The 288,358-nt window shown below is 38.2% G+C and overlaps 2 protein-coding genes across 12 annotated transcripts; one reads left to right on the forward strand and one right to left on the reverse strand.

Moving 5' to 3' along the window:
* Positions 1 to 30,261: 30,261 nt before the first annotated feature.
* Positions 30,262 to 231,043, reverse strand: ELAVL2 (ELAV like RNA binding protein 2). Of its 11 annotated transcripts, XM_060609663.3 has the most exons (9): positions 230,951 to 231,043; positions 196,317 to 196,471; positions 194,376 to 194,473; positions 95,313 to 95,556; positions 69,575 to 69,678; positions 44,866 to 45,019; positions 41,301 to 41,526; positions 33,345 to 33,383; positions 30,262 to 32,714 (listed from the first exon to the last, which is right to left on the reverse strand). In XM_060609663.3, the coding sequence occupies exons 3-9, from the start codon at positions 194,400 to 194,402 to the stop codon at positions 32,384 to 32,386; spliced, it is 1,125 nt and encodes a 374-aa protein (XP_060465646.1). In that variant the 5' UTR covers positions 194,403 to 194,473; positions 196,317 to 196,471; positions 230,951 to 231,043; the 3' UTR covers positions 30,262 to 32,383. The 11 variants fall into 11 exon arrangements, with proteins under 11 accessions (XP_060465646.1, XP_060465641.1, XP_060465638.1 ...); XM_060609658.1 differs by lacking the exons at positions 196,317 to 196,471; positions 230,951 to 231,043 and adding an exon at positions 98,400 to 98,490 and having other exon boundaries at positions 194,376 to 194,475; XM_060609655.3 differs by lacking the exons at positions 194,376 to 194,473; positions 196,317 to 196,471; positions 230,951 to 231,043 and adding exons at positions 98,400 to 98,490; positions 169,500 to 170,055.
* Positions 229,950 to 232,532, forward strand: LOC132663435 (U2 small nuclear ribonucleoprotein auxiliary factor 35 kDa subunit-related protein 2). Its single transcript, XM_060609654.3, has one exon. The coding sequence runs from the start codon at positions 230,216 to 230,218 to the stop codon at positions 231,656 to 231,658; it is 1,443 nt and encodes a 480-aa protein (XP_060465637.1). The 5' UTR covers positions 229,950 to 230,215; the 3' UTR covers positions 231,659 to 232,532.
* Positions 232,533 to 288,358: the final 55,826 nt, after the last annotated feature.

Consider the following 288,358-nt stretch of genomic DNA (forward strand, 5'->3'; position numbering starts at 1 on the left):
TCAGAAGCTGCCTTACTTAGCAGCTGGAATAGGTCAAGTCCCTAATGCTGGCAAACAAAAATTCCCTGCTAATGCTGACTTTGTTCAGTCTACAGACAGAAAAGACAGGAAAAAAAAAAAACATCACACCTCTGACAATGCCCCTAGGGTTGGAGGAATCTAAAGGTTGGAGGAAATGGATGTATGAACACCAACATGCTTTTCCAGAGACTGCCAAATAAACTAACACAGGGATCGGCAACCTTTCTGTAAAAGCCCAGGTAATAAGTAGTTTCAGGTTTTGCAGGCCACAGTCTCTGTTGCAACTACTCTGCTGTTCGAGTGCAAAAGCAGTAACAGACACCATGCAAATGTCCCACAAAACTACTGGTAAGTGCTGAAATTTGAATTTCCTATCATTTTCATAGGTCACAAAATCTTTGATTTTTTTCAACCATATAAAAATGTAAAGACCATTTTTAACTTGCAGGCCATATAAAAATGGGTGGGTTGTAGTTTGTGGATCCCTAACAGAATGAGACAAGTGTCACATTCAGCATCCCACCAGAGGATGCAATTTGCAGATCCTTGCTTCATTGCCTTAGTCATACTTCCCTTTTCCAAACCCAATCCTTCAAAATATGTCTCCAGTGGATCCACTGGTCTCTACCTCCTCAGTCTGCTCCCGCCTCCTGGCTCCCCGTTATTCTGCTCAAATGTCTCATACCGCCAAAGGAGCCTACGACAGCATGAAGTGATGATGGGCTTTGAGAGGAGGTGGGATCAGGTCACTCCTTGTGAAGCTCCCTCAACAGTCCCCAAGTCCTTTCAAAATTAACTCCAAACTCCTCACCAGGACCTGTGAGGCCTTGCCTCCTCTCCAGCCTCATTTGTGCTCTTCTCCATGACTTCGACCCTGTGTGATGTGTCACCCTGACTGGGCCATGGGGTGCCCAGACACCTGGCAAAACATTATTCTGCATACATTTTCGGTGAACTTAACACCAGAACCAGCAGACTATGTGAAGCAGATTGCCCTCTGTGTCAGCCAGGGTTCTCCAGAGAAAAAGAGGCAACAGGAGACTGGTGAGTAAGATTATGAAGGCTGGAGAGTCCCAGGATCTAAGTCCCAATTTAAGGGCAGGAGAAGACTGATGTCCCAGTTCAGCAATAAGGCAGAGAGTGGGAGAGGGAAAGAGACAGAGACAGAGAATTTAATCTTCATCTACCTTTTTGTTCTATTTGGGCCCTCAGCAGGTTGAATGATTCCCACACACAATGTGGGGGCAATCTGCTTTACTCAGTGCACCAATTCAAATCTCTTCTGAAAACACCCTCACAGACACACCCAGATATCTGAGCATCTCCATGGCCAGACAAATTGACAAACAAAATAAACCATCACACTCTCCTTGATGTGGGTGGGCCAAATCCAAACAAGTTGAAGGCCTAAATTAAAAAACAAACAAAAAAATGACCTTCGGGTAAGTAAGAAGAAACTCCTCCTGCCTGACTGCCTTTGAACTGGGACATCAGTTTTCTCCTGCCTTTGGACTTGAACTGAAACATCAGCTCTTCCTGGGTTTCAAGTCTGCCAGCCTTCAGACTGGAACTATACCACTGGCTCTGTGGCTTGCCGGCTCATCCTGCGTATCTTCCATAATTGCATGAGTCAATTCTTTATAAAAACAGATACGGATACACACACATACACACACCCTGGCTCTGTTTCTCTGGAGAAACCTAATGCAACCATGAATTGTTTGTACTCCTCTCACTTCCTCAAACAAAAGATGTTCTTTCTGCATTCGGGTCTTTAGGTTTCCTTTCTCTGGAATGTTCTTAATCACACTCTTGAGAACTACCTTCGGATTCAAGTCTCAGCTTAAATATCCCCAACTCTCCCAATATTCTTTGAAAATCAGCTTCCTCTCACCCTTTGGCAATGCTTTTCTATTTCAGTCTCGGTTTTTGTTCAAAATATTTATCATCAATTATGATTTTGATTATTTGCATACATACTCATTAGGGTAGGCACTGTGTGTGGGCCCTTCACTGTATCCTCAGGCCCTAGGGCACAGCCTGACATAGCGCGTATATATATATATATATATATATATATATATATATATATATATATATATATATATTTTTTTTTTTTTTTTTTTTTTTTTTTTTTTTTAATGTTTTTTACTTTTGAGAGAGATAGCATGAGCGGTGGAGAGCAGAGAGAGGGAGACACAGAATCCAAAGCAGGCTCCAGGCTCTGAGCTATCAGCAGAGCCTGACACAGGGCTCGAACTCGCGAGCTGTGAGATCATGACCTGTGAGATCATGACCCAAGCCGAAGTCAGACACTTAACCGACTGAGCCACCCTGGCGCCCCAACATAGCATATATTTTTAATAAATGTTGGCAGAATGAACAGCCCAGAATTTACAAACTCCTACTCTCTTGTTTGGGTCTTCTGTCTTCTTTATCAGAAAATAATCTCTGTATGAGCAAAAGGCTCTTGGTGATGATAAAGTTTCCTCCCATAAGGTGATGCTTGTTCACCTATACCACAGTGAAGTCCTCTGCCATCTTTACGCTGTTCTTGCTCTTTGGGCCTATCACTGAAATGGAGACTAGGACTCAAAAGGTACTATGGTCTTACTAGTTAACTGGGTATTCACGGATTCAGGTTAACAATTAAGTCACCAACACACATAATCCATGCTAGGGACTGTCTCTCCCACAGTGAGACTGTATGCACAATGTAAGGTTCTGGGTATGTCCAGTTCCCAGTAAACAGTAGGTACTTAAAGGTTTGCTGAATCAACTAATCTAGATTTCCTCATTCACCAGGTGACTTTTCCTACATCGGCAAGACCCAGAGTAACACTGGTAGATCGGTGGCAGGGGAGAAAACTAATGGGTACAAGCTTTAACAAGAGTCTTTGCTTAGAAAAGTAGAATTTGAGGGGCGCCTGGGTGGCTCAGTCAGTTAAGTGTCTGACTTCGGCTCAGGTCATGATCTCACAGCTCGTGAGTTCGAGCCCCGTGTCGGGCTCGGTGTTGACAGCTCAGAGCCTGGAGCCTGCTTCTGCTTCCGTATCTCCCTCTCTCTCTGCCCCTAACCCACTCGCATTCTGTCTCTGTCTCTCTCAAAAATAAATAAACATTAAAAAAAAATTTAGAAAAGTAGAATTTGAAAGCCTATTGGCTCAATGTCATCTTTTATGAGTAAACAGCTTTCCTCCTATTACTTATAGCCCCTTTTGGCAGGTTTCACCCAGTCCCTGCTTGCTCTCTATTCCTCACACTCCCCTGTGAGGAGAGCTTATCCTTCTATACAGTGCAGAAAGCACAGTATAAAGTAGGGCGGTTATTCACTGAGTTGTCTGTGGGTGGTTAGTGGTGAAGCTGATGAGCTCCTGGGTCCTGCCCTCATCCTCGGAGGCTCTCTCCCACTTCACAAAGTGTAACAGAAAGAACATCTTTAATTTAGGTAGTACAATCTGATCTCAGGGCATGCTACAACTTAATTGAAGATAAAATAACCTGTCAGTGCTAGTTATGTGAGTCTGTCTCCCTACGCCGGAGGGTTCCCCAATGAGACCAGACATGGTTATCTGAAGCCTGCCAGCAATCTGGGGACCCGGTGCTGGGGAATCTTCCTTTCCTAGAACTGCTCTATCACAGGGAACATCAGACCCTCAAAGATCTTCAGGCCCGCATATGCCTGGCATAGCATTCTGTTCACCGAGTTCTTTAATGCAGAACATGTGCGCAGAGTGTGAAATGTGTTCATTTCCTGTACAGCAATTTTCTGTCCAAGTAAGAATATCCCTCGTACCTGCTTTACTGAGAGAGGCTTAATCCTGTCCCTGTTCCAGTGTGGATTTCATGTTGCAAGGGGCTAAGTTTGGGAAAAACAAGGCAGTTCTTTTTACACCTGCCCAACTTTCTGTTCATACATGCAAACAGGATAATCCGTGCCCATGTCTCCCCAAGCTCCTGAAAGAGATCCTTGACTTAACAGTGACTTACACCTGAGCACTCTCCTTTGAAATTGTTTTCACAAAGCAGCACCTTGAGGTGCAAACTTCAAAAGAGCAACCAGAACAAAACTGCAGGCATTACTGTTTCCTAGCTCCAGACCTGACTAGGTAGGCTGTTTATTCTTCAGCTCCCTGATACAATGTTGGGGTGATAGGTCTGCCATATGACAGTAAAAAAAAAAAAAAAAAAACAATTATGTGGGTCATACTCTAAAGTGATTAAGTGCTGGCCGCTGAAGCCAGAGCTGCTTTTGATTCACTGGAAATACATTTTCTAGCCCTGCATTCTTACAAGGCAATGCGGCTCAGTTTGTAGTGCAGTTCTTTTCATACAATACTTCTTTATTTGATTCCAGGTACGTGTTTGTGAGATACTGCTAAAAGTCACAAAGGGAAGCAGGGCATTAATCGATTGTGCTTTTTCTAAGCTTTGGTTCCACAATATAGGGTAAAGTGCTAGAAATGAAGAAACGTCTCAATTTGCCTGAAAACCTCCAACATGGCTTTCTAATAATAAGTACAACTACCGGGTAAAAGCATTTCTCAGTATTTGATGAGTGAAGCCTCCCACGGCTGGTAAGATTAGGTTTCTAGCAGGACTTGTCCCCTGTTCCTCCTCAACTGCATGAGAGAGAAATACAGTGGTCTCTGCTTGATTCTAACTATATTCCTGAACTCACACTTTGGTTTTCTTTAGGCTAGAGCTGTTTAAAGTCGATTGCAACAGTAAAATAAATAAATAAGTAAATAAATACATACATACATAATACAGTAATACGATAATGATGTCAATGCCCTGAACATTCTTACTGAAAAACCTCTGCACCTAGCTTAGGCACCAGAACATACTACTGGTCTGTCCAAGGATGCAGGGCCACAGAAGCCATTTCATGGCTTCATGTTTCACAAGAAATGTCTATCCTAACAATCAGAACAAGTTGGCATCTTCAAAAGCGTGACTCATTAAGTGGGGGGAATAAGTTTTCTGAGAAAATAAGCATAGGAAGTACAGAGTTAAGTAAAAGTTAAATGGAATACTTTTCTGCAGAATTTCTCTGAGCCTTTAACATTCCAGCATGTATTCTGAATCTTAAACCTTTTACTACTTTTTCATAAAGTGCAACGTTTTGCAGGGTAGCATTCCATGGAATAAGCTTTTGAAGTCTTTGGAATAGGACAATTGAAAGCGTCAAATACTTTTACTACCTTTCCTATCACACATACTCTTCACTATTTCCTATTTTTCCATCATAAGGATATTTCGTATAGTGCTGTGTAAAATATAGCATATTACACTAATAGAGAAGATACAGGGCAATGAATAGGTTTCAAAATGCTCACTGGCATTATTACTCCTATTCCTTACTTGGCTGGTATCTTGGGCAATTCTGGGATGGGTCTTTCCTCCGAAGCACATGGTGATCCGAAGAAAGCATGAATGAACCAAATGAGGGGCTGCACAGAAGTGTGACTGCCACATCTGTTAGCAGTGCATTTGGTAAGCCTTCCCCTGTCACTATATATATTCAGAAATAATGACAAAGAAATGTAGTTCCTCCGGGCAAATGAAATGGAGGTGCAAATTAGAATCACACCTCCACTCTCATTTTGGTATCACTTCTTGTCTGGATAAACAACACTTACTCTCACTTTCCTACTCATGGCAAGTAGCCACTGTTAACACTAGCATTAGGGATCAGTCACAACAAATTATAGTTAAGTTTCACACAGCACTGCAGGAGGCAGCTTGGGCCCCAGGGGAGCACCGAGTTAAGTCAGGCCTGTTACCAATTTTGAGATAACTATCTTCGGGGCTGAAAAGGCCCCTGTGCCTCAGCCACATGAAGTGGTTAAAATTCTAATAGTCTAAGTGGTATCTTAATATTTCTGTGTATGGTCGTTTATTATTCTCTGCGGAGAGCAGCAGTGGGTAGCTGCTTGCAAAAAGGGTGATTTCAATCACCAATCATTTTCAAGAACACAGGAGATCAGTAGTGCTCAACTGCGAAAGCTTTATTATAATGGGAAGCTGCCTGTGTGGATTAAACCCACAAACAGATTTCACTTCAACATAACGGTGTTAGATGCTAAACTTGGGGAATGTGGGCAGTAGCTACAGATATTACGTCACACAAAAACATCCATGGGGAATAAGAGCAAAATACAGACTGTAGACTCATTACTTCCGTGAACTTGCCTTATCCAACAGGGAGAAGAAAAGGGGATTTTGTAACTTGGATTCTATAATGGAAAGTTTATTAGTTACTCATACGGGGCAAAGTCCACCTTTTCTAGTGCAGCACAGGAGTGAAACATAAAGAAAAAGCCTATAGAAAAATCCACGCAATCAACCTCTTTTAAAGAATCAGTACAGCTGATTCTTTAAGAACCTCTTTAAGAATCAGTATAGCTATGTTTAAATAGAAATAATCACTGTTAGCTGTTTTTTAAATGAAACAAATTCAGATGAACTCACTCATCATCAGATTTGCTAAGGTTTTTGGTAGATTACTTACCTAGGGCACCTCTAAGAAGTTCCTGAGTGACCCCGACTTTCCAAGGTGGAAGGGAAGAATTGAGGCTCTTTGTCTTTGTGATATGGAACCAGATGATTTTTCCCAGATCTGGGAATAGGATTCATTCTATAATTTAGTATATTAAAAAGGTGGTGAGAGGGGGGATTTTTATCTGACTTTAATCCCAAGTAAAACATGGATGGGTTTATCATGGTTGTAGATCTCTTCTCCACAAAGCTCTTGTTGATAAGTTTCAGGTATCTGCTAGCTCTTCTAGAAGTACAGGAAAATTAGGAGACTCCGCCATTTGAATATCCTCTCATTCCTAAACCTTGGGACATCCATCAGTTTAGGTGTCCTCTCTTACTGAGAAGAAATCATTTTGTGAAGCGCCTCCTTATAAACTAAGATTCACAATGATATCAGCACTAGCGCTCAATAGTGGCAGCTTGTCATGCATCAAACTCCACACTAAGTACTGGATATTCATGATCTAACTTACCCCTCACAATAAATCTGTAAGTAGGTTTTATTATGCTTAATTTACAAGGGAGGAAGTTGAGGCTCAGAGGGATTTTGAAATAGATTGCTCCGGATAACACAGCGAATAAGTGATATAGGTTCAATCCCAACTTGTTTGACTCTAATAAGCACGTGCAGATCTTCACTGAGAAACTACTAGGTGCGGTGAAAAGAAAACAGACATGACCAAATCAAGACATATGTCAATGAGCTTAAAGCTTAGAAAACCAGCATGAAAACCAGTAACCAGGATAGGCTACAACAGATTTCAGGCCAAGAAGCGAGGATGCAAAAGGTAGCTTTTGGAGTGAAGCTTGGGAAGAGGAAAAAGTTCCCTTTTCTTACTGAAATCCTGTTCTTCCTTCCAGGCTCAACAGGGTTTGATAGGTGAGACAGGGCATTTCAGATGAATAAATAGCAGGATAACACACAAAAAATGAAACTCACATGTTGGTCAAATTGCAAACTCTCCAGGTTAGTGGAGATGTAAGTACGAAGAAGGAAGTATAAAGGTAAAACCATACAGATGGGATTGGGCCAAGAGTGCTAACAAGATATGCTTTGGAATTGTACTGACCTCTTCCAGATCACTGCCAAACTCCATCAACTTTTACCCTTCCATCCACAGGCCTTTTCTCCCCCTTACACTTGGCCTCATGCAAAGGCCACCTGGTCTCCTACTCGTTTTCCAGTACTCAGGATCTCCTTGAAATACAGCTCAGGTTCTACCACTATTCCTCACCTGCAGACCTGACCTCCCACAGAGCATTCATGGTCATTCCTGACTCAGTCTCAAGCCTGTCTCCTACTCCATCTCTCCACGTACTTAACACTTGTTAAGTTCAAGTTAGGTCTCCTCCCAAAATGGCTTTAATAATACACCATTAACTCACCTCCTCCCCTAACCCTGTTTTGCCCTCTCTATTCCCCATCTCAACAAATTAACAACGAGTGTAAGACACAACCAAGTTAGAAATCTCATCATCAGTCAAAACCCCTACCGTTCCTTTGCTCTGATTTTGAATCTAATTTTTAAAAAGATTCTATGGCCACTAATTCCTAACTGGATAGGTTTTAGAATTGGATATCATCTCTCATTAGCTTTACAGCAATGGTATAGCTGATCTCCTCTCTTCATATCCTCCTCCCAGCCCCTCGTCCATATTTTTTGTAACGATCAAATTTAATCGTTATCACTCCCATTTAAAACTTTTTTTTAAGGTATCCCATTGGCCCTAGAAAAAAACCTAATCTTCTAAACATAGTATAGAAAACCTATCAAGAGCTGGCCTCTGTTCATATCGGTAAGTCTTGCCTCTCATTACTCTCTCCCTTGTCCCTATTCTGTCATTAAAATAAACTATTGGAAAGTTTTGTAACTCATGTGGGTTTTTTCCTGATCTCTAGACAGTCCAGACTCTGTACATGGCATGTCTCTCACTGCTTTCAGAGTTTCAGCTTATATGTTACTTCTGCCAGAAAGATAGATCTGTCTCTTCAAGTCTAAGTTAGGAGCTTCTCTGTTGCTACTCTACAGCACCCTGATACACTCACCCTCACCATTCTGTATTGCAATTGCCTTTTTGTCTTTCTTGCTCATTATCGTAAAAAGTTGTAGAAGATCTCATTAAACTCCTAAAATCTCACACATGAAAAAGTGAACTTTTCCATAATAAGCTAATACTACTGAATTTACTCATTTATATATGATTTATTTTTCACACTGGTTCCTCCAATTCTTTTTTTTTTTTTTTTTTTTGAGACAGAGACAGACCATGAGCAGGGGAGGGGCAGAGAGAGAGGGAGACACAGAATCCAAAGCAGACTCCAGGCTCTGAGCTGTCAGCACAGAGCCTGACTCGGGGCTCAAACTCACGGGCTGTGAGATCATGACCTGAGCTGAAGTCAGACGCTTAACTGACTAAGCCACCCAGGTGCCCCTGGTTCCTCCAATTCTAAAGAAAATACTAAGGGGAAAAAAACTATTTCCATATAATTTTCTCCACTCTCTTCCTCTTACTTCCTCTGCTTATAGAAAGCAACCCTAGCTACTGGTCCCTTTGAAAACATCACAAAAATGTCAGTAGGAGAAGGTGAGTTAACATAATACATAAATGAGACTCTAACAAGCAAGCGAGGACTCCATGTACCATTTTCCACAAGACAATATAAACTCCATTAACATCAATTAATGGTATCTGGAAGCTTATAGTTCTCTGGATTAGGAATAAGATGGGAAAAAAATATCAGTACTTTTCCCTCTCACTACTATTCCTTACATTCTTTATTTCTCATTCATTCTTCTCTGTTGACAGTGAATTCACCTAGTAAAACTGAGCTCTTGGGTACATAATTGCACTATAGGTATCTGAGGCTTCCATTTACCTCCAACAAGAAGATGTTTAAGTGGGACCCAAGTAGTTGCCCAGCTGTTTGACTCATCCAAAAAAAATTAAGTCTTAAGACCAATACAGAAATATGAATACTGCCTTTCAGTAGCAAAGAGGTCAGTACCTGTCCCTTACTACACATTCCTGATGAAAACTAAAAAGGCAAATGCTGCTTGTGTCTAACAAGGCAGTGTCTCTTTAAATTGGGCAGTAAAAGCAGAATTTTCAGATGGGCACAATTACAACCCCTTCCCATGGAAAACAGAGAGGAAATGACACAAAATAATGCAGAAATATTTGACTGGTATTCACATTCTAGCTTGTAAACAATTTCCAATTCACTTGCCTACACAGTTAGCCATCAGTCTAGATGTAAAGAATTTAAGCCCAAGAAACAGGAAGCATCAGTTCTGACACATGTGTGTTTATTTTGGTGGCTCACATCTGCAGCTTTTCCCCCTCAATGTATCCTTTCAGAGCCAAAATGGGAGAGTTACTGGGCCCACATCCATCACTGTGATTGTGATAAGCCGAACCACCCACAGCATCTTTGGAAGGAAGTTATTAGTTTTATGATGAAGAACTCCAACCCATATGGAGGCAAAGTCTAGAAGTAAAGGAAGTCTATTCAGTATGATTGACCTTATTCAGCATACCCAATGGTGTCCCAGGATTGAACTAGTCACATTCAGTTTAGAAGCAGCATATTCAAATGGATGTGTTCAGACTGATGTTCAAAGGCATCTGGTGCTCTTCTCGGAGGCCAACATCAGCAAGAGATCTTCTTGAAGTCATCTTGTGTTGATGATGAAATTACTTCCAAATAATCAGGACCTCTAATAAATAGTGAATAACACAGAAATGGAGGGCAAAATTGCCATTACCAAATCTACAAATCTAAGGGTATAAACTTCACAACATCAGCCTTGACAACTACACTGCATGAACCCGAATCCTGTGATGGAAAAATCTCCTATATATATTGAATTCCTGGGGTCTAGAACAGGGGTTGACAAAAACTATGGCCTGCTGGGCAAATCTTGCTGACCAATAAAGTTTTTGTAAATAAAGTTTTATTGAGACACAGCCATGACCACTCATTTATGTGTTATCTACCACTGCTTTTGTGCTACAATAAAAGAGTTAAGTAGCTATGGCAGAGATCATAGGGACTGCAAAGCCTAAAATATTATCTTGCTCTTTACATAAAAAGTTTGTAGATCCCTGGTCTAGAAGATGGATTATTCACCAATCCTTGCTCAACAAAACCAGTTTCTGGATCAAAATTATTTTGTCTTAATTCTATAATTCTTTACTTAAAAGACCCTAGCACTTAAGGCTTTGGGTTGGCCCAAAGACAACCCAACCCTCCACTTGGAAACACTATAGGAATGGGTCCAAATGGCAACCCTACAGATCTGAACAGATGCCTATTTTTCTTCTGCCCATGAGACAGATGGTCCTCAGAGAGGGGAGAATAATTCGTCCATGAGAGAGAATTCTCTGTGCAGCACTAATTTTGGAAATTTATCCCTGATCCATCTGGCCAAAAAGGATTCCTTAGGAGTACCTTTGCTATTTGAATTTGCTTAACATTCAGGAGGGGAATCCTAAGTACCAAGGCTAGAATATCAGGTATTTTCCCTCTAAATGTCAGTAAGGCTTTCCAAGTCTGCCCTTGTGAGGAGAAATCGCAAATACTTACAAGGACAGAAGATGATCATAAGGATGAAGAACAGCTAACCACTCAGGGGCCTCATTTCAAAGAATTCATTCACTCCTCTGATAGTAAATAACCCCTCTGGTAAGGAAAGTAACACCCAGATATTGTTGCCACATGCAGAAAGGAGAAGGAGTCATATGTATTTTCTGACCCTAGATACCATAGCGCTTCTCATTCTCATTAACCACTCTAACTCATCTTTGATATTCTGACTGTGTTTTCCTAAAGAGCATTTCTTCCTGGGTAAAAACCGTACATCTGAAAAGGTAGTTAACTCAGATGTGATGTTTTTCCCCATTTCATTCCTAATTCTGCTTCACAGTATAGAGCGTTTATTGGGTCTATTGCATCCATAAATAAGGAGGAAACAAAATTAGGAACGGTCAAAAAAGAAAAGTTAGGCAAGGGGGCATGATGGAAAGTAACTGTGGAGTTCTTTCCATTCAGTCTCTGTTGAAAGGCTTTTAAAGTCTGATGGACTTGAACTTCTACCATTCACTACCTAGGTAATCTCAGGGTCCTCACCTATGAAACAAATAATATCCTAGTTACATGAGGAGTTATCATAACTGAATAAAAATGAATGTAAGTCATTTAATAGTGCCTGGGTAGCAGTAAGTCCTTAATATGTACTTAGGTTTTTAATATGTATTTAACAATCTTTACTGAGCAAAGTTTCTGCTAAGAGGATAGTTGCTGTCAGAAACAGAAACAAAGGTGGACTAGGGGGAAAAAATCAGAAGGGAAAGGTATCTTTCTTGACTTTCTTCTAAGTCATAAAAGGAAAATTCTTGGAAGAAGAGATGTCATTAAATTCTATATCTATGATTCGTATCATTAGGAATATAATAACAACTCCTACTTTTAAAGTGCTCTTGGGCCTAAAACATCTGTGGAGTTGCTTGTGAGCCTGATAGGCCATCCAACACTGCCTCACCCCATCACAACATGAAGGGGATAGAAGATACTACCTCAAATGACTGGAAGTCTCCGTAGATGTTGCTATGCCATACAAATCAATAAAGAAATAGTTACATGCCCAGCATTATTCAGGCAGAGTGGGTTGTGAAGAAAAGAGTTCCTTCTACAAAGAAAACAGCTGTAACATTAGGAAAATAAGATCACTGACCCTGATATGGTAAAACACTTACTTTAAATTTAGTCTTACAAGATTTTAAGAACCTATTTATCTGTGTAAAAAATTGTAACACCTTTTATGTGAGATCCCAAACGCTTGTACAAAAATGTAGGAACAGAGACAACGAACTAATAATAAACCAAGGAGCGAGAGTCGATTTTCAAGAAAACTAGTCTGGGGACAAAAATGACAAAGGACTTTATAAATGAAAATCAATACCTGAATTGTATCTGGAAGCAAATGGGCAGCCAGGATGGACCACTGAACAAAGATACAATGACTTCTAGCTGCTGTTACTCTTCTAGAGCTCACCTCTGGGGCAACTCCCTGAAAGCCAAACAAGATTACCCGGCTACTCTCACCACATGCTTCTCTTTTTCCAAGCTCCACGGGTTTAGGTTACATCTGAGCTCACTTTCACCCGTGTTGCGAGCTAATTACAAAGAATCCAGAAATGTGGGAATGACCTGGGAATACTGTAGGCTGCTTTAACAAACCCTGGCACCATCTGCTGAAATATTAAGATGCTTGTTTAGAAAGCTGGCTGCCAGAGAAGGAGGTCACAGTGCTGACAGTGGGGACGCTCTCTTTAATAATTACTTTTTACCTCTCTTTCCGGCACATAAGCAGTGGGGCACTGAGCCAAAGGTGAGCAGTCCAGAGATAAAAGACCATCTTTGCTTACCTTCTTCTCCTGGTCCAGGTGCCAGCAGGAGAGAACCTAGAGAGCCTTGGTCATCAAAGGATAAGAGATATGGTCAAAATATTGTAGCATGTTTATGTATTTCAGTGAACACCAACAGTTATTTGGGAAAATATGTAAGAATGTCATTAAAATCCTTCCCTTTTTTATAATGAGTTGGCAGAGAGACATGTAAACTGTACATGTATTTATGGAAGGCATCATGTAAATATGGTTTTATCCAGGTATAATCATCCCTCTGATTCTCATGGGATTTGGGATTTCCTTTGCATGCTAGATGTTTCTCTCTCACAGGAGCAGTCAAAAACAGCCTCAGGTTTGTGGACAAAAATCAGGCCAATAGAGTTCTAAGGGGCTTAGGGAAGGGAAGAAAAGAGAAAGGAAAGGAATCATACCAGTGGACAAGAAGTGAACAATAACAGCCCTGGCACTTCATAGTCTTTCAGCAAAGAATATTCATCAGTCTTTGGGTGATAATGACGACGACAACAACAACAACAGTAACAACGACATCCAACATCTCTTGAGCACATACGATGTACTAGGGTACTAGGTACTATGCTAAGGGCTCCATCTGTTATATATTAATTCTTCTAACACTCTGAGGCAGGTACTGTTATCTCAATTTACAGGGAAAGAAAACTGATGCTTCAGGCGGTGATAACCTCACCCACGAATTCATCAGCTAGAAATGGGTAGAGCTGGCATGGAAGCCAAGCTTTCTGACTGCGTGCTGTGCTGTGCTCTAGTGCCCATGGACATGGTGTCACAGAGGTCAGTTCACATCAGCAAGTATCCTCATAAGGTATGAGTGGTAATGAGGAAGACAGACATCTTACAAGAGTTTGACTACATGCTTCAGGGAGACAGTAAGTGGAGCTGAAGTCACTAGACATGTTCAAGAATCTTCACTCTTGCAGCCGCAATTACTGGGACTCAGCTGCTGTCCGCCTATCTGCTCTCTACCAACTGGCTTCCACTCTGCAACAGGCCCAAGTCACTCACTGGCTAGACTAGACATTAGCTGTTTTTGAGTCAGGTACCAATGGTCCAATTAGCAGAGGCCAGGCACAAAAGCCTGGGCCACAAGGGCCACACACAGCCATGATTTTGCACGAGTTACCAGAGAGGCAGACAACCGTGGAAGGAGCTGGGAACATAGCAGGTCCCAGAGAGCAACTGTGCAACCCTACTTGGATCCTGACTCACATCTTTGGCATTTACGGAGTTTAGTTATACCCAAAAAGGCACACAGGATTATTTCTTGGTCTCATTAGTCTCTGTGTAGTGAATATATAGATGAAAAAGTACGTATGTGAAGATCTCCTACTAGTAAGTGCAGAGAGTATCAACAAAAACAGACTGGTAACCTGTGAAAGGTTTTTCTCTCTCTTCTCCACTTTGTGTTTGTTTCAATGTCCTGTTTGTCAGGATTAAAGGTGCATGGGTTCTGATTTCCACTTACCAGGAGGCTGGTCATTTTTCATCATTATGTAGAGGGGTGGCTCCGAGTTTAGCTCAACCATCTGTCGTCCCTCACAAGCCTGAGGGATTCACAGCAGGACCAGGAGAGTCTGCCAATCCTCTCGAGCAGGCTCTCAGGGCAGGGTCGACAAGTCACTTCCCAAGCCTGTGTTGACCAGACAGGAAGAGCACATGACTAGATAAAGCCAGACATGGAGATCTGATAGGTCATAACAAAAGCAAAGTAACCCTGCAGGAGGAAAAAACCCACCAGTGCAATATTCACTACCAAAGCCACAAGTGCTCACACTGGTCACTGCCTTCAAACTCCAAATGTCTCTCAAGCAAAGACGATAAAAATGGTCTTATGGTAAGACCTTTTTATGCAAACAAAAATTAATGAGGTGAACATTAACTAGCAACATAAGCTAAAAGATGAACAAACCTCTATAGTAAGCATAATCAATCCACTGGAAAGAATAGTTAACTTTTAAAGGGGCAGGGCATTTCAAAACTTTTTCCTAAGAAAACTAAGTTCTGAAGCCATGGATATTAAATATTATTAGAGTAGATCCCCAACTATTAACACATTTAGGATTGTAACATACTACACTGTGCTGACAACTTTTCCAAGAAAGCCTATCAGGTCTGGAGTCCACGCGAATATTTGACCAGATCTGCCTGCCATTTACCAATCTTGTTAAGTTCAACAAGCCCTTCTGCCTGGCTGAGGTTCAGATTCTTACGTATCCACCCCAATCCCACCTATAAATGAGCAACATTAGCACCTGCCTTATCTATTTCCCAAGATTATGAATACTTTTATAACTTTAAAACCTTGAGGTAGGCATACAGCATTTTCATTTTTAATAGCTGCATGGACTCATATATGTTTTACCTTAGCTTTTAAAAAAATAAGGCGCATGTTGAGGTAGGCTCCAGACTCCATGTTCAAATCCAGATTTAAACCTCAGCTCTGCATATAAATCTTGGGAATTTATTCAAGGTTGTATCTCCTCAGCTATAAGACTGGAATGCACAACAACTCATTTTATGGAATTGTGAGGGGCCTCACACAGCACTCGGCTAATGGTGGATACTTGATGAAACACTGGTTGTCTTCTAATCCCATGGCCCCTTCCAGCTAAAATTTCTCAAATTACCTGATGGCTTTGTGATACCACAATTTCCTGTAATATAGTAAGTGCATATTTATGCCATGCCCAAAATGAACACTAAACCCCGTTTTTTTCCTATTTCCCAGAAAATAACCTTCCAACTTTCAATTCTTTGTTCCAAAAGCACAAAGAATTGAAACAAAAGAAATGACAGGGAGCATGAATTTTAAAATCCTGATCCCTGTCATATAGGAAATACTACTCTTAGCAGCTACTTTATAGATCTACAATGAGTCATCTTGTATTATTACAGAAGTAAGTGGAAAACTAAGGGCAAATGAGCAAAACCCCCACATACCCAAACTTCACCTACAAATTTAAAAAAGCAAAGTTTGCGAGTATCACACCCTCAAGTAGTGAAGCAACTTTTTTCTTTCATTAGGACATACCAACAACTCAATGCCAACCAAGGAAGATCAACAATGGTTTAAATGTTGCATAAAAAGAATTCTTTAGAAAAATTTACTTTGGGGGTGTGTGTGAATTTTCCATTGCCAATGCTTTTTAAAAATTTCATGATAAGAACAAGACTATAAATTCCAGGAGTTTTCCTTTTGAGATGAATATAAACATACCTATTAAAACCCATCCAACATCAATGTCCCTGCAAATTCAGCAGTCTTACAAGGGTGGGGCTCACTACTTCCTGACCACACTGATCAACTGAGTCATTTATAAGCCTTAAAGGTACCAAGGCTCGCAATGGATAAATGCAGGAAAACACCTTGAGGCAAAGTAGGAAGCAGCCAACCCTCCATGCACAAGATCAGCCTTAAATCGATTCAAAAAGGAAAGACTGGCTGGCCATGTAGGCTGCTGAGTTCTGATCAGTGTTTGTCGTCCTCGGCAAGAGGAGCAATGAGAAATTATCAGAATTTTTAGAAGGAAGTGGAACCTTAGAAAAGCTGAGATATGTAATTTTCCCTTCTAGACAGATAAAGAGGGCAATGCTTCTGGCGAACTCATTCAGTGGCTTCCTTAAAACTGTACAAACATTATTTCCCTGTTCTGTTTATCTTTATATATGAATATACAGACAGACACACACACACACACACACACACACACACACACACACACACACACACTCCCTTCTCACAGTGACCACGGAACACTTTTCCATCAACCTCAGTCCTTCACAGGGTAACTTTACATTAAGTCGGTGTAGAGCTGTTGTGGACTCTACCTTCAGTCTTTGGTAAAAGTACCCAGAGAAATGGCTACGCAGGTTCTTAACTCCATGGAGTTCAGCCATCCAAATGCTTGGCAGCACCAGGAGCCAGCCAACCACTGTTGCAAGGTATGCAGAGACAGGACAACTCCCAATGCTTACATCCCAGACCTACTGAACCAATCTCTGGGTCCAGCAATCTTGTGTTTTAACAAGCTCTCCAGGTCCATCTTAGGAATGCTCATATTTGAGAAACACTGTCTCAGAGTACTTCCTTCTCTAACTTTAATGTGCAACCTGGTAATGCTGCAAAAAATGCAGATTATGGTTCAGTAGGTTGGAGGGCAGAGACACAGTATGTCTGCATTTCTAACAAGTTCCCAAGTGATGTCAAGTTCCCCACAGATCCATGGACCATATTTAGAATAGTGTGACATTAGAGAACAGAGTCCAATACCTTACTCTGTGTACTGTAATAATTTATTAGCAGTCTAATCTGGGAACCAAAATTACATGATGTTGAAGGGGGAAGAGTGGTAATGGTAGGTAATCAGACGCAGCCTGAGATACTGTGCATTCTAGAAGAACCCATACCTTCCATTTTTATGCACTTCAATTTAGATAGTGAGTGCTAACACAAAATGTATTTCCAAGTGTCAATTCACCTGATACTGTTCAGTTTCTAAATTATGGCCTGGTACCTGGAGGTCTGCAATTCTAATCACATAGCAAGTGCTCATCATTAGTCAAGCCAATCACTTCTCTTTTACCCAAGTTCCTCACCTGCCAAAGGAAGGCATTTATACCAACTAATCCACAGGCTTATGCACTCCTTACAGGTACAAAGCATGCATGACCAATAAGAAACATGAAAAACAGAAATACCCACAACTGCTCTGACATAATTTTCTACACACAGAAAGCAGGACAACAGTGTATGTTAACCACCAAAAGAACAAATGTTCTCTGGTCTCTGAAGGCAGAAAAATAAAGACTTTAATCCAAACTAGGTTCCATTAAAGCTTGCGAGCTTCCGGATTTGTTAGAGGTGCATGTCTCACAACAAAGGGAATAATTGGAGTTCCAGTCCCAAAACGGATTCCCCAGATCATACTTCAGTTACCAAATTCATAATTTGGGGCACCTGAGTGGCTCAGTCAGCTAAGCATCTGACTCTTGATTCTGGCTCAGGTCCTGATCTCATGGTTGAATCCCAAACAGCATGGAGCCTGCTTGGAATTCTCTCCCCCCCCCCCCCCCACTCCCTGCTCACTCGCTCTCTCTCTGAATTCTCTCTCTCCCTCTGTCTCGCCCTGCTTGCTCACTCTCTCCCTGAATTCTCTCTCTCCCTCTCTCTGTCCCTCCCTTCTCTCTCTCTCAAAATAAATACACTTAAAAATTAAAAAATACAATAGTTTATCATTTACCCATCCATTTTATTTAGCAATAATGAAAGAAGCTAAAACTTTTTTTTTTCTTCTATCCAGGGTTTGTCTCCTCAAGCCTTGGATTTTCCTATCTATAAAGGGGGTATAATATAATGAACCTTTCAGAATTATCATGGAAATTAGCAACAACTCATATGAAATGCCCAGACTCATGACTGGGTCATGGCTGACACTGAAGAGAAGAAAGCCACTATGACAAGACAGTTTTATATGCTGAGAGTCCAACAGGAGACAGAAAGAGATCTGTCCACATTCAATCTAGAACTCAATACACATGTTGGAATCTAATCTCCAGTATGATGATAATTGGAGGTGGAGTCTTCGGGAGATAATCAGATCATGAGAGTAGACTCTCAGGAATAGGATTATTGTCCTCATACAAAGAGGCCAGAGAACTGGCTTGCTCTCCCTTCACTATGTGAGATCACAAGAAGAAGCTGGCAGTCTGTGATATGAAGGAAAACCCTCACCAGAACCTAACCATGCAGGCACCCTGCTCTCAGATTTCCAGCCTCCACAATGATGAGAAATACACTTGTTGTTTATAAGCCTCCTCGTCTATGGTATTGTGTTAGAGCAGCCTAAACTAAGACACCATACTTAACGTCCTCATATTCTTGTATGACTCTCTCAGGACTTGGATTTAGTCAAGAAATGACATTAGTCAAGCTATAAACTCTAAGCAGGGAATATTCTATTACTTAAATTCAAAGAGGCCAGGTTACTCTTCTTACCATTAACACCATAATATTTCCATAAAAAGGGGAAGAGCTGTGAAATCTTGTGTTTATGAATGTATACCACGCCACCTGGGACCCCTGAGAAATACAGCCAAAGACATTTCAACTTCTCTTCACATTTCTGCCTCATTCTTACTAATACACACACTATATAGACATAGGACCATCTTATACACTGTTCAGGAGAAAAGACATTAACTTCTCATATCCCTAACATTCACATTTAGATGGCCTTTTTATCCAAGGAGAAGAGAAACAAAACGTGTAGAGCAAGTCCCTGGGAGTACAGACCTGCACTTTCTGCCGGAGCACTGTAATTCCTTTCCCATGCTTTCCCTGGAGTCATCATTTTACAATGTGGGTATTGTTTCCAACCCTGACTCGCCCTCAAAACAAGCAAGCAAACCTGAAATGTTTAAACAACACAGATATTATAAGCATTAATTTCCTGATAGAGAAAATACACTAAGGAATAAACTAGGTCTCACACTGACTCTAATTCTGAGTAGGGAACAGCTCCTCAAACTTCATTCTTCCCCTTTATCTATCCTCCAAGTATGCTGAATTGCTCATAGCGTACAAGGTGCTATGGTGGACAGAGAAGAAAAAAAACACTAAGCCAAATCACAGAAACATCCCACCCTAAGTAATTTCCCAGTCTAGAAAGTGAGTGAAAACACGAACAAACCTATCTATATATTATGGCCTTCATACATATACACCCCCTACCCCAGCTGGACTGTTTTCCAAGAGGAGATGTATCTGCAGCAGCAAACCCAAACTACCTCATGTTAGGGTAAAATCAAGTTATTTCCAACATGGCTGCCCACTATTAACCATCACAATAAACAGTGTTATTAAGACTACAGCGAGCTGTAGCCCTCACTCAACTTACTAACTGTAGTCCTTGGACAACTGACTTTACTTGTTTTTATACACACACACACACACACACACACACACACACACACACACACACTTACACTTCTTAATTTTTTAAGGCTTACTTATTTTTTGAGAGAGTGAGTGAGCAGGGGAGGGGTAAAGAGAGGGAGACAGAATCCAAAGCAGGCTCCAGGCTCTGAGTTGTCAGCACAGAGCCTGACATAGGGCTCGAACTCACGAACTGTGAGATCATGACCTGAGCTGAAGCTGGACACTTAACCGACTGAGCCACCTAGGCGCCCCAACTTCTCTGTATTTTTTAATGTTTATTTATTTTGAGAGAGAGAGAGAGAGAACAAGTGGGGGAGGCGGGGAGAGGAGAGAGAGAGAGAGAGAGAGAGAGAGAGAGAGAGAGAGAGAGAAGCCTAAACAGGTTCCACACTGTCAGTGCAGAGCCTGAATGGGGGGGGGGGGGGGGTGCAGGTAACCTCATAAACCATGAGATGGTGACCTGAGCTGAAATCAAGAGTCAGACGCTTAACCAACTGAGTCACCCAGGAACCCCGAGTTTCTTCTTTAAATCTCCTTTTATTCCTCTGATAAACAGGGATTATTAGAGAACTTCTCTTGTGATGTTAAGATTGAGATACTGCATACAAAGTGTTTAGCCTGGTGCTTGGCCCAAATACGCAGTCAAATATAAGTTTTCTAGGTGAAAAATGAGGTAGGAACAGACAACCACAGGCTTCTTGGAACCTGAAAAGAATACAGCAGAAAAGGAAGAGGAAAGAGCCAGAGTAGGAATAACTTGCATTCCTGTATCTTCTACGGCTCATTAACCATTATACCAAGATGTTTCTATCTTGGCTGAAAAACCTCCCTGCACTATGAAGCCCATATGGGTCTTGCCCTGGAGCCAAAGAACCAGAATCTAGCGGTGAGACTCAGGTATTAATGCCCCTAAACTAGTAAGCCCAAAAGTGAGTGTCCGGCACACCGGAGCTTGAGAACCACTGTGGAAGACAAAACATTTTGTAAGTGTCACAGTTTGTTTGAAACATGTTTCAGTTAAGATCTGATGCTTTACTTTGAGACTAATAATATGCCAGCTGTCTGGTCTTCAAAATCTTAGGATCACTATGCTAAATTCCATCAGGAAGTCTTCCTATGGGGGTTTTCACTGATTCACCAGCACAACCTCACCCCCACCCCCCCAACCCAGGGCTTCCATTCATTTGTGACAGAAAGGAGAGCGTTGTCCTCACTCCTCCGTCTGGGCATTCTGGCCAAGCTGTCGATCCATGTTTCCACATCCATTTTTTCTCACTTACCGGCATCTTTGTTTAGTCTTTAGTTATTCAAGATAATGCTACCACACTGCCTTCCAATGTATTCATAATCAAATATGAGTATTAATAAAATCTTTGTCCAATAAATATACTTCATTCTAATGGTTGTCGTGCCGTTATACACTGGTTAGGTTTCCAAAAGGTTTAACAACATAAGAAATGGTCTCAAGAAGTTTGTGTAAACAAGTTTGCCCCATCAATAATTCATATTACAATTAATCTTATTCAGAAGGGAAAAGAGGACAATGTCTTGTATTTTGCTGACATTTTCGTGTGTTCAATTCAAATCATGATAGTTTAGTAGGAGACTATAATAAAACTGAAAAATAAAGTCACCCAAAGAGATAAAAATTTCACGGAAAAATTTATTAAAATTAATAGATTAGGGGCACCTGGCTGACTCAGTCAGTGGAGCATGCGACTCTGGGTATCAGGGCCATAAGTTCAAGCCCCATGTTGGGCATAGAACTTATTCAAAAATAATACTAGATTAATTTTTAATTCATCAGTGTTCATACCTCTACAATTATATGACAAATTCTATTGGAGGGAGGGTGTGATTAAAGAAAAAATACTCCACTTGACCTAGTAACAGATCGAAGCTGGCTGATCAAACAGATTGCCATCTGGTCAATCAATAGCCATTTGAAAGGCTGCTCTAAAAATATCTTCATGTAAGTGTCTAAATCTCAACAAAATGTAATGATTCCTAATTAATTTATGCTAGCCAGAAGGAAACAAACTTTCACTGCATGTTTTAGATTCCCACTTACAATACAATTACCAAAACCATCCGGTATTCCCAAATTATTTCTCCAAATAAAGATGAAAAAAAAACATATCCTGGTTTCTCCTCTACCTTTCTGAGAAGCCACTGTAAACTAGTCTTGGGCACTAAAGCAATCTCTAACAGCCTTTAAAATAAAGCAGAGCCCATCAACCTGCTGTAGCTCAGTACACTAGCAGTAAAATACAGAAAATATATATTTTCTTATTTACACCAAGGTAAATGGCTACAGTAAAGTAAGCAGGTGGCTGGCTACCCACTAACTCTGAGACTACCTACTCTTCTGTAAAATGGGGACAATACAGAATCCCCAGCCTCACAAGCTATTATAGGATTCAAATGTGAAAACATATGTAAAAGCATATGGTGAATTCTAAAGCAATAGGATTATTAAATACGTACACACATATACACTCTTCTATCAAAACTATAATCAAAGGCAAAAGTGCAGACACTCTACAAACAGTGAAACCCCCAATCCCTTCTTTTGAGCCGCTGTGTTGGAAAGTGTCAGGTATCAAACTGGAGCCAAGGTTCTCTAAGAAGCCACTCTTTCCTCAAGATATAAATCAGAGGCACCAGACTGCTCTGTGAATCTCCCTCTCATACCTGCCCATGTAGATTATCCCACAAAAGCCCCAAAAAGTCAAGAGCAACAAATAAGGAGTAAAAGCAAAGGACAAATTATGGAGAAAACAGCATGATGCTGGAGAATAAACCGTCTTCAGGTTTGCATGCAGAGGATTCAGAAAGAAAGGAGTGGTATAGCTTGTTTCTCCATACAGCTGACACAGCCCCCCTGGCTTCCACATAGCAAGGTGTTTAAGTGACTCTGATCAGCACAGCACGCTGACGATCCCATTGTACATTCGATTTGGCTCAGGATCACCCAATCGAATTTGCTAACACAGTAGACTCCAGAAGAATCACCCATTAAAAACAATCCAAATACAGACTCTAAATGTGCATAAGGCCTTTTGTGATCTCCGCTGGAGCTTATAGTATCTAACAGCTGCAACTGTGACTGTTCTAGCTAATTGCTCTCAGCAACAAAAATAAACAATCGCTCCAGGAAGAAGACTGTACCCGCCAAATATTAATGAATTTTTTAACAGTCAGAAATCTCAAATCTTGGTTTAAAAGCCCTGCTACCAGTTTAAAAAAAAAAAAAAAAAAAGTCTCACAGAACAAACAGGGTTGAGGAGGCCCAGACAGAAAGTCCTTATTTTGTATTTAATCCTCCCCCGCACTCCTGCCCCCTCCCCCCCCCAAAAAAGGAAAAAGGAAAGTGCCTGGTGTCTGGAAGAATTTAAGCAATCTGAGATATTTTAACTCATGTATAACTTTTTAACATATGGGGGAAAAGAGTCGTACTGATTGGAGCTATTTTTAAAGTGCAGCTCTACCATAAAAATAGACATTTACTCATAAGGATGCTTGAATAGAGAACAAGCCCAATCTACGTCTCATTGTTAAGAAAGGGGTGAAAAAAGGCTGCTGTGCTTTCTGGAGAGCCGTTTATGGTCCGCCTGTGATGTCATGGCAGGATCCAGGTGCACTCTAACAAGCATCTTTCAGCCTCCTCAATCCTTTTAAAAGTGCCCTTCTGCCATCAGCTACTTCTCTGAGCACATGCAGTAAGAAGCTAGTGTTTACTCAGACCCTTGCAAGACAGATCACTGCAATCAGAGATGCATGGAAGAAGGAAGAAAAAAATTACTCACCGACAATTAGGTTCCTCATCATCCTCTCCTCATCCGGATTCCAGAAGGAAGCATTTCCTTTTGCTAAGGAAAGAAATGGTAAAAGCAGTTGACTTATCACTGCTCTGAGACAGCTACACGTCCTCCATCCATAAGGAGAGGTAACTACATAGTTCTCTCTCCCCATCCAGACCCTGCTGCTTAGTTGAGGCTTACAACCAAATATCCACCTTACACAGTGGCAAGCAGGCATTGAGGCATCTCTACAATCTGAGGCTTAGAGACATCACCCCAGTGTCTGGACCTCAATTTGTCTTTAGCCTGGAGGAATGGAGTTGTAATGGGAAACCATGTAGAAACCCTGAATTTTATATACCTCCCTGGAAAAATGTCAGCAACAATCGATACAATAAAAACCAGGCAATGGCCTTCATGTGCCTTGTCTTAAACCAAAATCAGAATGCATTGGTTTATGTCTGTTAAAAAAAACACTTTCTCCATATACACGTGAAGCAAAACCAAAAAAAGGAAAAACATCCTTATAAAAAAAAAATGCTATTTGAATGTTTAAAATGTTTACAAGAAACATTAGATATATAATCATGACTTTAGAAGTGTCAAAGAGGGGTGCCTGGGTGGCTCAGACAGTTAAATCTGCTTCTTGATTTTGGCTCAGGTCATGATCTCATGGTTCATGAGATCAACCCCCGCGTGGGGTTCTGCGCTGACAGAGAGGAACCTGCTTGGGATTCTTTCCTTCACTCTCTGCCCCTTTCCTGCTCTTTCTCTCTCTCTCAAAAATAAACAAACATTAAAATAAAAGTGTCAGAGAAAAAAGTGCTCAAATATCTTTTTCAGAAGACTCAGTTAATTCTGATTTGTGCTTTTTATACTTTGTAAATTTTCTACAGGGCTATATTACTGTGGACTTGAAATATTCCATAGGGATTAAAATAATACTGAATGCCTCATAATAAAATACACGTATTTACCTATGTTCAACTTCTAGATGCCATATATATCCTGCAGGACTTAAAAAACTGATTCTGAAAAAGGACACAATTTATAAAAGTTAATTTAGTGTGTTTTAGTAACTCAGTGATAGCGAAGGGCAAACATCCAAGAGTTAGAAGAGGACTGGGTTCAAGTGCCAGGTCTCCCGTTAGCAAAAGAACCTTTGAGAACCTTAACATCTCTGGGACGGACTCACACATCTGCTGAACAAGACCCCCGAAGTGTCTTCCGGCTCAAAATCTGGGGAAAAACTAGACATAAATTAAACGTTCCACCCAGAAGCACAGAACAGCTACTGGTACAGAGCAGGTGCTCAATGTATATTTAATGAAAGAATTACCAGAAGACAAGTTTAAAAAATTAAAACGGAGCATCCCAACCTGTGTGCTGCCATGTCACAAAGGGGTTACAGGTGTGTCAAGATGTGGATCTCCTCAGGACTACAACCCATAAAACAAAAATGTTTGTGAAGTGTAACTTTTTAAGCAAACTACCGTTACACCAAATAGAAGTCCTCCTTATTAGGATTAAGTTTCAGATCAACGTATAAAAAGTTCTCACAGCCCTTCATTAAGAAAGACAGCACATGTGCCTCTAACACCTGATACTCAGGCTACTTCATCCTAGAAAACATGAGTAGCAGTTTACTTGAAGAAGCTTTGAAAGGGACTTCACTCACACAACATATGGGTGTAAAACAGGTACCTCTCTAAGAGTAACTTCTGAAAACCAGAACACTTTCAACATATACCTGGGTACATATGGAGAACACACAGCAGCAACCGTTCTCAGAAGATGAAATTCTGCTAAAGAACAAGCAATACAGTAGCGACTGCAACGTGTGGCCTGACATTTATGGCAACAGCTGCTTATCCTTTCTGATAGTAACTCGGAAATTTTTGGGTGTGAAAGTCAGCATTATTTCTTGCCATTATTAAAACCTGCAACTTCCTAAAACCTATTTTTTTGAGAGAGATCTGGAACATGCCTGTAAACACGTGACAGTTTACTTTCAATGAGGTGCTCAACAGGACTTCCCAATGGGCTGCTTTTCCTTCAGCATCCAACAAATAAAAGCTCTCCGTGTTTTGGATGTCTGACCACTTGTATTTATGGGTCATAACCTTCCCTTCCCCCATCTCACCTCTGTCACTTCCCCTTTGCCCCAAGTGCAGTGCAATCCACAGAAGAAAGCCACCTTGACAACTGCACTTCATTCCAAAGGCTGGATCACTCAGAAGGTGGCTGCCAGTTTCTTCACAACTGCAAAGAAGTCCACAGTGGGGCTGGCTGCTTCTGAAATTGTCCAGGGAGGATTCTCGGAAGGAGTGCACAATGAAAATCAAAGTTAGAGATGGCATGTCTGTCCGTGATCCGTAGGTCAGAGGGTCCTTTAGAATAAAGAAACAAATCCTCCCCCATTCAAGGGACATTTAAATGATCTGCGTTTCCTTCCTGTGGCTCTTCATTGAAAGGGAAGGTGTGGCTATTAACTGAGCTTTCAAAAAAAACAGAAAGGTAAAAAGCTATCAAACTAAAACTTCATCTTGGAAAGACCTGAGGAATACTTGGGATTTTATAATGTTCCCCTCATCTTCTATGAAGGGGATTCTGGAGTGATACGGGTTAAGGAAAACAAACTACAATCCAACATTAAGAGTAAAATGGGTACTATAGTCCTAGAAATAGTATAAAAACCAAAGAAGGATCACTTTACCACCTAAAATCATGGGGTTTGAAAGCTATACACTGTGAGAAATAGACTGGGTCCAGTATTCTGGGGAGATCACTGGGGAAATTTTGTGGAGGGGTGGGGGTTGTTTTGCATACACTGAACAAAATGCTCGGAATAAATGAAGGTCTCCCTTAAAAAGAAGGCACTATCCTTCCTAGGAACTCCAAAAATCACATATTGTCTGTCATAACAAGTATTTTCAGTGTTATAATAGAAATGGGCAAAGGAATATGAACAAAGTTTTGTTGAGATAGTTTGTATTTCATTATGGACTCAGATTTCTGACTCATCTGAGATTTAACTAGTCCTGGACACAAAAAATATTTAATCAACTCATAGGCCTATACTGAATGATTTAATTACCCAGAAAATACTACCCATAGATAGAAGCTTACCCACGTCTTTGGTCAGCGTTCTCTTCTTGACTTTCCTCCCCCAATCTCTTTCAAATCCCACTTAATCCCCCAGCTGAATTGCTACTACAGTGTGGCTTCCCATTCCCACCCAACTACCCACCCAACACACACACACACACACACACACACACACACACACACACACACAGAGCACTCTTGCTCTTCTTTGTACTGTATAGCTACTTGTAGACGTGGACAAATCTTCTGGAGCACAAGACAGACTGTGTGAGAACAGAGAAGCAGACGTCATCCAAACATTTATGTCTGGCCCTCTGAGACACTGTACATGCTTGGTTGCTAGAAGGTATTTGAAAATGTTAACACCCATGTAAGTATTTCTGGGGGTTAGTATAAACTACTACATCTTAACCTACATCTTTAGGTAAACTAAAAGTAATGTTAATATTGAATCTGAGGCCCCAAGATTGTGATATGTCTTAATTCAAAGGAGAGTAACACCAGTCAGCATACTTTTAATACTCAGGGTATTTTACCATATTAATGCTTTGCACGTTGTCACCCCATATATTATATGTTTAGAGAGGTCAAGAACAACCAGCCAAATTCTTTCATCAACCCAACTCTTCAGATAAACAGTGTCTTATTGTATAAAATAACTTTTATTTTGCTTCAGAAAGGTATGGACAACTTAATGCATATGAGAGCACTTCAAGATTCACTCAATAATACTAAAGTCAGATTAAAAATCACACAAATCTGAGGAAGGAAAAGCAGAATCTAGAAGAAGGGAAAAGCTGGTTCAATTTTGCAAGTTGTAACTGGGCTTATAAAAACTACAGCAAGCTAGCTTGAGACCTGTTCTGGGCTCTCACAGCACTTATGACATTGCGGTCATGGCCTTGTGGCTTGTCTGTCCTCCCTTCCAGATGACAGTTTCCAAGAAGTTAACAGCCACATCTTGCTCATTTTTATAGACTGGGGTACAACACACAGTACACAGATAACCAATAAACCTGTGTTCAACAACCAAAAAAACTTGTTTTTTTCTATAAGCCAGAATTCTGGAGAGGTGAATTTCAGTAACCCTACATCAACTGGCTTGCCTGTATTAAAGGTGTAGATGTTTTTTAATCCTTCCAACTCAAGGGAACTGAGCCCACTTCTGGGAATTTCCAGAGAAAGAATACAAAGAATAGAGAAAAATGAACCATTTGCAGCAATGACTGAGGCTACAAATGCTCTTCAAACAATAATTATTATGATTTTAGCAATACTGTTTTCTTCTACTGTTTGAGGTTTCAATATATAGCAACAGATACAAAGGATCAAAACCAATGCCTCCTAAATATATCTTCTCCCAATAAAAGGTGTATGTATATTGTTCTGGAAGTATATTAAAATTTCAACATATTTAAGATAAATGCATTTTCTTATTTCAAGGTAACCTTTCTAAGCAGGATGTTACAAGCTTCCCCTACATTTTTGATCCTCTTAGAAAGTAAGGGTAGGACTCTTACAGGTTTATTTAAAAAAAACAACAACAAACAAACAAACCAGAAAAGTTAAACTGCTAACACTTTTCCTAAAATCAGATTAAATTAATGAAAATGGGGGTGCTGGGTGGTTCAGTCTGTTGAGCGTCTGTCCTTGACTTAGGTCATGATCTCACGGCTCGTGGGTTTGAGTCCCGCATTGGGCTCTGTGCTGACAACTCAGGGCCTGGAGCCTGCTTCTGCGTCTCCCTCTCTCTCTCTCAAAAATAAACATTAAAAAATAAAATAAAATGTAAAATGATGTTAAGATTAAAAATTTATGTTGGCAACCCTAGCACTGAATTGTAATACTCTAGACAATTTGCAAGCATAAGGTGGAAAGGATACTAAGGAAAAAACATTTCTCCTCCAGTATACCAGTAGTCTCATCAACCTCCTTTCCTGAGAATTTTTCCACTATCTGCTCAAATATAAAAGAACTGCTGACATGCAAACCAGTCAAAATACAGATAAGCATACAGGAAGAGAGGGGTGACAGGAGGATGTTCTGACATCACAAAATTAGAGTATTAAATTCATATAATAAAGAAGGGGGTATGGAGATTTGAGATTAATTGCATGTTGGAAGAAAAGGAATTGTCTTGTCACTCAGCTAATCTCTTGACTACTACATTGTGAATTCAGGACAATTACTCTTAGAATGGCTTTTTACAAAAAAAAAAAAAAAGAAAAAAACAAAACAAAACAAAACCAACCCTGACAGATACAATCAAATCTAAAAGAGCCATTTAGGATACTATTTAGTATACTTTGTAAGGCGGGGGGGGGGGGGGGGGGGGAGTACTTCATTATATCAAATTTTCTTAAGCTCTATAGAAGTAGACTGTTCACATAAAAGATCAGTAAGAAGAATTTGTTTTCCTCCACACATCTGGTAAGGATGTGTTACAAGAACTGAACATGTATGAACAACACAGGGTTGGTACAGTTCAAGATTTGGACACATGCTACACACATCAGCCTTAACCTAATGAAAACTGAGCTTCTGATTTCTGAGAAGAGTCTCTTGACAATCTGGCACTAGGGCAACAAGAATAAATCTGACACACCAGAAATTAATCCCATGGGTGAATTAAACCTTGCTGGTAGAAGCAGAATAAGTTATCTTCCTTCTCTTTGGTTTTTCTTTAGCTCACGTAAATATGTGAGGACAATTCCCATTTGTTACAAAAAAAAAAAAAAGAAAAAAAAAAGGTGGTGATTATTAAATCAGAGCAACAAAATGATGTCAGCATCCAATCCAATTACCCAAATGTTACCACTGATAGTAGCATGTATTCCTATAAAAATTACTCATTAAGTAATATTTGAAAGCTGACTATCAGAAGTGTCATTCAAAAAAATTTTTTTGCACATTCTACTTCAACTAACATGCTTTTAGAATTCTTACTTTGGATATAACACTGCTTTCAACTAAAGCTCTGAGAGAATCTCTTAACTCTAGAGAGTAAGTTTATCAGCCTGAGCACAGGAGCCCCCAAAATGTGTATAAAGACCTACTCACCACACTGTTCTTTCCCTTCAACTTTGTTTATTGATGTACTGAACATGAAAAAGTACAAAGAATCCAAACACAAAAGAAAACATGTACAGCCTCTTAAATACTCAACAGAATATATTTTCTATTCCAACAGATGTGAATTAAGTCATACTGTACAACTTCAAATAAATACCAGCCTTACATTTTATTAAGTGCTCTGATAAACACTGTAAAGTGAAGCACAATTTGCATGCCCTCTCATCAATGCCTTGGTTTGCTACAGTAGTATAGGAAAGAAGCACGTAGCTGCTGTTTTCCCGTGAGGGAAACCTTATTTTTTTTTTTTTTAAGTATATACATGTATTTTGTTTTTTAGTTTTTTTTTTTAAACGCAGAAGGTTAACTCTGACAATCTAAATGCACCTAAGGATATGAGAAAGTGCTAAGCCAATTGATTTCTGAATAGCATTGAGTGGGTCAGCATGAAAACTCGCTTATTCACTTTAGCACGCGCCTCACAGTATATGTACTGTACTATACTGAAAAATTTTATAACTACAATTTTTAAATAATAAAAAATAAAATTCAACGCAACCGCAAAGATAATGTACAACTATGTTATGCATAGCACATTGCCTGTTCTAAGGGGAAGCATGTGAGCATCTCAGTTTATACAAAAAGCAGGACGTAACTATATAGTTCTCAGTGCATCCTGATGAAGGCATTTTTGCCTTCAGCTTTTTTGAAAATTTATTATAAGCTAGATGCTAATCAGAAAATATTTTGTATTTTTTAAAATTTCTTTCATACATGGTAAAGACTTATTTTATTATTTCCCCAAATAGTGGTTTAAGCATCATACAAAGTTAAATTTCAGTAGCATACAGATATTTATGATTTTTGTATGAAAAATGTAAGGAAATTTGTTCAAAACCTATGGTTATACTCATTTTTTTTTACCACAAACATATTTATAAACGAAAATGTAGCATCACCATAAACAGCTGAAGCTAGACTATCTACAGACAAAATTAGCAACAAATCTGATGCACTGTAAATTCAAGTCCTCAGGACAACGAAAGTGATTAAGCAAGACCTCAAGTAACAATGTTAATGCCATTTACAAAGGAAAAAAACTGATACAAAAACATTCAAAACCTGAACATCACTTGGCATGTAAGGGAAAAAAAAAATCAAATTAGCTGAAAGGTTCATAAACACAAGGTCTTATTTACATTACACAAAGCTCAGGTGTTAGCCTTGAACGTAACTTTCAAAATACCTTCAAATATATCCAACTCAGATCACTTTTGCCGATTTGCTGCAGTACAAATCATGTGCAACATCTTTTTTCCTTAAGACAAAACAATTCTTCAAACAATACTGCAAGTACATCACTAAACACCATGAGCTCTATCTGAAGGGATTTCTTTAGGAAGAACAGATTTTTTTTTCCCCCATCTCTTGGTAATTTAAATTTCTTGCCTGCTCTTATATATTCTTTTGTAAATTTTTTTTATTTGTTTCAAAATCACAAATCAATGTGAGCCACCTATCACATAATAACCAGGATGATCAGACGCTCCACTGGTGATTACAAAAACGAAACCAGCAGTGTTTCCCCCATTGATTCTACTCCTTTCATACAAAGATCTCAAAAGTAGTTTTTCTACATCATAAATCTTTCTAAATTTTCCAACCACTGCAAATTTCCTGGTAAATTTTAAAAGCTCACTAGGTGTCATATGAAGAGATTTCTCAAAGTATTCAAGTCAAAATATTTGTTCCAGGACCAGTAAAAAGTTTCTCCAAATTTTCTTTTTTATAAAAATAGATGCTTTTTTTAAACCCACATCAAAGAGGCTCTTATCTCTTTGGCAAGGTACTGCTTTACGAAAAGTTCTCCAGTATTCTTACAATAAGCGTTTATAATGTAGCCCCCCCCTTCCCCAACCCAAATCATAATTACAAAATAAATACTGTTTTTAACTTCATAAATAAAAATGTAAACTTCAAAATACTTTTCTTAGACATAACAGTAATGCTTTAAATGTAAACCAAACACAAAGCTAATTAGGAAAAGAAATAAAAGGGGGAAAAAAAGACACAACCAACTGAAGAACTACAACACAAAGCCTCAATATTTACTCACAGGTTCAAGGCAGTTATGTAAAAAGAAAAGAAATGTCTTCCCTTAGCTGAAACACTTTAAAAGGTCCACCTTCTTCAAAGAAGGCAATAGAATGCAATGTGACAGGTAAAAACCCTGTACCTCTTGTCCATATTCAAACATAAAAGATATTTAAGAAGTTTTAATTCAAATACTAGCAATAAAAAATCTCACATATTTCTTAGGATGCTAAGTAGTCGTTTTATCCCCATCTCAACACTGACTTACAAAGACATTTACTAATGTATAAAGTTTCTCTTAACTTGCCTTTGTTGTATAGTTTTCATATATAAATGGACTGAGGACAAGAGCTCATTAGGCTTTGTGCGTTTTGTTTGTCTTAAAGGAGACCTGCAGTACTCTGTCTCCCAGACGGTATCCATTGAGGCTAGCTATCGCCATGGCGGCCTCATCATAGTTGGTCATAGTCACAAATCCAAAACCTTTGCATTTATTGGTGTTAAAGTCACGGATGACCTTCACGTTGGTGACCGCTCCAAAAGGCCCAAACATTTGCCACAGGATACTCTCATCTGCGTCAGGAGCCAGGTTGTACACAAAAATACACCACCCTGTTCCTGGGTGCCCAGGTATATTAATTCCAGCCAAACTGGTCATTCCATCAATGGTCATTGGAGAAAACCTACTAAACAAAACAGGAAACACACATACACACACGCGCGCGCACACACACACACGCGCACATACACACACACACACACACACACACACAAATAGAAACAGAGGTTGGTTACAGCAATGGACGTTATTTCTTTTCCCTCTCCCATCCCAAGAGTTTGAGTAAACCTCCCCCCATCAAAAGATACATACAACCACTTGATGTTTCAATCAAGGCTTGCAGTGACATGCTCTTTTGACAAGGCATTAAGTTATGAAATGGCCATTATATGCTATATTGGATAATATGACCCACAATAGCAAAGAAATATATTTAGAATATATTTAGAATATATTTAGAAGTGGCTTCATGAATTGAGCAGGATTGAGGAGGGGAAGGTACCAACACATACATAAACATGCTATAACGTCGCGATGCAATACACAACAAATAATGGGGTTTTTAAAGACCGGGAGTATCTATCCAGCAGTATAAAAATATTCCTTCAGTCAACCGTGCTTCAAAAAGCAGCTTTTCATTAGGTTGTACATGCAAAAGAAAACTGAACACAAACTTATGAAGGGGGACACTCCCAAAATCAAAGAAACTAATCAATTATGGGAAGGGATTATGAGTATCATGAACCTCTGTCATTACCTCTTTACTCCATAAGCCATATTGAGCAGATTGTCCAACCTGCAAAACACACATTTAGCAAACTTCAGTTTCTCATTTTCCCCTGGACGTTCAAAAGAGCTGGGTTTGTTATTGCCATCTTCCAAGGGGATAGCTGCATATTAATTCTATGTGAAGTCTCAAAACTTTGGGTCTCAAAACTGGAGAGAATGGGTTCCCACTGGCATTAAGACACTACTTTTCCCAATGGATAGTTTATCGCTACAGTGTTTAGTGCCACATAGAGGAAATGTTGGTGGTCATCTGAGCAAACCAGAAAGGAAATGTGGAGGCTCTGGAACAGTTAATCTTTGGGCTCTCACCTACCGCCAGGTAAATTCTAAGTGCTTCACATGCACCTACATGTATTTTACACTGCTGTTAAAAAAAAGAAACAGGCCCCAAATGGAATCGCCTGTGCTGAGCCCCATGTCAGCAAACTAAGACTTGGTATCTACTAGTAGGTTCAAGAATATGAACTTTCATCGGTCAATCTGGAATTACGTGGTCAAATCTAGTGAGGTAATCTTCTGGAAAGACCCTTCCCCCAAAGGAAGGTACCTGGCCTGAAACAATCCACTCTTTGTTAAAAACCTCTCTTTTCCTGTTCCCTTCTGCCTATAAAAGCCACCCATTTTGTATATAAAAGCCTTCCATTTTGTACATCTCCTTGGAGCTCTTTTCTGTCTGCTAGGTAAAATGCTACTTGATTCATGAATTGTTCAATAAAGCCAATTTCATCTTCACATTTACTCAGCTGAATTTTTTTAGCATTAATTTTCATAGCTCTGTTGGTCCCTGAATATACCAGGGCACACAGATTAAGTGACTTGCCCAAGACCACAGGGCTAGTAAATGGTGGCACCAATATTCTATGATTTCCCTTCAATCTCCCAATTCTGAAGGATTCTCATTTCTTACAAAGTGGTGTATTACAGGCAGAAAGAACCTTACAGACAGTATCAGCTAAGTGTGTCATTTCTCAACGTGCTCAACTAAAGACCAGAGAAAGGCAACAGACTCATTGCTCCAGCAGGCAAGAGGGCAAAGAGTTCAGACCCTGAGACTGAGGCTTATTTTGATTCTGCCACAGGAACTGTAGCCCCACTCAAGGTGTAAGAAGCCAGGTAGAAACAAACCAACCAACTTGAGCTTCCCTTAATATTTTTAAAACTCAATAGTTGGGGGTGGGTAGGTACTCTTTAAAACTCCCCATCCCTTTCCTATTTCAAAACTTAAGTTGATTTTATAATACTTGATTTTTCTTGTCAGTTTCAAACGGACCACTCTCATGTTTCAATTTCCAGAATGCATACCAATTAATTATATGTGTTCAGAGGATGTAGGCATAACTTAACTCGTTGTAGACAGAACCACCTTCAACTGCTGCAATGTTCAACAGTGTCCAAAGTAAGATCGTGAGGCAGGGGGAACAATTTTTTTTTTCCTTCTTATAACACCTATGAAAGGTTAAGTCTGAAAAATGTCTCAACATTATTGTCTAACCTGTGGCCTCAAATGAGTCTAGGGGACACATGAGAAAGCAATTCCCTTTTGTTTTATAAAAGCCAAGAAAACATCTCTTTCTGGTCTTTTAGAATTGGAAAAAGAACCTTTATACATTCCTGTTCCCAATCACCCCAGGGCATTTTGTGTGTTTTGTGAAAACAGAAAGAAATAACTGAGCTGATGTAGTGCAAAGTGTAAGGGACGAGAACAAATCACAATGACAAAAGACCCTCATCTGTGTATGTAGGTCCTGTCCCAATACCCTCTCAGGAGCAGGGACACCTTCATTCCCCACTGTGCCACTGTGCATAAACACAGGCCTGGATCGCTGCAGGTTTACAACTATCTGGTGACAAATAAAGCAATAAGGTTACCAATAATATCCTTAACTACTTAATCCAGAATGAAAACTATCAGGAGGGCTGCTTGGGGAGCCTATTTGTATATGCAAGGAAAAAGCACATGTGTGGAAAGAGTACATAGGTGGGAAGGCTTTGCTTTCTGCAGAGGTGATAGTCATGCCTTTATACTCCAAAAAGGAAAGGCCACCAACACCAGAAATAAAGATGCATACAAATTAGTATCACCAACCCTCAAGTAATATGATACAAATAATTTCATGCAATTGCTAGAATGATCAATGAAGAATGCACTTGGCAGAGGATACCTATAGAAAAGAAGAGCATATTGAAGTCTCCTTCCAAAGTGCTGAAGGGGCCAGATGCAGAGACACCTTATCGATTCAAAGTAGCGTTATGTCGTCCCTGCCAGCCCAGGTAGGGACTGTTACGCTCTGCCACTATCAGTTCAGTATACCAACCCACAACCTGAAGTCCAGAAATGTAATCTTCTAGGCAAATTTTCAGTATTTTCAAGACAGGGTAGAAACCAAAACTGCCCCAGAAGTGAATTACAGGTTTTAGAGAATCCAAGGATTCCCACGCAGGAGTTCTAGGCCTTTACACTAGGATCTCGGAGGGCTCTCTCAGTGGGCCTCATATTTGCCTCACCTGTGAAATCCTAGGACACACTGTGATCCTGACCACTTATTTCTTTACTTACACTTTCAGGAAAAATTCAGTCCTTTGGAACTTAAGCCAAGTTCTTGGTCAACCCCCGCCGGCCCCCTCCCACCATCTCCCTCCTCCATCCTCTCCCACATCCTCCTCTCCCACATCCTCCATTAACAAGGAGAGCAAAGAGGAACACGGGATCTAAGAAACAGGACATAGGCAGTGCTGAAAACTCCAGTCTGCATGCAATAGTTAGTGCCACACACCCACTATTCCTCATGGGAGTTGGGAGAAATCAGTGGGCACTTCACGTGGGCACTGTGCACCCCAAATCTTGTTTGTAGCAGTTGGGAGACTGTAAACTAGGCATCTTCTCTTGTAATTGCCTAGTTTACCGGTCAGACACATGACCACTATTTTACTCTCCAGAATTATACATCTTTGCTGGTATGTCCAGAGCCCAAGGGCAGACATCTTTTAATAGGTGCTCATTTAAAAACAGAAGCCTATTTTTAATGGAGACCTAACAAGTTAGTGGCCTCCAGAATGACCCAGATGGGTGTGAATAACGATTAACTACAGTGTGACAAGAAAATATTAAAATGCCCATTAAAAATATGCTTTTAACTTTAAAAGTATTCTTGGGGCACCTGGCTGGCTCAGTTGGAGGAACACGGGACTCTTGATCTCAGGGTCTTGTAAAGATTACTTACATAAATAAACTTAAAAACAATATCCTTCACTCAAATTTAACTGAGGCACTGCACCCAGTACTCTTGCTCAGTCCCCATACTTTCCTGAGGGAAGACTGAGTAGTCCTCAAAAGGGAGAGTGACACTCTTCCCTTGTTCTTTAGCTTGGACATAATCCACTTTACAAATAACACATTCATTAAGTGGATTTGGAGGATTAGATAGGGAAACCTAGCTTTAATTAAAATAACCCTTGAAGAAGATGTAGCTTCAGAAAGATTTCTATACAAATCCTCATCATCAGAGTGAGGATGACACCAGTAAGGGAAGCACAAGTAAACAAAAACAGGGAGAGCAGATGAGTTCTCCTACTCTTAGTACAAAGTACATTATGAGGTTACACACAAGATAATCTAACATGTCTCACTTTCATGAAATCAGACATGAAGTTCAAAATTACCAAGATAATTTTATGAATCTTGCTTTAAAGACATATTTATTATTAAAATACTGGGTAAATGAAATGTATAGTAAGTCAGCATGATAATAAGACATTTAATATATTGTTTCATCTTTATTTCCTGTGTTTGACTAGTGTTTATGAGTTAATGAATGTAATAGCAGAAGCCCATGTTCATATAATTTATAAAAACATATACTGGGGATACAGGTACAAACATTTTTCTATCAGTACAAATACAACTCATACGAGGCCATATTTTGAACAGAACCCTATATTAGATAGAGCATTCTGATTTCAAAACTAGAGGTTTATAAGTAGAGAACAGAAAGAAGACATCTGCTTAGCTTCCAAGAAAACTGGCCAACAAGACTACAGGAAGGCCTATACAAGTAAAAGGGGAAATGTGACTTTAATTAAAGTCAGAAATAAAAATATAGAGAGATTACTAGTGGTTAAGAAAGTGACACTATGAAGTCTACAAACTGGTTCTCAAAACCTCTCCAAAGCACTCGCCCAGATCTGCTCTGAAGTTAAACCACAAGATCATCAACTTATCCCCTTGTCCAATTAGATGGCATCATCTATCCTCTACAAGAAAAAAAAAATTACTCAGGAGGACTGATACCAGTTTATTCCAAAAGGAAATCATGGTAGTGCCATCAGCACTTGCCTTAAATGCAACACGAGTGCTGATTTAAATGGCTACTTTACAAATGCATAAAGGCTTATAGAAGCAGGCACACAGGCCATTAGACTAGATCACATTCAATAAAATTAAAGCTGCTCCACAAGAAGAGAGATGAAATATTTGGCTGAAAGCTTAATTTGGACATGGTGTCCCAAAAACATACTTAAGGGGCTTGAATTATACTATGTATCCAAATAAATAAGGATGGTTTTATTTTGAAGACTGTAGTCAATTAAATAAGCACTTGCTCATGTTAAAATAATTCTCTAACTATTCATATGGGTTAACTGGGTCATAAACTTCACAAGCCCACTTTTAAACTTAACCCTGGGGCGCCTGGGTGGCTCAGTCCGTTAAACATTCAACTTCAGCTCAGGTCATGATCTCATGGTTTGTGGGTTTGAGTCCCACATCGGGTTCTGTGCTGACAGCTCAGAGCCTGGAGCCCACTTCGGATTCTGTGCCTCCCTCTCTCTCTGCCCCTCCCCACTCATTCTCTGTCTCTCAAAAATAAACGTTTAAAAAAAATTTTTTTAATAAAAATAAACTTAACCTTTATTGCATGGGTTTTAATTTTCCTGACCTTAAAAGATATGGTGCATTTCATGAATATTAAAAATATCCTTGACTATTGTTATACTTATAACTTGTATTCTCCAATCTCTCTCAACTCCCAAGGTACTATGACAACATAAAAAACAGAAATTTTCTAAGTGTCTGCTGGAAGGTGATAAACTGAAGGCTAAGAGCATTAGGACACAGACGTTAGGAAGAAAATATTTCTGTAATGATCTAGAGTTGAACGAGAGAAGAACAAAATACTAGCAAAACAAGCAAGTCCTTAATTCCACGGTCTTTATGAAGAGAAGATTCAACGTTAATTCAACGGGGGGGGGGGGGGGGGGGGGAGTCAAGGTAATGACAACCAAGTTCTTAAAATACTCAAGAAAAGCAACCAAACACACATCAGGTTAAACCTGAACCCTAGGGATAGGACTCCCGATTTCTTCTAACACTCAGTCTAGACCAAATGCTTTCACTGAGCTCAAAGACTAGTTCATAACTTATTATCTAGACAGAGATTACGGGAGGAAAAGATCATAGGGCAGTAGAGACAAGAGTCAATAAAAATCTTGGACAATAAAAATCACCCTCAATTTCTAAAACCGAGTTTTCCTTATAACAGACAATTCTCATTCCCCTTTTTTCAGAATTTCTTTTTCTAGGAGTCAGGGAAAGGAAGAATTTCAAGTTGGTTAACATATGGAATAAAAAGATAAAAGCAAAGGATGGGCAGAAATATATTTAGCAAGATAATAAATCTGACCATCATAACATCCTGGAAAGCTTTACAGAACCACAAGTAAGAAGCAGAGAACATGCAGGGAGTGGGCTGGGTGGGGCTGTGAGCAGATACAGTAGTCATCAGCCTAGTCTTGGGAGTCCCCTGCATGCCTGGCCATTTCAGTAATCAGGCATTCTCCTGAAGATTCTGTCATCTCAGGCCTCTTGCCCAATCTTCCTCAGAATTCAATCTTGACTCTCAGAACAGAGTTTTAGTTAATAACTGCCATAAAACAAGTTGAGAGCTTAAATTGGAAAACACCAGAAATAACCAACAATTTAAAGTGAAAACAGCTTTCTATTAACATGAAACATTTTATTTTATTTTCACAGGGTTGAAATCAACCTGTAAGTCTCAAAGAACCTTCCTCTCTGTAAGCTCCAAACTCTTTTCTAGGCCCCAAAGAGCTCTGAAGTCAACAGGATGGGCTGTCCAGGAAACGCCTCGAAAATCCCTCAAATGTGTCTGTGCAAAATTTCCAGAAAGTATTATTCACTTTAAGATGCCACAGAGGAAACCCACAGGCAGAGCTAAAAAAAATGGTTTTATGAGATTTCTTTCTCCACAAGGGCAAGCATCCAGCTGCTTTGCGCACCTCTCCCTGAAGCCATGGCCACTATCATCCACCAAAGTCAAAGGTACCAGGTGTGCTTTCTGACAATGCTTTTTTGTCATTGAAAATGACATTGAAATGTCATTGAATGAAAAAAAGGCTCAATCGACTGGGTACCCAGGCATCCAGTTCCAAATGGAGCCTTTTGATAGTACCACCTCTACTCCCAGGGCAAAAGCTACCCTAAGTAGGAAGTGGCCATACTGTTTATGGCAAATTTCCTTCTCACACCTCAGGTGACACAAGTATTTTTTTAAAAGCAGATATCTGACCGATTTTATCTCCACTCTTTTCAGCACTCTCAATACCCCAAAGGAAAAAAACGCATGTGATTTAAGTTCAAAAACATAACTCTTCATTAAGCTACATTTGTGATCCTATTTTTAGTAATTAACTATTCTACCCCTGCAAGGAAAGAAAGAAAACTGATATGCACTTGGGATTAAAAAGAAAAAAAATTAGCATGGGGTTAGATGGAATTATGGCTGCAGTATACCATATGGCCAAAAGGATATTAAAAAAATGTTCTGGGGAAGAAAAAAAAAACTGGGTGACTTTGCTTATGAAACCAGAAGTTCTTTGTGCTGTGTTTAAAGTCTTAAAGTCACTGTTCTCACATGCAGATTAGAGATGTTTTTAAAATGACTCTTGATTTGATTGTTATCCCAAGTTTAAAATAAAACTTGAAAAACTGAAATATTTATGCTTGTCTACAAGATAGAATGCCTTCTTTGGGCTGAAGATGCAGAGTCATTCTATGGACTATACAGGGGTCTGAAAACTACCACCCACAGGCCAAATCCAGACTGCCATCTGTTTCTGTATAGCCCAGGAGTGAAAAATGCCTTTTACATTTTTAAAGAGTTGTTAAAAAAAAAAAAAAAATGTATGCAACAGAAACCATGACCCATAAAGTCTAGAGTATTTACTATGTGGTCCTTTACAGAGGAGGCTTGCCAACCCCTACAATACAAGAAATAAAATTTTAAAAGGTGAGGGGAATCCATTTGTAGAAACAATGTTTTCACATAGGTTATATATCCTTAGTGGTGTACATATTATAAAGCAAAGTAACTGAAAGAGCTTGACCTAAAAGCTGAAATACAGGAATAAAATCTTATCAAGAAAAAAACTAAAAAGAAGAAATCAGAAGTACTGGAAACAGAAACAACCCAGCATTCTGCCGGTCGGAGTTTATAGCCTTGCACTATGGATGTCTGGGGCTATATGATTTGTTGCTGTTGGAGGCTATACTGTGTACTGAAGGATGGATATTCAGCAGCATCCCTGACCTCTACCCATTAGATGCCAGTACCACACTGCACCCAAGTCATGTCCACACAAATGTCGCCAGACACCGCCAAATGTCCCGAGGGGCAAAATTACTCCCCAGTTGAGAATCACTAGTACAGCTTATCGTCCCTTTTTGTTACCACCTTTAATATTAGCATAAGACACTGCACCTCAAATAGGTTTTCTCAGTGCCCATAAGAAAAAGAAAGAAAACAACAACAACAGAACAGCAAAGCAAGAGATCCTATCAATAAAAGTACTGCACAGTGAACCTGAGAGTTCTGAGTTTAGTAGCTGGGCATAAGAACCAGACCAGACTTACCTAAAACGCTGTGCCTGCTGAGCTAGTGGTCCTGGATACCTTCTGTTTGGAGACTGGTACAGCTGGGAAAGGATGGCCTGATTGGTTTTTTGGCTTGGATTATTAGCAAACTTTACAGTGATTGGCTCTGTGGCACCAGGCGGTTTCTGGCCATTTAGGCCTTTGATAGCTTCTTCTGCCTCAATTCGCTTGTCAAATCGAATAAAACCTACACCCCTTGATATGCCTATTGGTAAATTTGGGTAAGGATTTGGGAAAGAGGGAGCAGAAGGAGAAGGGAAGAAGAGAAGAAAGGATAAATTAATTTCTCCTTAAAAACAAGTTTTCACCTACATATAACATCTGCCACAAAATAACAGGAGGAGGAGAGTTTTACCTTACCTCTGTAGCAATTCAGTCTAGAATCACAATTTTGTATTTTTTTTAATGAAGTCATCTACACAATCTGAATACCCATTATCACCTGCCTACCAATAAGCCAAGAAAAACAGCACACCAGTATGCCCATGTTCTCCCTACCTGCTGTCTTCTCTCCGCTCCCCCCCCATATGCTGATGTTCTTTAATAATGTCAACAACAACATGCTTGAGTTCCAGTTCTCTTGTGCTGTTGGATAAGCAGCTCAGAAATGAAGGGCACAGTAGCTTCCTTTCTTGTAAGAAGAACAGAACCAGGCATTTGCTAAAAATGCTACAAAGCTATGCTAAAAATATATTACAGGGGTAGAAAGATATTACATCCAACTTTTTAATAATAAAATTTTACTTAATAATATTACATAGGACACTGGCCCTTTAAGAAAGTGTCCAAAGAGGGTTTTCTCATTCCTGGAAACTTCCCCCACAGCTTTTAACTATTATAAGCTAAAAAAGGGATAAAAGAGGACCTACATTTTTAAATAAATAAAATAGAAATAAAGTCTCAAAGCTTTCTGGCTTTAGCAGTATTACTCCAATGGAAATGCCATTCTCTGTCTCATGTTCTTCCCACTCTGACAGACAAGAATAGGAAAGCAGAGCGATGGCCAAATACCTGTCCAGCTTCTGAAAAATGGCAGACAAAAACCCAACCCATTCCATTTAATTAGCTTAAATGGGCTAGCTGAGGTCAACCCATAGCCGGCCATCCGGAGATAAAACAGTACCAGGGAAATACTTTTTGGGCAAGCAAATTGGTACTAGACGTACCAGCTTGGGAAAGGTAGCTAGACGAGTCTAGAATGAGAGGTTATCGAGAAAGGTTGAGAAAATGTACTAGACGATCACGATTTACAGGAACCTTAAAAAGGAATGAAGTTCTACTTGCTTTGTAATTAATACTGTGTAAATTCAATGGCTTAGAATTATATTCTAAGTGGATAGGCATTTCTTCCATACACACTTATGTCAGCCCATACCACTTTTCCTTTCTGATTTAAGTTACATCAGTTGCACATTACCACCTGATGGCTGAATAACAAAATTGCAGGGTTTTATTTTTCATTTCAGATAAAGTGAATAATTTCACCTTGAAAGCCATAAGTATGAAGATACAATGGTGAAATGACAGCAAATATATTCTTCACTAGCGTGAAGAATTAATAACCCCCAAGAACTTAACTATTCCACGAGGAAAGCATAAGATGAGCAATGCAATAGCCTCTACACAGACTGAGTCATCTCAAGCTGAGGTCCTCAAACTTGAGCATGCACCAGAATAACCCAAAGGGCTTGATACAATGCCCATCCTCAGAGTTTTATTCATTAGGTGCTGGATGGAACCCAGAAATCTGCATTTCTAGTGAAGTTCCAGGAGGATGCTGATGCTGCAGGGGTGGGACCACACTTAAGAACCAATGACTAACCCCAGAAGGGATGAAGTAAGTCTCCTTGGGAGCCAATGTACTCAGGATGGATTTGCACTTAAGGAGATGGGCATTCTGTAACAGAAGTGAAATCTACTCTCAATTCACCAAGTCCTCATTAAGAATAATTTAAAAAGCATAAATGATATGAACAAATAAAAGGGCATTTCTATTGCTTTAAGCCAATTTATCTGGATTGCTAAACCTCGATTTCTCTTTTCCTGGTTAGCAGTCTGTGTGATACAGCACAGAATGAAAGAACATGTAAGAAAGATTATAAAACACAGTCATCATGAAAAGACCTTATTTTTACCTTCCTTCCCTAAATTTTCTTCACAAAGCACAACCTATTGGCCATTCTCCCAAGCATATGTGTATGAAGGTAGATCTCTCTCTACCCAAAACTCTAAGTGTGGTGCCTCCTACGGATGAGCCCAATTAACAGTACAGAAGAGCGTAACACGGGCTGCTTCTACTCAAACTCACATCAATTCAACGGAGCTTCACTTGAAGAAATAAAAAGTTGGCCTGATTTTTTTCTGTAGTTAATCTAGTGCTTCCTTTTTTTTTTTTTTTTTTTAAGGATTAGAACAGAAATGATATAGAAACTAAAACAACAACAGAACAGATCAATGAAACCAGGAGCTAGTTCTTTGAAAATATCAACAAAACTGATTAACCTCTAGCCAGACTCATTAAAACAAAAGAGAGGCTCCAATAAACAAAATGAGAAATGAAAGAGGAGAAATAACAGACACCACAGAAACACAAAGCATTATGAGGATGTCCACTGCTTACTTTAAAAAGACAACAGACATTGTAATACATAATGAATGTCTTCCGGTGGTATTATGACAGAGAGAGAAAAGGAGAAGGAAAACCGGAAAAGTAAAAGAGAGGAAAGAAAAGGAAGAAACATGAAGAATATTAAAGAGGAAAATCTGTCTACATTTTCCCCCAAGCCTTAATGTGACTGCTTGAGTATATGGCCTTAAGGTTAATTTTCCCCCCTCCTTATCATGTTGCTCTATTTTCAATATGTTTTTAGAAAATAAGCATTATTTTCATAATAGAAAATTACCATTTATTTTTAAAATCTGTAATCAAATCAGTATTGCTTTTCTTAAAGGCTTTGGCAAAAGAGCTCCCTTACCAACAAAAGTTTTAATACACCTATCAGTCTTCTCATCTCAGTTGGTCAAAAGATACAGCAGGCATAAAATATTTTAACATTCAAAAAGTCAACCTTTTACGCACGCCCATACAATCCAGCATGGGCCTGGAAACCGGCCTGAACAGCTAGTGCGGACATGGTGTCATCCTCCCCTAGAGAACTAGGTGCATTCTGCTGTATTAAACTATGCTTTTTACAAAAAAACAAGACAGCTTATTAGGAGGAGTACTTGATGGAGAATAGGGGCTTTTTTCACGCAGCAGCTTAGAAATGAGGATTATTATCACCTACAAATTTATTACATGCCATAAAACAGGCTTCGAACCTGCCCCTTCAGGGTGGAAATGACTCAAGCTCGCTCACTTCACTCCACAATCTATTTTTATGCATGCATATTTATGAACAATTCCAGCAGAAAATTGCATTTTCTGGTCCACATATACCTTTGATATGTTCTAGAAGCAAGACTGCTGTACGGAAAGGCAAAATATTTCACAATCTGCCACTCAGAAAGTGTCAAAGATTGTGTAGAGCAGCTGCCGACTTACCAGTGACCTGGTCAACAAGAATACGAGAAGTAATGATGCGTCCATATTGTGAAAAAAGCTGCTCCAACTCCTTCTGGGTCATTGTTTTCGGAAGTCCACTGACATACAAATTCGCATCTCTGATAGAAGCTGAACTTGGGCGAGCATAGGAAACCTGGGAAAGGAAAATGAAATTAAGCATCTACACACACTCAGTTACCTCCCTTCAGAAACTCAACGACTGCCTAAAGTTAGTCAGCAGCTTTTCCGTATGGAGCACATAACAAACACGGATGTTAAAAATAAGTCCTGCGTTAACCATTTTACTCCTTTCTGGAGAAATGATCAAGAAATAGAAAATGCCATTCCCCCAGGAGGAGAAAAGAGATCATATTTATCCCTAGGTTTGCAGGGTTTCAAAACAAACCAGTGGTGCACATAGCACAGTACTACTTAGGGTAACAGGATGTCCTCACTGGGGCCAACCCCCTAAGCTACAGATGTAGGCTCAATCGAGTAATTCAGTTTAAGAACTCTAAATTCATCCAACACATTTTTGTGACCTGTTTTTGAGCCTCTCCCATCTCTGCAGGCGATGGTACAAAGTTTCTAAAAATTTACCATATTATCACTAAGTATGCCTTTTTGATTCATTTCAAAATAGCATTTTATCATCCCTAAACTTCCGGACATTTAAGTATGTGAACAAGCTATATCTCTAGCCATTCCTTGTCTATTGTCTTCTTGTCCACAAGCCTCTGTAACATTTATTTTCTAAAAGGTCTTAAGTCCCTTTTATTGGCTTTAACTACCATTTTATGTATCCTTTCAAAAAGCTTCTAAGACATAATGTTCAAAATTCTACAAGGATAGAAGACAAAATAAGTCTGCCTGTATTTGTTGATAATCAACATTCTTCATGTAAGCTCCATGCACTAAGGAACTACCTCTCACTCTTATCACTGTTATCCTCAGCATCTTGGCATATGATAGATGCTAGAACATTTGCTGAGTAAAACCAATCTAATAACCAGTGATCCTGTGGGCCCAGAGCAAGCTTCCTAGACCACAAGATTTAACGGACAGTTCATGCAGTCATCGAGAGCTTGCCCAAAACATAATCGACAGCTCTTTGCCTACACCTATCTCTGCCAATTTTCAGACAGCTCTGGATCTCATATGCTATTCCTGACCACATTCCCTCTGGTTTAATTCTAAGCTTTTCTGGACTACCTAACTACAAGGTCACAATATAGCCTCCATCTTCCAGACCATTCATAAAAATGGCCAATGGGTCTAACTCATATTGATTTGCTCAGGTACTGTAACATGGTAACTTCTGCTTGCTACTTTCATCTGTAAGTATCCACCTTTAAACTAGTCCACTGCTCATTTCAAAAACAAAATTAAACAAAAAAAAAAAGGTCTTCAATTTCAACAAGCTCTTGGTATTTTCAAATATATTCTCCATGGTTTAAATTATGCCCACAGTGTCATCACCATTTCCTTTTCGGCTTTTCACAAAAAAAGTAAGCCAGATTTATATTACTTTATAAAAAGGTCTTGCTATCTTTCATCCCTGCCCCACTAGTGTTAACATTTAATACTCTTATCTTTTATTCAACAAGTTTGCTCATTAACAAGTGAAAACACACCTCTTGGTCCACAGGCTATACTTGAAGTTGCATGAACACTGTCCTATACTACAGACACAAGGAATTTGGAAGAGTGGTGGAGCGCCGAGAGATAATTATGCACGTGCACTTTTTCTCTATGCCTCACCACTTAAGAATGAAGATTGAGGAACTTAAATGTAAGTGAAAAATATGAAGGAAAATTCCAAGTGATCAACAAAATAATTCAAGTGGAACCTAGTCTTGGGATTGCTATAAACTGAAGGAGAAAAAAAAGGAAAAAAAAAAAAAAAGCAAATGAATTACAGATACCCTCAGTAATATGAAAACAATGAATATCCCACTTCTTTTCTAAAGCCCAATTCTCAATTAACAGCTACAAATCCCACCACTTAAACTCTTGCTTTCGGAGACTGAGAACTCTCAGCAAGGCAGCTGTAGTCTGCTCGGGATCATGTGACTAAAGCATTCCCTTTAGGAAGAGCCACTTCCCACGGGCAACAGAGTAAGCATATGTACATTCTCTCTCCCAGGGACTGATGAAGGAGGCCATGGAGGCAGACAGCCACTCCAGGAGCTCAAGCAAGGCATGAGGCAGTATAATGGTAGTTTTAGGTGATGGCTTTCCAACCAGTGTGCCTGGGCTCGAAACTACATTCAATTCATTAAGGCTCTGTGAACTCGTGCAAATTTAAGTCTATTACCACGTGACCGTACCTCCATTGTATGATTAGGAATCTTAATAATTTCTAATGTACACAGAATTCTTCGCACAGAACCTAAAAACCTAGGTGACTATAAACATTATTTACCTCTACATGCATCTGAGAAAGACACAGACCATTAAAACTGAGAGTAACCTGAGTCCATTACTGTGTTCCAGAATAATTTACTCAGGCAGTGACATTTACTGCTCTGTGCATTTCAGAGGAGTGTGGGTGGAGTGTTTTAAAAGTTATCCTAAAATATATTTAGGAAAACGGGTTTATATTTAGTGCTTATATAAAAGCTTTGAAAACATACTTGGGTCAGTTATGTTATCTGCTTTTGTTTTTCTTCAATGTCCAGTCTCAAGTTCACACTGCTGCTTTAATTTCTAGCCTGTATTGACTAGATTTTATTTTCTGTATTCTTGATGCTCTAGCATCTGGGGCCTGGATCCTGAAGACTGCCCCTCCCAGAGATAACTACTTCTTGGAGACAGTAAATGACTCTCCTGTGAGCCTGCCTTTGGTATATAAACAAACCAATCCCACACCTTTTCTCATGTATCAAATTCTCACACACCAAGCCTATATTCCCCACCCTAAATCACCCCAGGGCTGGGTGTCTGACAACTAGAAACTCCCCACCCCCAATCTAGAGCCCTCCAAAATTATTCAAGCTATCCAATGCTAAACTCAGCATACCTATCCCGCCTCACCCTTTCCTTCCCACTGGGAATTTCAATAAAGGCTCTGGACCATACTCTGCCTTCATCTCTCTGCCTCCTGATCATCCTTGGTGCTTCCCCATGTGGCCCTACATGTCATGGAAAACAGGGCTGTTTCCTTTTGTTTTAAGTTTGAGAGAAGGGGGGGGGGGGGGAGGGAGGGAGGGGGGAGGGAGAACACGCAAGCGAGCGCAAGCAGGTGAGGGGAAGAGAGAGAGGTAGACAAAGAATCCCAAGCAGGCTCTGTGCTGTCAGACCAGTGCCTGAGGCAGGGCTTGATTTCACAAACCCCAAGATCATGACCTGAGCCAGTCAGATGCTTAACTGAACCAACCAGGCCCCTGTTTCTAAAGGTCTGTAACTATAAACTGCTTCCTTCTAACAATAATTTCCATGTCAGCATATCCTACCATACCTGATTAAAACGAATCCAAGGTACATTTTTAGAACACAGCCACATTAAAAGGACTCCTAGAAGCAACAGTAAATCTCCTCAAAAGAGTATTTTTTTTAGTAACTTTCTCAAAAAACTGGTTCCAGTCCCAGGACAGAGTGGAACTATCCATATAAACTCATGGTAGTAACAAATATTTCCATTTAACTTCTACTTAGGGACTTAGGAGACTTTACCACATGCAAAATAGAGTGTTTTGTCTGTGGTAGGTAGGGCACACATTAGTATTTTATAGCTGGGCAAATAGTATAGACAAGGTAAGTAACATACCACTGGATCCAAACTCTGAACACGGGATCCTTGTATCCTCGTCCAATTTTCTTTCTACAATTTACTACAGTAACTTTTGTTCTTAAAGTTTGGAGGAATTAAATCAATCTGGGTTGTTTCTCACACTAACACACACAGTGAAACTGAGCTAAGGCAGCAGAAAACAGGATGCCACCAGATATTAAAGTTATATCAAAGTTATTTTATCTTCCATTAATATGTTCTCTAAAAAGTAACTTCTAGCAAGAAAGAATGAGTGGCCACAGATTGAGACTCACTGGAGAAACTTCACATGATACTTAGGATTTTTACGTTTATTACTTTCTGAGAATGTGATTAAATGAGCAATGTATCCCCCCTCTACCCCTCATGAACTTCCAAGAAATAAAAATGTAATGAAGGGCAACCATCCTTCACCCAGACCAATGTGTCATGTCTTGCCCCTACACCTGTTTCTTAGGATTTGCAGGTCCTTCTCCTGCTCTATCAAGGATGTCACTGTCAGTAACATCCTCCCTTCCAAGAAAAGCAAAATATTTCTTCTTCTATCTCAAAGGATTATAAACAGAATGTACTTAGATCAAAGTGGGAAGAAGACTCCCCCAGTAGGATAAATTTTGTACCTGGTAATTATCAGCAACCTTCTCCATTCTGATTTTTCTGGATGTGGAGGCTGTACTGGTGCCTTGAATAATGCTCACCTACAGGAACTCTTGGTCTATCATAAGCCTCAAAGTATTAAGTCTATTTTTATGGTCCTTCAAGGTTAATACCCCTTGGAGAAGACCCAAGAAATGGCTTTGTTTTATGGCAAATTATGTATTAGAAATACTTCAATACAATAGCCCTGCAGCATATGATCCACTGGAGTCAAAATAGATTCTTCTGTCACCAACTGCAAGCTCTTCTCCAATCTACATTCACTGGATTAACAGAATGGGTTCGGATTTTAAATTTTCACTGCCATTTAAACAGGTGAATATTTAATGCCTGAGGAGCAAGGTTATGAAATGTCAAAACTACTAAGTGAAGGATCTAATTTAAGAGGCAGCCAGAGAGTCTGCAATTTAAATATTTAAAGATGATACAGAGAGTACAACACTGAACACCAATCTACTCCAAAGATAGCAATTTAAAACTCAGGTTTATTCTGGAATTTCTCACAACCCTACAAGTGATATAATAAACAAAGACAAGCAATACTGAGATTACTTGAGGGAAAGCAAGGAAAGCAGTTAGAAGTACCAGGCAAATAAATTCTCTAGCCAATGGCTTCTCAAATTGTTCTTCGTAAATGAGATCACACCGGACAAAATAGAGATAAAAATAGATTTATCAAAGTAATTAGGTCTTGAAAATGGAATAGTTTGAAACACAATATATTCCTTGTAATTAAAAACTCATTTATTCATCAGCAACTAAAACTAATTATACATTAAACATTCAAGGACAAGTAACACATATACTAAGAATAGGCTATCAAAACACAAGTTAATCAAAACACACAGAATTAAAAGGAATGAAGATATCTATGGATAAGAATTAGCACTTCATTACATGTACATAGTAGAGTTTAAAATCCCACTACATCACGTTCAATAGTAAGTCCATCAAAATGCCTTTGCCCAAAAAACACAACTGCTCTCATTTCTCTTGGACTCATCAACAAAAGATCAGTGACAGTGGACATTAATACCAACAGATTAAAGAGATAAGGTCTATAAATGAACAAAGCAATTCCTTCTTTATTAAGCTAAGGACATTTGAAAAATCTCCCACTGGCAAGATCAGCATTGAACAACTTCTATCATTTGTCAATTACTGACCCAGGACTATCAACATTAAACCTGAAAATTAGATGCTTGCCACTTCAGACTTTTTTGAAAAGCTCTATTCATTCTCTTCAGCTGGGAGGAATAGGTAAGATCATGGTTGTGCCTATTTAAAATGAGAATTAATTGCTGTTCATATCAAAAAGCTGAGTCTTGATAGGGCTGTCTGAAAAGTGACACTATCACTAAATAAAAGCTCTGGCTCTGGTAGGCAGTAGCAAAGGTCCTGTGACAGCATTAAGGCTTTACAGACAGGTGGTTACACCAGAGCCTCCAAAGAGCTGAGAAGTACACGGAAGAATGTGATCTCCAATCACAATTCAGGCCAGAGACCTCAAAATGCATCCAAAAGGAGGAACTATACTTTTATCTGCTTCTAAATGCAAAACCCCACCAGGAACAAGTCTCAAAAACACATCAAGGCATATACATATCACAGTCTAAGTTTTTTAAGGGCCAGCATGTTTCACAAAGGGTGGCAAATGAGTAAACCCGAGAGAACAAAGCATACAGAAATAAGTCCATAAGAGATTAAAGATTAGCTGTAGAAAAGGTGTTAGAGTTCAAAGCAACAATCACCCCTAGCAGGAAGGCTTTAAAAAGGGGTATTATAGATTAGGGGAGTTACCTTTAATAGGTATTCCAAAACATGGAATTTAGAAAACTCCATTGGTGGAAAATACAAATGAAACCTCTGCTTTAAGTCTCATAAAGATTGTTTTAATTCAAGCAACACCAGGAAACACATTTGATTGTGTTACTCTCAGCTTCAAATCCCTCAGGGACTCCTTAATGCTTTAAGATTAATTTCAAATTTCTTAGTCCTTTACGCTCAGGGCACTGACTCCCTTTCTATATAAACACACACAACCTTCAGTAGTTTTCCAAACCTTCCTCTCTCTTACTTCCCAGTGTGAGTATAACCTGCACCTCCCACTCAACTAAATGTGAGTCACTTCAGACTCTACAATGGCATCACGAGTGCCTAACATCCACTCTCATCCACCTTCAATTGTCTGAGTTAGTACCTTTACCAGTACCCACATGCCTGGTTTCTCATCCACACTGAAGAAACCAAGATAAACTCATCTCTTATCCTCTCTTACAACTGCCTTACGTCCTTGAAATAAGAAACCTTGTCTTTATCCTATTTTGCACACGCTGGTACCTGCCACACATTACCGTAATGAAGAGGATTTATAATCACAAAGTGGAGAAACCTCACTTTGGAAATCTTATGTAAAAAGTTAAGGGCCATAATCTACTTCGTAAATAAAGCAAAAATCATACATGATGGCACTCTGTTCATAGACTAGACTGTAGATGCCATTAAACATGTCAAGAATGAAGTGTCATTTCACAAACTGGGGATTCAAATCTCCAGAGGCAATAAAATCTTTGATAGAATAATATGTTGCTGGGGGGAAAGGTCTTAATATTGGAACAAAAAGGAAACAGATCATTTGGCCCAATTTCTTTTTATTTAGGAAGGAGGGAGACTGAGGCACACAAAAATGAAGTGATTTGTCCAAAGATGCAGAGCAAAAGAGTGTAGGATTCACAGGCCTTGACCCTTCATCAAGAGATTTTCCAATACACCATTGCCTGAGACACAATCTGAAATCATACAGGTTTCTAGCAAAATAACAATTATTGGGAGGATGATGAGACATATACAAGGAAAAAGATATATGCAAGAAGGTAAGAACTTTAGCTCAGCAAAATGGTTTATTCTATACACGTAAGAAAATCCGAAATACATCAAAATGGGTCTAGTCCATACGACACTTACTATATTTCTTCTACTAGTATAATGCCTGAGAACTATTTAGGAGATGTCTGACAAAAAGCTAAGGGGAGAGAGGTGGGGAGAGGGGAGGACAGTTGAAGAGGAAAAAAAAAAAAAAAATCAAACTAAGAATCTTGAAACTATTGCTTTATACCAAGTAAGTTAAAACTTACCTAGAAGAGAATATTTTAGGTATTAAACATGCATTTAAAAAACATTATGTATTATTTAACAGAAAGGGAAAATAGCAACTGGGTGTATTATACTAGAGACTACCCAGCTTTACATCATTTCCAAGTTTTAATGCAACATTAAATAAAATTCAAAGCAGTTGACTCTTATACCCAACTTAAAATTGAAAAAAGAATAATGTCCTAAGAGTTTAAGTGATCACATACGACATTATTAAAAACAATAGAAAAAAAGCACACTAGTTCTAAGTATCCTACTAAGCAACTAATCATAAACTGGACACTTGAAAAATTAGATTTCCTTTTACATACATCTTAAACTCAGCATCTGAAAACTACACTGAGCATAGTCTATTAAATACTACCCACATCTGTCTCATCCAACATTTATCAATTAAATGAGGGTCCAAACAGACTGTCCTGACAGACATCTTTATATTTTATTGAAGTACAGTTTTATTAAAGTATCAAAGTATTTACTAAACCATCAAAGTTTTTAGCAGATCACATCTGCCCGTCTATTGTCGCTTCTGCCTGGCTACAGAACCCCGTTGGTTCAACAAGGACTCTCACGCTGGTAAAGGTAAATAGGGAACCCATGGTAAAGCATTCCTGAAATGCAACTTAAGCCAACAACGTCTTTCAAATTCCTAAGGATCTGTGCATGTAAAGAATCTAACAAAAAAAAAAAAAAAAAAAGAAAGAAAAAAGAAAACAAACAGAGTAAGTGGTAAATGTGGCATCCAGAGGGGGTTGAGGATTAAACTGGATCTGCAAGTGCAGTGGTGGTCAATCAGTCATCCCAAGGTCTAAGCAAGAATCTGCCAATCAAACTGTTCCATATTCCATTCCATACCTTCACTTAGCCCGTTAAAATTTTAGCAAGTGATTACCCTAAAGTGGCTTGGAAAAAAAAAGAAAATAAAAGAGATGGGAGTTTCAGCTATAACCACCAGAGTTCATTCCTAACCTCTCTGCACTGGGAAGTTTTCAAGAGTGGCTAGGAAAAGCGGACTCCCTTATTTTCAACATTAAAAAATGAGAAATGAGCCTGTATTTATTTGGCCACATATCTTTAGAAGTATTAAGTAAGGGGTACCTGGCTGGCTCAGTTGGTAGAGCATGGGACCCTTGATCTCAGGGTCACGAGGTTCAAGCCCCACACTGAGCATGGGGCTTGCTTAAAACAAAAAGAAGAATTAAGTAATATAAATAGGCTAGAATTAAGGCAAACAGGAATCAGTGTATTACTATGTCAAAAAAAACTTAAAAGGCAAAAAAAGAATGTATTATCACTGGTGAAGTTCTGGCCGCAACAGGGCATACTATGAACTAGTGGCCAGAAACTGATACTCGTACCGGAGCCCTCCAAAGTTATGAAGCACTGAAAACACAGGGCTTGGACGTGCACAGAGCCAAGTTCAGGTCTTGGCTCTGGTGCCTTACCAGTTATATAACTAGGGAATAATTTCCTTACGTTCTCTGAAGCCTCTATTTGTTCGTTTACAATCTGATGTAAATGAAAGTCCTCACCTCACAGGGACCTTACAAGGATTAAATGGAAAAATAAAACTATTAGCACAAAGCTGGAGAACCATAATAATGTTTCAATCATACCTTAATGATTTCATACATAATGATTGCTCCAAACACTTACTAAGCACTTACCATGTGCCAGACACTGTTCTTGGTATGTTACATACCTTAATATTCAATTGATCCTAATATCAGGGTTATAAATTGGGTGTTATCACTAGCATCCCTAATTTATGTAAGAAAAAACTCAAATTATCACTATTATCTCTGAGATCAGATAAGAGGACACAGAGGAGGCATTTGATACAAGATGTATGTACTTTAACAGAAAAACAGTTCAAAGATTAAGTCTTTTTCCAAATCCATCGCAGTTATTATCAAAATTAATCCTCACTAATTATTACAATATTACAATACAATCTTCCATGTATTTTGTAAGACAATAGCAGATAAGTGTATGGGAGAACCCAAGCCCTCGTTGAAGCCTAAGGAAAAGGCTGTTTGTTGTATAGAAGGTCAACATCCAGCAGCTTTAAATGAGCTGATAGAAAAGACCAACTTGATTTTAATATTCTTTCCCCAAAGTACTGCATATTAAATACTCCCACTTCCTTATTCTCTCTCATAAATATCTGTTAGAGCCTAAAATGAGATGCAAAATGAGAAACAGAATCATCTCCGTTTTGGGGAGACAGTGGCAGAAATCATAAATGGGCTTTGGGGAATAGTGCCTATTTCAGATGAGGGGCGCATGTATGCACCTGAATGTGGGATGGGTTACAAAACACCATTCAACCAGTGCCTAATGACTCAATGTGATTTCACACCAGGAAAAAATACCAAGAAGGCTATGCTAGCAGAGTACTGTGAAAGTTTTTCACTTTGGACACTCACGAAATATACTAGGAGGATGTTAGACATAAAGAATAAGGAAAATATCAGTACTCAGTACTCAATATTCGGATGGGTGTAGGGCCTGTTCAACACTGCCAGAGCAGCAGACTACCTCAAAGCCACCTCCCAGGGTAACAGCACTGCAATTCACTTACAAAGCTTTTATATTATTAGGCTGTACGTTTCCTAGAGGGTTGAAACTAATTCTTATATGTATTCCTATCTTACACCCCCACCCACAAGTGGGTGCTCCGATTCTTACAGACTGAAAATACTCCATGGCCTCCTGCAGAGGCTATTTCTGAAGTATTTTTCAGGCAAGCTGATTAGAAGGTGTGATGCTTGTCCAAACAATCTGGCTTTTTGTGCTTCACTGGAAACAACAGAAGTTAAACTAGCTTACAGAAAAATAGATGTACTCATTCAGTTCTTAGAAAACCATTCTTCAGTAGTAGCTTCTTAAGGGTTCTTTCAAGTTTCTGAAATTTGATCAGATGCAATCTCTAACAAAGCTACACTATCAAGTTCCCTGTTAACAATTTTACGTGTAAATATAAACTTAAAATGTAATTCATGTAGTATTTGACCAACTAGTAGATCTAAAGCACTGGCAGCAGATTAAAATGCTGAGTTAGAAAAAGTTAAACCTAAAGAAGGTCACCACAGTACCTGGTAGAAGTAAAATGGAGCTGTTTAACAATAAAAGCTAATTAACACTGGTTGGTAATGTGTAGAAAAAGAAGGTTCTCAACAAGCCAATTTTGGTGGGTTACATACCCTAGAGTTTTTGCATACTTCATCTAAGGTTTGAAATGGAAAACATAAACACACACACATCCCACTATTTCCTATCTCTGAGCATACAGAGCACATCCCCATTATCTCTTATAAGCACTACATAAAAACTTCCTCATTCAGAAATTTTAATTTTTTTTTAATCTTTATTTATTTTTGAGAGAGAGAGAGTGAGACAGCATGAGCAGGGGAGGGCCAGAGAGAGGGAGACAGAATCTGAAGCAGGCTCTAGGTTCTGAGCTGTCAGCACAGAGCCTGACACAGGGCTCGAACCATAAACTGTGAGAACATGACCTGAGCCGAAGTCGAATGCCTAACCGACTAAGCCATCCAGGAGCCCCCTCATTCAGAAACTTTAAATAAAAGCTTATATATTTTGTGAAGTGCTCTAAAGACAAAGATGCCTGCCCTCTGAGAGCAGACCACCAAAGAGAAGAAATGGTAATGTACAGAGAAAAATAAATGCTTTAAAAAAATGTTTTTAATGTTTAGTTTTAAGAGACAGAGCACAAGCGTGGGAGGGGGAGAGACAGGGAGACACAGAATTGGAAGCAGGCACCAGGCTCTGAGCTGGCAGCACAGAGCCCGACATGGAGCTTGAACTCATGAACTGTGAGATCATGACCTGAGCCAAAGTCGGACACTTACCATACTTAGCCACCCAGGCACCCCAAAAAATAAACACTTTTATGGCCAAATAAAAGTTGGTAAGTAATGACAGTGGTATAAGGCAGTACAGGCAGAGAATGAACCAAGGCAGGAGATAAGAATTTGGCATGCATATTCAAGGAGGAGGAGCCCAGGTGAGCCAGAATAAAATCTCTGTAGAACAAAGACAATGCCGTAGTAGGAAGCTGGGGCAGATTCTGGAGCCCTTAAATGTCATAGTGAGGCTTTTAGAACCAAGGGAGTGACAGTCTACAAAAACGTATGTGTGTAGGTCAAATACATATACAATGTGGAGATAATTTTCCCATAAGCTAGGTGAACAGAATAGTCAAAATCAGCGTGGCAATTTAAAAGGCTATTTTAAATACCATCTACAATAAGTTTCCTTTTGTTCTGTAACTAGAAGAAAAACTGCTTCGCCACAATGTTGGTTCAGATATCCAAGTCTTCTTTGACCTACTTATATATACAGTAATGAAAATATAATGATCCTATTTCTGTGTGTACACTAAATACTCCACAGAGAAATTTCATCTTGGTACCATTTTTAAACATCTTAAATGAGTCTCATAGGTTACCATGAATCTTTGCAGAACAGGGCAGATATATGAATGTGAACAAATGCCCAAAATTCATCCCCATAGTTCCTTTTATGAATTAGGTCTTCCCTAAAAAAGAATAAATGTAAACTATGGGGCTAGGTTTAATCAAATTTGCCTACCAATCATTTTCATAGAAGGTTAATACTTGATTGAATAAATACACTTTATAGTTTCCAGATACAAGTTTCTTCCAAAAAGTACATGTCACATAAAGGCCTCTGTGCCTTTGGATGAGACATTCCTTCACGTGTAATACGTGTCTTCTTTCTCTACGTGATAAACCCTATCTTGTAAAACTCTATCACTTCTGAAACCACTGCAGGGGCCTCTCGACAGCCAGTGACATATCCATTTCCACTGTACTCTGCATTCACTTATCATACATCAAAAAAATGGTCATATAAAGTCAGTGCTGTCTCTTTCTACTATACAATGGCATCAGGGACAAGACTATATCTTGTCATGTTTTAGCACGGCTCCAACATTTAGCAAAGTGGACCTATATGTGCTAGACATTCAAAATGCTTACGGAATTAAGTACTTACAGATATTCCCTATCCAAGACTGTATAACCATGATTGTATCGTCCTTAAAAAACAATTTGCAATTAAACATTTTTTAATATTAAATTTCACAGCTTTGACCTTGGGGGGCAGAGGAAAAAACACGTTATGATAGAAATTAATAACTTATATTTAGTAATTGTTTTTCATGTTTATTTATTTTGAGAGAGAAAGAGCACAAGCAGGGGAGGGGCAGACAGAGAGGGAGAGAGAAAATCCCAAGCAGGCTCCATGCTGTCAGTGCAGAGCCCAACACGGGGCTCAATCTTGTAAACCATGACAGCATGACCTAAGCCCATGCCTAACTGACTGAGCCACCCAGACACCCCAATAACCTTTAAAGCATATGCCCCTCCATACAAACTTGGAAACTAACCACTGGACTTGCTAGGATTTCATATAATGTAAAAGGCCCTAATGGGACAAGACTATTGAAGATGAAATAATCACTCTTACTAAAACTTTAACGTACTTAAAAAATTATTCCTCAAACATCCAAGGGAAAATTTCTAACAGTCTTCCTTCAAACACCTGTTGTAAATGTAAAAATAGTCTGTACCCATATCTCTTACAACTAAAACACAACAGTCAATATTTAATGTTTTCAGGCCTGATTTAATCCGATTGTCAGGAATCTACTGTGTGCGTGTGCATGTATATATGTACACACGCATATGCACAAAAAGTTAGGAAACCACCTCACTTTCCTTCAGTGAGAGCCTGTCTTTGCTGAGCCTTAATGAGTATAAACTATACACCATTAAAAAAAAAAAAAGGCAATACCAAACATTTTGGATTGCCTATGGCATTTCTCTCTCAAATAGACTAGAAAGAAATTGTGTGAGAGACACATGTATGACATATAAGAAAAAGAAAGAGAGATAATAGGAATGTTATTATAAACCCTCCCCAAGGCCAAAGAAAGTCTTACCTATATATTTTTTGTGGACCTGACATAAATTATACAACTATAAAAAATTTATTCAATAGATAATTCAAAAGGAATAACCCTTGAAATATTACTGAATGTTTTATAACTTCAAACCTACCAAGATATTTTTCTCTCAACATGATTAGACATTAGAGAATAATCACAGGGAAAGCTTTTTAAATGAACTGATTTGCAGGACTAATAGTCTCATTCAAAGACAATCCCTCATTCTCCAAATATCTATTAGACACCTGAGCTGTATATCCCCCAAACAGCTTTAACAAAAAGTAATTACTACATTCCTAAAGCCTTTTGTATGCCAGTTGTGAAGGCCTTACAAGAAAGAGGGTTTTTAAGGAACACACCAACAACCTTAACTGTACACAATGAACAGACCATATCACTGCCATTCATAGACTCCTCCGGAAATTTAAACAGGAGCAGTAAGAGGGGATAACCGCCTTTACCTCTGTTGCAGGACAAAGCATTCTCCTGCTTCAGATGTGCAGAAGCACCTCACTTTACCTTGAGAATCCAGTCCTGCGGTATTTAATTACACTGTCGGGAGCACCGAATAGTCTGGCACAGTGCCCTTTCCCTGGGTCTTGCTGATTGATAGCATCAATAACATTCACTGGCTGTAATTAAACCGCCAAATAGTACCCCCTTTGCCACTTGGTAGATCAATGTTCTTTAATACTCAAAGAACAAAGTACAAAGGTGAGAGGGGTGTTCTTAGCCTTCACCTTCACAGTTCATTTGACTTTGTGCACCAGAGCGGTCTGCAGACAACGCATATTTCACAATTCCCCCAAGACACTGGTTAATGAAGGAGAACACTATGGAAAACGCTGTAAGTTGGTGACAATTACTTATTAACCCATTTTTGCAAATCTGAGAACAGAGACATTCTAAGCCTTTTGGTGACAGTATGCACCGCTTTCACATAGCTTCGGAACAAAATTCAGTTTATAGGTCAAAAGGCTTCCAAATTAAGGTGGCATACAGTAAATAGTTTTTTTTTTCTTTAAATATTTATAACATGCTATGTGGGCAAGTTCTTGTGATAGTAACACAAATTCCCATTTATTAAAACCCGGACTAGAAAAGTTCAAACATCCAGATACTGTGGAGGGGTGGAAGAGGGGTGTGGTTGGGAGTCTATAAATAGGAGACAAATTTTTATTGCATTCTAAAAGCAACTTCCATATTCTAAGGATTCACAACCATCCTGAACCATATAATTGAACTCCCAATCTCTATACTAATATGAAATACCCATTTTAAATGAATGGGCCCCAGAAGAACGATACTGCAAATTCCCTATGCTCAGAATCAAATATTAAATGACATTTATGTACTTGTAATACTAAAAGTATTTAATGGCACTGAAATGTCCTGAAAATGACTACTGTGAGTGCGTGTGAATGTGTGTGTGTGTGTGTGTGTGTGTGTGTGTGTGTGTGTGAGAGAGAGAGAGAGAGAGAGAGAGAGAGAGAGAGAATGAATATTATTCAGGTAAGTCCAGCATTATATTCATTAAAAGTACATCTGTTAACCACAAGCATTCCAGATACTTTATGACAGAACCTACAAATGAAAATTTCATTAACATGTAGGTTCATTTTGAAACAAGCACCACAGACCTATCCAAGTACAAATCATTAAGGTCCACCAAACAATGGTTCTCAGGTCAGACCACCATCTATTAAGAATCACCTGTGGTAGCTGGTTAAAATACATTTTTTGGTCTCTCCCTGCAGATATCAGATTCAGTAAGTTTTGGGGTCCAGAACTATGCATTTTATCAACCACCCCACCTTAGTGATTCTGATGAACATTTTAATGCTTTGGCAGTCCCTTATGTAGACAGACTTTAAATAGGTAATCCTCAAACTCTGGAGACATACTTGGATTCCTAGAAAGCTCATAAAAATTACAGATGTCAAGCTCTCTTCCTGGTCACCCACCAATGCTGGTTTCCAAATGAGTAAGAATGAGTAGCTTGAAAATAAGGTATATATGAATAGAAATAACCAATAAATACAAAAATGTAAAGGTAAAACAAAGCCCATAAAAATTCATCCAAAGGTATTTCCAAATATCAGCCTGGCTGGATGGGGCTCAGCTGGATTAGGGAGCTCATCAGCCTGAATGGTCTGTGGAAAACATTTAATTCTATGAAGTAAGAGCCACTCTCAAGGACTCCAGAATCTTTCTAAGAATATGAACAGGGTCGTTTGTGTGAAGGAAGTGGGAACAGTCGAATTTCTAAACAGTCATTTAACAAAATTGTAAAAATGAAAGCTTTTTCTGAATGATCAGTTTCCAGGACCATGCAGGTGCTGCCTTTCCTGCTGCTTGCCTGAGGGTCAGTGAGGGTCACTTCAAGACTCATTAGCAACCTCAGAACCTACGCAGGAAGGATTACACTTCCCAATTCCTGTGGGAGGAGGTAACCTTATACTAATGACCAGAAAACAGAGCACATTAGCATGATTTATTGATTTTTTTTTTCCACCATCCGCTTCTCTATAACACAAGGTAACTACAGTTTTAAATATCCAACAAAATCAAACTAACAAACTAAAACAGTGGGACTACTTACTTTGGAGTAAAAGCAGCTTTTTCATTCCTCCCCAACTAGATTTCTAAAATACCACTTTAATAGAGCAGGACATAAATCCAGGACTTGTGGCTCTTAAACCTTGATGCAGCATTCAAGGAGTTGTTCTCATTCGGGGTGGGGGGGCACACAACTAGCAGACCGCTTGTACAGTTTTCAAAATAGAGCCCTCTCTCTCTTGCTTAATCACAAGTAGTACGTCAAGAAACTTCCAAAGTAAAACCCCCACAAGTCTGATGTCGTACTCAGGGCTTAGAACTGATGCTAAGGGCAACGACAGGAAAATCAGTCAGAGATGGGAGTAAAAGAAAATGGACCACACGTGCTTTTGTAAAGAGTCCACACAAACTTAAAGAATAACAAATGTACTTTCTGTAGCTTTTAAACTAGCATTCTAAGACTCACAAGAACTTACCAGAAAAAGATTCCTGTATGGGTCATCTCCTACAGAATAGAGATCCAGAGCGTTACTGTAATAGTAATTCTTTTACTCTCCAGTTACCATCAAAATATTTAAACCTATGTGATCCTGCCCATCTTCTAGACAGGACCTCCAGACACTAGTTTTATTCTCAAAGTGGGTGTCTGGCTATCTCCAGCATTCATCCTGACAGACAGCAGTTTTCTGGCCACTAGGAACAGCTCCAATTTCTCACATCTAACAGAGATCTGAGCCAGAAAGTCTCAAGACAGTAAAGGACCCAAATTAAGGTTCCCAAGACAATATTCCATTTGTAGTGGTATCTATAACCTGGTTCTAAATGAAACACCTAAATGTCAAAAATATGAGGTGAAAAGAAAACAAGAAAAGCCACCAGCATCAGCCAACGTGTCCCTTGTGGTACTGTTAGCTACAAGGTGTTTGAACAAGTCCCTTAACCTGAGCTGCATCTCATTGGTCAGAGGGAGTATTTGCCTACAGGAATATTGCTTTTGCCTAAGTCCAGTCAAGTAACAGGATAAAAGTCCTATGCAACTACTATAAAAAGTAGATAGAGCAAGGAATTGAGGGACCCTTTTTCAGAAGTTAGCATATCAGTCTGTGCTGACAGCTCAGAGCCTGGAGCCTGCTTCAGATTCTGTGTCTCCCTCTCTCTCTGCTCCTCCCCGACTCACACTCTGTCTCTCTCTCAAAAATAAATAAACATTAAAAAAAAACAAAATAAAAAAAAAAGAAGTTACCGTATCTGTCTTAACCTCTCAAGCTAGCTTGGTAGAACAGGCAGAAGCCACCAACCTACCTAGTACTACTCCCAAGTCACAAATAAAAAGCGACAAAAGCCCTACCCTACCCTTTAAAAGCAGTAGAAAAGATAAGCAGACAAGTGTTAACAGTGCTTTGCAGAAATGCCTTTGCTGATGCACATTTATGAAACAGGCAGAAAAGGTAGAAGCTTGAATAAAAGGATCTATAAACTCCCTCCTAAGAAAGTGGGGTTCAGTCAACTGCCCAGACACTCCCCACCATCCCATCTGTGGTTCACAAGCAAGTAAGGGCAGGAAGCAAGCTGAGACAGTGCTACCAGGAACCCTCCTCCTCACCCATCACTCTGTGCAGGCTCAGCCTTTGTGCCAGCAATTGTCCAAAAATGTCTACGGAAGAGCAGTTCAGTTACTGCCCTCTGGGAATTTCCAACTGTCTCATTCCCACTTTGGAGGGAGCCTTGAAGGAGCAGGAGTGACACAAATAAGCCTGAGTTGGGACAATGAAGTTTTGGACTATCCTAGGCCACCTACCCACACTCTTGAGGCTACCCAAGATAAGTAACAACCTATAGTGGGTTTTTTTTGTGTGTAAATAAATAAATTCACAGCTCACAATGGAATATTCTGCAAACACATGACAGGCATTATACAAATAATACCTTATTAAAAAATCTTAGTCATTTCAAATAAGGGCTGTGTATACTCAGCTCAATATAAGAATTTTATTTAAATGTATTGAAGAGTTTCTGATGATCAGATGTAGCAATATACTATTAAAACTCGGCACACGGCTCTAGAAATTTCCAGACCATGGGTTAAAAATGAAGTTACAATACATTCAGTCTTTATTTTAAAAAAGGCAAATAAATCATTTACTCAGCTTCCATTTTTGCTTCCACTCCTGCGATGTACTTTTTCCACTTTTTTTGTCCCTCCACAAACTAAAGTCTGACCAGCCAAATAATAATTTAAGTTAACATCTCCAAAGTTGTCAGTTAATCTGAGGCCTGTCCTTCAGACTATTACTAGCAAATTTTCCAAATCTAGTCAAGGTAAAAAGATAAATGATGATCTATATGCAGCAGCGTTGAAATCAGGGATACTTTGGGGTGCGTGGTGGCTCAGTTGGTTAAACGTCCGACTTCGGCTTGGATCATGATCTTGCAGCCTGTGAGTTCGAGCCCCCCATCAGGCCCTGTGCTGACAGCTCAGAGCCTGGAGCCTGCTTCGGATTCTGTGTCTCCCTCCCCCCCCTCTTTGCCCCTCCCCTGCTTGTTTTCTCTGTCTCTCTGTCTGTCTCTCTCTCTCTCTCTCTCCTCTCAAAAAAATAAACATAAAAAAAGAAAGAAGGGATACCTTATAGTAGATGCTTTTACAAGTTTGTAAAGCCCACCCTTCTCCTACAAACATCTACACTTTGTACCTACACAGAAAACAAAATCAACTATGTAAGCTGAAAGAATACTAGCATAGCCTGAGATGCTCAGAGATGTGGAGTCTGTACTAGAGAGACCTTCCCTTCATAACAAATACTTAAGTCCAATCCATTGCTGCTCTGCTCAAAACACTTTGGTGGTTCTCCCTCACCTACACTATAAAACCCTGGCATGGCACACCTGCCTTTAATAATCCCCAAATGCTCTCTGCTCCTTTAGGCATTCCTCCCCCTGCTCACTGCTCTCCCTAATTCTAAGTGGTTCCCCTAACAGCTGCTTTCAAACTTCCCTACAAAAGCATGAACTCTCAGCATTACTGCCATTTGAAACCCACTGGTCTCAAATACCCCAGAATGATGCTGTTGATCTTTTAGCGGAGCACCTACCAGGTGGCAAGCCTAATGTCACTTCTGTTTCCACATCCATGTCCTTTCCTTCTCTAAAGTGTGGAGCTGATTTACACATTTCCTAACGGGCAGAAGGAACGGGCATTCCTTCCTAACTGCATGAAGGAATGGGTTATAATGATAAGAATCAATCCCCTCCCCAATAATTCTGGAACAAAAAGAGGGCTAGGTGATGTGGAGAATTGTTTCCCCACACAAATTTTACTGTGGCTGCAAAAATTTTCAACAACCACAAAGAGAAAGTATTAACATGTTGTCTCTTCAGGATGGGGTGCTGCATTTCACCACTAACTAAATCATTCCATGATAACCATGAGTTGACCAAAAATCTATTAAGTAGCTACACCTTTTTGTAATATGCAATTTGGTAGACTATGGAAAGTTAAAAAAAAAGGGGGGGGGCAGATAATAAACATTCTCAAGATGAATTAGTTTTACAGATAAAATGGAAACCTGAATGATTACTGTCCAAGATCACACAGCCAGTTAAATCATGTTATCAATGTCCTGAGAGAGTAAACTTTCAGAAGTGTGGTTTGTAAGTTTTTCCATATGCACTTAAATGGTGGTTTGGTTATCTTAATATGAGAAATTTCACATTAATGAGGTCAATTAATAACTTTTAAGCAAAGGTGAAATTTAGGCTGGCCTATGTCTGAACGATGAATCAAAAACAAATTTAGGCAGTTTTTTTCACGCTAGTAGTATTTCAAACAGAGATCCCCCACCCCCACCCCAGTGGGGCAGAGAAGGCATGGATTTGTAGGAGTATCTATCAATAATAACAAAAGACTTCTATTCCTTGAGGTTAACAGCTCCCACTTTCAGAGAAACCTAGGGACTAACAAAGCTTCCTACACCCCTTGTAGGAGGGGAAAAGCTAGGAGTGACACTGAGGGGCAGGACCTCCATCACCTATTCACAGTACTTGCTGGGGGTGGAAAGCATGCAAGATCTTTTGGAAATGAAGGATTTTACTCTGCTAATATGAATTTAAGTCTGATACCATTAACCTGGGCAAAAAATACATTTTCTCTGGGTAGGGGGAGAGGGCATGAGGACTGGCTTGAACCCATAAATGTTTCATACGCCAACTTAGATTTTATCAATACTAGAGACTCCCTAAAACCAAAATGAGTAGAAAACATGAAGACTGAACACACTAGTCACAACCACTGAGAACCCAAATGATCCACAGAACAAAAGGTGCCCATGGGGACCAGGACCAGAGGGCTCTTGATGAGATCCTCCCCCCAGCATACAATTTTTGACACTGTCATGAGGAGATTCCCGTCCCCCAGGGCTCAATTGTGCGTATACTACCTTTTCATTACTTTCCCTAAGATCAGAAGTTAAAAACATCTGGTCATCTTCACACTTCATTAACCATCCCAATATCAGGGACAACATGGACAGGCTTTATCATAACTGCCTCTGTGCAGCTCAGAGATGGTATGACATCACCAGTAAGGTAAGCTGCCAAAACCTCGAACCAACCAAGGAAAAAAGTGACCCTTAGGAGAAGAGAATAACCACTTTGAAACTTTAACCTATGAATGCTGCTATTTTTAATAAAAATCTTTTTTTTTTTTTAAATTTTTCATTAACGTTTATTTATTTTTGAGACAGAGAGATAGAGCATGAGCAGGGAAGGGGCAGAGAGAGAGGGAGACACAGAATCTGAAACAGGCTCCAGGCTCTGAGCTGTCAGCACAGAGCCCGACGTGGGGCTCGAACCCACGGACCGTGAGATCATGACCTGAGCCGAAGTCGGACGCTCAACCGACCAAGCCACCCAGGCGCCCCAATAAAAATCTTTCTAACATAAGGTGAAGATATTAAGTTTTTCTAATTTCTAAGCCACACTTTTTAAGAAGTGAAGATGGTATGAACCACTTTTTACTCTGAATGTTCAGCTATCATTCAGCATGCTCAGGAGAATTATCCACAAGACGATTTTCAAGATAAAAGATGAAAAGAAACTGAACTTAGCATGCAAAAATACCAATATTTAGAGAACCCACCTATTCAGAAAAGGTACATTTTGGTGGCTCCTAAGTGTTAGGCCTTAGACTTGCTGTCACAAATTACCTGGAAAACATATTAAAAAGCAGATCCCTGCATCTCACCTCTGGACACTGATCCAGAAATTTGAGGTGGGCCCCAGAATATGTATTTCTAACCACTTTTCCTTGTGATTCTGATGCAAACAAGTTCCGGAACAACTGCTTTAGGATTTCACAGTGCCTGAGGTGCTTCACTCACTGCAAAAATACTGAATATTTGTCATGTATTCAACACACCATCCGTCTATTGTACAAAACCTTACTCGGCTAATGCTATTAGGGAGCCCCAGGAGAAACTACTAAATGAACCACCTTCCACGGCACTTGATTTCAGTTTCAATATTCCAATTACTAGGAATTCTACCAAATGCATACTAAATACTAGGTATCTTGGAAGACTTAACTTGAGGAGCACACAAACATTTGTACACTTGCATATGACGTATTTATTAGTCTACTGCAGCCATCTGAAGGGAGTTTTGCCACATTAAATATAAGAGTTTTGTCTTCAAAAGCCCTGTCTTAGCTAAACTCTATGAGCACTAAAGGTCTCAACTCTTTTTATTGGAGGCATGCCCAGGTAGGCAGAGGCGGAACGAGGAACTTCAGATGGGCTCCAATAGACAGGGAGGCTGCTATTCAATTAAGGTAAGTGGGAAAGGGTATGCCAGGAAGCAAGGCCTACAGGAGCATACGTGCAGAGCCTGAGACGATGATCACGTGCCAGAGAAGAGCCAGTCTGACTACTGTGGAAGGCAGTAACAACAATGGTCAACTCCAAAGTCAAATCAAATGATAAGGTAAAAGATTAGGGAGATACAAGAGAAGTTTGAGAAGTAACATGAAGAAAGTGCTGTTTTTTTTTGTTTTTTTTTTTTTTTAAGTTTAGTCCAATAACCACCACCAGGATAGACCGGAAGAAGGGTAAAAAGGCCAATTTATGGAATGGTATCTCAGGGAATGGAAAGGTATATACATGCAGCTTCTAAAAGGTACTTAAAACAGCAAACATGTGAGAAGAAAAAAAAAAACTGGCTCAAGATCTTGTGTAAGAACACAAAACATGTCTAATTGAAAATAAGACAAAAAACACACAAAGAACAGACAAAAATGGTGCTCTGTAGTTCTGGAAAATGGTCTGCTTTGCCTCTCAGAGAAATCTGGGCCAAACTGAGGATACCAGCTGTTATCTGATATTTTTACAGGAACCGAATGGGGTTGGGGGAAAAAGGAGCCTGCTGCTTCCCCACCGCTCCCACCCCCATTTCAGAAAATCAGAAGAGAAGTAGCAGATGTCACAGTTTAAAACCCACAAGGCATTACTGTCCTTTCTTCTGCATATTCTGCCTGGGCAGCTGGGCCCTGAAGAGAAAGCTGGGCAATGGGCAGTGAGGAAGCAGCCATCATCAATGGTCTCCTTGCAAGCCACAGAAACTCATTCTCAGACAACTCTTCCCTTGCATCTCTGCCTTCCTGTGGACATTACTGCAGAAGAACTTACAGCTAAAGAACTGACTCACTAAAATAAGGATGGTTATTTCTGGAATGGAGAAAAGGGTATGTTCAGGAACGAGCCACCCCAACCATCCCTTCCAATTTCTTCGTAACCACAACTCAGGACCTCAACACTAAGATAAATTAGCAGCAATTCTGGAAATCAATTTAAAATGGGGAGGCCTTCAAAAATCCACAGAACAGAGAACACACAAAACAATCTGAAAATAACTGGATATCAGATTTTTTTTTTAACAGCATTTGATTATTACCTAATAGTAATAATGTGGGGCACCTGGGTGGCTCAGTCAGTTAAACAGCCACCTCTTGATTTCAGCTTAGGTCATAAACTCACGGTTCATGGATTCAAGCTGGGCTCTGCACTGACAGGGAGGAGTCTGCTTGGGATTCTCCACACCCCCCTTGCTTTTCCCCCATGCTCACAGTCTCTCAAAAATAAAATAATAAAAAAAAATTTTTTAAAAGAGAAACATGTAGAATTCTTGGACATCTTACATCCAAGTATATTTGGGAGCTACCCCATACAGTTCCCTTTAGATAAGACAGAGCTGGGAGGCATTCTTCCTACAGGCCAATAAAGAATGAGATGTCAAAACTACCCAGAGCTAATGAATTACTTTAGTTAACAATTCTGAGAGAAGCAACTTTTAAGCACAAAGATGACACTGCATTTCCAGATTTCTGAAAAAATGAGCAGAATCTAGACAAGTCTGTAAGCAAGATGGATGCCACAGTCAGCCTTGACTAACTTACCCTCACCACTCAGGCTATCGTCTGAGCTGACTTCTTAAATCAAGGGTGGGAAATAGGTTCCAACTTGAGTCAATTGACAGAGGTTGTCTGGAACACTATTTTGAAAAATATTTGGGAGCCACATCTAGACTGAGTGGAGAAAGACTGCCATGATTGATTGGCAATGTCTGCACTGGGCAGGAGAGGGGAAATTGATGGCACATGCAATAAGCGTTTGCCAGAAGCAACATCCCTTTTATTCTGTAAAGGAAAAGAAATCTATACTGCAAACTGGATTAAATTCTTATCTAGATACAATCTACACTGGCATTTCGAAAATTCACAAAAGTGGGAAAATATCCACAAATTATTTATCATTTGTCTTGAAAAGAAAAATGTAACAGGAAAAATAACCTGTGTGGCAAGTAAGCTCATCTAGTCAGTCTCCTCAAAGTCAGAGCAGAGTCAAACTATAGCCCAAGGACTACACCCAGCCTGCCAGCTGTTTTTTATGACCATGAGCTAAGAATGATTTTTATATGTTTCAATGACTGGGACAAAAGAAAAAGACTATTTTGTGACACATGAACAGTACATGAAATTCAAGTTTCAGCTTCCACAAATAAAATTTTATAAGATCACAGTCACATCTGTTCGTTCACATTGTTATTGGCTATGGCTGCTCTCACACAAGGGCAGAGTTGAGAAGTTGTGACAAAGACTATATGACCCACAAAGCCACATAGTGACAAAGACATTGTGACAAAGACTATATGACCCACAAAGTAACATAGTTACTACCTGGCCCTTTAGAGAACAACTCTGCCAACCCCTGAGCTCAAAGAGCTGGTCTAAGGTTTCCCCAAGTTATATGGCAAGTAATTCACTATAAAGGAAGGAGACTTAATTCAGCAGGCTTCACAAAGTACTTAGCTAAGCAAGTTGCTGCTGCCGCCTTGTTAATAAGGAGTGATTACATGAAGTCCTCGTGAACAGGTTCCCCCGTCATGCAACAAACAAAAAATTCTGCTATGCCTCCCAGAGAAATGTCTATGTGGGCACAAAATGAATAAAGGAAAGAACTACATGAAGATTTCAATTGTTTTTAATCTCTGTTCTGCAGGTAGGTATGAAGAAAACTGAAACATACTTTTATTGTTTTGGTTTGAAGTCTCAATCCATTCAGGGTGTTGATAGCTTTCTCTGCATCCTTAGGGTCAATGTAGTTCACAAAGCCATATCCCAAGCTCTGCCCTAATGAAAGGGAAGGAGAAAAAGGCATACATTAGTTCTACACCACTGATGCCAGCGATCCACTCTCATTTTGGCATATGGTCTTGTCATTAACACCAGCACATTTTCTCAATAGTAAAAAGAAGTCTACGTTAATTCTTCTAGAAATATACACGTGTTTTTTTTCATCCCCTGTCTACTACATTTGCAAGTTTAAACATCAGTTAGAACTCAGCAAGCTGTGCATTTAAAGTGCACACGCGCACGCACACACACCTCCAAAGCATTCCATCAAACGTGTCCTGCCTGAGCCAGAGCACCCAGCAGCAAATGCAACGTTCAGCTTCAGAAACTGTGGGTGCAAGTCTCTGCCGAGCTGCTGAGTGGGCTTCACGGGCATGACTTATTCAGTTTCGTTTTCTTTACCCAAAAAATGGGAAGGCGTCACGCATCAACCAAGAATCTGTCAGTGTTCTGTACTTTGTACCCTGGCAAATTTATAGCCTTTACCAAATACAATTATTTCCATTTAAAAGGTGAAGAATCGTGTGTGCACATGGACATTTATTTTATAGGAGGGCCTCTTCAAATAAACGGAATCTAATTTTCTAAAAAAGATCTGATGACCTAGATAAGGAATACAGGGAAATCTGAAGATTTACACTGAGAACATCCAAGCCAGTAAGAACAATGAAAACATGTAGGAAGGGAAGAAAGTATAAACAAAAATAATAAAACACAGTTACTCAAGTAAGAGCTGCTTAAAAATCTTGTTTTTCCCTATCATCTGAGCTCTCTAACTCCTGGCTCAATAATGTCCTAACTCAAAAAAAAAAAAAAAAAAAAAAAAAAAAAAAGGAAGGTATTCAAGAGGCTGAAATCAATGGAATGCACAGGTAAGTAAAGCCAATCTGAAAGGTCTCAATTTTTCAACTACGGGAAAGTTTCACAGTTTCAAAAAAAATGCTACAGTAGAGTAGGTAACAACAGTGGACATAAGAAAGGTTTAGTCTATTAAAAGTTAAACCAAACGAATTGAGGGTTTCCAGGAAGATGTTTGGTAAAGCTCCAAATACTTTTTATTAAGTATCGCTTCTGTATGAATTTCACAGCAAACTAAGGGATCTTCGTCCTTGATGGGGCACTTTAGGCACATGTGGTTATGAATACAGGTATTTAGGACAGCCACTCCGGTTATCCAAATGTGGTTCCCTAGAACTATATTAAAAAGAGAGAGAACACTAAATACAGTACCTAAGAACTATGAAAACTTGTAATTATATTTTGGGACCACTATCAGATTTTGGGTGTTGTACAATACCCACAACTAATATGTCCGTTTACCTCAATAAAAAAAAAAATTGGGGTAATCATTGCTAAAGTATCCCTCTAATCAAATTGCATTTTTTTCCTGTTTTTAAAAAAAGAGGGTGAAGGGGGTTCCTGGGGGGCTCAGTCAGTTAAGTGTCCAACTCTTGATTTCAGCTCAGGTCATGATCTCAGTTTCCTGAGTTTGAGCCCTGCATTGGGCTCTACACAGCGCAGAACTTGCTTGAGATTCTCACTCTGTCTGCCCCTCCCCTGCTCACACTCTCTTGGTCATTCTCAAAAATAAATAATAAATTAAAAACTTAAAAAAAAAAAAAAAAGGTGAGGGATGAGCTAAAACTAATTCATTATTTTTTTTCTCACAATAATCACAGAAGTTTTGTTTTACTCACAGGTCTATTTTTAAAAAGTTCCATGTGAAGCCACTGTATTTTAAGCACTCAGCCTTTTACTAATTTGACATTTACCATGTGTCTATAGCATGCATAGTGCCCTCTTAGAAAATGTGCTGCAGCTCTATTGTCAAATGGGATGAACATGAAAGCTGCTCAAGGAAGCAGTTAAGATGGAAAGAACATGGGCTTTGGAAACAGACACACAGGAGTTCTAAGCTTGCCTCTGCTGTTTATTAGCTATGTGACTTTGAAGAAGGCTACTTAACTTCTCTGAGCCATTACTTCCTAAATTCTAAAATGAGGATAGTAATTTCTATCCAACAAGGCCGTTGAGGCAGTGATGAAAACGTTCGCTACTGTTGGAAGTAGATCATTTTAGTCAAAAGATAAAGTAAGGAAAAATAACATGTATCTACTACATGTTAAGGAGTTTCCACGTATTCTTTCAAAATTAAATCAAGAAGATGCTACAAATATAATGGGGAAAAGAAAGGCAAGCCAAACATTGTGCAGTTTTGTCACATTGCTATTCTATAACTAAACAGGTCAAATAATCAATTATACCAACGTTAAGAGTCTATTTCTCCTATCTCCTGACACTATCCTCACACCTGCATTTAAATAGCCTCTAATCAAAGTGCTTTTTCAACCCTGGTTGCACACTGAAATCATCTACAAAGCTTTGCAGCGGGGTGGGGAAGCAAACAGATGCCTAAATCCTATTCCCAAAGATTTTTACTTTATTAGTCTATTATGAAGCATTGGTAACAGGCTTAAAAAACCCTGGCGATTCTAACAAGCAGCCAAGTTTGAGAATCACAGTTTTAATGTGAGAGATAATCGGGGGCTACAAATCTGGCATCTGGGAAGCCCTGAGAGCAGCCACGTGCTGAGGGGTCGGGGCATGGAAGAAACTTTGCGGGAGGACTGTTTTTACAGATCTGTTTTCAGGTAGAAGTGTTTCAGATGTCTTCCCTCTAAAACCTTCATTTTATCCAACACTTCAGAGAAACTGTTTCTTGGCCTGTGGGGTCACTCTCAGGCACAGCAGTACCTGCTGGAGGTGGGTCACCGGGGAAGGTAAGCCTGCCCTGCCAGTCCCTGCTTAGCTGTCTCCCAGGCTGGTTACTCCTAAGCACAAGGTAGGCACTCCCAATGTTTGCTAAATGAATGAGTGAGAAACACAGTGGTGTTACGTATTTAACCAAAGCTATTATCATCAACATCACATCAGATGGTCCATCCACTAAATGGGTCTTTGACCTGACCCCACACAGCAATCATGGCTAGCTGTAATGAGTCAGCCAAGTTTCTAGTACCTGTGAATTGACTACACTCAGAAAATATTTATCCCTAAATGACCTCTCCTCCACAAACAAAGTTTCTAATTTGCTCAGTGGCATTATCAGGAAGAGCACCACCCATCAATTAGAATATGTTTGAAGTAAGCAAAATTTTACTTTTATTCTAAGGAAGATAATATGAAAGGAGAGATTTGCTGCAAAAAGGCTGCATTTCTAAATCCACTATAGTAGCTGAATTAGCATGTTGGCAGTGAAGTACAAGAGAGTTAGGAACTTCAGAGATTTTCATTTTAAAATATGTTAGTCAAGTCAGCAAATATTTATTGAATGCTTATAATAATTTAAAGCTTTCAAAGATGATACCAACATAGGCAAGACTCCCTCCAGTCTCATCTTTCAGCTATGTGGTATTTTACTATTTAATTTTAGCCTCACATTTATCATATGAGATACTCATTTTCCTCTCCTGTGAAGGAGACAGGAGGATATTTGAAGCTAGGCAAGGTCAATCAGCTTCCTCAAATCAAAAAAGCAGGTAGGAAGTAAGGGTCAGGACTTGATTCCAGGACTCTCAAATGCTATGCTCTTCTCAGCTCAATTCACAGCTGGTTAATATATGAACCCAGACCACCTTCAATATGCATGAAGGGTAATGTTACCAGGCATTTTCTAACAGGGCTCTACCACAAAAACTGTTCTGAGACAGTTGCTCACTGTCTCAAATTCCTATACTTTATGTGCAAATATCTGTTTCTGTATATATGAATTTCAATGCTATTATTCATTCCTATGACAAAGTAAATTGCCTCTTATTTATATAGTGACTACTTTACTTCAGGTTATCCTAAGTGAGTGCTGATTTCTATAAAGTAAAAGCAACACTGAGTCAAAATCAAGAAAAATTATTTAGCCTGGATCCACTTTTTCCACTCTTGTATTCATCAGCTAGTAACTAACAGTCATAAACCACCAGGGAAGGCATGGAAACCAAGCATCATTTATCCAGATCATCCAAATCTGGTTTTCAAATCATTCTGAATTTAGAATGTGCATATTGATAAACCCAAAACCAAGAATCATTTTCTTTAAAAATAAAAATTATAAAGCTCTACATTTAAATTCCAAGTATAAAAGCAACCCAGCGTGATTAGAACTGAACACAATGACAAAGCTAAGGCTCTCCCAAAAAATCCTTCAAGACAAATAAATCCTGTCTTTCAAGGCTAAAAAACTTCTGGTAACTGGATATAAAGAATAACGTCAAAGCACTTGTCCCCAGCTATCTATACAAGCTACCTGTGGTCCCAAGGCTATTAGGGATTTTGGAACCATTAATCCAAGCCTTAGTCCTAACAGGGAAGAGAATGATTCTAGAATTTCATTACAGAGGAAGTCATGCGAACAGTTATATGGCCTAAGACCTCCATGCATGTACTGAAAACTCTGGGTCAATACCACACTTCAGTCCATGCATTCTATACACTGTGTGTGCGAATGCCTTTTGTTTTGCATCCTCCTTTTTAACCTAACATACATGCCACAGAAGATCCCTTCTTCACAAGAGACAGAAAAATCACTTGTAAACTGCTCCCGGCATAAGGAGAACAGTTATAAACAGGCTCCTTAGAACCACAGTCAAGTGGTCTATAGCACAGAGCTGAAGCACTCCACAGGCCTCTGAATGGGACCGAGGCCCATCAAGAGCCACACGGGGATCAGAACAGGAAGAGGAAAACAGGAAGAGTCCTTTTAGTAACAAAATGCTGGTGGGAAACACAGTAAACTCCAATTTATCCCAAACTGTGCGTAATTCAAAGCAGCAGCCATTCCCTTGCCACCTACATTGCTTTTAATAGCACACTTTAATTAAAAATTTAATTGCATATTTTAATTAAAAATACACAATCTTCTGGACCCATTTAATTCAAAGGTCACTTTACTTAGTCTTTTCTATTTCAAATTACTACCAATGTGCAGAATATCAAATTACCCCCTCAGGTTTAAAGGTAAAGGTAATAGACCTCCATAATTCTTGATTATAAAACCTGGTACATTAATTTTATCCAACCAGTATTAAGTGAGACCCTTCTCAACATGGAACTGTGGAAAGTAAAATTCTGCATTAAAATAAGTCATCCTACACATTTCTCACCAACATTTAGAATTCATTTGTTCAACAATTATAGAAAGTCTACTTTTTGCTAGTCCCCAGGGACAAAAAGTTCCTCTTTATAAAACCTACATCCTGCTAGGAGACAAAAGAACAAGCTCTACAGTGTATTAGAAGAAAATAAGGGCTAAGGAGAAAAAAAGGAGAGAGGAGAGTGTGGGGAAGAGGGTCAGGGACGCTATGTAAATAGAATGGTCTCAGAGTGGGCCTCACCCTGAAGGTAACATCTGATCCAAGACCCAAAGGAAGTAATTCATAGTCTAACAGGAAAGCTGTGTAAATAGACCAGTTTGAGTGTAAGTTCTACCATAGGGGTATCGCATCCTGCCAGTTCTACCAGCTAAATCTGCCCCTCCTTCCCCCTCCTCTGATTAACACAGGTCCTTGTGTACTATTCTAACCCAGATTACTGCTACAATACTATAAGCAACCACCCTTTCCCTACATTCCTGTCAATTCCCAAACCAGTTGTCCTCCACCATGATGCTGTCCAGATAATCTTTTTTTTTTTTTTTTTTTAAGTTTACTTATTTTGAGAGAGAGCAAGCAAGCAGAGGAGGGACAGAGAAAGGGAGAGAGAGAGAATCCCAAGCAGGCTCTGCACTGTTAATGCAGAGCCTGACGCAGGGCTCGAACCCATGAACCATGAGATCATGGCCTGAGCCAAAGTCAGGAGTTGGACCCTTAACCAACTGAACCACCCACGCGCCCCCAGATGGATCTTCCTCAAAGACAAATCCAATTATGCTCTGGCTTCCAAGGTCATCATCGGCTTCTTGCGAACTTCTACTACTTCACACATACCCTAAAATGGACATTCAGTTCCCTGCGCACATCTCTAACTGGCCAACTCCCACATATCCTTTGAGACTTTCTCTAAGACCCTTTCCCTGACACAACTTGCCCCACTCCCAATACACTGTTCAATCCTCCTCAGTCCTTCCACAGCCCTTATATTATATACCCTTATCTTAGCACACATGGGTAGTGAGTCAATTTGGATTCCTCCCCACCCGAACCCCCACTGAACTGTTGAGCAAGGGCAAGCCACACATAGTTCCTGACACAGAAAAACCTAGCACAGATTATTAATTACATATTCACTGAACAAATGAACGAGCTAATGAACAAAGAAACAGCTGTGTGCCTTTCACGAACTTAGGTTTAGAGGAGAGATGCCCTGCTGCCCATGTCCCTACATTGTTCCAGATGGATTACAGAACAAAGGTGCTCAAATGTTACAGTGTTCTGTCCTTACAAGGGAGCGATGCGAGATATTTTTTTAAATAGTTCAAATAAGATTTCTCATGAAAAATTTCTACAAATACCTTTTAAATGAAATCTCAGTTTTAAAAAATAATGTCACCTACAGTAATTTGATAGATTTACATAAATCTGTTTCACAAATCTGTAAGTATGAATTATGGGATGTCAGCATATAATTTTGTTGAAAGTGCTTTTTCACTAATATAATTAAGTCTGCCGAGACTATTCATGTACAAGTCAAATAAAATGCAGAGTGAATTCTGTAAAAACCTGGTAGTTGAATCAACAATAAAAGGTGACTACACTGATTGATTTGTATCTATTATTTCATTTAGAGCAGTAGCAATGTTTTATGAAATAAAAAAGGACAAAAGCAGCATGAATCTTTTCTAAACCTCACAGTTAGCAGAAACAGGTCACTATGGTCCTCTCTGACAAGCAAGACTATTTACAATCTAAGGTTAAATAATGCAATAGTTTAAAAAAAAAAAAAAAAAAAAGCAAATTTTAAAGATTCATTCTCCAAACACAGCCCCTATATAAAACTTCACCCTTTAATTTAAAAAAAAAAAAAAAAAAAAAAAAAGCAAATAATTTGAATTAGGAAAACAAGTTAATTCCGGGAGAGGGAGGAGGTGCAGGGGCGGGGAGGGCGGGGAAGGATTTTTTTTTTTTTTTTTTTTTTTTAAAGACCCACCTACCCCTCCCTCCCCCAAACACACAATCAAGTTGCCAATGTGTTGTGTTTCTTCAGATGGACTTTCTGTTCTTGGGCATTGGTTATGTGTGTCTGTTCAGACAGGCTGTGCACTGCGACTCTGGCACCAAAGCAAGCAGCACCAGACTTTACAAAGGAGCTTTCTTAATATCTCAGATCTGATATGTAACAAAACCATGAGGACACCACACACATCAGGGTAAAGGTTTGAGAGGATCTTAGGAGAACGGAGGGATGCAACCCTTTCTAGTCACGTTTTTGCTCCAAATTTTAATTCCTGACTTGGCCCGAGTCTCCTCAGATACAGCATGCCAGATGCAGCAAGACCTTTCATTTAAACACTCAACTAACTCAGGTCAAATTAAACAGGTCCTCCTCACTGCCCTCTAATGAGGAAGATCAAATTGTGAGGCAGAGGACTAGTGAGATCCTATTACTACAGAACACACGCCAGCCTCCCTGAAAGCTCAGAGCATTTTTACCAGCTTCCCAAAGGACATTACCAGGGATTAGCACAAGGAAGGAGAATTCAACCTAGAAAGCTCACATAATACAGAAAACAGATGGCTCATTCGGAGACTTATCTTCCACCCAAATGCTAATAAAGCTGGCCTAAGACTAAAATGCCCCAATATTTTAAAATGGTTTTCTGGACTTCACAGATATGTTGAGATAATACAGAAGAGTTTAAATTGTAACTTTTCTGCTGAAATCCAAGTTGTAAATAGTGATCATTTGGTAAATATTACCTAAGCAGCCTAATTCTAGAGGGAGCTGTTAACATCCCTAGCACCAAGGCATCTTCCTTTCAAGTTACTTTTAATGGCCATATCTGTCCTCTGATTATGCAACTGGTAGAGCTCTATTTTCCTATGGTTCCAATCCCAGTAATTATGAATCTGCTGGCAATGCAGCGTGACCTTGCTTAAGTTGGTGAAACCGTGGATTCTTAATACATCACAATTTCAGACAACGTTAAGAACTCCCACACGATTCAGTCTTAGGCTATCGAGAACAGCAACAGCATATTAAATTCTTGAGTACTGCACATGGGTACTAAGATGTCTTTCGTCCAAGACCAGGAAAATTAAGGAAATGTGATCTTTATCCAAAGTGGGGAAAAGAAACTAATTGCTCTAGCATATACAACTTAGGATAAGATTTTACACTGGATGTTCCCCAACCAGAGACAGAGTGAGATATTGTAGCATCTCAACACCACAATTAAAACAAAAGCCAGTTCTCATCACTTACTGACAGCAATTAGTTGCTGTCAAAGAAAAATCAGCAGTCCTAGCGGCCCCTGGCCCCATGATGAGAACAAAAATGGAAGAAAAAAAAAAAAAAACAACCCTCTGAGCTAAGGCAAAAACTATTTTCAGTTTAAGATCTAGGTCTGCTGCCATATTCTCATTACTTTGTTAATTATAATTAACTCTGTACACATTTCTTGTAATTAATTTTGTACACACACAGAGGCCTGTGTTATTTGCTTTATCTTGTGCTTTCTTAAAAGGCAATGGCATTATCCAAGCAAATATCATCTGAGATGAGGGCAAAAGAACTACACATCACAAAATATTGCTGGGGCAAAGAGAGAAACCAGTTAACAACAGCAGTAGTAAAAAGGGCATCTGCTATTGCTTGCACTACCAGCTGGTGTCAATCTACACACGTGCATACACACATACACACACACTGGTAAGCAGTCCATCAAAAAGCAGTACAGCTTCTTAATCTGTTTGTCTCTCTGTGTAAGACATTATTTTTTATTCTGATATTGCAAGGAAAAAATTTAAAGGTCCTAAAGCACTACAATTAACTCAGTGCCCTTTCTGGAACTGTGTCAAAGAATCTTGCAAATCACTATGGTGAGCTCCTGTTTTGTCCGGAACAAGGGGAAACATCAGTCTACAAATTCCACCACGTCCTCCTGATTAAAAAAGAAATCTTATTAGAGAAATATTTTCTTCTTGAACACACAATAATTTGTAAAATAAATAAATAAATATAAATAATAAATAAAATAAAATCTCTCATCCACAGTTAAAGGTTCACCAACCCAACCCTTCCCATTCGAAAAGCTCAGTTAAGTCTATGGGAAAGTCTGCTCCTACTTCTCCATACTTGCTTTTATCTAAGCTTTCTAGAAGCAAATAGTACCACTGCCTAATTATAAACTGCCATCAACTTATTAGCCTTATACATATTCATATTTAATTCTCACAATAAAGCTCTGTACAGATACATCCGTACCAATTTTATGATTATAAATTTGGAGGCCCAGAGATGCATATTAACTTGCTCAAAGGCACACAGCTAGCTGGTTGTTCAAAGCCAGTATTGACCTTTCTAAAGTCGGTCTTTCCAGCATACACTTAACCGCCTTTGGCCAAGTTTGGGAATAATACTGAGGCAGAGTGCTTTGCATCCAAAGTTCACAAGTTTTCAACTAGGATATTCATAATCTCCAAATACACCTGCAATTTTTTTTTCTTGTTCTTTGTCATGTAATCGATTGACTAGAATTTCACCATTCTTTCTTAATCCATCAAGATTAAAAAGAAAAAAGAAAAAAGAAACCCTTAGAAAAAAAGAAAAAGAAAAAAAAAGGAATGGCATCCTGCAGGTGCACAAACCATTTAAATCCTCAAAACAAATCCATCATTACAAAACAGATTAGAGATATCCACATTATAAAAAGATTCATTTAAAACAGGACTTGATTTGCATACTCTTTTTCCAGAAACTCAGAAAGCAATTCTTATGGCTAAAGCCAAACATGTTTGCTACTGCCAAAATTGTCTCCCACACAAGACACTTCTCTCGTCAGCAGATTGCATTAAAATGCTTTTATACGCACAGTGTGGTTTCCTAGCTAAAGAAAAGCAGGTGGGATCAATGCCACATGCTCTCTGCCCTCTTAAGATCTTTGCTCAAAAATTTAAAGCAAGACAGTAAATAAGGGAGATGCAGGCACCTAGTGAACATGAACACCTAATGGTTAATCACGGAGTTTCAGGCTCAACAAGGACAAACTTGCAAAAGATATATTTAGTTGACTGAAACACAGAAGAAGCTAGGAGTTTCTTGACAGAGAAATTAAGGAAATAGGCATATGGAGAAGAGCTAATGTGTAGAGAACAGAGGAGATGGTTGATCCAATGGCACAATGACTGAACAGCACGTGGGGTATGTAGAGGTAAGGAAGCCGACTGAGAGCAGGCCTGCCCCACACGAACGTCAGTAGTGGTCATACTGCAGCACCCACCAAGCAAGGAGGGACAATGAAGAAAGAGGAGAGAGAAACTGAGAAATGTAGGGAGGTTAACTCTGGGAGCCTGAAACAATCAGGACATACAGATCTAGGATCAAGACCACCGAGGAAGAAGTTTTTGACAGTCCAGAAAAGGGACGTGACCCAAATCCCTTTCAGTCAAATCCCCAGAGATCTCTAAAAAAACAAAAGTTACAGGATAAAAACCCACAACCTCTTTCAAAAGGTCCTAAAACTGCCCCAGTCTGAATCAGCTAACCTCTCATCTATTCCTTATTTTCCTATTCCACAAACCTTTTGCTCATGCTACCATTTTCTGAGCCTCTGCACCTCTACTCCTACCGTAGAGGGCAAAGCATGATCAACCCTTGAGGTGACTGGGTGGCTCAGTCGGTTAAGTGGCCAACTTCAGCTCAGGTCATATCTCACAGTTCATGAGTTCGAGCCCCACATCAGGCCCTGCTGCCATCAGCGCAGAGTCTTCTTCATTTCAGATCCTCTGCCCCCCTTTCTCTCTGCCTCTCCCCTGCTTTTGTGCACTCTCTCTCAAAAATAAATAAATATTATGAAGGAGGATGAGGAGGAGGAGGAGGAGCATGATTAACCCATTCCAAGTCTCCTATCCTGAAAATTGAACTTTTGGACAAATTACTCTCTTCTTTCAGTGGGCATTCCATAATAAGGGCCAGAAATGGAATCAAAGGCAACTCCTCCTACCCAACAGCTCAGTACTTCTATGGCATAACTTCTCACCTTCATAAGAGTAACAAGAGACCAGGAACCTCCTGAACCTTAATACTCAGCGCTTAACACAGACTACCAACCCAACAGCCTCTCCAATATATTCGTTCACTATGCACCTAATAGATACAGAAAACCCCACCCACCAGAGAGCAAAACCAAACATGACTACCCAGGCAACTCTTAATAATTTTCTAAGACCTCTTTTACACAGCTGTAAAATATATATACCTGAATTCCACTCCCCCCAGTTTAGCTGCTCTTATGAGTGGACAGAAAGTGTTACTAATTACCATAAATGAACACAAAAGTGTTAAACCTTATTTTGAAATTTTGTGCAGCTATCACAAGGTTATACATGACTTCTGAATGCATACACGCACATACCTAAGTCCTACACGTATAAACGGTAAAACAGAAAAAAAGAGAAAGGGGATAAGGCTAGATCATTTAGAAGGGGACCCTGGATAGCATCACATCAATGGGGGGGGGGGGGGGGGAGAGTTTCAAATAAAGTAAAAACACGGATCATTTCACCTTATCTATATCATTGATCAAGTATCCACAATATATGTAACAAGGCTTTCACTCAGGGGCAACTCTCCACTTTACTTCATTTTATTTCAAAAACAAGGACCATAATTAAATTAGAGATATTTTTAGCAAAGACAAAGGAAGTAAAATTCCAAAGGACATCCATTGTCCCCAACTGACACAAAGATTTAGGTATAAATAACATGTGATTTTCTTTCTCTTTGTACAGCACATTTTGTTTAGTTTATATTTAATAAAGGCAGGTTTTCAAGAAGATATGAGGAACATGTTTTTGTTTTTCCCTCTCCCTCTCAATTTAAAATAGTCACATAAAAGCACTAATTTTTATACTTAGGAACCCCCAAACAGACCAATTGTGTTTGGTCAGGTTCAGATATAAATGCTGACTATAAAGAAAACTTATTTAAATACTGCAGACACAGCTTCAAGGACCTCAAGAAAGCCCTCTCTGAAGCAGGAAGGAGAAAAGAATCCCAATACAACATAATCTGTAGAGGAAGCCAGCAGTACGATGTCAAAGTTTAAAGGCTACAGATCAGATGGGAACGATGGCTACAAATTAAGTCAATGAGGTACCAGACAAAAATATCCATTTTGTTTTTGCTAAGGGACAGCTACGAAACAGCAACCCACTCTGAGACTGTAGGGCAATTTGCCTGCCAATTAACAGATGGCTTCTAAAAAGAAATACAAATGGTCTGGCTCCCATGATTGCCACATTCATATCACACATAGCATCTCTGACAAAATAACCTAGTTTAAAAGTTGAAAAGAGGAACTATTGTAATCCTCCAAATTTAAAAGTCACATGAACACTTTACACGGCAAATGCTTAAAAGATTTTGTTTAGACAATGCCTCATTAGCACACAAAAGTGATGTGGTACTGTCCACATCAGCATCACAGTAAATGCACCACAATACTGACCTGGAGAAGCACAGAGGCTTCTTTCTCACCACTGACTAGAAAGTGCATTGAAAATGAAATATCCAAGTCATATACTCCACAACTTAATATATCTGACCATTGCTGCTAACTCTGGATACAATTTCCCCAAGAAACAGGAAAAATCTAAACATGAAAATAATCTTCTTAGCTCACTGTCGTTTTATTGTCTCAAGTACCCATGAACCTGTAAGCAGGATGGTGGGGAAAAGAATTTTAGGGTACTTGGCTGGCCCGGTCGAAGGGCACGTGACTCTTGATCTCAGGGTCATGAGTTCAAGTCCCACGTTGAGCGCAGAGATTACTAAAAAAAAATTAAAGAAATAAAAAGCACCTAAACTAATTCATTTTAAGGACTTTTAAAATGATGCTTTCTTTCATCTGCTATTACAGAAGTTACTTGAATACATATCTGAAGTTTGTTCACATATCGGAGGCTCATTCTTGGGGAAAATGCTGTGTTTTTATGGCACCAGATTAAATATTAAGCACCATCTGATGTGGGAAGCAACTTCTACAGACAGAACTTATAGGCTATTTGGGTCACATCATACAGCAATTCTGTAAACACATTTCAAGAGAAGGGCAAAGACAAGTGGCAAAAGTTTTCTCATTCAGAAAAATTCATCTTTTTGCCAGAAAGTGTCTCCTAAAGAAAAAGGGGGCTAGGAGCGTAAGGCCTCCCTGCTAACTAAACCCTAAGATGTAGATGTGTTAAATGATACCTCATCCATGAATAAAGCTGGGCTAAAGGGACTCTAATGTTCACCCCCTGTGATTCTACCATCCACCTTGCCCTTGTCAAGTTAAGTTACACAAATATATTCATACCAGAACATTCCAGTCAGTCATGTTAAAGAGCCTCCTACACTGTAAAGTGCTATACAAAACGCCAGGTATTCAATTATAAGTACACCACTCAAATGAAGATTTCACTAAACACTAGTCTTTCAGCTCATTCCAATATTCAATAGCCTTTAGTGTTAAGGAGTTTTCTTAGGTGGTTGCTGACAATTTCTTCCTTGCTATTTATAAAAAAAAGGAGGCGATTAAATAGTTATATATCATAAACTAATCTCCTTTATTTCAGTAAAACTTGAAAAATCTTATGCATTGTGCCAGATCACTTACTCAGTAGTCAAACCCTATTCCCAAACAAATCCATAAATTAAGGGCTTATACTAGTTGTCCTCATGAGCACCAACATTATTAAGGTATTCCACTTATATCTAGATTACCAATGTTACCATCCTCAAGCCAGAATATTTCCTAGCAAGAAAACACAGGGACACATGTGTGGTTCAGTCACTTAAGTGTCTGACTTCAGCTCAGGTCATGATCTTGCAGTTCACAAGTTCAAGTCCTGGGTCAGGCTCTGTGCTGACAGCTCAGAGCCTGAAGCACGTTTCAGATTCAGTGTCTCCCTCTCTCTGCCCCTCCCCCGCTCACATTCTGTCTCCCTTTCAAAACTAAATAAACATTAAAAAAAATACACACACACACACACACACACACACTGATACGAATCTCTTTAACCCAAAACCTTCTATACTGTATCTGGGTTCTTGATCTCTGCTCTTCTCTAAAAGAATTACATCTGAGACTAAAAGGAAGTAGAACTTATACAGTGTTTAATAAACTCTATCTTCTACACACAGTTGTAAGTTATAAAGGTGTAAAAACTACAGATACCTCTGAGATCAGCTGAGATTCAGATAAAGTTTGACTCTAAACAGCATTCTTCTGAAGAAAGAGAGAGGGACACATTTTCGTAAGCCTCCAGAATATGAAAGATTAAACATACTATTAAAAATTTCAATTATGCTATTCCATGCTACTTGCACATCTTCATTTTTAGCCCTTGCACTCTTAAAACATGGAAATTAACCCAGAATTTCTTTTCCTTCCCAGCAATTCTCAAGGCTTTTGATTGAATATCCAGAAACAAAAACTAAAGGTTAATCACAGTGATAACTACATTAGCTATCAAATCTTATCACATGATTGCCCTCCAATTTAAAATCTTACATTACAGTCAGACATAATGACTTCCCAGTCTTGCCTCTTGCCCCAAGACCTTGGATTCCATTATTCCTCACAGAGCTAACCTGTCCCTTTGCTTCCATTCTGTCATTTTCATCTATGTTAAAACAGGTAAAGCAAAATTCCAAAGGAAACACAAAGTGACCAGGAGCTACATGAGACTATTACCGTCCCCAAAGCAACTGTTTTCTCTGAATGTAGAATCTACAGGCTAATGAAGGTGTAATTCAAAGGCTTTCCATATCATTTCCTAAAACCTAATGATACCCTGGCCACGCCATCCCCCTCCCGAACTCCATGCCATGTTTCCACTTAAAGCTACTTGAACAGATATCCCATTGTAATCCTTTAAGCTTACATAAATATCTTAACAGGTTGCAGGGTGAGAACATAAAACCACTGGATATTCTTTCAAACAATTACAGTTAACAATTCTGCATCAGTGACTAGTGAAAAAATAAAAGTAATATAAAAAAGAAAAAGATAAAAACAGTTATTTGATCTTTTCAAAAACTGAAGACTGCCCCCAAACCACTGATACTGATGATATGTCCCACAGACTCCCTGGGAGAACTGATTTAACACTCTATAACCAGCCTACTCAATACATTTTAAAGTAGATGAAAAGCAAACTATTAATTCTTTTCAGATGTATGAAAAAAGCTCTCAGGGACCAGTACCAGGGTTAGGAAAAAGGATTCAGAAAACAGTGCCTTGGAGGCCACTGTGTTATTGACCTGGTGGCTCCTTAAGACTGGATTTAAAGCATCAAAATGTGGGGAAATAAAATTGTTCCCTCAGGCTCCAGTGACCTTGAATACAATGAAATGACTCAGGTTTGCCGGTTTACATGCTGCTGTGCCTCCTTTAAACCTTACTTTAAAAGGAGAATTTGACTTTCTCAGGATAAAGCCCAAAGGTCAAACAGGTTGTGGAGAGTCAAGGACATCACCGCAACTAGTCTACAAAGTAAAAAAAAAAATAAATAAAGAGATCTATCACCTCAAATGCAAAAATGCAAATTTCTGTTGAGCTGGACAGGAGGTTGGGGGTGGATTACAGGACTTGTGAGCCATATACACTCCCCCTTCAAAACCAAAGCATTATGTAGAAAACAGAGTTCCAACAAAAAGTACAATGATGAGAAAAGAACTCATTAAGAGCTAAAAATAAACTCTAATTCACAATATGCATACGGATTTAACAAAAAAAGGAAAACACGATGTAAAATTGCATCTGCTAAGTTAACTGTGCCCTCGTGGAAATCGCCACCCCCCTTACACAAACTGAAATCTGTAAAGTCTGTGGCGACTGAATAAAAGCAAGGCTTTAAATGTTTTCAATGAATATTCCAACAAAGAGAAAACAAAGAGATAGCAATTTTTTGTCTTAAAGTCCTCTGATCTGCTAACACTATAGGAACACTGGGCTTCTTAACATTCAAACATACAGGTCTCTGCATTTCCCTACCTGAACGTCTTATTTTATGAAATCAGAGTATTTGGTAATAGTGTTTACAACTAATAGTAAAGGGGTACTAATTTTAGGGAAGAAGATGTCCATAAAAGTGAAAATAAGGCTCAGTTACTTTTTATCTAACCAGTACCTCATGACTCAATTTAACAACTTGCTGACCTTCCACGCCAGTAATAGACCACTGGGGAAGCTCAGCGAGAGTACCTTCATATTTTAAGTTAAGCTCATTCATTCTGAATAACACGCACACAATACCACACAGAGCAATAACTCCACACTCCATCACTCTAGTTCATGGAGATTGATGTAGTACCATGAATCATCTTTCTGGGCTCCCAAGTCTTGCCTTGAACTTCCTTTTCCCACTTTGTCCCACCCCTAGAAAATCAATTATCTTGTTCAAATCACCTAGAAAGTGAAGAACAAGACATTAGCTTTGGATTCTTCTTCCCATGTGATGTCTGAGAAATCATAAGACTTCTAAGGCAATAGATCTCTCTGAAGATTTTTTTCAAAAATTGTTTTACCTAAGGAAAAAGAGTCTGCAACTGTCATATAAGTGAATGTGTATTAACTGGTAAGAAGGAGACAAGAGAAAGAGCATGCCCGTATGCTACCCACTCTATAAGAAACTCAACTTGAGGCAAATGGCTCACATAAGGCTACATTATGTGGCTAGACTAGTAAGTGGCTAGACTAGGATATGGACTCAGTGTACCGTGGTCTTTCTAAACTAACACTCCTAAAATAGCCTCATTAGGCCAACTGCCTAGCTGGGGAGTAGCAGGCATTTTGTTTCAATGTTAATCCTGAGAACTTGATCCCAAGCTAAGCAAATAACAACCCTAGTGTACATAGGGGTTTGGTAAATCCTATTACCACTGCATTCAAGTCCATTTCACAAGGAAAGATACAAAGGAAGGCAATGAACACAGTTCAAATTGAATACTTCCATCTTGCATCCCCACGTGCCCCACCCCCCTTGTGAAGGAGGTATACAGCATAAGAATCTTTGCTCTTATTTGGAACAATGTAGAATGATTGCCCCTCAATGAACTAAATATGATATACAACATAAGGTTGAGTAGTTGGATCACAAAAAGATCGTTTTAACTGAGATCTGTTTCTTCACAATACTTGGAAGAGCTGCCAATGCTGCTTTACAGCTTTAAAGCTCCTCAGAATACAGTTGATGACAGAAACCATCACCAATAAAAGGACATTCAAGGGTGTCAAAATATTGACACTGTAAAACTTTAAAAAGCGAAACCACGTTTTAAGGAGTAAAACATGCTAACTAAAGCCACTGCATCAAATCAAACGACACTCACAAGTAAAATGCCAGGAAATATTTTTTAAAGCTGACCTTTTTAGTTGAAAAGGCAAGCGATGAGGGTTTCCACAGCTCTCAAAATTCAGTAGTAGCAATGCACTCCACTGAGTCAATTAACTTAGAACAAGCTCAGAAGAAGTTGGCGAATTGTAAAGCACAGTTTTAGTTTCAATGACCAACTATTCTGTTCAGGAAACATTTAAAAAGAAATGTTCCAACAGGTGCAAAATAAAAATGCTTTGCTCTATTCATAATTTAGAAAGTTAAAAAAAGGCTATTACAAAGGTAGTGCAATAGATAAGATGATAGTGAAGTAAGAACCATCAAAAGAAACAGGTTTATTTTGTAGTATATCATAAAGGGAGTCAATTTCACACCGGAGGATAGACAGGATTTTAACATTGTATGGATTACAAAAGGAAGAAGAAATCCTGTATCAGAATTTAAAAACAGCTCTTCTCCCATTGCCTTCGCCATTTTCTTTCTCATCTATATTATCTGTCCATCATTAGGACAGCCACTAAATAATAAATTGAAAGTGATTTCTACTCTATGCTACCAATCCCAATGCAGAAGTAAACAAAAACAAACAAAAAGTGTGAAAAGATTTGCAACAGCAAATAGCACACAAGCATGCACACTTCGCTGAATTTGAAGGGGAGAACTCTTTTTATTTAAAAAAAAAATTTTTTTTTTAATGTTTTCTTTATTTTTGAGACAGAGAGAGACAGAGCATGAGCAGGGGAGGGGCAGAGAGAGAGGGAGACACAGAATCCGAAGCAGGCTCCAGGCTCTGAGCTGTCAGCACAGAGCCCAACACGGGGCTCAAACTCAGGAACTGTGAGATCATGACCTGAGCCGAAGTCAGAGGCTTAACCGACTGAGCCACCCAGGCGCCCCCAAGGGGAGAACTCTTTACAGAAGAACTTCAACCACATTATCTATTAATTTGAATGCATTAACAATGTTTGTGTTTTGTATCAAATTAATAAAGGAATCAAGTCAAAGGCACTAAACACGTGCTCTTAATCTACTGACTAGACAAATATCATGATTCTAGAAGCCCCAATGAGGATATGGGTCAAGAAGGCATGGAATCGAAACTCCTAAGCCTCATTTGCACAACAGATTCAACCTCATTCTCCCAGTAAATATTCTTAAAAAGCTTTTGAAAAATGTGTAATCAGCTCTAGGGAGTTGCAATACTTTTCTTCATTTTCTTCTAATGGAATAAAACAAAGTGACATAAATATCAACATCAAGAAAATCAGAGAAACTGAAATCTCAATGACTGAGAAGTTAATCAGCAATGATTTTGTTTCAAACTCTTCTATATCCTCACAACAGTTATCTTTTCTTCCCAACAACTAGCCATTTCAGGTTGCACTACCATGGGACATCCCAAGAGCCTTTTCTGTTTAGGTTTGTTAACCAAGAGTTAATTTACTGTATGATAAGAGGGTCCTAGACGGTATCACCCCAAATACACTAGTTTTGCCTAAGGAGTATTCCAAACAGAAGACAATTAAGAACCAACAGACACAGAAAAGAGTTCTCTACCCTATTCTTTTCTGCCTAAAAAGCAAATCACAAATATCCCTTGGGCAGAGGTCCCCCTCCTCTGTGCCAGAAAGAGCAGAGAAACTTTCACCACCAGAGACGGAGAGTTGGCACCAAAATGAACAAACAAACCTTGCTAAAATATAAAATGGCTCAATACCTTCTGTTAGTTTCCCCCTTGTAAATTCCTGGTCACTTCCTCACAATTTATCATGCCTCAGAACCCAAACCCCCTTTCCTTTGTTAAAATGGTATATAAGCCTTGAGTCTAACCACTTATTTTTCTTTTTTTGTGAATTCCAGTGCACATATAATGCTAATAAAAATTGTGTGCCTCTTCTGTTAAATCTCTCCCCCTCCCTGTTTCATTGAGATATAACTGACATAAAACACTGTATAATCTATCCTTTGTTAGGTTCAATCCCTGGGGGCCTGTGAATGTAACTAAGAGAACTAAGAAAAAGTTTCTCTTCCCTGATAATGGTAAAGAACCATATTTAATTTCCTAAATTTGATAAATTTTTAATTTCATCATCCTGAAATTCATCATCTACATTAATCAATGCTGACACAGAAATATGTTCTATAAAACACCTCCAGTTCAAGGTTTGAGTGGAAAAAAATGAACATAGAAGAATTTTAAAGTCTTTCCCCCAAAACTTTAAAAAAGCTTCTATGGTAATAACATCAAATTTTTAAATGACTGATTAGCCATGACCATTGGAAAAGACAAAGGTGCAATTAAAAAATTAGGTTTAAATATATATTGATAAATATACATAAAGTTTCTTCAGCACCACCAAAAACAACAACAAAATCACTTTATACAAATTTAGTCACTAAAATCTAAGAATAGCTATATTCAAACGTATTGCATTCCATAGTTAATACTTTAGGGACCACCAAAGCATCTACCTTGTAGAGCCAAGTTGTCTTGTTTTGTGAAGACCTGAGCACACAACAGCCTTTCTGCTAAATCTCTAATTAAACAGTACCCAGAGTCTGCAAAGTGAGGTGTTTATTAAGCTACCACCAGCCAGCCACCCACTCTGCCCTCTTCAACTATTTGTCTGAAAGAATCAGAATTCTTAATCTCTTGATACTACTGACACTGAACAACTAACCTTAGGATTGTAACTGACACACACAACCACCTTTTCAAATTAATGTTCAGCAAAACAGCCTGAGGCTCACTCATTCTGATTGACTTCATCACAGTAGTAAGTGCTATTAAATTTGAAGGCATGCATTAGAAAAATAAAATACCATTTATCTGTTTCAATTCTGAGAAGCTAAGATTGTATTTGTTTATGGGGAAAAAAAAAAAAAAAAGGAGGGGAGGGGCTCCTAGGTAGCTCAGTCGGTTAAGCATTGGACTCGATTTCAGCTCATGTCACGATCTCACAGTTCTTGAGTTTGAGCCCCGCTTCCAGGGGATTCTCCCCTGGATTTCTCTGCCTCTCCCCTGCTCGTACTCTCTCAAAATAAATAAATTAAAAAAATAAAATAAGGGGCGCCTGGGTGGCTCAGTTGGTTAAGCGTCCGACTTCAGCTCAGGTCATGATCTCATGGTCCATGAGTTCGAGCTCCGTGTGGGGCTCTGTGCTGACAGCTCAGAGCCTGGAGCCTGCTTCAGATTCTGTGTCTCCCTCTCTCTCTGCCCCTCCCCCATTCATGCTCTGTCTCTCGCTGTCTCAAAAATAAATAAACATTAAAAGAAAAAAATTTTTAAATAAAATAAATAAAATAAAAACTGTCAGTTATTTGATAAACAACAAACAAATAAAAAGAGAAGGGAAGAATACAATGGCATTACAATGAAATTTGAAAAGCACATTATTTTGATAACAAAAACCACAATCAAAACTAACTTCAACGTTCTCAGGAAGCAACAGACATAACTCAAATCTGGCTAAGAACCTTCGTGTTAAAAAAAAGATTTTACCACACAGGCCCTAAGGCAAAACAAGGTGGGAGGAGTCTGTGTTTCCACAGATGGCACTGCCTATTGAGAGGTAATCAATAGTGGCAAAGTCCCTCTTGGGTCACCTATAGTTTGTATATGTTTCTTTGGGCCTTTTTTTTTTTTTTTAATGTCTATTTATTTATTTATTTGAGGGAGAGAGAGAGCACGTACGCATGAGAGAGAGAGAGAGAGAGAGAGAGAGAGAGAGAGAGAGAGAGAGAGAGGAGGAGGGAGGAGTGGGAGAGGGACAGCGAGAGAAGGAGACATAGAATCTGAAGCAGGCTCCAAGAACCGTGAGATCATGATCTGAGCCAAAGTGGGATGCTTAACTGACTGTGCCACCCAGGTGCCCCCCTTCAGCTCTTTGTTTTTCCTTTTTGAACGAAAGATTCTAGTTCACAGCTGATGGGGTCGCCACAGGACCCACCTCAAACAATTCCTAGAATAAGAGTGAAGCCATCACACCAAGACAAAAAGGAGTACCACTCATGACCTGAGGTCTTCAACTAACTTCCCTTGCTCTTCTATTAGAAGAAAGGAAAAGTAACAATGACAGAACAAGCTCTCTTGGAATTCTGAAAAATAATTACACATGTACACACACCCTTTCAGGGACAGGTCAGGTGTTCAGTAAAGACACAGCCTAGTGACTTTGACATCTCTAGTACTGAATACTAGGAGTTAACGCATCAGAAACCAATGCTGGGGAGGGGGCAGCGCCTGAAACTTAGTTTACCACAGAATTAGGCACTGTGGTTGTAACAACTCTCCCATCTCTAGCCAGAGTTCAGATAAACCTGGTTAATTCTGGTTCTATCTCCCTGAAAAATGTTCAGGAAAAGAAGTGAGTAACTCCCAGGTAAATGGAACATTCTAGGCCCTACACCTCAAAGATTCTGATTCAGTAGGTCTGGGCATGGTCCAGGAAGCTGCGTTTCTAGTAGTCATCCCAACGGATTCCAATGCAAGTACTCTACTGACTACTTTAAAAGGGTGATTCCCAAAAGTGCTTGCTTGCCCGTCAAAATCACCTGGGGAGATTTCTGACAACAGATTCCCAAGGTCTCCAGAATCTCTATTTTTAAACACTCCCTCACAGGAGGATGTGCAGCCAGATTTAGGAATCACTGGGCTATAATATCCAAATACAAAACTACAGATTACGAAGTTTCTAGAGAAGCATGGACGTTCTTCATTTTATGTATCCCTCAGTCCTTTACTCTCAAAAATCTCTCCTTCCCCTTCTGAAGATGACACATACACCAGAAGATGCCCCTTGGTGAATTTATACAAGTTAGGGGTCTCACTATAAATTCATCAGTTAGTCCTGAAGTTCATTTTTCATGAGTTCTGGCCTCCAACAAAAGGCGAGGAGGAAATATCCCAGGAAAAAACAGAAAACCAGAATTCTGGTCCCTACTCTACTGCTTAATAGCCATGTGGTTTTGGACTAATTAGTCATTTAAACAAACCTGGGCTTCAGCTCACCTGTTATGTGAGGGAGCTGCCTAAGGTCACCTCAAGGACTTTTCTGATTCTAACATTCTATTACTGATTCCTTGCATCCTAAAATCTATTTCACTCCTCTAGAATGCAGCATCAGCAGGTGTCAAGGACTCTGAAGCGCATAAACTCAAAAGAGATGGACCGACATCAGCTAAACTGTACAAGCAGCAGTGGCTTCTCATGACGAATGCCTAGAGACAGGAAATGGGATGAAGCATAAAGCTGGGCACAAAACCAAAGAAAGGGTCTGAAAAACAACATAATAAATAGAATGTAGGCCAAAAAGAAGATTACTATATTTACTACTGAAGAGGTTTCTCAATGTATTGCTCTAATCCTCATCCTATCAAAATAGTGACATTAATTTGCCAACACCAAAACAATCTAAAAATTATACACTCTTTTTTAGGACTTAGGAAAGAGACACACACTTTCCTACTAGACTTTTTTTTTTTTTTTACCTGAGATACAGTTTCCTAAATTTGGCATTATTTAAATAAGGGAAGATTTAAGAAAAATGACAAAGAGCAACTTAGATGTTTTTCCCAAAGAGTTATCTCATAGTTTTCTTACAACCCAAACGATTAATGCCGGCCTCTTACAAAAACAGAATACAAAGAGCTGGCCTGGCAGCTCCCGGGGAGGTAGGATAAATTGGATAATTAGACCCAGGAACTCAAATTTAACCCTAAAAATGTGTACTGAGAAACTACAAAAATTGGCTAATGCTGAACACCACAGGGCAGAGTCCAAATCCTCACACATTCTTTCAATCTTTCTAGATGTATTAATAGTAGCTTCTTAGAAATATAGGCCCACTTTGTAAAGTACAACCATTCAAAATCCAGTTTTAGAAACCTACCATTTACTGGACTATTTTGTTCTATACAAATATTTACTAAGACACTCAGAATTAAAAACAACGTATCTGAGGTAATCTATGCTTGCAGCTAAATGAGTCAGACCCTTCCAAACACTGTTTTAACCCATACTAAGAAGATGTCAGTGGGCTAAGTCAAAACACGGCCACTAGAAGAGTTCCTTTGTGTTCTTACTTGCCTACTCAACTTTTTAATCCATTATACAGCTCATTACCATAGATGTTCATATTTGAAACCTGCACATATTTTACTGTTACCAACAGGTTACAGAGAAGTTTCAGATTGTCTGATAATTAAATGAAAGCTTTTATACGCTCAATGTAAATCTAGTATTAAGCAGATATCCCCTAAAACAAGTTCTGTGGTCAAATAAGGCCAGAAAACTAGTTTCTTTACTGCAGGATCTTAATATGTGGTTTGTAATATGCTGATGATCTGCAGTTTGGCTCTTAAATAGGAAACTATCAAGGGAAGCATTTCTCAAACTTGTCTGTCAATGGAACATTCGTTTTAAAGAACAAGTACGGCTGTGTCTCATGAAATGAAGTTTAGAAAACATCTTTTGACCCTCATGCTCACTATGGATTTTCCTGGGTACTCCATTTGCTTACCAGAGGTTTTAAACAGAAATTTTACCATGGTGGAAAACTTAATTGGCCCCATCTTACTGAAAAGACAGGAGGGTGTTGGTGAGGGGTCAAGGAAATGGACAGCAAATACTAATGCACTTTGCCAGTATCTACCCATGTACTTCAGATCACCACGCACTACGGCTCTACCACCACTATTTATCACACTAAAGACAGGAAGGCAAAGGGTATAAAAACACACAATTCCAATTTATCCACCTGCACCATAAAACAGTTCTCGTAAAGGACTTCAGAAAGAATAACACAATTCAAGACTGACCAGAGATGAGAGATAAAAATCTTTGAGATGTTTTCTGTAGTAGATGCCTAATACAAACGACGTAGGATTTGTTTCATACTTTCATATACTCTCAGTATCATAACAAAAAATGCAACTTTTATATACCTAGTTCATGGGTTTTTTGTTGTTGTTTTGTTTTTTAACGGTAGGGATGGCTACTAAGCAATCAAACCAGAAATCACATCCTTGATGTCATGGCCTTTATGCCATTTAACACATAGTCATTTATGTCAAAGAGGTTGCAAAACTCACATATAAAGATACTGTTTTGCTAAAAAAGGTAGTAATAAAGGCCAAGAGCATGACTTTAGTCATGTAACTGACTAAAGTTCAGACTCCCGGTCCAACTCTTCACACTGCCTGTAGGTATTCTTTACCCATTTCAAATATTTAGTTTTATAGTAGGAGTTACAAGCCATGTAAAGCAATTTCATATACACCATCACCCAATTTTAACATGAGCATGAGAAAGTTAGCCTTTGTATACTTCACACATTTTCCATGTTTGAAAACAACTCCTGCCGGAAGCATTAACTCTTGTATCCCAAGAACATGTTCCTCATTTAGGTTTTGGCTTCTTCTAAGAATTTAGTTGAATCTTACAAAATTCTAAGGATATTTTCCACTACCTAATATTCAAAATGTAGTATCAAAGGCCAAATTACCCATCCTTTCGTTTTTATCTTTAGGATAAAAGAAACACTCTTACACCACCTTTTCCTTTACTTATCAAGGAACAAAACATTAGATCCTACTGCACTCAAATTATATCAGTACAAATATTTATACATTGACAATGTGAACACTACCATCTACTCTGTCATATATATTATAAGCAGGACTATACAGACTTAAGGGAAAAGACATTTTAAGAGGTTTCTTCCTTCTTCCAAACAGAGTATTCTTCTTAGAACTCATTGTTAAAATGCTAAATCATATAAGCTCAGGAACTAAAACTAAAGGTCAACATGACACTTTCTGTCCCATACACACATTCTTAAAACAGTTTTCAAAGATGTTATTATACAGTTCAGGGTATATGAAAGTCTAGTTATAACATATACTGCCCATAAAAAATATTTTATGCTTTAAAAGGAAAACTCTAAAACCAAAGTTTCATGCTGCTGATGTAGTCAGTAACAGAGTATCTAGACGTGTAGAACTGCATCACTGAATGACCTACTAGAAGAAAACCCATTATTTTCTCACACCTTGAAACATAATCCTTTAAAGGTGAGTAACCTATACAAAATTGCATACCTGTTATTTTGTCTCTTACAAGTTTACAGGACTCTATCTCACCGATGCTCCCAAAGAGACTCTTTAGTTCCTCCTGTGTCATGTTCTGAGGAAGGTAGTTGACTATTAAGTTGGTCTTGCTGTCCTCTGTGTTCCCAGAGTCAACCGGTGAGGAGCAGTTGTTGTTTATGGTGGTTGGACCATTGGCTGTGTTATTGCAAGTTGGCCCATTAGACAGTTGTGTTTCCATGGCAGCAATTACCTGCTAAAAACAGAGAAAATAAGAAATGTCAGAATTCATATTTCATAAACTATTAGAGATTCCAACCAAGAATGTAAATATGTGTCACTAAATGCAAGTCGTTCTGCTGAAATTACAACAAAGCTTCAACAAAAAGTGCAACGCCTACACTAATTTCTACTTCATATATTAAGCTAGTCAATTTAAGTTCACAATTATACTTTCACATACATATTCCATACATGCACATAAAAGCACAATTTAAATGTTAAACATTCTCTAGAACCACATTCTGGGTCTACTCATATACCCTTACTCACCTGCAATGTCCACATACTCGAGAAAATTTAGTACCAAAGGGCATGGAATTAAACCCTGACTATATAATACATACTACAAGACAGAAGTGTTTAACATGCTATCAGAAAAACAAACCAAAAAATGGTCTTCCTAACTTTGAAGAGATTTTCAAGTTAGCCTAAGAGTTTCAATATTCTAAAACTGACAGACATCCATTAACTTAAAATCAAGGAGTAAGAGTATTTTAAAAAAATATAAATTTGTCAACATGTACTGTTTTGGTTACATATTGAAAATGTTTTTGATTGACAATATCTTATACCTCTTCTCTTGGTAAGAACTAAGAAAAATATCTGATGTTAAGTGTTAGGGCATGAAAAGGATTTGTAGGATAACTTGGAAAAGAAGCTCGGCATACTTAGTGTACCTTGTAGAATCTAACAAGCCATTCTTGTCAACCTTGGCAGCTAAAGATCACCAACAAGGCAACTGATCTACAGCATCAAAATAAAATCCCCAAACAATGCAGTATGGCATTCTGCCTCGACTGTGACTTTAAAAGGGAAAAAAACCAAAAACCTATCCAGTCCACCAAAACAACAATATAAAGATTTCAACTTTTGCAAACAGACCAGCCCAAGGAATTTTCATTTGAGCACATAAGCCTGTTGAAATGCAGGTAATAAAGTATCTATAAACTCCAAATACCGGATAAGTAGCAGATTTGGGGGAAATGGCCTCAAACTGTTCAGGCTACTCTAAAAATCTACTCATTAATAAGAAAATCTGGATCTAGTTTCCTAAAAATCAATGCTATGCTCTTTAAGCAAAAGAGTCACAAACCACGGCCCCAAATTTTCTAAAACCATCTTCCAATAGCTATCTACTTTGGACAGCCAAGATTGGGGGAAATCCAAAAATCAAAGCATCACTAAAAGAATTATCCTTTATATTTCATCCAATGCATCTCTCATCTCCACAAAGAACAACTTCTCAAAACTGACAATTCTGAATTGATGGAATGCTAGTTTTAGGGAACTTCTTTACATATAAAAGGCAAAGAATTTAAGGCAAAATTTTTTAAAAAGCAAAGTAGAGGGAAAGAGTGTTACAAGAGAAAAAAGTTTTTTTGTTTTTTTGTTTTTTTTTTTTCTTAAAAAGCATATTGTCTAAGAAAAATAAAAGGGCGCAACAGTGGATAAGCATACAGGAAGAAATCTCTACTGCCAAGAGATGTTTATAAAAGAAGGCAGCATAGGACAGATTGAGATTGGTCAACTGACCAGATTAAGACTGGTCAGACTGGACAAGAATCAGTGCTATCATGATAAAAAATCGGAGACAAAATCCAGGCCACCTATGAAATATCAAACAAACTAACTCTCTATGACTTCATTTCCTTTTCAAAGAAATGGGTTTTTCTACAAGTTGCATGCTACCTCTCTTGGTTAAGTGTTCTCAGGGAATACTTAAAGGAGTAAGGGAAAATAAATCTTTGGAAATCTGTAAGAAAAAAAAAATCTGAAAAAAAGATATGCATTTTATTATAATTAACAAATTTATCTGAAACTGAGAAAGGAGTTTCCAAATTTCTTAACAAAGCATAACTGTTCCAGTCTGCAGAATATTAGCTGTGGGTCACTTTCCACAGCACAACTCTTGTGGAATTTACCTTTGCCCAGCATTTATGAAGACAAAAGAGTCTCAAGATTAGAGTGGCCAAAGCCAATTAAAACAAATCATTATTCAAAAGTTAGGGTATGTGTAGAAACTATGTGAACCCCAAATATGAGATTTGGACTTAACTCATTGGGATGGCATTTGAAATATAAAGTGTTCATTGACTGAAATTAGCAGGATTTAGCAAGGACAACAAACACTCCTCACTTAATTGCACATTTATTTCCATGTTCAGGTGGCAAGAATGAGCTCCTAAGCCAACATTCAAGTGAACAGCTGCAGTAGGCTGTGTGTGCTGAAAATTACAGCATCTCTCAGCTATAGGACCATCTGCTCAGAATAAAATGATACTAATGTGCTATATTTTACAAATAATGCATATTCCATTGATAGGCTCAACACAACTGTTCACAGAATGCAAACTCTTTCAACAGTTACTGGGCAAATAATTTTCAGCCAGATTTACAATTTCAACAATTTTTTTTGAGCATCAGGAATTGTAAATAACTTCAAAATTTAGTAACCAAAAAAATACATAGTAAACAGAATGTAAAGAATTACGGTAACTTAGTATTCAGACCATACCAAAACTTTTTTGTTTTGTTTTTTTTTTTAAAAAAGCTTGTCACTCTTTTCTTTGAGTCTGCACTAAATCCTAATTTTGATTATAAAAAGTTACATACAAAAGCATGGTTCTGATGCTACATATACCACTGTGGTTAAAATTGCAATGTGCTTTAAATCCTAATGATGGCCATACCGCAATAGGTTAAATGTAAGAATAATTAGTATGCCAAATGAAAAGTTCAAGTGTTTGGTATGGCCTCAGCACTCCTGCAACATGCTAAAAAAAGTAGCCTACAGAATTTAAGAAAAATCCCACAGACCCCAGTCCAAGGCTCTGCTGCCCACGAACCACTTCTAAGCAGAGAAGCCACATCACACAGTCTGACTGCCATGTTAGTTTGGAGTTGCCGTCTGCAATATGGACACAAAAAGTACCGTATGTTAGATGAGCAAGATAATGCAACAAATCAGTTTGTACAAAATTTACAGTGATTGTATTGATATTCCCAGCACGTCCATGCAGTGTGGCTTAATTGAATTTGAGGCAATTCCAATCTAATCTTTCCAAATTCATTTTAACATGTAGTTTTCTTGCACAAATTAAGCATTTTTAATTAAGAGGCTGATTTTCAAACAGCATTAACTAGTTACCTTGACATCTATCCTCAAGAACTACCTTAAACCACATCTCAAAAAAAAATTTTAGATAAAATGAAGCAAAACACTGCATGCTGTCCTGTCTTTTAAGGATGTGGGAGAAGGAAGGAAATGTGAATGAAATTTATAGTGAGAAAAGGCTGTCATGCAATTCGTAAGTGAATGCTTTGACTAAAAGTGCTTTTTCCCCAAAATATCAGAGAGGCATTAAAGGAAGCTATATTTGCCCACACTGTTACATTATACTATAAATGATCCTTAATCCTGGGACTCAAAATTAAAAGTGAATTGAAACCCTGTGAGGTTATTCTGCCACTATAGTCCAACTGATCTCTAACAGTTTCACTGAGAATTGTTCACATATACTAAAAGGCAGTAAACCAGCATCTTTCAATTGAAATAATTGGACCAATAAATAGGATTGTTTGGAGTAATGCTTATACAGGATGTCAGCTTTGTCCCTGAACGAAATCAAGTGAATATTTTTTAATATGTAAATTGTAAACGCAGCACGATTTGAAATTAGTGCTGCTATGAGGCCTCCAATAGTTAATGAGCCATTTACCACTTATTACAACTTGCCCAAATACTAAACAGAACCACAATATTGGCACAAAAGCCAAAGTTTACATTTTAGCCATATATGCAGATCCTTTAAATGGTCAACAGAATATTCAGAAAAACTCAAGTCTCTGAAAATATACAATGAGTAACAAGGAGGGCCAAAAACATATTTTACTTGGGTATCTATGATTATAAAAATTTCATCCATAGAGTTAAACCTGGCTGTAAAGTGATTTACTCTTGATGCGAGTGATGACATTAATTAACATGTAACAATGGATTCCATTTTCTGGCATCTACGAAAACAGTTTAACATGCACTTTACAGGATGCCATGAAAATGTTTTACACTTCTTCCCTTCTCCCACTGTTACCAGGGAATTCAGTTGGATTCTATGTTTTTTATTTAAAAGAAAAAAAACCTACTTATAGTTGAACTAATCTGTGAAAAAATAAAGTGCTTTTTATACCCATGAAATATTTTGACAAGAACCTAATTGTAGTTAGCCCACATGGTAGAAGTAGGACCACACCCAAAAGGTTCAACCAGGCTTAAATTTATGTCCTGAATACCCTTGGGGATTAATATCTCAACACTCTTCACTACATAAAACCATAGATTCACATTTAATGGCCTCAGTCCCTTCTATTCCATAGGAGGCGACGTTAATAAGCTAAGCTATTGACACCCCTCTTTCTGAAAGCCCCAGGGATGTGAACAATCACTTTATTGCACCAACTAGCTAGGAAGGCTGTGTATGGAAAATGATTCTACTGCACTTTTACATTTCAAGCACCCCAGACAGTTTCTCTGCTTGAGGCAGACACATACCTTTATGGGAAGTTATAAATAAGTTGCTCACATGGCCCTTACCTTTATGCTGGCCAACAATTCAGTTACTAAAAATGTAAAGCTACTTCCCCTTCACTTAAGGACAGGCGATTCTGCTCTACTCAATCTACCACAGACAACCGGCCTGCACTATTTATAGATTCTATTGGCTCTGAAACCCTTTGGAAAGGGGGGGGGGGGGGGGGGGAGCCACATTCCAGTATCACAAAACCATTCATTTTAAAGCTTAAAAAATACTGTTTCAATATATGTTCACATCTTAATTTAGACATCAATTGTGCCAGTTAAGACTGCTTTTTCTCCTGTTATTCTCCATGTAATAATTTATGAAAAGGCACCTTAGCAAAGATCAATCTAGAATATTCTAAACTTTTCCCTGGGCTCCAAGAGATAGAGGAGGTGTTAGTTTGGTGGAAGCATGATTTTACTGGGGGGTGGGGTGGGGGGGCGGGAGGGGGCAAAGAAGGACAACCTCTGTCTTTGCATTCACTGTTATTTCCAAAACTCCATAAAGACTTTAATTGATTTTTTCCCCCCTTTTTACTTAAATTGCCTTGTGTGTACTTTCATTTCTAAAGTTTCTTACACTAATGGATTTTAGGAAACCAATATTATCGCTCCATTTCTCCTATCTGGGAACAACAGTTTTCTGGTCACGTGAGAGAAAAGAAAAACTCCCTATTTTCCAAACTTCCTAATACAAAGTTCTGAAAACTAAGGTTCATCAGTTTCTTTCCTATTTTCAACCTCTTGCAGACAGCCACCAAACAAGATAGACTTAATCAAAAACATCCTAAATATATTTTGAGAATTCTTCATTAAGTACAATGTCTGCAAAGGAAAAAAAGGGTTTCTAAGACCTAGATCCCAACTGATTTGGGGACCAGACCTCAGGTTAAAGTCATAGCAGGACCACTGAAAGACCACTGCACATCCCCTGGTGAGGCCTGTCCAACTGCCTAGACTCCTCCACTGTCATGGATTTCTGTCCACCTCTGGGCCCTCATGTTTCATCTGAACCACTGAATTACAACCTTCCCAAAGGTCCCTCATGAGGCTAATCCACACTAACACTACTACTTCCTAATGGATTTTCCTAAACCCTCAATAGCTCCCTGCTGTCTATCAAAGTAAGTACAAACTACTTGTGGTATAAACAGTATAAGCATCTGGGACCTTCTACAACTGCTTTTACCAGCCAATGTATTCAAGCACCTAAGTATCTGAACCACTCCTTGTCCCTCAAACAGTCGCAGTACATGCAAAGCCATACATTCTCTGGCTTTGCTCATGCAACTCAATCTGTCTAAAAGGCCCCCAGCCATACCCACCACACATCCATATCACTGGTTGTAAGCATTTGAAAATATACCTAAAGATAAGAACAGTTTTGTTTTTTTTTTTTAAGCTGAGCATGAAAGGGCAATGACCTCCCTTAAAGGCATGCAAACTTAGCTTTTTTTCTCTCTCTCACCTCAAGTATTTCAAACCAGAGATAATTATGAAAGCATATTTTCAATTTTTGGCGCACTCCATCAGCCACCCTTACCCACTACAATCCAAATTCTTATTAAACGGCATAAAAAGAGAAACTACCTTGATCAGTTGTGTACTTTTATTTCAAGAGTCTATCGTGCCAAACTGCCAACTACAAAAAAGCTCGAAGCCAAGACAAAAACATGGAATAAATGTGATCCAAGCCTCTGGCCAACAGGATTACAGAGATGTGGCGTCTGGAATCTGGGTCTAACTTGAGGAAAATGGCAGAAGCAGAGGTAGATGTGAGGAAAAATAAACAGACCTTCTAACACAAAGGTGCTTTAAAAAGCATCAAAACTAAGTTATGGATCTCAAATGGTTTTAATTTGATACAGACTAGAAAAGTTTAAGCAAATATAAAAGGCAACATCTCTAAAAAGAATCATGGCCAAGGTCAAGGGCAAGCATTTCTCTCACACCTTGAAAGATCCAGCTTGGATAAAGTGACTTTGGTCTGGACACTTATTTGCAAACTAGCAGGTTCTCAGTATCTCCAGTAGCATAGCACCAGGGGAGAAATCAGGGTAGTGCAAAGCCTTTCCTCTGACCACAAACCTCTCTGAAGACCAAGTTACAAGGTAAGCAGAAGGCACTGGTCTCTAAAGTTTAAGAAAAGAAACTACCAAAATAAAAACAGAAACCTTGGCCCCAAAGCATTTTCTTTTGGGGAACTCCAGGCAGGGAGCTAAAGCACTCAAAATAGTGGAGTAATGAGAACTTACAGATAAGCGTGGGTAAGCGACTGATGGGGCCATCTACCTAGCAGATATATGCCCACATAATAATTTTCATCTTTACCACTAAAATGGCATTTTCAGGATATATTCCAGCTTCAGGATATATTCCAGCATTTCAGGATATATTTATGCCAAGGGAAGAACTCAACCAAGCATTAAGATCATGGGGCTGATGTGTCAACTACAGGAATGAGCCATTAGTTTGTTTTCTTTAAACCTCTTTACTTTCCTTTGTGGTTCCTAAAATAATACAGGTTTGTGGTTTCAAACTTCATGTGATTTCCTCAATCCTAAAATCTGTCAATTCCCCACCCCACCCCCATACCTGTTAGCTGCCTCATAGGCTCTACGGATTCCTCAGCCTTGTCAGGCTCAGATTTTTGGCTTTTGGGCTAACAAGGGTCCAAGAGCTGCCAGAGACAATACACTGAACAGCTGCAGGAGTCACAGGGAGAATGTTCTTTGGCAATGAACACCAACATTTCTCTGTCTCTTGGCCCTTTATGGCTCCTACAGACAACAGAGTGTTTCCGACGCCACTCTTTCTGAGGTTTTGTGGTTCTAGAGCTGGCAGGACTAAAACCTTTGAGGTTAGAAAGGAAAGCTAATGAATGTAGGAGTCCCAAGTCCTTCCCTTCATTCTACGTCCATTTCAGGTATCCATGCTGGGCAACAGAAAAGTAAAGCTCTGGTGAAAAAGATTTGCTTAAGATTCACACACTGTTCGTTCGTTCATTCATTCATTCATTCATTCAAACATTTGTACACAAGTCCCATGACCTAACGACTGTCCTAGGTACTTGAGATACAGTAATGAAGATGAATCCTGGAGTGTACATTTGCAATAGGAGGTGTGTGCAGCAGACTGAAAATGAACATATAAAAGACAATAGAACAGCTATAAGGAAGTGAGGAATGGAATAAAAAAAAAAAAAAGGTAGAGCCAAGTAGGGATTGAGAATGAAGAGAGGGGTAGTTTCCAGCATTAAACAGTAGGCATCCTTGAGAAGGTGAACTCTGACCAAGGTCTGGAAGAGATATGAATTAGCCACTGTGCTGGGCAGAATAATGGCCCACTTTGGCTGTCCACATCCTAATCCCTAAAATCGGTGAAGGTTATGTTTACATGACAAGGGGGATTTAAATTGCAGATAGAATTAAGACTGCTAATCAAATGACTCTGAGTTGGGGAGATTATCCTAGATTACCCACGTAGGGCCAGTGTAAGCAGAAGAGTTGTTATAAATGGAAGAGGAAGGCTGGAGGGTCAGTGTCAGAGTAATGCAGCATGAAAAAGACTCAAAGGGCTTTGAAGATGGGAGAGAGCCACCAACGTAAGAGTACGGGCAGCCTCCAAAAGCTGGAAAAGGCAAGGAAAGAGATTCTCCCCTGGAGACTCCAAAAGAAACGTAGCACTGCCAACACCTTACTCATAGCCCAGTGAGACCCACTTTGGGGGAACTCTGACCTTCAGAACCAGAATAGAACAAATTTGCATTGTTTTAAGAAGCAAATTCATGATTATTTGTTAGAAATGTAATAGTAAACAAATAAATCCCCGTGGGGATGTCCAGAGAAGCACTCCAGGCAGAGACCAGCTAGGCTGTAGCTAAATGTAGTAAGAGGGATAGGAATCAATGAGGCAGTAGGGCCAGACCATAGAAGCCTTTGGAGGTATAGGGAAAAAGAAAGGTTTCTTTGACCCTCTTAGGGCCCCTGACTGGGTTTGAAAATTAGACTAGCAAAGACAGAGTAACAGGAGAAAAACATACAAATTTTATTGGACTTTTTACATGTACGTGGGAGCCTTTGCAAGAAAATAAAGACTGAAAGAAGTGACTAGAGCAGGAAGCTTTTATACCTTTTAGACAAAGAGTACTTTTGTGAAGACCTGACAAGGCAAAGGGGTTGGGGCTAGGGGTATTAAGTGATGAAGTAACTAGGAAGACGAGGGTTAGTTGAACAAGGTTTGTCTGTACTATTTCTCAGCCCCCAATTCCCAGTCTCTGGTGCTTGGTGCTAAGAATTTCTTCCTTCCCAGTACTATGAGGATACCTTTCACAGAAGAGTTTTATGACCTCTTTCAGGGAGGAAGGGGCAGTGGTGGGCAGGGTGACCTTTCTGCTTCTGTGTTCTCAAACTCCTGCAACTTCAGATACTCAATATGCCAAGGTTCCCTATTTTTAGGGAGTGTGTCCTGAACTCCATCAGAGACCACTATAAGAAGATTTTGAGAACAACAGCATGTGGCTCTTATAAAAACAAATCACGTATGATTGTCTAGGAGGACTCAGCCACTTTGGAAGCAGGAAGACCTATCAAGAAACAACTCCCGTTAACCCTGGTATAGAATGACAGTGACTCAGGGTGCCTGGGTGGCTCAGTCGGTTAAGCATCTGACTCTTGATTTTAGCTCAGATCATGGTTTGTGGACTACAGCTCTGCATCCGGCTCTGTGAAGGCAGCACAGCCCTCTCTCAAAATAAATAAAACATTAAAAAAAAACCAAAAAGAACCCACCCAGAATGGCAGTGACTCCAACCAAGGTGATACTAGAGGATATATGGTAGGTATATGGTATAGGAGGATATACCCAGAAGGAAATTGTTACTAATGTGTTACTTTAATTACATTATTAAACTGTTTAAATCCATGATCAAGGAACTGGTTTGATTCTAGATGCTCACAGGCTCACCAACCACCAATGCGTTTATTAAGATGTGGGCACTAAGAATACAAGATGACTAAGCAACAGAAGGGCTTTCTATAGAAAGGGCAGGGGTGGGGTGAGGGGGAGTCTCCTTAAGGACATCCAACACATGAAAACTGAGTTTACAAATATTAAATCAAGAGTTATTCATTCTATATATGGATTCACTGCAGAAGAGTTCAGTGATTAATTTAGTGTGTTAAACTAAGGAACTAAAAAATGGGAGTCACTTGTGCTATGCTCCACATAGCAAACCAAACCAAACCAAAACTTAGTTCCTAATCTGATGCAGTTTCAACCTCTCCCAGAAATGTAACCTTAAACCAGTAAATGTGGAATTGTCCGTTCGGCACTAGTGAGGTAATCCACCAAAGAGACCCCTTTTAACCCCCAAAGAAGGATGAGGTAACCCACGCTTTTCCTTGTCCCTGTCACTTTCTGCTTATAAAAGACTCCCACTTTGTTCAGCTCTTTGGAGCTCCTTTCTGCCTGCTAGATGGGATGCTGCCCAATTCAGAAATAGCTGAATAAAGCCAGTAAGATCTTTGAAGTTTATTCAGCCGAATTTTTTGTTTGTTTTGATTTGGTGGCAGTACAAGATGTGTAAGCGAACTTCTGATGACACGCAGGGACTACGAGGAACACAGGAGTAGCACCGGCAAACCCCTGAGTTCTAGGTCTTTCTCACCATTCCTAAAGGCCATGGGTAAGTTCCTCTTAGTTCTGAACATCACTCCCTGCGGCAAGCTCCCAAACTAACTGGCTTTTCAGTTGGGGGCAGGTCGGCTTGTACCAGCAGATGGTTCCACCAGGAACCCAAGCCCCTTCCACTGGTTCAGTCCACAATTTCCCCTTTTGGGAACCCAGTCCAGTACACATTCTCATTTTTAACGTCTGCTGGTTTAGTCTGTTCCCCAGTTGCAGGTTGGGAACTGCTGCTGGTATACTGCAGCTGTCTCTTGGCCAATGGGCAAGAACATCCCTTGGCTACTGCCAGTGTGTTAAGGTGAACCTTTGTCCTGTTTGTATAGATAAAGGCTACTGCTAATAGGAATCTCGGGGGTTGGGGGGGGAGACCACAAAAATTGGTGTATACAGGTGAAGCACTTGAAAGCCATTAAGAGCCCTCACTACCTAACTTGAAGACTCCTATCTTATGTTAAGCTGGTTACATAAATGTTTGGATTAACGGTAGGTCACCTGCTAACCTCAAGAAAATTTCCATGTAATGAGGTACACTGTAAGACATCACAAAATTCCCAACCCAGCAGCACATCCCTTTCAGCTATTAGTTTGGCTCTAAGAGATCTAAAGGCTTAGATAAAAACAAAATTTAAATCAAATTTAAAAAACTAAATCATAAAGAGATCTTTACATTCTAAAAAGTGAATCAAGACACATTCTAGCATACCTACTTATTTTAAGTTCTAAGAACTATTGTCCCAGAAGCTGTAAAGACCTACAAAAATGAGAAAATCTTACTAAAAATAACCTAGAATTAGGGAACCTCATTGTGTGTTATCCAGAGAACTTAGCCTGATAACCATCAAGTTAGGGGCCCCTAAATACCACAGAGCAGAAATATGGGCTGCACATACTCCATCTGAGGCAGATATGGCTGGGCAGAAATGTGGTTTGCACTCCACTGTGGCAAAGGGTCCTACCAAACTGCTGTCAGTCCCAGCAGGGAAACTCCAGTGGTCATTATGAAAAATGTTCCCATTAGTAAAATCACTTAAGAGGTGCACTTAAAAGTAAGGGCTCCCAGATTAAGCAAACAGAATGAGATACCTATTTTAACTCCTATGCAGAAGCCTCCAAAGGTTTCAAGATTCCAAAATAGCTTCCTTGAAAGATTCATTGTAAAATGCTAATGACAAATTAAAGACACAATAGGTATCTATCTAAAACACAAGACCACAAGATGAATGCCAACTCCTACTGCTCCCCTCTATCCTTCCTAATGCAAGTACTCATTCCAGTAATCCTGTCTCAACTGTCTTTCTACCTCTAAAAAGGTTACAAGACCCTAAAATAAAACAAACAAAACTCTGCCAAGTTAATGGACAAACTTCAGGAAGGTTATTTTTATCAAACAACAACCACAAAAGAGGAAAAAGTCAATTAAAACTTGGACAAAATGAGAAATTCTTTCACAGGTTTTCCCAGCAAATATTAGTAAAACGTTTTAGCAATCTGAGCAAGTAATCTCAATTTATCTTACCTACCAGAACAACTTAGATCCAACTTCTTTCATAACTACTGAATTTTGGACTATTACATCTGATTCACAGCAGTAATTTTAAAATAGAAGCTATATGGGTGGCCCAGTCAGTTAAGCATCCAACTTTCACTTAGGTCATGATCTCACAGCTCGTGAGTTCAAGCCCCACATGGGACTCTGTGCTGACAGCTCAGAGCCTGGAGCCTGCTTCGGATTCTGTGTCTCCATCTCTCTTTGCCCCTCCCCTGCTCATGCTCACACTCGCGTGCGCGCGCGCTCTCTCTCTCTCAAAAATAAATAAACATTAAAAAAATTAAAAAAAAAAAAGCTATATGGTCTCTGTTTGCATCTGTCTATATATGTGTCTACACCTTATACACGTGGTATTTTCTACCTCCAGATGATAGTGCCAAAAATTAATTTGTAAAAGAACTCTATTTAACTGACAAAGAAAACTAAGCGCTTATATGAATTAAAGCATTCTTAAAATTCTCATAAATATAACAAGAAACTGACTCAATTATTTTTCAGGTTCATGGATCTAGGAAAATATTCAGTATTAAAGCTAATTTTAAGTTTCTTTAAAATAAACACATCTTTAGAGTTATCAACACTGAATATAACAGAGACATACAACTTTTATTCTACCTGGATTTATTTGTCAAATAAGTTCATTGTTTTCTCGGTTTTAAAACCTATCAGCAAGAGAAATAACTTGGTATGATGAAATCTTCATAAGTAACCTAAACATAATTATTGACAACAAATAAATTAAATAGATGTAAGCAAGATAAACGTTCTTAGGTAAATTGTTTAATAGTCTCCCCAAATCTTCTTGGTAACCTGAAATCTTACAGTTTTGCTAAACTAAATTAAGTGATGAGTGGTTAATATCTAAATCATTTGCAAATATGATACAACACAAGAACATTAATTACTAAAAATAGGCTTATCCACTTTTGGCTTCCTTTACAGAGGAACTCAAGATATTTTGGGTCTATTAGTAAACACGTTTTGTGCCATGCTGAGAAATTTACTATGAGAAACATATGTTTCCAAAAATTATAAAAAGTATTTATAAGTTTGCCAACCCACAGAATTCTAATGCTAAAAGACAATTCACAGTTGTGTACTTCTTTATTTTTACTAGAAATTAAGGCTTTTAAACAGTAAGAATTCTAACATATGTAAGTAAATCTACCAGAAATAATAAGGAAAACAACTATGTATTCAAGGAAAACAGGATACGGGTTTTGTTTGTTTGGGTTAGAAAAGGCATGAGGTTTGAAAATGGGTTTCTGTGAAGGGAAAATGAGACAAATTTGTCCCAAAGTAAAACTGGTTACTTAAAAATGGAATAAGGCAAAATAAAGGACAAATTAAATAGAAAGTCAGGAAGAGAAAAAGTGAATCCTATCTTGTTTGGATCAGTTGATTAAAATTAAATGAATTTATTATAAAGGTTATAAAATTAAGCTTTAAAACAAGTAGTGTACTTATACAAAACTAAAACTTATTTTCCTTCAACTGCTAAAAACACAGTTTTCTTGGACTACTGGTCTGCTCCTGATAAGAAATTTTGATAACGTTTTTCTTTACCTTTTAAGCAGACTGCCTGAAAAACAAAAATTTCATGTCTTGTCACAGTAATTTTCTGTTTCAATGTCGTTTTTATCAGGTCCTTGATTATTTCTGAAAAGTCAGTCCTCCTTATTAAACGAGACCTAAGGTTTTTTTACAATCATTTAACTTTCTGTATTTGCACTCAAAGTCTTTAATCACCACTATGGTTAAATGGTTAAGTATTGTTTCAAAGTGACCTATGATCCTACGTGACCAAATGTTTTAAAACCTTTTTGATATTTTTGATAAACTTCACAAAATCAAATTCTAAATGAAGTCTTTTTGACCTCAAACTAACTTGGGATTTTTCAGAGGATCCCTGGAACATCTCAAAAGATATGGCTTCTGTCCTTATAAAAAGAGAGATGTTAAACTAATTAGACTTACATGATAAAATTACATGGGAAGCATTGTCAAGAATACAAAGCCTTTTTATGTTGTATTTGTATAGACAGGATGTTAGGACTCCCGAAATCATACGAAACTCCAAGAAATCTGATATATCTTAGTATAATGTTATCAGTCATAATTCCAGTTATTATTGGGGCACCTGGGTAGCTCAGTCAGTTGAGCATCTGACTTTTGATTTAAGCTCAGGTCGTGATCCTAGGGTTGTGGGAACAAGACTCCATCGGGCTCTGCGCTAAGCATGGAGCCTGCTTAAGATGTTCTCTTTCTCCCCCCGCCCCCACTCGTGCTCTCTAAAATAAAACAATTAAATAATTCCAGGTATTATCTTAAATGTTGTATATCACAAAAATAACCAAATTTCCTTGTCAATTCCATCATGATGGAATACTCAGATCTATAAAACATGAAATCATTTTTAAGACTTTTGTCATTTGCAGAGGTACTGTTTTACTCTGATGCTTCTGCAAAAGAATTCCTGTAAAGTGCTTCATCTTCAAGGAGATTCATGGAAAGCACTTTGACAAGTACAAGTTTCTGTTAACTTTAAGATCATAAAACTTAACTGGGTAAAAATCACCAGAACTAATGGGAAAACTGGATTCAAGCAGAACAAGTATTAATGAAAGGTGACTCTAATTTTTATGATTTTTGTCTCAAAATATTGTTGGTTCCTTATTATTTTGATTTTGTAGATTTAAGGAAAACTTATTTTCTTAATCTATGACTTACAGCAATTTGGTAAAGCATACCTTTGTAAACAAAGAGAAAACATTTATTTTTTTCTCCCTACCTAATCTCTCCAAAATTCAGAAACTCTGGAGTATCCTTTTCATGGCAGTATAGAGATTTACATGATTTCAGTAAGAATCTGTTCCTCCTTGCACCTGAACACAAATGGAAACACTAACCAAATTACCAAAGCAATGGGTGGAATGGTATTACAGGTAAAATGTGATGAGACAAAGAGTCCTTAGAATGGCTTCTTGGTCTCAGGTTTTTCAGAATCTAATAGAAGATTGCTTAAAAGTTCCAGCAAAGGAGTCTTAAAAAGAGTTCATATGGTCAACCACTCTCCTTGCTGCACTTATGTCAGGCCAAGTTAAATACAAATAATGAGCTTTACTGTAATAATCTCTGCCGGGGCAGAGGGGATAGGGGTAACTATAGAGAGAAAAATTGTTTACACCTCTGTTGATATTAAATTCTAATCCCATTATTGTCTTTGAGACTATAAACATGTAGAACGGACTAGATCCTAAATTCTAGTTTCCTCAAATATTTGGCTATGACTCTCCAAACCAATGTTTCAAGTCGCCCCTCCACTCTTTCTGATTTGGAATCACTAAGAACAAAGACCATCCCTAAAATCCCCTTAGAAAGAAAGTATACCAGGTCCTCCTTACTAGCCAGATAGCAGCCAAACTTCAGGGACTGAAACCTCAGGCGCATATTTCACAGCTAAAGGCGGCTTTACCTGACATCTGTGGTCCTGTACAAACACTGGAGACCTTCAAATCAAATTGCCAAGGAAGAAAAGTAGCTGACATCAATGTAGACTGCTTCCTCCCAAGACAATGAATCAAGACTTCATACTTTAACTCAACATGAAACCCTTTCGTCTTCTCTTTTCTTTACCCTGGCATTGGGCTGGAAAGAGAACACCATCATCTCTACTACCAGGCCACTGCTAAGGGGGTTAAACTTTCAGACTGCTGGATTTATCAAGAAAGACTCCAATCTGTTCTAAGGACACCCCCCCCCCCCCCCCCCCCCCGCCCAAGGCCATTTCCCAGAACCTTGGGTCCAGCTCTGCATGAAGAAAGGGCCATAAAGGCAAGGCTAACCAGAATAAAACCACCTGTGTGGTCCAGACTCTACAGGTCTCCATGGTTGTTACTTTTCCTGTCCTAGGCCACAGACTCAAATGGGAATTACCAAGAGGCATTCATGATTCAGAATTAGCTTCCTTTGGCAGATCAATGCTCCAATGGCTAGAGATAAATGTAAATGAGGCTATGGTCAGTACCTCCTCCTTAACTCTTTAAAGTATTGCAGAATCTGCTGCTAAAACAACAGGTGCCCAGCAAAAATCCTTAGACTTTCTGGCCAAAGTTGTTCTTGATAATTAAGACAGCCCTTAATTATCTTTGAGCTCAGCAAGGAGATATCTGTGCTATAGCTAAAACCACCTACTAATCTTGGATTAACACTTCTTGGGAAGTTGAAACTCAGTGACATAAGATTATATGAGCCCCATGACTTAGAAAAATGAACCCTTTGATCCCTTCTTTGACTTACTTGATTTTGATTGCTTTGGGTCTTAGAGACCATTGCTTCAAAGTACACTCCGAACATGGGAATTTTTCTGCTTATAATAATCATAGTAGTCTCCCTAGCATGCTATATTCTCTGAAAAGCTATAAATGCCTGTCCACAGCTGCTAAGCACCAAGAGAATGATCTCCCTAAGAAAGGACCATTAAAAAAAGTAAACAAGAGAATGACCAACTTAAAAGTTGTGAACCTGAAGTAATGGTTTGTAACATTATAGCTAGCGATTAAAAGCAAAAATCATCATGGCCATGAATACCACACAGATGTTCAACAAAAAGTTCAAGAACTTCAGAGTAGTAGCTGAGAGTGGTGGTAATCATTTAATTTTCTTTCTTTTTTTTTTTTTTGAGAGAGAGCGTATGCACCAGCAGGGGAAAGGAGCAGAGATGGAGAGAGAGAGGGAATCTCAAAGAGGCTTCACGCTCAGCTTCAAGCCCAACTCAGGGCTCGATCCCACAACCCTAGTATCATGACCTTAGTCTAAATCTGAGTTAGGATGCTCAACTGACTGAGGCATCCAGTCACCCCGCCTTGAATTTGTATTACACTTTTCCTTTCATCACATGAGAGTGTGATCAAAAGGGGCGGGGGGGGGGGGGGGGGGGAGGGTGGCATTGTTAAAAGAGAGAAAAAAACAGGTCCAAAATAGTGTCACTTGTGCTAAGTCCCGTATCAGAAAACCAAGACTTAATACCGAACCTAATTACAACTTCAACCTCTCCCAGGAATGTAACCTTAAACTTGTAAATCTGCAATTTCCTGGTCAGCACTAGTGAGGTAATCCACCTAATCTACCCCTTCTGTCCCCCAGAGAAATATGAGGAAATCCACTCTTTCCCTATTCCTGTCCCCTTCTGCCTATAAAAGTCTCCCATTTTATCCAGTTCTTCAGAGCTCCTTTCTGTCTCCTAGATGGGATACTGCCCAATTCAGGAATCACTGAATAAAGCCAATAAGGTCTTTAAAGTTTACTCAGTTTTGGTTTTTTTGCAAACAGCAAATGTAAAAATTTTTTAAATCAGAGAAACTTAAAAGACACAACTACTGAACACAGTACATCAGGAATTGATTCATAACCCTTGAGAGCCCCCCTTAAAGATGTCAGAATTCAAACTAATATCTCAACATTCCTCCCAAAAGTTTAAAAACAAAACAGATGACAGTAATGAGAGTAAGTTACACTTTGTGCAATGGAAATAGGCTTTACAATACATATTCTTCAAAAGAGCCATTTATTCACCTCCAGAACAGTGCAAGTTAAGCCAGGGGTTAACTCAATCCTGGTTATAGGCTGGAAAACACTACCTTCCAGTGATGAATCATTCCAACCTCATTCTTTCATCCTAACCTCAGTGGGCCTAATTAATTTCCATGCCATTATTTGGCTATAGAACCTAAAAAGAGATATGAGCATAATAAGAATAAAATCAACTACTCCCACAGTTTTGTAGCAGGGTTCTTGTTTGGTATAGGCAGATAAATTTGAATTGCTAAATTAAGACAGTTAACATAGTAATCAACATAGAAATTGGATTAACTTCACATTCTTCCACTAAAGTCACTGGCTAAAGGGAACCCCTCAGGGTAGTAACAAATTGTGAAAGGCTGATTGGAAATCCTCAAATTAATCCCAGTAGTTGAGGGTTTTCATTAGGTAGGTTAAAAAACACAGCTCTTCTGTAGGATACAGACACTAAAACACAGTCATATTCAAACTCCAAAAGAGAAACTATGCCTAGTCTTAAGTGGAACGAAGACAAGGAAGGTTTATGGTCACAAATATTTTTAACTCACAAGTGTTATAAAGGGCCACAATACTCCATCTGGCCACTAAGGTTAACATTTTACTCTTCACTGCCATTTAACAAGACTTATGACAGAAAGCCAGAAACTGTAGTTAGTATTTAATCCCTACTGGCTTATACCAAAATAAAGGCATCTAAAATGTCAACAAAACAAGGTACATTTCCCTAATAATGTTGGGAGGCTACAAATGTTTCTGTTGGACTTCAGAAAAACTGAAAATAAAGAGCAGCTATCCTCGGACATAGAAATCTTGTAATTCATTACTGCACTGTGCAGAGTAGAACAAGGGTTCTCAACCTGCCCCCTGTAGGACAAAGGACGGTGGGAGCATAAACCTTGATCAATACAAAGGGCCAGCTTCCTTCCTCTCTGAAATGGAGATCATCTCACTGGTACTCGCCTATAAAATATTTTTCTTTTAAACTGATGTTTAAAGTACTGACATTCCCAAGAGATATATACTTTTGATTTAGAAACATGACTATGAATTATTTAGTATGGAAAGTTGAAGCATCTTAAAAAACAAGATTCACACTAAGAAAGATACTTTATTTCCTTTGGTCCACCTCTTCCCCCTCCTCCCTGAAAGACAGCTTTCTTTAAAAGCTACATCCCAGCTGGAAAAGGAAAAAAACAAAAAACAACAACAAAAAAAAAACAGCACTTAGGTACATCTGTGGCTTCTTACAGTAATTAAACTCCTAGTTATTTATTACATTTCAAGAGGAGATTTTCGGGGTGGGAGGCTGCTAGGGTAAGAACTGACATTCAGTTAAAGTGTTATTTTTACTCCTAGTGATTCCAACTAAGAGGTGGGGGTGCTCAGGGAAAGGATCACAAAGAAATTTCTGGTTAATCTCCTGCCCAAGAATGTGTGTAAGAGCTAATACTTGAGAAGAGAACACAAAGTTAATACTATACACTACAGATCAGTTAAGGCCTTCCTTAACCTCAGACCCAGTCTGTGTATTATATCCAAAACAGGCACATACGCCCAATCCCAGATCTCAGATACCTCTCCAACAGGGAAAGGAGTCAAAGTGTTTACCTTACCTATCAGTGGCTGTCACTTCAGCTTTGGTCAGATTTCCCTTTTGCAAGTTATTTTAAGGTCACTAAAGTAATGCACATTAAAAAAAAAATTTTTTTTTTAATGTTTATTTTAAAGAGAGAAAGAGACGTAGAGACAGAGCATGAGCAGGGGGTAAGGAAAAGAGAATGAGGGGCAGAAAAGAGAGTGAGACACAGAATCCAAAGCAGGCTCCAGGCTCTGAGCTCTCAGCACAGAGCCTGACAGGAGGCTCCAACTCACGGACACAAGATCATGACCTGAACCAAAGTCAGATGCTTAACCAACTGAGCCACCTAAGCGCTCCAAGTAAAGCACATTTTAAATAAATGCTTAAGGATTTCTAAAAGTACACTGGTGCAAGTCCCCTGGTTGTATAAATGAACAATGAGGCAAGTGTGTGAGCACATACGTGCATATAGAACCTATTTATGTATGTACATATATATTTCCAAGAGTTAATGAGAAGCAGTATAGATCTCCGATAGGTTGAAGTATTGAAAGGGGGTACATATGAAATCACAGGCTACATTTTAACATAGAAAAATTCTTAAGACTCAAACCACAAAGACATCTAGCCTTTAAATTATTTAAACTCTAGTAAGGGGATGGGGTAAATGGGTCTGTTTTCTTTAAAAGCTTTAATTATATACATATTATTTAGTCACACAAACTCCAAGGTGCCAAGTGAATACCAATTATCGTTATTGTTAGACAAAGGAAAATACCTCTATGAAATTGTTACAATAGAGAATTGCCTATCTGTCTTTTCGGTTAAAGGTTAGGCTATAAACCATGTCTAAAAAGGCAACAAAAGGGTACACAGTTTTGTTGGGAGCTTCTTCACATGAAAAGAGAACACTGTGGACAGAAAAGTGCAATATGCAGACTTTGCCCAATCATGACTGTCCGCGCCTATGCAAGGCCTCGGAAGCAGATGCTGTGTTAAACTACATTTAGCACAGTCACAAATGGTGACTAAGGAGGAGAAGAATTTTTACTTGACATGCTGCAATTTTTAACCCCAGACCTCTAAAGACTACATTTACATATACGAGCGCCAATAGCCTAAGTGTTGCACATCAGAATTAGAGCTTGGTCTATTTTAATTTACCTTACTTTAAAAAGTACACACACACACACACACACACACACACACACACACACACACACACAGGAGTGCAAATGCCTTTCATCCTCCCCAATTCAGTCTTCTCATGCTCAGCTGCTCGGTCTCTTGGAATTTTAATATTTAAAATTAGAAACTGCTACCTCACTGTTCCTTTGGCTAAGAACTCTAAGGATGACACAAGCATCTTCCACTTTTATTCAGATTTATTATTTACAACACAAGAGAGAATGGGCATGCCGAAGCCTCAGCCATGAATGTACTCCAGAATCTAGATTGATAATGCACACACTCAGATGTATCACATGGTGCCAGTTTCTACAACTCACAGATCAAAGAAATGATCCATACACATCCACACACAACTGTTTAGTCTCCTACCTTCTTTCTCCCAACATGATTTTCGAAATGACCTGAATTTGGACATTCTTTTTCTAAGTTGGCCCTAACTTCAATTTTAAGACAATGTTTAGTTTAAAAACTAATAATAAAATTAAGTAAGGCATCCTCCTAAACTCTTCACAGGATTTAGTTATATCTTTTGCTACAGGAAAGAGGTTCAGATTATCTGACTGCCTCCTATAGTAGTTTAGTGAATCCTACTACCGACAGAAGGTAGGAAAAAGTAGGCAAGGAAAAGAGAGCATTTATTCCTTATTCCAGACAAGGCCTCAAGCTAGCTATATTACAAACAAAATCCCATTTAATCCTCTTGTGCACTATGAGCTCTACACATTATCTTTAACATACAAATGAGGATTTAAAAACTTCAGGAGAACATACAGCTACTGAGAAGAGAAACTGGGATTTGAAAGCAGTGCTGAGACTCCAGCTGAACACTCCTAACGGATGTCTCTGCTTCCAGGCTTACCCCTCCTCCAGTCCAACCACCATTCCACAGCTACAGTGGTCTACCTAAAACGGTCAGCATCCCATGACCATTTATTTTTTCCAGGCCTTCAGTGACTCCCTGCTGCCTACAAAGCAACATCTCAGCTCTGCAGTGGCACGCCCAACCTGACCCTGACCTGGTTCCCACCTAGCTCTGCCCAGCACGCCCACCACTCCATGTCACACACGTGAGGCTCTAGGAAACTCCCAGCAGTCTCTCCCATGCCCAGGCTGCTTCCCACAGCCTCACTTCACTGCCTTTCCTCTCCTAGTAATAGAAACATCCTCAGCACGCGAAAAGGAGGCACAACATCTCCAGGAAGCTTCTATAAACCACAGAGTTGGGTCAAATACTCCTGTGTGTGTGCCTATCAGCCCATATACTCACCTTTACCTGCTCAGCAATAAATGTAAACAGAGATCTCTAAAGAGAGCATCAGTGCTACCAAGTGCCATTAAAGATGGTGAGAGAAAAAAAAAAAAAAAAAATCCCACTAATTCACGTGGCTTTACATTGCCTGCCAAGCAGGAAACCTTCCAAGATAACTCTATATATCTTGAGAAGCCAAAGTCACCTCAGGCTGTTAATAAAGGGGAAGGTCGACTTGGAGCAGGCTGTCATGGCCCACCACCAATACACACATCCCTTTCCAGATACACCTAACTCTTGCTTATAAGCTAAAGCTTCGAGTTGAATCTGCATTTTTTTTTTTTAATTCCTAGGTACAAGCTTTTGTTAAAACAACCTAAGCCTCAGGGAGGAAGTGAGAGAGGGAAAGACAGATATTGTCACCACATCACAGTTCAAAATAAGCAAACCTCACCACCATTGTGAAAAACCAAGACCACACCAGAAGTTAATACTCCTCCTCCCAGGGTAGCCAAGGTCTGGTGTATAGAATAACATTAAGAGAAGCAGACAAAAAGCGACCACCCAGGGCCAGAAAAGCAACATCCCTGGATTTACAGGACATGACAAGCACAGTGTACAGATGCACTAGAACAAGGTGCACAAAGCCTCCTCATATTCCACCCCTCATGGAGCTTCTCCAAAACACACCTGCACCCAGAGGAGTCAAAGGTTTGCAAGCCAGTCTTTAAGGATCCACAGCCAGCAATAATAATCTCTTTGGATGACCTATACTAAATACTGTGCTATCTAAGAAAAAGATAGAAGGCAAAGTCATTGCCATGGAAACTAGCACCTGTAACTTAAACATCTGAACTGAGACACGTATTTGAGAAAAATGAACCATTTTGCTTACCAGTGTTTAAAATGCTAGAGAATAACAAGAGATTGCGCAGTTTTCCGGTTTAAACATTAAACTGGGGGCGCCTGGGTGGCGCAGTCGGTTAAGCGTCCGACTTCAGCCAGGTCACGATCTCGCGGTCCGTGAGTTCAAGCCCCGCGTCAGGCTCTGGGCTGATGGCTCGGAGCCTGGAGCCTGTTTCCGATTCTGTGTCTCCCTCTGTCTCTGCCCCTCCCCCGTTCATGCTCTGTCTCTCTCTGTCCCAAAAATAAATAAAAAACGTTGAAAAAAAAATTAAAAAAAATAAAATAAAATAAAAAAATAAACATTAAACTGGACTTCTGCCTCAATATGAAAATTTGAAATTAACAAAGTTTTTCTGATTTAGGACTGCTAAGAGCTTCATCACATTCATCTCTTGCCGTAACGTTTTCCCATGTAAACAACACATTTCTTTAACCTCCTCAGCCCAGGAGCCTTTACATGTAAATTGCTTGGCAGTAAATATGCAGTACTTTACTGTTCACAAGACTTTCAGAAAGTACCCGCTATGTAACAGGCAATATGCTAGTCCAGTGCAGTTAGTTCTACAACCTCTTTTCAGATCAGCCTAAAAGGAAAGAAACGTTTTACCATCATTTACTACTTTAATCTCAGATGAACTTGGGGGGGGGGGGGGGGGGAGACGGTGAGGGAATCCTCAGGCTATTTTTGAGGTCATGAACCCTAATTTTTTTACTCTTTTTCTGAAGGAAAAAAAAAGGCAGAGATCTACAAAAGCACATTCTTTCTTAGACACATTTTAAAAGACTTCATTAACTTGATTTTGATTGTCAATCTCTGGTTCAAGTACAATGGTTTAGAAATATGATTTTACTATACACCCATACCCCACCCAAGCATGCTTTTTAAAGCCATCTTAGATTGGGCTAAAGCCCAGGATTCACAACAAACGCCTGGGGACTACAGGCCTTGGAACAGAGTTGAGTAACCAGAATACTGTTTTTCATTTTCTATTTCAAGAACATGGAAAGCAAGAAGCAGTAAGGGAATCAAGGTAGAAGCAGAAGTAGTAAATTAAAACTGGAGAAAACTTCCACTGCATAAGAACACTCATGAGAACAAATTTCACTGCCATCAGATCAAGAAAGAACAACTGCTATGCATCACTGGCCAAGATACGGTGGTATGTGGCCAAAGTAACTTATTGGCCTAAACTGAAAATGACCCATATCTTGACTTACTAATACTAAAGACAGTTGGCTTCCTATATTAAGAACTGACCAAAATGCAAGCAAACGAATTCTCTTATTTTATCTTCAAGGCTGCCTGCCTACACATTAATCAAGACCTACTCAACATTGTCAACAGAAACAACAGCAGCCAGCTTACCATTTTTGACATCCTTCATGTATAAAGCTCATCATATACCTAATGACATGGTGAACAGAACCCAACAATGCCTCTGACCAGCAGGAAGTAAAGCTGGACCAAGGAAGAGTGGTAGGGTGTAAGGACAGAGGGTGTCACAAGTCTTCCTGATTCAACTATTATGCATTTAAATCTGATGCCCACAGTTAATAAAACCAAAAATAAAGCTCAAAGACCACAATGGACTTTGTTTAAATAATACATGCTACAGTGGAAAAGGGGTTACAAAATCCCACTTGAAAGGAAGAATAAGGAAACGTAACAAAAAAAAATAGTCATGTGCAACCACATAAGATGATGTACTGCCTCTTGGAGGAAAGCCAAGAGATAGAGGGGACAAGCTGAAAGTCAGTGAATGCTCAAGATCTCCAGGCCAGAGTCAAAACTGGAAGCCAGAGGGCAGATTTAGTCTGCAAACAAGTGTAATTTGGTTTAACCAATGTATTTTTAATTAGCACTGCCCAACATTTAAAACCACCAATTTGCCAAATGTGTGTGTATGTGTGTGTAAATAAACGTATATACATGTACATATATGTACTGTGTACATATGTATATATTTATGTGTATATACATATATGCATACACACACACACACAAAATTCCTACCTTCTCTTAAAAGGAGAAAGATTGGCAACAGAGGCCCCATTCCCACAGACCTATTAGCCAACAAGCTGCCCTTTAAAAAAATTTTTTTTAACATTTAGTTATTATTCAGAAACAGAGAAACAGAGCATAAGCATGAGGGGCAGAGAGACGAGGAGACACAGAATCTGAAGCAGGCTCCAGGCTCTGAGCTGTCAGCACAGAGCCCAATGTGGGGCTCGAACCCACAAACCGCAAGATCATGCCCTGAGCCGAAGTCAGACGCTTAACCAAATGAGCCACCCAGGCGCCCCAACAAGCTGCCCTTTAAATGAAGTATGTTCTCTGCAGTTCTCCCAACACCAGCTTTACTCCTTTGCCTGGTTTCTGAAAGGGCTGGATCTCAAGTAAAACAACATCATAGCTTGAAAGTCAAACATGCCAAAGGGTGTACAGCTTTTCTACCATGGTGGTAGAGAAGACCAGAGTATTGGCACGTAAGTGGGAAAATAGAAACAAGATCCCTAATACAAAATGCTTGCCACCTTCACTGTAGATATGGCACAGAGGGGGTGAATTACTATTAACTGCTTTTGGCAAGTCATTTTACCTAAACTCAGGATTTTCCATTTCAGACCTAATTGTCTATGAAATTTTCAAAGGAATAAGCATATCAAAGAATAAAGCAAAAAAGCATCATTTCGGTGTTACTACACATCCCAATATGACCACCACATAACTTTCAAAGCACTCTAAGATGAGATCCATTTTGGCATGTTACACTACTCTAAACTGGGACTAACTAGAAAGCCATCGTGTCCAAAAGAAAAAAAGAAAAGAGAGAAGAAAAAAAAGAAAAAGAAGAAGAAAAGGAAGGAAGGAAGGAAGGAAGGAAGGAAGGAAGGAAAGTATATCCTTTTCCTTCTGGGAGGTGAGGAGAAAGTTAATTCAGACCTAAATAAATATTTTAATACCAGAAAGAAGGGAAAAGGCACACATTGAGTGTTTTATATTCGGGGGTAGGGGGAGGCAAACCCATGAAAAGATAAAAATCACTTTCATTATATCAGAAGCCCTTGAATTAATATAAACAAATGTGAAGGTCAAACTGCCTAAAAACTGTCAATAACATACCACAAATTACATTTCCAAGGCAGAACAGAGTAAGCAGGGACAAAAGTAGAAAGAAAAGAGTCTTACTTAAAACTCTTCCTGCTGCCCTCAGCTTACCCAAATAGACTTATGAAAACCTGCCTCAAAACCAAAAGAGTGGGCAGGTCCTGGGACAAAGGAGATCCCTGGGCCTGCAGGAAGTCTTCGAAAACAAGCGAAGAAAGCAAAACCCTTCCTGAAGACTGGCCAATTTACTACAGGGTGAAAATGCAAATTGGGAGGTGGTTGATGGGAAGAACCACTAGAGGGTGGGCCTGAAGCAGCTATTTTGTTTCTGATCTAACTTTTCAAAGTACTGCAAAACTGTCCCTAGGTCCATTTGGCAATATCAGAACAATTACAATTTGGTTAAAATCCTGGGGTAATTAACTCACCATTCTTTCCAACTCTCTAGAAAGAGGTCTAAACAAAGAGCAAGGGACACCATCCCCCAATGACAGAATAATGGTCACCCAAGAATCTCAACTAAGAAATCTTCCAGCATTGTAAGTTTCAGTAATTGAGGCAAAGATCAGGAGAAAACTATACTTTTCACCTCCTCTTGTTAACTGAAAACCACAGCTAAAAATAAAAAGCCAGAGGAACTCCAAAATTGAGGGTTTTATATGGCATATTAAATTATTCTCTATCAATTGCAAATCTTTAAGGTTGCAGAGTATTACTTTAATGCTATTGATTCCCTGCCTCCCCACCCCCCCAAGAATCCATGGTAATCTTCCTTGGGGGAGGGGGGGGGGGGATCTTCATGAACTTCCAATCTAAACTCTATTAAGAGAGAAAGAGGTAGTAGTTCCTAAATGTGCACAGCATTCTGCCTATTCTGCAAAACCTCACATATAATTTAGGTCAATTCTTTCTTATTCCAGGGCTGTATTACCAAACATGAACTGGGAACAGACCAGTATGTGACATTAAACAGCAGTACTGCATTAAAATAATCCTTTTACATGTTTATTAATCTAGTGTAGGAGTTTCCAAAACAAAGTGGTCCAACAATAGAGACCTTACTAAAGGGAATCTGAAATTCTCATTTTATTTAATTTTAAACATTGACAAGTATTTAGTTCTCCCTTTGACACCTGATTGTTACTGACCCTCATGCTATGTTTTCAGCCTAAATAAACTTAGGAAAATGGCTTTCCACATACTAAATACCTCCTATTTTACAACAATTTATAACCACTGAGTATTATGGGTCTTTGTATGAATCACTTTCTCACGGTATTTTTTTGGTCAATTTACAATGACCTTGTAAGAGTTAATTCTAAAATATATGAATATCAGATAAGAGGTATGGTATACATCTTAGCTCATATCATTCATTATGGTGGCCCACACCAAGATTCTTACTATATTCTTAATTAAGGGCTCTGGTTACAAAAATAAGTGCAGTGGATCAGTCTACATTCAAATCAAAATCATCATGTATAATATACAGTAGCTTTCAAGTATAGCTACTATCTCCCATATACAAAATATAAGCACGAAATGCATCCATTTGTATTAAAAAGAAGGCTTCAGTTCAATTCTTCAGAAGAGTTAAGAGACGGCCAGGTACAGCAAGGTCAAGAAAAGACAAATCTTAGTACTATATCGCATGTGGGGGAGATGTGGATTTTATGCTTTCACATCAACCAAAGTTAGGGCTGGGAAATGATCTCAGAGGAAACCATCCCCGTCCCAGGTGCCAGTCAAATAAGACAACTAAGGAGGATATGGAAACAGGAAAATAAAAGTAAAAGCCTAAGGGCGCCTGGGTGGCTCAGTCGGTTGAGCGGACATCCGACTTCGGTTCAGGTCATGATCTTGCAGTTCGTGAGTTCAAGCCCCACATCGAGCTCTGTGCTGACAGCTTGGAGCCTGGAACCTGCTTCGGATTCTGTGTCTCCCTCTCTCTCTGCTCCTTCCCCGCTCATGCTGTCTCTCAAAAATGAATAAACGTTAATTTTTTTATTTTTAAAGTAAAAGCCTACATGAAATAAAGAAGCTGGCAGCCAGTCCTAATTGTATTTCTTAGTAGTTCTGTTGATCTTCAACATATTTTAACCTCAGTAACTTCCTTTATCTATGAAGTATAGATTTTTCCCACTCTGCTTATTGTGCAGGACTATTACATGAAATAAGTTAACTATGTAAAAGAATGGCTTATGAAAATAAGACACTAACCATCTCGAGAACAGTTTTCGGCTCCCACTTTCTCCCTCCTAACAGTACATTTCTACTTTATGCTAAGGTCAAGTCCCACAATCATGGGACCTTGGAAAATTCAAATTAACAAAGATAAACATACACTCCTGCATATGGACCAGGCTGGCTATGCTTTCCTCAGTCACAAAAAAAAAAAAAAAAAAAAAAAAAAAAAAAGTCATTTTCTACTTTAAACTTACCTATAACAAGGTCTCATACACTAAGTTCCAAGTACCAAATATTTAAACCACCACAGCAGATGGTATAGACTATTTGAGTAGCTTTTATAACATAAAATGTTTAAGCAGATACTGATTCAAAACACTTTCAGGCTTAAAACAAACCACTTTATTGCTAAATAGCTGACAGTGATGTTCAGGTGCCAACTGAAGAACCACTATAATAAACTGTGATTCTTAAAACCACGATTTAAGAACACTATAGATACCCTGTGAGAATTCACAAAGTACACAGTAGGTATCTGCCTGCAGCCTGGCACAGGATTTAAACAAGGTCCTAACATGATCAACAAATGGACCAGCTCTTTGAAAGCGCTAGATGCATGAACTAAAATTAAGCCTGAAGACGATTAGTATGTACCAGACCAAGAAACCACTTTACAGAGCCAATACCTCCTGGCATAGTCTGCTCATGAAGTAATCCTACATGAATTTACTAATAAACTAGTCACAAGCCTACCAAAAAGACTTGGGTACAAGGGAAAGGCATAGCTGAAGATAGAAACCCAAAACTTCAAAGGTGAAGGTGGCATGCAGGCGACTAGGAGAAGGACAAGGAAGAAAGGCAGGAAGGAGGCCAAATGTCTTTGATAGTCTTGTACATATCTTATCAGCCTTTTATTTTCCTCCTAGCTTCTCATCTCAGCCCCTCATCCCCTCTTCCATTTGAGAGCTCAGCTGGGTCCTGAAATATGCCAAGATGCTAAATATTTGGCCAGAGAGAGAGAGAGAGAGCGAGCGCGCGCGCCCATTTCATTTTCTATGCATCCAACAAACTCATACCTCAAAAGGGCAGGGAGTATCTGGAATTTTGTTCCTCTGCTTGTGAAAGGTACTCTCTGGAGCATGGAATCATCCTCCTCCTAGATGATCCATTTGGGTAGAATTATCCATACCTCAACTGTTAACCTTTACTGTTCAAAAAAAATTAGCCAAAGTGAACATAAATGCTCAAAGCACCAAGGACGGAAGACAGTAAGGTCTCAGTTTACAATGCAGAGCTACTTACATGGAGTGACTACAAGCAAAACCAATTAAGTTAAACTGCAGAAACACACATAACTTCAGACAGCATGGCATGCTGTACAATTCTGGACACTACAAAGGGGCCATGCATGAACCTGAAAACAAGGAGATTCGTTACTGAAAAAAAAGCATCAGGGATCCTTTGAGATGGAGCTTTCAAAAGAGGCTTAAGTCACAACAACTAAAAGGACAGAGAAAAAAATAGATGTGTCTCAAATATCAACACATTTGAAGGACAAAGACATTCACATTCATTCTAATATGCAAATCCTATAACATTCAGGGCACTGTGCTGGATACTCAAGATGACTCAGATAAGGAGTTCCCATTTAGTGTCTAGCAAAGAACAGAACGCATGCAGAACCACAGCACAGGACACAATCTGCTAAGTGTTAGAAAGAGGGATTATATCCGGATGAGAGGGAAAAAAAAAAAATCACAAAGGTTCAGGGAACAGAGAAAGGACATATGCACTAGAGGCCATCCATTATCCTATGTTCAAACAGGGGATAAGCCATGCATGGATTCAAACACTTAATAAATAAATGCCCGCCATGAGTAGCCCACAAAATACACACTCAGGGAGGGGAACTTAATGGAAGAAAGACATTACATAAGCAAAAGAACAAAACTATTATTTAAAAGTGCAATGCATGACATGAAAAGAAATAAGAATCTACGTGTATAAAATAGGCAAGATGATCAGAAAAGTCCTCTCTAGAGAATGACATTGAAATTGAGACCTAAAGATAAGGAACACATTTAGTATATGTAATACGTCGTCTTTCAAGGGAGGGGATGTTGCCATGCAACGTGCAACGTATAAAATAGGCAAGATGATCAGAAAAGTCCTCTCTAGAGAATGACATTGAAATTGAGACCTAAAGATAAGGAACACATTTAGTATATGTAATACGTCGTCTTTCAAGGGAGGGGATGTTGCCATGCAACGTGCCAGGGCTTGGATGGTGAGTAAGATACAACCAGTCCCCCGAGGAGTCTCATCCTAGGGTAGTAGTCATATGGAGAATGTGGAAGGCCAGTCAGTAGAATTTTACCATTATGGAACCTTAAGAACCTAGAGAGATCCTGAAACCCATCCAGCTCAACCATGCCTTTTTTCAAATAAAGGAAATGAAAGGCCAGAGATTGGCTCAGGGTCAATTAACTAGGTAGGGGCAGCAGTGGGGTGCCAACCTATCAATTCTCATTACTCCCCACTGCCCATTAGCTTTTTAATCAGAAAATTCATTTGGAAAACTGGAACTCAACAGATTATAAATGTATAAGGAACAAAACATCTGTAGGAAAAATAAGCAAACTCGGGCCTAAGTGCCAACCAGTTCACTAGACTTTGTAGAATAATCTTCTCTGGTTCAGGCAGTATAAAAAAATGTAGTGAGTTTTTTCTAAAGTGAAATATATTCAATTTCTCTTCTAAAATTATGTGCATCTAACTTCTGGGTGTCTGAGCATCCAGGAAATGATATTTGATAATGGAGATTCTGTCAGATTTTCTTAAATGACTTTCCTTGGTAAAACGGAGTTGGCAAACCTATCAACTCTCCCCGCCTGCCCCTCCCCCCTCCCCACACACACTTTTATATTTTATTGTACTTGCCTGAGAAATACAAACATTAAGGTATAAGTGCTGGGGTGCCTGGGTTGCTCAGTTGGCTAAGCATCCGGCTCTTGGTTTCAGCTCAGGTCATGATCTCGCGATTTCATGCACTGGAGCCCCGTATCAGGCTCTGCACTGGCAGCCCAGAGCTTGCTTGGATTCTCTCTCTCCCTCTCTGCCCTTCCCCTATTCATGCTATCTTTCTCAAAATAAATAAACTTAAAAAAAAAAAACTTTTTAAAGGAACTGTTACAGAGAGAGGGAGGGGAATGGGGGTAGGGGAACTTAAGAATGAGTTCACAGCAGTAAGATTCCTCAGAGCAAAAAAAAAAATAACTCCAGTACTTATCAAGGAAGACATGAAGACAAATAGTCACAGATTCACACAAATCAGTATTATTCAACAGCAAAATAGAGCCTATGCAAAGACCAAACTATATTACACACTGAGAATTTTGATGAATTCAATGTTGTGTCCTGCTGGACAAAAAAAGGACTCACAATGTTGTAAGTTATTATAGCTGCCCCAAGATATTAAATGTAGTCAAAAAGAAAATATTAATTTTTAATCACGTATTTTCCAAATCCTACATTATAATTTTTTACAGACAATGTGGAAAGAAATGTAACAAGGAAAATGCCCTTTAGGTTGGAGCCACTATAACTCAACCCTCGCTGTCTCGCATCTGGTTAACCCAAAACTCCTACTACATACACTACTTTACTAATTGTCTGCAGCACAGAAACCCAAACTTACTCTGCCAATTAGCAGCTGCTCAAGGTCAACCTGTAAACAGGTACTTACTTCTAAAGCCTACCATCAGATTTAGCCTGAAAGGGCACACAGTGGGAAAAACAGAGAATCAGTTTATGGAACTGGGTAGAGTTGACCAGACACTAGCTCTGACTTGAAGACTTAGCTCAATTTTTTCACTTAATTTATAGTTCCAAAGAACAAACAGTGACCTAAGTAATAATTCCAGACCTTTGTGTCCTGAAGGTCACCAGATGAAGTCACCCTGAAGGGGAATTCTCCCAGAATGCTGATTGATCTACTGGAAAAAGCAGACTGGCTCATCTTCACTGATGCTACACTCTATTTTGGACACTGTCTCAAGCTAGCTGAACTTGGGAGATTTTTAAGTCTTTCCAAGGACATCAGAAACATTTGTGTCTGTACCAGAGCATTTATCTCTGTTACTGAAGGAAAAAGTCACCTTCCAGAAAAATTGCCGTGAAAGCCCACATCATGTGCATTACAAAGAAAAAAAAAAAAGTAACATAGAAAAGGAAAAGTAGTTTAAAAACACAATTCTATTATATACCAGGAATGTCAAGGTGAACTTTAAGAAAATTAAAACCCTGATACCTAATTTTACCAAAATCATGTAAGCAATAAAGATCTAATTTATACTGAGACACACTATATAGTTCAAACTATTTCAGACAAGGAATTCAGAAGAATGCTTATTTCATACCAAGATTTGTAAGACATGAATGATTTAGAAATATACATGGACCTGAGCTACTAAAATGATAACAACCTCAAGGTGATTACTGACATATCAGAACAATAACAACAGGAGTTTTGACGGACAGAAAAGTTCAATATAAACCCATCTTTTAAAAATAGAAAGACAGTTATCCCTTTCAACTGATGTTGATCTGCCCTTTATCACTGGAGATAGAATATATCACTCAAAAAGTCACCTTGAAGCTAGAAAGACGCTTGGGGGAGGGGGGATTAAACTTTAGGTAAGGATAGGGCTAGCAGCTTAAGTCAAAAAACCAAGACATAAGTGTTCAAAAAAAGGCTATTAGCAGGAAACCTGCAGTGGCTTCAGCATATAGTCTTCAGTGCCAAGAAAAAAAAAGGATGAAAGAAAAGAAAGATTAAGAAATCTAAGCCACTGAAATTTTAAAATGACACCCACAGACCCAGTTTACTTTTCTACTCAAATTTTTTCAACTCAGGATGTTGTACACCTGAAACTAATGTAACATTGTATGTCAACTATACTTCAATAATAAAAATTCTTTAATAATATGTAAAATGAGGGACAGGAGGAAAAAAAATAAATTTCATCTTCTCTCACAGTTGGAAATCAACAGATTTGCTCCAAAGTTTCAAGGAATAAAGATAGAAATTACAGTCATCTTAATCATAATCACAACAGAAATATAAGCTTTTCATAGTAAAGAAACACAAAAACACACATCACACACACACACAAAGAAAGTTAGGGGAAAAAAACAAATAATAAAAGATTTAAAAGTAGCAACAACATCAAAAAAGCATCACATTAAATATAGGACAAAACTAAAACCTAAATCTGTTATGTAAAGAAATTCAAATGGAGTGAACTCATCTATAAGGAGAAAAGAATCTGCTTAACTTACAAATAAAACCCAGCAATATGCTACATACTAGAGACATTTATAAATATATGTCAAATTTATAAAAATTTATGTTGAATTTATAAAAATTTATTTTATAAATCTGTTACAAAAGTACTTTATAAAATATATGTCTAAATATCCCAAAAAGTTTGTAAATTTTTTTTAAAAGACAGGAAAGGGGCACCTGGGTGGCTCAGTGGGTTGAGCGTCTGACTTCGGCTCAGGTCATGATCTCACAGTTCATGAGTTTGAGTCCTGGTCGGCCACTCTGTGCTGACAGCTCAGAGCCTGGAGCCTGCTTCGGATTCTGTGTCTCACTTTCTCTCTGCCCCTCTCCTGTTTGTTCTCTCTGGCTCTCTCTCAAACATAAACATTTTTAAAAAATAGATAAATAAAAAATAAAAAAGATGGAGAAAAAAGCATACCAGGAACACATAAACAACACTAACAAATTAGACACTGGATCTTAATTCAGACAGTATCAAATTGCAAACTTTGGGATAAGCTTTAAGGCATTAAATGTGATTTTTTAAAAGACTACAAAATGAGGAAGTGTCTCATCAATAATAAAAATTAAATTATAAAGTCTGTGTGGTAGTAAGAATTTTAAGATGTCCCCCAATATTCCTGTCTCTCAATATCCATCCATGCCTTTTTAAATTCCTCCCATTGAAGCTGGGCAGGGGGATGGGGGGGTGGGGGGGTGGGAATGATGCTACCTATTTTTCCTTGGAAGTTTTTCATGTCTAATCTATTTTAAAATGTTACATCATTAACCTATAAACAAATTTTAATGAGAAAGAAAAGTTCAAACACAGGAAAAAGACAATATATAAATGGCAAATATGATGGGGCGCCTGGGTGGCGCAGTCGGTTAAGCGTCCGACTTCAGCCAGGTCACGATCTCGCGGTCCGTGAGTTCGAGCCCCGCGTCAGGCTCTGGGCTGATGGCTCGGAGCCTGTTTCCGATTCTGTGTCTCCCTCTCTCTCTGCCCCTCCCCCGTTCATGCTCTGTCTCTCTCTGTCCCAAAAATAAATAAAAAACGAAAAAAAAAAAAATGGCAAATATGAGAAAGAATATGGGCATTTGGAAAAGGAAAAAAGCACTGTTGGATGGATGAAAAAGATAATAGCTATTAGTTTAATTTAGGGTGTGCCAGGCAGTGTGCTAAACTGCTTAAGAGGCAGTAACCTCATGTGATCCTACCAACAAGTAAATGGGTCATTTTAGCCCTATTTTAATAGCAGATGAAGAAATGAGCTTAAAAAAGATTAACTTGCCCAGAACTACAAAACTTGCAAATCCAGGTCTATCAGACTGTAAAGCACATGCTCTTTGCACCACATCAATAAAGCAGTTAAAATAACCAATGCCTGGCTTCACCACAGACCAATTAAGTAAGAATCTCTTATAAGGGCCCAGACACTGGTATTCTTTTAAAGCACCCCATTTGATGCTAATGTGCAGCCAAGATTGAGAGCCTTGCAAGGCAAAGACCTTCATAATACAAGTGGAATATCAGCTGGGTCATACAGAACAAGCAGGAGTCAAATCATCAAAGATGGAAAAGGCATCCAGCTTCTAGAGGGAAATGACAATGAAATTCAGAGGCAGAGCCAGGCAAGAAGATGGCCAGGGAAAAATCTCACCAGAGCAGTGACTAAAAAGGCAAAGAAAAGTCGAGTGGAATCTTTTTGCTGAGAGCACAAAGTATAGGCCAGGAAATTTGTACTATAAAGATTGCAGATAAGAAGGGGGAGGGGCAGAAAATGATTTTTATAAGTTACCTGACAAAAGGGATATGCATTTTAAGAAGAAAGAAATAACAGTCAATGGGCAGAGATTCAAATTAAAGAAAAGGACAGATAAAGAGCAGGGCCTGCTGAGCCATCAGATGTAGTGTAGTGGTTACAAACATAAACCCTGCGGTGCCCCCCTTGCCAGCACCCCCCCATTCTAAGACTTGATTTCCTCATTTAGAGAATGGGGAAAATAGGGGCATCTGCGTGGCTCAGTTGTTTAAGTGTGGCACTCTTGATTTTGGCTCAGGTCATGATCCCAAGGTTGTGGGATTGAGCTCTGCCTTGGACTCTGCACAGAGCATGGAGCCTGCTTAAGATTCTCTCTCCCACTTCCCCTCTCTCCCCCAGCTTGTGCATGATCTAAAATAAAAAAAAAAAATTATAATGGAGAAAATAATCACATCATCTTGCTCACTCACTGGAAGGAATGAGAGAGAATCCAAATAAAACAAAATCAGAGCTTCTATATTTTAATAGAACGCAATATAAGGAAAATAGAGCCCCAATTTTTCCCTCATCAATACAGCTGTAGATGGTCTTGACAGTTTTAAAGACACCGCAAATGTAGAGTGGAACCTTGACCTGCCTACTCAGTTTCTATTTTCAATTACTCTCCAAATCTGTCCAGTCTAGTACCCAGAGACTAGATGCAGCCATGAAAAAAACGGATATTCTTCCTAAATGGGAAGATGGAATGTACCCTCCCATCCCAGAAGTGATTGTCATTTCACAAATGGTTGGTAAAAATTTATATTAGGGGACATATTCAATTTATATTTTATATATAAATTCATATACAAAATTATATTAAATGATACGGTCAACTTTCTTGGGGCCAAATATTATGTAGGAAACAACTCCAGTAATAGGATTAAACTTTCAATTATTAGTCAAAATAACCCACACAACTTAAAATCTGACATCTGCCAAGTGATAAAGCTTTGCAGTCTGTACGAGTTCCTATTTAACTTTCATTTTCCCATACTTTATTTTGCCATAAGATGATTTCTTTTAAATTTTTTTTAATGTTTATTTTTGAGAGAGACAGAGAGAGAGAGAGAAAGAGAGAGAGACAGAGAGAGAGAGAGAGAGAGAGAGAGAGAGAGAAAGAGAGACAGGATGAGTGAGGGAGGGGCAGAGAGAGAGGGAGACACAGAATCTGAAGCAGGCTCCAGGCTCTGAGCTGTCAGCACAGAGCCCAGCACGGGGCTGGAACACACAAGCCATGAGATCATGACCTGAGCCAGTATCAGACACTTAACTGACTGAGCCACCCAGGAACCCCATTTTTCTTTTTAAGATAAATTCGGGGAGGGCGGGCGCCTGGGTGGCTCAGTCAGTTAAGCAACTGACTTCAGCTCAGGTCATGGTCTTGCAGTTCGTGGGTTCAAGCCCGACATCAGGCTCGCTGCTATCAGCCTGTCAGCACAGAGCCTGAAGCCTGCTTCAGATTCTGTCTCCCTCGCTCTCTCAGCCTCTCCCCTGCTCGTGCTCTGTCTCTCAAAAAAATTAAAAAATAAAAAATAAATTTTTTTCATGTTTATTTTTGAGAGAAAGAGTGTGAGCAGGAAAGAGGCAGAGAGAGGAAAACACAGAATCCAAAGCAGGCTCCAGGCTCTGAGCACAGAGCCCAATGTGGGTCTCGAACCCAAGAACGTGAGATCATGACCTGAGCCAAAGTCAGATGTTTAACCGACTGAACCACCCAGGATCCCAGCCTGAAGATGATTTCCCACACACTTAGTAGGTAATCCTTTAACTAAGGAATCTTTAAACTCACTCTTTGAATGGCAAGAAACTGCTTCCTGAATAATTTGCTACATTGTATAAGCTATCACTCCAGTCATTATGATGGAAACCTGAGTCTCTCCTTCTCCAAGAAAATAAACATTCTCAAAAAGAAGGGAAATAGGGAGTCAACATAGGAAAAAAGCACAGCTGTAAAGAGAGTCAACTTCTCACATCTTTCAAGCCTTTTATTAAGTATACCTTACAAAACAGAAAAAGATACTCCAAGTTGTTTCTGAAAGAACACAGTGTTCTTTTAACCCTCTCTTGACTATACAGAGGTAGGGCCCTCAAAGCTAAGGGGGAGTGGTGGGGAAGGAATATTCCTAGAGTAAGGCAATAACATTAATTTCTAATTCCTAAAACCAACTTTCAAAGGAAAAACTGTTATAATGCTTGGATAGCCCATTAAGACACACATAAAACAGCAATTGCTGGTGAGGAGGGAAAAAAGCCTTTTCAGCAAATGAGAAATTTCTCCTAAATCATTCTTTGGCTGGAGAACCTCTCTAAAAGAAGTGAAGGGTCCTACATCTGTCCTCTTGCTTTGTACTGGAAACAAACTAGATCTAACCATTATAATGAATACCAGGAAGAGATCAGAGAGGGACTCCTGAAATTGACAAACTTCTGTGTAAAAAGGACAGGAGAAGGCACAAAAATATACTGAACTACTCTTGCTTGGATGAAAGGACAGTGGATATTTTCACCAAACCACTGGAATCCACATTCTCAGAGATGCACACTTCCCCTTTCCCATTCTGTACTTGCACAGGTAAAGCAAAAATACCATTTTGGCTTTGGAATGGACTTTCTACCTAGGATAAATTAGAGGCGTATCGGCTGTACTGGGAGTTCACTCTGCAACAAAATGAGGGCAACTCTAAAAAACCTGACTGAAGGAAAGATTATATACATTTCAGACTCTATCCCATCCTCACAACTCTGTCTCAAATACCTATCTCAGCCTAAAGAAAGCTAAAAATCTCGCCGTGTTCCCTCAAAGAGGAAAGTCAAAAGGTCTGAACATCTGATGATTACCCAGAAGAGACAGCAAAGCAACAGTTTAGCTAGATTGGGGCCAGTAACTATAAACTGGCTTGGCTAGCCACTGTAGCTAAGGGCTACAGCCCTTTATCCCAGAGCTTTGATTTTACATTTTCTGTATTAGGGTTCCACTCCTAATTTTGTCTTTAAGTTTGAGAATCAGAGACTCATTAAGAAGTTGTGACTTGCAGGGATACCTGGGTGGCTCGGTCTCCTGAGTGTCTAACTCTTCATTTGAGCTCAAGTCATGATCTTGGGGTTGGGAGATTAAGAGCCCTGCATCGGGCCCCGTGCTGAACATGGAGCCTGCTTAAGATTCTGTCTCCCTCTGCCCCTTTCCCCCACTCCCGTGTGCACACGCGCTCTATTTTAAATTAAATAAATAAAATAAATAAACAGTTGTGACCTGTAGACATGTGCTCTGGGTAAGTACACAAAGCAAAAGAAACAAAAAATACCACAAACCTCACATTTCTTAGCATTTCCAACACAACACAGGTTCCATGATGAACACTTGACCTCTTGTTGTTCTCCAAGTAAAGTGGGACCACAGGGTCTCAGAGCTGCACAGACACTACAGCAGACATTCAGGGAAAACACTGCCAAGACCCTCTTGACATCCTGGCAAAAGCACCGTGTCTTCTAAATATATGTTCTGTATAAGTGGTTTTTAAAGCATAAGCACAGTACCTTTAAAAGCAGTTTGTAACAAAAGGTCAAACTATAAAATTGAAGAGAAGAAATCAACTGTATATCAATTGTGAAAACCCAACCTGAAAAGGCAAGAGTTGGTCAGAAGCTGTGGTACAGAGTCACAGGGGGGAAAAAAAAATCACATTGGAAATGCCCAATCACTGGGGTAGAACAAGGAGCCTTTGACCAGTTGTAAAAACCAGACAGCATTTTTCTTCTGCACTGAAGAAAGCAAAAATATATATCAGAAGTGCAGGGAAAGACTAATTTCTCTTTATCCCTGGAAGAATTAAATACCTTTGCCCCTGCTGTGGGCTGGATAGGTCACCTAAAATCCATAGGTTAGGTTCAAGTCCTATCCCCCAATGTGACTTTATTTGGCGACAGGTCCTTTAAGGAGGTAATTAAGTTTAATGGGGTCAAACAAGTAGGTCCCTAATCTAATAGGACTGGTACGCAATATGAGGAGGAAGGTTCACCAGGAGCATACACACCTAAATGTCCTCAGATGGTGACAAGGCAGCTACAAGCTGGAAAGAGGCCTTACCAGAAGCCAACCTTGCCAGCACCTTGATTGTGGACTGGTAGCCGACCCACCCCCCCCAACTGTGAGAAAACACACTTCTTTAATGTAAGCAACCTAGTCTGCAGTATTGCTATGATAACCCAAGGAGACTCATACAGCCTCTAAACCAATTCCCTCAATTATCATCTCCTTCTTGACACTGCCATCCAGCCTTCGGAAACCTCTGGGATCCGAACCTTGGGTGATACATCCACTGAACTATATACACATCCTTTCTTTTGAATCTACAACCATTAATTTTTCCTTCACTATCACCAACACCCACCTTTTCATCTTCCAATTCCCATGACACAAGGACAAGCGTTTAGCACCATATACATTACCTCCTGTCTCCCGGCCCTGACCCACAGCTCTATCACTTCTACTTCGTTCCAATCTGGCTAGCTTCAACTTCCCAGGAGGATCTCGTTCAATCACTGGCTCAAACACCACCAACTGCATAATGCAGACCTACATTCAAGGACCTTTTCCATTTTTTTAATAACTTACCACGTGTCCTTCCAACTTCTCAGGCAAAAACTCTACAACACAAGATCAAAATGAACTATAACCATCCCATGAATCTCTCTTGCATTTTCCCATTTCCTTGTTTTTATTCTCACTGTTGCAACAACTTAGAATGTCCTCTCTGCTCTATTTCTTCTTTCTAAATGATGGCTCGAAGAGAGAAGTTACTGAAGAACACTATATAATCACAAGGGGCCATGCAAAACTTGAACCTCCAAATGCTGCTCTGCTGTACGATTTATTTTATTCAAATAAGCTTTTGGCCCCACCAAGGCATCATGCTAGGTTCTTACCTGACAGCTGAAAGATGGTACCATCTACTAAAAGAGAAATAGGAAATAGAAAGTCACAAATTCCATAACATGTCCAGACTATTTCTGGCTTGAGAGAAGGGAGGAGAAAATCCATGAGGTTTCAACTGGCTCTAGAAAACAGGCACATGAAAACAGACTATGTACTCTTAGGGTCAATGATGTTTAACTTCCACAACACAGGAAAATCTCAACTCTGCATAAATAGGAAATGGGGGAGATCATACATAAATGAAATGCAGAAAGTTTTCAGAGACCCTCACCTCCCCCTAGATCTTACCCTAAGCATTGTATAAGGTCTAGAGAGACAATAAGGTACCAAAAGGCCTGACTGCTCAGAGGTCAACCACTTCTCCCCTCAAACCTACTTTATTTCTAAAGCCATGACCTATATCCCAACAATTAAGACTTGTAACTAATGAAGACTTTCAGATTTTCCAAATTTTCAGTGATCCCCTCCCCTAGCAATCCTCCAAAGAATGTCACAAGCCTTTTCAACACCCCCCCCCTTTTTTGGGGGGGGACATAACTGACTTTACGACCTACACTACACCCTTACTGATTTTCATCGTGTGGGTGACAAATAATCAACAGTAATATACAAAGGTTTCCACAAATATAATGCTTGGATGTTAATTTCATATGCTCCCCAAACAGTCTCTGTCCCACTCACTAGACTTCCACCTCCATAGCTTCATAATTGCAATTTTATCTACTTGGCATCTTCTCTCCCATAGTTCCAATTCACACACTCACTCATCACCTATCAAAACTTCACTCACCTTCAAATCCCTCCTTTTTCTTTAAAACCAGTCCTCCAAGAGTTCTTCCCTGGCAACGTAGCATGCACTATATCACCCAGATGCCTTTAAGACCCCACCAATAATGACCTCACCTGTATGTGGTCGATTTTATGTGAAGACCTAACTCGGGGAAAGACTTAAAAACAGCCTTAGTGCTATTGCTCCAACCCCAATGAAAGTACAGTGGTACTCAGAGATACTCCAGTGTCACTGACGGACACACCAAGGGCATGCAAACCACTTGATGGGCTTATCTTTCTCATTCCAACTTACAGGGAAATAACACCAAGCAGATCTATAATCAAGACCAGGATACAGAAGGAAACTGGTAGTATAACATTCAAGTACTTCAGTGACTGTTTCACGTTTTCTTGTTTCTCAGAACACCAAGTGCCCAAGAGGGCTGGGCCATCAGCTTCCCATCAAAAGGGGAAAAGAACCACCCACTTTCTAAAACAGATTGACAGTTAAACACATGTACAGCAGGCCTCTTGCAGGAGAAAAGGCAAGCTGTCCTACCAGAGTTCTTAAAAGCTTCTGAGGACAACAATTTTTTTAAGAGATGAAAAGATATATTCTAACCCATACTGGATAGATACCCCCTTTCTCAAATTCAATGCTTAGTAAGATACTTTTTCAGTTTTAAAAATTCCTAGAATTTGAGAATTCCAAAATACCAACCCTTTTCAGATCAAATACTTACAGTAGTCAAACCAGACTAATTGCTAAAATTACACAAGATTTGTACAATCAATCCCTACTTCTAGGGGCGCCTGGGTGGCTCAGTCAGTTGGGTGTCAGACTTTGACTCAGGTCATTATCTCAAGGTTCATGAGTTCGAGCCGCCATGTCAGATTCTGTGCTGACAGCTCAGAGCCTGGAGCTTGCTTTGGATTCTCTGTCTCTGTGTCTCTCTCCCTCCCTCTCTCTCTTTCTCTCTCTCTCTCTCTCTGTTCCTCCCCTGCTCATGCTCTGTTGCTCTCTCTCAAAAACAAGAAGAAAAAAGAAAAAAAAGAAAAAGACAAGACCTGTATACAACACACCCTAAAAATTAACAACTATCAAAATAAACTACAGGAATAAAATGACATTATTGCTTTTTAGACATTAAAACATTTCTAAGTAATATTTTCATAGCCAAGAAGCTTAAAAAATAAATGAAGCCCCTACCTTCATAGATAAGAGTCTCAAGAGTCTCATGATTAAAGAGGGTAATTTGTTTATATTTCATATAAAGATTCTCAAAGAGTCCAAGATCCCACTAGTGACTATTTAAGACACTGAGAAGACAGAATTTAAGTACTGGACAATAATATGCCCATAGGCATTAATAGCATATAAAATGACCCCAGAAAGAATGGGACACATAAAATACAGAACTACACAGAAATTTTAAATTGCCTATATTAAAATAGACTTTAAAATCTCAAGTTGGCATATTACACAGTCATAAAAAAAAAAAAATGAGAACTTGCCATTTGTGAAAACATGGACGGACCTAGAGGGTATTATGCTAAGTGAAATAAATCAGACCGTGAAAGACAAATACTATATGATTTCACTCACATGTGGAATCTAAAAAACAAGATAAATGAAAAAACAAAAAGCACAATCAGACCTATTACAGAGAACAAACTGATGGTTGCCAAAGAGGAAAGGGGGGGGGTTGGGCAAAAGGGGTGAAGGGGAGTGGGAGATACAGGCTCCCCGTCATAGAATGAGTAAGTCATGGGAATAAGAGGCACAGCATAGGGAATATAGTCAATGATACTGTACTGGCACTGTAAGGTGACAGATGGTAGCCACACTTGTGGTGAGCACAGCATAAGGTACAGGGATGCTGAATCACTATGCTGTCCACCTATAACTAAAGAAACACCGTGGATCAACTACACTCAAATTTAAATCACGTTTCCATGTATTTAAGAACATTCCTTTGTTCGTTACAAAGCTGACACAAAAGCAAGAGTTGTTTAATGGCAATGTGTCTCCTCTCCAAAGGCTGATTTATTGTTATTTAGCATTTCCAGGAAAGTATTTCCAAGAGCTAAGCCATAGTTTTTAATACTGACTCCTCTTCACAACCTGTTCTGTGGCACTACCACCTTTTTACAGATTGAGGAAAAGGCTTACGTGGATGTTTACATGACTTACTGGATCTCAATATTTTTTCCCCACCAGATTGTGGAATATCATAGAAAGGAAGTATACTCATCTTCGTCCTTGGGTTTTCTACGGTCTTAATTTTACAAGAAACAAAATTATAAAGTGTAAAATACTTCAGCAACATAAGAAAGAAAGATGAACTATCTAGGTCCCACCACAGAAGGCGTGCCCAGAACAAGACTCTAGTGTTGGAAGGGTGATCAAAGTGAAAGCACAACTCTGGTTCCAGCCTTGGTCTCCGCATTTCACTGGGTTATTACAGTTCCAGTGATTTATAAATGTGGAAGCTTATTACATATAAAAGCTCTCAGTCCCAATAAGCTCTGTGTAACTTGCTATCTACATTTTAAAAGCCTCTTCCTCACAATTACCATCCATTTGAAGAGTGATTTGACCCATACGCTGTCCTTTGAGACATTACATGAAAGGACTCTCACCTACTCAAAAATCAATCTTTTCAATTAGATGAAAACTTAATGAAAGCTGGGATCATCTTGATGAAAGCAAAATACTGCCAAAAGGCAAAAACAGTTTCACACTCTAACAGTAAACGACAAAGTTGCCAAATTATAATTCTGCTATATAGTTGTTATGGTCCAAAGATCTGTTATTTACCTCAGTAAGGCAATGATTTTTCTCTAAGCAAGTTATTCAGAGTGTACCATCCTTATAGGGAGCCATGACACTATCATCATCAAATCTATGTACAGATTTGGCTCCCTGAACAAGAAGATATTTAATCATACTTCTATACTTCACTATCTTTAAAATAAAGAAAAATATACCAAATACTAGAAAGGTATTATGAGAACAACTGCACTTTCCTATGTCCTTTGCATAGTTCACCCTACTGGTTCATTATCATCATGGAATACAACAAGGGGAATTAATTTAGGTTTGCTTATCCACTCAAACCCCATTCTCCTTATGGCCAATAATAAGGTTGCATTGGACAGAGAGCAAACCATAAAAGATGAGGAATGGGAAGATGGAAAGCAAAGCTGGTTGACATGGAGTCCAACTCACAAGAAGGACATGGCAGCCAATTTAGCTAAATGGACTAAGGTTGAATTAACCTAACCTTTATGCTTCAATGTCCTGATTTGTACAATACTATCTGTCCAGCTGAGTCCTGGGCTGCTAACAATGGGACTTCAACAGTTTAAGATTTGAGGAAAAAAAAAAACAAACAAAAAAACAATGAACCAAAATCCAGAATGAATCCCACTTTTATTTAAACCCAACAGTGAACCTTCATACTGTTTAAAAAAAAAAAAAAAAAAAAAAGCATTTTCCAAATATGTAGCCAACAAAAGCACTTCAAAAGAGAACAATTTTCCAAAAATCATTACATTCAATCTTAAAATATAAGCAGCCCAAAATAAACACATGATCCCGAAGTCCCCACTAAATTGCTGGAGCAGTGTAAATATAAACAAAAACTAAGAAATGCCTAGGTCATCTTCATGCTATCAGGTAAATCTCATGTAATACACACTTAAATGAGCCCTGAATGCCAGGCACTGGGAACTGAAAACTGAAAATTAGGGTGCTGCCAGGGAGGAGGAGTTAATAACAGAATGAAAGATGAGAGGACATGAAAAAAAGGATATCATGTATAAGATTCAGGGTCGCCTGAGTAATGGTATGTGTGAGTGAACAAAAAGTATGGGCTAAGAATTCACTGACCATGTTCAAGAATATATCTGACTAGTTCAAAAGTGGACATTACATTTGGGAAAGAACAGAGAACTCTGAGTACCCAAAAGAGTTTGAAATCTGTTCTATAAGCCATAGGGACCTGAAGGTTTCAGGCAAGAGTGACAGAGCCAAAGCTGTCCTTTACCTGTGGTCTCTTCCATACAAGGTTCTAACACAAATGTGTCGAAATCCTACAGGTCTATTTGTATCCATGGAGATGGTCATAAAAATCAATGCTAAAAAGGTTACAAAAGCAAAACAATATTCCAACTGATCCACAATTGAGGTCTAATACCTGGGCAGAGAGAATTCCAGTATAGTTAAAACTAGGCACTCTCTGCATGCCTTCTAATTCGAGCTCTGCCATTTCCTGTATCTTTGGGCCAGTAACTTAAACCTCCCTGGTGCTGCAGTTTCTTATCTGTAAAATGGGGGAAATTTGACTTAACTACACCTCAGAGTTCTGAGAACTTGAGAGAAAGTAGCTTGCTTAGAACAGTACGTGGCACCAAAAAAAAAAAACAAAAAACAAAAAAAAAAACAAACAAACAAACAAAAAACAACAACAAAGCAAAACAAAAAGCTTCTCGATGATGCTGATACAACCACTTCTATGCCATATCCTTTTGACATCTAATGTTATTGTAACATTTCATGTAAAATGAAGGAATGCTGATTCAGGAGCTTTTGTAGAGATATGTGAGTATGGGGAGGGAGATGAGAGGGGGAGTCTGATTTTTTCTGTTCTGATCCTTTCAAACGCACAAGCTAAAAGCTACATACCTAAATGAACACTTTTCTTTTTCAACATGCTTGTCCATTTTTTCCCTTTTCAATGGCTTAAAATGGTTCCCAGGCACACATATGTAATTAAAATTCATTACCTTAAAAGACTGCTTTAGGAAACCCCACAATGAAATCTGCTATCATCCCTTTTTATGGATAGATATAATTACAACCTAATAGGCATCATTTAATCAAGACTTAACAATTAGGTTCTTAAATCCAAAACTTGATCATTTTCTTCCTTGAAAGGTGCACTAAACTTTCTCCCAGGTGGTGGCCATGTAAAGTGAAAGGCAGAAGAACTATTAAAACCCTTATCATAAAGGCCTTCTGAAGTGCTTCTTATCCAAGGTGACAGGCATAATCTGAAAGTAGAGACCCTACCACAATCTCACAGCATTTTTTTTTATTTGTTCACCTCCATCTCCAAACAACTGTTCACAAAAAGCCCAAAACCAAAAGTTGTCCCTAACTCTAACTTATTGCTTCTAGACAAGAAAATATAGTCATCAGTAACAGCGTCCAACCCTTTGCCTGGTTCTAACATCAGCAAATCAGATCTTTAAAGAAGGAAAGCAACCCTATGCTTGTTTCTCATCCCACAATTTGGATATAAAAAACTATAGACCCTGAGAAGTGACATGTTCTCCTTACACACTCAGGGTCAAATTGGCACTAGGACCCAGGTCTCACCCAATACAAAACAAGATTTTGTACTCTACCTCCACTCTACCATGTGGGGGTGGGGAAAACAAATATTTTTGAGGGCCTACATTTTCAAGTATAATAGCTGTGTCTGGCCTATCTAATTACAATATCTATCCACATTTCCAGCTAAATAAGATTAATTCTTAGTCACTGATGCTTAATAGTAACCCCTGCTACTCCCAGCAGCCAACACCCTAGTTTGAAAGGGATGCAGATCACTAATTAATGCATCATCTATTGAGAGCCTATAATTGCCTTACCACACCCAAGTCCCTTCTGGCTACACTTAAGCTTCTTTACAGACCTAATACACCAAACAACAGACACAGTTGGGCAAGAAATCTATTAAGAATTAGAAAACCCTGAAAGGGCCCTATTTATCACTGAAAAGAGAAATCTAAGCTCTTTGGTGTTTCATTCTTTTTCCTTTTCCAAAAGCTGTGAGAGGTTTCCCCACAAATCTAAACCAAGCCCTTGCCTTTAAATTTAGTTGTTCAAGGGCTCTATAGATCAGAGGATAGATCTCTTCTGTATGCAAGATGCAAAGGATTCTAAATACTGCAGAAACAAAACTTAAAGTCCAATAATTTCTCCCAAAATAACCTCATTAACATGAGTATTTTCAGTCTTACAAAAAATTCTAATTCAAGAAAGAGAAAATAGCTACTGTTTTTGAGAGTTTACTACGGCATCCCAGTCAACCTTTTGTCAAAGGTATCCACTCTCATTCAGTAGGTCAGAAACATTAAGATGTGGAGACGCTAAGTGACTTGAATAAGGACCCCTGTTGTTTGGTGTATTCCTAACCTTGGCTGTGACAATCAAGTTCTAAACAGAAGAGAGTTCTTATTCCTTCCTTTCAATTTACCTAATACTGGCAGGTGTCCCCAGGTTGTCAGCTCCTAGGGGCCACTTCACAACCCAAGATGGTACAGCCAAGAGAGTGACTCTGCTAAACTGGAATATGCAAAGGGCAGCATGCTTCAGCCACACAGGTAAATCTGCAACCTCTCTTGTAAGTTCTCCCCTGCCTTTCCTCTCATCCAAGGGAAGTGAAGTGGACCACAGCCACATAGGCTTTCTAAAAAAAAAAAAAAAAAAAAAAAAAAAAAAAAAAAAGAAAAGAAAAGAAAAGAAAAGAAAAGAAAGAAAAAAGAAAAAAATTTTAAGAGCCATTCAAAGGATGTAATCTTGAGTAAGGCAAACTAGTAGTCTAAGCAGTGTAGGAATCGAAAGCTACTTTGGACTGCATACTGCTTTCTCTGAGTGCAGGATCAGTATAGAATCCCTCTTAGAAAATGAGCCTACAAAATTATGAAACTCAACTTGTTACAGTAAAAGTTTAAAACTAAATTTTAAAATTAGTTTGAGGAAGCATACAATGACAATTCTTATTCAAATACTAATTGAGATCTATCTTCTCTCAATTTGGGTGCCTTCAAGAGCAATGTATATGCTTTTTAAAATCTCCTCAGAGGATCTCATCCTCATTTATTAAACAGAAGCCACAGGAAAACTGGCACTGACATCCTCTTCCTGCTCTTCCAAAACAAAAGCACCTCATTTGGGCTTTCCAGATCAAAAATACATTACAGGGGCGCCTGGACGGCTCAGTTGGTTAAGCATCCAACTTCCACTCAGGTCACGATTTCACAATTTGAGAGTTCAAGCCCCACACTGGGCTCTCTGTTGTCAGCACAGAGCCTGCTTCAGATCCTGTCTCCTGCTCTCTGCCCCTCACCAGATCACACACTCTCAAAATAAATAAACATTAAAAAAAAAAAAAAAAAAAAAAAAAAAAAGATTAGGAAAAAAACAGATTACGTACCAATAAACCTTGCATACAGCCTGACCCAGTTTCAAGCCTAAATATTGTGATTTGTATTCCTTTCCTTCCATTTGTACTTTGCACCTCAATTTGGAGCTGCATAACACAGACACAGTCACCCTGCAGACTTTATATCTCAAAACAGCCCTTTCCCTTTAGAGATACCCTTACCCAGAGACACCTCAAAGTATGAAATATAAAAGCCCAAAAGAAAGAATAAAAGCAACACTACTGGAAACAGTCTCAAATTAAATATACATAGATATGTTTTTTTAACTGCTGCCTTTATTTCTTTTAAACTAGGTAGAAATTTTCTCAGGTTGAAGATTTCATTTTTTATAGTCACAAGTGATTTCCAAAATAAAAAGTGATTAATATTCTTAATCTTGAATTTTGTTTTTTTGGTTTTTTTTTTGTTGTTGTTTTTTTAACATTTATTTATTTTTGAGACAGAGACAGAGCGTGAACAGGGGAGGGGCAGAAAGAGAGGGAGACACAGAATCTGAAACAGGCTCCAGGCTCTGAGCGGTCAGCACAGAGCCCAACGCGGGGCTCGAACTCACAGACCGTGAGATCATGACCTGAGCCGAAGTCGGACGCTTAACCAACCAAGCCACCCAGGCACCCCTTAAATTTTGTTTTGAAAGGAAATAAAAGTTTTACTTTCATTCAATAAATATTCAATTCTGTGCACAAGAAATTACTAGAATATAAAAGTGTCTTCTCTGTTCTCAAGGACTTCAGAGTGTTCAGAAAAATTTCTTACAACCTGAAACTCCAAAATACCAATAATTCTCACCACCAGCACCCACCAGAAATATCTTGGCAAGCGACGTTTTAAACAGAGATCAACATGATTAAGAATGCTAGATGCCACTAGTACGGAGATCTGGTGATCAGGTAACAACAGCACATGAAGGTCTCAATATCAGACAACCTGATGTTAAGGAGTCTGTTAGCCAAATTAAAACGCAGAAAAGGTCTAAATAAGCAAATTTGAAACTTAGAAGACATTAGTGCTATCAGAATATTAAACAAATGTGGAATCATACACAAAAAATGAATGGGCACCTCCTCATCACCAGCAACCCCTACTGCAGCATTTTCTTCTCCCAACTACCTGGAACGGACAAGGAGAGCCCTGCCTGGTGGTGGTAGTCTGGAGGACATCTCACCTTCCTCCTCCTTACCCACCTAATCCTAGGACTCAATGGGGAGTGGGGGTGGTAAACAAATGCAGTGGAAGGTTTAAAAAAGAAAAAAAAAAGTAGTCCAGGTGTGTTCAACAGCTGACAAAAGAGGTTAAGATTCTATATACACCCACAGTACCATTTAGTCAATTTCTATTTAAGAAACAAACTAGGACAATGATTCCAATGTAGGAAAAAGAAGACGCCTTGGGTGAACTACTCCAAGGTGCATTTTTAGCTCATGTGACCTTCCAAAGTGCTCCAAATGTGTGTATGTAGATGTGTAGGCATGTGTGTATTTATAGAAAGTGTTGAGAGCACTATAAAAAAAAAAAAAACCCAACACATGAATAAATCATAAAATGTTAGTGCTACAAGGGACTTCTGAGAGCTAGTCTATGGCCTCCATTTTTAGGTAAGAAAAAGAACCAAGACGTGGACCAGGTTTTTAAAACTTAACAGCACTGAGATCTTCATTCCCAGCAAAATCTCACCTTCAATTATTCTAATTCCATGCCTTTATTCTTAAATGTACACTTCCCCTGGAAAGAGGACTGTCTACTCCTCTCTATAATACAGAATTTAAATGGTCTTTTAGGACTCAAATAAGCTTTGTCCTATTTCTCCCAGGCAGGCCATTAATCCCACCCAATGGTTCTCAAATTATGGCCTAGGAACCCTAAGGGTCCCTAAGACCTTTTCAAAGATCCAAGAAGAGAAAACAATACCTTTTTCTCATTCTCTCATAAATGTACAATAAAGCTTTCCAAAGGTTATATGATGTGTGAAATCTACATCTGCGTTCAGTCTGGTGCAATATGAGGATACAATGGACTCCTATTAAGTAACACATTAAAGAGGTGAGAAATGTGAAACCATGCCATTCTTATCACTATTTTTCTTCTAGAAAAATATATGAATCTTTCATTTTTAAAACATTATTTTTGTTATTTTATAGGTTTATTAATTTTTAACTAAACTATATTTTTAAACATTTGCAACTTAATTTCTAATAAATATTGACGAATATAACCTACATAAACAAGAGAGCTTTTGAGTTCTCAACTACTTTAGTATATATAAAGGGGTCCATGGGGCGCCTGGGTGGCTCACTCTGTTAAGCATCTGACTTCAGGTCATGATCTTTGGGGGTGAGTTTGAGCCCCGCATCGGGCTCTGTGCTGACAGCTCAGAGCCTGGAGCCTGCTTCAATTCTGTGTGCGACTCTCTCTCTGCCCCTCCCCACTCGCACTCACTCTCTCTCTTGCTCTCAAACTTTTAAAAAAAATTTAATAAAGGGGTCCTAAGACCAAAAAGTTTGAGAAACACTGGTCTAACTCACTGATAAATAACGTTTTTTGGTTTTTTTTTTTTTAAAAGGAATTTATGGTGAATTCCTTTGGCCCCTATGGATGAACCTCAGAAAAGCTTCCTATTGCTCTTCCCTACCTTCAAAGGGATATTCCTCCAGCCTTGGAAGGATGTAAACTACTTCTTATGCCCACTAGTTTTTTAATCACATCAACTCCCTTTGATAGTGAATTTTTATAAACCCACAATATGGGAATCATGAATATACCGTTATATTCTGGTTCCCAGAAAAGACACTTTATAAAGAAACATACATTATGTTAGGTGTTGCCTACTTAAGTTGCTTTAGAAAATGCTTGTGAATGTTACTATTATCTCCTAAAAAGAGTACCGAGGATGCCAAGAAGTGGTTTTTCATTTGGTGGATACCATCATAGGCAGAAAATCATGTTGTCTTCCTCCTGAAGCCCCACTCCTTCCTTCCCAGGGCTGCTTCAGTCCTGTTAGCCCCTGACCTTTACTTTAGCTTTCCTCCCCCCAGGCCAATCCTACAAAATTGCCCCCAGTCTGATTTCTCTCAAGGCTTCTACTACCCCTTTAATATGAAGGCTTCATCGTGCCCGTCACAGAAATGAAAACATTTTGGCCTGATTTCAAGGCCCTCTAGAAACCCAATTATCCTCCAATAGTCAAATTTATTTCCTCAACACGCTATCCGTGTATCATGTGCAATCCCTCTCTTTTCCTCCTAGAAAAAGAAGTCTTCTTCTTCTCTATAAAACCTCCTTCAAAGCGCCACTCACATCTACCTACCTTCCCAACTACGGCAGCAGCCCTCACCAAACCCACACTCCCATACTCCACTCCTCACGTTTCCTGCCTGTGGGCTGTCAGCCAGACTTCAACAACTGGGGGACAACATCCATATGCAGATCTTCTAAACTCCCAGAATCCTGGCACAACACAGGCACTGAACAGTTTAGATGGTAGACAATATTAAAAATTTATTAAAATGCTCTGAAAACTATAAGGAGGATTATCTTTTGAATTCGTAATTACATATTAATACTTTTGTGAATTAAAAAATATATGGGTGATGCAAAAAGATCATAACTGCTAAACCATATAAAATGAAAGCTAGAAGTCTTTAATTCTTCCTTCCAACCCATACTCCAGAGGTTAACAGTTTCATTAGCAATCTGAACACTGTCAAAGTGAAGACAAATGTATACCAGCACATAGGAAAGCAAATACTTCAGTACACACAGAGATAGATCTTTCTGTGATGCTCTTTGCACCTTGCTTTTTACACTTAAATATCAGCACATGGAGAATTCTTTCTTTACAGAGGACTGTAATAGAGATACATTATTTAACCAATTAATTAACCAATTTAATTTAACCAGTTCCCTACTGAAACATACCAGGGTTTTGCTACTTCAAACAATGCTGGCAACAAATAACTTACACAAGAGGGCAAAAATATAAATTTAAAGATAGAAAATGCTGGTTCACAGTCTGTTTGCATTTTTAATTATGCTAATTGCTTCCAAAAAGCCCTCTAAAAACTCAGCAATTTGTGATTCCTCCAAGGCATCGCCTGCAGTTTTAAAATGAAACCGAAATAATGCAACAGTGTAAAGGACAGGGGACTGGGAGAAGGAAAGAGAAGCCAGGCACCAGCAATGGGTCTAGAGCCTCCAACCACTCACTATTCATAAGACATTAAAAGCAACACATCTTTAGCATTGGTTCTGCTTGTATAAGATCAGGGCATTGGTCAATATTGTGGGCAAGGGCCCCTCAAGCTCTAACTTTCTTTGATGCCCTTGAATTTGCTGAATGTAAGAAACACACATTAAATACGAAGACAAAATACTTATTCTCTTGTGCTGCCCAGAAATAAACAAACAAGTGCTGGGAAAGTCAAACTGCTGCACTGGGAGAATAAATGCTCTGATAAAAACCCTGCTAGGAATTTAAAAATGGGAGATTGAGACTGGAGGAAATGGCTACCTAAGAGGAAAGATAAAAAACCATTTCAAAAATAAACAAAAAAAGGATGATTTTAATCATTTGGGGGTTTCCTAGTTTAGGACAGGCTACATCTCAGTAGGAAAAATACATAGCTAAACAGCTATCACGAGCAAAGACCAAAGCAACCTGATGGTGACTAATTAATAAAAAGTCACAGACATCCCTTTCAAGTTTACCAACTGAAAAAGTGTATGTTAACAGGAGATATGATTTGCTAAGCTAAATAAAAGCCTTCATTAGCAAGGAGTGACAGGATCACAACCCTGCTGCTGATAAACTGCCAACATACCCGAGGCCTTCAACGAAGGGCTGCCCATTTAACATACTGCAGCTTTAAAATGAGTTGCTCTAGAACAGTTCTATGTCAGGGCATACCAGATGGAGCTGCTCTTGTACCCTGGATTGTGTGTGCGTGTGTGCATGGGGGGCGGGAGGGGGGTGGCAGGATACCCCACAGGAGTATCCAGTCTAGTACCCTTCCTAAGGTTAACCTTCCATGATTACAGCATCCGCCTTACCCCCCAACTTCTCTGCTTCCGAAGAGACTCAGTGTTGAGCAGAAAGCAGCCATTCTTCCAACATCAGGAAGAGGTTTCACACTGCTATTAAATGACTGGCCCAGCGGTCATCTCTAGAGCCTGCCTCCTTAATCCCAGCAGACACAGCCTCTTCAGCCCAGTCCTGAAGCGGTGAGGTCTTTTTAATATAGCATGCTTTGAAACTGTATAAAATAGGTCATAAATACATGTAGAAGGCACAGTCTCCGTCTAGTCAGAGTGGTTACAGAAGCATCACACCAGATCTTTCCCTGTGTGGTCCAAGTAAATTGTTAAACTCACCAGCTCAGAGACTACAAATAGATACAGTGAAATCTTAATTATGGGGATGGATGAAGAGACACAGCACATCATCCTAAAATATTAAATTATCTATTATCCAGCACTTAGACATTACTCTTGTATAGTAATTAATACCCATTTAAAAATATCAAGATGCTCAGTTTAAACATTAAAAATTTTTATTAACTCCAATTGGTAAACTTTGTACGTTAAACACGGCATCTTCATAGTAACCAGGGTACCAAGACAGAGTATACCCCCTCACACACACACACACAACTGTGTATACAGTGTTTACTTTCAGCACATGTAACTGTAATCTTGATTTTGATATAATAGGACCTACTACATTCAAGGAATACAGTTGTGAGACAGGATCACGGATATCAAAGAACCAATTCAGTTGAAAACAACACTTAAGTGTCCCAAAAGTGCAAACTAATTTAAAGAGCAATTAAGAACAGAACAGACACCCAAGGCCACCCAACCCCCTTCCCTCACCAGCCCCTTAACTCTCAACTCTGCTGTCCATAGAACACAAGAAGTACCATTAGAATTCTCCTCCCTTGAACTAAAACTGGTTTTACTTCTCTCCAAGCTTCCTCAATCAAGAGTTGAGGCTGTTGCATATGTATGTATATTTTTCTAATTTTCTAATGTTTATTTATTCAGAAAGACACACAGCATGAGCAGGGAGGGGCAGAAAGAGAGGGAGACACAGAATCCAAAGCAAGCTCCAGGCTCTGAGTTGTCATGACAGCACAGAGCCCAGTGTGGTGCTCAAACTCACAGACCACGAGATCATGACCTGAGTGGAAGTCAGATGCTTAACCGACTGAGCCACCCATATTGTATACATTTTCAAAGGCTTCATTCTGCACCTAAGGAAAAAGGGACTGAAATCTAAAAAGGAGTGACAAAAGAAGATCCAACAAGAAAAAAAAAAATGCTATAGATCCATATTACACAATTCTGGGCGATACTAACTAAAAAGGATTCAAAGTTTTGATTGCCTTCCAAAAAAAAAAAAAAAAAAACCCACACAATATTAAAAAGAGAAAACAACTGTTTTAGCCATCAGAGTCCACCTCTCTGAGGAAACTAATGAGTTAAAAATACATTCTAATAAGTATAATACGCAGGTAAGATACTGTTTTAAGATAGCATGCCGTAAATTCACTGTACTGTTCTGTGTGTGGATAAGGAAACTGAGCCACATGGAGAATTTGCTTCCTCTTCGTTTTGACTCTTGGTTTCTTGTCTTTTTCTGATTGCTTAGAGAAATCTCCCAGTCTTTACCAATCTCTTACAAACATACACAGCCCTTTAGGATGAAGGGACTGCCCAAAAACCATTCAGGTTTTTTCAATAAATGTCTTCAAGATTTCCACAAAGAAAACTACCCAAGCCTCCCCCATCCCAACAAATGCTTTAAAGACAATTCCAAATTTTAGTTTAAATATGAATGAATACAGAGAGGAAAACAGCATTGTGAAGAAATAGGGAGGGTTGTCAAGATCTGGTAGAAAAAGAGTCTATAAAAGTTTATTCATAAACTAACCAAACAATTAAATCAATGACAACTACAATTTTGAGTGAGTTAGTATAGTCTTTTAAGGCAAGCAAAAAGCTTAACAGACATTCCTCTTTAGTTTTTACCAGCTCCATCAATAACCTGGAAAAACACTATCAAAAAAAATACTGATAAATTGAACTTCAAAAATCAGAACATTTTCAAAGCCATGAATCAAGAGAATAAAGGATATAGACAACACAAATCTCACTGCTGGAGTTGGCATTCGTTGTATAGTTTTTAGTGTGAAAGCTGGCTAATTATTGTTGTCCTAAAGAGAACATTAAAATTTGTTTCTCAGCTGTTTAAAAAAAAAAAAAAAAAAGCCAGCTCTACAGCAGAATACAAGCAAGGCAGATCCAGGTTCCAAAGTTCACTATGAATTAACAAGCAAAACAGGGTTCAACTTAAAACCCTTTTCTAATATGCTAATGCCTATAAAATTAAAAACTAAAAAGCCTGGGGCGCCTGGGTGGCGCAGTCGGTTAAGCGTCCGACTTCAGCCAGGTCACGATCTCGCGGTCTGTGAGTTCGAGCCCAGCGTCAGGCTCTGGGCTGATGGCTCGGAGCCTGGAGCCTGTTTCCGATTCTGTGTCTCCCTCTCTCTCTGTCCCTCCCCCGTTCATGCTCTGTCTCTCTCTGTCCCAAAAATAAATAAAAAACGTTGAAAAAAAAATTAAAAAAAAAACAAAAAAAAAAACTAAAAAGCCTGCCTTCGTGTGAGTAACCACAGGGAAAAGGTAGACAGGAAGATAAAATTAACAAAGGAACTTTCCTGACAACTCCACTTTAAGTTAGGAGCCCCAAACACTTTTCCTTCAGAGCACAAATCACAATTACAAACAATAACTATTAGAACTTTAACATGTGTCTCCCTGAATAAACTCTAAGTTTCACATCAGCAAGAATTGTATCATGTTTACTACTAAATCTCCATATGTAAGACAGTGTATAATGTACAATATGAATACAAATGTTTACTAAATGAACTTTTGCATAGGAAACCAAGAAACTTCACACATGAGGTAGAAAAATAATTGTTTTTTAAACTACTGCAGAGCAGAAAAGGTTGATGAATAATCAAACAAGTGAACAAGCGAGCAATCAAAAACAGCAAAATACCATTAAGATCAGGAGGTTAGGCAAAATAAATCATGAAAGTGTAAAATCTATGAAAGTGTAGGTCTAGAGAAAAGCTTCAAGTTTCAAAGAAGCCACTAATAAAAACTAGATTTTGCCAAAGAAAAATACAGTGAACATTTTCAAATATTCATGAGCTATTTAATAAACCATCACCAAATCTGCTTCATTTTGTTAGACAATAACAAACAGGAAATAATCATGAGGAATGAAAAAGAGAAAGGACGAATAATGAAAAAATTCCTATGGCTAAATCTCCATACAACTCTGTAGGGAAACAAATAAAATAGGACACCCACAGCTTGACAACAGGTCCCTGGATCTCTTTAGGTTTCTGAACTTCTTAAAGAACTGAGGAACTATAGAAACATTTAACTCTGAAGCTTTGGTAGTCTAGGCTAACTTTAAAGAGAGGAAAAAACACAGAAATTAAAGAGAAGTGGTACATATTCATTAAAGTCATAGGTTAAAATTGTATTGTCCTATAAGTTGAAATGACATAAAAAGCTATTCAGCTCTGAATTCTGAACACATATCTTAAATTTGTTTCTCCTTGTGATGTCCTAAATCGTGGCTAAACAATAAGGAGCATCCTTGGCAAGACTGCACCTATAGGCTTCTACTCTTTGCTGTGTGTATTGGCCTATTGGGCCAATTTTACACTAGAGACACCTGCTTGTAAGGTAGAGACAATTTGATTGTTTTATTTTTTTAGGCTTACACCAGCTTCACAGAACACAGATGTTTATGATCAACAAGGAGTAAACTATACACAGGGATAAGAAACCAAAGAACATGCTAACATGCAGCTACTTCAGCTTCTCAACTTTAAGACCTCACAGACTGAAAGATCCACCACTACTAACTTCTCAGCTTCGAGAGAAATAAAAATCACTGCATTATGCAGACAGATTTAGGAGACTCAAAATCACTGTAAAAAATTTTTACATGTAAGATGATGAAATACAGCATTGGTTAAAGCGGTAATTTTTACTAATATTTTCTCGTAGTAGTTACAATTTTAATAAGATCACCTGTCATTGTGATTTACCTAGAGATTCAGATAAAATTTTCTCAACTGACAGTAAGTTTCAAGTACTGTATTATCTTACTTTTCCTATAAATTATCTCTATTCTAGGGGCGCCTGGGTGGCTCAGTTGGTTGAGCATCCGACTTCAGCTCGGTCATGAACTCTCAGTTTCTGAGTTCGAGCCCCGCCTCGGGCTCTGTGCTGGCAGCTTGGAACCTGGAGCCTGCTTAGGATTCTGTGTCCCCCTCTCTCTCTGCCCTTCCCCTGCTCATGCTCTGTGTCTGTCTCTCAAAAATAAATAAAATGTTAAAAAAAATTTTTTTTAATTATCTCTATTCCCAACTTTGAATTCAAGTGAATCAAACAAATGTTCCATAAGTTTTTACTACAAATAAGTAGCACACTAGATGCCAAGAGAAAAACGATAACAATAATGATGATAAAGTCCCTTTTCCAGAGAAGACCAAAAGGATTACTCTGAACCTATATTTTTCCCCATCCATTCTCCAACCAATTTTTCTGACAGTTAAGTTGGAGAAACAAGGTGAATCAAGTACAATCTTTACTGGGTGTATATTTTGGTTGATTCAAGTTTGGACATCATACATCCTACTGAACACCTGACCTGCAACTATTTTTCTCAGAACAAAAATAGTGGTGTTTCTAAAAGCCCACCAGACTTGGAAAATATTAGTTTCAGAAACTTAACAAGATTAATAAGGAATAACTTTTAGATTCTACACTACAATGAGCCAGGGTTACATGAATGTCACTTTCACTGGGAATAGAACATATAGTATTTCCATCTTTTTTCCTGATTTTAGCAGCATCCAAAAATAAGTTGGAGACAGTGTCTTCATTCCCTTGCTTATAGAAAATAACCAATCCATACTTCATATGCTTCCAAAAAGTAATCCTGCAAGTCAAGACTGCCAGCTGGCATCCGGAAGACACCAGCCTGTGACAGCCTGCGATGGAATCCTTCCAAAAGTCACCTAGCCATGGGCCTAAAATAGTGCAAGGTCAGAATCATGCGCCGGGGGAAACAAGTGGGCATTTTGCTGGGAATGTTACAGGGACCAGGGTGAGGCTTTTAAAACAACAGTAACAACAGCTCTACCACTGAAGAGCCAAACATTATAGCCTGGAGATGAGATACAGTCTCTCAGCTGCCTCTTGGATCTCAAACTCTGGCCTTAGCAGTCTTAAACTACAACCAGCAGAACTATGCAAGGTAGAAAAAACATCATTTTGGAGTTCATGGAAAAGGTACTGAACAAAGAGTCACAGACCTACGTCCTACTTCCCCACTCAGGAGGTTGAATCCTTAGGCAAACCACCTAACCTCTGAGCTTCATTCCTCATCTATAAACTGATTATCCCTAGGAAGCTGTGGTAAGTTTCTGGAAGAACAGATACATTGGGCACCATCACTGCCACTAGAAGAAATGCTCTCATCTCCTGGTTCCATGGTTCCGGGTGGTGCACCACCTTCAATTACTGCTTCTCCTGTCCTAATAGGCCAACAACTAAAACCAGGCAGCTCCTTGCTGTCCCCTCCAATACACTGTCAAATTACCCAATACAAGATTTCTTACTCTGATTGCATTCTTAAGAAGCAATAATTTAGAAGTTACTTTAGAAGTTGTACAAAAGGGAGACGAAATGTATCTCTTCATTCTTCTTCATGAGATCACCAACTATGTTGCTCACCATCAAATCAAACTTTGCCCCTTACTGTCCACAAAATAATGCCCATAAATTAGCCAAACTTTTTTAAAAGTCCAAGAAGAACAAGAATTTGTCTTTAACAGTTGGCTCCAACTGAAGGCCTGAAGCTCTCCAGAAAACCAAGGAAATGAAATAGCATATATAGTCTGTTTGATCACCTCTCCGAAGAAAAAAAAAAAGTAACGTAAACGCCCTTAATGCAGAAAAGCAACAGGCAGACCTGAGCCACAAAAACTGGCAAGAGAAAGCTACAATCAGCATTCTGGAGAACCCATAACCCTGCCAGATATGGTCTTAGGCATGAGGAAGACTCAAGGAAAAGGTACACATCACTGCTGTTAAAAGCATTCCAGCTTCTGACCTGTTACCTGCTTTCTGCTACTGGAACTATACTAAGAGGAAGGAGCTGAATAAACATTATAATCTTTACGACTTTTTCTCAGGTGTTTTGAAAAATGTTATTTTTGATGCTGGTACATCATGCTGTTGGAGAGACTATGGGGGGAAAAGAAAGGCTGGGGCTTCATGCAGTACACAGACACATACACACACCCTGCCTGGGATCGTTCTGGGACAAGAGCAGAATTAAGACAGTCACAGCAGCATCTCTGTCCAGCCACAACTTAAAACTTGGCAAGTTCTGCATTGCGTAAATATGCTTCACCAGTGACTGGGCTCCTGGCAAACTAGGAAATATTCATACCACAAAAGAGAATCAAAAGGAATAAAAATGACATGGGAGGAAGTGAAGAGAAGGGAGGGACACAAAACTAAGTAAATAAATATATACCCAAAACTGACCAAGAAAAGCTACACCCTCTGGTCCCCAAAGCAATATGCAGCAACCTGGCAATATCCTTAATATCCAGACTACAGAGTTCTGTCCCTTTTCTCAATCCCTCAAACATTACCAAACTGAGGGGCAGGGCAGGGTGGGGACCACAACATCTTCTAAATTATCATTTTCTGTCTCATCTCCTTAAGCAGACAAACCACATGGGAAGACAGGATGTTTTAAAAACCTTCTCTAAAGCACTCTCAGTATCTACCATTTACAAATAGCATCTCATGAAATAGTAAGTATTATATAACATTCCTGGCTTCTAAGCATGGTCCCAATACAAAAAACTTGAAAAATGTTTTAAATCCTGGGGTGCCTGGATCAGTTAAGTGTCTGATTTTTGATTTCAGCTCAGGTTATGATCTCATGATTTGAGTTCAAGCCCCACATCAGGCTCTATGCTCAAAGCATGGGGCCTGCTTGGGATTCTCTCTTTGCCTCTTCTTCTCTCCCCCTCCCCTGCTTGTTCTCTCTAAAAATGAAGAAACATAAAATTACATTAAAATTTTTTAATCCTTTAACAAAACTAAGAAAACTTTAGATGAATTTGTTAAGGATCTAGATGCCAAGTTAACCACCAGCCAGCCCACCTATACCAAAGCCTTTATCATACAGAAGTAATCTCCATGACAATGGTTTTCAACCTTGAGGGAAATAAAACACTCTTTTCCCCAGTTCTCCATTCCCCACTCCAAACCAACAAGCAAGACACTGTAAAAGCTCCTCAACCAGATGACCCAGGACACACCAAAATAAGCAACAAATTCATCTTAAAAAATCATATAATCATGAAACAGGATTGGTACTCTTGGTATCAGGAGTTCTTTTCAAACACCTCTTAAAAATAATATACTTATGAGGGGTGCCTGGGTGGCTCAGCCAGTTAAGCCTCTGACTATTTCAGCTCAGGTCATGGTCTCATGGTGTGTGAGTTCAAGTCCCACATCAAGCTCTGTGCTGACAAGTGGAGCCTGCTTGAGATTTTCTCTCTCTCTCTGCCTCTCCCGGGCTTGAGTGCTAAGACAAATGAACAAACTTAAAAAAAATTTTTTTTCAATGGGGCGCCTGGGTGGCTCAATTGGTTAAGTGTCCGGCTCTTGGTTTCAGCTCAGGTCATGATCTCACAGCTTTGTGGGTTTGAGCCCCACGTCGGGCTCTGCACTGACAGCACAGAGCCTGCTTGGGAGTCTCTCTCTGCCCCTCCCCCACTCATGCTGTCTCTGTCTTTCTCAAAATAAATCAATTAATTAAAAAAAAAATCACAATCTTAAAAAATTTTTTAAATAATACTTCTATAATTTTTTTTCAATAAAACTATATACAGTTAATTCAAAATTAGTTTTTTTTAAAGAAGCATATACTTTTACTCACACCCCAAGTATTAAAAAAATGAAACTTGGAGGAGCTGCAGACTGCACCAATTTTTAAAAGTGCCAGCATTACATGCCTCTTATTCAGAAGAATTTCGCTAAGATGTTCAATACAGGGACATAATTCTAATTCCTCGTTATGACTGGTCTACCTCAAGTGGCTGCCAGGAGAACAGGGCTTTACAGGCATTGTTCTATCCTTAGATGCTACATTAATGCTGGTTGATCAAATAGATCTTTGGATCTGTTTGCCAGGCTGAACAAACAGTTAACTAGAAATGTAAGTGCTTAAAGTCACCAAAAGGAAGGCTCTACACTGACATTTTCTACCTATTTATCATTCATCTATATTCATCTCACTAGACATTAACACACACCAAAGATGCTCTCTGCTATTCAAATTGTGCTATTATGCTCAGGACTAGATTAATGATATCCACCATCCTTATTGCAAAAAAAAAAAAAAAAAAAAAAAAAAAATTACAGCATTGGTCCAACATATGTGGAGCCTCTTTCTACTTCTGCTGGTCCATCAGCCTGCTATACTGCACACGTGGGACAAAGCTTCGCTAAAGCTGTCCTGCTGTTTCTAGAGAAGAGCAGAAAAGGCTGAAGTCTGAAAAAAATAAGGGAGAGAAGAGGAGAGACAACACACATAAACCTCACACCTGGTAACCTCTCATATCAGCTCTTTTTTACAGCATTCTGAAGGGAAAATGTCTTTTCTAAGCTGACACCATCAGCAAAGCTGTTAGCAGGTGGGCCACAGGCCTCTTTTAAACAGCTCATAACATCCTATTAGTTTTCACAGCACCAAGCAACTTCTGCTGACCCCAAAGCATGTGATAAATACAAGCAGGTGACCAGCAGGAAGAAATTCCTACTCCCAGTAGGGGCAGGTCTAAAATCCCAGGGAGAGGGAGAAAAGGTAAGATAAAACTGCTGGAAGGACATCTTATAAAGAAAAGAGAAACTCTCTTTAGACCAGAGATTAAAGGAGACTTCTTTAAATGAGGTAAAGGAGAGAACTACATTTATACAGAGTGATCTAATATAATTCAAATATTTGCAAGGACAATCAAAAGCATATGAAAACTTAAGAACTCCCACTTTTGTCTTTATATTTGAGTGAACTTTTTAATTCCCATGGCTTTAGGAACCGTCACAAAATCACTACTCTAATATCCACAAAGGCCAGGCAGTAATTTATGCCCAAAGTGAAACAAATTAGGCTCCACATAAAAGATGCAGTTGACAAATATTGGCTCCGTGTTGCTCCACCCTGCCAACTTTTCAAGAGACATGAAATGTGGCTCTAGATCTTTATATGGTATTTCCTAGCACCTACAACATTTCACTACTTTTTTGAAGAAAAAAACAGGTTTAGGGGCACCTGGGTGGCTCAGCCAGTTAAGCGTTCGGCTTTGGCTCAGGTCATGATCTCTTGGTTCATGAGTTCCAGCCCCACGTGGGACTCCGTGCTGACAGCTCAGAGCCGGGAGCCTGCGTCGGATTCTGTGTCTCCTTCTCGCTCTCTGGCCCTCCCCCACTTGTGTGCTCGCTCACTCTGTCTCAAAAATAATAAATGAATAAACTTAAAAAAATAAATAAAATAAAAATATGGTTTAGGCAAAATAAAACAGCTACAGACCAAATACAACCCTGGCCTGATCCGGAACCTATGGCAGAAACTATTTGTCCATGGATACTCATTTCTTCTTTTTGTCCTCTAATGTCAGCAATTCACTTGATCACAGAAGATATTCTTCAGGGAGTAAAATGTAACAAAATGCTTAAGAGTCAATACAACTGTTCAAGCCAAATGAAAAAAAATAAATACAGGGACAAATGAGTAGGTTGTACCTGTCCCAGAATTGTCAGGCAAGAGGCAGAACTACCCCAGGGCTCAGAAGCATAGACAGGTGACTAAGAGACAGAGGGCTAGCACAGAGGTGTCAAAGAGAAGAGAGGAAGGCTGTGGGTAGATCAAGTTCCTTGCAGAGACAATGGGAGCAAAGGGATAAAAGTCAAAAGCACGGATGACCTAGTATTTGAGAAAAGTCCATGAGTCATTCACAGCTATAGGCCAGAAAGGACCCCAGAGGTTTAAACAAAATAAACCAGCCACCAGTAAGTAGCACCTCCGGGAAAGAAAGCGGTGTTGAGTAAACTCATACAGCAACAGGCCTTAACTGGGAATAGGTTATGAAAACTTGCTCGCTCTATAATAAACTCTGTATACTTAAAACGGTCTAGCTAGTTCCGCAATAAAGGCGGGTGATCCTCACATCACCAGAGGGGCCTCCAGTAGGGAAGCAGGATCAGTAAGATTTTAAAAAAATGACTTTGGAAAGTAGCTCAGAGTAAACTCAAGATCAAGTACAATCAGTTCCAGGAATATTTTACCCACCTTACCCAATTCACTGAATTTATTTTCAAATACACGGTGATTTATTTGCTTCGAGAAATACCTCTTGTACTTCTGATACACACAAATGATGCCTAAAGAATAAAAATGTGTTAAACATGCTTTAAAAACTGAACAAGTGAGCAATTTCCAATAACTTACTTGACAGGGCATCCATCAATGACTTCACTTAGGGTGGTAAGAGGGTAGTGAAACAAGCAGGAAAAAAATGTATTTCTATGTGAACTCCATTTTGTGATGTATAGGAATAGATTCTTGATAAGAGATTAAACAAAATTCAAATCAGGAAAATAGGGACTATTTTAATTTAAATGCTTAAATTTAAAAATTTGATTTCTCATTGAAAAAAAGATGTAATATTTAAATTAAGACATTTATATTCCTGGAATGTTAGCTGGCTTAATTCTCATAATTTCACATGTAATTTTTTAACATTATTTATATTTTCAAGAAAAAAAATGCATCTTAAACTTCCCTTCCAAATCCCATCATCATAGATATATTTATACCTATTTCCATACTAAAATGTTCAAAGACACCATTCTCCCAAAAACTCCCTGCAATTTGGGAATTTTCTCTTTCTCCATGGCAGAAATATACATTATATGATGGCATGTTATGAAGATTACTAAAAGTTGTTGTTCTTAATAACACACTTAAATCCAAATATATAAAACTAATCAATGGGAACCACCTATCACTACCTTTCCAACTCAGTAAACATGGTCAATCCACTCCCAAAAATCTCGTATTTTCATAAGCTCGTCTTTACCTCGTCCTTGACATGTGGAGGGTGAGGTTTTATAGTCAAGGAAGTTAAAAAAAAAAAAAAAAAAAAAAACAAGGACATAGTAATTGAGCAAAACCAGACAAGGGAAACTTCAGACTTCCAGCTTATTTTACCTGGCTCGGCTAAATTAAGAATTTCAACTTAAGTGACAAAACCTACTGAGGCAAGACAACTCAGTAGCTAAACTGGCAGCATTGTGCTCACCAGAAGACCTTACATGTGTAATATTTGTTTACAAAATCAGAATGGATTTTAAAACAAACTATGAGAAGACAAGGAAGCTTAGAATATGCCTTCGATGAAAGCTAAAAGCCATATTGGTAAGGCTACTGCAGAGAAGAACTGATCCGAAAGGCTTCGCCCTGCCCTCACTAGTATATAACAACTCCAATTTTCAAAGTCCTATTTCCCAAATATAACCTCATTTTATCGCTCTTTAATCCTGAGGGCAAGATGGTAAAAACTATACAGAAATTTCAGTGTATGTACATTTCTCTAGGGAGAGAGAGTCCACAGCTTCCTTCAGATGTTCGAAGAGATCAGAATTTGATTATTAGCTAGAAATTTCCATTTTATAGGGACTCCGTAACGAAGATACAGGAAAGCTGAGAATTCTAAAGCAACTACTATGCCTCTTCTTGTAAGGAAATAAAACTAGTCAAGAAAATGTCTAATAAAGCTTGAACTGAGTTTGACCACGGCTAAAAGCAAAATGAAATAAAAACTCATCCTGAAATGTTGATCTGCTTGATATTTATGAAAATATGGATTTTTGTGATATTCTGTTAACACAGTCTTTACGGTTGCTGAAATAATCTCCAGTAACTAACAGCCTGCAACAACAAAAATTCTACAGGAAAAGAAAAGCTAGTCATGTAGAATACAAATTCCTTTTTATGAGACAGACTCCTTTAAGTCAAGGGGAAAAGGCTGATACGAATCTATCACTATTAGATTAGGCAAAGGAAAAATATACAGATACCTCAACCTAGGAGTTCAAAACTTATCTGATCTAGAGCAAAACCTTCAACATGTTTAAAAACAAAAAAAAACATCATCAGAAAAAACCCTATCATTTTACTGTCTCACAATAAACAAATCTTGAGAAAAAATGTCAATTATTTTTCCCAAATAATTTCTAAAAGTGGGTAAGGGGGCCTTGCCTGTCAAAACTTATTTGCTATATATACATTTTCAAATTGACATAACGGAAGTCAGATATGGAAATACACACAAATACTATGTGTAAGTTTAAAGAAAGAAAAAAAGTTACTTGCAATTAATAAGGCAAACTCCAAGTTGGTTTAGTTTTAATCTCATGCCACCTATTCCTATGACCTTGGTTATTTTACCTATCCTACTCCTTGCAAGAGCACCCATCCTCTTCTATACGAAGATTTATTACAAGCAAAACCTGTATGCCATCACCCAAAACTATTCAGCAACACTCAAAAGGGAAACATACAATTAAGAGTATCAGTAAAATTGATGCATTCAAAACCTAGCCTATAACTCTGAGAAAATAATACCTTTACCAAAAATAGATATCTAATATAGCCCAATCCCTGGACAGGTAGCACTAGTATTAAAAGGGGAAATATCTATAGAAATGCACCCAGTACAGTGTTACTCAGAGAAGAGTCATCTTTTGTTTTATACAATAAAATACAAGGCTAGAGATACAGAAAGTCATATTCTCTTAAAAAATATTTTCCTGGGATCTTGCTAAAATTAAAATTATGATATACATCATGCATGCTGAAGTGTAAATGTTTGTTAGTGAAAAATGTCCTAAATATTCCATAAAACATCCATAGGATTTTACTATCCTAAATTCCTATTTTTAGTTCAGATTCTGAAAGTTACCAATGCTACTTAAACCACAAAGCACGTATCTTTTAATACACAAAAGCCTTAAAACATAGTATTGCCTTTTAAACTAAAGCACCTTCTGTTTCTGCTTAACAAATTTATATTGCTCAAAATCAAGAAAGAAAAATCAACATTGCAAACCAATTAGTACCTAGAATCAAATAAATAGACCTTAAATGTCCTGCCCAAATCAGAAACATAGAACAATGAGTTTGGCATTAAAGTGCACAACATGTAGGTTCTGTAAGTAACCAGAACCAGTGAAGACTTCCACATCTGTATAATGAAACTGGCCAAAGCAAGTGAACATTCTGTGTGTCTAAGTGTCCTCTACATTGTTAATTCAAGAGTTGGGTGTGGCATCACCAGTGCATAAAGCCATCAAATTTCAAACAGTTCTGTAATATATTAGCATAAAGCAGCAATATTGGCAACTAAAAATATTAACAAACAAGAAAGACTTTAGCCAGAATAAGCTGCATAATCTGTGGATCCCCATGCGAAATCAAGGTACAGAGTCCCCTTGTTAAAAATTTAAGAATTTCAAGGGAGAGCGGTTAATACTGTATGGGTTATGTGTCCACAAAGCAGTTCTACTTCCAAACAAGTACTCGTGCTTAAAAACAAAACCAAACCTCAAATGCAGTAGTTTACCATGATTCATGGCCTGTCCAGCGGAATATGCAAAGAATAAGAAAGAGATGAGGTAGAAGGTTACGGGCTGGTTTTCCATAGGGTGACATACCACCCACACCCCACAGCCGCATACCACCTCACCTATATACAGCCCCCCAATACCATCAAAAAAATAATAACCTGACCAGGCTAAAGATCATGGATCTCTAGGCTCCCTTATTCCAAATAAACATTGGTGACAAAGGTGGCAAAAAGAATGTGATATGGTAACTTTAGTAAGAGTTCAAAGGAGAGCAAAAGAATTGACCTTACCAAGCAGACCAATCTACCAAAAAGGTTACCGGTAAAGTCAGTCTTAATAACATGCTATCTTGGAATATCCAGTTCTTTAGGCAAAAAAGAACATGAAGGGTGGTGCTCTGCCATGCTAATGCCGGAAAAGATCCCAGGTTTAAAAAAATCTATTTTTTTTTCCCATCAAAGAAAAGCTGACCCCAGTTTAGAAGTCAGGGTATCCTTCGTAGCTTTGTTGTGTCCTTAAGAAAACTTGGGACTTGCTTCTAGAATGAAAGAAAGAGGTTGGGGGAGGGGGGAGGCAGTATTTTTAAAAATTATAATCATGTTAACAAGCAAAGCATGGAAGGCTAGAATAGCAGGAAGTGGTAACAAGGATTCGGCAAGAAACATCTGTCTGCATACAAAGATTGAAAAGGCTGGATTAAGGAACGGGGTTAGTAGAAATGCCACCTACAGCACTGTTGTTCCATATCTCACTGGGAGATAGGTCATAACTAATAGTGCAAAACCCCGGCAGAGAAGGACTTTGCTTCTCTGGTAAAAAAGAAATAACCAGAACCAATCAACCCTCCCCCCACCCCACCCCCAAAAAACAAACAAAAAGGAACTCTTAACAACTCATGCATTTTTAGTCTAGAAAAAAATTTTTAGTCTAAAAATAAGGTTCAGTAGTAAAATGACAAGCCCAGCCTACACTCACCAGTTTGGCGTACCTGTTCTATTCCAGGAGCATACCCTAAAAATTCTCTTCAACCACAGGGACAGTGTGTACAGCTTAAAAGAGCTGACCTGATTCCTAAGAGTAAACACTACACAATGAAGCAAACACCTAAAGAAAGGGGGGGGGGGGGGGGGGAAGGGGAGGGGGGCTTAAATGCCTCAGGCTGTCTTTGAGGGATAAATAAAAAAACCTCATTCCCCGAAAGGTGGCAGCACAAAGTTACCCAAAAAGGAATTAAGGGGCCAGTTTTGATCACACAAACACAAAAATTCTCTCAAAAAGGAAAAAAAAAAAAAAAAAAAAGGCAGAGGAATCATATAAAATTGGATGTAATGTAATAATTTAGTTTTTCCTGCCCCACCCTAGCCATTATCTTCTCGACAGTTTTTTTTCTTGCCCCCTCTTCCCCTTTTCTCCCCCATTTTCAAGGGAACTTTCTCTAAGTACGTACACCCTCTCCAGCAGTATTAAATCAACATTCCTACAAACCTCTTATAAAGAATAACCCAAAAACAAATGCAGTAATGTTCCTGTCCATCCAGCAGAACAGTCATCGTTTCTAGACCAAAAGGTCCAGATGAGAAAGTAGATCCAGAAAAGCTTTTCTACCCGCTTACCAAAATGGAGACTCTGGGTCAGCTTCCGCAAGAGCGAGTGAGCTTAGCACAAATGAAAAATTCAAAGGACTCTCGGGAAACGATTCTCGAGAAGATTGTCTTCAAGGGCAACTAACCAGTATTTCATACAAACTGACTTTCTAAGGGGATGGGGAAATCACACCCCAACTGGTATTCGAGTGGTTTTAAATGGACTTATTTGTCTCAAGTTTGGGACTGAGGTACATTTTTATGAAGACAGGATTATTATGGGTAGGTCCACCAAAAAATTAAGTTTTAAAAAACTCTTTGTCCTTGACGGAGATCTATTCATTTGGCATTGCTAAGCATCATTCCCTGGGGAGGGAATAAAAGAATAGATACCGAGTAACAAATTCTCCTTTCTCACGTTCTCGGAAAATGTAGAAAGAGGATAAGAGATGAAATTTTTATCATAAAGATGATCATTTTAAATGCACACTATTTTAAATGACCATCTGGATAACTACAACTCCATGCTCATAGCTCACATCTAGAGACGAGGTTTTGCGCTCCAGCCCTCCAGGATAACAAGTAGGCTTTTAAGACAACGCTGTGGAAAGACTGCTTGCTGGTCATTGTCAAGACCACTGGAGAGGCACCTGCTGGTGAATCGATGTTGGTCTGAGCGAGACCACCAATCGCACCAGTGCACGCACACACATCCGTGCACGGGGGCCGCAGCTGGCCAGCCCTCCTGGCAGAGCTGAAGGCGCGACTGCCGCAACCTACCGGAGCGAACCAAAGCCCCGGGTCCACCTCGCCCAGCGATTCCCGCCCAGAGCACCGCTCGCGCGCAAACCCAGGATGCCACCGCGAGCTGCGACCTCGCGCGGCTGCGCCCGGCCTCACCTAATACCGCGCAAGAGAACGAGCGGCCCGCGGGATCCTCTTTGCTCTGCCCCGGCCACCCCCAGTCCCATGCCACCTCCGCACATTGCGTGGCCGCTGCAAGTCTCCAGACGCCCCGGGAGCTCCAAGGACCACACGCGAGGAGGTGCCGTACCAAGTGGGCACGCCACCAGACACCATCCGGCAGAGGAACCCACCGCACACAGTCTCCCGAAAGGCGGGGTTGTCAGTTCGCCACAGGAATCTTGCCCTTTTTCTAGAAAAGCCCCCCTCCCCCGCTTTCCCTCCAAAGCACTCACCTGCGTCTCGGCGCAGTTCCCCTCGCGCTACACGCGGCCGTACCGGGGCACGTCCAGGCCCTGAACACGCTGCCTGGACCGACTGGCCCCGCTCGGCTCCCGCCGCCCCCAACCAGCTAGTGCCCACAGGAGGGGCGGTGCCACCTCCCGAGGCGCCCAATTCCCTCTACTCCCGCCGCAAGGGGCCGAGCTCTAGGAACTTCGCGTGCACAACCTCCGCCGCCCCCACCGGCGTTCCCGCCCGAGGCCGGACTAGGGCTTCCCACTAAGCGGAGGCCGGACTCCGCTCGGCGTCGCGGCGCCCGCACACAACCCTTAGCCTGGGCGTCCAGAACAGACCCCGGGCCAGGCGCGGCGTGCCCGTCCTCCCCGCCCCCACTCCCACGCCCCCCGCACTTGCCTGCTACGACTCGGAGCTGCAGCTACTACGGCTTGCGCCGCCAGCCGTCAGCACAGCCGCGGAGGAGTCGCTCCGGGCGGGCTCCGCGGAGAGGCGGTGGCGGCGGCGGCGGCGTCCCCAGTCCTAGCGAAGGCAAGAAGGCGGACTGGAACCCGGCGAAACCCCCGCCCTGCCCTCGTCGCGCCGGCGACCGGCCTCCTCACCCGGCCGGCAGCTGCCTCAGTGACGCCCAGGCGCCGCGGTCCCGCCGTTTGTAGCGGGGCGGGGAGGAGGGGCTTGCTTGGAAGAGCGCCAGGAGGCGGGGCCGGCGGCGAGTTCGCGGCGCCGCGGCCGCCGCCGCCGGCGCGTGCCCTGCCCGGCAGCCCGCCGGTCTGTGCCTGCGAGAAGACGCCCGGCTGCCGCTGCTCGGCTGGGTCCCTCCCGTCTTCCGATTCCGAGCAACCTCCGGGACCAGGTTCCCCTGGCAGCGCGGAAAGCGTCGCGCGCCCAGAGGCGGTAGATTCCAGGTGCAAGTTTGCAAACCCCGAGGTTCCAGGCGCTAACGGGGAGCCAGAACGACTCGCGCAGGGGTTACTTTGATGTATATGTATGTGTATCAAATACATACACATACATACATACACATATATAGCAAGTACAGTTAAAAGGCTTTTCCTCTACTTCATAACCGAAGGGTCCTGTCCCTTGGCAGAAAACTAAAGGCTTAGCCCTGGCTGCCCCTCTATGCCTCTCTAGATGGAATCTGACGTTCAGATAAGCCCGAGTACCTGTGCGGGGTGCTATACTCTGCTTCAAACGCAAAGTAGGAAATCCTGCACTCGACTATACAAGAGCCTGTCGCTCGCCGCATCTTTCGAACGCCCCCCCTACGTTAGCCCCGAAATGGCCAACTCTTCACCGAGGGGGCGTCACATAGCTACCTAGCCTTGGCCCGCCCCCACGCCCTGCTCAATCGCCTTTCCCCAGAAAAACCTGTGCCTGTCCTCAGACTCAGCCCCGCGACTGGGAGTCAAAATCGACCCCGAGCCACGCGGTGGGAGCACGTTTTTACACCTGCTCAGCCGCTTAATTACGAGAGCACCTGTCGTGTTGTGGTTTTCATTGCAAAGGCTTCTGTTTTAACCCTTACCCCATAAAAACTACATTTAAAATATCACCTGTCATACCTACCTGAAATCGCAAGAGGTAAGAGAAAGGAACTGAGCAGTGGGCGACTGAGTCGCCGCAAGAACGTGACCGAGGTTACAGCTTCAAGGGCATGATGCGGGTTTGATGCAGCAAGGTCCGCTAAGGGCGCCCAGCGCTCCCCGCCCCCACGCGACGGGCGGGGCGGGGGGGGGGGGGGGATGGAGAATGGAGGAAGGACTCCTCTAACCTATGGCGGGGGTGGAGGCGGCAAAATTGCCCTGTTGGGCGAAGTCAAATCAGGCATAGTAAAGTAAGGGGTTTAACCACATGGAAATAGAGACAATCCATCCCTCAGTTTGGGGAACCCAGACTGGGGACACCAGAAATAGCTAATTGATTCTATATCAGCATTTCTGTTGTCACCCTAAATCCGATTAGCAATTAAATGACCTTAATTGACTTTGTACGGGGTTACTGGGAAAACCGCTCAAAGCGCCTGCGCCTCTTTGACCTCCCTCTAAACAGTTAATTACAATATTCCCATCCCTAGCAGGCGGGATTGCTAAAAATGCCTGTTTCCAAACGTTAGGCAAAACTGGGCCTACCAAATTTGCCAATCCAAGCCTAAAACTCTTAGAATGCCCTACGCCCTACTTCCTGAAGCTGACTTCTTGAAGTTATGGGAGATCTCTCTACAGAGTTCCCCAAGTCTTCCAGTCCATTTCGACCTGCAAAACGTTGCGTTTTTCGTGGAGAACTCCAGAAGAGGTTAAAATGGGGTGCCCAAGCACTTGGTCAAAACATGGAAGGAGAACCCAGGAGTGCTTGGTGTAAGACATACTCAGGGAATGACAATAATAACTGAGCAATAGTTACTTTTTTAATCCTCCAAAAAGCGACTTTTAAACACTCAACATTTTTTTTTTTTTTTTTTTTTTTTTTTTTTTTTTGCAGACTTATCTGTTCAGATTCGTGACAAACCTTTCAGATGTCCCATTTAAGAAGCCATTTTGCAAAGGAAGTCTTACAGGCTCAAATAGATTTTCTACTCTACCATCTCTAAAACATGCACACTTTTTTCTTGACCTTTAGGAACTTATTTCCAATTAGGAAAATAATTTATTCGGTTACTATTGTCTTTTCTGTACTCTCCCCCCACCCTCGACTTTACGCCTGCATTTTATAGGTTGCAGTTTAGGCCTAAGAAATAAACCACCTCCATCTCCCTCCTATTCCCAATATCCAGAGGATGGGTATATATATATAAATTGGGATGTGGGAAAGGGCTAAACGTTTAGAAGCTTAACCAACAGGAGTGGCACATGAGTGGGGGCGGGGAAAGAACCCGTGCATTTCGGGGAGAAAGTAAGAGATTCATCTCAGCCCAGCAGTGTTAAGAGTAAATACTAAATGCTTGACTATTTCTCTCACTCTGGCCACAATAAAGCCAGATCTGCAGCTGGCAATTACAAGAGAAAATACCCAGACTCGACATCAGTTTCGCTAACCTGTATTTGAAAATGGCAAACGGGGAACGTATCCAACCTCCAATTTGCCACAGTTGTATAGCTCTCATATTAATTCTTTACAGACGTGAAATAGGTGGGTACGTAGCAACGTGCTGGGCATAAATTAAGCAACAATGGCCACGCGAGGTCCTATTCGCCGCGGAGCTCCCGTGCTGGGCACTGCCACCTTGCTATCCCCAGATCCCACCGCCCCGGAGATGGCAGAGTCCGGAGGCTAGCCCCAAGTTGGCTTTTAGACTCGGGAGGGTGGGTGGGGTGGAGAGTACCCTGGCCGTTTTTGTACCTGTCCCCCATTCTCTCCATCTCAAGCACCACACGGGCGTTCTCACGCACACTCACCCACACCCCCTCGTGCCAATAATTTAAACTTCTCTTAGGCAAAGGCAGCACCTCGTTCACCGCCACCACCTCCCTCCTCGTCCTCCCCGCCCAGCTAACACCCTCCCCCTTTCCCACATCTACCCTGATTTCTCTTTTTCCGCAGTAGAAAGCCAGCTGGTTTCTCCCAAACCCTGAGAAATCACAAAAGTTAAAATGAAGCATGTGTCTGCCCAGCGTCTCACCCCAACCATCTTTCTCCCGGCGTCAGATTAACAATAGCTATTCGAGAAGGGCGGGGGGTGGGGGGGGGCGGTAAGGAAGGGGGTGAGGGCAACGTAGCTGAGTTGGCTCCTGGGGTAACTGTGAATTCTCGGGGCTGAGAAGGGGTTCCCCCCTCGCCCCGAAGGCGAAGTCAGCCGCGTAGGACCAAGGACAGGGCTTGGAATCCACTTCCCAGCGCCGTGCACAAGACTCCCAGGCAGCCGCCACTCCACAGACACAGCTCCAAGGATCTTATTTACGCTTTTCTGAACAAAGGGAATCTCATATCCGGTACAGGCTTAAGAATTCGGCCCTAAATTGGCTACCTTCTTTTAAAAAATAATCACGGTAATTGGCGCCCAAGAATTAGAGCCCGCACACCTAGCAATGATGAGTTTTGACAGCTTCTACCCACCCCAGCCCCAGCCCAGCCCTAGCCCTCAGGCGGCATGTACTTTTTTCAGTCAACTACAACTAGCAGCCTGGTGCAGCATCTAAATTCCATCTGGCAATCCCATCTCCCCAGCACATGTTATCTGGTTAATGCAATTAAGTGTGGGGTTTTCGCTGGTCTAATCTGCAAGTCCAGGCTTCTGATTCCCCTCAATAGTATTAACGCCTCTCCAGTCCTTTGGTTGCTGTGCGAAAGTAGAGGCATGCATCCCCCAAAACCGAAGTTATCCCTCTCTTCCCACGAAATGAACTTCCAACCTCAATCCCGAAGCTCACTCAACATCTAGACTCCTATTGTACCCCTGCTCTACTCTACCCACATTTACCACTTAAGTTACTGCCGCTGACATTTACGAAAATTCAGTACGTCAAGCATGCGTCCACCGTCTTTTAGTCTAGCTCTCTAGAATTAAAAAGCAGAACAGTAGCTTTGAAATGAGACAAACATGTGCAGTTAACTTCATATTCTGTATTCCGCTCACTTACAGGTTTTCTGGGTTTGCCAGCGCATCGCTGCAACTAATGATTAAAGAAACCAAACCGAAACTTACCTTTCTCCCTTAAGGTTTTTGTGTATGTGTGTTTTTAAAGTAACGGTGCAGTTCTCCCAATAAGGATGAGCAAGAAGCTGCTGGATAGTTCTCTTAAGACAGCACGAAACCTAAACTGTGCTCGGCTTAAAAGAAGCAAATAAAAAGAAATGCTTTCGACCCCAAAGTCCAACGCTAAAAGAAATGGCGAAAAAAAAAAAAAAAAAAGATGAAAGGGGAGGGGAAACTTAAAAAAGAGAGTTTAAAAAGACGGAGAGACTATCCTCCTATTGCCGTTCAACTAAACAAAAAGGGGCAAGAAAAACAAACGAAGGAACAAAGAAAAGAGACGAAAGAACGTTTTTTCAAAAAGACGATGTCTTTCTCCTTGTTGCTTTTTAGTAGGTCGCTACAGGAGTAAGCTGCTGCATCTCTAACTGAGAACAGAAATAAGGGGGGAGGACGTCTTAAAAGGGAGGTGGACTGGACCACAGATTTATAGCACCGTATCACCAACCCCTTCTCTGCCTCCGCACTGCCGTGTGTGCAGCTGCTCTGCCAGGCTCCTATCCCGGGCAGCACGCGCGGAAGTATACGCCGAGTGGCGCCACAACGTAACTTGCTCATCTCCCCAGGACTCTGATTGGCCTAGATGTTCCCATTGAGGCCGCCCGGGCGAGCTTGCTTGATATGATTGGCTAGAAGCTTGTGTCACTCTCAAGAGCTCAATGGAGTCCCGTTTCAAGGTAAGTTGTGCGGGGAGGTACACACTTAACACTGGCGGCGAAGGGAAATGCAAGAAGCAAAAAGAGATGGAAAGAGCAACGTGGGAGGGTTGGAACTGTAGTATCAGAGTTTGCGATATGGCATGATCTTCTTTCCTCTTAAATCTTTCTGCTTCCGAAAGACTCATTTTCCTTGCCACCACTGCCGCATCTATGGCACGTTTCTTTATAACATTAAACTCTGTCCGGTATGTATGAGTCATTGAGAGCTCCCTCTCTTTGATCTGAGTGAAAGGAATGAATGTACATCCATTACTTGCCCGCATGCCTTTCTCGATGTGTGTTCTAGTATTCTGTATTAGATATTAGGCAATTTTATGTCTTTCTCTATTTTAATATATGCATATTGCAGCTCTCTTGTTGATTTTTTTTTTTTTAAAGCATCCTTTTAGGATAAGAATGAGTTCAGAAATGCTTTCAAATAAAGGTGGACGGTTTGAATTCGCTTTTATTTCATGTTAGAAAAGTGTAGGATAAACATCCTGTCAGGAAAAGAGGTACTAAGTAGAGCTAAGGTCCTTCACTTTAAGGTACATGGTGATTCAAAAAGAGCATCTGTATGAAAATTAGAACAAGCCACTCCTCTGTATTTGCTGGCAGTACAGTTCTTGGACCACACATGTATTGCTGACAGTAAAGATTAGTCGAACCTTTATCTGGGTTTTTTTCCTCTGAGGATTTAGAAAGTTTAGCCAGAAGACCAAGTGCTGTCAGTGCTTCTGCTTTATAGATGAAGACTACTTTGTTAAACACCATATTTTAATGACGTTCAGGAGGCTGAGGTTTTGTTCGTGGTGTTTATATCTTCCTCCAAGTGAAAGTGTGGTCCTCAGGATCGACTTGATATATAAGTAGAGACAATATTAACTTGACCTAGGTTCTTTTCCAGCCTGAATTTCTTCTTTTAATCTTGACAGTGCAACTTCCTAGATAGTACTTAATGTTTCTTACGCAATGTAACATATCTTCTCTAGATGCTCATGCCCTTCTAAAAGGAATTCCTTTACCTGTTTATTGCTAGTGCCTATCTTTGAAAATTCGGAAAGAGAAGGCACAGGTAAGAGTTAGAGATTGCAGGAGGGCAGGGTGGGCTGGAGGGTAAGGGACAGAAAATCACAAAGCAAAATGACTACAAAGTGAGGGGTGAAGTAATTCAGAGTTCCTTGAGAGTGTCCTTGAGTGTTGATAAATGATTAATGGCAAAGAACAGAAGACCTGTTTATCTCCCATATAGTCTGTATAATATGTTCAAATTCTATTACTTTGCGTGACAATAACAGGGGGTTGGAAAAGGAGGCCTGAATCTATATGTTATCTTATAATAGGCATTGTTATCTTATAAGTTATAATTATCATGTCCTAATCCCCAGCCCCACTTTTTATATAACAACAAGACTGGGGTCCTAATTTCAACTTAAAACTATTCTCTAGACCTGGGTGGAACAGGTCTAGAAAGAAGGAAAGAAGAAAGAAAAGCAATTTGAGGAAATGGAGTAAAGGGGCTGAGGGGAGGACAAATCAAGGAAAAAGACAGAACGCCTCCACCTCACCTAAAATAGAATAATCACTGTATGAATAAACAGTTGGAAAGTTGTGTTTGTTATCATCTTCCCTCAAGCCCTCCCCTTACCCCCAGGTCAGTACAGAGAAATAACTCTTAAAGTAATAAATGCAACTTAAGTAAAACACTGTTTAATCAGACTTATCTATGAAGTGACTTGTCTTTGCTCCTGGTTAACGTGCTCTTAATATTGAATTAGTTGCACGTATTCATGTAATATCCTTGGCACTTTGTAGAAAATCTTTACCAATAACTTACAACTACATAAGTATCTTCTAACTGGGTGGAAGCTAATACTTTGTTTCATTTTTTGATGTGTGTTTATTTCCACAAGGAAGGTTTTTTGCAGATTACAGTGGTATATTTTCCCAAAGTGGGGGGGAGGGTTGATATGGAATCCTGGGTGTGGTGTGGTGTGATGAAAATCTAGCATGTGTGTTCTGTAGTTAGAGAAAACACTATTGGAAAATAGTAAACTTATCCATTCAAATGCAAATGCTAAATTCTGTGGATTCAGTATATAGGCTTTCTTTAGTTTGGGCAGAGGAGCAAATGATTTTCAAGATGTGGTCATCTTCAACATGTTGTGTTTCTACGCAGGTAAAATGGAGTTAAATTACTTAAGATATTGAAAATATCCTAAAATACTAGTTTACTTCCTCAATAAAACAGATGTTTTTAAATTTAAAAACTTTTACATGGATACATATACCATAAGTTATATGTATTTTGCCAACTTTTAAAAATAAAAACTGAATACAGCCTATTTAAAATAAGGGATATCTGGATGTAGATTTCACTTTGAAATTCATGTTGTCATAGCCTGAAATACTAACATATTCTATCTTGCAACTAATAAAGACTATGTGTGTGTAAACATCACACTCCACATTAAGCAATTGTAGTCAACCCCTTTTCATCCATAGTTAGGTAAAGTATTATCCACAGCCTATGAACTTGCATTAGAAAAGCATTTAAAAGATATCTGGGTTATGATTGTCATGTTAGCTCTGATATATCTTCAAAGTCCTTGGCATTATTTTAAACTGCAGTAGAAAATGGATGGATCTAGGGGTTCACTCACTGAAAGTTTGGAGGAAAAGTTGGATGTGGAGAAAGTTGCAAAAAGAATAGTTCTCAAAGCTGAAAAAGTAATGGATTCAATAGATTATTTTGCTTAAGTGTGTATAGGAACATTCATTCATAGGAATACTAATCAGCTATTGTGGGCAATGTCTTTTAGAATAAATAACTCTCTTATACTATGTGAGGGATGTGATTTTAGCATTTCATGATGAAGGACGATGTAAACTACTATTGTGACATTTTTTTTAAAAAAGTAAATAAACAGTAAAGCTATTTAGATGAGTTTACAATGTTTGGCTTATGGGGGTAGTTCCAAATATTATGCCCTCTCAGATGAATAAAAATATTCTGTGTTAGTTTGTTGGGCAGTTTCAGGTGGGGGTGGGGTCTGTGGTTTATACCATCGGAAATGTGACAGTTTAATGCCTGCGTGACAAATATAGAAATTATATAGCTTGTTGATTACTCTTTTACTTACTCTTCTTAAAGAAGCATGTCGACTTTCCTTCTACAGTTTAGAAAACAGGAAAAAAGTTGTCAAGAAAATTGACACCAACTTGAGTTTAAGAGCGTGGCAACCGGGCAAGAGAATGAGGCAGGAATTAGCACCATGGACAGAGACGAGCCCATCCAGAATAAAGGTTTGCAAAGTCCCTTAGTGTTTTCTGTCCCTCCCATGTAACAAACGGAAACTGCAATTCTTGGGACAGACTTTAAGGAAGACGCTGTCCTACTTCATAGAAACACATTCATGTTGAATTAGGCTGGCTTTTGCTAGGACTCGGCCTTGGTGACAAACCGCATGTAAGGTTAGAGCCCCGAACTCGGGTCGCACCCTTCACTGTGTTTCTCTTCTCATACACTCCCTTGCCCTAGTGAGCCTGCATTTCATCAGTGTTCATGCAAAATAAATGCAAATCCAGGTAGTCATCGAAAAGTCTGCTAAATCTACTCCAGAGTTTTTAATCCTCGAAATTCCCAGCGGGAATCGCAACAAAACCGCCTACCCGCTCCCCCTCGCTCCCCCCCACCACCAGTTCTTCACTGGCTCCTTCCACGTACTGGCAAAGGGGCAAAGCCTTTTATCGGAAGATAAGTGACCTCCGAGACTATTTTGCAAAGGACCCTTTATATTGCAAACACTTTCCATCAGGGACAGTGCCAGAGGCGGCAGTGAGCAGGATCACAAACATCCTTCACTTTCTCTTTACATTTTGTCTTTAAACTACTGTTCGAGGGAAAAACTGTAAAGACAGCACACTCGGCGAGAATTCCCTTAAAACCTTAGGTTACTGCTCACACTTAAAAGATATGTGACCTGTTTAGTTAAATGTTTAAATTTTTTTCTAAAATGTAATCTAGTGTCGCGGTAAATCTTTTGAGACCAGCTTAGATTGTTCTCCCCACCGCTACACACACGCCTTTTTTTTTTTTTTTCCCCCCCTGGGCAAAATTTGTATGAAGTTCATTGTCCTTTAGGTGATTTGACTGCAGATAGAGACTAAGATGTGTTGCACGTGCCCCAGCGTGTCTCGAAAAATATATTTGCAGCTTCGGATCGACGATCATTTATGTAAAGCTTCCCACAAATGTCCTCAGATTTCTCTTCTTCCCCTCTTTTGCTCAGTAGCAACTTTTAGCAGGATAAACTCAGGTCTTTGCTGAGCATGCAAAGGGAGGTCTAGATGACCAGGAGAGGTTTAGGTAAGAAAAACTGGAGGTGAGAAAAGGCAAATCAGAGCTTTGTGTCCGTTTCTTTCAGGGATGCTAACAGCTTTCTCTAAGCTTTCTCCTGGAGCCGATACATCTCATGCAAAATTAATACAAGTAATTAAAAATACCAGTTTCCAAAGTTAAAGGAAACCATCTGTCTCAGCTGGTGGCAATCAGTCTTTCGGTCGGCCCCTTTACTGGGACCTGGGAAGAAACGGTTTCTCTGCTTCGGAGGCTCGGAGGCTCTTTCTTATATTGAAGATTTATGTTTCCACTTGTGTGCGATGCACGTTTAATTTGAAATAATAAAGCCGGGCTGAAAGACCAGTCAATCAGAGCTATCAACTGTTCTCCGTACGCTGCCCTGCCCCCACCTCCCTCTGGTTTCTAACCCTTTTTCTTTTCTTTACCCTCACCACCCTACCCTCCCGCTCCCTTTTCCTCCGTCCCCAGCTCACTCACACACTCGCACTTTCCCCCCACGTGTGTTCAGATCAAACCCTTGCCCCATAGAGCAAGTGACCGCAACGGGGCACGGTGACAAAGGCGGAGTTTGTATCAGAAGAAGACTGAGGCCCGGGGAGACACGGCGGATAGAGAAACAGCTGTCTTATCAGCCCGCTGCAGAGATGGAGATGGCTCGAGAGGTCCTCAACAGATAATCACTTGAATAGGTTTGCAATGCGCCAAACTTCACGCTTGATAAGGCCAACCCAATGTAGAGAGCAGCCCGGATCCTGCTCCATTCTGTTTTATCTGAGCTGTAAATTAAGAAATTGAAATTCAGGTGGCAAAGGCAGCAGTCTGCTGATAGACCGCTAAAGTAAACTGTCATTAAAATGCTTGCGGCAGGCAGAGAGGGGGCGCCTGGAATGGGATATTGTTTTATTTTTTAATTGGGGGGTGGGTGGGTGCTGGGGTGGCCAGCCAGGAGAGACAAAGCCCACCGGTTTTTAAAATTATTTGGGGAGGGGAAAATGAGATTTAGCAAAGGGACACAGCATCTTGATCATGATTCTTAGTCGTAGATTCCATGCATAAACAATTTGAAAAGTATAAAGTTGTGGGAAGTTTGGTGAAAGAGTAAGGAACAATTTTAAAGCAATCTGATAGGAAATAGAATTCTGTCTTTATCAGAACACGGGGCAATGGGAGCTCTCTGATGACAGTATTAGAAACTAATTCTAAATGGAATCTAAAGTTTTCCTTTTATTGTAAGAAAAACAGATCAACCGGATACAGAGGAGTTACCATAAACTGAGGTTAACCTGACCTTTTTATTGATGTGATAGGGCCACCAGAGAGATTCCAGGGTGATTTTTAGAACAGCCTAAGAAATTATCGACCACATAAGAGAATCATCTTAGCTACATACAGGAATAAGAGCTGTATTTCACCCACTTCCCCTTTACCCAGATTATTACTAGGAGGTAAATTCAGAAAACTAAAAAAATTCCACATGTGTATTTTGACACCACGTGGTTCCTACAGCACACTTTATACCTACACTCTTATGTTTGCTTTTATGGATAGGAGGCGTGAAATTCTATGCATTATTTGAATCAATGTTTCACAAAAGTTTAAAATGTATAATGACCAGAATATAGCCAGTGACCTTGCTGCCTAGATTCACTAATGACTGTGCACTGTACCTTGTTCTTTTTGTCACTGAGGAGATTATAAATTCACTGGTGTGCATTTATGAGAGTGTATAACAGGATGCATTTCATTTTCCACAACAGCGTTTATATCTTAAGTTTTAGCAACATTTCTGAAAAGATACCTTCTGGTGATAACACAAGTTAATGCAGCTTTAGAAAATCAATCATTTTTTACTTTGTTTAACCCCAAAACTTTAATCAATGTTAGGATGCACTTAATTGATATTATTAAGGCTGCTTAAATCACAGTGGGATGTGGAAGAATTAAAAATGAATTTGTCAGGAAAAGTAGTTAGAAAAAATTAAGGTGTGAGTATACATTTCAGTACTTATTAAACTATTTAGATGTATTAGACTATTGTTTTAAACTTTGCATTTATCTGATTACTCATAGGGAGTTGAGCAAATAAATATAAATAAAGGAATCTCAAACACATTTTTGTTCAATTCTTCATGCAAAAAATCCATCATATCTTCTAACCCAGAAAGCAGGTGTTGTTGTTGCTAAATTCAAGTATATGGATGAATGAGTGCTGTATGTATTTCCTGAGAGAGAAATTTATGTTTATGTAAGCTAAATTTTCCCTTCTGTATCACCATTTTCCATAATGTGACATTGGTTTAAATAATGGCTGCTATATAAGCATTTTAAGAAATATTCTTTTAAATTCCAGCCTTTCAGGCACTATTATCTTCAAATAATCATACAACAAGATATTTTTCTGCTTGTTACAAATACTCAAGTAAGTTTGAACTGCCAGCCTTAACGAGTCTCTTAAGCTATGTTTAAAAATTTTTATCTTAATTAAATTGAAAATATGCATATAATGGACAGCTTAAGCTATTATTTGCCAAAACAGGCAGGACTTTTTAAAGATGAGAATTTACAGAAGGGTTAAAGGGTGTACTCTCACTAAGTTTGAAATGTGATAAAATGATATTTTATAAATGTACATTATAATGTTTCACAACTAAAAGATAATTTTAAAAAGAAAATTACATTACTGAACAGAAAAGTCTTTTAGCATGAATTATAAAAATCTCTCCTAATTTTTGTCACAAATAAATATATATGGCATTATGAATGATGAAAAATAATTTTAAAATGTTTTAAATGCCAATTTTATTTTTAAAGGGATTCCCCATTAATTCTTCTCTGTGGGAAATGGGATAATAGATTTTCAAGGAAAACATTCTTTTTATGATGTATGAAGGTAAAAATATTGGAAACTTTAGAAATATGTAAAATTTGTAATATTTTTGTCCAAAACTGATTATAAATCTATTACCAAAGAAAAAACTCAGACAACTAATAGCATCCTTACACATATAATATTTATCTTCAGGTGAAGGTCAATATAACCAGTTCCTGTTTCTAAGTATTTATTCCTGATCTTTGACAAAAGAACCATTTTGGTTTGATTCAAGCATCTTTTATAAGCCTATATTTGTACAATATCTCTTTACAAGTTTTTAATGGTAGAGCCTGTCAAAAATTAGTCCTTTAAATAGAAATTGTAATGTTACTCTACCATGAGCTACAGCTTTGCAAATTGTTAAGAGTTTGGGTTTGTACTTCAGATACATATCAATTTGAACCTGACTCCATCACTGTTAGTCCTTAGACAATTAGCTTACTGTCTTCTAAGAGTTGATTTCCTGATCTGTACAATGGTGATAATAATGCTTAATGTAGGATTACTGTAAGGTCAAATGTAATTGTTGAGTGTAAAATATTCAAACTTCCTGGAATAGAGGAAACAGTTGATACAAGGTAACTATAATGGTAACAATACTGGTGACTTAGCACATTTATTTGATGAAGCAAAAATTAGAGTCCCTCCTTTTACATACTGTCTATTAAATATTTTCATTTGCTGTTATTAATATCCCAACCGATATACCCTATAATAAATATCTTCTCACCTTTCTAATTGTAACCAAGTTTAAAAGGCCTCAAAAAACATAAAATCTGTCTGCCCTCTCATGTGGCTTCAATATATTTCCCAATACAATTTCATGAGCCCATAAAAAGTTGTGGGTCTTCAAAAAGGAACTTAGTCTGAGATCCCACCTGATTGATATAATAATAAAAACACCTTAGATTTTTATAGTACCTTTTATCACAAAAAGCTCAATGCATTTTTACATATTTATCATTGTAACCCAGAAGGTAAGGAAGGACATAAATTATTTTTCATTTTCATGGGCATAACAGAGGCATTAGGAATATGAGTTACATTTCTAAGATTAATAGAAATAAAGAGCGGCTTTCCTGAATGTCAGTCTTTCTACAATGTGTTACTCACTTTGGCATTTATTATGACCATTGTTTATTTAGGCTCAAAATGTTAGTGTTTGCTATTAAGTATAAGTTATAATTCAGCCAATTACTTGCTGAAATCAAGTTGAATCAAATACATGCCATCACAGTCTAATCAAATTAAAATATTTTGATTTTATGCCAAGAGACACTTTTATTATTGAATTACATATATGCATATATTACCCATCTTTATTTACCATTCTGTGTTAACGCTAAGGCAAGAATTTAAAAGTTACTAGTCATTTATGGCCTTGGAAGAAATCAGTTTCAATCTCCTTATCACTGGCCTTCCCCCAGGCTCATTCCCTCTCTCCACATTTTTATAGGCTATGATATTTATTCAATTTACATACGCTAACAGTACTTTCTGCTCAGTTTTCCATTTCTTAGTTTGTCTGTGTTTGATAAATCTATCAAAATAAATATCCAAAGGAATACAGAGGTAGAATATATAAAGGGCACAAGAGAATATGCTTTCTGTAATAGTTTTTGTTTGTTTTGAATGAAACAAAATGGAGAAATAATGTCCACTTAACATTGTAAATATGCTATGGTTTATAGTTTTGCAGTTCCTTCCTGGGCTAACGTCTCTGTGGATTGATACAGATTCAGCTACAGATGTGGATTTTCACTGAATAAGTACAATGGAAGGAACCAAAACTTTGCAGCCTGATAAAAGAATAAATCTTAAACTTTTTGATGTCTAACTTCATAGATTATAATGAAAAAAAAGCAGACATGACTTTTATTTTAAACTTCAATGAGCATCTATCTGTATCCTAAATGGATCTTACAAATTTGGTAAGACTGAACCACACAAAGTCAAGTCCAGTCATGTGACTGCCAGACTTATAGGTGGAAATGCAGTTAGCACCAGGAAGAAACACACGTGCATACACAGAACAGCCAGAGCTGCTCTTTAATGCCACCTCACCAACCCCTTTTAATCCTTCATGTTGATGTGGCTAAAGGGGAAATCTGCTTCTCTGATTGAGCATATGTATGTGCATTTTAAGGGAATACTGAGAATACTGTTATAATAAAAATAATGTTCCATTCCTTTGGTCACTGTCATTCTGGTATGAGAAATTAGAGAATATGGTTGTTTGAAATGTCAGTTTTTATAAACATGAGTTGGAAGATCTAACATAGATGAATGGTGTTACAGACTGTTTAAGCTGTTTGAGTAACAAATAGACATTTCCTTGAATTATTTTGACATGATTTACTGTGAAATTTCTTTTTTTCTTTTGCTGGCATTTCTAGATTTCTTGTGCAGACAATAAAGAGAAAGGCCTTTCTTTTATGTCAGTGCTCATCATTTAACTCATACAGCACCGATATTTTCTAGAATACAGATATTTCCTGGATATCAAACGAATGCTAAAAGAAAGGTATGTTTCCATATTAGCCACATCAAAAGGACAAATGAAGATTTGAGCTTCTTTACAAAGTTTTATAAGAGAGGAAAATACAAACATATATTGTGGTGCTTTAGTCCTTCATTTTAAAAAATCTTTATATACATCAACCTTATTGGGCTGTGTGCATGTGTGTGTTCAGAAAAAAATGCAATGAGGTTCAGAGGAAAAAAAATAAGGCTTTGGTCAAGGAGATCAGGCCAACTGTGGTGAAGGAAGTGGGCTGGAGAGCAAAGACACTGGGTTGGTTAGGTCACATCACGGAGGGCTTTGAAAGCCAGCAGAGGAAAGGACTGCCATAAAACTACTGGATACAGGTTATATCTATTGATAGGTGTAAATTTGGGACATGATAAGTGGAAAGAGATGCAAAGGTACAGAAATCAGAATCAAGACACATGGAGGGTTAAGAAGTTTTTTGTCTAAAACTCTAAGACCCCTTGGAATGAGACAGCAAGGTCAGGGGATAAACAGAGATGGGGGAAGACTGATAAGTATAGAAGAGGGGTTCACTGACGATAATGAAAACGTTTTGATGGCCAAAATATTTATAGCATGCCCTGGGAAGGTGACAGGGTTCTAAACAAATAATACTTTTGAGGAAAAAAAAAAAAAACCCAAAAACCCAAGACTGCCAGTGAGCATGAGAAACCGGGAACCAGAGCCTACACTCTGATGATCTGTGAACGCCTCTAAGACACTTCTGTATCCCAGAGGAGGCTTTAAAAACACTGCTAGGAGGGATACATTGAGCTAAGAATCCTAGGCTGGGAGAAAGGAGCATGGGTCTGAGTGTTATTTCCCCCACTTACTAGCTGATTCCCTTTCAGCAAATCACTCTGGCTTGTTATAATGATAATGAGTAACAAGTATTGAGTATGTACTACATGCCAGGCAGCATTCCAATGCTTTATATACATTAAATCATTTAATCCTCACAATAATCCTGTCATTTTAAAGAGGAGGAAACTGAGGAAATTGAGTGCCCAATATGGCACAACTAGAAACCAACAGAGGTGTGATGTGACCCCAACTAGTTCATTTCTCTTTCTTTTCAGTTTATTTATTTATTTTTTGCAGGGAGGGCTGAGAGAGAGGGAAAGAATCCCAAGCAGTCTCCGCTGTCAGCACAGAGCCCAACACAAAGGCTTGATTTCAGTCATGACCTAAGCAGAAATCAGCTGACTGAGCCTACCAGGGATACCCCAAGTAGTTCATTTCTATGGCCTAAGTCCTTAACCACTATGTATTAGATGACCTCTACAGTACTTTCCAGATGTAAAATCCAGTAATCCTAAAGAAATATAGCAGAAATTAAAGATGATATAACACTTGCAAAAATAACAAGAGTACAGGGAAAATGGAGACTACAATGAACATCATCAACAGACAAACTCTGTTTTCCTAAAATGAAATACTCATACTCAAGTCTTGACATGCCATCTATTGCTGACAAATGGAAGAGAGATAAAAGTGATATTTGGATGATTTGCTTCTTTGAAATGATTCAGGTAAAATATAATAGGATTTTAAGAAACACAATATATGATGTCCTAGGAAGTCCTAGGGCAAATTAAAATTAAAATAATTTTAATTATTTAGTTTTGTAAATTTTAGTTTTCAGAAGTCTATTCCATAATCATAGTAAACAGAAGCCATTGAAAAGGATAGTATATATTTGTAATTTAGTGATATGTAAAGATTTTCATGAAATATTGTTGAGAGTATTCAATATCACATAAAGAATAGTCACTAGAACATTAGACAGGGGTTATTTTGAGGTAGTAAGAATTGAACCTTTAGTTTTCTTAATGTTTTCTGAATTATTTGGTTTGCAAAAATTCTGAGCATGCATTCTTTTTTATAAAGCAGGAAAATGGGTAGAGCTCAAGCTTTGGCCCTGTAGTCAGCAGGTGGAAACTGGTGATGAAGACCAGTAACCTCTTAAAAGACAAGTCAGATTCACAGAGAGAACAGATTAACAGCCCTGGAGTTTATAAACAAAATAATATTCACACACAGAAACAAATCTTGAGATTTAATACGTATGAAAAATACATATATAATAGAGCAAGATGAGAAAAATTTTAAAAATTGTTCTACCAGTTTCTTAGAAGAATACAATATAAGATAATAACTATCCTGCCCACTTAGAATTGCCTAATATTAACTATACTCAGTAATACCAACTATTCCCTTTACTTAATGCCCATTTATATTATGGCCAAGGGATGTTCCTTCCATTTAATTAATCATTTCTTTTTCCCTATTATACCCTTTCCTGCAGTTGCTAGAGAATCTCATAAAACACACCTTTATTCCCAACTAGCAAAGCCCTTAAAGTGATTTGCTTGTATTTCTATGGCACATAAATAAATGAAAACCATAACACAGTAAATAATTATAATGAGATTGAACAAAAACTGGCTTCCTGACAGGTACCATTTAGTGAATTGCTGTTTCAATGCCCTAAACAGTCACCTGAGTTAATTCAATTTTCATATTGTTTAAGATTTGTCTTTAAAATCACTCTGCAGAAAATGGGAAACTGGCTCACAGTCTCAACTCTATAGGGTGGTACAGTCTGAACATTCTCATTTCTTTAATTTTGCTGTTGAAAAACATTCTAATATTATGACCAAGAATCAACAAACAGTATTATTTAATTTTAAAGAAATATAATGACCAAACTCATAGTCTTGGTAGAACTGGAAAAGAAGATACTAAGACATAATACCAAATTAAGATAAATTTATTTTTTAATGTGAATTCTTTAAAGTGTCTCTGCTACTGTCTTCCAAGCTCTATAAGTTGTGAACAATATATTAACTTTTAGATATGAATTATGACCATTTTGAGAAAACATTACTTGTCATAAACAGAGGGCATAAAGCGCCGCTGCCCTCGATCATGCACTCATTTGACTCATGGCGCAGTCTTGAATAATTTTAAACCAAACATGACTGCGGCAATCAATTTTCGTCCAATTTATTGGGCATGAGTTAAAGCCAATTAAAAAACCATTTTTGGTGCAATTCAAGGGGAAAATGTATAAACCCATGAAAAACAGATTTCAGTCCTAGACATGAGTCATCACTATTCTAAATAATGGTGTCAGCCCCAAATCAGAAAGAACAAATCCTAAAATTGCATATTCCACACTGGAAACTGCATTTCTCAGCAATGATTTTATATAGTTTTTAATATTTCTAATAAGAAATTAACCGGGAAGGAAAAGCATGCTCTTCTAACATTGAGTCATTTCTGAATATTGTTTAGCCATGAAATTAAAAAGTAGTTTACAGCATCTCCTGAGTTTCTGAATTAAGGCTTAAGGTAGAAAGTCATCTGAAATTTTCTACAAAGACAGCAAGACATTTTACCTATAAAGTATCATTTACCTTTGACCATATCTCCTTCCACACATATATAGTAGCTCTCTTTTAAGGCCATACAATGAAATAATCCATGTACACTCTGGATAATCTTAGGATAATCAAAGCAGCAAAATAGAAGCTTCTAGGTAGGAAATTATAGCTGTAAAATACAGCCATACATTTTTAATCTGTATATTTAAAAGGTCTTTTCAGGACTGTAGTGGTTCATAGTATTCAAGCTGACCTGGATTCTGGTTCTGCCTCTCTCCTATCTTTTTATTTATTTACTTATTTATTTTTATGTTTATTTATTTTTGAGAGAGAGAGAGAGAGAGAGAGAGAGAGAGACAGAATGTGAGCTAGGGAGGGGCAGAGAGAGAGAGAGGGAGACACAGAATCCAAAGCAGGCTCCAGGCTGTGAGCTGTCAGCACAGAGCCCGATGCGGGGATGGAACCCATGAGCCACGAGATCATGACCTGAGCTGAATTTGGGCACTTAACTGACAGAGCCATCCAGGCGCCCCTCCCAAAACCTTGGTATATAATGTGAAGCACGTTCGTTGACCTCTCAAAGCCTCAGATTTCTCATTGGTAAAATGAGTACTATAAGAATAATAGCCACCCTTTATGGTTATTGCGAGCCCTAAGTGAAAAATTATTTGCCAAGGGCTTAGGAGAATGCCTGGCACAGAGTGAATCTTCAGTGAATGTTAGAATTGGTAAGAGGAAAGCCTGGTGGTTCTCACACATAGCTATGGATCGATGCCTCGACCTCCCTGGGAGGTTTTTTTCTTTTAAAGTACAGATGCCTGGTCTACATCCCAGGAGATGTTGCTCAGTAATTTTGAAGTGAAGTCTAAGCATATGTGTTTATACAACCCTCCATGGATGTTTATGACAAACCACTGATTTAAATAAAAAACAGTACAACTTCTTCAGTTGCTCAGTTAACTTGGAGCTTAAGTCTGGCTTGAACTATTTTGGTACGGCGCTCTGTTGAGCAGATTAATTAGAATAATTGCCAAATTCGTACTTTGTGTTATGCTGAAAGGGATGTAACCGGGAGACTTTTAAAACATTTGATTTACATTCAGGGCACCTGGGTGGCTCAGGTAGGTTAAGCATTCTACTTCAGCTCAGGTCATGATCTCAGGGCAGATGAGTTTGAGCCCCGCCTTGGGCTCTGTTCTGACAGCTCAGAGCCTGGAGCCTACCTTGGATTGTGTCTCCATCGTTCTGCCCCTCCCCTGCACACTCCTCTCTCAAAAATAAACATTAAAAAAATTAAAAAGTAAAAGATTTGATTTACATTCATATGACTGTGAGGTCACAGAGTAAACATGATTTTTCACAATTTCCTGTCACACTGAAGAAGAGACATGTAAGATGGCCCTGGGAAATTGCATTGGCATGGATATATTTTAGTGTTTACTATATAAGTTTTTATTTTTTATTTTAAAGCGAGAGAGAGTGTGAGTGCAAGCAGGGGAGAGGGGTGGAGAGAGAGAGATAGAGAGAGAGAGAGAGAGAGAGAGAGAGAGAATCTTAAGCAGGCTCCATGTTTGCCATGGAGCCTGCTGTGTAACTGGATCCCATGACCCTGGCATCATAACCTGAGCCTAAATCAAAAGTCTGATGCTCAACCAATTGAGCCACCCAGGTGCCCCTATAGCTTGTAGCTTTTATGTCTATTTAATAAATATAGGGAGATAAGATAATTTTTTCAGTTACATTTTCCTATTGAGTTACTTCATTTCTAACTGCCCTATTTCAAAATAAGCAGGCTCCTCAGTGATAGAGATCAAGGAGCACCAACATGGTTAAGAAAAGCATAATTCACCATAATTGTTTATTCACCATAATTGTTTGACAAAAATGCAGACATTTTCCTTGGGAGTAACTTTTAAATATTAACTGAAAAAAAAAAGGAGTCTCCTTAGTATCTTCCCATTGGTGAAGATTAACTCATTAGATTAACAACCTGTCACGTTGGAAGGGAAAGAGGTATTGTCCTACTAGACCTTGGGTTGTAACAACATGAGGAAAGGGTTGGCACAGCCCTAGGGGAAGAGAAGGTGGCTATGTCCTAGAGGTATCAAGAGAAGGTGAAGGAGACATGAGAAAAACAATCACACAGGTTTTCACCATTTTTTGCCTAGAGCAGCTCTAAGTGCAGCTGGTATATTCTCAGACTTGTGGCTTTTACAGGCCTTGTTGGTAGGAAATCAGAGTTATTTATATGCTGGTATAACTCTACACAGGAATCCAAGAAAATTCTAATACTGTCACCCTAAAAGATTTTTTTTTTATTTAGAGAGTTTTTAGAGAGCATGCCATTGATATACAATCTCACTGGATCTAAGAATGAAAATTGCATAGATAGGGAAAAAAACTCCTTGTCTGGGAACATTTTTATTCTGACCCTGGAGTTTAGAAAGGACTAGAGTTTAGAAATTGCCTGAAACTTGCTGAACTATTATGGAACATGAAAATGAAAATCTGTATAAATAAATAAATAAATAAATCCTCCCATTTTCTTTGTTTATGAATATAATGTTTTATCCAAGTCTAGCCTTAGACAGTTGGTCTCTAAAACATGGCTCTTTGAAATTTTAGAGGAGAGAACCCTTTCAGAATTTTTCATTTAACCAGCAGAGAATTGCTTTCTCACAGCTGGAAGCTTCAACAGCTGTTGATTCGGGGTACTTTCCTATTCTTCCAGGTGACAGTTCAAGGACCCTCACTGCCATCATGACAGCCAGCAATGTATGTGGTCAGGAACATGTTCCACTACAACCCAATTCCAAAGCCACCTCTCCATACACCCCCAAGGACCAAGGCACAGATAACTCAGAGCCCCTGTGTTACCTGAATGGGAAAGATTTCTCTGTTGAGGAAAATCAACCTTTATAAGAATCTACTTTCTGACCCATGGTCAGATCACAAGGCTTATTTATATGACCATAAGGATTATTTGAAGGATTTGATATTTGGAACCTATCGATATTCCTTCCCCCACTTTTTTTTTTTTTACACGTTGTGTCGGAAATGTCTCTTTCATTTAGGATGCATTTGAGTCTTAGTGGAAAGCTAAATAGCTAAGTTCATTTTTAACTTTCAGGAAGAACAAGCAAAAAGAGTATTTCAGCATAGCTGCCATTGCAGTACTATTTATTGTATCCACTAGAGGACTCCTTTCAGAATGGCTCAAAATATCTCCCCTCTCATTCTCTGTGGCCTCTGGCATTTGATGCTCAACTAACTCTTGAGTTGGGCCACTGGCTACATATCAGTGTTAGAATGAAAACATTCCCCCTACTTTACACCTCCTGCTAGTTCAATAAAGTGATGTTTAAATAACTGAACTGGCTTCAATGAACTGTATTTGCCATTTTTTCCTGCTTCTTAGCTAGATAAAATGGAGATAATTATGAAGTGGATGAGCAGGTTTAATGAAAGCCAGTTTCTTTTGGTATACTCCTGAAGCAGCAATCATCATCTGTTTGGCTTTTGAAGAGCAACAATTATAATCACTTAAACCCCCATGGGGAACAAAAATAGAATTTACATTAGCATATAAAATATACAGCTGGATTGGGCAAGCCTATAAAATTCTGGGGAAATCATTCTAATCTGAATGCTATTCAAACTCACAAGTAAAATGAGTTCAAGAGTATTTTACATGCTTCCTTCCTATAAAATAATACATATAACAATATTGAGAGGATTTTCCTAAAAATGAACACAAGGAAATAAAAAATTGTTGCCAGGAGAGAATCCCAGGGAGAATGGGATAAACTGCATTGTCAAGATATCAGAAAGCAAAATGCATAACGCTGTTCACGTGAAGTCCTAATCTGAAGTGCAGATTTTTCATGCAGTTGGGAGTTTAAGAAAAATAGGGTGGTTTTAGTCTGATCAATGATGAAACTTAATCATAAGTAAAGAAAATTTCAGATTAATAGTACTTCCCTCCTCTGTTGTAAATGTGAAAGCCACACAAAGAAAAGTGAAATCACTTAAGTTGATACCCTATTGATATAAAGCAGAACTCTTTTCTATGATAAAACATTTTCATATCATTGCCTCTCAAATAACCTCTTTCTTACACCTCCCTTTCTAATTCTAGCCCAGATCACAGGCAGATTACAGGCAATCTCCCTCACCATTTATGGTATTTAATTACTTTTGCTTTTATGTGCCTTTCACGGTTTGCAATATACTTTTTTTTTTTTCATTTGGTAGAACATGGAAGAATAAAAATGGAGCCTGTGCTTTATCCATTATGCTACTAGCAACAAAACACTAACATAATCAATATATTAAAGGCTTGCCTGGCTATGCACATTTGTCAAAGGCAGTGTATCTGAGAAATTACACTAATGAATCTTAAAAAATTCAGCATCCTACACAGAAAACTTGCTCTCCCTCATCTTAAGTACATATCCAAATGTAGAAACTAGAATAATATATACTGCACCTTTATATTATTTGAAGATCCACTCTTACATTTTTTAATGAAAAAAAAAAAAAAAACTCGGTGTGCAAAACTTCACCTCCACTGAGAAGCACTTCCTGAATACCCTCACGAAAGCCAACGGCAGGCAAATTGGTGATAGCTCCCTCTGTGCTCCTAAAAGCACTTTGTACATACCTCGGATAGCAATGATCTCACTCCATTTATAACCATTTGTTGACATGTCTGTCTCCTACACTGACTGCAATGCTTGGTAGCAAAGCCATCTTTCCCAGTGGGGTGTTCCCTGGCTCTAAAACACTGTGCCTAAAACCTAGTAAGCATACCGTAGTGTTTGTGAAGTAACATATACCGCTAATTTGTCTTCTAAGACACACTAAAATGTTATGTTATCTATGATAACTAACCGTATTAAACACCACCTCTACCACAATATCAAATTTAATTTGATAAATTAAGCACGGAGAAATTCGAAATTCATAAGTCTAGATTTCTATTGCGATCTTCACTCTCATAATCCTTAACAAAGGATGGTAGTATTTTTTTAGATCTATTAAATATTTAAAATGTGTCCCATGGTTAATGATTTTGATTGGAAACACCCAAAAAGCTGAGTTCTCAGTTCTTAATGGTAATGACCTCAGGTTGCATTAACTTTATATTTCTATTTCAAAAAAAAAAAAACAAACCCATTAACACTGTCTTCTCAACCTCTATCAATGTCTGTCAGGTGTGGTGGTATCTAGCTTGTATTATTTTTCCCTATCCTGTAAACCCTTCATGCTCTGAAAGGCTTTGAAAATCTCTAACGTGCAACTTTCATTTGAACACAAAATGTAATAATTTCAGATTTAAAAGAACCTAAAGGGATTATTGAGGTGCAAAGCTTGAAGGATTCCAGAACCTGTGCAGGAACTATCTTAAGGTCCCTCGATTCTTTTCCTAATTTAAACATAGTCCATACTTCCTAATTTTTCAAGTGGAAATACCATTTATGAAGTTATAGGGAAGCAACAGTGGAGACTCCACAGACCTAAAATACTCTTAGATTTTTGGTTAATAATAAATATAGTTAATGTTCTCAACATTTGATACAGTTCAGTTTTGGGGCGTTAATTACCCCTTAAGTTTAAAACTGAAAAGCTACTTTAATAAGTTTTCTCTTACACTTCATACTAACAAAACCATAACTTTTTGTATACGTATATTTACACTTATTTATTATCTGTATATATAGACCCGTGCACTTTGATGAATTTGAGAAAAAAGAAAATTGTCTTCTTATAGTTCTATTATTTTAGTATATAATAATGTAATGTAAACTTTCAAATCAAGATTAAAATAGAGAGTTATACAACTATTTTATGAACTATAATAAAAACTGAGAATGAATTTTATTTAAAATGAGGCAAGTAACCAGAATTAGTTTCTTGGGGGTGAAAATCCAAGGGTTTGTCAAGGTTTGTTCTCCAAGGTCAAAGTGAAGTCAAGCTAAGTTAGATGTGACCAACGACTAGAATATTGTGGGATTGAAATACTCAAGCCCCACAGTTTTCCTGATTCTAACATGGTTCATAAAGGTTGAAAATTATCAGACTTTTAAAAAAGCTACTGGAATTCTCATAGAAAGTGGGTTTAGACACATAGTTTAGAACTATGGAGCACCTGGCTGGCTCAGTCAGTAGGGTGTGTGACTCTTCATCTTAGGGTTGTGAGTTTGAGCCATGTTGGGTGTGGAGATTACTTAAAGATAAAAATCTTTAAAAAAATAAAAATAGGGGCGCCTGGGTGGCTCAGTCGGTTAAGCACCCGACTTCGGCTCAGGTCATGATCTTGTGGTTCATGAGTTTGAGCCCCGCGTCAGGCTCTGTGCTGACAGCTCAGAGCCTGGAGCCTGCTTTGGATTCTGTGTCTCCCTCTCTCTCTGGCCCTTCCCCTCTCAAGCTCTGTCTCTGTCTCTCTCTCTCTCTCTCAAAAATAAATAAACATTAAAAAAATAATAATAATAAAAAATAAACATGATAGGTCCAGATGATTTCATTTTATAAAAAGTGACCCAAGGGGTGCCTGGATGGCTTAGTTAAGTGTCTGACTTCAGCTCAGGTCATGATCTCACGGTCTGTGAGTCAAGCCCCACATCAGGCTCTGTGCTGACAGCTCAGAGCCTGGAGCCTGCTTTGGATTCTGTGTCTCCCTCTCTCTCTCTATCCCTCCCCTGCTCATGCTCTGTCTCTGTCTCAAAAATAAATAAACATTAAAAAAAATTTTTAAAAAAAGTGACACAAAACAGATTAATCAAATTTTAAAAGTTCTTCACTTGACAAGAGTATAGATTCAAATGCTCTTTTAACATGTGAGGTCTGTGCATTTTAAAGAAGCTAATTAAAAACAAACAAAAAAAGGTTTACACAAACAACTTAGGAGCCCATTTACTGCATCACATGCAGACAGAGTTATTCTGAGTGCTTTCATTTCTTCTCAGGTGAAAGTGAAAAATAGTAGTTTTCTACAGCAGAAAGTAGTTTTCTGCTGAATGTAAATGATGTCCTTAAACATTTCTTCACTGGTACTTAAGGGGACTTGAATGGATTATCCCCATAAAATCTTAACATCTCCATTTGTACAGATTCAAGGTCATAAATAAGCAAACTGGAGCAGATACAATACCTATGTCCCAATCTTTCAGGTTCAAAAAATTTATAAATTAAAAAAGCACAATTCAAGTGTTTTCAAGGGAAACAGTTTATTTTCTAATATTTGAGAGTCTATCATCTTTCATATTTAAAAAGGAATCATATGATAGGATCTCATTTGAAAATTCTCTTTTCTATCTCACTTTCTATCTTTATGTCTCTTTAGTTAATTAAATGAAGGCAGTTTAAAAATTCACAAAATTACAGAAGTTAATTGATTATAGGTATATCAAGGGAAACTAACTTAAAAAACACATATTATGTCAAAAAAAAAAAAAGACTTCAAATGATTTGCCACCTATCAAATCACATAACATTTCATTACTCAGGCAAATGCTATTATAATCAAAATTTTTAAGTCTTTAAAATGAAAAAGAGCACTTAAGTTGGTAAAATGAAAAAAAAAAAAAAAGTCACTCTGCTTATTTTAAGTCCCCGTTTAAGGAAAACTGGGTTTGCAGTTAGGTCTTCTTTTTAGTAAGTAGGCTTTGTTGGTACTTATTTGAAAATACTTTTGTCACTATAATTGATTTAATCTTCCTCTCCTTCTGTTTGTTTTTGGGGTGGGATGGAGAACGCAATAAATTCTTCATAATTATTGTTCCAAGAGAGAAACAACCAGCCAAATTAGCTTAATATAACCAAACCCAACTTGAGAAAATAATTAGGAATGTGTCGGTAAGATTTATTTCTTCAAAACTGTTTTATCAAAGAAAGTGCCAAGATTAACAGGTAATCATTCCTATCCTCTGAATTCGTGGAGATTATGTGGGTTTTCTGTAAAGTGTCTCTTTAAATTTAGAAAATGATCTCACATTTTCTATGATTTGATTTTCATTTTGTTTGATTTTGGACCCAAGTTTAGATAGATTTTGATTCAAATGCTCATTAAACTATCTGACCTTCCTCTCCTTAGTTGCTAGGCATAATAAAACCTAACACCTACAGTGTTTTGAAGATTAACTGAGATAATGTATGTAAAGCACTCACGTAGATGAGTGGATTCATGCCTGGATCATGGCAAGTAGACAACAAATGTTAACTATTTAAGGGAACTTCTTCACTGTTTTAGATTGTGTGCTTGATAAAAGATACACATGAAGTTTAATACTAATTAGAAGTAACAAATGAAGGTTATTTTTGAATTTTTAAAATCATAACATCACTTCAGCTATTCCTCTTTTGCTTGTTTGCTTTGCAAGCACATTTCATGTCCTAGACATGGTACGCAAAATGCGCAACAGAATGCTAGGTGACCCTGGCTACCACCCACCTACACTCCCTACGTCTATGTCATCTATTTTGGTCCTTTATTTATGATACCTATTTACATAAAGTGAGTGGATGTTATGGGAAGCAATGAATATTTCTATGAGACTACTGCTTAGTTGAAAACACTTAGAATTTGGTTCTTATGAACTTTATAAGCCTTCTGTTTTTTGTAAAATTTACTCTAATGGACTGAGATTTAGGGAAAATATCAGAACACGGCCACTGCATTTCTAATGTGCAAATGCCATATAATTAGAACACTGAGGAAAGACATGATATTACATTCTGATATAAAGAATTCTTCATATTGAGAATATTTAGCAAATCTAAAATTGCCACAGAATTGTGGTATTAATGAGGGAAAGTGCCAGGAAAGATGGCATTAAATAATCTAAGTATGCTTATAAGATATTAAACTATAGGCACTAGTATTATCATTTAGACAACTTTCAATTACCCAGCTTATTTTAAATAATAATTTCTATGAATATCTTCAAGTGAAACATTATTTTCAGTGTGGAGATAGAAAGTGATAGTAAAGTTGAGGGCTTATATGAGATTATGACTGTTGTAAAATAATTCTGACTAAAAGTGTTTTTCCCAAAGTGTTAAAGTAACCTAATTTTGCATATATAGGCCATAAATTTACTTGCAAATATTTGTACAGTAGTAGTAAATGCTTACTTTGTTTATATTCTTCACATAAATACAGTTTAAGATGTTTATTAGAAAAAACAAGCAGTACTAGTATAGATCAAGATTAATCACAAAATTAAATAGGTATGATAATTGAGTAGCATGGTCCAAAACAAATTATAGAGTTAAACATATTGTTGATTATCTGTAATCCAAGAATATCAGTGCAAAAGAAAAGCAAACTTCCCAACTGAAACTCTTGCTACTACAAACATATAAAATACTAGATTCTAATTTAAACTCCTCTATGATTTTTTTTCAAAGTTTCACCAAATTGATTCTGCTTGTATCAACAGATTAGTAGTTTAGTTAGCCATTTGGTGTTTAAAATCTCTAACAGAAAACTGTTTTAAACATGGAGATTGCAAATAGCAAGACTAAAAGCAACAGTGGTGATCCAGCTGCATAAGTTGTCACTTTCCTTCGATAGTTACTGGCAAATTACATCAACTTCATGCAGAAGAGACAAAAAATAAGTCAGTTGTTAAAAAAAGTTATTAAACTATATGCCCAATAAAATTCAATAATTTTGTTGCAATATGGAATCAGTTTAAAAAGTTATTTCCTGTTTTTCTATGATCAGAGGAAGTTTATAATAACTTAAAAATATTTTAGAATAGATCTTGAAAAATGTAAGCATTTGCAATTATATCTGCAAACATACAAATGATAATTAAGAATGATTTCAACAAAACATGAATACAATTACTCTCACGGGGCATTTTTGTTGCCATCCCATCCTTCAAATGAGAAAGCTTAAAGAAGGCCTGCCTCATCAGAGAATGTGTGGGTCCATTCCAAAATAGGGCATCCTAGTCATCTCCATGACAACAGCCCTTGACAAATTAAAAGGCAACCAGATTCACAAACAGAAAAAGTTAACACTACTGAGCACTGTTAGTGTTTGTTTGTTTGTTTGTTTGTTTGTTTAAGTCAGAGCTGGTCAAACAACTTAGAATTTTCCAGGAGAAAGGTTGAGCCCTTTACCAAACTCAAACTGGTTAAGTATACCACAAATATTAAGTTGGATAGCTAGTCACAGAAAGTGAACGAGATAAGGGGGCAAAACTCAGAAATCCTTCTCTAGAATACACCTCCTATTTTAAAAACAGGAAAAAGGTTTTAGGAGAGGAGGTTGGGGAAGGACCCTTCAACAAATCTGTACTCTTTAGTGTAAAAGGAGAGAGGGCAAGGAGAAGAGACAGGAAAAGTGAGAGGTGGAGTGGTAAGCAATTCCTTTCTCCAGCTCAAACCTCTTTTTAAGACGTTACCAAATGCATTATTTTATCATCCGTTAGTGTTTAGAATTATCTAAGAATGATGGCTTCTCAAGTTGCTACCTGAGAAGGTATGAGGATGACAGCAGGAGGTCTAACAGTGCAGGCGAGGGCACGAAGATAGTTGTAGTGACTCAGGGTGACCCCCCCATTGCTCCTTTTCTCCCTTTTAAGGATATGGATCAGGAATGACCCCGCTACTCTACTAGGCTGAGTTCAGGAAGTCAGAGCTGCAGGGTTCTTTTAAAAACCAGACAATAACCCAGGTCCCTTTTCCTTCCTCCCCAGCACCTCAACCCTGCAGACTGCCAACTCTCATCCACTTTAAATGCATCAAGCCCAAAACCATCCCAAGAGTATCAACCAGATAAATGCAGAACATGTCTATTGACCATAGTTAGAAAAAAAAACAAAATTAGAACTACTGTTTTTTGTTTCACCACCCCCTCTTCCCAGCCCCCAGCCCTTTGTGTGTGAGGATTCCCCTTCAAACCACCCACAGACCGAGCATACAAGAAGAAATGGTAATTTTTGGTTTAAAAGTTCACTTACCACGGCAACCTCATATTGCTTTGTCATGCTTTTTGCACTTAATTTTTCAAAACTGCTTGTGCAGGGCGCAGAACTGGGAAGGCAGGACTAAAGTATCTCTAGTAATCACAACAAAAAGGAAAGAACATTCGCCAATCAGAATTACATTTAAATGCACAAATCTCAGAGCAAGACGCGCGGTTCACACCACACGAGGGAGAGGGTGGGGGTGGAAAAAACCAAGCTAACAAAACAAAAGGTAAAAGGGAGAGTTGAGTGGTTGGAGGGCAAATTGATCCAAGCCGTCTTTGGACTGAGGACTGGCTTAAAACCACCACCACCATCACCCCCGGCTCCCAGCACCCCAGCGATTACCCGAGTGACTGCACTTGCCTCCAGCCAGCTCAACTGCAGGACAGGAATGCCCCATCTAAGTTCACTAGCCCTGTCACAGTCTTCCACTGCCTGATGGGTTCGTTCAGGAAAACACTTCCAGAGGCATCCATCCACTTGAGGTCTGGGCTTGGCTGCTGCTGCGGGGCTGCTGCGAGCAGCTGCTAGGATCCTTGCCGTCGCGTTCCTGCCTGATTCGCGCTGCACAATAGTCCCGGCTGGGTGCACCTCATTAAGCCAGCCCGAGAGCCCCAGGAGCAGGGCAAGCAGTGTGACAGCGCTGCCCCTTTGTAATGACTGTGTGATGGATGCAACCGAAGGGTGGGGTCTGGGTGGGTCAAAACTGTTAATGACAGTATGTATCATTCTGTCTGTCCTCCAAGAGAAGGAAGCCCCCTGCCCTCCCCCTATCCTAGGTCGGTTCTCTCTCTCTCTCTCTCTCTCTCTCTCTCTCTCTCACACACACACACACACACACACACACACACACACACACACACACACACACACACTTTTCTCTCTCCCCTCCTCCCTATGACATTATCTGCAGTTAGCGTTCAAAAAAAGTATGAAAACCATCGGACCATCGGGTCATTTTTTTGTTTGTTAAATCTCAGTAGATCATGGAGACCAATTTTATCCAAACACTTAAAGAACCAGAAGATCCTAAAATCAAAAATACAGGCGGAAGAGGGGCGAGAAGAGCAGGCTGCGTGGGTGCAGAAGCGAGCAGGATATTAACTGGTGGATAGTTTGCAACTGTGCGTCAATTTCGCACCACCAACTCCGCGCGGCTCCGCGCAGCGCGGGACAGCGCTTCCCCGCCGACCGCGTTGCTCTCTGGGCCAGGGACCGTCTAGGGGGCGAACTGCAGGGCGGAGAGAGGGGAATAAAACCAATCCGAGGGGCCCGGGCTCGGGAGGTGACTGCTGGAGGGGCCCTGCACTCTGACACCCTCCCCCACCCCCCACCGCAGCCAGGCAGGGAGGAACCCAGCACCCATACCGAAACCCCAGGCGGCCGGGGAGGGGCTGCCAGGGTGCCGGAGTTCCGGGGTCGGAGGCCGTCGAGCGAGGGGTTCTGCCCCCGGCAGGTGGGTATCCATAGGGCCAAAGCCCCCGTTCCGCTTCCCCCCGTTCGGGGCCCCTCCTGTGCCGGGGAGCGGCACCCCACCCCCTTGCAGGTGCGCAGCGAAGTCATAAACTCCGGGACTCGGCCCCCTACTTCTTCCTCTCGACTGCCAACGGTCCTGATTACCCTTCCCGCCTCATTCCTTTCTCTGTCTCGCCCCCGCTGTCCCTGGAAGGCAGAAAGCACTAAAAACGCCTCTCCTTTCGCCCCCCTTTGTGGGGTCTTACTTGGGTCTTTGCTTCTCTGCCTCCTCCTTGCCTGTTGAAAATATCCACAGACACCCCCCTTTTTTTTTTTCCTTTTCAATTTTGTTAATGGTCATAAGAATCCAGTTCATGGGGCACTGACATTGCAAGTATAGTAAAGTCTTACAGGGCTTTAATTTCCCTACATGGACAAATACATTATTTTACACTTAACTTTATGTTTCCAACTTACCATGATGCTGTACAAAGCACCTGTTCCAAACAGCCTGAGTGATTTCTCCAGAACCGTGTGGATATTTATTTGCATTTATTAGAGTGCATGGAGCACCACGTCTCTGACACTATGTAATCCACTTCTGTATTTTCATTTTTGATGCGTTATAGCAGCTAAAAGAAAGCAATAAGAGAGAAAATAGAACATTTATGACTAATAAAACATCTCTCCTTTTTTATGTTAGCTATTTATTAATCACTTAAAATTTGTGTATATAGGTTGTGCAGCCTGTTCTAGGATGTGAGGGTTCACTGAAGAAGATTATGACAGTCCTCAAAAAGCTTCTGATATGTGGGGAAGGTAAGAGAACCAGTCATTCTTAATTGTTTCTAATAAGAAACCACTCTTAGTAGATGGGAAGGAAAGATCTTGTCAGAAGACTTTCAGCATAGGAAAAGAAGAGTGTGGTGTTGGCTTTCCTCTCTTTTCAATGAATGACTTTCAACAACTTTTTACAATTCTATGATTTGAAGGTAGTACCAGACTTAGGTTCACATATTTTCTATAATTACATAAAGGGAGAAGGTTGGGGAGGAAGGAAGACCTGTTAGAATTAGTGAGAAATCTAAATAAATTGACTTATTAATATATTGACTGACAGTAACAGTGACTTAATAAAGCATTCCTAGAAGAAATCCCTAGAGATATACCTTAATGAATAATAAGAATTCTGTATAATTAACAAAATAATTATTTCTACATAAATACCTCTTAAGAGCTTGAGGGGCGCCTGGGTGGCTCAGTCGGTTAAGCGACTGATTTCAGCTCAGGTCACGATCTCGCGGTCCGTGAGTTCGAGCCCCGCGTCGGGCTCTGGGCTAATGGCTCAGAGCCTGGAGCCTGCTTCCGATTCTGTGTCTCCCTCTCTCTCTGCCCCTCCCCCGTTCATGCTCTGTCTCTCTCTGTCTCAAAAGTAAATAAACGTAAAAAAAAAAAAAAAAAAAAAAGAGCTTGAAAACTTAAACAGTTGCACTTACATTGTTTTACTAATTTGTGTAATGTAAACAGTTAAAAATAGTTGTGAGTAGAGACATCAAATGGCTTTTGTAGTAAGTTATTAATTGTAAGTATAATATTAAAAGTTCGTGTTGTTATTAAAGCTCTCCATTCCTCAAGACCTAGATGGGCATGATACTAAGTGCTTTTCTATGAACATAATATCCTGGTTAAGAACTACTATGACTTTTTTTTTTTTTTTTTTTTTAAAGAATAGCTCATTAGCTGGCTGGGTAAGTTCCCCTCTACCCTCATGAACTTTTCAACAGTTTTGAAGGCATTCTGGAAAATAGACACTTTATTAAATTCACTTTTCTCTCATCTCCCTTTCTGTTCCTCCAACCAAGAACTTCATCATTACCAGAGGAAAAATGAAAAGAATGGGAATGCTAACTAATGGAATAAAGGTGTTTTCCTTGACACTTTAAAAAGTAGACAAAAGAAATGAAAAATAAATTTGGAAATTAGGTCTTTGACTAAATGAAAATCTTAAGATGTGATAAAAACAGTTCCAGTAAGTGTATACATTAAATGTATTAACCTTGTGAAATGTAAGATTGCACCTGGGAGAAGTTAGCACAGTTGGAGATATTAAGACACATCAACTCAGCATTAATGAGAACTTGAGCCTGGTGTGGAACACAGTTGTACCAAACTGGCAAGAGTCATACACCTAAATGTAAACTGAAATTTTTCTAGGAGGGAAGGATATATCAAGCCCAAAGAAAAACTATAGATATGTTTTTTGTTGTTTTTTTTTTGTTGTTGTTGTTGTTGTTTTTTGTTTTTTTTTAATCATCCTGGGGCAACTGGGTGGCTCAGTCAGTTAAGTGTCTGACTTCAGCTTCAGGTCAGGGCATGATCTCACCCTTTGTGAGTTCGAGGCCTGCGTTGGGCTCTGTGCTGACCAGCTCAGAGCCTGGAGCCTGCTTTGGGTTCTGTGTCTCCCTCTCTCTCTCTGCCCTTCTCCCCCTTGCACTCTCTCTCTCTCTCTCTCCTCTCTCTCAAAAATAAACATTTAAAAAAATTAAAAAGCAATTTAAAAAAATCTACCATCTGCAAAATGCTTATCCTACCAAAATTTTCTAGCACATTCCACGATAACCTATATGACTGTATTAGTACACTCTGAAAAGAGTGTTTAATACCTGAAGAAGGAAGTATGTTCCATGTTCTATTTTTATTAACACGATTATAGGCTTGATTTATTTCAAGCCTTGCTCTTTGTGGCAGGAGAAAATAGAGGACAAAACAGTTTCTTTGGCATACATCAAGGAATACATTATAATCAATAAAAGCAAACCAAGTCTGGAAAATATATAAGCTAGGTATTAAATAAGCAATTCACCATCTGTAAATCTCCCACCAGTAGGTGAATGTTGAGAGTCATGCTAAGGCTTCAGTGACTAAGGAAATATAGTGCTTAATCCCAAGCGACCTTGACTTTCTCCTTTTAGGAACTTCCCAACAAGTTTTGTGACAGGTAAGAACAAGATCACCGTGAAAGAATCCAGTATGGATTCTAAAGATTATCCTGCATGTAACCTTCTAAGAGGAGGTTCAGTGTCTCGGAAAACATTATTCTTGTGCTTTTACAATTTCTTTGCCCATGTTAGCAGGATTTCTGGAGTCATAAAGAAATTGGTTCCAATGTTTATAAGCTGGATGACCTGGACAATTCTCTTAACCACCTTAAGCCACCCTTCTCTCTTTAGCAAAATTCAAAGGGCAAGGACCAACTCCTACTTTTGTGATGATTTAATGATACAAAGTGTGAAAACACACTGCCTGGTAAAAGCCCTATTGAAACATAATATAAATGGGCTCATTCAATACAAATTCTCAACTGCCTCCCTCCTTGTCTTTGATACACAGACTGGAAATTCAAATATTTGATTTCCCAATTTTCCTTGGAACCATTAGTGGCTGTTTGAGACAGTTCTGGCATTTTTAATGTAAATACATATTTGCTGAAGGGTCATCTGGAAACACTTGTGCTTTCTTAATGAAAGAGGAATAGATACAGCTGCCACCACCTTTGGCACACTCTCCCTACCCTCTGTTTCTCACCTGGATATTGTGAACTGTCTGGAGGTAGAGCACCTATCTTGCAATTAGGAAGCAGTAAGTTGAAGACCAATCCCTGAAAGATGGCGAAGAAACAGGGGAAAACCCAGGTTCCTGATGACATGCTGGGGCTGGACTACTTATTTTTGGACTTACTGTTTTATATGGAAAAAAGCTTTATTTAAGCAATAGATAGCTGAATAGTCTGTATCTTGAAGCTTTCTTAACTGATATATTGGCTACTGTTGTGGTTTCCTGGTTCTAAATTCTGCCTTGATTATTATGACCCTGGATGACAGGTTGAATTCTAGGTAAAAGATTTCTGAGACTCCACCTATAATCAGGACACTGGTACTAGATGGGATAATCTGCTCAAATTATTGAACGAGGAGTGGGTTTGTAAGAATCATTTGAGGAAGGGTGTCACAACAACAATTTTTGAAGAAACTGCATAATTGTCCTATAATAGGTTGAACTTAAAGTTTAGTCCAAAGTCCATGGGGGAGGGGAAGAAAAAAAAAAAAGGTTAGAGAGGGAGAGAGCCAAAGCATAAGAGACTCTTAAAAACTGAGAACAAACTGAGGGTCGATGGGGGGTGGGAGATGGGTATTGAGGAGGGCACCTTTTGGGATGAGCACTGGGTGTTGTATGGAAACCAATGTGACAATAAATTTCATTAAAAAAAAAAAAGTTTACTCCCAATATCTTTCCTCTTTTATATTGTTTTTCTGTGCTGTTGTTTTCAAACAAACACATAGGCATAGTCACCTGGGAACGTATCAATATTTAAATATTTAGAATATTCACCTTGGAATACTATAAACATTTAATTGATGACTCCAGTTTGCTGCCATAGCCAAAACAATTTAAACGCCCCTTTCAGGATTTATGTTCAGAATCTGAATCACAGTTTTAGGGAATACCGGTAATGTTGACATATTTTTTTCTCTAACGATTGGATTTGATTTTGGAAAATATCCAAAAAGTTGTTCACAGTCAAATCTAGTAAAGTAAGTAAGCATTCACTTACAAACTGGAGAATACATATTTTTGTTGTTAAAAAACAGGTATGTACACAAGATAATCTGACCTAAAATGGGCCTAAAAATGTGTTGTAGCAATAATGGCATTGTTTAAATAAACATATGTCTTCCCAAGGGGACTGCTTTGGAGATCCACACGCTTGGTCACATGTGTTAGCTAAACTTGTCAATCTCCTAGCTATGCTCAGTGGTAATTTCTTGGAACAAACCAGATGTTTCCTTTTCACCTTTCCCCTTCCATTCTGTCATAAATTCCTTATTCTGAAACAGGCTCAGTGTTCAATGGTTTCAAAGCCATTTTTTGTAGTACTGTCACCTTACTCTAGTTGATTTTTTAAAGCACAAGTTGCAGACAAAAGAGTGTCACCAATAACATAGTAAGATTACAAATCCAATAGAATTTCGTTTGAGCTCCAACTTGACTACTTACTGGTTGTGTGATTTGAGTGATTATTTAATCATTGAGGCCTATTTTTTCATCTGTAAAATGAAGATAAAAATAGTACCTATCTGAGGTGTTGTGAATATTAAGTAGGATAATAAATATGGGCTTTGCATGTAATGTTTGCAATATAGCAAGTGATTAACAAGCATCACTTAGGATAATACCATGTTAGGCAAATAATGAGTTTGTGAAATACTTAAGATGTAAAGAATATTAGGCTGTTTACAGGAGATGCTACCAAGAACTGCAATTCTACTTTTAACAGTTTGGAAGGCATTCTGGAAAATATACATTTTATTAAGTTTACTCTTCTCTGATCTCCCTTTCTTCTTCCTCAACTTAGAACTACATCTATTAAGAGGGGGAAAATGTAAGGAATGGGAATGCCAACTAATGGAATAAAAGTGTTTTCCTGGACACTTTGAAATACAGATAAAATGAAAAATGAATTTATTAGTTAATTATGAGTTAATCGTGGATAGTTAACATGGAGTAATCTGAATACTTATTTTGTTTGATGCAGTGGAAAAATGTGGTGCAGTAGAAACAAACCAGTCCTTGTTCTCATGTATGATTCTAGATAAATCTCTTAAACTACCTAAGTCTCATTTTCCTCAGTATAAATGGCTCATGTCTGGGGTGCCTGGATGACTCAGCAGGTTGAGTGTCCCACTCTTGATTTTGGCTCAGGTTGTGATCCCAGGGTCCTGGCCTTGAGCCTTGCATTGGGCTCTGTGCTAAGCATGGAGCCTGCTTAAGATTCTCTCTCCCTCCCTGTCTCTCCCTCCCTCCCTTTTTCTCTCTCTCCCTCCCTCCCATTTTCCCTCCCTTTCTCCCTCCCTCCCTCCCTCTCTCCCCCTTTGCCCCTCTCCGCTCACTCTCGCTCTCTCTCTAAAAAAAAATATATATAGCTAATGCATGTCTTCCAAATAGATAAGAATCTGGTAATTCTTTCCCACTTGTTAATAAAGAATAGAACACTGGATGCATTTTCTAAGAACCAGGAAGGCACAATTAACTTGGAGTTTACAAGATCTCCAGAGGTATTTCATTACTCAGAGAACTAAGATGACACTAGAAGGTAGATGACTATTGATTTAGATCATGTGTGTTTATGACATATCAAGTAAGGTGATTAAACAAAAACTGGTGTCTGGCTGCAAGTTAGTTAACTCCTTGGTGCCCATCCTTCAACTATTCAATGAGAAGGTGGAATATGAATGTACTTTTCAGTTATTCAATCATTTGCTTATAGTTAATTTTAACAAAATATACAGTTTTCTTACTTGACTCAGCAAGACTTTCCCCTCACAGACCTCACTGCATTTGGCATGGAGGAGGATAGAATGTAGAAAGGGTAGAGAGATACAAGGGGAGAGATGAAATAAAATCTTTCAAGAGTTTTTGACTATAGCTTACTATGTGTTAAGGTACAATCTCAAAAAGGAAATTATGGTTTTCAGGGAAAAGGGAAAAAAATCAAAGTCCTCTAAAAGTAGATTTTAAAACTTTCATATTTTATGAGAAGAGAAATATGAATAATACAAGTTATGCTATGGAGGAAATAGTTTACTTAAAAATAAAATTAGGGGTGTCTGGGTAGTTCAGTTGGTTAAGTGTCCGACTTTGGTTCAGGTCATAATCTCACGGTTTGTGGGTTTGAGTTCCCCATCAGGCTGTATGCTGACAGCTCAGAGCCTGGATCCTGCCTCGAATTCTGTGTCTCCTTCTCTCTCTGCCACTCCCCTGCTCACGCTCTGTCTCTCAAAAATAAATAAATATTTAAAAAATTAAAAGTAAAATTAGGTATGTTGTATTTTTTTTTTAACATAGAGAAGACTCCACTTTATACCAGTGGTTCTCAAAGAGTGATCTGCAGACAGCATCTTCATCATCTGGGAAGTTGTTAGAAATGCAAATTATTGGGCCTTTGTAGACTTACTGAATCAGAAACTCAAGTGGACTTAGTTTGTTTTAACAAGCTTTGAGGAGTGTTTTGCTCTACAGAACATGGCAATGTTCTGATTCTGTACCTTGGCCTCAAGAATCCTTGCACTTTTCTCTCTTGTTATCCTGGCACTGCCATAGAAACAAGTACAAAGTAGCCTATAAAACATGAGAGATCACATGGAGGAGAGCCCAGGTGTCCTAGGTGAGGCCATCCACACCAGCCTGCAGTCATTAACAACTTATTAACATGAGAGAGCCCGACCAAGATCAGGAGAGCCTTCTACAGCACTTGCCTCTGATGCCTGAGTATAATGCGGTCAAGAGTGGAAGAACTGACCACCCGACCTGTAGGCCCATAAGCAATAGGAAATGCTTACTGTTTTAAGCCACTGAGTTTTTAGGGGCTTTGTTATGTAGCGCTATGTGAAATGATACATCCTACCCATTGTGTAGAATACTTTCCCAGTTCTTCCTTTTGAACTTTAACCCCGATAGTATTTTAATGACATCATCATGTTATTTGTGAGGTGATATTTGCTTTATAAAGATCATTTTAAAGATTGCCAAGTAATTTCTATATACCATTGCTGTATATACCATTGCTAATTCCTACAATAACCCTGGCAATTGGGTGTCGTTATTAATCCCATTTTACACATGAAGAAATTGAGAATAATACAGATTGAATAATTCACTCAATGCCACACAGTAAGTGGTGAAGTTGACGTTGGGACTCATGTCTTTTTAGCACCAAAGACCCTATCTTTCCACTCTGGCACACTGTAGGAACTGGAAGGATTACAAATACCTTCCAGCCCAAACCTCTTACTTTGCAAGGTAAAGAAACTCAAGATGTGCAATGACTTGGCTAAAGTGATTCATAGTATAAACCTCTCAATCTTTATGATGCCAAATACTCACCCCTGATTGCAAAAATGGAGACCCTAGGCCACCACAGAGTTGTTTCTAACCGGCAGAGGAACCCATTTTAAATGAGCATAATAGGTGATTCTGCTGTAGGTGAGCTGTGCATTGTTTGAGAAAGGCTGAGTCAAATTAGTCGTGGAGCCAGGACGTAAATCCTGGCATGGTTCACAGTGTGGTCAGCTTTGAACTACACCAGTGATTTTCAACAGAGAGAAGGATTCTGCCTGGTGATGCTGGGTGGGCAGGAGGTGGTAACTAACAGAATTGCCCTCAGGGGCTTTTTCAGCAGACTCCTTTAAGGTCAGACAAGTCCTTTCTTGCTCTCCCCAAATGGGAAAACTTGCTGTAGTAAACTACTGTTATTGGTGAATTTGTTATCTTCTCCAGTCCCCAGGTAGTGGGGGGTTCACAGTAACAAAGGTTGAGAAGGTCTGCTATACTGCGTTATGCTGCCTCAGTTATTTTATCTGGTTAAATTTACTCTCACACAATGAAATCTAATGAATAAAGGCTTCAGTGGGAATGGGGACCAGAAGTATTATGTTTCAAACACAGTATATATTGACAAATTTGGGTCCTGCTCAGATAGCTTCCTAGCTGAGAGATAGCAAATATCACCTCACAAATAACACCATTCCCTGATGGAAGCGTGTAACTTCCACCCCACTTATCTCAGGGTAAAGGCAATATATGGCTCAAGGTTTGTGAAGTTTTTTTTTTTAAAAAAAATTTTCTTTTTTCAACGTTTTTTATTTATTTTTGGGACAGAGAGAGACAGAGCATGAACGGGGGAGGGGCAGAGAGAGAGGGAGACACAGAATCGGAAACAGGCTCCAGGCTCCGAGCCATCAGCCCAGAGCCTGACGCGGGGCTCGAACTCACGGACCGCGAGATCGTGACCTGGCTGAAGTCGGACGCTTAACCGACTGCGCCACCCAGGCGCCCCTAAAGGTTTGTGAAGTTTTTAGCTTAGCACTGACTCAGTCTAAAGGTTTTACTACTTTGACCATCGTTTTCTAGTAAGAAATGGCCTGCTTTGTTCTCCATTTTCTTTGTTCATGGGTATTATTAGACCCTTATACAATTAACTGGCTGGCATGCCCTCTCAGACAACTAATTTGTCACCTGTCCTAGTGCTGGACACCTGTGTTTCAACTTCCCTGAAACAACCACCTACTTGCCTAGGTATCTGTTCATTTATTTGCTACAGAATTTACCTGCTGTGTCCTGTCTGCTCCACCCCTTTATCCCACTAATAGTCTCCCTAAAAGATGGAAACCTTTCCTTGGAATGCCTGTGCTAGGATAATGAAGCTCTTCCCTATTTCTGCATTCAGACACCCAGTCTTCTTTTGTTTTAATGCACTACAGATTCTGCCATGGCAGCCCCATCACCTACCAACCAGGTCTTTAAAAATGAATTGTAGGAGGAGGAAGGAGAAACAGGAGTTACTCGCCTGGTCCTAAAAAGACAGTGTAGTGTAGATCCAGAGGACAGTGAGTTTTCCTTTTTTTTTTTTTTTTTTTTTTTTTTTTTTTAATGTTTGTTTATTTTTGAGACAAAGAGGTGCAGAAAGAGGAGGAGAGAGAGGATCTGAAGCGGGCTCTTCACGGACAGCGAGTCTGATACGATGTGGGGCAGGGCTTGAACTCATCAACCATGAGATCATGAACTGAGTCAAAGTTGGACACTTAACCAACTGAGGCACCCAGGTGCCCCAAAACAACACAAAACTTGGCAGGTCACAAGTCTGAAGTTGGGTCTTACTGGGCTAAAATCAAGGTTTGGGAAGACTGTATTCCTGTGGAGGCTTTACTGAAAAATCTTATTTCCTTGGCTGATGACCCCTTTCCATCTTCAAAGCCCACCATGGTAGGTGGAGTCTTTCTCACATTGTATCACTCTGACACTGACTCTCCTGTCTCCTCCTTTCACTTAAAAAGGCTATAATGATTACATTGGGTCCACCTGGATAGTTCAGGAAGCTCTCCCCATCTCCAGGTGATCTGATTAGCAACCTTAATTCCATCTGAAACCTTAATTCCCCTTTGCCATATATATACAAATTCTGAGGGTTGGGACACAGATGTCTTGGGTGGGAAAGCATTATTCTGCCTACCACATCTACATAGTGAAGAAATAAATTTCTCATAGTAAACAAGTATCTAATGACATCTATTCTCTAGGATTCATGAAGACAAAATACAAAAAAAAAAAAAAAATGCCAGGCTCTTTGACTTTAGGGAATTCATGTAATGTACTAAAAATTCTAAGGAGATTGAGAAAGAAATTGTTATGCAGGAGCCTATACAAATGTGTCTTTTTAAAGGCATATGTAGTTCTGTAATTCATAGTCTGTGTTTTTTGTTTTTTTAATTTTTATTTTTTAATGTACATCCAAGTTAGCATATAGTGCAACAGTGATTTCAGGAGTAGATTCCTTAATGCCCCTTACCCGTTTAGCCCATCCCCCCCTCCCACAACCCCTCCAGTAACCCTCTGTTTGTTCTCCATATTTAAGAGTCTCTTATGTTTTGTCCCCCTCCCTGTTTTCATATTATTTTTGCTTCCCTTATGTTCATCTGCTTTGTACCTTAAAGTCCTCATATGATTTGTAAGTTGAGTTGTTTTTGACCTAAAAGCATCACACCTATGTATATAAGGGGCGCCTGGGTGGCTCAATCAGTTAAGCATCTGACTTTTTAAAAAAAAATTTTTAATGTTTATTTATTTTTGAGACCGCGAGAGAAAGCACGAGCAGGGGAGAGGCAGAGAGAGGGAGACATGGAATCTGAAGCAGGCTGTAGGCTGAGCTGTCAGCACAGAGCCCAAGCGGGGCTTGAACTCATGGAGTGTGAGATCATGACCCAAGCAGAAGTCAGACCGCTTAACTGACTGAGCCACCCAGCTGCCCCAAGTGTCAGGCTCTTAATTTCAGCTCAGGTCATGATTTCATGGTTCCTGAGAGTGAGCCCTGCATTGGGTTCAGCGCTGACAGTGTGGAGCCTGCTTCAGATTCTCTCTCTCTCACTCTCTTTCTGCCCCTTTCTGCTCACTCACTCTCAGTCTCTCTCTCTCAAAATAAATAAATAAACTTAAAAAAAAAAAAAAGAATTTAAAGGAAAACATTTGTAAAACCCAGTCCCACCAAAGTAATGGAAATCAATTCAACTGAAATGGGTACAGGTATAAACAGAAGGTATAAGCAGGTATAAAAGACGGCTTGTAAAAGTAGAAGGAATTTTTTGTATCCTTATTATAAGATAATAATTGCAGTCTCAAATCTTCATCATTTCCTTTGGCTCCAACCCTGGGTTCCATCTATGCTGTTGATTCAGCAGCCGATTCAGTGATTTAAGCGGGAGGACTTATTCTGCATGCTAAATTCTGTTTACAGAATCAAAGGGTTTTCAAATGGAAACGCTTATCTGGAATTTGGAGATGAGATCTAGCCAAGTGCACAGAAAATCTTAAGTCCGAGAAATAATTAAATTACAACCCTGTTTTTATTGAGCTCAACATCAGTTTGTTAAAAAAAAATTAAATGTCTCTGTTTTTATCTTTCCTGTTCATTTCTAAAAGAAAAATTACTTTATTGATTTTATAAATATAACACTTGTTCATTATAATGAGCTCAAGTCATGCAGAAAAGTAAAAAGAAGTTTTTAAAAAAATCACCCCAAATCCCTTTTTTAACATATAATACTTGCTATTTTTGTAAGTAGAATGAATTAGAATGAAGCCAAATGAAGCTGAAATGAATTGGAATGGATTGCTAAACTTCAAATAAATGTTGTATCCAGTATAACATACGTTAATTCTTAGGAGATCCCTCTAAAGTTAGAAAGATATTATTAAAAAAACTAAAATGTTGAAATCATAGTTTTAAAACCTGCACATTTCAACTGTAGATGGCATCAATTGTTTCCCTGCTCTGAAAGATGAAGATATTAGCTTCTTTCTTTTCCCTTCTCCCACCTCTTGATCTTGTTATTTATATTTAAAAAAATTTTTTTAAATGTCTTATTTATTTTTGAGAGAGAGACACAGAGTGTGAGCAGGGGAGGGGCAGAGAGAGAGAGGGAGACACAGAATCCAAAGCAAGCTCCAGGCCCAGAGCCTGACATGGGGCTCGGACCCACGAACCGCGAGTGACCTGAGTCGACACTTAACCAACTGAGCCACCCAAGCGCCCCGATATATTATTTATATATTGTCAAGGTTTTTACATTTGTGTTCTGTGCTGCAATTATTTAGACATACTTTAAATTGTTTTAACATTGGGGCGCCTGGGTGGCTCGGTCGGTTGAGTGACCGATTTCGGCTCAGGTCATGATCTCATGGTTTGTGAGTTCAAGCCCCGTGTCAGGCTCTGTGCTGACAGCTCAGAGCCTGGAGCCTGCTTCGGATTCTGTGTCTCCCTCTCTCTCTGCCCCTCCCCCACTCATGCTCTGTCTCTCTCTGTCTCAGAAATAAACATTAAAAAAAATTTTTTTTAAATAAATAAATAGTTTTAACATTCACCCAGGACCTTTTACTCCTTTCCTCTTTATTTTCCAATCCTTTTGTAAGTCCTACTTATAATCCAAAAAAAACTTGGATTTTATTTACTATCAAGTAATATTTGTTTGTCTATTTTGGGGGTTTTGTTTTCGTTTTGGCAAAGGGTGCACATGTGTTGTATTCCCCAGACCTCTTTCAGGTTTGAAAACATCTGTCTGTTCTACCTATTGCTGTTGTACACCTTGTGGACATGTGTACTTTGTATATTTTGGATGTTTATATTACTGTTTGATTATAGGTCTTTCCTTCACAATTTCTTACATATTTTCCAATGGTTTCTGTTACCAAATGTTACTGTGAAACAATATGAGACCAGCATGGGGCATCTGGGTGGCTCAGTCGGTTAAGCATCCAACTATTGGTTTCAGCTCAGGTCATGATCTCATGGTTCGTGGGCTGGAGACCCCTGCATCGGGCTCTGTACTAACAGTGCAGCACCTGCTTGGGATTCTCTCTCTCCCCCTCTCTTTCTGCCCTTCCCCTGCTCCTGCTCTCTCTCAAAATAATTATTTAAACTTAAAAAAATATGAGACCAGCATGGGTATTTTCCTTTAATAGTGATTTATTTACTTTGCTTTTTGGGGTGCCTAAGAATTCTTTATCCTTGAGTATGGGTAGTATGACTATAGACTTAGAGATGAGTATTCCCAATCAAATTATCTTGTAATATATGTTACTTTTCAGGCTGCAGATTAAACGTTTGCTTCATTTCAGAAAAGTTTCTTCTTCATTTAAAAAAAAAATTGTATCTTTGGGTACATTGCTGTGCTCCCCTGGGTTTTCTACCTAAGAGACACAGCTCTGTTACACAGAATTTGTCAGTCTTCAACTTCTATGAGCTTCTTTCGGATTCCTTAATTTCTTCTTTTTTCATCTGCATTTACTATGATTATCTCAGGTCTTCCTGCTTTTGAAACTTTATTATTATTTAATGGTTCTGTTTCAGTCTTCTATTTCCTTAGGCTTGCAATCCCTCTTTTCTTCATTCTGCTGTTTTTAAACACATTTTTGAATTTTTGTTTTATTCTTCTTCAGTTATAAATAGCAAAGCACCTGTAGAGAAATTAACTTTCATGCATTATGTTTTTTCTAGGCTTGGTTCAATATTGGTCTTTTATACATTCTGCCTGCCTTCCTAATTTGTTTGCATCGTTGCCTGGCTATTACTTTTCATGGCGCTTGTTCATGGGGATCTGTCCAGACCTGCATTTATTTTTTAATAATTAAAGGAATGTTTTGACAACAAGGCCACCTTAACTAAAACCAGTTTGTTTTCTCCTCTTATATAGAGTCTGATGGCTGAGAACTTAGTGTTCTAGATTCCCCACCCCCACCACCCCCCGCCCCGGATCATGAAGGCAAAGAGGGAGAACTCAAGATTATATGAACATCTAGGCTCTGCTGCCACTTGGCATATATTGTTCAAGGTCTTCTACCAGGTTTCATTGTTTCCATTTGTGGAGTGGTGGTATATCTCATTCTCACTGAAGTGTATACTTGGAATCGGGGTGGGTCTCTTAATTCTGAGTGTAGACCTCACTTCTTCCAGAGAGAGAGCCTATACCATCGTTCACTTTCCTTGTTTCAACTCCTTCTTGGCAATCATTACTACTTCCAAGTCAAAAGAAGAAAAAGATGAAGTTGCTACTCCTTATGGTACTTTTCCTCTTGGACAAGATCCATTTGCACTGTATTCTGGTCTTTTCTTAACCAAAGGAATGCCAAGGAGATGGAGTGACTTCTCTGATGGGTAATGATGCCTCTGACTTGGTGGATAAATCTGTCTAATTCTGGGCTTTAGCTGGTGGCACAGTTTGCTCTTACCCTAAGCCACATCATCAACTTAGACTCTTTGTATTGTAAATATAATATATATGTCTTCCTTCTTCTAATACCTTGTGCTCTCATCTTTTCCCCTTCAGAACACAGGGAGGCCCTGTGAGACCTCAGACCCCCTCAGAGACCTCAACAGTATAGCTTGCGTGGGGGTGGGGCAGGTTAGAGGTTGATGTTGGCAGACTCCTCACGCATACTGACTTCCAGAATCCTATACTTACTTCATTATTGCCCCACTTTTTGTTAATGGCTTTGGGTTATGCCCCTTCCCTTGCACATGTGATTTTTGAGGGGCCTGGTTTTTACTATTTTTATTTTGTAATGTACTTTTATTTGGTCATCTTTATGTGTAAGCTTGAAGACATTTTTTGTTTTAATTAACATATTTAACTTTTTTTTTTGGATAGGCACGAGACAGCACAAAATGCAAAAGATACAAATGTGCCTACAGTGAAAGGTAAGGATCCTACCTATTCCTGTCTCCCACCTGTATGGATCCTTCCCCTAGAGGGAATTACTGTCATCAGTTTCTAGTGTAAATCTCCAGAAATGGCATTTGTGTTTAGTTTTAGTTTTTTAGTTTTTAGTTTTTTTAATAAAAATAATGTATACAGCATACACAATTTTATGCTTTTAAAAAACTCATTATATCTCAAAGGTTGTTCCATATAAAAACATATACAACTGCTGCATTATTTTTAGTTGTGCATAACATTTAATTTTATACCCATACATAATTATGTAACTTAGGCTCATGAGATAACAAGTTTTTGTTTCCCCACCTGCTCCTTTGAAATTTATTTAGTGAGTGTAACCTTCCCCCTGCCTCTAGGTGGAAATATGGGCAGATTCCCAGGACTTTTTGCTCTCTCTTAGGAAAAGACAGTCACTTTGTCACAAACACAGACTAAATTCAGAAATCAGAGTGCACTGTCTCAGAGATTATTCAAATCTGGGAGGATGGGAAAGGGCAAGAAATTTGAATCAATCCCTTTTAAACTGCATTTATCCATGCCTTCTAGGCTGGGCATATGTTTAAAGTTGACCATCTCTGGTGGGCTTTTCAGAGGTTCTCTGCTGGGTCCCACCAACTATGAGATCCTTTGACATAGGCTAGGTACCTTTTCCTTCAGCAGTCTCCTTCCTATCCTGCCTCAACTTACATTTCTCTGGTAGTTCATATTTTTCATAGTCCTTCAATGACAGGTTCCCTCACCCCTGCCAGTTTCCAGAAGCTCTGTTTGGCCAAACTAAAGATGGCCCCAGCCTGGCTCTTTCTCTTCTGTCCCTAGTCTATCAATAGGGAATCACATCTTTTCCCCTGACAATCTTGGGACTGTGGGTCACTCTTACCACAGCAGAACTTTCTTGGCTTCACCATCAAGTGGTTAGTTAGCCTTTTATTTACCCTTTGAACTGCTCAGCTCCTGTGGGGTGCCCTGCAGGGAACACATCTCAAGCTTTCTCACTGGCCCCAATGAAAGCTCCTTTCTAGTATTCTGCTGAGCTACCATTGCATCTGAGACAAAAAAGAAATTTATATACACTCATCAAAATATCCTCTCATATTTTGAACCAAGTGGAAGAAAGTTAAAAGCTCTCCCCTCCCCCACCCCTGCACCCACCCAAATGACTACTATACATATAAAGCCTCACTGTTTTCAGTATGCCTGCATATCTTTTGTCAACCCAGGGAAATATGCCCAGTGGAAAGGCCACAATGGCTATACTGCCCTGGAACCAGGGCTGTTTGGAAATGACTGTTCTGTTATATAGTAATGCAAAGTCTTAAGACAAACAACAACAGCCTATCTTAATCTAAAAGTTTGATTTTTTGTTTAATGTGGATTTGTTTTACATTAATTTATATTAACAAAATCCTATGTTAAATGATTATTTATCTTGATTACTATGTTTCTGGCATCCCCTTAACTTTTTTTAAAAACAGCTTTATTGAGGGTCTCCTGGGTGGCTCAGTCAGTTAAGTGTCCAACTTAGGCTCAGGTCATGATCTCACTGCTTGTGGGTTCGAGCCCCCCATCAGGCTCTATGCTGACAGCTCAGAGCCTGTAGCCTGCTTTGGATTCTGTGTCTCCCTCTCTCTCTGCCCCTACCCCGCTGGCACTCTGTGTGTGTGTGTGTGTGTGTGTGTGTGTGTGTGTGTGTGTGTGTCTCTCTCTCAAAAATAAATGAACATTTTTTTAAAAATTTAAAAATAGCTTTCTTGAGATATAATTCACAAATTACAGAATTTGTATATTTAAAGTATACAATTAAATAGTTTTAGTATATTCTCAGTTTTCAACTATGACTATTTTAGAACATTTTAATTATCACCCCCCAGAAAAAAGCCCATTAGCAGTCATCCCCCATTTCTCTCCAGCCTTAGGCAATCAGTAATCTACTTTCTGTTTCGACTGATATACCCAAGAGAAATGAAAACATATGACCACCAAAAAATGTTCACTGCAGCATCATTCATCCTATCTAAAAGATAGCTCCCTTAAATTTTGTATTTGACCCTGTTCATCTTTGCGCTAAAAAAGGGAAAAAATCCCTTCTTCTTTCCCTTTTCCATCAGTGCAATACTTCTCTCCAAGAAAATCACTCCACAAAATCCTTCCTCTCTCCATATTTTGCGTTATTTTTATAGCTTGATCCAGCTGAGACATCGACTGGTCTTGAAACCGTCTCCACGTCAGTAATGAAGACGTAGTAGTGTGGTTAGCACTTTGAGAAACAGAGTCTCGAAACAAGCCAGTTCACATCTTGCAGTCTCCAATTACAAGGGAAATTACTTAAACTCTCTGAGCTTCAATTTCCTCATCTGTAAAATGGAGATAATAGCATTATGTTCCTCATGGAGTTCCTGTAAGGTCTAAATGAATCAATTCATCTAAAGTACTTATAGTAATATCAAACACTCAAAAATTAAATGTCAGTGGTTATTTAAAAATTTTTATTGTGATAAAAAAACATATAATTTATCATCTCTACTTTTTTTAAGTGTACAGTTTAGCAGTGTATATTTACGTTGTTGTGAAACACATCTCCAGAACTTTTTCACCTGGCAGAACTGAAATTCTATACCCACTCAACAACACCTCTCCTTTGCCTCCTGACCCTGATCCTTGATAACCTTAACTACTGTAGATGTCACATATAAGTGGAATCATACAGTATTTATTATTTTGGGATTGGTTTATTTCACTTATCCTTAGGGTGCGTTCGTGTTGTAGCATGGGACAGAAATTCCTTCCTTTTTAAGGATGCATAGTATTCCATTGTATGTAGAAAGCACATTTTGTTTATCCATTCATTCACTGTTGCACCTTTGGGTTGCTTCTACCACTTGGCTACTGTGTGCAGTGCTGCTGTAAACATGGGGGTGCAGATATCTCTCTGAGACCCTGCTTTCAAGTCTTTTGGATATATACCCACAAGTGAAAATGCTAGATCATATGGTAGTTCTATTTTTAATTTTTTGAGGAATTCCCAAAATTTTCCATGCTGGTTGCACCATTTTAGAATCCAAACAACAGAGTATAAGAGTTCCCACTTCTCTAAATCTCCACCACACTTGTTATTTTCTGTTTTTCCTAATGAGTGTGAGATATCTCATTGTGGTTGTGATTTGCATTTCTCTGACGATTATTGATGTTGAGCATCTTTTCATATGGCTGTTGGCCATTTGTACATCATCTTTAGGGAAATGACTATTCAAGTCTTTTGCCAATTTTTTAATTGGGTTGATTTTTTGTTGTTGAGTTTTAGGAGTTCTTCATATATTCTGGATGCTGACCCCTTTTCTGATCATTGCAAATATTTTCTCTCATTCTGTAAGTAGCTTTTTTGCCATGTTGATTGTGTTTTTTAATAGTCTGATACAGTGATTTTTTTTAATGTGCTTTGTAAATTCTACATGTAACACTCTGTCTTTGGAACTTTATATATGTCTTAGGGGAAACTTTAATATTCACTTCCTGTAATATTTATTTGGCTGGTTCATTATCAATGAACACTTAAGTTTTTTTCCAACATTTTGCTACTACTAATAATTCTGTGCTTTTTTTTTTTTACATGTGTCATCTTTCATTTATTCAAGCACATCTGTAGCAAAAATGTCTAGAAGTAGAACTGCTGCATAAAATGATTTATACATTAAAAATTTTGATAACATATCAATTTATACTCCTACGAGCAATTTATGAAAATACTTATTTTCTGGCACATAGGAGTGTATTACTGTCATTTTAATTTGCATATCTTTTACTACAAGGACAAGTAAAATAATTTTATAATTTAAGGTCTGTTTGATTTTCCTTTTCTTTTTTTTATGTTTATTTATTTTTGAAAGCGAGACAGAGTGCAAGTGGGGGAGGGGCAGAGAGAGAGGGAGACACCAAATCTGAAGCAGGCTCCAGGCTCCGAGCTGTCAGCACAGAGCCAGGTGCAGCGCTCGAAATCACGAACCTGTGAGATCATGACCTGAGCCAAAGTTAGATGCTTAACCGACTGAGCCACCTAGGAACTCCTCTTTTTCCTTTTCTGTGAAATGTCTCTGTCTTTTTACCATTTGGGGAAACTTTTTTTTTTTTAATTAAATGATAGGAATTAAAGATTCCTATCATTAAATTAATATATTAAAGAAATCAAATGATTGTAATATAAGTGGCAAATATTTTTCCTGAATTGCATTTCTTAGACTTGGTTTATGATATCTTTCATTATGCAGAAATATTGAGTTTATATAGCTAATTCACATTTTTAATGTATCCTTTTTTTAAACTAATTCTTGAAAAAAGGCTTTTTTCACCCTAAGAGCTTTTTTTTTAAAGCGTATTTATTTATTTTGAGATAGAGAGAACCAGTGGGGAAGGGGCAGAGAGGGGGACAGAGGATCCGAAGAGGGCTCTGTACTGACAGCAGTGAGCCCATTGCAAGGCTCAAACTCACGAACCATGAGATCATGACCTGAGCCGAAGTCATACTTAACCAACTGAGCCATCCAGGTGCCCCAATGAATTTACATCAATATGAGGTATGCAGTATAGATCCAATGTTATGTTTTCTAAGTATTTATTTCCACACTATTTCCTGTATAGCCCAATCTTTTTCCTAATTTGTAATGCCTCCTTTATCATTCATTATATTTCCACATGTACTTGGGTCTATTAATGTTTCATGATACATACCCCCACATACACATTCATTCTATAATCTTTTAATTAATATAGTTTCTCAATACCTGTCTTAATGTCTAAGGCTCTTCAGCTAGTATACCTTAATACTTGAAATGACTAGGACTCTTTAGTACCTTTATTTTTCAGAATTTTCTAGCTGTTCTATCTTGATTATTTTTCATATGAACTTTAGAAGTACCTTGTCAAATTCCAAAAATATTATCTTTTTTACTGGGATAAAATTAAAGCTTAAAAATTAAATATCATTAAAGTATTTATGAACTTAAGTTTTACTAAGAACATGGTATATACCTTTCTAATATATTTACCTCCTCTTTTGTATCCATTAGTAGCATTTTAACATTTTTCTCATATAAAGCTAATACATTACTTGTTAATTTTATTCCTGGTGTTTTATCTTTTTGTTGCTATTTTTAATGTTGCTATTTTTAATTTATTTTTAATTAAAATTTTTAATTTTTAATTGTTGTTGTTGTTATAAGTTGTTGTTTGAATATATGAAGGTTATTGATTAAATGTTAGGATTTTACTGGGTCATCTTAGTGATATTTAGAAGAGCTTTTTAGCTCATTCCCTTGGGTTTTTTAGGTACATGATTTTACTACCCTAGTAATAATGATAATTCACTTCCTCCATTTTAATTTTTATACTTCTTACTTTTTGGTATGCGTTTGGATTGAGTAATGCCTCCACACCATGATTCCCCTCTGAGGTCATCATGATTTGCTTTCACTTCTTTTCTCTGTCTAAAATGTCAGTTTAAGAGAGAAGATGTCCCTGATCACTCTGTGTAAAATAGCCATGCCTCACCCATCATTACAATTTACCTCCCTGTCTCTCTTACCTTGCTTTGTTTTTTTGCCCATGGTAGTTATCCCTATCTAATATTTGTTTGCTTGCTTATTTATTGGCTTTCCTGAATACTGTAACCTCTATGAAGGCAGGCTATTTAGCTTTTCTGAAAAAAGACATGTCCCTGCTGCCTAGGATCTTGTCAAGCAAGCATCAGTTGGCTCTAAAATGTTGAATGAATGAATGAATGTTGTAGAGAATATTTTTACATTCTGAGTTAATGGGAATGCTTTTTTGGTTTCCCCACTAAGCCTAAGGCTGTGTAGTTGATATTTAAAGTTTATTTAAATCTGTCTTCTCTATTTATTTTAAAAGATTTTAAGTAATCCCTATACCCAACATGGGCTTGAATTTACAATCCCCAAATCAAGAGTCACTTGCTCTACTGACTGAGCCAGGCAGGCACCCCCCAAATCTGTCTTGTTTAACTCAATAAAAAGATTAAAAAAAAAAAACCCTGAACTTTAAAAAAGTTTCAGTTCACTGGTTTAGTTTATTTTCATTATTTTTTTTTTCTGGGTAGTAGGCCCAAGTAGATGGAATAGTATCAGCATTTGAGTCTTAAACATTGTGTTACTAAAGTTTAGTGTTTGGCGTTGTGTCTCGTCACCATCTCATTGCTTTTTTTTTTTTCTCAATACTTCTTTGTTTTGTTTCATTTTGAATGAAACACCTACACAGAGAAGTGCACAAAATACAAATGGATAGCTCAATGACTTCAGACAAAGTAAAACCCCTGAGAGCATTGTCCAGGTCAAAACATGGAACATTGCCCACACTCAGAAGTACGGATTTTACCCTTTTTCTCAATCACTATTGCCCCTGCTCTGACTTCTAGCACTATAATTTAGTTGTATTTGTGTTTTTTCCATCATATGATTAAAATCATACAGTAAGTATTCTTTCGCCTGCATTCTTTTAACATTATAAAATGCATACATGTTGTTACTTATAAATGTAGTTAGTCCATTTTTATTATTGTATTATGATATTTCATTGTGGGAATATACTACTACTTCCAGAATTCGTAATCCCCTCTGCTTGCACACCAAACAGGGACAATTGTAATATGCTGTTTACTCCTTTTTTCCTTCCCCATAGAGAGTTTTCCAGCTCCTTTTCCATGACTAAACATAATTATTGCCTCTTACTTTCCTTTTATTCTTGACTTTTCAAGGCCTCTCTTTTTCCTTAGCCTTTCTGCTCTTAATCACAATGTCCTTGTTCCATTTTTTTTCCCTCCAGGAGCCCGCCCTAGCCTCCTCCTTCCCTGACCATCTAATGCAGAATATTATGACAAAGAAGAAAATACAGTAATCACAAGCTAAAGTACTATACAAATGAACTGTGAATTTTAATTTTTTAATTTGTTGAAAATATACTGTTCACAGAAATATTTTAGATTTAGAGTGGTGTTTCTTGCTATAACTTTATATTTAAGAGACATGGGTTAGTTCTTCTTAATTCTTCAAAATTCTCATATTTAAAAAAAATATTTCTGATGTAACAGAATTAATTTAAAAAATAAATGTATTTTATGTACATAAATATATTTAGGTGTTTATATGATTCACGTAAATTGAATCATTCCCTTAGGGGGATATTTCACATTATCTTTTCATGGAAACTTAAGCTAAAAATAAGGAATTTAGAATACTTTGGTTTCCTGGGTGGCTCAGTCAGTTAAGCGTCTGACTTCAGCTCAGGTCATGATCTCATGGGTTGGTGAGTTTGAGTCCTGCATCCGGCTCTTTGCTGGCTTTTTCAGAGCCTGCTTCAGATTCTGTCTGCCTCCCTCTCTGCCCCTCCCCCACTCACGTTCTGTCTCTCTTTCTCAAAAATAAACTTAAAAAAATAAAATAAAATACTTTGGGTTCCATTTGGCATTTCCTTCAAGAATTTGCTCAAATTTTGTGATGAATTTTGGCATTGCTATCTTATAACAGCAGGAATAATTTGAAGTGTTAATCTAAATTTAAATATAAAGGTTACATAATCCACAACAAACATATTTATTGACCTCCTGATTCAACTAAATATTACTCACTTTTGCTTTAAAAATGAGATTTCTGCTGTCTGACAAGTATTTGGTGGAACTTTTCATCTTCCATTTTCTGTTGTAAATGGATAGGACACTGCCAGTCTTATTTTGTTGGTTCCATGTTTTGAAATAATTAAACTATTTCAAAGTGTAACCTGGGGTGAAGATGCTCCAGTATCTCAAATGAACAATGATGAAAATCAGCCCTCTTTTGAATATCAAATGGACTCAAAGCAAGAGCTTTAACATTCACTTATAACTTAATACTTGTAAATGGTGTTTCAGAAACAAATAAAAACAAAGTTACTCACTATCCTCACATCTGCACCAAACTCAGAAGTAAATAACAAAGCACTCATTATTATAATACTACATTATTAAATGAGAAAACAATAGCTTTCCAGGAAGGAAGGTTAGTTTTTCAGATGTCACTGCCGGTGGTTGATTTGTTTTGAGATTATAACACAGGTAAAGTGACTTTTCTAAGTTCTTATTGAGCCATAATATGAATCTATATAAGCTAATCTATTCATGTTAACTATATATGTATAATTTAATTTAAAAGTTATGAAGAATTATTTTTCCTTCTCATGACTCATTCGCTTAGAACAAAAATCTCTGTAGTAAAGTGTTATAATTGTGTGTGTAACTCTATGGTTATATGCAAATATATTTTATGTAAATTTGAGTATTTTATAGGAAACTAAGTTGTGAAATACTTAACATACATGTTCTGGTTAAAACTTCTGAGAGTGGATAAATCACAAGAAACCTTTCTTGAGACAGCGATAGAGCTGAACAACTTTGAAGAGCTTCCACTTAAATAAACCCATTGAAAAAATGTACTTGTCTGTATTCCCTCCCGAAATTACATTCAAACCACATTCAAGGAGTTAGAGATATAATTCACAAGGACAAATAGAATGAGATGACAGGCAACATTTATAAATGTTTCAACTGCTATTCTGACTGATAAATTTGAATTCAGTTACCTAACTTAGTGAGATTGGGGGGCAAGCACTATTTTTGGAAGAACTTCAGCAATTGGAACCACCTGAAAATTGCAATCAGTTTCCTCATAAAATAGAGTTTCTCATCTTTGATGGGCAGTTAAGCAGAGGTGGACCCTCCAGTTATAGTAATGCTGTTGAAGGGTACTGAAGCATTTGATGGGTATGTGTGTATGTTATGGACAATGTGTTGGAGCTGGGGGTGATGTGGCAGAAGGAGACTAGATGATTCCTGTAGATTTCTACCCCGTAGAATATCTGTGATTCAAATATTATACAATTCCCCCCTTATTTATAAACCTATGATAGTTTTTTTTTAATGCTTATTTGTTTTGAGAGAGAGAGAGAGAGAGAGAGAGAGAATGAGAGAGACAGCAGGAGTTGGGGAGGGGCAGAGAGAGAGGGAACGGAAGAGAATCCCAAGCAGGCCCCAACACGGGGCTCAATCTCACAAACCATGAGATCATGAGATCATGACCTGCGCTGAAATCAGGAGCTGGACACTCATCTGACTGAGCCACTCAGGCACCCCAACCTATGATATTTCTATATCATTACTGAAAAAATATGAACTGTCATCCTGTGGTTAATAACAACTAAAAACTTGAATTTTACAATTTTTTGAGCGTATACTCAATAGTAATTACTTATTATTTCACCTCTTAAAGAAACATCACAATCTGATGGTTGTTTAAAATAAAGAAAATAGGTCATTTATCACAAATATCTTGTATAAATGCTTGAATTGTGTTGTAGTTAGTGCCAATATCTCAGTTTATCAGCAAATGCTGGGGCTTTAGCGTTAGAGAAAGATGGGCATAAAGGAAGAAAAATATTAGAAGTCACTATTTTAAAAAGCTATAAATTGGTCTGACGTGATTTTCTGTTTAGAGTCACATAGACTTAGTTTGAATCCTGAATTTGTCATTTTCTAGCTGTATAATAGCACATTGTTTATCTCTTTGGAGCCTTGGTTTCTTTACTGATAATATGGGGAAATAAAAACAGGGAAATAGCATCTAAGCAGAGGGCTATTGTGAGTATTTAATGAGATTAAGCACGTGAAGGATTTAGCACATTGCTTTGTAAGTGCTTAATAATTGTTGGCTATTAATGATATTAATGATAGAATGATGTTAACATTATAGAATGTTACCCCCCCATGAATAGCAGATGTACCCTATGATAGCTGCTATGACATATAATAGTGAGCTCTAGATCTCCTAGAAAATCTCCTAGAAAATCTCTGTTGGTAGATGTTCCATGGAATTCTATGAAAGAATGGGATAACAATCAATTTCTCATGCATCTCAGAAAAATAGCAAATAGAGATTCAACATATACAGATAATGATCACTATTTTGACATTGTCCTAGAGAGGGTGAATAAGAGGCAGCATCTGTGCTAGAAAATCTGGTCTTCTATATTCATTTGGTTATATAAGTAGCTATTGTTAGGTTATATCACTGTGTAGGGGTTCAGCTGGCATAACAAGATGCTGAAGTGTTTTAAATGTATGAGCCTGGTATTCCTGTGTGACTAAAGGCATTGTTTACTAATGACATTAAGTGTAGGGTAGCTCATTTAAAAAAATTGGTCTATTGTATAAAATGAGCCTGCTTTAAAATAAGACCATGTATTTTATTTAATCCGAAAATTAATGTTCCTGAAGAAAATACAAACCCATTTCAATGGTTACCATGCAATTCTAATAAAAATATCTGGCAAAAATGATCAGCAATTACTTACTGTTAAGCCTATTTTACTTGTACTGAATGGAGGGAGACTTTTTAAAATTTTAATTTAAGGAATATATAATAGTAGGAATCCAGAATCCTAATGTTCACAGAGAGTAATGGTTTATTAACTACAATTCATATACTCTGTGACTAGGTGTGAATTCTTTTGAGCTTTAACATAAAAAAGCAACAAGCAGTGCTAGTTTGCTTAAAAAGAAACTGACTTCTGTTATAACTGGTTGCTATAAAACATTTTTTTCAAGTTAGGTTAAAAAAAAGTAGGAATAATCTAGCAAATGGTTACAAAATGAAAAGCAAATCAATCAATACTTATATTGTTAATTTCCAGCCTCACCTCAGGCATCAAGTTTTCTGATTATATATAATGTAAAAAGCATAGTCATAGAAGTAAAACAAAGAAGAGGGAGAAATCAATTATTTCTTCATATACCATGAGAATACCTTTTTAGGCTTGCAAAGCTTAACTACTAACACACTCAGAAAGAGCATTCTTCATATAGTGGGTATAAAAATGGCCTAATTTGAAAGACAAAGTGTTGGCCATGCATACCCAGTAGATTCTATTCAGCAAACTCTTGAGATTTCATGTTGACATAATGAAATATTGTACTATTCCTTGTAGGCTAAATTTTTCTTTACCTCCTTAAATCAATAGCCTAATAATATTTTGTCCAACTCTGACTGCATCTAAATTTGAAGTTGCTTTACTGAAAATTGCAGGTTTACTGCTCTCAAGTTACTCACCCTTTCTTTTTACCTCCCTTTCAGATCTTTCCTCCAAATCTTTTAGAACTAGTCTTTAGAATATATATAATACACATTAATAAGAATCACTTAAGCATAACTATTTTCTTTGGGTGCCAGGGAAGATGTCCATCTTTCTTAGTGTTGGCAATTGGTTTAATTTCTTCAGGCTCTTTAATAAAATAAACGTTGGTGTCCAATGTGATTATTCTTGTATTAGCTAGGTAATTTCTCTGGGGTAGGTGACAATTTAATTCAATAATAAGCTATTATGTGTGTAGGGGAAGGGCATTTTGGGCAGAATCTTGATTAGTTTTCACAAGATTCAATGTACTGTATATTTATAAACCAATATCTTAAGTTCTTGAATCTGTATTGCTAAAGGGTTCACAAATTTTAAATTCTCAGGTCCCCACCTAATGATACAGTGTTTTTTAGATTACATTTAAATATGAAAATTTTCAAATAGACACAAAAGTAGAAAGAAAAGTAAAATGAATCTCTGTGTACCAATCATCCAAATTCAACAGTTATCAAGACTACCATGATTGCTTCATAATTTTTACTTTGTAAGAGTATTTTATATAAACTTTTCTTGAAGAATAACAAACTACAGAAAAGTGCACGAACCATAAGAACATAACCCTATGAGCATCTGTATCAAGAAGCAGAACAACAGCAGATCCCCAAAAGTCTTCTTATGCTCCCTTCTAGTCATTACTCCCAACTTCAAGGGAAACTGATATTATGACCTCTATCATCATTAATTAGTTTTGCCTATTTTTGGAATTTTGTATAAATAAAATCATGTAGTATGGACTCTTTTGTGTCTGTCTTCATGTCCTCAATATTATGTTTATGAGATTCGTCCATGCTGTAGCAGCCTGCTGGAGTTTGCTCTTGTTGTACGGTACTCAGTTGTATGGATAGGCCATTATATACCCATTTTACTGTTGAACATTTGGATTGTTTCCAGTCTTTGGCTTTAAAAATATTGCTGCCATTAGCATTCTTTTACATGCCTTTTGGTGAACATATGTGAACATCTCCTTATGTATACATGTGCTGAATTATTTTTAGATTTTTAATGTTTATTTTTTAGAGAGAGAGAGACAGTGCGAGTTGGGGAGAGAGAGAGAGGGAGAGGGAGAGAGAGAGAGAGAGAGAGGGAAACACAGACTCTGAAGCAGGCTCTAGGCTCTGAGTTATCAGCACAGAGCCTGATGCAGGGCTCAAACTCACACACTGTGAGATCATGACCCGGGCCAAAGTCGGACCCTTAACCGGCTGAGCCACCCAGGTGCCCCCACGTACTGAATTATTTTAAAGTAAATTCCAGAAATTGTCATTTCACCTTTGTATGTTTCAGCATACTTTGGCATGCATCTTGACAAAGTATGGACATTTTCTCACATAATAATCACTGTTGCTTGTTATCATTGGATGCCTTGTCTAATTAAAATGCATGGAAAAATACTGAAGTTGAAATATACCAAAGCTGATAGTAGTTTTCTTTAGTTCTGATGGACAGATCAAATAACCAACAAGCATTTATTAAACTCTTTTTTGCCAGATCATCTAACTCATCTGTTTGGCAGTTTTTTGGGTTTTTTTTTTTTTTGCTTTTTAAATGTTTATTTTTGAGAGAGAGAGCACAAGCAGAGGAGGGACAGGGAGAGGGGAACGGAGGATCCTGAAGTGGGGTCTGCACTGACAGCACAGAGCCCGACGTGGGGCTTGAACTCATGAACTGCGAGACCATGACCTGAGCCAGAGTCAGACACTCAATCAACAGAGCCACCCAGGCACCTCTGGCAGTATTCTCACTCATAAACTCAATTACTGATTGGAATTTAAGGGGAGAAAATAATTCCTTTTGATAAATTGCTAGTAATGGAACTGTATATATTAGGTATCATAAACTAATAATTCAACTCACGAACAAAATGGGCTGTGGAGCATACTTTAATGAATACTGACTTAAGTGACTTTTTCCAAGTGTAAATGTTACTTCTACAGGATTTCTGACAAATGTTTAAAATAAATTATTGATAGTAATCAATATATTATATATACCATAATGATTATATATATATTATAGAAAATATATGATATTGTGTATATTATATAAATATATTTAATAATAGATAATATATAGGGACACTTGGGTGGCTCAGTCGGTTAAGCATCTGACTTCGGCTCAGGTCATAATCTTGTGGTTCCTGAGTTAAGCCCTGCGTCAGGCTCTGCGTTGACAGCTTGGAGCCTACTTCAGATTCTGTGTCTCCCTCTCTCCCTGCCCCTCCCCCACTTGCACTCTCTTTCTCTCAAAAATAAACAATAAAAAAATTTTTTTAAAGAATAGATAATATATACTGATTAAAATTATTTAACATATAATTGAGATAGCTTTAATTAATTAGTACTTAAGACATTCAAAGAGATATCTTAACTAACATTTCCTACATCTGATTTCATTGTTTTATGAACGTAATGTCAATGGAAAGAAATGATCTTTTTTGCTTGGGATATATGATAATGATTAAATAATTTAGAATACCTTTGCTGATATAATCTTGGTCCATGTCTCAGGTTGAACCACTCCTAATTTATAGATTGATTTTTTTTGCTCGGATTTTCCTTATTACTTTATCACTCCAAACATTAAAACATGTTTTAGAACTTGCCTCAAATTCTGATTTTCTAATGCATTTGCTGTGTGATCCTGATCAAGCAATGACTTCTCTGAGGCCCAATTTTCTTGTCTAAATCATATTGTAGTAATTCCCACCTCTTTTTTTCATATTTATTTAAAAATAATTCAGGGCGCCTGGGTGGCTCAGTCAGTTGAGCGTCAGACTTCAGCTCAGGCCATGATCTCACAGTTCATGAGTTGGAGCCCCATGTTGGGCTCTGTGCTGACAGCTCAGAGTCTGCAGCCTGCTTTGGTTTCTGTGTCTCTGGCTCTCTCTCTGCCCCTCCCCCACTTGTGCTCTGTCTCTCTGTCTCTCAAAAATGAATAAATGTTAAAAAAAATTTTTTAAATAATTGTAATATTTATCATGAAGATTTTTCTAGAAACTCACACTAAATATAAAAATTTGTATATTAATATGCTATTTCAATAGTTTTAAGTTCTAAAATCAAAAGACTGGCATAAACACAGTAGAAACTATTTAAGCTGTCTGCTTTTGTTTTGAATCTTGTTTTCTTTTGACTTTTGGTCACTTAAAACAGTAAAACAACATCAACAAGACAATAGCTATGATTTACTGACCCTTACTGCGTACCAAGTATTGTGTTTATTAGTTCATGTAAAACGTTTGTAATCTTTACAACAATGCTGTAAGGTAGCTTAATATCAATTATAATAATTTATGCCTGTTTTACAAATGAAGAGATTGACATTCAGAGAAGTTAAATAAGTTTTACATTGTCACATAGCTGGTAAGTAGTAGAGACAAAATTCCAACTCATTTTTCTTCTCATTAGCTAGGTCAAGATTTCCTTTATACAATGTAAACTCACTTTATTCTGCTATTGTGTCTGTACAAATAGACTTGTGAGCACTATGATGTAGTTATGTTAGTTTTCAGTAAATTTTTAAAGAAATGTCAGTAAATAATGCTATTTTACCAACCTCATGGGGTGTCAGTTTGTAAAAAATTAAATATTAATGTTCTTTTTATGTCTATAAACAGAGCCGTAAACAATTTAATAAATTTTGATATTATATGTGAAATTAGCATATTTTAGGAACTCATTTTTACAAGTTGATAACTTTTAAATACAGGGTACAAAATTTTTTAAATAATTAATTAAATTTTATCTAAAATTTACCCATCTATTGTGATGTGTTAGGGTGTTAACTGGATGCACAGAAGGCACTAAGCACCCTTGATTAACTGCCAGGCCACATTTTTTCGTGGAACTAACAATGTATAGAATCTGAGCATTCATTTTTAAGAAAAGTATCATTAAAAGTTCTGTTGCAAAATGTTTGCCTCTGCAGTGAGGAGCTGTGTAATGTGGCTATTCGGAAATCACATTCCTAATTATTTATCTACCTCCTCGTCAGTTTAATATCAAATTATATTTCATCCTTCCTACCTTCTTAGAAGCCTTGAGTATAAAGAGTAAAGAATTTTTGATGGAACAATTCATAATGCCTGAAAACATTTGCCTTGTATAATCATAGATCTAATCTTACTTCTGATTAAAGATTGAGGTTATTAGTAAATTGAAGGTCCCTTATTTCCCATGTGTTAAATAAAGTATTAGTGCTCTAAACCAAGTAAGGGATTACTTTGGGGGAAATCAGGTATATTTTCTAGTCCTGCTTGTGTGCTTTCTTATGGCCAATGTTTTTAAAGGTCCCAGGGGATTAGAGTGTGTGGGGGACACAGTGTGTGTGTGTGTGTGTGTGTGTGTGTGTGTGTGTGTGTGTGTGACTATTTCTGTTTGTAGGGAGGTAAGGAGTAGGACAGAGAGTAGAAAAGCGTGTTTAGGGAAAGTAGGGAGAGGAAAAGAGAACACATCAAAGAGAGAAACTTTTTTTTTTAGAAGAGAAACTTAAAAAAATTGTTTTTTAATGTTTATTTATTTCCGAGAGAGAGAGAGAGAGAGAGAGAGAGAAAGAGAGAGAGAGAGAGAGAGAGAGAGAGAAACAGCACGCGCGGGGCAGGGGCAAAGAGCGATCAGGAGACAGAATCTAAAGCAGGCTTCAGGCTCCAAGCTGTCAGCACACAGCCCAGTGTGGGGCTCCACCCCAAGAACCGTGAAATCATGACCTAAGCGGAAGTTGGAGGCTCAACCAACTGAGCCACCCAGGAGGGAGAAACTTTCAAACTGAGATTGCTAAGTATACAGGGGTATTACTTCTGAGGTAATACTTTCCCACTGTTAGAAAAGAGATGCTGGAAGCTTGTTGGCCAATATGTAGTGTAGGGGATTTGGATATTTGAATCTAATATCAGGTCCACTTGTAAATCAAAGATTCTAGAAATCCATAATTCTAAATGATATGAAACTGGTTAGAGGTCCTTGGATGGCAGTTATGAATTAGATCAAGTTCAAAGGGGGAGAGGTTTTTATTCTCCTTGCATGGCTACAAGAACAGTTTCAAACACATGATAATAATAGTGCTTTGTCTTACAAGATGAAAGTTTGACTCCACTTTTCGTTCTCTATTACCAACAGTAATTCAATTAAAATTTTATTTCAAGCTCATCTTCTGTCAGAAGCTTTGTCTTTGGTATGCTTGAATTCTAATATACCCTATGTAAGTCATTCAAACTAGTGAGCATCTCATTTGGCAAAAAGAATACAGTTGTTTTTTTCATAAACAGCAGTTTGGAAAACTGGGTAGAGAACAAACTGTTCACTTAGCATTGCAGTTACTTTGTTCTTTTTCTCTGTGATATGCTCTAATTTTATTACCACAAACAAATGAAAGGCGTAGGGATGGGAAGTAGGGTACAGGCCATATTCTGAACTGGCTTTCAATTGTGACTTGTTCTGATTCCATTTGTACATTCAAAAATGGCTATTTTGAAATTAAATTTGCTTGGCATATCTAGGCTATCATTTGCTTTTGTTTTGTGGAGCTATCTTCATTCTGTGGGATGATAGGATTCAGGTCTAGCTGGTCACTCTATCATTTCAGTGGGTGAAGCTTATTCTCACTGAGATTGTATTATGTTTAGGAATTCACTTTCTCTTTTAGCTGTGGATGAACATCATTATTAACTCCAATTCTTCCTCAAGTGTTATCTTTCTGCAATTTGCATCCGTATCACTTGGGACGATTGTTAGATTCTAGCACAAATTTACACAATCAAAAACATAGGGATCTGAATTTTAAACACATTTCCAAACAAACAGGTAATTCTTATTTAGCCTAATATTTAAAAGTCATGATCATCTTAGTTAGTCTGTGTTGCCTTTCCCCTTTCACTAGCTTTCCAAAGAAAAGTCTAATATTCTTACACCAGTCTTGCTCTCTCCTCTCAGTCCTGGGTCTTTCTTGAACCGAGGCAAATCCCCTTGTTGATTCATGAATTTTTCCCCTCGTAACCAGATGTAGAAACCAAACATGTCAAAAGAATACTGTGGTGGCTAAATTTTATGTGCTGATTTGGCTAGGCTATGGTGCCTGGCTGTTTGGTTAAATATTAGTCTAATGTTGCAGTGAAGGTATTTTGTAGATGTACTTAACATCTATAGTTGTTGACATTAAGTAAGGGAGATTGCCCTTGATAATGTGAGTGGACTTCCTCCAGTCAGCTGGCTTAAGACCAGAACCTGACATTTCCCAGGCAAGAAGGAATTCTGTCTCAAGGTTATGATATAGAAATCCTGCCTGAGCTTCCAGCCTGCTGGTCTGCCCTACAGATTTCCAATCTCAGACTAGCCAGCTCCCAGAAATGTGTAAGGCAATCCCTTAAAATTTCTTTGTATGTATGTATATGTGTGTACAATATAAAAATCAGTAAATAATCTGTATCAATATCTATGTATCTATCTATCTATCTAATCTATCATGGTCTTGGTTCTGTTTCTTTAAGAACCCAGACAGGTACAAGTACCTCCACATGCCATGTGACTCTCATGTTCAGGGGCTAATGTTCTCAGATCTCCTTAGTAATGCCCCCACTATGTGTTTGTGTAGTCAATAGCACTAACTTCTCTCTTCAATCTTATATTACTGGTTGCTTCCCCACAGCTGGTCTCTAGGATAAGGCTTTATACTGAACAATGAATTCATACTTTTCTACCATTCAGCTCATCTAATTCCTAATTAATGTTTGTTTCCTATATTTTCTGATTCTGACTCCATTTAACAGACTAATACCAAAGCTATACATGTAGGATACAACATTATTTACATGGCTTTATCTTATTTATTTATTGATTGATTGAGAGAGGGAGAGAAAGTGTGCAAGCAGGAGCAAGTGAGGGAGGGGCAGAGGGAGAGTGAGAGAGAGAATCCCAAGCCGACTCCACTCCCAGTACAAAGCCTGATGCGGTGTCAACTGATTGTGAGATCATGACCTGAGCCAAAACCAAGAGTCAGATGCTTAATTGACTGAGCCACCCAGGAGCTCTCCATGGCTCTGTCTTTGCAACCAGAGCAGTTCCCCTAGGACCCAACTCATTTTAGGGTACAGGTATCATTTTGGATCCTCTCTGTACCTCTGCTTTTTCCTCTTGTCTTTTCCTAATTTTCCAAGCAGATCATTATGCTTTGATTCTACAGATTGGTTTGGCAACAAAAATATCCTTGCTCTCTGCCAAATTTTTGGGTCAAGCGTGAAAAGTGTAAGTGTAAAGAGAGAAATTATTTTTCCATTTTAGCAATTAGCCTCAGAATTCCTCTCATGGTGAGGAACTTTTTGGGTAAAAAGCTCATATGCAATAAATTGTATTTTGTTGCAAGAGTGTGGCAGTTGCCAAGGTCATATATTATAGTTGGAGGTAATATACTATAGCAGTTTAAAGGAGAGGTTCTAGAATCAGATTGTATTGGTTCAAATCCCAGCCCTACTACTTATTAGCTTTGTGAACTTGGAAAAATTACTAGACCTTTTGGTTTCTCGTCTGTAAAAAGGCTGGTAATATTAATAGTTCCTAGGATTTTTCTGAGGAATAAATGGAGTGATACCTGTAAAACACATAGCACAGTGTCTGAAATATGTGAAATACTCAATAGATGGTAGCTGTTATTATTTTCATTGTCAGAAGACGGAAAGGTCCTCCACATGAGAGACAGGGAAAGAGAATGGAGGACAGGGGTTCAAGACAATCCGGAAAAACCTGGGACTTACAATAGTAAGATGGCAGAATGACATTTAAAACTAGTTCAGATTTAATATTTCACAGGAAATTGTTTGAATTGCTGAGATACAAGCCTTTTCCTTTCCTCCTCTTCCAAGTCAGTAAAATCTACTAAAGTCATTAATCCTCCACGCTATTAGTAGCGTGTGTGTTTAACACTGGTGAGGGTGTAGAGTTTCACGTCCAGATTAAACTATGCATTATAGAGATAATATACACGGTGGCAAGAAACACGGTGGCCGAAGAGTCTGAGGACCTGAGCCCGTCACTAATTTGCTGGAATTTTTGTAAGAGTTTTATATTTTGTAACAGATCAAGACAAGCTTGCTCAGGTAAAAAGCACGGGAAATCTCCAGCTGATATCTGGGTTAAATGAGTAATTTGTTTCTTTTCATATTTTTTTCGGAAAATGGAACATGCCTTTGATAGTGCTCTCTATCGCTCATTCTCTGAAGGGTGTCATACGCATGCCAAGACTAACACGGTCACGTTAGTCACTACTACGATGGCCACTCAAAGGTAATTTCAATCTTTACTTGCACCTGTAGAACAAAAAAGGGGCTCAAAGTTGTGTTCCCAAACCATGCTCTCTAAAATACACGTTACTGACCCTGGCAAGATGGCGGCGCCCGAGAAGTTACCGTTTCCGGAGAAACCAAGCCACAAAAAGTACAGGGCCGCCCTGAAGAAGGAGAAACGAAAGAAACGGCGGCAGGAACTCGCTCGACGGAGAGACTCGGGACTCTCCCAGAAGGAGGAGGACGCTGCTTTTATTGAAGAACAACACCCAGAAGAAGAGATGCTGTCGGAGACCGAGAGGCAAAAATTACACGAGGCGTGGCTGCTTCGGGAGCAGAAGGCACAAGAAGAATTCCGAATCAAGAAGGAAAAGGAAGAGGCAGCTAGAAAACGGCAGGAAGAACAGGAGAGAAAGTTGAAGGAAGAGTGGGAAGAGCAGCAGAGAAAGGAGAGAGGAGAGGAGGAGCAGCAGAAGCTCCAGGAGAAGAGAGAAAGGGAGGAAGCTGCGCAGAAGACGCTGGAGCAGGCTGAAAGCGAGTTGGGAAATGGTGCCACATGGCAGAACCCAGAACCACCCACGGCCTTAAGGATAATGGAAAAAGATCGAGCTAACTGTCCATTCTACGGTAAAACAGGAGCGTGCAGATTTGGAGACAGGTGTTTGCGTAAACACAATTTCCCGTCGTCGAGTCCCACGCTTCTGATTAAAAGCATGTTTACGACATTTGGAATGGAGCAGTGCAGACGGGATGACTATGACCCCGATGCGAGCCTCGAGTACAGTGAAGAGGAAACCTACCAGCAATTCCTGGACTTCTATGATGACGTGCTGCCCGAGTTCAGGAGCGTGGGGAAAGTGATCCAGTTCAAGGTCAGCTGCAACTTCGAACCTCACCTGAGGGGCAACGTGTACGTTCAGTATCAATCGGAAGAAGAATGCCAAGCCGCCCTTTCTCTGTTTAACGGACGATGGTACGCAGGACGGCAGCTTCGGTGCGAATTCTGCCCCGTGACCCGATGGAAAATGGCAATTTGTGGCTTATTTGAAATACAACAATGTCCAAGAGGAAAACACTGCAACTTTCTTCATGTGTTCCGAAATCCCAACAATGAGTTTTGGGAAGCTAATAGAGACATCTTCCTGTCTCCAGATCGGACTGGCTCCTCCTTTGGCAATGGCTCGGACAGGAGAGAGAGGACGGGCCACCAGGACGAATACTACTGGAGGCCCGGGAGGCGGAGAAGCCCTAGTCCATCGCATTCCTACGAGAGAAGCGGGGAAGCTGAGAGGAAAAGGAAAAGCAGTCACCGGGGGAAGAAGTCTCACAAACACACGTCAAAGAGTCGCGAGAGGCACAGTTCACGCAGTAGAGGAAGAAAAAGGGACCGCAGCCGGATCCGCGGCAGCCGCAGCCAGAGTTCCTTCGGGTCCAGGAGTCCTGGCGGGAAGAGGTCAGGCAGCAGAGACAGAAGTACTCAGAGTCCCAAATCCAATTTTGTTCTTTAAAAAAAAAAAAGAAATACACCTTACACGTCTTGTAATTTCTCTGAGGGATCTTACTTCTTTGTTAAAGAAATAAATGTAGCCTTTGTAGCTAAGGACTCACCTTCTTCCCTCTCCCACTCTCATTCTTGTATTTTTGCATTACAAAAGAACAGGTCCAGAGAAGAAGGGGGTCTCATCAGAAAGAAGGAAGGAAGAGAATCTAAAAGGGGCAATGAATGACAATTTGTCTTTAGTAGTGATAGGGAGAAAGAGAGGAAAACAGAAAACGAACATTAAAAGCTTTTTTTCCCCTTGCTATATCCAGAAAATCTAAAAGAAAAAGAAGACTGTGGAATCCAATCATTTATGTCTCTTTTCTTGAGAGGGACTGATCATCATCCATTAACACATGTTAATGTTTAATTAATTTTTGATAATGCAAGTTAATACTGAATGTGTAATGTGAGCTATATTTTACATTTTTTACACATTTACATAATGACAAACTAGAGTTGCTGACATGCTGAGAAGGACAGCACAAGAAAAGGCAATTATAGGCTGATAGTCCTAATAAACATATCATATATGAGATTATGCTAGCTCATAAAATGATTTAGGGAATATAACTTCTATGCATATATTCTTTGGAAAACTTGTATATGACTGGAACATTTACTCCTTGAATGTTTGCAATTCTTCATTAGAGGTATCATTTGGGCTTGGAGTTTCAAATGTGGCAAGATTTTTTATTTGGATTAAATTTCTTCAATAGTAGTTGACTATCTAGATGATTCTATTTCTGCCTAAATCAGTTTTATAAGTTACATGTTTCTAGAAATTTTCCATTTTTGTCTAAATATTCAAATGTTTTGGTATGAAGTTGTTCCTGATATACTTCTATATTTTTGATGTTTGCAGTGTCTCTGATAATTTCCTCAATTATATATTTTAACGCTAGCAATTTGTACTAGCTTATTGTCTCTATATAATTCTTGAATAGAACAGAATTCTCTTTCTTTCATATCACTTTCTGCAAAATGTCTACTGCTTTTTACCATGAGAATAGCATGGTGGATTAAATAAAGATGAACAATTCATAGAAATCCCTCAAGTGTGGGGTCTAGTTCTCTTTGCTTTGAATCTGGGATGGTCAATGACTACATTAACAAAGGGTATAAGATATGAGAGAAGGGACCCTTTGACTATTTCTGGACCTTGCTTTTTTTTTTTTTTAAGAGGAATTATAGTTTCCACTCTCCCCTCTCAGAACCCTGAACCGCTGTGGAAAACATCCTACTTCTCAGTGGAAGACATCACCTGGAGAGGCCCTGGGGTTACAGGAGATACAGAAGGTTCCTGTTGAGCCTAGCCTTTCAGCCATCCTGGTCAAGGTACTAGGGAAGTGAGTGAGGCCATCTAAAACTTACTAAACCAGACTAGAAGCTCGCTGAATGTCCCCGAGTAACTCTGCTGATGCCATGTAGAAAAAAAGTTGACAACCCAATCCTGCCTGAATTTTTGACCCACTAAATTGTGAGATATAAATAAAATGGTTACTGTTTACACACTAAGTTTTGGGGGTAGTTTGGCTCACAGGAATAGATAACCAAACAACAAAGGTCGTAAATCTGTTGTCATTTTTATTCTGCATGCCAATATATGCTACATCTTTGAGAGAAATTTTATGGACTGTTCTAGGTCTGTAGTGACATTCTGGTTTGAATAAAAGCAGTAAAACTGCATCGACCTTCATGGTAAAATAATTGAGAAATATAAATTTACTAGTTAGGGAGGAAATACCCTGATAAAATAATTGCCCTAAATAAAATCATGCAGGTAGAAAAAAAAAAAACAAAAACAAATGAGATGTGTTTATGGAGTAACACACCAGTTTTCTGGAATAGAAAAGTTTTGAAATGAAGTTCCAGGAGAGAAAAATAAAATTCTAGGTGAAGACCATGCAATTAAGGCAGCATTTTTAAAGTGTGTTACATAGTTTTGGGATATGTTTTGGGATAATTTTGAAAAAAAAAAAAAAAAAGAAAAGAAAAGAGAATTCCATAATGAAATATGTCTGAAAAAAAACACACATTAAAACGTCACTTAATAAATATTTATTAAGCCAATGAAACCCGTGTTAAAGTTTAATAGTTTTATGCTCTTGAGGACTTGGACTATCCTTTAATATGCTTACGCAGTTATAAATATCTAAGAGGCATAGTTGGTGAAATACTAGGCAGGGTTCCTAGGTATTTGACCACATAACAACCTCCTGATTGTTCATCAGGGAACTACTTGTGTTCCACAGAACACACTTTGGGAAATATTGCTTTAAATCTGTTGTATTCTGATATAAACTACAAAAATTATTAAATTCTGGTTCTGGTAATAGCCAAGGATCTGGTATTGTAATAATCCTGCAGGTAACAATTGTAAACTGTGAATTAAGTTAAAAAAAATAAAACGGCACAAGGTTTAACTAAAAGCAGGAAAACGTATTAAAAGAAACTTGATCCTTGAAAGAAGAGAACTGCACTGAATGAGATCCACATTTACATAGAGTTTTCCAGGAGGACCCTTCCTAGTCCATCAGTGTTCCGCAGCTTGAGTAAAGAGATACAGAAGTATTGGCTTGTGGTGTCAAAGTGTGGAGTTTGGGGTCCTCCAAGTAGCTCAAAATTGAAAGGGGTTAATCTCATAAAAAAAGTACTCCAAGGTGTAGAGTCTAAATCTATATATATGTCTAAATCTATATATAATCTCTCCTCAAATCTTTGGTTAATCCCTGAACTGGGCATTCATGAGGAAAACTCTAGGCATCTGGTGGATTTCAAGTCAGAAAAGCTAAATAGGGGAGCAAAGATTTCGGCTGGTGCTTACCATAAGGAAGACAGTTTGGAATTTGAGTCCCACCAAGTTAACTTTTACGCTAGAATAAAATCAAATATATTCTCAAATGAAGATAACAAAATTCAGTGTCCACAATGTGTTATCCACAGTGTCTAGTGTACAAATTTTCTAGCCATGCAAAAAACAGGTTAAGATGACCTATAGTCTAGGAAAAAACCACAAAAAAGAAACCGATCTTAAGATAGCACAAATGCTTAGGTAAAAGTCTAATCTGTTGATTAGACATTATTATTGTGTCAGTGTTAATTTACTGATATTGATAATTGTACTGTGCTCACATAAAAATAATTATTTAAAGGTAAGTAAGTGTCATTTATACAACTTACACATTTCAGAAAATAATTCTATCCATATAGACAGAGAGAGAAAGAAAAAAGAATGAACCAAAAGTGATAAAATGCTAACATTTAGGGAATCTGGCAAAGGGTATTGGAGAATTCTTTGTATTATTATTATGCCTTTTCTGTTACTCTTAAATTATGTCATTCATCAAAAATTATAAAAATATGATATGGTATTAGAGACAGATATAGTAAGGGCCATGATTAACTTTGATGAGTGTGTATCATGAAAAAAAAAATAAAGAGAATATTGAATATCAGCAAGGGTGCCGTGAGAGGGCCAACCTTACACATTGCTAGAGGGAGTAGAAGTTGGGAAAACCCTCTGCAAAACATTTGGTGATGTAGATTAAAAGCCATTGACAATGGGTGTCCTATTTTATTCAGTAATTCCATTCTGGAAATCTGTCCTAAGAAAATAATATAAAATGTGGGAACAGCTATTTGTATAAAATATGTCAAATCCAGAATTATTTACAAGGCTAAAAATATAAGGAATTTAAATATCTTTTAATAATTAGTTGGTCGTGTATATTACGGTAAAGCCTTATGGTTGGATATTATACAATAATAAATATAGTGTTGAGATGGTAGCTGACATACTCTGACATATAGTTACTATGTATCATGAGCTCTACTAGATTTTATCTATGCCTTATCTCATGTAATTCTCACAATGTCATTCAAATTGAAATTCATGAATAGTTTATATGACTGTAAGAAATATTATATAATGTTAAATGCACAATTCAGGATACACTGTTTTATGCAGTCAAATTAGAAACAAAAAAATTCTATGGAATAAAAACAGTAAGGAAAATTACCAAAGGGTAATAAGAACTGTCTTTAGATGTTGGGATAATGGATGTATTTTATTCATTTTGTTTTGCTCTGTTTTACAGATTTTAATAGTTATGTGTTAATTTTATAATGAAATACAAGACAAAATAAAACAAAAAGTTGTAGTAAAAATTATTTTAGTAGAAGTCTATACATAGCTTTCATTTAAAATACCATAAAGGTGAAAATATTGTTGAAAGTATCAAGAGGTTAATTAAGAAATGTGTACGTGGTATTCATTTTTAATCCAAATTGATTTCTCAAGATGAGTTATTAGATATTTCTATGACAGCACCAACATGCATTATAAGATTTGTCAGAGAATATTTAATGCCTATGGTAAGCTTAAAGTTAAATAGTAGTTTTTCTTTGATTGTATTGTCACTGCAGTATAGATCATATGAGCATATAATTCAAAAAACTTGTTTCTGATAAAACACAAGTAAATGTGAGCCATGGTATAATATAAATGCAGTATAAAAATTGTGTCTCAGGAATTTCAAAGAAGAATACACTAGTTATTGGACTTATAAGTTAGTAGTTTACATTTCAAAGAAATACTAATAAAAAAATCTACATTTGGCATAAATACATTAAATACATTGGATGAGAATTAGAGTATTTCAGTGGGGTAACTATTGTCATATTGACTGTGACAATAATGAAAATGTTCAGTGGATTATCTTCCAATTTAAAATAAAGATTTAGGACATCATAATATCATATTATAGTGATGGAAATATTATTTCCCAAAAATACTTACATTAAAGTTATGTCCACAAATATAACATATCCTCCAGTTCTTTATAGCCAAAAATTATGGCTAGATTCATAAATGGTTTCTAAAATAATCTAAATATTGTATGGAGATGTTAGTCATTTTGTATCTTTTGCACAAATTCTATGGACATTTAGGCTAACTTTTATTGTGTTTGGTAAAACTAAAAGCAAAACATGTAGGAAACATATCACCAACTGATATCAACAAATGCAAAATTCGTAATGGATGTTCATGAGATTGTACTGGATGTATTTTAATGATCTAATTTTTTTTTTTTTTTTTTGGGACAGAGAGAGACAGAGCATGAACGGGGGAGGGGCAGAGAGAGAGGGAGACACAGAATCGGAAACAGGCTCCAGGCTCCGAGCCATCAGCCCAGAGCCTGATGCAGGGCTCGAACTCACGGACCGCGAGATCGTGACCTGGCTGAAGTCGGACGCTTAACGGACTGCGCCACCCAGGCGCCCCTTAATGATCTAATTTTAAGAAGCATGCACATCTACTTCAAGTCCTTGTCTTCAAATAAAATTTTAATGTAACTGATCTTGATTGTAAGGAATCTATGAAACTTAACAAAAATTCACGTCTGGTGAGAAGCAAATGAGTATTCAATATCTCAAAACTAAAGTAATTTGTTTCAGAAAGGAGAGAGAGAATATAATCTCCACTGAAGTTGTAGGAGGCTGTAAGGAGATACACACAAAAGAAGAGTGATATGGGCATAATTTGAAAAGACTGAAAATATTATATGTAATATTTATTTGATCAGTATTAGCCTTACAAAGTGTTAAAAAATGTCATGGGTCGGGGCGCCTGGGTGGCGCAGTCGGTTAAGCGTCCGACTTCAGCCAGGTCACGATCTCGCGGTCCGTGAGTTCCAGCCCCGCGTCGGGCTCTGGGCTGATGGCTCGGAGCCTGGAGCCTGTTTCTGATTCTGTGTCTCCCTCTCTCTCTGCCCCTCCCCCGTTCATGCTCTGTCTCTCTCTGTCCCAAAAATAAATAAAAAACGTTGAAAAAAAAATTAAAAAAAAAATGTCATGGGTTTATGACAATATTTGCATCACTTGCAATTTATTTTTTTGATTTTTGTTTTATTCTTAGAGTTACGTAAAAGAAGTGTTTTCCCTTGAAGGTGTTAGCATCCAAACTTATCTCTAAAAACAGGCCCTCACGGACTTCATGTTTTAGAAAAAAAAAGTGTTATTTTCCTATTTTTATATACGAGTAACATATTTAAAACAAGGGGAAAAACATTTGCTGTGTTTTCTTCTTCCTAACAATTCAGAACTTGAGGTTCATGTGGGAAATCCTAGAACATTAGAACAGTAAAGTGATCTTAGAAATTATCCATTCCAAGACCTTCATTCTACGGATGAAAAATTGAGATCCCAAAATGTTACAACTGTACAGTTAACCCCTTTGGCTACCAAAGGATGTCCTCGGGAACAGTCAAGTCTTTGGCAAAGACACATCAGTAACACCCTGTCTGTCTCCCATTCTGCCCTAGAAATGGGGAGAATAGGGGGTAGAATATAATACCCATACTTCCTGGTTTTCATGAGACACTTTTATTTACATTTGCCGTCTGGGTATAATATTTCCTAGCTCCCTCTTTTACACTCAGAATTGTCTATCTAAGTTTAGATACCCTAGGATAATGGGTGTTTAATTTGATTAATTTGCTGATGAGATACAGTGGGGTGGACATTCCTCTTTGCTTATATTCTTGCAAACCTAAGAGGTTTTGGAAAGAGCAGGAACAAATGGTTTTGCCAGAATTGCATAAAGTGAGAAGCCCAATGTTTTGACATATTAATTTTGCTTCAGCTGGACAATTGTATATTGTATACTCGACAGACTTGGATTAATCTTACTGTAAGGCAACATTTATTTACCTCATTCCTCTTCAAGAACACTAATAGTTGGACATTCACTTATGATAAGACTGTTAATATATGTTAATTTTCTGTGTCTGTCTTCTAACTTCCCATATAAACTCTAAACAGAAGATCCGGTGAGGATTTAAGGAAAAAGGAAATGAAAAACATTCAAGAAATGGCCTTCTATTAGGAAACAATAATTATGTTTAAATTATTACGATTTAGAGGTGAAGGCATAGGTCAGTGAGCCCATGAAAATTATGTGCAAATATATTTGGGTGTTCTTAATTCTTGCATCTATAATTTGAAAAAAAAAAAGTGTTCTTTTAATAATTGTTATGTTGTCCTAATTTCCATAACAGCTAACCAAAATTTTGATTTTGTAAGGAGAAGCTTACTATTATAAATAAGCTTCTATTCTTGGAATTTTGTTAATACTGTCATGGAATGAATTCCATTTTATATAGTTATGTCAAATATTTGTGTTTTAAAGATGATCTCAAATATAGTTTTCAGTGTTAAATTGATGTTTCATGGTGATCATAGTGATGAATCATAGTTTCTGAGTAGACTTAACTTTATACTTTCATTTTGGCAAACAAGTGGTTTTAAGTTCACAATTATGTGAACAGGTGACTCTCATTCTAATGAAGCGCAAAGAGAATATTGAAGAAAAACTCTAATTTACATATGTTCATATTTTATACATATTGAATATATAGCAAAAACCCATCAAGGCTGGATGAAAAGCAAAAAATTCTTCTGGCTTACACATTGCACAAATGCACATGCATCTATCAACAGCTCTTGCCCCCTTTTCCTGCCCAATCTACTCTTACTGAAAGGGTTGTGTTAAAGTGGCTACTGTTTCCTAAATGAGATAGTTATATTATAGAAGAATGAAATTGGTTGTTGTTCATTTCTCTATTAAGAATAAGGACTTGAGGCCATAATCGAAGTGAATTAATGCTGTTATTACTGTGGAGCTTGTATTATGTCTTATTATTGTATCTGAGTGAAGGGAGTGGGGGGAGGTGGGAAGCAATGCCTTTCACAAAATCATAAAAGTATAACATTACAATATATAACAAAGGAATAGGCTGAAGGGCAAAACAAAAATGAAGAAGATTCATCCACTTACACTATTTACTAAAGCTGACAATTTGTAAGGGTATTGGCATCAGTATGTGCAATTACTTATCTATTTCCACTGAACAGTGAAACTGTTCTCCCCCAAGGAAGGCTTAGAGCAAAGTGTTTCGAGGAAGGGGGTGGGGAAAAAAGACAAAGGAGCTTATCCTGAATCTATTAGCTATAATGAACAGGTACTAAGAAGCAGACACTGCCCGGAACATAAATTACAATCTAAATGAGATATTCGTATTTACATAAGCAGTTCCTCAGGCACTCTTAGCTAAGTTCATGGGAAGAAAGTCTTCCAAATGCCATTCATACCACCAGGGATAATTGCTGGACTAGAAGTATCCATGCCATTGCTGGGGAACCACGGAACGGGGTTTTAATTTTCAGTTTGACTTACACGCTGTTGTCATATCATAGAGACTACAGTTGCAGTTTTACAGCATGGTTTTTCTTGGCTTATTTTAGAATCACAGAAAGAGTAAGCTTGCAAATCTTTTAATAAGGCAATTACATTCAGACAAAGATTAGATCTCAGTGGCACAATAGATTTTTGCTATATTATTCAGTATCTTTTTGATATTCCACTGTCACTAGACAAAGCTGTGAATAGTAATGTGACAAGTCTATTCAGAAGACAACAATGAGGGTTTCCTTAATTGTGTTCACTTGTATGCCATACAAACCCTCACTTAATTTTTTTTTCCTGTTTTGAAAAAGCAGAAAGAAAATATCATTTAGAGTCACAAAAACCACTGTTGAATCTATCTTTGAAATCTACATTTTATATTTGTAAAATGAAAATGTTGAGATATTCAATCATTTAATTTTTTATTTGGTAAAAATATCTTATGATTCAAAATGTCAGTCTTAATATAGGAATGAATTATTTGACATGAAAAAGAACAAAAATTCTTAAGAATCTAAAGAGTTGTTTAAAATATGTACTTTGGATGATGGGATAGGGATTTGGAAGATCCCCCTGTGGGTTTCTAATGGTTGCTAATAAGAAACCTAAGGCAAATATTTGTTTTATGTATTTTCTTCAAGACTTAACCTTCCTCCCATACTTAAAATTATTTTAAGAACTTATGATGGAAATGTAAGACAGATAGTCCTTTTTGGACTAGTAAATTTTACATTAATGTATTAGTTTATTTGAGAGAAGATCTTGTTCAAATGATCTAGTATTTTGTTAATTTTATAAATTAATGTTTATAAGTCAATTTTTTTTTTTTTTTGAGAGAGAGAGAAAGAGAGGGATCAGGGGAGGGGGAGAGGAAGAGGGAGTGAGAGAATCCCAAGCAGGCTCCATACCCAGGGTGGAGCCTGATGGCATGACCATGAAATCATGACCCGAGCCAAAACCAAGAGTCTGACACTCAACCGACTGAGCCACCCAGGTGCCCGTATAAGTTAACTTTTAAAAGATAGTGGCACTTATCTTCATTGTCCCAGATTGAGATTGTGTAGCTAAAACATCACTGAATTTGTGGAACATTGTTTGAAACTAATGACTTTGTAGAAACAATTATCCTTAAAGTTTAATTTGAGCAGGACAAATGGAAACTGTGAGTGATGAGTTCTAATCTGAATTCTGTAAGTAGTGTTTTTACATCTTGGTTTCACTTAATCTTTTTTTTTTAAGATTAATTTATTTATTTTGAGAGAGTATGAGCAGGGGAGGGGCAGAGAGAGAGGGAGACAGAGGATCTGAAGCAGGTTCTGTGTTGAGAGCAAGAGCCCAATGCAGGGCTTGAACTCATAACTGTGAGATCATGACCTGAGCTAAAGTTGGAAGCTTAACCGACTCACCCACCCAGGCGCCCCTCACTTAATCTTTTGGTACCTGTTTCCTTAGTAGTAAAATAAGGAAATGCTTCATGTGAGGATAGGTGTTGTATGAAAGCAATTAATCATGGGAATCTACTGCTGATGCCAAAAGCACACTGTTGACAATAAATTATATTAAAAAAAAAAAAAGAATGGAAAATTGATGAGAAAATTTCTGTAAATGTAAAAGCACTACATGAAGGCTGTACAGTATCAGAAAAGCTATAGAAGATGTAGGAAGTGGGGGTTGCCTGGCTGGCTCAGTCAGAAGAACAAGTGACTCTTGATCTCAGGGTCATGAGTTCAAGTCCCAGGTTAGGTGTAGAGATTACTAAAAAATAATTAAATAAATTAAAAACAAGGTCCAGGAAGTTTCCATAGCCATAGATTTGAGAGCTTTGCATACTGAATCATGGAAGGAAGTGGTTAAGATTGTACACCAACTGTTACCCTGGAAGAGGTTTACAGGTAAAAAGTAGACAGATGATTCTAAAAGGAAATGTTACAATATCTTAGAAAATAATTGTTAAATGATATGATGAAATAGAACATTATTAATTTATCAAAATATTCTGAGCAATGTTTACCATTTTTATATACTTAAAAAAAGCACCCATACTGGGTGGCTTGGTCGGTTAAATATCTGATTCTTGGTTTTCACTCAGGTCATGATCTCTCAGGTCATGGTCGCACATCCCTGACAGTGTGGAGCCTGCTTGGAATTCTCTTTCTCTCCCTCTCTGTGCCCCTCCCCTGCTTGTGTTCTTTCTCTCTGAAAACAAAAACCAAAACCATTTGATATTATTGTTGGGAGTGATTGGTAGAGCTTCCCACCTAATGAAGAGCACTGCAAGGCATCTTGGTCTTTTTGCATACAAATTAAAGAGAATACTTAGAGTTAGTGTAATAAGTAGGAACCAAATAAACTTTTTGTAGTTAATCGAGATGTTTTCACAGGCACTAGCTATAAAGATTAGACAAACTGGGAGCCATTATACTTTGATATTGCTACATAAACCTTGACTTCCCTGTGCTTACCAACAACTTATTATTGAAACAAAATTGGCCAATTGAGATCAGGCCATAATACTCTATTTGCATCTCATACTTCCAAGAAATATAAAGAAAATAGTACAGTACTTCATGATTATTAATATATTGAGCAAATTAATATTCAGTCCTGTTACAAGTTCCAAAACATTACTGTTAGATTCTTTTAAAGTTACTTTTTTCCTGCAGTAAAGCAATTTAAGTCATCAAAACTAGTCCCTCACAAGGCGTAAGTTTATGTTGCTGCTATTCTTTAACACAGATTTGTCATAGACATTAAAATCCCACACAAAATGTTGGATATTTACTGTAGAAAATCTGAAATGTAATTTTTCAGCATTACATTCTACCTCTACAGATTCTAATGAATGAATAAATTCTTTATTGACTTTGGCTCAAATGGCAAGGCTATGTGACCCAGGGAATAACCAAATGTTGGCAGAACAAAAGTGAAAAATCAATAGCAATTGATTATTTAAACTCAGAATTTCAGGGTACTCAGGCAGGATTTATTCTAAGCCAAGCCCCAGTAGGAGCACTCTTTGAATCTATCTGATTTGTAAACTGTCTCCAATACTTCATCTTACCCAGTTAATTTGCAATCAGAATTGCTGTTTGAAATGTAGACATCTGATTTGTTGATGAATCTTATATAGTTTCTGCAATTTGTTTATTTTTGCTCATGTATATATTAGTGTCCACCTAGTTCATGCCATTTTTATCCTTTTGAATTCTGAACCTCCTCTTCAGATTAAAAAAAAATATTATTTCAAGGACTGCTAGAAAGCCTTAGGACTTAGTAGTCCTGTGGTGTTGTCAAACTGATTGTTGGAGGAGGGGAGTTCCCCATCTGATCTCCGCCAAACCAGGCTGGGACATCATTCAATTGAAAGCCAAGAGGGACTCAATTGGAAAGCACCACACCATGCTTTTTGTATATTGCACCTGCCTCTTGGGGGTTATGCTAAAAGTGGCAGCACTTTTCAGAAAGAGAAAAGCTGGCAGATGTTGGAGGTGCTTAAAGGGATGATTAAAAACTGGCACATTCCCTCCATGAAAGTGTGTCTGTGTTTATTCTACTACACTTAGAACTTGGCAGATCTTGGGGATATGGTTAGAGTGGTAAAACTCTGGCAGGACCACTATTACTTACAAAGAGGTTCTCCTCCAAGATATTGGGATCAAATACTAAGCTATTCAATTTGCCAACAAAATACATAATGTCGTAAATTTAATTTTTGTATGAACTGAGCAGAAGAAACAGAAATCATTTTCACAAAATGGTTGGTGACTGTTACCAACACTAATCCTTAAAGTTAGAGATTTTGAATTCTGTGATACCATTATGCAATGTGTATGTGAATATTTAGGTTTCACATGGACACTTAATTTCATGTATAAAATAATTTAAAATTGAAAGTGTCCATATAAAATGTCTGGGCTTCTTGTAACCATGATTACACTTTTTTTTTTTTCTAGAGAAATTTGCTATTAATATTAATCTTGAGGGGCGCCTGGGTGGCTTGGTCGGTTAAGCGTCCGACTTCGGCTCAGGTCATGATCTCACGGTCCGTGAGTTCGAGCCCCGCGTGGGGCTCTGTGCTGACAGCTCAGAGCCTGGAGCCTGTTTCAGATTCTGTGTCTCCCTCTCTCTCTGCCCCTCCCCTGTTCATGCTCTGTCTCTCTCTGTCTCAAAAATAAATAAACATTAAAAAAATTAAAAAAAAAATATTAATCTTGAGTCACTTGTCTGACTATAAAAATAAAATTGATCATTTTAGTCTCTTCAGTATAGTCATTATAGAACTTTGCAACCCAGTTACCTATGAGACATTTTGTTAAGGCAAATGTTAGCCGAGTTATGTGGTCCTTCCAAGAACATCTTATAAAGAAAATAGCTTGAAACAGTTTACAGGAATCATTAGTCAGTAGCTAGTATGACATTTCCAATTATTGTGAGTATAACGACACTTACAGTGTTTGCAGACTTTATATGAACTTATGAATTGCTAACAAGTAAATTAGACATTGATTATTCACTTTATAAATAGCCCACAGAAGCAAGAACAATATAAATATAGACTGATAATACAGAGTGGGAAGCGATCTTAGAATTCAACTTTCCTACCTATTTTGAATCCCTTATTGAACTTTCTTTCTTTTTTTTAATTTTTAATGTTTATTTTTGAAGGAGAGAGAGAGAGAGAGACAGAGCACAAGCAGGGGAGGGGCAGAGAGAGAGGGAGACCCAGAATTCAAAGGAGGCTCCAGGCTCTGAGCTGTCAGCACAGAACCCCATGCCAGGCTTGAAGCCACAAACCGTGAGATCATGACCTGAGATGAAGTCAGAAGCTTGACTGACTGAGCCCCCCAGGCACCCCTCAAACTTTCTTCATGAATGGTCATTTAGTCTCCTTCTTACCAGTCACATTTTCTGCCATCCCCAACCATGGAACCCATTGGACTTCTTTTTGTTGCCTACACATTTCTGTGCCTCTGATCATGCTTTTTTTCCTGTCTGGACTTCTTTCCTCCCCTGCAACTTCCAAAATATTACTTGTTTGGCAATATAAAATATGACCTTCCCTGTGAGGGACCTTTCCCAATTCTGCCAAAGCAGCTAAAAACATCTTCTGTTCCCTTCCGTTGCTATGGCATTTGCCACACTGTACTGCTATTGTAACATACACACACTCACACACACACACACACACACACACACTTTTGTAACTCTCACTATACTATTCTTATGGGTAGGAACAGTTAAATTCATCTACAGATTTTTAGAACCTAGCAAAAAGTACCAATGTTTTCTGAATGAATATATGAATGAATCAATAATTTTAATTGGATCAGAAAAAGTAGCCATAAAATTACATATGCAAGAATTGAAAATTAAAAATCTGAGCTCCTAAGACAAAAATGAAGTATTGACACATGTGAGCTGTTTCTGAAACAATCATAATTCTCTGATTTTCTCTTTATTTTTTTAAAGGTAGATTGGTCAATGGTAGTCCCAATTCACTGAATGAGGTCAACCTAGAGACAGGTATAATGAAGCTACAAGTTTTCACTTTGCCTTGGAAGCGTCACAAATTGGTCAGGAAACAAATGTTAGTCTGCCTATGTCCTGTAGCATGCTGTTGAAATGCATGTCTTTATTCATGTTTGTGCCTATCAACAAGTGATAAAATGTTTAAAATAATAAAACTTGAATTTGGGGCAAATAGCCATTGTTTGCCATTATTGTCCCATCTTTTGTTTTCGTTTTGTTTTGTTTTTGGTCCCATCTTTTTTTTTTTAGTGTTTCTTAAATATAATTTATTCATTTTTGAGAGACAGAGAGAGACAGAGTTTAAGTGGGGGAAGAGCAGAGAGAGAGGGAGACCCAGAATCTGAAGCGGGCTCCAGGCTCTGAGCTGTTAGCACAGAGCCCAACACAGGGCTTGAACCCATGAACTCTGAGATCATGACCTGAGCCGAAGGCAGACATCTAACTAATTGAGCCACCCAGGTGCCCCTTTTTGGTCCCATCTTGATAACAGGTTTAAGACTTTGCTAAAGTCAATAAATTATTATTCTTCCAATGTAACTCTAGCCAATGTAATAAGGCTAAGATTAATACATTTGCTAAATTTCTTTCATTGTGAAGCTATTGGAATCTGTTCATTTTGTAGCTGTCATTCTAAAATAAGCATAAGTGTCCATGGAGGCACGCAAGATGGCTTGGAATGATTTACATATTCAAGGAATAGACATGAGGAAAATAAAAATTATTAATCTGAGCTATATTTACACTTCTGTTGCTCTTTATTTCCATAATTAGAGGGGATTCTCTTAAAGTTATTATCACTGTTACAGCTTTTCATGCATTTTTAACCTTGAGCGTTATGTTTTTAAGTAATGTTCTAATTTGGTTAATATTTTCACAGAATGTAATTCTTGGTTATTTTCACCGAATGCAGTTTCTCAAGGAATGTTTCAAAATACGCATTACCCATTCAATAATTTCAAACAAGACAGTGATAAATTTGCTGTTATTTAGCTTCTCTTTTAGACAGCATTTATTTATAGATAGAGTTCTGTTCTCAGAAATCTAAGTATACATTCATATATGTACATTATATATTTTATACATTGAAATAGCAAATTCTTTCAGGTACATTAAAGTAGAAATTGTTATGTAATGAATCTCTGGGTTATGATTGAAAGGAAAAAGTAACTAAACTAAGATAAAGCACCTTTAGGATTTTTAATAATCTTTATCTCAAGAAAATATGAATGTCTTCATCATTAAATGTAAAATTTTAAAAATATTAATTGGTATAATAATTAAATGTAATTTATAATTCTAAGGAATGAAAGAATAACAAACTAATAAAACCAAGTTTTAATAAAATACAGGTCAGCAAATAGGAAATAACAGAGTGAAAAAGATTTTCTGGGAATATCTAGAAAATCACTCACATATACAAATATATGAAGTTGCATAGGAGACATTGGAGGGCTAGTGCTAGTTGAATAAAAATTTTTAAAACCCTGAAAAACTGGATGTGTCTAAGAATTATATCAAAGTAGCATGACTTGAAGAGATGGGGTTCAGAAAGTCATAATAAAAAGGTAGCTGAAATTAATAACTGGCAAGATGTCAAGGTGTGGGGTAATTAACCTCTAGAGATATCTTTCAACTCAACCAATAGTTTTTGTTCAATACTATAAAATTTCTTGGCTTTTTTTTTCTTGATGTCTGTGTTTTGCTAGATGTCTATGAATTCATCTAACACAATTCTGTGGAACTCAAAAGTTCTTTTAACTCTTCATGGTAAAGTCAACCAGTTTCTTCTTAAAAATAAAATGTATTATAGAGGTGTTCTTTTTTTGGAAGCAGGAGAGTTCTTGTGCTTATGCTTATTTTCATAGCTGCCTTAATGCTGTCTCTACTTTCCTTCTTATAATGGTCAGAAAAAAGTGCTTGGTGGGGTAAAATTTAAGCAATGATTATTTATTTGAGTTCTACAACAACCATAGCAAGATAGAGATGTGTTATTAATATTCTTAATCTTGTGGCAACTAGATTTGAGAGAGGCCAAGTGAGTTGAGTTTACCTGTCTAGTAAAAGAGGTGTTAACGCTGAAGCCAAGTCAAATACTGTTACATAATATTGGCACTTATTAGGCAAGTGATCTTGCAAAAGTTATTTATCTTCTGTAAGACTCAGTTGCTGATAATTAAAATGTGTATAATAATAGCTGTGACCTGATAGAGTTGTGCAAATTATAAAATAATCTGTATTAAGCCTTAACACAATGTTTGGCACTTGCACCTGACAATCCTTGACTCTAGATCAGAGGTCGGCAACCAGAGGTCCTCAGGGCAAATCCTATCTACTGTCTATTTTTGTAAGGCATATGAACTGAGAATAGTTTTTATATTTTAGATCGTTGAAAATGATCAAAAGAGCATTATATGAAATTCAAATTTTGTTGCTTATATATAAAGTTTTATTGGAACACAGCCATTCTCATTTGCTTATATTTTGTCTATAGCTGTTTCATGCTGCAACAGTAGAGTTGAAGAATTATAACAGAGACAATATGGCCTGAAAAGCTGAAAATTGATAGTTTGGCCTTTTATGTAAAAACTTGGTGGCCCCTGCTCTCAATACAAGTGCTCAGCTTTACAGCTCAAGCTACGTTTCAACTGTTTGATTCCAGGAACAAACTATCTATCACATCTGATTGTTAGGGCTCCAGACTAGGAGTCATTGTACATTCTTCTTTTTCCCTAACCTTCCTACTTCCAATCTGTTAACAAGGTTTGTCAGGTCCATGGCCAGATAATGCTGTGAGTCCAGTCAGTCCTCTCTTCAACCATTACCACATGAAAGACTGAACATACAAACGGACAATGGTCAGACCACATGTAAAAACAGAACTCTGACCTACAACCTAAAGCAAACTATCCAGGGACCTAACCCTCGTATCTACAATAAATAGCCCAGGAAGCCAGCCTACTGCAACTTAGTCTTGCAGGAAGCCAGATACTATCTCTAGAGACAATCCAAGAAGATAAGCAATAACTTCCTGTAACAATCAGGCCCAAATAGCCAGGACTTCATTAACAATTGAGAGCTTCCCTAATTTTTGTTTCTGATTTCAATGTAGGACTAAGTAGAAAATGCCAAACATGTACCAATTACGCACAGATATACCCTGCTTCTGGTCAGCCTGCCTATAGCCTCCCTATGCTGACAACTTCCAATCAAAGCATACCTGAGTGCCCACCCCCCCCAAATAAAGCTTTCCCAACCCTCCATCTGGCTTTGAGTCTCTGCCAGAATGAAAGTGATGATGGCTGACTCCCTTGTGATAGCAAGCTCTGAGTGAGTAGCCTTTACTTTACTCACTTGGTTAGTTTTACAACAGTGTAGAAGTCACACCATAGAAGCTACTAAAAGGCGCTTTTCTGTCCCTTGTCCTTTGGCTTGGCTCTCTTTCTTGCCTCCTTACACTTTGCACCCAGCAGGAAATGGTCCTTTTGAAATGTTAAATCGGATCATCTCAAGGCTGAGTTTAAAACCCTGTCATTGGACTTAGAATAAGATCCAAACACCTACCTAAGCCTAAAAGCCTTTTGCAGCATTTCCTACCTACTTTTAAAAAATTTTCAACTCTTGATTATCTCCCCTTTATTCACTTTGTTTTAGGTGTACTGTCTTAGTTTTTGTTCTTTCAACCCATCCAGCTCTGTTGTTGATTGATCTCCTAGATCTTGCAAGGCTAAAACCTTGCATTTTCAACTCTGCAAAAAGACCTTTTCCTACCACCAGATTCTAAAGTAGTTCCTCTCATCCCAGTCTCACCCCTTAACTTCTCTAATAGTATATTTTATTTTTATCAAAGCACTCAGCAGCATCTGAAAATACCTTGTTTATTTTATATCTGTTTACTATCAGTTTCCTATTCTACTAACTACTCTTTTAGAGTAGAAACTCCATCTGATATCTTGTCAATGATAGTTGCTGTATAAAAAGGAAATTTTTCTCTGTCTGTATCTGTTTGCTGCTATAGCTCTCAATTTGTAATGTTTCCTAAATGGGGAAGGGGTGGTTTGATGGACTTTCCTCAAAATCCCCGACAACACATATAGACTTTTTTTTCCCGCTGAAGATGAAACAATATTATCATAGTTGACCTCCTTTTTCTCTTTATCTTAACGCTGCTTGTACGTATTGGCTCCCTTACTCTTTTAATAACTCATATATTATTTAACTATACCATTGGGATGGATGTTTCTAATATTTTATTATTGCAACGATACAATAAATACTTTATTCTTTTGTTCATTTGTACAAGTATTTCTGCAGAGTAGTATGCATCTTTTACATTTGACAGATATTGCCAAATTGTTTGCTAAAGAGCTGTACAAATTGGTATGCTTCTCAATAGCACTTGTTTCCCTGTATCTTAACCAACACTGGATATCGTCAAATTTTTCATTTGGGTCAATCTGATATGTGAAACAAGATATTACATTACTCTTTCTAATTTTTTTCATTCAATATATGAACATATTTACTTATACGTATTGATCATTTTTATTGTTTTTTCTGTACATTGCCAGTTCATATCAATTTTTTTTTTTAAATTGAATGTTCTTTTTCTTTTTGATTTTGTGAGCTATTTAAAAAATTCTGAAGTTGTTCCTTTTCCTCTTGTATATGTTGTAAATATTTCCAACTTGTCACTTACCTTTTTACTTTGCTTCTGGCATCTGATAGGCAAATCTATTAATTTTTTCTTTATGGCTCTTAGTTTTTCTGTCTTGTCAATGAAGAACTTCTTCAATCAAAAACTATAAAAATATTTCCCTATAGTTTCTTCCAGTAGTTTTATAGATCATTCATCCATCTATTCTTTTATCTAACTGTAAGTGATCTAAATTAAATCTTCCCTTAGTAGATAGCCAACTATTTTAACATTATTTCATGAGTAGTCAATTTTCCAATTGAAATGTTAATTTTATCTTATCCTAAATATCCGTATGTATGCATGGTTATTTCTTGATTTTTAATTTTCTCTTTGAAGGAAAATTGAAGAATAGGATATATGCAAAAAGTGCACAGATTGTAACTAAAAAGCTTGTTGACTTTTGTAAGGCAAACAGATCATATATAACCATGAGATAGGGCAAAAAATATAATTATCACTATTTCAGAAACATCTGTTTTCTAGGTAGTTAATTTTGTCTTCAAATATTGACAACGATGTCTTTTAAAAAATGTATCTTTCTTTTGTTCCTACTGTATTAAGAACGTCTCCTGAAATGTTAAAAGCAAGGCCCTCCTTGTCTTATTCCTGTTTTAAATAAGGAAAGCCTTTGATCTTTTATTATTTTAATGTGAGGCTTGCTTCAGGTTCTTGGTAGATTCTCCTCAATAAAGCAAGATTTATTTCTATTCCACATTTATGAACATTTGAAAAGACATACATAGGAATTAAATTTTTGTGAGGCAACAGGCAGAATTGTGCACTGACGTTGTCCACAGCTGATGTTGTTTAGGCTGGCTTGCTTAGACATCAGGCTAGTTGTCTAGAAGGATGCTTCTTCTACTTTAGCAGGAGAAAACTCACTGAAATGCAGCCACCCCATCCTTACCGGAGGGACTGCAGCATCCTACCACCCCAAAATCTTCAGTAAGACAGATGGCTGACCTTCCCAGGTAATTTCTATAAACTGCTTTGACTCCAAATCCAGAGAGCCAGGTGCTAAGCAGCTGAGTGTTCTATCCATCCACAAGTTTGACTCTCATGCTCGAATTTTAAGGAAGAGATGAGGATACGGATGTGGTAGAGGTGTAGGGGTTAAGTTGCCTCTGCTAGAACCGTCTGCATATCCTCTGAGTCAGCAGTGCCCTGGCTTGGTTGGCCTCCCTGTGACATGTTGGAAGGATTAGGGGTGTCCATGTATGCCATCTCTTCTCTTGCTAGCCACTGAAATACCTATTTCCCTTTCTCCCCAAAAGCGTATTCCTTAACCCATGTTGCGTGACATTGTGGAATTCATCCTGAACTCTGTGGGTACAGATGGTGCCTCAGACTGGAACCACCAGGTGGGGAAATTATATAAAATGTTTTAGCATTTATCAAGATTGTCATATTTTTTAAGGCAATCTGTTAATGATTTGAATTATATTAATAGATATTTTAATGTAGAACTTTTCCTTCTTGTGATAAACCCTAATGTCTTAGAATCCGAGGCCTGATGTGCCAATATTTGTTTGTCATAACAATTTGTATTCATGAGTAAGAGGTAGCTATAGTGTCTTTGTAAATAATAATGATTTTGATACAAAGTTGGATAAGCTTTTCATCTTTATTCCTATGTTCTGAATCTATTCTTTCTAAATTTGGTATAATTGACCAATAAAACTGGGTCTTGTGCACTTTGGGGGAAGGGTAGGTGTTGACTATGCTTTCAATATCTTTTTTCATTATCGTTTAAGTTTCTTATCTCTTTTAAAACTCAAATTCTGTAGCTTAAGCCCTTCTGAGAAATTTTCTGTAACTGTCCATTTCATCTAATTCCCTCCACCCCAACCTATCGGGACAATCTCCATGTTACTGATTTTACTTTAAAAAATATCTCCTAATGTTCCTTTTCTTGTTTGTAATTTTATTTACTGATATTTTTTAATCTTTCTTTAAAATAGATTTTCTGAAGTTTTGGTTTCTAAAGAACTAGTTTTTAAATTCTTTCTGTTTTTTCCTATATTTTTAACCCATTAATTATTGTATTATCTTTATAAATATCAACTACTTATTATAAGTTGATTTTGTTATTGTAATTTGGCTCCTTGTATTAAATGCTTAGTTTATTTATTTTTAATTCTTTCTTGACAGCTAATAGATGCATTTAAGTGTATGATTTTTTTTTGCGAAGTGCTTCTTTGCTCATCACATAGATTTTGTCAGTAATTTCTTAATAGTCTCTATTTTCATTTTTGATTTCCTTTTTAATGTAAGTAATTTAGGTGGGTACTTTTAAATTTCAAAGACACAGATTTTATTTTAGCTGCTTTTCATCTCACATATTAAGCGACATGTTTTTTGATTCATAATATATTTCCACTTTTTCCCCAAGTCAGTACATTTGGTAAGCTCTGTCTCATTCTCCTGAAAGTTGCATTGTATTATGTTTTATGGATGTATCATAATTTATTTAACCATTACCATATAGGTAGAGATGTAGATTCTTTAGAATTTTTGCTTTTGCAAAGAGTACTACAAAATATCCTATACTTCTATGTGCATGTGCAAGTACTTCTTCAGGAGAGCACCCCAAATTGGAATCAGGGCCGAAACTTATATTTTAAATTAGATAGATATCATCCAATTGGGCTTTAAAAGGCTTTATTAATATACATGTACAATAATGCTATTTTACTTCATCCTAACCATCAGTAGATGTCAATTTTTTTTTTGGTGCCAATCTGATTGTAGTAAGAAATTCTTCTTACTGGCCACCAAAGATGCCCATGTCAACCTGACAACCTGGCAAATTTTACTTGGATTGTGATTAAGGTATGGACCTTGAGATGGGGAGATTATCCTTATTATCCTATGTGGGTGGGCCCAATATAATCACAAAACATCTTGGGAAGGGAAGAGTGAGGCAAAAGAGGCGGTCAGAGAAATGCAACATGAAGACTTGAGCCCCTGTTGCTGGCTTTAAAGGCAAAAGTACGAAACTGTGAGCTAGGGAATGTGGTAGCTTCTAGAAGCTGGGGAAGACCTTCGGTAGCCAGCAAGAAAAACAAGACCTTAGTCCAGGACCACAAAGTAGTGAATTCTATAAACAACCCAAATAAACAGAAAACATAGTTCCATAGAGCCTCCAGAAAAGAAGGTTGCATACCATCACCTTGACTTCAACCTGTTGAGATCCATGTTGGACTTCTGACCTATAGAACTGTAAGATAATAAATTTGTGTTGTTTTAAGCTACTAAATTGTGATAATTTGTTACAGCAGAAATAGAAAATGAATATACCCATGCTTAGGTTTTCCTTCCTACACAAGTAGTAGGTGGAGCATTTTGTTTTTAATTTACAGTGTTAGTAAATCATGATTAGGTTGAAGGTCTTATTTTTAAATTGTGTTGATATTTCTTTTGAGGACTAGTGTGCTAGTATGGGTTGTGTCCCCTGATTGTACCCTGACCGATACATTGGTATATGTAAGTGTTCTGTTTTTATCTGAAAATAATGAATATTCACTGTTCATTTGGGATAAAATGATATATTGCTATGTTGACTTATTAAACTTAAATAGTTATTCAAATCCTTTATATCTTTACTTATTTTTTTTACTGTTTGCTTTCCATTCATTCAGCTTTGCATATGCTTATTGTCTTTCTCTTTTCATTACTTTTCCTGGAGTTTGCTATAGTTCTTTTTTATTTATTTATTTTTCTAGTGCTTCAAAGTTATAGTCTTTATTTCTATTCTTTTAATATTTATCCCTGATATTGTTGCCATGTATATTTAAGCAAACATCTAACGTTCATATATAACACCCTTCCTGTACATTTTGGTACCTTTGACCTCCTGAATAACATTCTAGAATAGAACACTTCCGTATTGTGTCTTTGTTTAGCCTGGAAAATTAGGCATCATCATCATTATTATATTTGTTATATAATACAGAGTATTTTGATTAGATTTATCCACTTGTCAATCACTTTCTTTTTTCTTTGTTTTTGGTGTGTTACAGATGCATTACAACTTTGAAGGTCTGAATTTCTTCTGATCCTATTTGGAATACATTGTGTTTCTTGTATTTGTGAGTTCATTATCTTTTATCAGTTTTAGAAAATTCTGTTATTGTCTCTTCAAATGGTTCCTGTCTTCTATTTTCTTTCTTCTTTCTTGGGAATTTGATTTGATCTATGTTAGACCTTCTCATCTTATCCTCGGTGTCTTGAGTCCTTTCCACATTTTCTAATCTCTTTAATCTCTATGTTGTCATTAATTGTGTTTATCAGTGTCTAATATGCTGCTTTATCCACTGATATACTGATGTCAACAATTTTATTTTACATTTCCAAAATTCTATTTGCTTATTTTAAAATCTAGTCACTCTTGCTTGCTCATTTTTCTATTTCCATTAAAAAAAACTATCTTATACAAGTTCTTTTATGGTGTATATCTGATAATTTCAATACAAGAAGTTCTTGGGTATTTAAGTTTGTGTTTATTATTGACTATTGAGTTTCATTCATAGAAACCTGTTTTCTTCTGTGTTTCCATTTCCTAGACTATAGGCTCATTTATGTTTGATCTGAATTTGTGGGAATCTTAAGGGCCAAAATTGCTGATGCTTTCCCCCAGAATGTATTTGCTGTTTCTTCTTCTGGAGACTAGTCACTAGAGGGTACTAGTGACTTTAAACCAGGAATGCGGTCACCTTGGTACACTTGGGAACCAAGGCCTAGTGCAATGCTGGAAACTCATCTTTCAGGTACCCCTACATTTCATATGTTCCTAAAACATATGGTTTCTTGCTTAGTTACAGCTTTCTTTTTTCTTTTTCTCTTGGAGTTTTCCTTAATTTCCTGAAAGATCAACAAAACATTAAAACGATTACCCTGCAAACATTTAAAAAAAAAAAAGTTTTTTAAAAATTACCCTGGATCTAAATGTTTTGTAGTGGGAAGTCCTTCAAGATATCTGTTGCTTCATATTCCCTGAAATAGAAACTACCTTCTTGAATTTCCAATACAGATTGCTTTTTATATTTTAAATCTATATAATTAAGTACATTGATATTCTGTTATTCAGCTATTTTATTACATATTTATTTTAGCAGGTACAATTTGAAAGTTTCAATTATTCTTTTTTATTGTTGCTTATCATTTATTTTTTTACTTAAGTTTTGTTTGTTTGTTTGTTTTTTTTGTATTTGAGAGAGAGAGAGAGAGCACATGAGTGGGAGAGGGGGCAGAGAGAGTGAGAGTCTTTAGCAGGTTCCAGGCTCAGCCCAGAGTTCCACACAGTGCTATATCCTGTGACCCTGGGATCATCACCTGAGCCCAAATCAAGTTTATGGTTTTGTAGAAATAGGGATTGAGTCTTATGACTGGGTGGCATTTTTGTAGGATGGATTTTTCTTTTTTATGAGGAGGCTCTTCGTCTTTGTGATGGCTGTTATTTCACTTGTCTTAGGACTTACTCTGTTTTCTCTCTGGTATAGAACTAGGTAATGAATGAATCTGCCTCCTTCTCACGGTCCACTTTTCCACCTAGCTCTCACTGGGAGAGATCATATTTATGATCATAAGCATAAACATGATCATATTTATGATTATGATTTTTTTTCGGGTTTCTAAGGAAAAACTCACCTTTGGGGAACTACTCTTTCACATGATTTTTGGTTACTTTTGAGGTTTTTGATTTCTTAGCTCTTTTGGATTTTATGCAAGGTTCATAAAAACACACTCACACACACTCAGTAGCTCTGTCCCAAATGCGTTGCAGAGGAGGGACCTTCCCAAACCAGGCAAGGAGAATGAACTGCGCATGCGCGGGCCACAAAGCTGTAGCCTTTCTAGAGCCCTGCCAGCCCCGGGCTGCTACAGGGCTTCTGGCGTGAAGCCCTGGGGCCCCAATCTTACGTCTGCTAAAGTCCAAGGCCGCAGCAACCTGAACGCGCCATTCCAGTCTGAAATCAGAAAATAAGGTGTGTCAGGCCAGCAGAGGACCTGCGTGGGAACCCACCTGATAATACCCTGTGCTGTCAGATTTGGCTGCCTGTTTCTCCTTTTCCTGCAGACGTGAGTACAGTTCCCTCCAAAGACCACTTACCTCTACCTCCGTGCAAATCACAGGCCACATCACCTTCACCTGCCTAGGGTCTCTGATAGCTAAAGGAGCTGGGCCTCTCACACTTGGGCATGCACAGATCTAGGGCCATAGGGGATTGGCAGTACTCCATCCCCACTCATGAGAGAAGGGCTCACCACAGCCTCCATAGTCCCCAGGTGCAGACCTCTCACTGACACACACCAGCCTTCCAATACAACAGCTTGATGTCTGAAGTACAAGAGAGTAGACACTATCACAACTACACCTGGGCGGCTATCCCAGTGAATGAAATGGAATCCCACTGAAGCCTTCAGAGCACAATTTGAACCCAAGGGGAAAAAACAGCCCTTACTCCCAAGATCTGCTGACTAGTTCACAGTCTACAGTGGGTCCCTAAGGCACCTTGGGCACCCCATCTGGACACTGCTCTGGTAAGGAACAAAATGCTCAAATTAGTGCACCTCTCAGCAGTAGGGGGAATAAAAAAAGAAACACTCTCACAGAGAAATGCAAAAACCCTAGGTACTCACGCACATCCTTAGGGCTAGATGTTTCTCCTGGCAGCTGCGAGGAGTCTGCATTTCATCCTAGGAGAGCATCTCTGTTCACCAGCGTTTTCCCTGGAGAGCAGCCTCAGGGCACTACTGTCTGTTTCTGACCCAACCCATTCATTAGCACCCTGTGATGGGGCAGCTGGCTCCTTAACCCAATGCACCCCCCATCCCTCCCAGTCAGGAAATATTTTCTCCTTTGCACACCACCTAGGATGCTCAGGGACACGGCAGGGGCCAAGTCACGGTGGGTGGAGTCTGGGGTTCCCCAGGAAGGCAAACAGGGTGCAGTTGGAGCCCACAGGGTATGGTATGTGACTTCCTGTATGTGGGGGAGTAAGTACAGGTCCTGACGGTAGGGCAGGGAAAGGATGGGCTGGCTTGCGCTGCGTGTCAAGGGTGGCTCAGAAAATAGCAGAATCTGGCCCAAGGAGAGGCCGCCACAACCATACTTCCCAGTGGAAGCCCCAGGGGGGGAATCTAGGGAGATCTATAAGGCAGTAGGGAAGTCATGGGATGAAAAACACCTGGTGCCTCGGTGCCAAAGGCTCCTTTCTCCAGAAGCATCCGTAAGGAGTTTGGCTCACACCCAATTCATCATGCAGTCCCCAATCCTCTGGACTCCTTCTGTGTCAAGAGTCACAGTGCAATGGTGTTTCACCCTAGCAGCCTGGCTGGGCGCAGGGAACATGCTCTGGATCAAATGCTGTGCACCAGAGTGAACTGCACATAGGTGGGCCCCCAAACTATACCCTTCTTAGAGCCCAAAGGGCCCAGAGCAGCCAGGCAGGCTCCTGGCTTAGAATCCCGGGGCCCCAATCTGCCATCTGCCAAGATCCAAGGCCACGGCCAACCAGAATGCATTTTATACTTAAAAAAAAATAGCAACATTTTAGAAATATCATTCATATAGCATACCACTCACCTATTTAAACTGTATAATCAGTGATTTTTAGTAGACTCAAAAAGTGGTGCAATCATCATCACTATCTAATTCCAGAAGTTTTCATATTTTGTCACCTCAAAAAGAAACACTATATATTGGCAAACACTTTCAATTCCTCCCTCCCCTCAGCCACAAGGGATTTACTTTCTGTTTTGACAGATTAATCTATTTTGAAAATTTCATATAAAAGGAATCATACAGTGTATAGTCTTTTATGTCTGGCTTCTTATGCTTACCATAATGTTTTGAAGATTCATCTGTGTTGTGCCATGTATCAGTACTTTATTCCTTTTATGGTTGAATAATATTCAGTTACCTGGGTATACCACATTTGTTTATCCTTTCATCAGTTGATGGATGTTTGAGGTATTTCAAACTTTTGACTGTCTTGAATAATGCTGCTGTAAATATTCATGTACAAGCTTTTGTGTGGACATATATCTGTTTTCAATTCTCTTGGTGACATGCCTAGGAGAGGAATTGTTGGTCCATATAGATAACTCTATGTTTAATTTTGAGGAACTACCAAACTGTTTTACAAAGTGGCTATAATTTTGCATTCCTGCAAGGTATGTGTGTGGCTTCCAATTTCAACACATGCTTGCCAATGTTTGCTATTATACATCTTTTTGATTGTAGCCATTCTAATGGTTATGAAGTGGTGCCTCGTTATGGTTTTAATTTGCATTTGTCTGATAACTGATTTTATTGAAGATCTTTTAATGTGCCTGTTAGACTTTTTTATATCTTCTTTGAAGAAATGTCTATCTGGATCCTTGCCAGTTCTTAAATTGGGTTTTTGTCTTTTTATCATTGAGTTGTGATGTTTATATGGTCTAGATACAAATCCCTTGTTATACATATATATGATTTGCATATAGCTCCCATTCTGTGAGTTGTATTTTCACCTTCTTGAGGTATTCTTTTGAGCAAAACATTTTGAGTATTCATGAAGTCCACTTATCTATTTTTCTTTGGTCTCTTATGTTTTTGATATCTTGTCTCAGAAAATATCGCCTGATCCCAAGATCACAAAGAGTTAGTCCTAAGTGTTTTTTCTAAGAGTTTTATAGTTTTAGTTCTTAAATTTAGGCCTGTGATCTATATTGCATTAATTTTTGTATGTGGTGTGAGGTAGGGACATTTTTCTAACAATTTTCTTTAATTCTTTAGATATGGCTAAAAATTCTTTTAACGTAGTTATAATAGCCAATTTAAATTCTTTATCTAATAAGTTCATAATCTGGGCTTCCCAAGGACAGTTTATATTAATTGCTTTTCCCTCAGGTGTATTGGCCATATTTCCCTGTTTCTTTGAGTGTCTTATACTTTTTTTTGTTGGAAAGTGGACATTTAAAATAATGTAATGTGGCAATTTTGGATATTAGATTCCCCCTACCTTTGGGGTTTCTTGTTGCTATTTGTTGCCATTGTTTTGTTTGTGACTTTCCTGGAATAATGTAAAGTCTGTGTTCTTTGTTGTGTCTGACCACTGATGACTCCACTTGGTTAGCCTACTGGTCAGCTCGTGATTGGACAGAGATTTATTAAAATGCCTTATATGGATACGTCTCCCAGCCTTTGCTGAGGGGCTCTGTGTGTGTTGGGCATGTCTTGAATGTTCTTACAGGCAGCTTATAACTCTGCCTTAGCTTTAACTTTCTGATGGTCCAGAGCTTCAAGGTCAACCAGAGGTGAGAGATAAGTATGTTCTTAGGTCTTCCTGGATATGCACATAATCCTGCACATGCATGTGGCATTCATTGTACTTTCCAATAATACGTCAGAGTGTTTCAAAGCCCCCTTTGGACACTTCATTCCCCAGTTTTTCCTTTAAGCTTTTTTTGGTCGTCCTCTTATTAGCTGTAACTGATAATACTGCCTCAGGAAACTACTACATTAAACAATTGCCACATTAAGTGACATTAAACATTGTTGATTATTTTCAACAAATGCCTCGGGGATAGGTCAATTTGCACAGAGTGCCCTCTGCATCAGGTTAAATAAAGACAAATCTTGAGAATGGTGCTTTTCAGGTTGCTATTAAATAGGTCAAATAGTAACATTCTCTGGGCTTTGGGGGAAGTCCTAAACCCATTTTGCCCTCTCAGTGGTTGCTAAGCTCAAGGGTTTCACAGTTACCATCATTGTGAAGCTGTTGGCTTTCAAGCCTACTGCCAAGGCCTGGAAGAGAAGGTGGGTTGAGAGCAAGTTAAAATGCCACAAAATGTGCTTTTTAAAATAAAATTTCGGCTGTTTTTCTTTTTATTTATTTATTTTTTCACATTTATTAAATATTGAGAAACAGAGAGATACAGAGAGTGAGCATGGGAGGGGCAGAGAGAGAGGGAGACACAGAATCTGAAGCAGGCTCCAGGCTCCGGGCTGTCAGCACAGAGTCCGACTCAGGGCTCGAACTCACAAACTGCGAGATCACGACCTGAGCTGAAGTCGGACACGTAACCGACTGAGCCACTCAGGTGCCCCTCAGCTGTTTTTCTTGGAAAAACAAACACTCACTGGACTATGGCAAGTCTTAATTTCAGAGTTCTGAAAAAAGTTGGTTTTCATAAGTTTTCTACTATTCTTCCTCATTGCTTTTACAGAGAGGCAGATTTTCAGAAGTTCTAACTGCCATTTGTGAAGTGCTCTGATGTATTGAATGTGGTTCTATTTTCTAATTTGGTGTTTTGTTATACTCTTAATTTTGAAGACAATTTAAAATATGGAGTAATACAAATATTGCCATAAAGAAGCATAAAAGACAACAATATACCTTGCTGTCATAGTCTTTTTATCATTGTTGTACTTTTTTGGAATTTATCAATAATACAAAATTCCCATGGTTTATTAATTGGCTGTTTCTGTCCTGTGAAGTTTTCTGTCTTAAGAAGCACTCAACGAAATTGACAACCTGGATTCATGGCTAGGAGTGCAGGCTTTGTTTTACGAAAAACATGGGTTTAATCTTTTTTTCTTATGAGTGTATGCCTTTAGAAATATTGTTAATGCCTCTGACTTTCAATCATTTCATTTATAAAATAGAAATCATAATATATACCTCATAGGGTTATGTTGAAGATTGAATGACACAATGTATATAAAGCTTTTTCCTCAATAAATGGCACCTATTACTGTTTAAAATTGAAACTGGTGGTTTGGATATAATTTCATTTGGGGAAATTAGCAGGTGGGATGTTTTATTCATTGTCAGAAATGTAACGTCCTCCCACCTCTTTCATTTGGTTACTTTGAAATTTTCCATAGTAATTTTTCTGCTGTGATTTTTTTGGTATCATTTATTTATATATTTCAGTTCTAAAGCACAGCAGAGTCCTTCCTGTCATAGTGTCCCCACCAATTGTACCGATCTACTTCTTCCTGAGGGGCAGGAAACCTAGTAGAGGCTAGTTTTTATCCTGAGTGAGCAGAAGATTGAACACTCATAGGCTTAACACTTACAGTACCATAATAATTTTAAATGTATAACTGTCATGCTAATAGTACACTCTGATGTTTCACAGAATGTTCTATGTCTTTGCTAGATAAGTATATATAACCAGTCCTAGAGAGCAGTAGCATCCATGTGTCAAAATATTATTCGCTTTTGTATTTTCCAATATTAGATAACACAGTTACCCTGTAGTAGTAGATACTAAATATAACTAATAGATAAAATGAAAAGGTTATCACTTTCCAATTTCCAGTACTACTTGCACAAATAATAAGTGACGAAAGTTAAATTCTGTAGCACTCACAGAAGTAACAAATAACAAATTTAAATTAAGTAAATGTATATGCAAACGTTTATTTAAATAGTTTTCTCAAATAGAACAAAAAATATTCCACATGATCTTGCTTTTGGGACTCATAATAAATAATTGTACATTATTTTGTTAAGCTATGTTTGAAATCCTAGGTACTTGATGCGCTGATATTTGTGATAAAATTATAATTTTTGTTACTAAGACTAACTGAGTTTCCCACTTACGAGATATACTGGTGGCATCTGTAGTGCTTTTTTTAGGATACAAAGATATCCACCCCCCCCCCAAGTAAAAATTAGAGGAAGGCTAATATTTATAGAGGGACTGAATGTTCCAGATATAGTGATGAGAAATTCTTCACACATTACTTAAACTCTACCCCAGTCCTGATGAATAGTAATTACTATTTCTTTCCTTTTTTTTTTTCCAGATGAGGAAATTTTTGCTTAAAAAAGTTAAATATTTTGCCAAAGGTCATACCATAAGTAGAGATAGTGCCATGATACTAACCTAGATCTACCAAATACCTAATTCCATGCCATTTTTGAAATACTTTTCTGAGAGCCATGTAAAGAATCATGCTCAAGATTAAGGAAGTAAACTAATATTTTTATGAAATCAAAAATATTAGAGAACATTTATGTAATTTTTAGGATAGCATAAGTGGTTCAAGAGTGACAGCAGTAGTATCTTTCCAGATGTTGATAGGTAAGGGAATAAAAATAAGGCCATGTTACTTTCCTTCATCCTTTTTCCCTCAACACCCCCCCCCAATTTATGAATTTAATTCAATATTTTAGTTGGTTATAAAACAAAAACCCTAAATATATATCCTATTTCTGTGATACAGAATGACTGTATATCCAAACATAACCTGTTGAACATCTGACTTAATAAGAGTCATTTCTTCATGGGGACACTAATAATTTTCATTATTTTATATTTTATTTCCTGTATAGATCCAGAGTTCTACCTGGAGTCTATTCAATGAGTTGAGCACATTTAATACCTTCTATGTTTAATCATTTCTGTGGCCCATCCAGATCCCCTCTCCCCTCTTCTGTCTTTTGTTCTGTGTCTTGGGAGGCTGACCTCTATGAAGTACATCAACAGGATCTCCTGCTTTCTGGCTGCCTGTTGGGTTACCCAGTTGCAGTCACCATCAGGAGATTGGAGGGCTGAAGGAGAATAAGATTGGGTATTTTTTCTTCCTGATTTGTTTCCTGCCATATCGCCATAAGGTTGTTGGAATCTATCCACAACAGACCACTGCTCCCGTAGCTAGAGTTACTCTATTCAGGTTTCAGCAACTTCTCCCTTTCCATTTTTCTTCATACCTAGGACTAATAACACCTATGGCTTGCTGGTTTCCCTTATGCCTGCCTACAGTTTTGTAAATAGATCCTTTATTATAACCTTTGAGTGTGAAATCTGTTTCCTCCTTGGAGCCTGACTGAAACCCAGCTAAATACTGAGCAATGTACTCCAGACAGAACAGAGAGAGTGATTCTTAACTTAGGGGAGAGACACTACTAACAAGCAGGAAAAAAAAATGACATCAGAACATATGCAATGAAATATACAAATACAAATTAATATTGCCAGGTGGCCCATAATGAATGCGGGCATGGAAAGGAGAAACTGGAATTAATGAGGTTTATGGAATCTTTAAAATATAAATTTGATAGTGTAAAGCAAAGTATTTTGTAAAGTTGTCATCAGTGTAAATTCAAAGCATTTTTGTTCTCAAGGTCATGTCTCAAGACATGACTTGATGAGAATGACAGAATTGGATCATCTTGGATATAAACACAAAGCAATTGATTTCAGAATATGGTAAATGGGAACTACTCTCTCCTGAAGACATTGAATGGTGTCGTTCTCATGGTATACCTTCATGGAATTTGACTTTTGCATGGTACAGTCTTTTGGAAGTTGATCACTGGGTGATACAGTCTTAGAGGAAATTGACCTTTGGGTGGTACAGTTCTTAGGAAATTTGATCTTGAGTGAAACAGTCCTTATCTAATTTGACCTGTGTCATCATTGGATAAGCATTCAATGGGATACGTGCTATAATATTCAGCAAAGTCATAACCCATATTTGATAAAGGACTTGTGCTAGAGTTTATAAAAAACTTTTATAGTAATAAGAAGACAAACAATCCAGTTTTAAAAATGGACAGAGGTTTTAAATAGACATTTCACCAAGTAGACATATGAAAAATGTTCAACATCATTAGTGAGTAGGGAAATACAAGTTAAAATCATATTGAGATACCACTATAGACCCACTATTGTGACAAAAATCAAAAAGGTTGACAATAGCAAGTGATAATGGGGTTGTGGTACAACTGGGAATCCTTACACATTGCTGATGGGAATACAAAATAATATAGCCACTATGGAAAATAGTTTAGGCATTTTTAAAATAAACAGACATCATATGATTTTGCAATCCCACTTCTAATTATTTAACAACAACAAAAAATACAAATAAGTCCACACAAAGGCCTATTTGTACTCAAATGTTCATAGAAGCTTTATTCATTACAACCTCAAAATGAAAATAAGCCTAATGTCCTTCAAATGATGAATTTATAAATAAATAGTGTTATGTTCATACAATGGAATGCTATTTAGGAGTAAAAAGGAATAGACTACAAATACCTGCTTACTCATGGATGAATTTCAAAAGTATTGTGCCATGTGAGTAAATACTGTAAGATTTCATTTATATAATATACTAGAAAGGGCAGACCTATAGGGACAGAAAACAACAATCAGTGGTTGCCTGGAGCTGGGGGTCATGGGAGTGATCATCCCTGAAGAGAAATAAAAGAACTTTTCTAGATGATGGAAATATTCTGATTCTTGATTGTGGTGGTGTTTACATGACTGTGTGCATTTGTCAAAACTCATCAAACTACATTTAAAAGTATTGTATACAATTATATCTCAAATAAAGTTGACTTTGAGAAAAAGGAAAAAAAAAGAATTTAGCAAAATGTACTGCTTGATAATAGATAGATATTCAGTTACTCTCTGAAGTTGTTAATAGTATTTTTGCTATTGGGCATATTTCAGTGTAATTCACCTCACTTGGAATTTCCAGCTCTAAAAGATATATTATTATTTTAAATTCTTAATTGGATGTTATTGGAAGTAGAGTAAGTTAATGGAATTTGTTATTATTTTTTTTTTTGCTAAAGAATCTTACTTATTTGCTCTTGTGCAACAGAAATACTTTTGCATATTATGAGTGATAGATAAGGATGAAGTAGCAGAAAAATTCTGAGGAGGAAAGACTAGAGTCAAGGGTCCTTGAAAATGATAATTTCCAATTAAGGAAAACAAGGAATTCAAAGAGCTATATCCAACAAAAACCAGTTTTGTGTGGATCTAAACCAGTCAGACTAAGATGTTCCTTTTAGAGTTACCTGGAAGCTCAGGAAGTAACTCCAAAAGGAGCTCCTTAGTTGTATCTCAGTAAAGCAGGGAATAAAAAGAAAGCTATAGTAATGACACATATTCAAGTCCATTTGTTTTTAAAGTACATTATACCCACTTCAATGGATGGAAGAAATAAGATTTCATAAAATAAGTTCTGTAGATTTCTCAGTATTCAGTTAGTTTCCAAAGCTTAAGCTGCATGACCTTTTTCCTGTAAGATTTTCCTGTTGGCAATCTCTGTGTTCAAAAACATGTCCTGGTGGTGCCATTGCTATTTTTTATTTTTATGTTTTTTTCTCAGATGCCTCCAATCTTTCTGAAACAACAAATATGCCTCATGTTTGCGTATGATTGAGAGAATGACAAATACATATTTTTCTGTCATGGTTCCCTCACTTAAAGCAGTTCAAAGTGCATTTTAAAGTCCATGGTGGTTCTAGGCAGTCCTGAGAAGGGCATGTAACTGTAACCTACTGAGTCTGTTTCTGCACTTAGACTGAAACGTCTCTGTAAAAAAAAAAAATTATCCAAGTTTTGTTTTGGTTATTTCCACTAAATCAGAAACAGCTATTAATCAGTAAATTTTTGACATTATCTGTCATCATCAGTTAAATGACATAAAGAAAAACTGAATTTCATATCTCTGAGAAGTGGGTGTATTAAATGCCAGAGATTTTTTGGATGATTCATTTAAATTAAAATGGTTGAAAGCCTGCTGACAGAATCCGAAAGGAACTTGGCAGTACGTTCCTAGTACAGACTTTGAACAGATAGGATCTTTGCAGATTTTATTAAAGGGTGTTTCCCTCCCTTTTTGCTTTCTCCAGTCAATGAAACAATTGTTATAGGAGATAATAGGGATTGATCCTTAAATATGTTTGAAGGATAAAATTAAAACAAGTTAAATTAATGATATTTCTGGCTTTTTTGAAACGATTTAAATATATTAATTCATTACTTATTAGGAATTTACACAAATATTTTACCTTCCCTCAAAGAGTTTATAATTTAATAGGAAAAGTAAGACACATATGTACATCTAACATAAGGCAGAAAATAAATCAAATGAAAGAGGAATATATAAATTTCTTATTCAGATCAGAAGGAGTCATAGCTTCCTAGGGTAAAAGATCATGAAAGGCTTTCTGGCCACGCTTAGAAAACAATAATGGCAGAATAGGGAAAGGCATTCAAGTTAGAGGGAATAGACTGGCTGAAGACAGGGAAATTTTGGATGTGTATGGACATCTGGGAGGAACGCAATTTGGCTTGAAACAGAGTAAAGTGGAAACAAAGTGGGACTCTCAGGAAGTGTTGAGATTCTGGATGCATGGCGGGCTAAGGAATTTGGATTTTATTCCACAGGCAGTTGAGAAATCAGTTAGCACTAATGCAGCCATTGGAGAATTCAGTGTTTTTCAAAGAATTCCAATTGCCTTGTGAGAGGTGTTTAGAAGTCATTTAACAGAATTTATTATTAATTTTTCTATTTTCTTCTCTCCCTTCCCTCTGATATATTGTAATGTGTCAAAAGTAAACTTTCTAATATTTCCAAGTTACATCTAATGGCAACTCAAATCAACATAATTATTTGCTGAACCTCCATTATGTATGTGCAAGGTACTTTTTGCCAATTGCAAGACATTGCTCCTCAAACCTTTCTGCCCAAAATCTCAAATGCAGAGTATAAAACCTCTTATCGTCAGGGTTCTAGGGAAACTTTTCTGTTTTAAATTTTTGCATGTGATTTTTTTCACTGGACTTTAAACGATGTAAATACATTTTAAAATTCTTGCTAAGGAATGCTTATCTAGGCCCCTAAAAAAATCTTTGAGTAAAATTGACAACAAAGATGAAACATATGTATGATATGGCTTTGTGTACATGCTAGAGAGTACCTGTCCTTTCTGGACTTATTTTACCTAACTTGGGCACAAAGGGTAAGAAATGTCCATGCCTTTAAGAACTCTGCAGGTATGTCGAAGAGACGAAACAAGGATTTTGGAGAAAGCAGTCCTGTTTTATGTTTTCAATTCAATGTGGTTAATTAACTTTTATTAAAATCTCAAAATTTAGACATTGAAGATATATCGTTTGGCAGTGATTAAGTGAAAACTAGCCAGATAGAAAATAAAAGTAAGCACATAGGATTCTAGAGGAGAGAAAGTATTACTTTAGCATTTATAATTGACCTCACAGCACTAGGATAGGACTATACTTTCCATTTTAAAAGAAAATTGATTTTATTAATGTTCTTAAATATAAAATCCTAAAAATTAAAATATGACCTTAAGAGGCTTTATATTTGTTATCAGATTAAAATGTATTAATCAGATTAGTGATAACAATTTTGCAGTTTAGCTTGTAAATACAAAGACATTTTCACTACATTCTTTTTTTCTTGTAGATCTTTGATTTTTGCCCTTCCTGTCATTCATGTGTTCCTTTACATTGTCCTAAAATTCAAATAGTATATTTTTAACATTTATGACAAATGGAACTTGCACCTGACTTTCACTCTAGTTAAGACAATTTCCTCTAGTGATTCCCAAACATATTTAGGAAGGCGAGCTCTTTTTGGTCACTCATTATAAATTATGATATAAATCTATAATTTTACATATATATAGTCTCAGAATATTCCAAAATCCCTGGAACAGTATGCAATAAAAATATTAACAATGGTTATCTTTATGTGTATATATTTTATAAACATATATTATACGTACACCATATATATATATATATATATATATACATATATATATTTATGTATACATAAGATACATGTATCTTATGTATCTTTATGTATTTTCTGATTTTTTTATGAATGAAATAATTTTAATAACAATCAATAAATGTATTTAAAGTAATACTTAAAATAATATCCTGCTGGACTTTGGCATTAGCATATTTATTTTTGGAGATTTTGATTTTGTTTGCTCTTGTTTTTGAAAGGGCGATTCTAGGTTGAGCCTCTCTTCTTTGTGTTTCTTGCTTTCAGTTCCCTGCTAACATGCAAAGACTTACACTGTTTGGTAGTTTTGGTTTTAAGGGTGAGAACTATCAACTGTGATGGTATAACCAACAAAACACTGTTCACAAGGGGCTTGCTATTAGTGTCTTCCTTCAGTTTTATTTTTGTTTGTAAGAACCTGGTTGCTCCAGGACGCATATATAGGAGAAATACAAGCCACAATATTAGGGCTGATGTATACTACTACATCACAGTGGAGAAGGTTCTGGTGTGTACCATAAGTCTCTGTCTGCTCAGACCTTGCTTTCTTAGGCTGTCTTAGGTGACCTGACTTACAGATGCAATATATATTTCTGAATATTTTTTTCCTCTTTCTCCTATCTTTTAAGATTTAATCCTGTGCCTCTGGAACCCTAGTAAAATTCCATACTTGTTAATCTACGTTTTCTTATGGGGTAATGTATCCACTTACTTGGATGACTCTTACTTTGGGTGGAGGAAGGTCAATCATAAGCGGTGATAAACATATGTCCTCCATCCTTTCCAGAGGGATTCTGGAATTCCCATTGAGGATCAGTGTTGATTTTTTGGCATCTTCATCACCCAGGAATCTGCAGTCTACCTTGACTGCCTGTAAGTTACAAAAACAAAAATTATTTTTCCATTTCCTACATATACATATTTTGAATATGTTCTCTCCAATTATCCATCTCTCTCCTGTATGACTTAAATTTTTTTAAATGTTTTTATTTTATTTTTGAGAGAGAGAGAGAGAGCGCTCACACCATGAGTGGGGGAGGGGCAGAGAGAGAGGAGGACACTGAATCCTAAGCAGGCTCCGAGCTGTCAGCACAGAGCCCAATGTGGGGCTCAAACCCACGAGCTGTGAGATCATGACCTGAGCCAAAGTCGGATGCTTAACAGACTGAGCCATCTAGGCACCCCTCTCCTGTATGACTCTTAATTCAACTCAGTTGAAATATTATAAAGTGTCACAGCCTATCTTTGAATATCAATTTGAAAGTAAAATAACAGAAATCACAAAGATGAGAAAAGCACAGTGTTTACAGTTGACAGATCTGGGTTTGAGTTCCCTTTCTGCTCCTTTGCTGTGTGACTATGGTCAGATCATCAAATTAATTAAAACCAGCTACAGTTAAGATTGAGATAGTACATGTAGAATATCTGATATGTTATATGGTAGTGTCATTAGAATTTATGGTTGTGAAACTATTTTAAAATTTATAAGGCGTTTTATAAATACAAAATTAGTATTCTTCTTCTGAAAACTTTTCATGTTGCTTCTCTTCAGATTCAGATGGCTGAAGCTTTCACTATGCCCAGCATTCACCAGGATCCATAATGTCTAATGTCCTTTCCTTTAGTTTTGTTTTGGGACTATAGTTACTGGTTTCCCCTTTTCCTTTCTCCCCATCTCTGCACTCTCATGGAGCTCCTTGTCTGAATTACTGACTGAGCTCTTAGCATATGCTTTCATGCATTGGTATGTGTATTTTATCAAAAAAATTTTTTTTAACGTTTATTTTTGAGACAGAGCGTGAACGGGGGAGGGGCAGAGAGAGAGGGAGACACAGAATCGGAAGCAGGCTTCAGGCTCTGAGCCATCGGCCCAGAGCCGGACGCAGGGCTCGAACTCACGGACTGTGAGATCGTGACCTGAGCTGAAGTCGGACGCTTAACCGACTGAGCCACCCAGGCGCCCTGGTATATGTATTTTAAACTTGTATCTTGTCTCTCCATCCAGCACTAGCACAGTGCTGTGCTCGCCATGACTTGCTCCTCAGTAAGTGTTGACATGGAGATTTAATGGGAAATATGTGGCAAATAGGCTTTGGTTCAGATACACTGGCTTTTGGTGAAGGGATCTAGAATGAACTTTTGACCAGACAGATCTGGTTTGAGTTCTGGCTCTGCCACTGACCATCTCTAGGACTTACTTAATCTCTCTCTCTTTTTTAACTCTGGAGCACAAAAATTGGATTATGGTTGGGAGAATTGATAAAGATCTGCCTTAGGACAGAACACTTTTCTTAGATATGTTAATTTGGATTCTTCTCTCTACCCTCTCCCCCACATTAGAAGATATTTCTTTTTATATTATAGTTTAATTATCTTCCATGGTAGCACAACCCTTGTCACTTGCTTCACTTTTTTCTACCCACTCATATGTCAGAGTCTATATAATTTAAAAATAGAGATGTTTCTGCTGTTTATTTTTATGCTTGGGTGTTTTGGGGCAAGTGGGTGGGAATACTGACTTCTAAATTGTCATATTTCAAAGGAATTCTTAGGAAATGTATAAAAATTATAATACAAGACAAACATTTTGGTCTGCCTACAGTAGCCACTCTTACTTGCCTACCCAGCATTCATTATCATCCTACATTTCTAATAAGGATACCACCCCCCCCCCCCCCCCCCAATCTTCTGCCATGTTGTCCAAGTGCTTCAGGGGAAGATGGCCATGCCCTGACTCCAGGGAGTAGGTTCTGGTTGGTCTAAAATTCATCTTTCTAACTTTTTTCACAGTCACTGTTCAGGAATTAGGCCTAAGCCAAGTAGCCTAAGTCAGTGTCTTATTGAGGAAGGCACATGGAACCCAATTTGGCCAATGAAATATAAGGGGAAAGGGTTAGTTTGGAGATTCAAAGAACAAAGTTTCCTGACCTAGAAGATATCAGAGAGATCTCCCTTCCTTTAAATTTCAGGATGTGTGAAAATAGAAATGGAAATTGCCACATCCATTTTTCTGACATGAAGGAAGTTATGTGGAACATGAAATCAGTTCACTGGAAGGAAGAGTGAAGGCAATCCCAGAGAAATAGAATTTATGTACTAGATTAAAGCTATCGTGAGGTCTAGCCTACCTCTCAATTTGCACTTATGAAAATCAAACCTTATCCTTTAAGTTTGTTTGAGTAAGGTTTTGTGTTGCATGCATCTTTAAAGCATCTTAAAGTGATATGCCATTTTAAAATTACTGTTTTCCCTAAGGATGAAAATGTGATCTAGACCAGCATCGTCCAACAGAGGTTTCAGCATTGATAGAAATGCTCTACATAAATGCTGCCCAATGAGGCAGCCACTGTCCACATGTGGCTATTGAACAATTGAAATGTGGCTGGTACAACCACTGTAGAATTAGAACTGAATTTCTGATTTTATTTAGTTTTAATTAATTTGTATCTAAATGGCCTCCTGTGGCTAGGAGCTACCATAGGAGATAGCACAGATCTAGACCAATTGACCTTCAGATGATTGGGACCAATCCGCAAAATCCCTCCTAAGCTTCGGTCTCCAAATGATCACTAATAGCTATTCTGAATTTTACTTTGAATTTCATTATATAATTCTAAAGCAAAACAAAGCCCAAATTTGATTACACTGAAATGTCAGTGGCATATGTGTGTATGTGTGTGCCTGTGTGTATGTGTTTATGGAAAATTTTCATTTGCTCATATTTATATTTCACATAATGGGGGCTATTAGAAGAATAAACAATGCTTGTCCCTTGCCACACAGCTTGAGACACTTACAAAAGCGATTCTGATATGATAGCAATTCATATATTCATATATGATAGCAATATATGATACAGACCAATATCTATGTTTGTGAGTGCTAAAAGACTTAGAAGAAGAAAGATTGGCACAGTTTCTTTCACTAACTCTAATCAATATGGCTTCCCGAAGAGGATAGTAGTACTCTGTAGTGACAACTTTCTCCTAAGGGAACACTATTTCAAGGCTTTCATCATCTTTTTGATTCCCCAGTCGAGAGGCCTCAGGAAAACATTTTTACATTTTATTGCCTTCTTACCAGGAGAGAAACGGATTAACAGATGTATGCCTTTTCTGAATTAAATACCTTTGTTGTATAAGTAAAGCTTTTGATGAATAGTCTTACTGCATTTTGATTTACTCACTTCTTCTGAATGGCTCTCTCGTTCCCTTCAATTTTTCTCCTTCCCTCTCTCTCTTCCAACCATACTTTTCATAGACATACCTGCAGAGAACATTGTATCTTTTTCCATTAAAAGGATTCCTAACTTGGATATGGTCATCATAGCATGGAGGGAACACAATTCTTGGTTGAATTTTTCATTCTCCAGTTCTCTGCCAATTACTGTCAAAAGCAGTGGTGACTTTTTGTGAGGTGGATGCTTGTTCATTAGAAAGTGGCCTGAAACAGTGAATTCCCTTCACATAAACCATTGAACTATCATGAGATGGTAACGACTTTCTGTCATTCCCAACCTAGGTCTAATCCAAACTCCTGACCCAGAGGTGTAAAGGCTTTGTAGCTCATTAGTGATTCCCCTGGAGCCATCAAGTGCCAAGTCTCTAGTCACATGGAGTGTAAAGTATAGAAGTAGTGTGCACCTTTTCGCATTAGGAGCATTTTAATGGCAAACATGATAGGATTTACCAAGCTAAAATGCTTAAAATAAAAAAGTAAACGTTCTTAATATTTTCTATGTGAAGCTAAGGTGATCATGTTAATATGATTCAAAAAATTTTATTGTAATTGCATTGTGTTATTGAACCCATTTCATGAAATCTTAGTGAGGACAATAGTCCAACTCAGTGGGGCAGAAATGGATTTTCTCATTTACTCTGGTATATAAAATGTCATTTTGTAAACTAGGAAGTAGATTGAGAGGAAAGGGTTGGTTTTTCAGTCCTGGACTGAAGATCGTTTTGCTTATGTGATCAGGACAGCCAAGCCTCCTGTACCTTTTTCTGGGTTACTTAAAAAAAAAAAATCATATTTGAATTTAAATGAGTATAAAGAGCACAATCTCTAAACCCAGTTTTCCTGTTACTAAATTAGTGGTTTAAGAATGCTCTTTCAGCTAACTAAGTCTGATCAAGATTTTAGGTTGAATTTCAGATTATGGTGCAAAATCTTACTGCTTCAGTGCAAATAATTTTATTAGTTTTTTTCTTTCTCTTAATGCTTAGGCTTGAAACAAAACTCTATAAGATAATAGGTGGGTTATCCGGACTGACTATAATTGGTTTCAGTCTGGGGGTCTATCAAACCAAGATATTATCAATTTCATGCTTCCAAATATATCCATTATTTATGGTCCTATATATTTCTCAAATATGTATTTCTTTGTGAAACAATTTGCTTTAATTTAAGGGAATGCAGATCAATTGAATACAGTGATATATTTAACCCAAACAATATATAATATACACAATAGAAGCATTAATCATTTTATATGGAGTTAAGGACCTATTAATGATTCTATTACAGCACCCCAGTTTAGGTTTTTATTTGTTGAAAATACTTCATCAGAAAAATAAACTTCATGGCAAAGTGTGATTGAATGTGAATAATTTCTTAACTTCTTAGTTTATTTTTACTTGAAAATTAGTTATTTTAGGCTCTAGTGATTTATATGTTTACAATTATTCAATTTTAATTGAATTCAATGACAGAAAGAATATGCTCAAACAAATTAATATATTATAAATTTATGTGTAATAGTCAAGAAATAGCTCATGTTGACATGCAATTGTTGCAGCACTTTAAAATTCTTATTAACTTCTGAAGACAAATCTTTCTGAAAGTGGCAGACATCTTAACAATGATCTTCAGTTATCACATCTCCATCATAGCTAGCACTTTGTAAGCTGATATTCTCTTTGCTAACTGACCAAAGTCAATATATACTCCAATTATAGCTGGATGAACCTGACAGCTTGTATCTTCTTTCTGAAGGTTGTCTGCCTTGTTGAGTAGCCTGTACAGAAAAGCTGCCAGATCTTCATTAATACCTGGGCTGCTTTTTTATTGTTTAGAGGAAGTGGTGTTTGTCTGGTGGATCATACGAAGTGTTGTGTACTTTGTTGTCTAGGGTAACTTTGAAAATTTTTATTTTGAGTTGTATTTATTTTCCTCTAGCATTCTGAAAATTTAGCCAGTAGCCAAATATTTTTACTTTGTTGTATGTTGCACTATTTTCTTGCTGGGTTTGAATCTCTAAAGCAGTGCATTGTAGTTGTATTACACATTTACTTTCAAAAGCATTTTCAAATGTTTTTACCCTTATGGTAATACTTGAAAGTTAAATTCAAATGATGCTGTTATCATCATTTAACCAATAAGCATTTTAAATGTTATATTCAGTAGTTAATGATTTGCTGTTAATTAACCACCTGGATACTGGTGTAATTTTTCTTGATAATATATTGCTGTTAAAATGGCCATGCAATTATTCTTTTAATGAAAACCAGCCCCCTATCCAGAGATTAGATGACTAATTTTGCCCATAGTGTAAACTTAAGTGTCTTCTTATCCTCTTTAGGAGCCATATTGGTTACAGTTAGTGAGAAACGTCTTCCTGATCTTTCTCCTCCTAAGTCTTGTAGCATTTACAGACATAGATACACAATCACATTTTGCTTTGTCTTTTTGGGGGTGTTTTTATGTTTTTGTCTCCCAAGCTGTTTGGCAAGGATTAGGCATTGTTTATTCTTCCTATAGCTCTCATTAAGTGAAATATAAATATGAGCAAACAGAAAACTTTCAACACACACACACACACACACACACACACACACACACACACACCACTGACATTTTAGCATGATTAAATCTGAGCTTTGTTTTTAGAATTATATAATAAAATTCAAAATAAAATTCAGAATAGTTATTAGTGATTATTTGGAGACAGAAGCTTAGGAGGGATTTTGCAGAGGGGTCCAACCATCTGAAGGTCGATTGGTCTAGACTTGTGCTATCTCCTGAGGTAGCCTCCAGCCACAGGAGGCTATTTAAATACAAATTAACCAAAACTAAAAGAATTAGAAACTCAGTTACTGAGCTACCCCAGCCACATTTCAATTGCTTAATAGTCACAAGTGGACAGTGGCTGCTTCATTGAGCAGCACTGATACAGAATATTTCTATCAACGCATGAGCTCTTTGAGATGGTGCTGGTCTAGACCACATTTTCATACCTAACTTTAATATTTTTAGTATTTAATATGATATATTTTTCTATGATAATAAAAATCAAAAGAAATAATTTGGAAGTAATAGTGCCCTCAAAGGAAAAAGAAAAACACAAAAATCAAATGCATTAGAGTTTATTATAAGGCATGAGCCACAGAACCTGCCGTTAGTCACTGCATTCAATCTATCCATTTCACATTTCTATAATTTAAGATACTTGAAGAATTTGAATTTTCAAAAGTTAAAAAAATTGATGACTTTCTTTTTTTTGCAAAAAAATGATATTAGTAATTTGGTATTTTTTTATATCATAAATTCTAGTTTATAGGAAGAGGCATAAATATTAATGATGAGGTCTGGGATCCCTTAGCCTTTTTTTTTTTTAATTAGAAATTGTACATGTCTGCGCAAGCACAAAACCCATAACATGATTTAGAAGATGAGGGCATACAAATAATTCTTTAATATCTCAGAAGGGAAATCCACTAGCACATCAGAATATTAGAACAGAGAGAGGATATTCATATCAGGTAATTTGTCAGTTTGAAATATTGTCCTGTACATTGTTCTATTAATGATGACCTAACTAAAGAAAAAGTTTAGGGATTTTGGTGGATGGGAAAAGGGCCACTATATGCTGCAACTGTTGACAGGTTTAATTTCATTTTGAGCCATTATTACAGGGAATATGTGGAAACTATCTTAGTAATCTGCCATTTTCTCAGCTTATTCATAACAGTCAAAGGAAAGATCATATCTTTATGTTTATAGTGAAAATCTTTGGAAGGCAGAAAGCAAGTCTTTTATTAAATTTTTGTCCAGTAGTTCATATTTCAGGTCTAGAAATGACTAGTTATTGTTACCATATGCCCAAGATCATCTATGACTGATATGATAAAATAACACATTTAAAAATAAATCAACAAGCACTGGGTCCATGTTGTTCTTGCCTGTCAATTTTATAATTAAACAAATGTTCCTTGTTTTCTTTTGTAGGTAATTTTTTCAATGCAAGTCAGATCTATTTAAGGTAGAATGCTTGGAGGGAAGGGTGGTGTTGGGGAGCAGGTAAGATTTTGCAAAAATATAAAGGATGATATTGCTGTATAAATATTAGCAACCATGTTTATAGGAGTATGGACAAAGGAATTCTTTTACTTTCTCCTAGAGATTTCTATCCTATGCTACTCATCTCCCAAGGAGAGAACACAAGAATTTATTTACAGTAAATACATGTTTTCCTGAAAAAGTTTTTTTCATAAAAAATAAGCCAAAGTGAGCTACAGGAAACTGAATGTATTATTTCCCTTGTTCTAGGTGCCTGATACTTTAAGCCATGTCAGAGAATGAGCATTTTCTTATATGAATAAAAGATAATCATATTCCAAACTATCTTGGAAATGGAATCCCTTTATCCTAGGTGCCAATGCAAATGTTCCAACTTCCCATGGGTGAGGACATTTGAATGAAGAATAAGAACAGAAAAACCCTATAGGGAAACCATAAAGAATCCAAGGGGCAGGAGCATGGATTGAAAGTGCAGAAGTAGGTGATGTAGCTTTTTCTCTCTTCCTCAACACTCTCCCTTCTGCAAAGGTAAATATCTTGCTTGAGCTCTATTTTTCAAATTATAATCAAGACTGAAACAAGTCAGACCATTGAGACTCATTTGTTTGCTTTCTGAGCTAGGGCAAATGGATCTAATTTCATTCCGAGACAAGGCAGGTGGGCTTAATAGATAGTGTGGGGGTGGGTGAAGAGGAGGAATGGTAACCGAGGAAGACATCAGTTGTAATTTATCTTGACTTAGGAAGACTTTTCCTTTCTGTATGACATGCTGTCTACAAATGGAGAGACACTCCTGTTAAGTAATTGCTCAGATTATTAGAGTGTTGTGCTTAAAAAGGACTTCTAAGCTGCATTAGCTTGGGTTGACATCACTGGTACTCATCTTCAAGAGGTCAGTCCAAGAACCAATCCATTTAACATCTTCATCAATGGCCAAGATAATGGAAGAGAAGTAGCAGGCCTGTTAATTAACTTTCGAAAAGACATTAGACTGCAAGGGGTGGCTTGCACATTGTAGTGCAGGGTATGAATTTTAAATGACCCTTGCCATGATCAAGCACTCCTCCTTTGCATTCAAAATCTCAAAGGCTATTTGTACAGGCATGGCTAAGAAAACAAATCAGTGAACTCTTGCTACTGTGAATCTGCATATCCTGTTTGCTATTGCACAGAATATTAGGACTGGAATAGTTTTGTCTTAAATAGAACCATCCATTTCTTACAGATGCACCCCCAAATGGCTTTTTTCTTTTCTTACATGTGTCTCTTTCCTGGAATTTCAAGGCAAAACTGTGCCGGTGTAAGGGAGGGTCAGCCACATAATTTTCGAGGCCAAATGCAATGAGAAAATGTGGGGCCCTTTATTCATTAGGCAGGAACAAAAATGCCATTAAAGGTACTAAGATGTAAAGCTTTTTTCGTTCTTCCATGGCCTCTCTCTTGACTTGTCACGGTGTGTTTTACTTGCTACTTAATGTCATTCTAAGAAAAGAAAAATTAAAAATTTAAATTATTGGCACAAATTGCATCGCACATCTTTATGTTGCGTAGTGTCAGTTTTAAATGAGATTTGAGAACATTTAACTCACGTGAAATAACAAAAATTGCGCAGTTTGTATTTTGTGGCTCATACATGCATATGTACTTCTCTCTTACCAGGAGAGTAGAAACCCGACATGAAACAAACTCAACTATTTGTATTTCACTCCTTGATATACACACATTCTGCCTGCAACTTCAATCTTTGGCTGACAGATGAGTCAGGAAGGACTGAAAGGAAAAGGAATTGTGAGTTGCCCTACCTTTTCCTTTCCTTCTATGTCATCGTGTTCAATGTAAGAGGTTGGCTAGTAGAGGGAAGTGACATTAGCAAGAAGGATAAATAGGGTCCTTTGGCCATTTGTGTTTTTTAGAACACTATTGCCTTATCTCTGGACTTCAGTCAAGTTCTGATTTGAATGGAAAGCATCGCCTCTCCTCCAGAGGCTGTCAGTGCCTCTGCTTACTCAGTCCGAGATGTAATAACACTCTTAGTAGTCACTTCGAGTCTTGATGAAGTCATGCACCAGAGTTCTGTGCTCATGGGGCGTCTGAACTCCATGAAGGGGGCAGACAGGAATGGCAGCTCTTGTCTGCTCTCTTCAGGCAAATGCTTGATTGTCCCAGTGGACTTCACTTACCATATACAATTTGAAAGATAAAGTTCTGAGGAATTTTAAGATGGTGACAGAAAAGCATTAAACGAACCTCAGGGGCTGCCCGGTGCCACTGCACAGGCTGTCCACCCATGAAGCTGGACCTGGGGAGGTCCTGGGTATGACAGGTCCTCTGCCTGTCATACCCATACTTGTGGTCCTCTTTGGCTGATCTTGTGCACAAAAGATAGCTGATCACATGTTCCTGCAAGTTTCTGGGTCTGTTTCACCTCTGTAGCCAAGATGCAAGAACTTCCTTGAGTAGGCTGGGAAACGAATTCTCAAGATAAAGGACCCCTTCTAAAACTCCAGTATTTAAATATGCAGTTATACAGTAGAATTCTCAGGTTCATGCATAAAATACACACTGAATTTCATGGATTTTGTTTTTGTTTTTGTTTTTAAGTTAGAAGATATCCTGTACACATTTGTTGGGTTTTTGCCTCTTGCATGCAAGACTTAAAAATATTTTTGGCAAATTTGAGGCTTGGGTGTTGCCAAGGTTTGTATCCTGTTTTCAACTGTTTGCATTTAGGTACTGGAGACAGGATTCAGGCCCTACTCCTCTACCCTTGTCTCTTGGGCTTTAGTGTCAGAGAAAAATGACAAGACTTCCTCAACCCATGAATTCATCGCAACCTTTGGCAAATTCTTGAATCCATCTGACCCTTAGTTTTCTCATTCGTTAGAAGAAGATAATGCCTATCTTGCAGATATCATTTAATATGATTTAATGAGATAATAAAAGTGCCTAACAGATAGTAGTTCTGGTACACGTGCTCTACTAAATCTTTTCTGAGAGTAAGTTAATGTAGGAAATAAGTCCCTATATGCACCACAGTTGGCACTTAATTTTTACGTGAGTTTAGAAAGTTTAATTCTTAAAAAAAAAACCCATTTTTTAAAGTTTATTTATTTCGAGAGAGAGAGCGAGTGCATGTGAACGGGGGAGGGGCAGAGAGAGAATCCCAAGCAGGCTCCACGCCATCAGCACAGAGCCCAACGTGGGACTTGAACTCACAAACCGTGAGATCATGACCTGAGCCTAGGTCAACAGTTGGATGCTTAACCGATTGCACCACCCAGGTGGCCCAAAAGTTTAATTCGTTTTCCCATAATTATTATTTAATCTTATTTCCTTAACTTACTGTCTTCTTACCCATCCTAAAGGTTTCCACTATAGGTGTGCTAGTGGATTTTGTGCAGAAATGTAGATGCCCACCTGCTTGCTTCATAGTAATATGCTAACATTAAAAAACCAGCTTTACTTTTATCTGCCATCAAATTTTATGCGTCAGCTGTGCAAATTTTTAAAACATCAGGCAGAAAAATATAATTGGTGTGGCTCACATTTATAACTACTGCTTATTCGGCATCTCAATTAAGCTTTTACCCTTCCATTGCTTTGTAGCTCAGTGGTTTTTATTATAAAATTTGTATTTATTACAGAAAATTTAAAATACAGAAAAGAGGGACAGAGAAAGGATTGTGCATATTGAAGATAACTGACAGTTCCCCCCCCCCCCCCCCCCGCTTTGGTCTTTTCTTAATGTACAATTGTAAAAATACTGTTGAGATACTACCATGTTTAAAACTTTATATCCTGCTTTTTAACATAATATTATATTGTAAGCTTTTTTAGTATTACAGTCTACATGAGCACTGAACATTTCCATGACTGCAGAGTATACATAGATTTATTTCATGATTTCTCTATTTTCTGGCACAATTTCATTCATAGGAAATACTGTGCTGAACATCTTTTTGAATAAGACTTTTTCTGTTTTTCAAGGTTATACCCTTAGGGCGGAGGCACAGGAGAACATTACTGGGTTAAAGCCTGGCACCCATTTTAAGTTATCTTGATACCTGTTGACAAATCACTTTCCAAAGGAGTCATACCAATTTTTATTCCTTCCAGGGATTTATCACAATGTCCCTTTCTGTCTTTGTAGTAATCTTTGCTATTTTGATAAATGGAAAGTGATGGCAATTTGTTAAATGTAGACTATTTTTATTAGTGATGATGGATATATAATTAATATATAATTTAATAAACATATTAATATAATTATATATAATTGATATATAGAGAGAGTTAGGGTACATATCTTTTGTTTTTAATATATTTACATATATTTTACATTTTAAGACATTTTATATAGTTTAATACATACATTATATATGTATTTATATATATTTAATATATATATATGTATTTTTTTTCTCACTCTAACTCCTCCATCATGAAATACAGTGTCTCCTTTAGGACCTTTGATAGACCACTCATTCTTATAATCATGACTGCCTAGCAGGAGAGTAGGAGAAAAAGACACTGAAAAATTTTACAACCCTTGTATTATTTGTGATGTCCTCATTTTTCTAGCCACCCTTCCCTTCATAAAAATTAGTTGGAAAAAAAATGACTCTTGCCCTAGTGGTATGGGCAGAACTGGCTTATTCCTGCCTCTGTCTTTTGCTTATTCTCCCGCATAAAACCTCTGACGCGTCTTCCTTTTCTTACTCTCCTCATGCTCTCCAGAGGGTTGCTTCCTGCATTTACATGTTGGCAGTATGGTTTTACATTTCTCTAGCAGTCTGATCTCAATACTCTTGGCAGGGTTTTAGCTTTTTAAAATTCATTTTATTTTATTATTATTTTTTTAAAGGTTCAGGCTCTTTTACTGTATTAAGGAAAGCTGGGGAGAAAATGTTAGAGAAACATTGTGTTAGGATGCCAAGATCTCCTTTTCTCCCTGAAGCTAAAACACATACAGTTTCACCCTGAGGAACCCATTCTTTAGAAAACCAAGCTAAAAGGGAAGTGAAATGAAAGGCAGCCTACATTAAATTTCATTTAAGCCTATTGCTTAATTTATGTCCTGGGCCTCTTGATTTCTTTTAGGCCCTAGGCATGCAGGGTAATGTTTCTGTGGGTTTGGCCACTCCTTCGTACTTTACTCTATCTTTGGGCCTTAAATCAGAAGGTTGGGAGGGCTGATTGGTCGAGTGGGATGTTTCTTTAACAGGTGTGTCGGTTTTGATTTTTTCTATTAAGCCTATTTAGCTTTCTCCTTTTTGATTTTAGTAATGTGATGTCTTACTTCTGTTGGTCAGTTTGTAAAGTTTTGATTATTTATGTGTACATGGACTGTTGTGCCGTATTTTCTCAGTATTAGATTTTTTTATTTACTTTTCGTGCGGCCCTGGAGCAGACATGGGGATTTCCTATGAAAGCACGCATGCTGCATACACACTCTAACCTGTGTTGTGGACCTTTGCAGATCAGGGGTGGTTCCATATTGTGAGCCATGTGGCTAAGCAGGATATAATTGCCTCATTTCTGACCCAGCAGTCGAAGATGCTGTGCTTTGCTGGAGGGAAGTGTTCACAGTGACTGCCTGTGTTGTAATTTTTTTTTTTTTTTTGAGGATTAACAGAAGACCTGAATTTTTAGGGTTTTCCATATGGTTGCTTTCCCAGTTGCAGTAACATTGACTTGAAAAAAACCCACCTCTTCACTTTAGGGAAAAGAAAGTCTCAAGTCACTTAGTATTCCTTACACTCTGGAAGGCTGACTATAAAGGCTTACGCTTCCTGCTGCGATTGTATCCTCCTTGAAAGACACGAAGCAGCAACATGAACTTAGTTCTCTTTATCTGCACAGTGATTCTAAGTCCCAATTTCTGCAGTCTTCCCTCTCTGACTATTTAATACACTTATCGTTTCTCTGCCTGGCATTCCCCTATAGGAGAGATTGAATTTAACAAATGTACACTAAGAATGATAGCTGACACTAATTCAATGAGCAGAAGGTTAAATCCAATCATAATTCCTGAGGTAATGGAGACGGGTAGGGTATGCAGATCTCTGAAGAGTCAAAGAGATTAAATGAAACTACACAGTCCCTTTGACTATGAAGCCACTAGGAAACTGTAATAGTATTTTAAAGTAGGGTGATACCAGAGCCTAAAGATTTATTTTTTTTAAATGAACAAAGCATCACAGTCAAGCTGATGCAATAATTTTGCAATCCCTCGAGCTGTTAGGCTCAAGTGAAGAAAGATGTCAGCTAAATACAATCTGGAATGAATACATTAATTTGCACAGTCCCTTTCCCCCCATCGTGCATAAAGTCTTGAACGATTTTAACTCAGATGGATTCTAGTCCATGATAAAAACTGGAAAGTCTGCCTGCAAAGCTTTTAAAAATATAAATAAGTCACATTAGGGATAGAGGGGTGGGAAGGGGAGGGAGGGACGATTTGCAAAGACTTAAAAAACAAACTAAACACAACCACTTGATTTAACGTCTGCAGATGAAAGCTGTGGACCAGCACTTCCCATGAGACTCCATGGTGGAGTGTCACTGATGGCAGCTACTGAGAACTAACTGGAAACTTGCAGCTGGGGTGCTTGCAGGATCCTCCTCAAACAGCCCTTCTCAGTGGGGTGGCAGGATTAGGGTGAAGGCTGAGAGGATAATGGAATCTGTGCATGCCTGGCCTGATTGCTCCTCGATCTGATCACTGGTAGCAGGGTGACAGCTGCTTTTCCATCCCTCTGAGCGGCAAGGAACAGAGCAGTATGTCAATTGCATGTATATCTTTAGCAGTCATGTATTGACCATTAAGGAGAAAGTGATTCACATTTGTATTACCCTTACTAAAGAGAATATGAAATATTTAGTCAAAGACTTGGAGGGTTTAGAGATCCCACTGTGAATTCTTGCATGATTGAGCAGAGTTCTTCTTTTAAAAAATGTATGTGATGAGTGAATGATCATAATTCTTGGGTTGGTGTGGCTGTGTTAAGATACCAACATTACATATGCGATTCGCATACGTACCTCAGAGGAAGACTGTCAAGTTTTAGAATGCTGTAGAGGTACATGATATTGAAATTGCATTGGATTTGTTGAAATTCAAAATGAAAGTGATGGAGCAGAAAGTATATGGGAAAGAATATTTTGTTTTCGGAAATTAAAGCTTTCTAAATTAGCAAATTACAATAAAGTATTAAGTCATTTTGAAAAATGCGTAAATGTATTAATTTTTATAGAAAAGAAACTGATTAGTAAATCTGCTAATGCATATCCCAAACATTTAAAATGTGCACACCCTTCAACCTAGTATTTTAACATCAAGGAATAGGTGATATCTGCCTCATTTTCTCAAATAATATATCTTTTTTGTTTGTTGTTTCAATTGAAAAGTACTTCCTTTTGTTCTCTATTAAAATTATATAATATTTGGGGTGCCTGGGTGGCTCAGTCAATTTAAAGTGCAACTTCAGCTCAGGTCATGACCTTGCGGTTTGTGAGTTCAAGCCCCATCTCAGGCTCTATGCTGACAGCTCAGAGCCTGGAGCTTGCTTTGGATTCTGTATCTCTCTCTCTCTCTCTGCCCCTCCTCTGCTTGGGCCTCTCTCTGTCTCTCTCAAAAATAAATAAACATTAAAAAAAATGTAAAAAATTATATAATGTTTGACAAATGTAAAATGTAAGTAATGCAGCATAACAGTAACAGTGTAACAGAGCACTAGTGAATTCACCATCCAATTAAGCCTAAACCATTACTTATATGATTGCGTTTCCTTCTTATCTTGTTCCATTTTCTCCTCCCTATAGATACCCAGTAACCTGAATTTTATCCTTTCCTTTCCTTTAAAAAAAAAATTATTTTTAATCTTTATTTATTTTTGAGAGAGAGAGACAGAGTGTGAGCAGGGGAGGAACAGAGAGGGAGACACAGAATCTGAAGCAGGCTCCAGTCCCCGAGCTGTCAGCACAGAGCCCGACACGGAGCTTGAACTCGCGAACCATGAGATCATGACCTGAGCCAGTCAGACGCTCAGCCGACTGAGCCACCCAGGCGCCTGTATCACTTCCTTTCTAAAATGCTTTTATCACATTATTTTATATTATTTGTAGTTTGTCTTTCAAAATTGAGTATAATTTACATATAGTAAATTTCATCCATTGTAGTGTACAATTCTGTGGGATTTGACAAATGTTTGCACCATCACAAACAAGAAGGGAACAGTTATGTCACCTTCGACTTGCCCCTTTGTAGTTGGTCCCTCTCCTACACCCTGCCCTTGGCAACCACTGATCTGTTCTTTTTTTTTTTAATTTTCATTTTTAATGTTTATTAAACATTTATTAATCACATAAGAGCATGAGTGGGGGAGGGGCAGAGAGAGAGGGAGACACAGAATCAGAAGCAGGCTCCTGGATCCCAGCTGTCAGCACAGCGCCCCACGTGAGGCTCGAACTCACAAACCGCGAGATCATGACCTGAGCGGAAGTCTGCCGCTCAACCGACTGAGCTACCCAGGCGCCCCATGATCTATTTTCTGTCTCAATAGTTTTGCCCTTTCCAGAATGTCCTATAAGTGGAATCATAAGTGATGTGGTCTTTTGACTCTTCCTTTCATTCTGCATAATGCATTTGAGATTCATGCATATTTTTGTATGTATCAGTAGTTCATTTTGTATCATTAAACAGTATTCTATTATAGGTATGTACTTACTATAGTTTATTGATTCACTAGCTGAAGAACATTTTGGGTTGGTTCCGTTTGTGGCAAATACAAGTGTATCAGGTATAAGCCTTTGTACATATGTGAACATAAATTTTTATTTCACCTAAGTGAATATGTAAAAGTGAGATTTCAGGGTCACATAGCAAGCTTATGTTTAACATTATAAGAATGTAATATATAGCCAGCCTTTCCAGATGGGCCATGGCCTTTTGCATTTTCACAAGGAATTTATCAAACTTTCAGTGGCTCTGCATCTTCCTTAGCACTTAATATTGTCATTTTCTGGGGCATCTGGGTGGCTCAGTTGGTTAAGTGTCCGACTTCGGCTCAGGTCATGATCTCACGGTTCCTGAGTTTGAGCCCCGCGTTGGATTCTGTGCTGACAGCTCAGAGCCAGGAGCCTGCTTTAGATTCTATATCTCCCTCTCTCTGCCCCTCCCCTGCTCACACTCTGTCTCTCTCAAAAAGAAGTAAACGTTAAAAAAAAATTAAATAAATTGTCATTTTCTTTTTTCTTTTCTTTTTTTTCAAATTAAGCTATTCTTTTCTTAGTGGTATCATATTGGGTTTTATTTTGCATTTCCTGAATGATGAATGATGTTAATTAAGCATCTTTCATGTGCTTATTTGTCAGGTTAATAGATAGATAATGACAGATAGGTAGATCAATCTACCTTCAGTGAAGTGTCCAAATTTTTTGCACTTTTAAAAAATGAGTTGTTTATTTTCTTATTGAGCTTTGAGAATTTTTATGTATAGGTACAAGTCCTTTAGTTTGTGACTTGCAAATAATTTCTTTTGGTCTGTGACTTTTCTTTTAAAATTTTTAAAAACTTTTTTTTTTCTTGAGAGAAAGAGAGACAGAGCATGAGTGGGAGAGGGGTAGAGAGAGAGAGGGAGACACAGAATCCAAAGCAGGCTCCAGGCTCTGAGCTGTCAGCACAGAGCCTGGCACAGGGCTTGAACTCATGAACCACAAGATCATGACCTGAGCTGAAGTCAGATGCTTAATCGACTGAGCCACCCAGGCACCCCATGATTTATCATTTCATTCTCTTAATAGTGCCTTTTGAAAAGTAGAAGTTCTTAACTTTGCTAGGGCCTAATTTATCTATTTTTTCTTTTATGGTACATGCTGTTGGTGTTGTACTTGAGATCTTTGTTTCTTCCTTGCTTCTCTCCCTCCTTTCCTTCCTTCCTTCCTTCCTTCCTTCCTTCCTTCCTTCCTTCTTCCTTTCTCTCTCTTCATCCTTTCTTCCTTCCTTTCTTCCTTTGTTGCCTAACCCAGAGTCACAAAGATTCTTGTTCATTTTTTCTTCTAGCAGTTTTATAGTTACAGATTTTAAAATTAGGTCAGTCATCCATTTTCAATTAATTATAGTATGTTGTGTGAGGCAGGGATCAGAAATCACATTTTTTGCATATGGATAACTAATTGTTTCAGCAACATTTGTTGAAAAGACTATTCTTTTTGCAATTGAATTGGCTTTGCATCTTTGTTGAAATTCAAGTGAACACATATGTGTGATCTACTTCTGGATTCTCTACTAAAAAATAATTTATATGTCTACCCTTTTACTAATACCATATCTTCTTGATGCTGTAGCTTTAAAAATAAGTCTTGACATCAAGTAATGTGCAATTGGGTAGTTCACTTAAAAAATTATCTTGGTTATTCAGTTCTTTGTCTTTCCATATAAATGATGGAATTAGCTTGTCTGTTTCTACAAGGAACTTAGTGGGATGTTGATTTAAATTAAATTGAATCTGTAGATCAATATGGTGAGAAATGACATGTTAACCATATTGAGTCTCCCACCCAGTCCATTAAAAGTGGCTTATCCATTTATTTACATCTCTTAAAATTTCTTTTATCAGTGTTATGTGGTTTTTAGCATACAGATCTTTCACGAATTTTGTTAGACTTAAAAGTATTTAATAATATTTAATGCTATTATAATTGGTATTTTTGAAATTTCAATTTCCAATTGTTCCTTGCTAGTATATAGAAATACTATTGATTTTGTATTTAGACTTTGTATCTGAAATCTTAAGTCACTTATTAATTTTAGCAGCTTTTTAGACTTTTGGGTTTTTTACAAAATCTGTACAACCTTGTTTTTCATGAATAGAGACAGTTCTATTTCTTGCTTTCCAATCTGTATTCATTTTATTTATTATTATTGCATTATTGCACTGTCTTGGATAGTGTCTTGTATGATGAATAGAAAGCTGACATTCTTGCCTTGTTCTGAGCTTAGGAAATAAAGCTTTCAATTGTTCATTGATAAGTATGATGTTAGCTATAGAATTTTTTGTAGATGCCCTTTTATTTCTAGTTTGATGAAAATTTTTAAGAATTATGAATCAGGATCAAATTCTACTGGATTTTTCTGCATCTATTTAGATGTGCATGTGTTTTTTTTTTTCCCATTATTCCTTTGATATGATGAATACATTGATTAATTATTTTTTAAATGATGAACAAGCCCAGAATTATTTGAATAAACTGTACTTGGTCATGATGCATTATTATTATTATTTACACATTGCTTGATTCAATTTGCTAGTATTTTGTTTGTCCATGGGAATGTTGGCCTGTAGTCTCTGCCCCCCTCTTTTGGTTGTCTTTTTCCGGTTATGATATTAGGGTATTTCTGACCTCAAATATGAGATGGGAACTATTCTCTCTTTTTTTCTATTCTGGGAGAGATTGTATCAACTTTGTATTATTTCTTAAATGTTTGGGAAAATTTGCCCATTATCTATACAAGTCTGGACTGTTCTTTGTTGGAAAATTATAATTAATAACTTAATTGTAATACCTTAATACCTTTTAATTGTAATACCTTAATTAATAGATATAGGATTATTTAGGATTATTCTTAGTATCTGTTACTTGAGTGAGTTTTCATGGTTTGTGAATTTAAATGTCTGTAGTATCTACAGTGACATCTCTTTTGAAGTCTTAATATTTGTAATTTGTGTCTTCTCTCTTACTATGTTGGTCAATTTGGCTACAAGATTATCCTTTTCTTTTTTCAAAGACACAGCTATAGTTTCATTGATTTTTGTTTTTCTGTTCTCCATTTAATTGATCTCTGCTCTTTATTATTTTATTCCTTCTGCTTGCTTTGGGTATGATTTTCATCTTTTTTAACTTTCTTAAGGGGCATTCTTAAGTCATTTATTTGAAGCTGCTTTTCCAATATAAGCATGTTAATGCTATAAGTATCCCTTTAAATGTTGCTTTAACTACATCTCACAAATTTTGATGGTGTATTTTTCAATTGCCTTAAATTAAAAATAATTTCTAATTTCCTTTGTGACTTCCTCTTTTATCTTTGGGCTGAGAAATGCATTGTTGTTAATGAAATATTTTGGAATTTCCAGATATATTTCTGTTATTGATTTCTAGTTTATATCTATTATGGCTAGAGAACATACTTTGTATGGTTTCAGTGGTTTTGAATTTATTAATGTTTTGTTTTATGATCTGATACATTCTTAGTGTATGTCCCTTATGCACTTGAAAAGAATGTGTAGTCTGTTATTATTGGACGGAGTGTTTTATAAATATCATTTAGGCT

Source organism: Panthera onca, chromosome D4 (assembly GCF_046562875.1).
Source record: "Panthera onca isolate mPanOnc1 chromosome D4, mPanOnc1 haplotype 2, whole genome shotgun sequence".
Lineage (NCBI taxonomy): Eukaryota > Metazoa > Chordata > Mammalia > Carnivora > Felidae > Panthera > Panthera onca.

What these genes read in the sequence shown, in the direction of transcription:
- LOC132663435 (XM_060609654.3), top strand. Translation starts at nt 230,216, where the DNA reads ATGCTCTCTAAAATACACGTTACTGACCCTGGCAAGATGGCGGCGCCC.
- ELAVL2 (XM_060609658.1), bottom strand. Translation starts at nt 98,471, where the DNA reads ATGGCAGTCAGACTGTGTGATGTGGCTTCTCTGCTTAGAAGTGGTTCG. An exon ending in TCTTGTTGACCAGGTCACTG is followed by an intron (nt 41,527 to 44,865) that starts GTAAGTCGGCAG and finishes ATTTACCAATAG; the next exon opens with GCATATCAAGGGGTGTAGGT. An exon ending in ATGGCTTATGGAGTAAAGAG is followed by an intron (nt 32,715 to 33,344) that starts GTAATGACAGAG and finishes TGTTTTGTTTAG; the next exon opens with TAGGTTTTCTCCAATGACCA.